A 288358-nucleotide genomic window follows, 5' to 3' on the forward strand; every position below is an offset into this window, starting at 1 on the left:
TCTTCCTCTATTATTTGTATCAGTTCAAGGATGCCTTCCTGCCAATGCCATCAAATGCAATTCAATCAACATTTCTGGGAAAATCTTGCATTCATTTTCATTTTTGCCTTTAGCTAACTTCTGAATTCTGCGCAGTCAGAAAAGTTACTCTCTTTATGCTAAGTAGATCTGGTCACATTCAACCCAGCACATGTTTATGGAGTACCTACTGTGGCTAATTACTGCACAGAAAGCAGAGGCAGGGCAAAACAGAAGTACAATGCTTCCTGACCTCTGGAAGTTGATGGAAGACTTGTAGGGTAAGACATACTCAGGTAATAAGGGCCTCTGTTTGGACTTTGCCTGTGCAAGTCTGAAGGACCTATGGGAGAATTCATTGGAAGTCTGTTTGCATTCAGGGTTGAGGAGTTTTATAAATGGAGTCACCTTAATGGAAGAGATATATAAAGCAAGACCTGGCATCTGAAAGGAGGGCAACTTCCATTACAGAAAAGTGTCTGTCCTGGCTCCTGTTGGTGGATTAAAATAGAAAGCATGGGTTTTTGTCTTTAGGATTGGGACCACAAGGGTATCTGAGAGAAATATAGACAAAAGGAAGGTATTCTCATCCCCATTTCAGAAGAGATGATAGCAAGGCACTTTTTGTATTGAGGATGCCATCAGCAAAAGATGACACTGGCAAGAACTAGGGGAAGAAAATGACAGACACCACTTGATAACCAAGAACTTGTACTCATGAACATGAGACAGTCTTTGGGTATTCCAGAAAGAATTGGAGGGAGTGTATTTTTAAGGGCCAGGAATAGGTAGACTGAAGGTCAAAGAACAAAGGGTTGGATACATCCAAGGATATTTGTAACTGTTAATGGAAGGCCAGTTTTATCTACAGAAGAGCTTGGAACAGGTATATATGGGTAAATGTGTATGCATAAAATTAAAATGTCATTTAGTGCCAAAAAGACAGGGACAGACTATAATTACTGAGGGAATTTAGAGAAGGGAGAAATCATAGTGAGCCATTCAGTAGGACTTCCTTGAGAAAGAGAGACTGGAGCTTGAAAGTCAACACCTTTAACTCACAACTCTGCCAAAAGCATTTTCCAAAGAATTGTCAGCAAAGAATGGCTTTCAGATAAAAACCGTCTTTTGGTGTCTCTTTGAGAGAATGGGGACTGCTCCTCAGTTTTCAAGTGAATTACTTGCATACAGTAGATACTTAATACATGTTTGTTAAATTAATATTTTATAAATGAATAAAGTCTTAATTTTAAAACAATGTACGGCTTTAGAATTTTAAATGTTAGATAAATCTTACAAAGACACTATATAGATTCATGATATATTATGAGGAACATGTGTTAAATCATCTTGAAAAATATTTAAAATTTTTCCTTTGTACTTTCATAGCACTTGGGAGTTGAAAGGCTCTCAGAGATCCTTCCTGGCCTCAGTTCCATTCATATAAGAATAAATTTGATAGTAATCATGTTGATTATATTTGAAATACCATTTGAATGGACATTATGAGTTTAATCATTTAATACCCAATTCCTCCCAACTCATCTCTTACTTCTGTTATAGAGGCTAGAAGTTAAATATTCGATTTCCCTTGCAATTTGGAATGGTCATGTAACACTGTATGACAGATAAGATGTAAGTGGAAGTCTGCTGGGAGGAAGGAATTCTGGGACATTTTTATAATTCTGATTTTTTAAAAAGAAGGACAGATTGACTTTCTACCCAACTTCTTCAAGCATGGGACACAGATGTCCTTCTGTAAAGGGCAATAAACTGGCTTGTGACTAAGGCCAGCAAAAAAGCCAAGAGAATTAGAATTTCCAAGAACTGGCTATTGTATCTAAAATCTTAAATAAGTGGTACTGATTTCTTGACCCCTTGCAGTGCCATACGTGAGCTAATATAGTCTATCTAAAATGCATTCTTTCACTTTATAAACTCTCATAATTCTATCAAGAACCCATTTGTATTGTCACTATGAATAATGATTGTTAGATTGCAAAATGCATCATAGCTATGTTGTATTTTGCTATCATACTATATAATATGTATCGCACTATCAGCGAGGTTGTACAGAAATTTCCAGTACTAGATGACTTTTAAATTGCCTTCAAATCTAAGAGTCTACGATTAGTGACCATATTATATGTTCACAGTTTTCCTCCCAAAGAGATAAAATAGCTAGATAAATAAAACTTTACTCAGATTATCAATTCTTGCATTCATTTAATAATAAACAAATATTTTCTGAGTATCTACTATGCACCAGTTACTACAAATATTGATATGTGTTCTTTTGCACCTCTGTGTTTTCATTTCTATTCCCATGACTTCTGAAGCCTTTGAAGTTGGGGGAAATGATTTTGGAACCAGATAGAACTTGGTTTTTATTTCAGCATCACCACTTACTAGCTTTATAACTTTGAAGTAGCCCCTTAACTCCTGTGAGTTTCAGTTATATCACCTGTAAAACAAAAATAATAATAGTATCACCACAGTGTTAGTGATAAGATGAAATGACATGTTAGAGAATTGTCTGTTATGTGGCATGTAGGCAATAAATGTTGATCTTCCCTTTTTTTCTCTCCTCTTAGAAAAATGGGATACTTCACCCAGCCCCATCAGTTCCACTCAAAATTACCTGCTTCACTTGTGCCAATTCTTATAGCTCTTATAGAATACAAATGACTCTTCATTTAAACATACAATCTTCACTCATGAAGATATGGTCCATCTTAGAAGGTGGAAAACTGCTGTGCTGTCAAATAATACACTAATTGGAATCTTTGCAGATTTACCCATCCTATAATGATGAAGTATGCAGAATGGGTAAGAATGAAAGAAGTGTTTGAAAAGTGAATGAAAAGGAATAGCAGATGGTACTTGGGTGCTAATAGAATATAAAAGTCTGAGAGCAAAGGAAGGAAGAAAATAGAAAATGAGAGACTCAGCATGTGAAACTAAAGAGCCAAGGGCATTTCATCGAGGATGGTTAGAGTCTGGGGTATGGCTAACTTCCAGCTCCACTAATTACAGTCTGATGACCAATTCTGGATATGATTCTTTATTTACCAGGTTGAGGCATTTCCACTCTTGTTTTTGGAATGCCATTCAGGATTGTGGTATCTAAATGAATTCATGCCACACATGCTTGGTTGAAAGATACTACAAAAACAAAACAAAACAAAAAAATAGCTGAGCAAAGTGGAAGCTAAAGACCAAACCTGCAGATGTTTCAATGCTGCTTTTATTAATTCAAGCCAGTTCTTGCCAGTCAAGTACTAACTGGAGCACTGGCACATGACCAAACTGCATTCATCTGTGAAGTGGCTGGCAGCCTGGGTGCCTATAGACAATGGTGCTTGCCCTATTATTTCTGCCATAAGGGAGGAATTGGACCATTGTAGCTGGAATTTGTGCAGGTCAGGGACCCTACCCATTGATTTAAGACTCAATTCTCAGAGTGGAATGGCTCCATGATTCTGCTCTAATCCACACAGAAAGTTTCATTTCAGCCACCAATGTGTTCTTGAAAATCTGCAATACATCAAATTCAATTCAAGTATACACTTGGATTTCTGTACACTTAGAAGAATTCTAGGGATCTCCTTCTTTTTCACAGAATTAGATTCTTTCCAAGTCTGGAATTGCATACATCTTAAAGTTCATTTTGTTTGATATTCATACAGCCATCTCCAGTCTTCTTATGGTACCTGTTTGCACAGTGTATCTTTGTTTCCTTCATTTCCCTTTCAACTGATTTGTACCTTTGAATCTAAAGTCTTTCTCTTCTAGAAGGCGCATAAATGGACTTTATTCTTTTATCAGACTGACAATCTCTGTTTTTTTTTTATTTGAGTGTTTAGACAATTCACCTTCAACATAACTAGTGATATGGATGGAATAACATTTGCCAAGTTGTTGTGTGTTTTCTATGTCTCACGTTTTGTTTGGTCCTGTTTCCCCTTCACTGACTTCATTTGCTTGTAATACTTTTGATATAATGATGACAGGTCTTGTTTCTGGAAAAAATCTTTCCTTTTCAAGGATTGTTAATAAAATATCCCAGTTGATTTTGCATAATCATTGAAGCCATACTTGCTATTGGATAAGACTGTCTTTTCCATCTTCCCCTATGGACTCCTTGCTGTCCAGCCCATCTCACCCCTGCTTGAAGAATTAGGTAAAAAAGTGATTATTTGACATCTAGACTATGGAAAATTCTAGTATGGCATGTATAAAGATTATTAAATTAGAATGTGAGAGGGAATAGTTTTTCTTCTTATTGTCAGCTCCAGAGTAAGGGAAAGATTTTGATGGCTATCACCATTTTAATACTAAAAAAATTAAAAATAGGATGTTACATTTTTAAAAGGTACAGGGTACCATGTTCTCTATGATATCAAGTATATCAAAATAGAAATAAGTAAAAAATAAGCATGTATGCTCAGAAAAAGGACAATTTGATGTTAGTATTTTCTAGTGTAATGACTGTTTTTAAATTATTTTTCTGTTTTTCAGAGTGTCTACAATGTGTATATGCTTCCTTTTACCCTATTTCTTTCCTGATTTAAAAATGGATACTCACTTATTTAAAAACATGTCAAATAATATAACTATTCTGGAGAAGAAGATAGAAGTCACCTGTAGTCCTCATTGATCACTGCTATTTGGTGAACATTTTTCTTGACATCTGCCTATGAATTATTACATTAATTTTATAAAAGTAAAAAGAGGCACCACAAAGCATAGGAAAGCAAATGTTGCGCCTATGCTCTGGATCTTACGAATAGCAAATTCTGATGTATGTCATTTATTTTATAGCAAATATATCCAGATTCTTTTCTAGTACATTCCCTGTGTATTCTCATCTTGGGAGAGAAAAGACAGGGCACTGGGGACATGTGCTGACACAAATTAGTACAAGACCTTCTAAATAACCTCTTCATAACTCAGCTTGTTTCTTCTGCAAAAATACCTCAGTCACCCTACAGCATGGTTTGAAGATGAAAACATGTATAAGATGAACATGTGTGATTACTACTAAAACTCCTTCCTATATTTTCTTCTAGCCCTTATATGTTAAATAATTTTATTTTTTTGAATTATAAGTTAAATAAAAAAATAACCCTTTTCCCCTCACTTCTTAGTATTTTTTGTTTCTCACCATGTGGTCCAATCTATTGTTATACAACAGACTATTTATTATTAAAACATCTCATTAGAAAGAGATATGTAGTAATATGGATTCTGTGGTTTTTGTGTCAAGTTTGCAAAAGACTAATCACATTGCTGTATTGTGTACAGGAAACACCACAGACATACTTAGTTTGCTTGTTTTTTCCTTTTAGTCTATCAAAGTGAAAACCTACTAAGGAGCTAAAAAAAGTTGGAGCTTTGGAAGAAATACTGATCTTGGATACAATTTATGTACTTAAAATCACAGCAATCCCATTCTTCTTTGAGTCATTTAAAAAAACTAATAGATAAGACAGGATGCTCCTTTATCTTTGACGTATGATATGCAGCTGATGCACAAGATAAGAAAGAATTATACCAAAAATACCAAACCTCTGACCTCAAATCAGTGTGCAGGATACAACATATCTTGGATATTCAAAATACTCTTTTATTATCTCATCTATTTCTAATTATATCAGTTTGATGACTATGACCTGATAAATGATCTTTAAAAATGGGTTTAAGTTAGGCATCTCATAAATTACTAGAGTCTACAAGGTTGCACTTCATTTGTCTTTGAAGGAGATTAAAGCATTTTATTCTAATATATTTGTCCAATAAAAGTCTTATAGAAATGCACATACCTTTAAGTTATTCATTTTAGTAAGTTTATTCTGAGGTAAATAAAAAAATACACAATGCAATATATCTTATGTCAGACTATGCTGAAAACTTTATTGGAGTGATATGATACATGTTTCAGGGCAGTAGTTATTATACACAATAGTTTTCTTTTTAATCAAATAGAAACGATTCTTCATACTGTCTGCTAACAATTTTACAGCCTCACAGTAGTAATACACAGTACACCATTCTCTCCACAGGCCAATGTTTCCTATGAAGAAAGCAGAGAGACAGCTGTTGCATCCTGAAAGAAGGCCAGGAGGTGTCAGAATTAAATGCGAAGGATCAGGATATCCTGTGTGAAATTATTCCAGTATGAAGAAGACCTGATGTGTTGCTGCTTCAAATGACTGTTTTTACTTGAGACAAAGTATATTAAACTCCAGGAAATTAGCCCCAGCTAATAAGCAAGTAAGAATATACTTTTATTTAATCAACAATTTACATGTGTTAGTATTGTGTGTGGGTATGATGTGGTCTAAGGGAGCTTGTGGTATTTTGAGGAGGAAGGGTGTATATATAAAAGATAAGTAGCTTCATTTCCTCTCTCCTGCTCCATTTTCTTTTCTCTCAAGATGCAAGCTGCCGGGGTTGGCCAGGGGCCGGCGGGGGGGGGGGGGGGGGGAGGGCATGACAGGAAGACTGCCACCTGGCACTGGACCTACCATGCTACTCTCTATCTCTCAGAAAGCCACGATCAGTTTCTGTGTGGGGCTTACCTTCTGCTGGGTTCTGCTGTGGAGGAACAATATGTCAGTTTTCTTCATTCCATCTCTCTCTTAAAAAATGGGGGGTGGGAAAAAGTAATGTCTACTGGGAATTGTTCAAGAGGATACCTGGCTTTCATTCTGTGTTATCTGGAAGATCTCTCTTTAAAATGTTGTCCTCAGTCTATATGCACAGATTGAATAAAAGATTAAGCATTGAGTCTCAGTCTTTTGCAGAAGAGCTTCTAAAATTCCACTTAGTCTTTTTTTTTTCCATGAAGATGTGACTTGAAATATGGTAAAATCAAATATCATAGTTAGGAGTGTCACTAGTCCCTAGTTTACTGTCATGAGTTCCATGGTGTGTCAGAGAATTAAAGGATTTCCAAACCTCAATTCAGCAGAAAAACACGCAACCACCCAAAGTCCTGCAAGACGCACAGGGCTTATAATGGCCTTGCCAAGGAAGTTCCAAATCAAAACAAAACATCCCCACTGTGCACTTGAGAAGAGAAGATACCAACTGGAAGGCAGAAGGCAGAGAGATTCTGCAAATGGGCTCTGACTTCTCCTGCCTAGTCCTCACAGCACTGAAATCCTCCAACCAGTGGCAGGAGGGAAATGCAAGGAAGTCTTACATAAAGTTCTGAACTCATTAGTTTTGGGGAAAATGTTTTAATATATTTAAAAAGGAAAAATTGATCTGAAAGCAGAGTACATTTGAAGTGATAACTCACCCTTCCATATTTTTCAGTATGGTAAATTTTTGGCAAGAAGTGCTTATGTGATATGGGGTGGGGCCAAGCTGATCTGGGGTGTAGTGAATTCAGGGGTTAAGCTCAGGACATTTATAGAGGAAGAATTATACATTCCCATGAGTTAAGAACTGGACCTCCTGGTGTCAGATGTGAAGAAGACAATGGGGCTGGGGCTTAAGAGCCAACATATGCTCCTTCAGGTTTCCTTAAGGTCGATGGTAAAAGGCTGTAGTTGGAATTTCTAAATTCAAGATTAAATTTTAATATGAGGATCAAAGATGCTGATTTGTTCACCAGATTATAATGTTAGACATTTGCTCTATTTTTATTGTTTTACATAAGATGTTGCACAATAGTGCTTCCATTTGGGAAACAGCAGAATTGAGTGTTTTGCAATGTACTGCAGAATTAACATCTAGGGGTGGTTTCAGAAGTTCTGTGTAGGAAAGGTTTAGGGAGAGTAGTTTGATATGAAAGGGGTTGCCCAGTGGACTCTCCTTGAAACTGTGTTTGAATTAAAAAATCTGCTGTTAAATTAAATTAAAAGATAGCATCAGTCTGAAGACTTTATAGCCCTCTTTTAATTTTTTGGATTATTAAATCCATGGCTGAGGATGGGGATTGTGGGGTGTTGATGGCCACATCCTACCAGTCCTTCCTGTAACCTTTGGTGTAGTTGTTGACAGTCTCCCACAAAGGGTTGTAAATCGGGTAAAGATATTCCTTCTTTGAAGTACAAGGCATTTTGTCCCCATTACGTTATGCCTATATCATGTTATGCCTTTAGAGTGTTGGAGAACCAAGGCCTGAAATCACATATAAATGATCAGTTCACTGAAGCTGATATTCACAGCAAACAGAGAGCACATGTGAACAGATTTTTCTCCAATAGTCTTGAAAAATCTCCCTTGGTGGCAGTGGGGGGATGACTAATGCAGAGGACGTGAGAAGCACTGAAAGTAAATGAAGGATGCATAGGATATTATTTTGTAAAAAAAAAAGATTTGCCAGAAGCCTCTTCATTTGAACAATAATGTGACCGCACCTAGAGCATGAGTCATGTTCTGAGCCTGGGTCTTCCCTAGTTTTCTCAGTGTTGTGCGAAGCTAGATAGTTTTTTCACACGGTGCAGATTACCACAGGTCTGACAAAGACATTACCCTCTACCACACTGCATGGAAGCTGGAGGAGTGGCTGTTCACTCCATAAACTGTGGCCTTTTCAGGGGATGCTGGGAGAGAATGTGCGCACAGCTTTTCACAGCCACTACAACCCAGCTTAGGCAAACACTGTGCAACCATCTTTGGCTTTTGGTGTAGATATTTGTTTTCCAATTGAGTCTAGATATTGGTTTTGTAAAAGGAAAAGAGAATAGATATATTTATAGGTATTTGCATGTGTAGGTACATTTATTATGATTGACTAAGCATCAAATTTTGCAAAAAAAAAAATCTCCCCTTACAAGCCTCATTTTAAGCATACTCATGACATGGAAATATTCAGAGATTAAATTGCCCATGACTCTAAGGCTTAGATAAAATAATCGAATAAACTGGACAACTGAATTTCAAGTTGGATCACACAAATGACAAATATTTGCAAAGGATGAACTTTCATAATCTTGCTCTAGAGCTCTGGATTCCTAGAGAAAGTAAAATAGATTCTCTGTGGCTGTAAAAGTCAGACTTTCATTGTGTCACCCTTTATATTTTCTTACTTTCAACTCCTTGCTTCTCCTGAACGTTTATATCATTTTCTTAATATTAAAGAAAGGCTATAATTCTAGAAATTGAAATTGAAGAATGAGGGACTATGTAGCATTATATCTTCTGGGCTTGAGATGAGACTTTAAAGCATAATTTGAAATATGATTATATTGTGTGTATTTATGTATGTATATATATATCTAACATGTATCTCTGTATATCTATCATCTATCTATTGTCTATTATTATCACCTAATCTATTTCAATAGTGTGCTGAAGCCAGTTTATACTGGTTCATGAGAGCTGACAGATCAATTTTCAGGAGTTTTGCAAGCTGGTTAGCATTATTTTGGTAGCTTGAATATGGCTATGGCAAGACTATTTAAATCATGGAAACTGGCAAATGATACAAATTGGGGGTTATTTTTCCTCCTGGAGACCCAGCTGTTGAATAATTTACCAATATACCATTCTAAGTTTGGTCTGGAAAGGGACTTCATACATATTTTAGTTCACAGTAGAAGAAATAATCAATTTTGTAAATTACCAAAGTTAAAAGTTTTTGGCATAAGCTCAGTCTTAAATAGCACTCACTTTTCTTATTAATATGTACTTTAGTATAAAATAATAGTTTAGTATATTTCTTAATCATTGACTATGTATTAGTACTGAACATTTGTACTGTTGACTTTTATTTTAATCAAAACATCCACATATACATCTTTTAGATAGTTGCAGAGCTATGCACTAAAACTAAATATTATTGAAAATGAATGAGTGAATGAATGAATGAATGAATGAAAATGGATGAATCAAATTTTTCTTATTGGTGTAGCTTTTGTGTTTATTTTGGTCACTTTTGTCAAATGCTGTCATTTGGTATTTTTGAGGTATTTTGTATTTGATTTGTGTTTGTGCATTCATGTGTGTGTGTACATGTGTGTTTACATAGACATACAGATGCTCACATATATACACACATAAAGCTCAACAAATAATAGTATTAGGGAAAAGTGATATCTGGTTCATTAAACATTCTACTTGAAAACTGGGAACGGCTTATGTTAAAAATTATGCCAGGCTTATCAGTAGTTATTTCATCTGTCCCCATGGCTGTCTTTTCTAACAAGTTTAAAATGCCGTTGTTTCCATCTTTCCCCTCTGGTTAATATATTTGGTTTAAATGCATGTGAATTCTTTGCCAAGCAGTCATAGAGGCCAAGTGTGAATTTAAATTCACCTGTTAGATTAACTTCTAAGAATGTGCTGAGATTGGAGCAATGCTGCCATACAGGCTGTGCACCGGAGTTGTGCGACATGGTGACTCTGAGTAAGAGAGACCTGAATTCTGTTGGGAAAAGAAAGAACATATGGGAAGAATGATTTCTGAACCTGGAGACAGGTAATGGGAATGAAGGAAATTCCCAAAATGGACATTTCTGAACACTGACAGGCCAGCAGGAGGATATCAAATCTCTGGAAGATTGAGCCTTCTAGTATTGATGACCTTGGCATTCCCTAGGTGCATGGCTTTGGTTGTTGGATCTTAGACATAGATGTGGAGAACCATGAGGTAGGCCAACTCTGAGTCCTCGGAGAATTCCTTGGAAATTAGTTTTAAAAGTGAAATCCATAGCATTTAATTTCTCCCTTGATTTGATGCTTTTGAGATAAGTAGAATACAGGACTTTCTGGATAAGGTGCTGGACAGGTGCTGGTCTTGCGATGGTCAGCCAGGTGGTGAGATGGAGTTGTTGCAGAAGTATCAGCAAATTTTACAGCAGTAGTTCACACATGCAGCTATGATACATTCATTCATTGTTACTTTCCTAAGAAACAGAGCCACCTAGGAGCTTATTATGCTACAGTAGAGTCTGATGCACCATAGTGATTACTTCAGGAGCAAAGAAGCTCATACAGAGGTGTGATATCTCTCTGTCGGGGCAAAGTTTCAAGCCTAAGATTGTTTAAAATACATTTCTGGCGTTCTATTTAAATATGATTATGCCACACTAAAAAGCAGTGGCTTCTTGGTAAAATGCAATACTGAAATGGAATGTGCCTTTCATAAAAAAAAGAAATGTGTTTGGAAAATTAAATACCTTTTAAAAAAATTAAAAATAAACATACTCTCACAGCTTGAGGGTTTAAATGAACCATGTGCCAAGGAGTTGAGAAAAGTCCTACTTTTGGTTACATCCTGGGACCCCTAACGTTCAAAAGCCTCTCAGCAAAGGTGACTTCAGCGTTTCCGGGGCATCAGCCTGCACTGTCCCGTTCTGTTCAGAAGCCGTCGTAGCATATTCCACACATACCATGGCTTGTCATGTCAAATCGCTGGTACGCCCCACAAAACTGCTGTGAAGTGTTTTCAGCATAAAGTTTTGAGTTTTAGGGCTCATGTCAAAATTAAGCATGTTCTATGAAAGCTTAAATTAATCCATTCAGTGAGCTGCTTTTAAGCAAGTCTAGCTTGATTTTTCCATCAGCTCAACAGTTTCCAAACACTTTAGGAAAAAAACAAACCCACACTTCCCAAGTACAGAACCCAACACAAAGATGTTGAATGTATTCTTTGTGACTTAATTCTATTTTCAGTCCATATTTTATATATACGTTAATCAGAACAATTTTCTCATTTGAACAGGGAGAAGTGATTGTTTTCGGTTAATTCCTTTCTTGTCATTTACATATGTTAACTATCATGCTGAATGTGGCTATCCATCAGGAATCAATGGAAAAAGCTTAATTTATCAATGATCATAAAAATCTTTTTATGCATTCCTTAAATACTCTGAATGCTGATTTAATATATAAATATAGGTGTACATGTTATTCTTCATCTTCAAAACACTTTGTAATTTTACTTAAATAACACAAATGACTATTTAAAAATATTTTTCATCATTTTATAAAATATATCTTTATGGTATTGTTTTTGGATCTTCTTTGATCTGTTATTTTCCAAGTGATTAATCCCTGATGGATTATGTAAAGTTACGTGACTATGTCTTTAATTGTATTAATAAATTTCTTGTCACATATTTGAGGCAAACCTGAGGATAGATCATCGAATAATTATTATTTTTTTCTCCTATTAATTATGTCATTTCTCCATTTTCTTCTTTAGTGGTCTTTTGAAGAATCCAATCTGTTGAGAAAATACCAAATAGTAACACAATTAATTATTTGAATTTATGTAATAAATACTAATTTACTTGGATAAAATTTAATTTAATACTATGTTAGTGATTCTGGGCATACAAATAATTAATATAATTGAGAGGATTTTTTTTCATTGACCTATTAAGTAATACTGAATGTCAAGAAATGACATTTATCAAATTGCTATTTCATCTTAAACTTTTTTGTTGGTTAAATATAATCATGTCTCCTAGTAAAAACTAGTACATGGAGTGAACTAACTTTATTATTATTTTTTAAAGATTTTATTTATTTATTCATGAGAAACAGAGAGACAGAGGGGTAGAGACACAGGGAGAGGGAGAAGCAGCCTCCACGCAGGGAGCCCGATGTGGGACTTGACCCCGGGTCTCCAAGATCAGGCCCTGGGCCGAAGGCAGCGCTAAACCGCTGAGCCACCCAGGCTGCCCGAGTGAACTAACTTTAAAAGGTTCTGGGAAGACATTTGGGAAGACATACAAACTACAGTTAGCTGGCATTAAATGGCACTTTCCCACCATCTTTTTTCTCACAGATATGGCAGAGAAATTCCATCAAATCACTGATGGTCATAAATTGAGGTCATTAGAGCTGGTGGGGAATTTGGCACATGTACTATGGCTTGAGAGGTGGGGGAGATATTGTCTGGATTAACTTTAAATGTGTTAGAACATCTGCCTTTATAGGTTTGACAGGAAGTACCTCTTGAAAAACATGCTGTATCATTTGAATATGAAAAGGATCTCACTGAACATAGAAGACATTTCACCTAGAGGTGAATGTGGGTAACTTTTCATTATACTTTGTAATTTGGGGCATTATAAAAATTATGTGCTTTATTTATTTCCTATTGTACATTATAATAAAAATAAGTATAGGGGCTGGAAGTGACCTTTGTAATAATCTCATCTAAAACCTGGATGGCTCAGTTGGTTAAGCATCTGCCTTTGGCTGAGGTCATGATCCCAGGGTCCTGGGAATCCATCAAGCTCAGCATCTGGCTCTCCTCCCCACTCATTCTCTGTTGCTATATCTATTTCTCTCTCAAATAAATAAATAAAATCTTTAAAAAATAAAATGTGGGTATTTTAAATAAAAGAAAATAAGGGTCCTCAAGAGTTTTTTTTTAAAGTCTGTGTATTTTTTTTTAATTAGAGAGCAGATTATAATAGTTCAGACAATGAGTTAATTCTTTGAAAGTATGGTACCTCCATATAATTTTAATCATGAAATTATGGTAAATTATGCAAGGGAATGATATATTTTAAAAAAATCATTACTGAGTAACTGCTTAGATGGGATAAATGGTCAAAAATGCAGTTTTAAGTTAAAGACGGTAACTTCCTTATGTCTTCCACCATGGCAGGGCTTTATGTCTTCCATCATATCAGAACCTAGTTGGTGGCAGATGAGGAAAAGGTGACAATAGACAAACATGAAAAAATATGAAAAAACAATAAATTTGTCCTGCAGTTCTATGTCTCAGAGTTTTTCTCTTTAAGCCAACAATAAAAGTTCTGGATTCATAAACTATCAGGCCTACAATGTTCTGAATTGAAAATAAATCAGACAAGGCTTTTTACAGAAACAGGTGGTAAATTGTAAGACTTTTCTTTCTCTCTTGTCCTTCTTCTTTCAGATTTATTTATTTATTTGAGAGAAAGAGAGAGAGAGAAAGAGAGAGCTAGCAGGGGGGAGGTGCAGAGGGAGAAGGAGAGAGATGAATCCCAAGCAGACTCCCTGATGAGCATGGAGATGTAGGGCTCAATCTCATAACTCAGATCTGGGCTGAAATCAATAGTTGGATGCTCAACTGACTGATCCACTTAGTGCTCTATTTTAAAACTTAATTGTGTTATCTGAACTTTTCCACTAAACTAATTCTATTAACAAGGTTGTTAGTGGAAATCGGGTCATAAGAGTGGAGACTAGGTAAAACAGTACATAGCTTAAAACTGGCTGGGGCTGATACCAGCCAAAATTAAAAACAAGTTAAGTTTGTTTTCAGTGTCCAGACTTACAACTTTCACTTTCCTTCTTTGCTTTTCCATATTTACTTATTGGTAAGTAATAGATCTTATTTATGCTTCCTTAGTTCAAACCCTATGGCAAAGGGTCAGATTTAACAGTACCTGGTAGAAATTATGTGCTTACTGACTATAATATGGAATAAATGTTGAATGAATAAATTTAACTAATATATAAAAGACTAAAAAATGGTGGTGCTATTCCCCATCCACGTCAACCAAGGATATACATATTGGATGAAGAATAAAGCTTTAGGATTAGTAAATAAATCATCAGAGATGGAACAGGCATCAGTATGAAATCAAGTTAAGAGAGAAAAATGTTCTGCTTTCTTAGAGTTCCTCTGTGGGCTGAGTCTCATTCCATTCTCTTGGTTATATTGGCCTGACTGGACTTCTCCCTCAATGTGTGGTACTATATTCCAGAACATGTTTCTCAATCTATTTAAACCTGTGCCCCCTAAAAGCCTTCTCCCTTCTTCTTCTCTCCTCCTCCTCCTCCTCCTCCTCCTTCTTCTTCTTCTTCTTCTTCTTCTTCTTTTCTCCCTTCTTCCTTCTTCTTTTTAAAGATTTTATTTATTTATTCATGAGACACAGAGAGAGAGAGAGAGAGAGAAAGAAAGAGAGTGAGAGAGAGAGGCAGGAACATAGGCAGAAGGAGAAGCAGGCTCCCTGTGGGGAGCCCAGTGTGGGATTCAATCCCAGGATACCGGGGGCTCGACCTGAGCCAAACAACAGCCACTCAACCACTGAGCCACCCAGGCATCCCAAGCCTTCTCTCTTCAATAGTAAGTATATTAAGCTACTACTAAGATTTTGAAAAACTTTAATTTCTACCATGTGTACTGCAAGGATAAATTATATAAAGACTGTGTTTTTTGAAATAGACTCATAGCTCCAGGAAGAATCTGGCCTGTCCCCTGTATGGAGCCTGAAAGTTCCAATGAATTTCCAAAGTGGTCAGATTTGGAAGAAGCAAGAAGAAAGGATAGTCCTGAGGTTTCTGCTCCAGGTCAAATTAGTTTAAAAAGATCCCTGGGGATGAGAGTAGCTCTTTTGAATCTATTGCAGACCAAATACATGCATGCTTCAGGGAAGTTCAACATGGATTTGAAGCAGGAGGAGGGGCAATTAATTCTTTTTTAGTATAATGGAGCTGCTGAAAGTCTGAATCCAATCAGGGACTCTCATTCCAAAACAAAATATTCTTATACATTTCAGAAAGTTCATGAACCTCTTGAACAAAACCCAATTCCTGGAGTTCCAGAATAAAGAGCACTGCCCATAGCCTCTAGCAGTGGGAGATACTGGAAACGGATGGGCTTCGCTGACAGATCGTCTCTTGCATCCAGTCCTTTACTAGCTGGTAATCTTGGGAGTTACTTAACTACTCTTTGTTTTAATGTCATCAAATATGAGATACAGTTAAAATACATAGTTGGAAAGGTTGTAAGGAAAGCAAGAGCAAATAAAAGGAAGAGAGAACACAAAGTAAGGGTTTCATTAACGGTGTTGGCACCGAAGTAAAATGGTCTGGATTTAGGTCCTTGCTCTGAACCTGATAAATCATGTGGCTTCAGGGAACATATTTAACTCTTGTACATGTCAGTGTCCTCATTAACAAAATGAGGCTCAGGGCCATGTCTTTCTCAGAAGGTTGATGTTAACATTAAAGTGGAAAAGTTTAAATAGTTCTTATATGCAGAAGGCCCGCAGTCTGTTCTAATTCTCTTCCTGTCTACTGTAAAGTCACAGTTCTGATTGCTGGGTCTCTCACTGAAGTGGTTGAACTAACCACCTCTCCTGGTCAGATGGTCAGAGCAGTCCAAACGTTGCTAAATGACCTTCCTTCCTGGGCCAGAAGAGATCCAAGAAGCCAGCAGAATGTATCAACAAAACATTTACTGGATGGAAGAATGTGTTTGTTTTTACCTTTATGCTCCTTCAGGCTGGTGACCAAAAAACCAGTGGAATAAACCATATTTGTTTTAAGCAGAGATATGCCACCAGAGAAAACCTATCTGAGTACCAGCTCTGGCTTTCCTTTTCCCTCCTAAAACTATATGGGCAAGTGCAGTGCTCAGAATAGAAGAGCACACTGGAAGAAATCAACAATAAAATGCTCTCTGTAATAGAGGTGCAGATAAGTGAAGAAACCATTCTTTACTTCAAGCACAGCCTCAACCCCACTAAGCCAGGTCTTGGGTACCACGTTGTGGCAAAACCAGGTATTACACACACAGCATTGATAATCCTGTAAAGTGAGAGGAGGAGCTGGAGGTTTGAGAAAGCAAGGAATTCTGTCTTAGAGACTTTGCTGGAGAAAGCTATTTACTGAACTAAGTGCTACTGACCTACATCTTTAACTTGGCTTTGTTTATCATCCTCTATGAGTGTAATCCACCCCTCCCCAAAGAAAGTTAGTTACTGTAAGAGAGTCAAAAAGGATAGGAATAGTTGGCAATTTTGTGGGACAGAAATTTTTTATTGAAACTATTTGATTAAAAGAGAATTCTGCTGCTCTGGTATTGGAAAAATAAATATGTAACCACAACCTGGTTTAACAAAGTTTAGCTATTCAATAAAACAACTTGGTAAAACACAGAGTGGTATTATGTTAGTATAAACACCAATTTGATGTTTCATTAGAAAAACATTAAATTCAACTTTTCAATGGGATTTTATTCTTTATTAAATTTAGTATAAATGCTATTGTCTTAGTTCTCTTTATAATTCTCAAGGTAATAGACATATAAAGGTCTTTTACAATCCTAACATCCAGAGAGACTCATCATGATTTTTGGATTTGTTGATTTATTTTTTCTTTTATAAAACTGAGATTAAGTTGTGCACAACGTTTGAGATACACATTTTTTCTTTTGTCTTGGTCACCACTTCAATATTTTTAATGGGTGTATACTACTATATTACACAGCATGGATAAATAATAATTTATGTCACCAATTTGCTGTTGATAGTTGAAATAGGAAGTCAAAGGAACTTTGGTTCTTACCTTCCACAGTGCTAATATAAGCAGCATTAATAGCAATAATCCAGCAAAGGCACTCAACAGGATGACCCATAATGGCACTCTGCCTGGCAGCCCATCTTTGGATATTTGAATGGCAAACTGAAATTTATTAAACAAGACTGTTAATATTGATAAACACCTGTTATAACTCCTGGTATGTTGAGTTCTTGCAGGCTATAATTTTCTAGCAAACAATGTACTTAATCTGATTACTACATACAGAGAAAAAAATGAGTTTATATTTAAAAATGCCCTTCATCTATTCAAAATCTCTAAGCATGTCAAATTTATTATTACCCCAAATATTTATAATTGTGTGCTCTAGAAATGTATACATAAAGAATAAACCATCTATGAATCAGAATGCTCAGGAGCAGAGGTGAATTTAACTCAGTAAGAACCAAGAGTATTATATATTTTAAAGATTTATTGATGGACTTTACTGCATTATCATGATGGTTAAAGTTTAGGCTGGAACATTACCACAGGTTGTTGACATAAAAACCTGAGTAGGTCTTTTTCTAATTCTAATTTTAATGTGCTTTATTTTTTGTCTACAAATTTACATATGATTTTCATATAGTAAAATGCACAAATCTCAAGTGTACAGATAACATGAATTTTTGTGCATATATTCACTCCCATATACTTTTTATCATAACACACTGTCTCTGCCAATCGACTTTAGTCTATAAATTATGTCTTAACTGAAGCGAAACTTTGAAGTAAACAGCTTTTGGTGTTCTAGCTACTCAGCATGGCATCCAAATCACAGTGAAACTTGTCTGCCTTGTGTCTCATCCCTAGGTTTCTGAGAAAAAAAACTAATTCAGTTTAGATATCAATGACTGATGATAGCTCAAGTTTTTGTATTTGCTTGTAACAGGGAACATCTCAATTCCTAAAGCTAGGGGGAAGATTGGAGGTAAGAAAGAAAATGAACAGGGGAGATATTTACAAATGTTGGATAATGATACAAACTCAGATCGCTCTGTGTGGGTCACTGCTGATGCTCTGGGAACACAAAGCTGGCATGAGTGTACATCATACAGAGTAAGATCTTTCAAGACAGATTTTAAATACAACTGAAACAATTCCCTGAACTTACAGATACAGAAACTGAAATCTGGATGAGATCAGTGACTTCTCTAAGATCACGCAATTACAAAATGATCACTTTTAGTAATTTTAACAATGTAGGTATAATTTTCCTTTATGGTAAGATGCTGAATAATAATTCCATGGGGAATTTTACACTAACATTTAGGGAAAATAAAGCTAATTATAACATTTCAACAAAACATATCTAGGAATCAAAGGTACTCTTTTCCAATATAATATATTCTCATTTTGGGGGAGGAGGGGTGCTTACTGGTAAAATTTTGGCTTCTCTGCATGTGGAACAACTTTGCATCTATCAGTGCTCTTTAAAATGTAAGTAAACATTATATGCATATATTATTTAAAGGTTAATACTTACCAGGGGTCAAAAACATTGGAATTATTTGAAATAAGTATTAATTTGAAATAAGAAATTTTTAAACAACATCTGAATGTTAGGTAGCTTCCAAAAAAAATTATATAAGTCATCTATCAACATGGGATATTTAAGCCTCTGCATGATAAGAGGAGAAATGCTTATATAATCCACATCTATAATAAGTGTCTGGCTTTATTTTGTAATAAAACAGGAGAAAAGATCTCAAATCATTTTATTTTTACCAAGGACTGAAGCAAGCATTTGTATGAGGGAGTAATATTTCATTTTTGCTTCAGATTTCCCAATGACTAAATGAAGGAAACCTTTCAAAATTTACATTTATTTCTGTACAGGGTACAGTCATTTTCTGTAAAGTGTTTTTCAAGTCTGCTCTTCAGATGTCAACTGCATTTTATAATGTCAGTTTTTTAAGGAGGAAAATCACTAATGCATCATTTGTTATCAAGGTAAAAGTAAAAACATCAATTTATTGTGATAGTTACAAGCAGTAAAGTCAAACATCACATGTTAATTGTAAATATCATGATTTTTCCCAGTTTCTTACAAAGAAAACTGAAATCACACTCGAAGCTAATTAAGTATAATTTGAAGCAAAAAGTGTCTGTTACTTAGTGACTAGCTAGTCATTGCTTTAGGTTCTATAAGCAATTATAATACATTATGTCACAAAATTCAGAGTGAAATGTATAATGTTTTTCAAAACTTAGAGCTGCACTTACCTCTCTTTTTTGATTGCCAGTACTTAAAATCAGGGATGTATTTTCACTTTGAAGGTCTGCTCTTACAGTAAGATTTAAGCTGGAAAAACGTGCCTGAAAAGAAAACAGGATATATTTTCAATATATTATGCTAATCACAGTGAGAGCTAGTCATGTGTGAGTAGTACAATTTTTAAAATTGGGATTTACCTGAGAGATTTAAAAACACTGGTTTTGTTAACATTCTAATGAAACTGGTGGTTTCAAATGATGACCCATCCCTCTTTTCTCCACTCAAATTGTCACTTAGATCCTTGTTATAGAACGGAACAATTTTCTAAATCATTTCCTTCAGATTTATCATTAGCAAAAATAAACCTCAAACCCTGCCTCCCTTTCATATAGCTAGGTACACTCTAGTAATGAACTTTATATAGGAGCTTGTGTAGGATTACACATTATACATGAAATTGCCAATATCCAACAGTCTGTGACTTATAAAAATAGCAACTTTCATATGATCAAACCTAAAAAATGGAAATCTCATATAATTAACCAAACACTTCTAAGAGAGAAAGAAGTCATATAAAATACAAAGGATTAAGTTTTAAAGTAACTTGTTGTCAGACAGATTTGACTATTAGGGGCTAAAAAAATAATCTTCCTATTTTAATTATATATGTGTGTATATATATAAATATAGTATATATAAATGCATGTGTATATATAGTATATATAAATGTGTGTGTATATATACATCCTATATATAGGATGTGTGTATATATACATCCTATATATAGGATGTATATATATGTATATAAAGTCTGATCTAATACAATGAGTCCATAATACAGGTTAGCTCTATTTGCTAATAATGGTGTCAAGGAGTCAAGCATTGTCTCTCTACAGTTCTTTGTCTCTTAACTGATTTCTACAGTATTAAGATAAATACAAACTTTTATACTGTATCAGTGTTTATTTCTAGAGGTGCAAAAAAAAAAAAAAGAATAAGAGAGACAAAAAAAAGTATACATCTGAAAGGGGACCTTGGAGATAACTTAGTTACTAACAAACAAGATGAGACCCAAATAGTTGGTTAAGTAGAGCTAGGACTTAGACCATATTTTCTTATACTTCCAGTTCTTTCTACAAAGGCATTCTGTTTTGCATATACTAAGTAATGAACAAATTCAATAATTTGAATTCAATAATTCAATAATTGCAGAGAAAAATGCAATCACTTACTTTTATAAAAGTTGGTTTCCATACGATAAGTGAAACATTGATTTGGCTCATGTCAGAAGGAATCAAATTACATGTAATGGTAGCAAATTTACATGTACTGCAGTCCTGTTTAAATGTTCAGAAGTATATATTAATATCTTTGCCATTTGATAAAAAGATACCATATTAAAATATTCTATAAGATAGCTATTTTTAGGTTTATAGTGAATATATTCAGTTAAAAAACATGAGATAAAACTAGCACTTGTCTTGGTTATCTTAATTTACCGGAATTGTGCCTCGTTTGAGATCTTCAGATTTGGATATAATTGTTTTCTTCCCAGAGTTGACACCAAGAGGGTCCTGAAGACTACTGGGTCTGCAGTTTGCATTCTAAGAAATGAAAATATTTTTTTATCAGACAATGCCAGATGTCAGAGGGAAAAATGACTTGTGTAACAACGTGAAGAATCTGTGAGTGACAGCTATTGTCACAGATGATAGATCCATCTTTGGGAGTGTGCGATATGGAAGAAGCCATTCTGTGGCAGTCATATACACTCACTCCCAGATAATCATTACTGTTAGCATGCTACTTTTAAATTGTCATAGATATCAGTGAGGTTGTTATAAAAAAGTAAGGATGCTAGTGGAACTTAATATTGAGTAAGTAATACACTCATTATTTTATTGTTTTCATCAAACATTAGTTGTAATTTCCCATAACACAGAGAGAGAAAAGAAATTAAAACTATACTGAAAAAAAGGGTTAGCATTTATTACTCAATATGATGGCTTATATGATGGTTTGTGAAACAAGCAAAAAAAAAAGAGGGGCTTTCATCTGTATTTATGTACCCATCCAATAATATTTTAGGAGTCTCTAAACATCAAGGGTAAGATACATGGTCTTTGTGGGAGGAAGATGTAAGTAGGCAGTTCTATAAATGTTAAAATGCCATGTTAATAAGACAGCTCATTCTTGGATGGTTTTACTAGACTTACTCTAATAAGATAATGTATCAAGACACTCTACATCCTTGACAGAAGGTAATAAGGATAAAGTTCACAAGTAATAGGAAAAGCACAATAGGAAAAGTACAGTCTTTCTACATCCTCACAAACCTGCTTTTTTGGATTAGAGAGCAATGGTAGAGGTTTAATTTTTCTTTGCTTTTAGGGAGACATTTAAATATTATAATCCAACTGTCACTGTTCCTCTTCTAACAGCAAATATTCTTGACTTCTGAGAATATATTAACTTAAAAAATCTCTAAAGAGAAGACAGATTGTCAAATGCTGATGATATGCATATATTACTTCGATATTTGTTGTGATTTTCTATGTCTGAGATACTGAACCATAACAATTTACCACACTGACTCATTCAAAATTATAGGTACAAAGTGGGTGTGATACTGCTATTATTTGGGATACGTGAAAAAATAGTACTGGACTGTTTTATGTGCAGCTGTGTGTGTGTGTGTGCTTAGGAGCAACTAAGAAGTCTCCTTATAGAGCTGTTTGATCACCTCAAATTAAAGCTGTAACAAACATTTTAAGGCATCAGTCAACAAGTAGTTGTCTAAAGTCTACTCTAGTGGATTGAACAGTATTCCAAAAAGACATGCCCAAGTCCAAGGACCTGGAACCTGCGAATATGACCTTGTTTGGAAACAGGGTCGTTTCGGGACACCTGGGTTGCTCAGTTAGTTAAGTGTCTGCCTTCAGCTCAGGTCATGATGTCCAGGTTCTAGGATCAAGCCCTGAGTCAGGCTCCCTGATCGGCGGGGAGTCTGCTTCTCCCTCTGCCCTGCTCCTGTGCTCTCTCTTTCTCTCCCTCTCAGACATATAGATAAAGTAAAAGGAAACAGGGTCATTCATATGTAATTAAGGATCTCCAGATGAGGTTGTCCTGGACTTAGGATGGGCTCTCAAATTCACTGATGAATGTGCTATAAAAAAAGAGGCAAAGACACAGAAACACAAGGAAGACAGGCATGTGAAGACAGAGGCAGAGACTGCAGTTATGTTGCCAGAAGCTACGGCATGCCAAGGGCTGATAGTAGCCACCAGAAGCTAAGAGAGAGGCATGGAACAGATGTCCCTGTGAGCCTCCTCACAGGGGGAATGAACATTGTTGACACGGATTGTAGACTCTGGCCTCCAGGACTGTTAAAGAATAAATTCTGTTGTTTCTAGCCACCCACTTGGGATAATTTATTACCATAGCAGTTGTAGGAAGCTAACACATCTACCAAGTAGCCAGTGGAAGTTATTATTTAAAATTTTCTAAATGCTTCTCCAGGTCACTTTGGTAAAGCTCTTTTATCACAAGCGGCATGCGGAACAAAAGGCTTTAAATACAAATTGGAAAAAATAGCAATAATGATGTAATTCCAAGGCACACATGACTTACATTAGAAGATGACCATCCACTTGGGTATAGCACAGGATAACCATCTGAGGTCAAGTTGGGAAATGAAATTGACAGCTTAAGTTCTGGCATTGGAAAATGTCCACTCTTTCTAATCTACAGGAAAAAAATTTAAAAGGTAATTCCCTCTTCCTCTTCCAACAGCATCCTTTCTGTATTAGGTAGGACATCTGTTCTTAATTGATAAATTAAGTTGTGTAATATTTTGAATCTGAAAGTGAATGCAGACAGTTTATGGGGCTGGACAGAGACCTGGCACAATTACAAAAGCAAAAAATAGGGGTGTTTAATAGTGGCCATATGTATCAGCTACAATGTATATTGTTCCTTCATCCTCCCACTCCCAAAATAGGACTGGGATTAAGGAATATCAGAATTAAAATTTTGTGTCAATTTACTATGCTTATATCTTTTTGGACATACTAGTCTTGGGAAGGAGGGAGGACATTTACTTGATCCACTCAGAACAGGTGATCATATTTTGTTTGCCTCAACCAGTTTGCCATAACCCCTTAGGCCCACAAATCATTTCTCAGCCCAGTTACCTGAGATCTTCTATCACTCTGCACAGGCAAACCAGATATCTATCTTCTTCCCTTCACTATCCTAACTCCAGCTAGGGCTACTGTGTCAATAATGATTGATAATCTAATTGGATGAGAGTCACATTGACTCTCCTCTTGATGCCCATCTGCTTTTATCCACTAAACTACAATTCCCACTTACTATCACATCATGCCACCAGAGGTGAGTGTATCTCATAGGGAAGGAAACCTAGGCAGGATGAAATTCAGCAGGAAGCTGAATTTACTATTCAAAAGTCTCCACAGGTATTAGAGGTGCAATCGAATTGGAGCAGCCAGGTGCCATGGCCTTCACACCCTCCCTGGGCTGAATTCTTAGGTGAGTAGGGACCTCCTTAATCTACAGATGCCAGAAAATTCAACTGATCTAACTGAGTCTTCTGGAATGAGAGTTACACAGATTTGAAGCATTCCCTGTGGTTGCCAAACACTAAATGCATCCTTTAATCTTGGAATTCTAGGAATTCCTGACCAGCTGTGCCTGGCCTCTTAATCATGCTCCTAGACTCTTGCCACTTCTTATTGTAATATGCCTTAAACTTGCCTGCCATGGCCTCCCAGTCTAATTCCATGTTTCTTACTAAATAGTAAAAAATCATGTAATCTCTAATTAACATTTATTTTTTTCTGATTAAAAACAAGGTTCTTTACTGAAACATTGGAAAAATACTGAAAATAAACAAGAAGTAAGTGTTCTATAATTCTACCACACTGGTAACACTTTAGCATACAACTTACCTGTTTGCATATATTATAAAATCTGCATCATATAAAATACAAAATTTGGCACCTCACCTGTAAAATGTATTGCTATGGTGTTTCCCCATAAACTGAGAAATTCTTTGAGAATATGACTTTCATTAGTGGCTTACTAGTAACCACAATATCAATATTTATTTATGTTCAACACTTACTATATTCTATACACTGTGCTAATTTTCTTATTTGTATTATTGCCTTTAATCCTGTTAACAGCCCAATAAGGTAGATTCTCTTAATATACCTATATAACCTATAAGGAAACAAGGTTAGAATGAGAATAAAGAATTTCCAAGATCACAGAGCTAGTAAATAGCAGAATTAAGGTCTTTTTTTAAATCTAAAATGCGCCCTCTTTAGCAGTCTCTCCATTGATTAATATCTGATCATTTATTAAGCAATTTTATATGGTTAACTTTTCAATTGTGCCTAGGTTTCAATTTTAAAACTACTATAAATGACACTGAACAGTATAAGCTAGGGGTGCCTGGTTGGCTCATTCAGAAGAGCATATGACTCTTGATTTTTGGGTAGTGAGTTGGAGCCCCATGATGGCTGTAAAGATGAAAAATAATAAATAAATAAATAAATAAATAAATAAATAAATAAATAAATAAACTAACTAACTAAAAAAATAGGATATCTCTGAGAATAAATCTTTGTATTACCTATAATTTTCTATGGTACATTTCTAGCAGTAAATTCATTCAATGAGTCTCACCTAAGAAAATGTTCACATGGTTTTTCAATTTCATTACTCCAATTTCAGATTTTATACCAGCAAAATAATAAGATACAAAAGGTTATGGTCAGAGATATTTTTAACAGTATTATTTATATTAACATTATTTATAATAGTTTGAGAGTACCTGTTTCAAGTTTGGACCTTAGTAACAACATATGAAGATTTATAATATTCAAAATTAATTTCTTCCTCCCTTCCTTCCTTCCTTCCTTCCTTCCTTCCTTCCTTCCTTCCTTCCTTCCTCCCTCCCTCCCTCCCTCCCTCCCTTCCTCCCTTCCTTCCTTCCTTCCTTCCTTCCTTTCCTTCCTCCTCCCTCCTCCCTCCCTCCCCTCCCCTCTCTCCCTCCTTATGTTTTGCTGAATTCTTTAATCTGGGAAAAGCAAATGGAGCCAGAAGAACTTGACAGCCTAAATTTCAAAAATTTATCTCAGTAATGAAGTGATTGGCATTCATGCTTGTCATAGAAATTTTAGCAAGGAGTACAGATAAAAACAATGGAATGAATCTTGAGAGCATACATTTATTTCACTTTGTAAGAGAACTTCTTTTTCCACTGTTGGCAATTCCCAAAGAGATTGAGACTATTTTCACCCATAATAATGTTGCATTATTTCATACTTCTGAATATACATTTAAGCCCATCATTTGAATCGGACCCTCATTTACTTGAGTAATATTAACCCAAGTCTGTGTCTGTAAATAGGCATTACCTAAAATGAAAGTCTGGTTCAATTCCATAATTGTTTGCTATATGGTTAGGAAAAGTTCATTATGAGGAATTCAAAGAGAAAACTAGATGTTGTAACAGGAAACATCACTTAAGGATGAGGTAGGAGGAACATAAGTTATAGTATGATATATATGGAAGGTAGCAATGAGTAGAATGAGATACATATTTCTGAGTAAATATGAGTAAATACCTGAGTAAATATCTGAGTAAATATCTGAGATACATATTGCTGAGTAAAGGAAAATATTAGCAAGGCATTTGAAGTTATTAGTTCCTGAAAGAGTCATAATTATTTTTTAAAAGTGCTTTTCTCATTCATACTGAAAAAATAATGTAAATAAAGTCTATAGGCTTATAGGTAGTGCTTCTTTGGTTTTACAGGTTTATTTTTTCTAGGGATTCATTCTAAGCATGTCTTAGGAAGGAATTAGAGACTTAGGTTTTCAATATTGTTTCAAGTATAATTGTAAATACTTCTTTAAATAAAATTACTTCAAAATAATGAAATTATAAGAAAATTCTGGAACATAGGATTAACTATTGAATCAACATGTTCCTAAGTATCTCTTAATACTTTAATTTATAAACTTATAAATTACTCCTTGACAATACTAATTTACAGTTAGTTTCTTACCAAGTAGAAGATATTAATTTCATCTCCAATGTCCTCAGTAGAATTAATAACTTCAGGGACAGTCTCATTGGCCGCAATTGAAATATGGTATTCACTTGCAGAGCTTAGAATTAATTGGAACAAGAAAAACAAACCATAACAAAGTTTAACTTTTATTTGACTTTACTCCTTTTCTTTCTTTATACCAGGTAATTCCACAAAAAGTACATGTAGAGATTTCAAATCAGAGGAAAATTCTTTTACCCTGAGATTTACAATTAAATCTTTGAGGAGGGTGAGAAAGATTATATAATTTAGCTCAATAAGTCCCTGATGCTTATTTAGCCTTAAAATGCCAAAATACATATATTTTAAAATAAAAGTTTCATTATAACCAAGTGAAAATTTCCCATTAATTCACTAATGTCATTTACATTTTGTGAATAATGAAGCTTAAACTCGGTATTTTTAGAAGTGCTGAATTTCAAATAGATTTTTAAAAAATTGCTAACCTTTTCATATTAAAGGCCTATATTTACTGCTAAACTTAAAAATTCAAGCTTTCACATACAACTTCTCCATGTTCATTGGATGAACTTGGTGAAATGAATAATAAAAATATATAGGTGTTTGCCAAAATTTGATTTTAATAAAATGAAAAGTTCTTGGAAAAAGCCATTGTACCAAGAGAAGTGGATAATGGCAAGATAGAAAACAGTGAATAGAATTTGGAGGCTAAGTAATATACACAGAATCTGTATAGATATCTGTACAGATATACTCTGTATCTGTATATACCCTATAATCCTCTCATTTTTGTTGTTTGTTATCAGAAAAAACAAAGTGCTATAGGAAATAAATTAATAAAATGATAAGATTTTTAGACTAAACTTGCCTCTGATTCTTATGCTTTTTGTATACATTGCACTTTTTTTTTTTTTTTTTTTTTTTTTTTTTTTAGCAAAAGCTTGGAGTCTTGCTTAAGCAAGGAAATTTATAGTGGATAACATTGCCAATATGATTTGTGTTTGGATAGATCATAAGGGAAAGGACAGTTTATGAATAATGCAAGAAATAAACAACCCTCATCAATGAGAAATGATGGCTGAGAAATATGCTGGTGACCTCTAAGAACACTGCCATTTGTAAAATATTCCTTCTAGGTCTGCAGCTTGCATTTATGAGTTTAGGCTGGACTGCTAATGCAATCCAGGATAATCAGCACCTCACATTTAAGATTATTTAGCATGCTGGGTCTCAGACTTTAGAGTGCATGAAAATTACTCACAGCGCTTATTTAACTTGTAGGCCAATTTCCGGGCCTCAGAGTTCCTGATTCAGTAGATTGGAGTGGGGCCAAGAATTTGCCTAAGTTCCTAGGTGCTTCTGGTGCCCTTGGCCAGTGACCACACTTTGAGAAGCACTGGGTTTGTAAAAAGGCGTCAACATAAAAATGCAGTTTCCTCCTACCTGTAAAACTGAAGTCCAACTTCATATTTTACTGGGATAGAAATGTTTACTTCATTATCAGAAAGGGCTTCAGGAGGTTCTTCACTGTCACTAGAAAATACACAGCATGTTCAGACAAATCATGAAACCATTGATTATTTAGAGACATTTCTGAGCATTTGAAAGAGAAGCTTATCTGAGCAATTAAATGAAAGCATAAAAGAGTAGAATTCTTATTTTTGTGGTTTTTTTGGTTTGTTTTGTTGTTTTTGTTTTTAAATCAGGATGAGGAGGGAGGTCAGAGATAGATATTATTAAATTTCCCAAATTGATTCTGAATTGCAGTTAGGGTTGAAAATCACAGTAATTTAGTCCAAGGTTTCTCAAACTTCTATGAGGATTATGGATAAGTAACCTTGGGCCAATTGTTAAATACAGAGATTACTGGCTTTCTATCCTTGAAATACAGATTTAGTAGATTTGAGTTAGCACCTAGGAATTTGTGTTTTTAACACAAATCAGGTAGTGATTCTTATTTATTCCTCATGGATGAGGACCTCACAAAAAGATGTGACTGGGGTTATGTGGCAGAAAGTCAATATTAAGTTTCTGGTCTTCTTGTTTTTCCATGCTATTGTTTAGTGCTAATGTTATTTGTTAAACATTTATTTATTCCCTTGATTGAAATTGTCATTTTAATGATATGTAAGTGCATACATGTTTATATATGCATTGGCATATCATACTTCCATGTGTTTAAAAAAAAAGCACATGTGAAGGATATAACACTTACCAACACTGGCTCTGGGGCCAGCATGCATGGGATTGGTCTAGAACATTAACATACTTTGGGAAAGTTATTTAATTTTTCTGTGCCTTGGTTTCTTCATCTATAAAATGGGGGTTTATCATTAAGTGTTAAATAAATGATGATTCTAACACATGTAAAGTGCCTTTAACATTATGCCTAGATGTAGGAAATAATGAGTGCTAGCTTTCGTTATTTTTATCACACACCCTCTCCACCAAGTGACCAAGCATTTAGCAATTTGGTCTCACAGAATGGGATATAAGGACCTTTTAATGATTCTGCTGTTTCCAAGTGTACTAAGTGGTTCGCTGTGAGCTGGAGGATAGTGAAAGCAGCACCCTGCTTTGGGTTATAGATATTTGTATGACTGAGATTTTGCTATGGATGCACCATCTAATTCTATTTTTCAACCTCTCTATGAATTTCTAACACCTTTAAGGTCCTTGTCAATTATAATCTCCTTGATAAAGTTTTCTTGGGGGCTCATTGCCATGTAGATATAATTTCAACCTCTATTAAGTCTCATACATAGTTTATATTCCTCTAATGAATTTTCCTTGTTGTACCTTATGTTATAATAATTTATACATTAGTCTTAAGCCCCCTGCTGTAATGTTTACTCCAGGAAGTTCATGTCCTTATTAATTTTTATATTCCCTATAATGACTAATGTAATATCTCGTCTGTAGTAGATGTCAAATAAATATTTATTGAGCTGGATTAAATTGAGCATACGGAACTCATTTACCCATTAATTTATTTTCTCATTTATCCATTCATCCTACATTTGTTCAGTGATTATTAGATGCAAGGCACCACGTTATTTACTGGGGAATAAGGCAACAAAGATATCTCAAGGAGTTTATTGTCCAGTGGATTATTACACTTAGAAGAAAGTTAAGACACTATTTCAATTTCCTTATTAGTCTTTTGTTATTTTTAGTCTGGGTATTCTATATCTTTCAGAAGCTCTGACTGACTTGGATAAAATGTATTAAACTACAAAAGGGCATCATAAAACTTTAAATTCATCTGATGATTCAGTTGACTTTGATGGGCAGCCAGTAAAAGTTAAATTAGCAATCCTGTAAAATTTTAAATAAATGTAAATGCAATTTGGCAGATATAAGTGATGTGTGATTACAACATGCTTTACAGCTCATAGAACCAATGGTTTAATCTTGTTTGGGAGGTGCCTTAATTCTATTAAATAAAATTTTCTTTAGTTTTAGTTATTCATAAGGATGTTTTTGTGGTGTAAAGGGGTTCATTGCCTTTTACTTTTACTGATTCATAAAAGCTGTAAGAAATTCCAGTAAGTCCATAAAGCAAAATATTCTAAATACATGAAATTATATACTTAATTGCTTATATACACATACACTCATGCATACATATCAACTGACCTTGTTGCACTTAAATGAATGACCACATTTTCCATGAGATAAGATGTATTAAACTGAAATAATATTTTGAAAGTAACCTATGAAATAAAAATATTTTTAGTTTAGTAACAGATAAAGAAGTAGAATGTTTACTTTGATCAAAATGCTTAATTATTTTAATGATATTGCCTAGACTGAAACTGCAAAGTTATTTAAGAAATATTAGCTTACAAAATAAAACCTAATCACATCTCAAAAACAGAATAAGATATAATATACGTGTACTTTTAAATATGACTATGTAATATTTTTTGCATATTAATATTGAGTTTCAAAACTTTATTCAAATTATATTAATAAGAATAATTTGTATTATATAAACTATTACCATGAAGGTACATCCTATGTATATTACCATAATCTACATATCACAATAATAAACAATGTAATTATGAAATTATCATGCTTAAAGCCTCTTTTATATGTAAACTTCAAGTATCAGTAACCATCTATACATGTTCATTATAAAATATGGGAAAACCTACTTGGTTCCATTAATTTGATAATATAAGAAAGTTTTTGGCCTTTCAGGAATAAAAACAAAATAAAAAAATAAAAAGCTTATTTATAATAAAGAGTAATTATAATAATATTAATAATAATGCAGTAAGTTTTGTTTACAATACCTAAGAAAACCTGAAAAATGTTTTTGTTATATTAACACTCTGATACACATAACTTATTTTTAAAAACTATGCCTGAGCAGATAAACTATATAATCCAGAAATCTTCATAAACACCAATAGGCAGGCCAGAAACTGGACTACTTATTTGAAGAAATAGGTCCTCAGCATAGTCCTAGCCCAAGACTCATGATAATCTTTGGAAAGTTGTATTTCCTATTCTGGGAACTAAACCTAGTTTGTGCTAACTAGGATGTTTTAGAATTTGGCCAGCTACATAGATGGCTCAAAATGCACAATTAATAGAAACTACCTAAAATTTTACCTTTGGGATTAAGTGCCAGATAAGACAGAATTTGATATTTAAAGTTCTTTTAATGAATTTAGGCCCATTCACAGAAGGGATGACTAGAATTCAGGTGTCATGACATTTGCAAGGTTATACCATATTATGTGTGGAATTTTCTTTTGTATTTTCTTTTTCCACATATATTTTGAGTTACATTAAAAAAACCACATTTTTCTTAAGAATCTGCTGATCTGTAGCGTCTTTCTTGGTTTGAAATAGTAATCATAATTCTAATAGGATATTTACTGGGTGGGTTTGAACTACAATAGTTTACAAAGGTCAAGTTGCCAGTCTCAGTAGGCGCCTTGTTTCCTGTCTTTCCTTAGTTTCCTGACTGGCCTGGATATATAAGTCTTGGCTTTTCTGATGAGCTTTCAGACCTTGGGAAGATACTAGCAGAGAGTATCTAGCAGAGAGTGGGACTGAAGAAGGTGCCTATTCCATATTGACCTGATCCTGAAATGCTATGAATCTAGATCTTGAAGTCAAAATATATTCTAAGTGTAAAGCACATGCAAAAATCCTTAGTAAATTATCTTCCCATCTCTCTATTGATGGTGTGAGATGCTATGATTTAAGCTTTTACCCTAAGCAGCAAGGAATTGCAAAAGAAAGAAAAAAAAGTGGTTAAAAATAATTAAGATTGGACTTAATATCTCTACATGGTTGAAATGTAACACAGACTGTATCATTATTCTTTATGAAGTGAAGATAATTACATGGTTAATTAAAGTGGTCAGAGGAAGGTGTGGACTTGAGTTGACATTCACTATTTCCATGTCAAAATAGAGGAATTACGGTTTTTTTCAAGTATTATGTGTGTTTTATAGATAATTAAGGAAGAAATGCAATCTTACAATAAATTTCATTTGAGATAGTCAAGAAATGGGCTTAATAATGAGGTTCCAAAAGTAGATTGGTATATCTAGTTAGTTTCATAGCTAAAATGGTTTATTCAATTGAGTGATAATTATTGTCATTCATAGTTTCTTCAGTCACTACAGTCACTAGTAGTCATGCCACATGTATTAAGGGAAAAGGCCTTTCTGAATTCTCATTTGCAAAATGAGGAGCCAGAAGACTTCATTATAGATATGTGACTCTGCCATTTCCAGATATCCAACCCAGTGTTTATCAACTTTTTAGGATGTGGGATTAAGATGACAAAGATCTATTTTGAAGTCTTATATTATAAAATATCATAATGTAAAGAAGTTGAAATAAATATTTGGGATAGTATTTCTATCTTTTCAAGTAAGTAAATAAAGAATCTTCTTATCTCACTTTGATTGACTAAATATTTCTCTCATTAACTCAATATGAATAGAGGAGCAAATATTCATACTGAAAAGCAACCTTCAATGAAAATATAGGCTAATATGTTGTTTATCATTAAATGAGATAACTATTCTTTGTTTTTCATGGAAACAAATACTGTTTTTAAGAATACATGAAAGCACTCTCTCACTTCTGTTCAGCTACTATTGTAGGTTCTAGCGAGGGCATTTGGGCAAGAAAAAGAAATAAAAGGCATTGCCTTGGGAAGGATGCATCTATTTGCAGATGACATGATCTTGTATATAGAATATCCTAAGGAATCCTCTAAAGAACTATTAGAACTAATAAATAATTTCAGCAAGATTTCAAGAAAGAGATCAATATTAAAACATCATTTGTATTTCTATACACTAGCAATAAACAATCTGAAGATAAATTTAAGAGTTTCATCTAAATAGCATTAAAAGGGGCACCTGAGTGGCACAGTCAGTTAAGCATCAGACTCTTGATTTCAGCTTAGGTCATGATCTCAGGGTTATGGGATTGAGTCCCAAGTTTGGCTCTGCACTGAATGTGGAACCTGCCCAAGATTCTCTCTCTCTCTCTCTCTCCCTCTCCATCTGCTCCTTCCCCCATGAGTTTGTGCACATGAGCGTGCTCTCTCTTTTTCAAAAAATTAAATAAAAATAAAATAGCATTAAAAAAGAATGAATACATAGGAATACATTTAACAAAGAAAGTGTAAAATTTGTATTCTGAAAAACACAAAACATTTTTGAAAATAATTAAAGAAAATCTAAATAAATAAAAAGACACCCTATGGTCACAGATCAAAGACTTAATATCTTTAAGGTGGTAATACTCCCCAAATTGATCTGCAGATTCAATGTGATCCCTATCAAACTCCCAGTGTTTTTTTTTTGTTTTTTGTTTTTTTTTTTAGAAAATGACAAGCTGACCCTAAAATACAAATAAAGATACAGGGGACCCGAGGAGCTAAACGATTTTGAAAAAGAAAACACAGTTGAAAGACTTACATTTTCAGATTGCAAAACTTTCAAAAAAGCTACAATAATCAAAAGTGTGTGCTGACATAAAGATAGACATATATATCAATGGATTACAATTAAGAGTCAAGAAAAAACCCATATGTTTATGCTCAACTGACTTTCAAAAAAAAGTGCCAAGACAATTCAATGGGGGAATGAAAACCTTTTTGACAGATGGTGTAGGGCTGCTGGATATCCACACAGAAAGAATGAAATTGGACCCTTTCTTCTTACACAATACACAAAAGTTCATCAAAATGGATTATAAACCCAAATGTAACAGCTAAAACTATCCAGCTCTTGGAAGGAAATATAGAAGTGAATCTTGTGACCTTCGGTTGGCAAAGCATGAATGAAAAAGAATAAATAGATTAACTGAACTTCATCAAAGTAAGCACTTTTATGTTTCAAAGGACATCATCAAGAAAGTGAAAAGGTGGAATGGGAATATTTGCAAATCATATATAATAAGTGACTTGAAAGCAGAATATATGAAGAGCTCTCACAATTCAATAATAAAAAAAAAGACATCCCAATTAAAAAATAGGTAAAGGATCTGAAAAGAAGATATACACATGGTCAGTAGGCACATGAAAAGATTATGCAAATCATTAGCCATTAAGGAAATGCAAATCAATATCACAATGAGATATTATTTCACACCCACGAGGATGGCTATAATAAAAAAGACAGTAACAATGTGAAGAAAGACTGGTAAGAATGAAAAATGGTGCAGTCACTTTGGAAGGAAGTTTTGCAGCTTCCCAAAATGTTATACGTAGTTATATAGCCCAGGAATTCCACCATAAGAGAATGGAAAATATGCCCACACCAAAACCTGTACACAGATATTCATAGTATTATTCATAGTAGCCAAAAAGCGGAAACAACACAAATGCCCGTCACCTGATAGGTGAATAAATAAAATATGATACATCCACAAAATGGAATTTTATTTGGAGATAAAAGGGAACTACTGATGACCTTTAAAAAAACATTATGCTAAATGAAAAAAGCTTGTTACAAAAAGACCACAGATTATATGACTCTATTTATATGAAATGTCCAGAATAAGTAGATTCTTAAAGAAAGAAAGTAGATTATTGGTTGCCTGAGGCTGGGGAGGGACTAAAGGGGAAAAAAGAGAAGTAACTGGTAATGTGGGCTGAGTTTCTTTTGGGGATGTTAAAATGTTCTGAGATTGATTGTGGTGATGACTGTACAATCCACTATTTGGTGAATATACAAAAACCCACTGAATTGTACAGTTTAAATAAGTGAATCTTATGGTATGTGAATTATATCTCAATAAGGATATTATTTTAGAAGGAGAAGTGAAAAAAGAGTTTCTATACAAAGTTCTAAACCAATCTGCTTGGAAGATTTGTTTTCTCTACAGGCCAGAAAAGCCTACTACAATCAGATAAATTGATAAATTATCAAGTATAGATTTTTAATTTTGTCTCAGCATTTTAGTTTGACTCCTGCAATAATCGGCTTTTGATTCCAGTATTTCAAAATTTTGAAATCAACCTTCTTCATCTACATCACCCTAAAATACCATTAGAAGGACTTATTTTATTTATTTATTTATTTTTTTCCATTAGAAGGATTTATATATTTAACTTTGAGCATAGCATTTTTCATACCCAATTGCCACATGGATGTTTTATAATCTTACCTCTTCTCCTCTTCTCAGGAAAGGATATCCAACTTTACATGTGAGATTATGATTGGATTCACAACTGTCTTTTTGGATAGCCTTTGAAGAAAAAGTAAACAGAATTAGAGCAGACACACAGGTGAAATGCTTGAGCTTGGTTTTCCAGAGTTTTCCCAGCCATGTCTTGGACTCTGCCTTACTAAGATTTGTCTCTCAACTTAGTTGGGGGAGTCATAGCATTCTGGGATCACCTGTCTGACCCTCCATGGAAAACACAAAAACATTCCTTAAGGGAGACTGAAGGGCAGAGCACATCACATATCTTGTCTAGTGGAACACTGTACAATGGATGTTCTAACAGCAATGTGCCATTAATCATAAACTGATTAGGTGGCTGGATGAAATAATTCACACATACTAGACTGCCACAGGAAGCCCACAGTGAGTGGTTGCCATGAGAAGAGTTTAGCCCGGTGGTAAGAGCATGAGTTCTGATGAGGCCACCAGGAGTTAAATTCTGACTCTGTCACTCTAAGCAATCTTCTTGTCAAGACTCCTCACTTCTCTGAGCCTGATTTTCTGCCCAGTGAGGCTAGTCATACTTTATTTCATCAAATTGAAAATGCCACTGAATCTGAGACTCTCCATTATTTTGTGTACCAATAAGAGAGGGAAAATGCTGCCAGTTAAGTAAACATATCAGTTGTAAAATGCAGTTACAGAAAGGTTAAAATGTGACAGAAAGGGTTTAGCTTAGAATCTCTATAGTACAATAACACCTATTTCCTTAATGAGAATTGAGTAAGTGGAATGCTTAGAACAGAGCCTGGAACATCATATGACTCAGGAAAAGACGTCATTATTATTACTGTTTCAATTGTTAATAGAAATAGAGGAGATGCACTGTTGATTTTTATAGTTCTGCCTCTCTACCAAGGCCATGAACTTAGTTGAAGAGGATACTGGCAATATTTTTTTTTAAGATTTTATTTATTTATTCATGAGACACATACACACACAGAGGCAGAGACATAGGCAGAGGGAGAAGCAGGCTCCATGTGGGGAGCTCAATGTGAGACTCGATCCTGGGACTCTAGGATCACGCCCTGAGCCAAAGGCAGATGCTCAACTGAGCCACCCAGGCATCCCAGCAATGATTTTTAATATAGTTCCCTTTCCAGAGAAAAATTCAGTGATAATATTTTTCCAGAATCACTTTGAACATTTAGATTTATAATGAACATTCTTTACTGGATCTAAAATACGTGGTAGTAATGGAGGACATTTCTTTTAAGCCTCTGTTAGTCATCATGTCCTTAAGCAATATCCTAATAAATAGAGAGAAATGTCACTGAAAGTCTGAATTTACAGAAATTAGAAAACTAGACAATAGAGTTTTAATATTATATTAATAAGGGTATTGTTTTAAATATGAATCATACATATTATTAATTCGGATATTTATAGATAGAATTGTAAATAAAGCAGATTCATTCAGAGACCTGAATTAGAAAGCAACGTTCAAATTTGGAAGTACTAATTATTCCTGATACAGCATCTTATGCAACTATATGTTATTACCAAAATAAAAAAGAATTCTGTTTTGACAATGAGACTTTGTAATTTAATACCTCTCTGGCCAATGTAAGGGTTTTACATAGAAAATGAGAAATGATATCTTAATGTTTCTTTATGTAAACATATTTTTTGTTCCATACATGCAATACTCTCTCTGCACCTCTGTTCCACACTGTCTTGACTTTATGTTTTAATATTTCTTTGATTTTGTCTCAATTTCAGCTGTGTAATGCTTCTATGAAACATATGATTTTGATACATCGGTGATTCTTTCCTCATACTAAATCTAAGAAAAGTCACAAATCTCTAAAGACATTCATCAAAACAGAACCTTTTTAAAAAGTTTGGTACTTTCACCATTAGTGAATACTAATAATTTGTACAAAATGTTCTCTATTGTTCTAAACCCAATAAAAACAATTAGTTGAGTAGCAGGAAAAGGAGACTCAAGAAATGATTACTACTAGAATTAATAAATATTAAAGCTAAAAATTTACCTCAATTCCTGAAAAAATTAGATTTGGAGAATAGTGCACTATGGTTCTGGTGTTATAGGCGCTGTCCTTTTTGTTTTTGACCGTGAGACTAACATTGAACTTATCGTTATGGGACCTGACAATAAGCAGGCCTTTTTCTGTGGTGGATACTTTCAGGGCGAGGTCCGAGATACATTTTTCCTTGTTTCCACAATCTTTGGCAAAGGGAATCTGAAATGGCCATAGGAAAACATTTTTTCAAAATTTAGTTAAACATGATTGAAAATTACTTATTAACCCGCTTTGTGAAATGACATATTGCCAAACTAAGTTAAGCAACTCATAAAGAGAACAGATTCCACTGCAGAAATCTTAAGGAATTTTAGATTTATTCCCGTAATTTATAGGGAAAATAATAAACTTCTGGGTATAAATTCTTCCAGCCTTTTAAAGAATGCACAATTTTCACAGATGTTTTTCACTGGCTTTAGTGTGCCAGAGTAGAACAGTTTCAAAAAAATCAAGTCAAGTACTCTAAGATCAAAATCTATGAGAGAACACTTTAACACTCAACTCCAATTATGAGATTTTCTTTTGAAAAGAATCAAATACTTAGGAATGTATTAGAGCTCAGAGGGTAGAAAGTGGTGAAGCCACATAACTAGGAGTTTTCCTTGATTTCTCTTCTCATGAAGTCCTACTCCCTTATCTAAACCTTCATTAAGAGCTGTCTATTCCACTTCTTTTCTAAGAATCTCTCAACTATCTTCTTGCCTCTCCATTTTCACCATCACTTCTAGTCTAGCTATCCTCATTTCCTCCCTGAACTAATGCAATAGCTTCCTAAGTGATCTCCTGCACCCACTCTTGTTCCAATCATTGTTCCTCTAATTATTCTCCACATTGCAGCCAGAGTAATCCTTAGAAAATATAAACCAGTATCACTGAACCAATTAAGGCCATCAATAGCATTCCATTGCTCTTCAAAATACCTGCACACTAGCACAAAGGCTGGAATGATCTGGTTCCTGCCTGTGCCTCCGCCTCATCCCATATCACCTTCCCACCTTGCTCTTCAGTGTCAGCCACATTAGAGAGTTTAATTTAGTCCCTTAATGCCTCAGAACCTTTACACATATTCCCTGTGCATGAAACATTGCTCCCTCCACTCCTGAGAATACTTAAATGTCACAATTTCAGGGGAAATGCCCCCCTGACTCTCTACCTAGGCAGAAGTTCCCATAAAACAATTAAGTTCTCCTCCAGGGTACATGCTTTAATTCCTACCTAATATCTGCTTCCTAGGTTAGACCATAAACCACAAAGCCTATATGTTTAAGACGCCCAATAAATATACTTGAAAGGAAGAAAGACAGAATGAAGGATATGTGTATGGGGAAAACTAATTGCCCATCTCTAACAATTCCTCCACTCCATCATTCTACTTGCTCACTCTTTCTCAGGGGTGGGACATTGAACTTTGTGAATTTGGAAGGAGGATCAGTCCCTTCCCACCTCTTCTGCTCTTAGGGCAGCAGTGTGCCCATGGGAAGCTCTATATCTCTATTCTGCAAGTTTTATGATGTAGGCCCCCCTGAAAATGACCTGATGAGCACTGCTGATGACATACTTGGTTATCTGTGGTCTAAGTCTTGTTCAGTAGGATACACTCAATATGTCTAAGCTGTGCCCTGGAACCCAGTGTTCATTAGTAATAAAAGGGAGTTCCAGTAGGCCAACCCATGTCTTTCTTTCAACTGGTCCTAAATTTAGGAGACATAAAAACAGTTGTTATTTATAAGTTCCCTCCAACAATAGGAAATTGAAGAGTTCCCTCCAATAATAGGAAACAGAAGAGTTGAGAAAACTCTAGAATTTCATTGTTTTTTTAAAAAAATTGATTTAAGGTTGTGTGTGTGTGTGTGTGTGTGTGTGTGTGTGTTTCAGGGCTTTATTTTCTCCCAATATGTTCACATATAGGTTATCTGAATTAAAAAAAAATCTGACTTACATATTCATGTACTGAATTTGGTAGAGAATCATCAAGAACAGGCCCATTTTCTGGATCGGTAAGATTAAAATCCAAAGTTATCCTTACAGAATCCCGAAAGTCATGCTTGTCCTACAGGTTGAAACATAACATATTTTATCATTGGTATTATATTTCCTGGATGTTCTGACCTTGTTATGGCTTCCATCTGCCTCTGTGGTTCAGGCTTACTGGAACATTCTTGTGCACCTGATCTGACATATGATCATCAGGCTTTTGCTTCACTGGAGAGAGACTGCCTTCTGCCTTGATAGGGGACACTGCTGGAATGCAGAGGCTTCAGAGTATGATCAGTTGATTCACTTCCAGTTTCTCCGGGGCCCTGCTGGAGTAATAGGATGTGCCATACTTTGCCATGTCAGGATATTCTACTCTGGGCTGCTTGTATAACAGTATCTTTTCTCTTGAGACGTTGAGCCAACCACTGCCATGTAATACTTCTAGGAAAGTCTCCCAATTTCAAAAAAGCAAACTTTCTTTAAATTGAGTTAGATTTCATTAGTATAATATATGCCTTGAGTTGCAAGAATTTTATAATGCAAAATGATATGTGATATGAATGTAATCAATGTTGTTTCATACTATCACCAGTAACAGCCATCCCTTATGGCATGTCCAGAATTATGAGCTTTACACACATTATTGAGAAGTATTTCAACAGTCCTCCAAGATGAGTAACTATTATAGTCATTATTTTACAGATGAAAAATTCAGCCTCTAAGAGACTAAACAACTTGGTTAAAATCACTTGGAATGTGGGGAAGTTTTGAGACAAATTCCATCCTGGCTGACTCCAGAACAAATGTTAATGTATCTATTAAAATCCAAAAAGAATTTGGAAATTTTGAAACTAGTTAATTCCTTTTAATACCAAGTGCCTACACATAGCTAGAGTCTACATTTTGGACAAATATACACTACAGTGATTTCTAGCAGGTTGGAGGCAGTGGCACATCTGGCACATCTGGTTACATGCCCTTTCAAATTTTATACAAGTTATATAAGCACAAAGCTTATGGATGATAGAAAATACTTGATTTCTTCCCCTTCAATTTAAAGAGTGAAATATATATAGCACAGTGGACAAGAAGGGACCCCAGAAATCACATGGGCCAACAGTTTGCTCTCAGGGCATGTAACCACTTATCCACATTTGACAGATAAGGCCCACAAAAGTTAAATGATGTTTTCAGTTTAAAAGAATAAATGAATGACTGTAAAAACTGAATGAATGAATGAATGAATGAATGAAGGCAGAAGGTATCTTATAAACTAGTATACTGTGCTTTCTACTATTCCATAATATACGGATGACTGATAACACACAGGGAAGATGAAAGATAGTTTTATGAAATGCATTTGGAAATTAGAAGATCAGGCCTGTGATTTTCTGATAAAAGTGACTAAGATGAAGTTTGCTTTGTGATGTGCATTTTGAAATAATATCATGAATGACTTGAAATAAGACATCTATGCTTTATTCTTGATTTGGAATAAAGCAGTTATAACATATATGATTTACTTGCCAACATGTAGAAGGAAAGCTTAGTGCATTCTGATTCTTCAACTGTGATGTTTCTTTGAATCTTTCTTTCTTGAGTTCCAGAGAAAAAGCTTCGTGATATCTGTCTTAGTGAATCTAGTGTGACACGGTACTGCATATCTGGAAATAAAATGACAGAAATATTTACTTGCACTAATTTTCATATGGTCTAGTTCATCAAATTAGCATTATAGAAAAAGCTCTTGAGCAGTAAATCAATAACAGTTTCTATTACTCAGCTATCCACACTACTGTAGTACAATGGTAGTCCTAGTCATAAAGATAACCTTTATGATAACCTGTAGGATAACCATAAAGACAATCTCAGAATCACTTTCTGAGTTCACTATGCCTTTAATGTTTAATCACACTTATAATGTATATGTACATATGCACACCCACACACTCATACGCATGTACACCTACATGTAAATGAATTTTCTGACCATGCATGTATTTATTGGGTTTTCACTTAAATTATATTTTTTAGTTTAGTAATGTTGAAGTCCTATTTAGAATATTGATTATATTTCAATAGACACAAAAATATACATGAATGTATTTTTGCCTATTTTATGAAAAAGTCACTTCAGACTGTTCAAACACATAATAAAATAAGCTTAATAAATGAATTTAATAAAATAGGCATACCAAAATTAAAAAAAAAAACAAGTTAAACCTTACACTCTCTAAAAAGGCAACAATCCTTAGTTTTTTTTTATTTATTCACGATAGACATAGAGAGAGAGAGAGAGAGAGAGAGAGGCAGAGGCAGAGACACAGGCAGAGGGAAAAGCAGGCTCCACGCCGGGAGCCTGACACGGGACTCGATCCCCGGACGGCAGGATCGCGCCCTGGGCCAAAGGCGCGCGCCAAACCGCTGAGCCACCTAGGGATCCCCAATCCTACTTAGTTTTATCACTTAGTTACTTTATAAAAATTAAATGAGACTGAAATAATGCTGTATATGAAAATGTAGCTCATTTTACATTTCTATACCTAATTCATCTTCTAGTCAGAGGGCTATTGCAGAGCATAAGTATGCATGTGTAGAGAAAACTAAGAAAAATAGATTTTAAGGATTAATGATTTTTCATATTCTACTTACGTTTGTTTTATAGAGTAAACTACTCTTTTGCAGCCAATGGCCTCCACAGTCTTGACTCCAACATATTTCAATATCATTAAAAAACCACCTTAGATAGTGTACATGTAGGTAGGAGGAGATACTCAGACTGTGCCTGAGAGCGTACACATGGAACATGTCCGAATCTCAAAAACCAGGGTTATCTTCTGAGTTGAGCAAAGAGATCTCAGGAAGTAGGGGTGGCAAAACATTCAGGTCCTTTGCGATACCAGTCTTACCAAATAGGGTAGGAGAAGCAAGAGAGGGTTTGTGAAAACCTATGGGAAGGAAAACTGGGCTCTTTTGGAGCCCAATTTTCAAATTCTACTTCTTAATTGTATTATTATTATTATTGTTGTTGTTTTTAGCACCTGGTTGTTTGTGGTAAATGGGAGAGCCATTGCATATAAGCATTACAGTTTCTGCTCCAGAATTTATTGGGTTCCATAACATATTCTTTCTTTAGTAGATTTTTTTTCAAGGTTCAACATGTACACAGGGGCAAATGTGAGATGCAGATCCCTATCAAGGGGGAAAATACAGTATCTTCCTGAGTTTCCTCATGTGTATTGTCCTCCTGCCCCGAAGTACTTGGTATACATATGACACTTACCAGCTATGTAAATTGTGTCTTCTTTGGACTTTAATTTCACATCAAAACACACTGTAGCATTTATGCATACTGTTTCCTTTCCTTCCACACGGCAGTTTTTCTTTTGGATATTCACTTTATTGGGTTCAAAATTCATAGTCACTTTAACTACAGCCACATCTCGGGACCTACAAACATACACAATGATGATTATTCACACCTTTTCACATTTAATGAATGCCATCAATATGGGAATGCAATGGGAATGCACTGATGGGGATTCTCCTTTGTGTATAGTTGGGCTCTCAGGATTCCATTTCTTTGGTGACTTTTAAAAAACATTTATTTTTAAAATTATTTTTAAAGATTTTATTTATTTGCGAGAAAGTGCATGTGTGTGTGCATGAGCTGGAGGGGAGGGGCAGAAGAAGAGAGAGAAGTAGATTCCCCATTGAGCAGGGTCCTGGGATTGAGCCCCATGTCAGCCATAAATAAGTCTTCCGAGCTTTGTAAGAAAACTTTGAAACAAAACCGGAGAGTATAAATTGCCCTTATGTATGTACGTATGTATGTGTATATATATATATATATGTATATATATATATATATTTAAAGATTTTATTCATTCATTCATGAGAGACAGAGAGAGAGAGACAGAGAGAGAGAGAGGCAGAGACACAGGCAGAGGGAGAAGTAGGCTCCATGCAGGGAGCCCCACACAGGACTCGATCCTGGGTCTCCAGGATTACACCCTAGGCTGAAGGGGGTGCCAAACTGCCAAGCCACCCGGGCTGCCCTGTATATATTTTTATTATGAGAGTCAATATGCTAAATATTTTTAAATTAAGGTTATCATAATAAATTAATCCAGGATTAACAGTTTAAACAAAGACTAAATGTATCCTTTCTGGCTGACACTGGTGACTTCTGTTTGGAGGCCTGCTTCTGGGCGTGCCCTCCCCAAAGTCACAGCTACCTGCTGCCCAGAATTCTCCTTTCCTAGGCACCACCTTACAGTTTTTTTCTCCCTATTATATGGCTAAAACATTTTTTTAATATAATGGCTATTTTCTGTGCACAGTTTAGTGTACAATTTTTATTTGACAATAAGTTTTTAAACATTATGTCTTAAACATTTTAAACATTATCTCTATTTTTAATTTTTAAATTTTTTTTCAAATTTTTAAGTTTCAGTATAGTTGACATATTAGTTTCAGGTGTGTAACAGTGATTCAATAATGGTATTCATTATGCTATGTTCACCACAATAAGTGCAGTTACCATCTGCCACCACACAATGCTATTTACAATGTTATCAATTGTAATTATAATTGCAATTAATTGTCTTAAATTATGACAAAGTCATCTACTTTCAGGTCTCTATCTTTACTACTTTTCTAGATAAATTCCTTCTAGAAAAAGACCTTTGAGGTTTGTTTCCATCTAAATTACTTTAAGTCAATGCTTGATTTGGAAGAATCAATACGTGGACTTTTCACCAAAGCACATGGCATAAATATATTTTTAATATATTAAATCCTTTCATTATATTTCTTTTTCATCTTTCTTTTTTTTTCCTTTGGAGAGAGAGTGAGCGAGCAGGGGGAGGGGCAGAGGGAGAGCAAAAGAAAATCTCAAGCGGACTCCATGCTGAGTAAGGAGCCAGACATGGGGCTTCATCTCACAACCATGAGATCATTACCTGAGCCGAAATCAAGAGTCAGATGCTTAACTGACTGAGTCACTCAGGTGTCCCCCTCTTTCATTATATTTCTTAATTAAGTTTGTAACATTTAAAAAAATTATCACACAAAATTCATATCCTTGATATTTTAGTCACTCTTTTTTTCCCAAATAGAATGCTTTTTTGAAGTTGGGCTTCCTAACTAGTTAAAACTGGAATTATTAATATTATTAATACATTATTTTATTAACAAGTTAAAAGTAGAATGGTATTTATATATCTGATCATTGATTAGAATTTTACAATTAAATGAAATTAATTTGAGATGCAGACATTTTAAAGGCTGACCATAGATATTACTGAAGATGCTTCTATGCTTGGCCAACAATATAAATACAGACAATAATGCACAATTGTCTAATTATCCATATTAAGTAAATGAGGAAAGAGTCAATTACCCCTAAAAGCTTGTGAACAACTCAAAGTTAGGGATGTTTTCTTGTTCTCTATGGGGCCCTCTTCTACCTTATGCTGTCATCTAAAACAGAATACCTATCTTAGTGCCAAGCACATAATAAATACCCCAAATTAAGAGTTGACTCTACTTGTTATTTAATATGGTTTCTCAATTTTAAGACTTATTTACTCCTCCAGATTCTTAAACTATGTAGCTTCTATCTAAATAATGGGGCATGAAAAAATAATGGGGTACAAAAGAAAACAGATATTTGGTATAATACGGGCTCCAATCATCCTCTGAGCTCTGGAACTATTTGTGAAATATTCAGATTAATTGGATGTTATTAAAATACATACCAGAAGAGGGCAGCACCACCAAGGCCCCCAATAGTCACATCAGTCAGACCATCACCATTTAAATCCATTTCTCCATGGATAGACTGGCCAAAAAATTTTAGTGTCTTGCCATCTCCACCTGATGGAATACGCTGTGAAAGTCCCAACAGAGAGTTTTTATGCCAGAAGTGTCTCTTCAAAAACAGTTTTAAATAAATCTGAGAACTTGGATTGGTTAACACAAAATTAGAATTAAAGATATTTTGGAAATCTGCCTAAGAAGCCCCTCATGTGGTGACAAGATGAATTACTCAGATGTTACCAAAGCTTATTCTTTTTATAGTACAGACAAAATAATTTCAGGGTTACTGACACCAGAGAGAGGGAAAAAAATTTTATAACGTCATCTTGTCTAATGCTCAAGGAAAACATTGTGAGTAATTGGCTCTCCTTTCTGGTTCCCACTCAATCCCATAATACCAAGATATTTAAAGATGCTGGAACCTTGAAAACACATCAGACAAGCAAGAGAGGGAGTGGAAGTTTGTCCTAGGGGTCAGTTGGGGGCTCACTGAATTTGATGGCTGGTTATAAATAGAACATTCCACCAAATACATTTTCCAGTATATGATCTTTGCTAAAAGTCAAGGGCACTCTAAACTCAAAAGGCAAGAATGAATGTGGAGTTCTCCAAGACTGATTTGCGCATATACCCAAACATAATGTGTTTAATATTCATACTTCCTGATTTGGCTTTGGTTCCAGCTGGTAATATTTTAATAGGACCTGATGGCAAGGAGATGGGACTGACAGACCTTCCCTAAACTTGGGGTCTTCGAATCCTCCTGTTCTTCACTTAAAAACTATAAATTAAGAAGCCAAACAAGGCAATCAAATGGAAACATTTTCCATGCATAAACATTTCTTAAGACAATCTATTTTATTATTAATGATTTAAATATTCTCTTTTTTCTACAGTGAAAATGCCGTTTCACTAAATCATCAGGATTAATAGTGAAGGAATAAAGTGATAGAACATAAGAAAGAAACTCTTCCCTTGGGCAGCCTAGGTGGCTCAGTGGTTTAGTGCCGCCTTTGTCCCAGGGCGTGATCCTGGAGACCAGGATCGAGTCCCACGTCGGGCTCCCTGCATGGAGCCTGTTTCTCCCTCTGCCTGTGTGTCTCTGCCTCTCTCTCTCTCTCTCTCTCTGTGTCGCTCATGAATAAATAAATAAAATCTTAAAAAAAAAGAAAAGAAACTCTTCCCTTCAATTCTTGATTCCATCACACTCCCATGGTAAATATTGCCTGTTTTCAGTTAAGCAATGCCATGAAGATTTTTGAATTATTTGAAAACAAATAATTTACTAAATGGATGGAAGTGCTGTTACTGAAATATGTCCTTTACTTTATTGTTTCACTAATGTCATTATGACTTTATGAAAAATTAAGCATGATTTCACAATACATGAATGGATTTTGAGAATTCTGTTGACCACAGTACAAAAAGAAGTCAAATATAAAAAGAAATAATTGGTACTCTTTCTTTTCATGTTATATAAGTAGTTCAATGCCTAACTACTTATGGTTACTTAAAAACAGACAATTACATTAGAAGAATTCCTTTAAACTCTCCTACTTTTATGGTACATTAAACACTTTTGTGAACGGGTAGATATTTTTCTCATGTAGGAAAAAATTACATTTATGGTTTAGAAACATTAACTGACAATAAATGTTAAACAACAACAGAAATCCCCTGCAGGTTAAGCTTAGTTATTCAGATTTTTTTTCCAAGAGGGGTTAGTTGTGAAAGAATTATAAACCTCAGGAACCCAAATTCATTTGACAAAAATATACCAATTTAATTCATAAATATAAATGTAATGCAACTTCATTATAACAACGTGGATATTGAATATAAAAACAATAATCTCATATTCTTTATTGACTAAATACTGTTATTGTTCTCTTATTCAGAAACAGGTATCCTCTGTTTAGCACCAGCCACAATGCAAGGTCAGATAACATTGTTAAAAAGTGTTTTTTTGTTTTTTTTGTTTTTGTTTTTTTTACTATTCTGAGAGCTCAGATCATGATGACATGGCAAATAACAGAAAAAAGAAACTAGATAAAAGGATAAAATACAAAATAATGCTTCTGTAAAGAAAACTTAAAAGAGAATTAAATCTAGTTTCCCAAGAGAGATAGAGGAAAAAAATCAATTAATTCATGAAGACAAGAAGCGAGCCTAGCATTGAACCCACTTATCATTTAAGGGTAGGAATGTGTAGGTTTAACTTCTTACTTGTGCATACTCTTTCCTTATAGTCTTGCCACTCCCGTGATAAATGTACACAGCTCCCCCATGATCATCTTCCAGGGGAGCTCCAATCACAATGTCATCAAATCCATCAAGATTGAGGTCTCTCACAGCAGCAATAGCTGTTCCGAAACGAGCCCCACATGGCTCATTTTTGTTTTCTTTTGTGCATGAATTATGCTTTAGAGATGAGCAGCAAGTCTGCTTAATGGGTTCCAGGCTCATTTGATATTCAAACCTTGTCTGGAAGAAAGATAAACAGGATACTTATGGATTTCTATCATTACTGCAGCACAGTGAAATTTTTAAGTACATGCTAAATCAGTGCTATTAAAAACCATTTGTATATCAATGGTAAAGTTTGTAAAATTTCTTAAAAAGGGTGCTTTCTGAGAGCAAAGATAAAGATTTTAAAGAACAGATTGCAGAAGTATGGGGAGGAAGACATATTGAGGATTTTAATGGATTCTCTTTTTAATGCAACCAAGTGAGTATATAACTCACAGTATGTTTTTAAAGCCGAATAACTGAATTTTTAAATCCTCAATTCAGGTCTCTCTCTTTCCTTCATCCAAAATTTGCTTCTTTGGAAAGTCTCTATATAGTCTCCCCTATAGGGCAAAGAGGAAATTGACTTTTTTTCAAAAAGCAAACTTTCCCCAAAGCTATATAGAGTGAAAACAAAACAAAGCAAAACAAAAAACTCAATAAGGAACAGAAAGTATTAGTAATGATGGTCAGGAACACATTTTCTAGAAAAAAAGGGAAAAAAAGCACAGGACCAAAAAATATTGATGGGAAAAAGGGAACAAAATGATAGGAAGAAAGATATGCAACTTATGGATTAAAACAATTAATTGGACAGACTCTAAGAATTTAAAAGCTAACCAGATGAATATTGACTTTTCTGTAAACAACAACAAAACAAAACAAACCCCCCAAACTGCCCAAAACACCAACCCCCAAACCCAAAACTCTTCTAATGAAGATCAAAAATTATTTCACCTAATAAATGATGTCTAAGGTCAGGAGTTGAAAACAAAATCTCACTCCAGCCCAATGAAGTATTCCAAAGACTGTAGTAGTTTGCTGAAACTGTCTGGTGTCACCGACATATAGTTTACTATTTCAGTCTCTGCTTTCCCAGCTTTACCTGTTTTTGACAGTTAATGCATTTTAACTGCTAATATTCCCAACACCCCTAGGCCAGAGGTATGAATGGCTGCCCTGTGAGTTTATTTAGCATTTTAAACAGATTTATATTTATCTTTATATTTTATGCTAAAAAAAATATTTCACATTTCCAAGCAGAGAATGCCTAACGGCTTGAACTACCTTATTAGAATTCTAAAATGTTCATTTAGAAACTGAGGAGTTGGTGGGGGTAAAGAGGTCCTGAAAGATTCTTTGCTCCTTTTTCTAAAGTGAGTACCAAATTGGAACTGCATTATTTATTTGAAATTGAAAGAAAGGAAGAGATACTCTCAACATTCTACTAGGCCCAGAGGTACCATTACCTGATTCAGAGCATACACATACACTTTTCCTTGTTCCTCTTTCTCCGTTCCCATGTACATGGGAGCCCCGACCAGAAGAATGTCAGTGTTAGAATCTTTATCAATGTCAATTGTTGTTAAAACACTGCCAAAATAGGAACCGATCTAGGGTACAAAACAAAACAAAATAATCTGATGAACATCAGAAATTCTCAAGATAGCTAAAAGCCTGCATTTCTTTTACTTATACTAATCTAGAAGAGTAATTGAGATTCAGATAGATATAGAAATAGAAATAAAATATAGAAATGGATTCTACCTGAGAGCTCTTTATTGGCTTTTGTGGGAGGCTAATAATCAGACCCATCCTTCAGGATGAGCAGCTGTCCCAGATTCTGCAGCTTGAAAGTAAGAGAAATGGCTTCCTTTAGATTTCATCCTAGCATCTCTTACTTCTTCAAAAAGCAGAAAGGATAATGAATGCCACCATGATTTTTTTTAGGGAAATAAAATGAGATTGAACAATAATAGGCATTCTAGGTTGGCTTCAATATATGTTTATATACCATAGTATGAAAATATGAAATAAAATACAATATGAAGAATTGATTTGTCTTGGAATACTGGTACAGTGTATTTCACCTTGTAGACTTCGAAGTTTACTCAACAAAATGGCTAAGTCTTATGTGAGTGAAATAAATCAGTCAGAAAGACAATTATCATATGCCTTTACTCATATGTGGAATGTAAGAAACAGCGCAGAGGATCATAGGGGAAGGGAGGGAAAACAGAATGGAAAGAGATCAGAGAGGGAGACAAACCGTAAGAGACTCTTAGTCATAGGACACAAACTGAAGGTTGCTGGAGAGGAGCGGGGTAGGAGTTTGGGGCAACTGGGTGATAAGCATTAAGGAGGGGATGTGATATGATGAGCACTGGGTGTTATATGCAAACTGATAAATCACTGACCTCTACCTCTGAAACTAATGATGTACTATATGTTGGCTTATTGAATTTAAATTAAAAAAACCTATCAGTGCTAAGAGACAAAAAAAAAAAAAAAGGCTAAGTCTTGTCTTAGCATCTGTGGAAGATAGAAAAATATAAAAGGATTGCAGGGAGACCATCCCCTTGCAGCAATGTTTTTTTTCTTTTAAAGATATGGATGCATTTTAGAGAAATGCAGGAGACTAACACTTCATTATCTAAATGCAATAACCTTACCAAATATTGACCTATGTTTAATATTTGATGCTTTTGATAATTCTCTTATTGAAACTTCCTGTCTTGGCTTCCATGATTTTAATTTTGCTCTCCTGATTCTGCCATAATATCATAGGCCATTCTTTGCTTTCATCTCTGCTAGCTCCTTTTCCTCCTCCCATGCCCTAGATTTTGGCATCCCCTAAACTAAGACCTGAACTTTCCCCCCCTTCTCCTCTCCTAGATGGGTAATCCTTCCAAACATTTCTATTACTGAAAGTTGCAAATTTCATTCTATCTCCTCTCAAGGCTCCAGTTCTACATTCCTAGACATTGCTAGACACTTAGACAACTGCTAGACACTGACTTTCGAATGTTCTTTCCTCATAGGTTATGAAGGGTTTAAAAGTTTTTTTTTTAAGTTGAATTAATTACAAACATAAATAAAATGCTGTAAGATCTAGCAATCTTGGGACTTCATGCTCCCATGACAATAGCTATCTGGAGCTGAGTGGGCACTAAATGTTTAGGTGGCTCATGAGCTGTCCAGGCCATGGTTCCCACCATTTCCTGTTGTTTTCTGTGCAGTAGCTTTATTTATTTACTTTACCTTCCTGGCACCCATAACCGTTTGAATTTGTGCTTACTGTTACAGGAAACATGCAAAACCAAATACCATTAAAAAAAATATCTACACTGCTGGAGTTGATGACATTCTAATAATGGTGCCACCTTTCTCCCAGATTACCAGGCTTGAAACTTAAATTATTCATAATTTAAATCATTTGTAACTTTCATGAGCAATTTTCACAAAATTTTCACTTCCTGTCTTGTAGACAATTAATAGAGTGATATCAGACCTAAGATGTCATACAAAATGCTTCATTTTACAATCTTGTCAGTTCCTCGGTATTTATGTCTACTATACTCCTTCCTTTTCCATTTTTATTGGTGATACATTATTTTAGGCTCTCCTCACCTTATCCTTGCTACAGCAATAGCCTTTTAAAAATTGTTGATGCATTTTCTGATTACAAATGTGGGCAAAGGGCTAATAAAACTCTTTCACCAGGTTTTATTATTTTATATATATGATAATTTTTATATATGAGACTCCTACTTTTGGTTCACTCTAACTCTGTTCCTCTGGACATCTATGGGGAAAGGATTTCAATTATATTACTAAGCAATATTGAGAGTGGTAAAAATAATGTCTCATTGGGACACTGCATTTAGGCTGTGGGGAACTATAAATACGTGATTGAGATAACACAGTGTAAGCTTATCAGGATGACTCTGACTACTGCATGTCCTTAAGCTAATGGAGCCCTGGAAGCTAATATCTATGGTGTTGTTATGAAAGGTATTGGCTCCTGTGGGGCGTTAAAGAGAGGACAGCTCTGTACTTGCCCAATGTATCTGTCTCCTCTCACCCAAGCTGTTCTGTTGGGCCGCTGTGAGTACACCTGCAGGGGATGAAGGCTGATGCTTCCCCGCCTTTTGGAGTAGTCAGTGATGGGAGGAGTGTAGAGGGGCAGTCTGATGAGCTGGGATATGTAGTGAAGCCCTAATGATTGCAACACAATACTAACCAACAGCATAGATGTTTCAGTTTAAAAGTATTTACATATATTTATGTTTGCATATTGCATGTATAATTTCTTAAACTCTTTTTAGTATTTCTCAATATTTCTCAGTATCACCTAATGAGAATGTTTGGATTTTACATGTTATAACTTCCCATGACCACCAGGAGAAAATCCAATTTCTTTAGTTTGCCGTTTGAAGCCTTACACAATTGGGGTTCACATTATCTTTTTAACTGGCTCTTCTGCTTTTTCTACCTATCCAGTCTATTTTTCCTTCTAGACTAGCACAAATCTTATCTTGTATTGAGACTTTTGGCACCAATTCTAGCTTAAAAAATCTTCCCATCTTCTGAGTTTACTGTATATGCCACTGGCATTTTCAAGCCTCTTGATGTTTTAGATATTTTTTATGTATATATTTGTATATCTGTATCTATATAATCATCTATACATCTTATCTCCACTTCCATGTAACTGAAATATTCCTGAGGCCAAAGATGCAGGCATTTTACATCCCCACAAGGAAGCTAACATGGAGCCCTGTTTAATAAAGTTGATATTGACTATGAGAGAATTTTTTCTTTCAAAGTTTAGGACAATAGATGATTCATTTAAATCTGCAGAGAGTATAAATGGATTAATTTAAAACAATAATTTTCAAGCTTACCTGTTCTCCACTGAGCGTCTGGAGAATCTTGATGTCTCCATCGTCCATCCTGTAGATGACAACCTGGCCTGTATGATTATACCGTGGCTGTCCAGCAATGTACAGCACAGCTCCAGAAACAGTGGCAGAGTTCACTGTGTAGCCTAACAAAAGAGAGATGCCAGATGTCAGATGTACTACCTGACCCCTTAAAATCTGTACAGAATAAATTAAGAACCATTTTAAGTGACAGTGAGAATTATTTTTTATGTCTTTATATAGATTTATCTTGTTTTTGAAAATATTAATTTAAGTTTGTCTTGGTAGAAGCTTTTAGCATGCTTTCTGATTATCTATTGCGACTGCTTTGTCCACTTCCCCACCCCTGTTTTTCATTGTTTAAAGGCAAAAATGATGTAACAGTGATGACAGAAGAAGGAAAAAAAAAACTCCACAAAAAAATCCCTCATAATCCCAATTCACCACTTTGTAATAAATCAATTGTACTTTATCTGGACATATTATAAAGACTGATAATTTTGATAATTATTAATTTATTTTATTATTTTATATGATAAAAATAATTTTATATAGTTCGAATCACAGGAAATGTAAGCCTTTTCTGTGTTGCTGCTCTAGATTATTTATTTATTATCTATTTATCTATATATATATTTATTTATTTATTTGAAAGCTAAGGTGCGAGCCTGCTCCTGAGGCAGGGGGAAGAGCAGAGGGAAAGGGAGAGAGAGAATCTTAAGCAGGCTCCATGCCTAGCATTGAGCCCCACACAGGGCTTGATCTCTCAACCCTAAGATCATGACCTGAGCTGAAATCAAGAATCAGATACTTAATCGACTAAGCCACCCAGATACCCTTGCTGCTGTAGATTTTTAAGTAGTAATTTTAAGTAGCTGACGTTTATTTCTCTAAGTTAAGGCATAAGGGCATTACGTTTCTACCAAAGGACCATTCCCCAATAATATGGAAGGATTTTTTAGGTGGTTTTAAATTTTTTGTTATTATACCTAAGCCTGCAAAGACATCCTTGAACATTTAATTTTTTTCCTTCTTTTGGATTTTTATGGTGATAAAATTCAAGGAAAAATTACTGGATCAAATTTTCAATTCCTTCAGTGTCTAGCAAATTGTTTCCAGAACATTTGTACTAATTTATTCTACGAACAGCCAAAGGACAGACTAATTTCATCAAATTCCCCCCAAACATTGGGTATCATTACTGTTATTTAACTTTGTGAATGTTCTAATAGATGTTAAACATAATCTAACAATAATATTTTGCTGTGAATTTAATTTGCATTTGTTTGGTTAAAAGGAAGTAGATGGGGTGATGGGTGAAACAGGTGATAGGCATTAAGGAGGGCACTTGTGATGAGAACCAGGTGATGTAAGGAAGTGCTGAATCACTATACTGTACATCTGAAACTAATATATACTATATGTTAACTAATTGGAATTTAAATTTAAAAAGTGAGCTTTGACATTCCTCTTTTTAATTGGGCTTTCATTTTTTGTGTCAGATAATTCTTAATTTTTACGTGAAGAATTAAATTTATTCTTTGTGTCCATAGAGAACAAAGCTCAATCAATGAATAAAAATTGCCATGTGCACATTTCAACTCTACAGAAGGAAGAAATGTTCTAGTAACCAGATCTGCCCATCAGCGGAGCAGAGGCAGATTATTTTTCCAAATAGCACAGACTAGTATTTCTTACTAAGAAAAAGATTATTTTGAAATTTTTTTTCCAAGTGTTTTACTACAAGTTTATAGTTTTCACTTTCTTACATTTTTGTAAAGGAGCAGAGGTTTTTGTACTAAAACATGTTTGATTCTCACAAGTGCTAAAGGCACACAATTCCTCAGGCATTTTTCCTTCATGAATATTTTTCTCACATTGTCATTTCTTCATCTTTCTTTGAGCTTCTAAAAAAATTGCACATAATAAATTGTAAACTATTCTTTTTCAAACAAGAAATTTTACTAAACAAGTGCTGATGTTACGAACCACAATATTGCTTAAAAAATAAAAGCTTTAAGGTCATGTTTATACATAAATAAAATAAAAAAGGAGAATCTGAAAAACAAAGCTGTTTTATTTTATGTCACTCTACTAAAAAATATTAAGACGGGATAGGCCTAAGAGTGTTAGTATACTTTAATTTTTTTTTAACTTACAAAGCTATGAATGCCAACTGATAAAAGAACTTTTAAAAAAAGTTTCAAATTATGTTTGAGGCTTGGGGTTGTATCATTATTTGGTTAATTAATTTCAATAATTTGAACTTGGTAACTACAGCTATTAACTGAAGTCTTCAGAAAGACAGTACCTACCCGTGAGGTAGTTGCTGGTTAAAGCTCAGGTGTCTAAAGACAATGAAGAGGGAGAGAGAAAGAAGGCCATGTAACATCTAATTTTCTTGAAAGGAAAATAATTATAAACATCCAATTTTAATCTTGCTTTCTGAAGAGAAAAAAAGTACAAAATTGAAGAGAAAGGAAAATTCATAGCATAGTCTGCTGCATGGATTTAGAAATAGATCCTGTCAGCTTTCATAATTTACTCCTTGGGGAAAGTGCTACGATCTGGTGAGGTAATGGGAAATAGGTATGTTCTGCTTTGATTTCATGCATTTGTCTCATATCTTTACTTTTTCTCTTGAATATGTCTGGCATGATTAGAAAGGGGCAGGCCGTGGGTGGAGGAGGCAGAGAACGAGACTTCAAACATGTTCTCACCATCAAAACCACTTGCTAAATGCATATTATCCTAGTGGAAAGATGGGTGAGCGGCTGTCCCCTGAGAGCTTCAACAGCTTCTATTTCTACTTCTTTCTCATAATTACTGATTAGTATGAGATTTTTTTTTAATACAGCATCTACCTTTCACTTTGTTCCCTCCATAAGACTTTCCACAGCCTAACAACTTGCAGTCCACACAGATTTCAGACTAACGCATTCAAACTCTTCTTAATTTTTAAATCACACAAGCAGATATTTTGAAAACCCCATTTCAGATTTGGAATAATATTTGGGGTATAAAGCTATTTTTCTTCTCTGGCCTCTTTCTGTGTGCTTTTTTGTTTTAAAAGAATTCGACTGTAAACTTTATGTTGGCAAAATATCCTATGTGCTAATGTGTGATTAAGCTAATGAAATTATTTCTAAGATATAAAATCATTTAAGCACATTGTGGACAATATACCCCAAATTTCCTTTTCTGGGCGGAAAGAAATCATATGTTATAAATACTGTGGTTAAGAATGAAGGTTCTTAGTTTTTTCTTGCTCACAGTAGTATCTTTAAGTTTTAAATTCACTAAGCCTGCTTTAAGCAACCATGAATCCAAGCTTTCAGGGAATAGATTTAGGATTCTTAAAACTATTCGGTTTTAAGGAATTTTATCACATAATAACTCAGAATACTAAAAGAACTATAGTGTTCTCAAAATGTGTGAGCTTTTTAAAAAAGATTTTATTTATTTTAGAGTGTACACCAGAATGTAAGGTAGGGATGGGGTCGTTTGAGAGGGAGAGGGAGAGCAAGAGGGAGGGAGAATCTGAAGCAGACTCGGAACTGAGCATGAAACCTGATTTAGGACTCAATTCCAGGACCTTGAGCTGAAACCAAGAGTTGGATGCTTAATCAACCCAGGTGCCCCCAAATTTGTGAACTTCTTAAAATGTCACACACATCTTTTTGGACTTCATGCTATATCTTTAATTTGTAAATGTCTTTAATTTTGAAATGAACACTGGAGTAAGAATCAAGAGATCTAGATTCTAGTCCAGATCTGTCATAGGTAGCTATGACATCATTCTTCTATTCCTTAATATCTTAACTTGGAAAGTTGGATGTTTACTATATGCTAAGATCTCTTTTAAATGTATATGAATCTTAAGCCCAACCTCTTTATGTTATAGCATAATCCTCCAAATATTTAAAAGATATTCAGTGTACATTTTGTTTCCTAACCATCAATTTCTTCAAATTTTGCAGGGGGTGGGGAAGGGGAGAAAGAAATTGTTTCCAGATCGGTATCCTTTAGATAATCCTAGTTTGGCATTTTCTTTTGTAATGTGTGATGTTTAGAATAATGGAATACTCTAGTTGCTCTTTGACCACAGCAGAATGTAATAGGACTTTTATAAGAAATAAACTAGCTTCCATAAATGCAGTTCAACTTGTATTAAGGGGTTTGAGCACTCACATTATATTTGCTGCTTACAGACATATTTTTATTTTTTATTTTTATTTATTTATTTATTTATTACAGACATATTTTTAATTATCTAAAACCTTCAGGCCTTTCATTTTTCTTAAGTCCTGCCGCCTCTACAGTTTTAAGACAGGAGATGTGTGGATCTACTAGTAAAGACCTCTTACCTTTCTTGTAAAATAGAAAGTAACTTGAATAGAGAGAAAAAAGGCTTGCCTCCAGGACAGAAAGATCCCGTAAAGGAATGCTAACATAGTAAAATATGAACAATGAAAGGTATTTGTTTTCTTTACCACTGCACCCCCAGCACCAAGAACAATGCCTGGGGTAAAATAGGTATTGGTCAAATATTTGCTGAGTGACTAAAGAGTTGGGAAACTATAGCCTGAGTTTTTTTTTTTTTTTTTTTTTCATCCTAGGCCCTCCTAATTGTTTAAAGGATCATTTAGTGATAGAATAGTTCCCTGCTATCTCCTAGGCAGCTGGGTACAGATTGAGAATAAGGTGATACCTGACATATACTTTGTCATTCCAGACAAGTCTTTGAAAAATAAGATGACATTACACCTCAATATTTGTCTGATTTAATGGAACTATTAAAGAAGCTATATGACAAGACAAATTAAAATTTTCTCTTCCAAAATTAGGACCCATAGAAAGAAACTTATGATATAGGATATTTTAGAGAAAATGGGAGTCTAATCTTGACAATATTAGCTGAATCAAGGTTTCTCTTTTTTATCATCATTTCCTGTCCACCAGGTACAAAGCTCTTCTTGAAGTTAATGAGAATATCAGACACAAAGAGACCTCAAAATGTGCACATATCAGCCTAAATCATTCTTGCACTAGAGAGCCCTTTTGAGAGAGTGTGACCTCCATGTTCTATTATTCTGATTACTGCTCAGAAACTAAGTCTGCTTAGGAACTTGCATGGGTCCATAAAATGTCTAACTCTTGGAAGTGAGTTACATGGTTATAAGTAAGTCTATATAAATATAAGCAAATAATGCTAAAAATAAAAAACAAAAGCAAACAATGCTAAAAATAAAAACAAAACCAAAAATAAAAACATAATAATTTTCTATCGATTACATCCAAACTTTACCTAAATAAGAAGCAAGAGGTTCATTCTTTTTGGTAGACTCAACATTAAAGGTTGTGTTGTGGGGGATTATGATTTGATTAGCCTTTTGCATGACGACAGTTCCATTCCAATCATAGGCTCCTACTGCTCCAAGCATGACCCAGTCCTTATAACCAAATAAAGAAAACAAATGATGTTTAACAAAATAGTAAGAATGTAGCATTAACAATATGATAAATTCTATTTAAAGTGCTTTACATATATTAACTCATACAATTTTCAAAATAACACGACAGTAACTTGGCAGAGTAAGTAACTTGCCCTAAGTTATACAGTACAATAGCCCATTGAAATGTCAATATTCCTTTGCATGAATTCTGATGCATTTTCTTTCACCAACCACAAATGATATATTTCCTAATCTTGTCTTTCTGCTTAATTCTGGGTGCCAAGAATCCTAGGTCTTGAACATGGAATTCTAGCAAGATATTTGAAAACACTGAAATTGGGAAAAAGATACATTCCATATCATTAGCAACTATTTTAAGTATTTCATTTAGCCAGATGTATAATTACATTGGGCAGACCTCAAAATGTTTGATTCACAATTATTAGTACAATATAGTGAACTGTGTGAAATAAGTTGTTTTCCTAGTAAATTTGTGAGATGCCATTTTCCTATTTGGATTAGAAAGTCATCACGGTCAGAATAACGGCTCAAGCCATAAACTGCTAGTTGCATTTATAATGTTGATGCTTGGGCATTGCTTTTGGGAGTGAAAACCTTAAAAAAAAAGAAACTTCATTTTCTACCAATTGGTCAATGTACCTGTGAATAATGAGCACTGAAGCCCGTCTGAGACATTTCCATTTCAAACGAAGCTGCTGACTGGTCAGCTGTAGCTATAACAGAAAGATAAATGCCTATTAGCACACGGTTGACTTGGAGAAGACAGGCTAATTAGAGTCTGGGCTTTTAACCAACCAGAACTTCCAACTTCTTTTGAGTTGTGTTCAGCTACACATTTCTCAACCCAAAATTCCTAGGTAGGGCTGGGTGGAGGAAAGAGAAGATTAGCAGAAGGCCATGACTAAATTCTTGACTGATGGCTTCCCCATCCTTGCTGGAGAAGTTGAGAAATCTCCATTCATGCTTCTGATCTTATATTCCATCATGCCCATGGATGATATGGCACTTTGGATCCACAGAATTAAAGTTGAAAGTACTGAAGTTGGACACCTGTCTTCCCTTCACACCATGGGAATCCTGCTCAGACACTGGGCTAAACTTACCTGTTATGTTCCAGGGCTAAACAAATTTTATTCACACATTTAAAGAGGTCTCTTGTTTCTACCAGCCTCACCTATATTTCCAGCTATAGATCCCCTCAGAATACCATTATTTGATAAAGGGTGCAGGGATTCTGGGTTTGTATTTGCTCTAATTTCTGGTGGTAGGTATCAGTCACAGATTGGGAAGAGACTTTTGGATGGTCTCTAGGTCATATTTAAGAAAAAATTTTTTAATCGTATTTTTTTAATAGAATCTGTACCCATTTTTAAAGTCAATGGTCTGTATGAGGTTCAATAGCAACCATTAAGTCTTTTTATCTTTCCAAGAGCTCCATGAATATGAACAGTTTTAATGAGGATTTCTATGGGCAAGATTCTATACTCACTTTTAGGCCCTTTACTGAAATACAGAGACAATCCAGAGCATTCCATGGAAAATGTGCTATTCTCAAAATATTCACCAACCCAAAGCCACAACCTCCTAAGGGGATTGAGAGAATGTTGATTCATTTGCTTTCAGTTGGGAGTTACTGATTTATTTGGCTTTGCAAATAAGTTAAAAATAGTGCATAATTTTAGGAGTCAGTCATGCCTATTGAGGCATGATAATAATTAAATTTGTGAAATCAAACTCATTTACTAGTTATTTACTGTTATAAATTTATTAACAAATATATCTGTGGTTGCCTTCTTTTAGGACTAGGTTAAATGAGGATATCAATCAAGAATTCAAATATATCATTTTAACCTCACATATGAATTATCATCTAATTTAAATGACTGAGGTGTACTTTAACTTTGAGGTTTTAAATCCACAATGCTTTATGGTGTCTTTTTAAAATTATCTTTGCAAGGCCAATTTTAAGAGCGCAGCAGCAAAGACCTGCTGCCTATTTCTAGAATCTTCTGGGGTTCTGCTTAGGGAGCTACGTGATAGTCTGCCTAAATTGTCCTCATGGTAATAGCTCCTTGTACATCTCTAAACTTCTTGCTGTTAACTCCTCCCCAGACCGTTCATGAGTACTGAGATAATCACTCTCCCCACTGCTCAGCGTCTGGTTAGAAATCTCAGCATTTCTCCCATTTGCTGGGAAAGGAAGACAGACTTCTTTTGATTGGGTAAGTTCACGGCCTGTTCTCGTCACTAGGTGGCGCTGACCGTGGCAAGCAGGAATTTCATAATTGTTCCTATTTACCATCTAAATATAAATGTTGATAAGAAGTGGCCACTTCCCAAGGAACAAGAAAGTGAAGCCCTTTCTGCTTTCATTATGAGAAAAACAAAAAAACAAAAAAACCCGAAAAAGGCTAGTCAAAGCACTGAGTTTGGTTAGGCCTGAAAGTTTACCAGTAAAGATGCAGGAGACATTTTAATCTGAGGATATTTAAAAAATAATTTTGCTTTTAAATACACAGACGTCTTTTTAGTGTCTGGGCATTCCAACGTGTAACAACGTGTAACGTGTAACTCATGGTGTGGTTAGTTTAGGAGTAACACAAAAATTTCATTTAAGGCAAATTGGGCTCCTCTTTCCCCAACAGCTGATAAAGGCTTCATTTCTACAAGTTCTACAAGGTTATATTTATTTGTTTACTTAGGGGAGGTTTAAAATGGAAACTGTATTGTATCATGCTTAACTATCTAATGTAACTAAGTCATTTCATTTAAATGGTCTTTAGAGATTGTTTCTATCATATCACACTATTGACATAACATATCACATTATTAAACATTAAGAGTGCACAATGACTTGGAAATCTTTGTATATTTCCTTGAGGCCAGCAAAGCGTACAGTCTGGCCTATTAGTAAATGACACTGGGATAGCTGCTGTGAGAGCAAAGCCACTTAAAAGTGACTTGTGCAAAAAATGTAGGATAGTTAAGTTCTTCAGAAGCAGCTGTGACTCCAGAGGGATAAGTAATTCAAGTGTTCAGGTTCTAAAGGTGCAGGGGAAAAGCAGCCAGGCAAAAGGGAAGGAGAGAAATGGAAGTGTGCATGGACTTAAAATGTTCATCAAATCTAAACTAAATCTGTCACTTACAGCAAGGTAAGTCACCACCAGCATTTTTTTAATTGAAAGAGAAGACAGAATGAAAATGAGAAATTATCAGAGTGCTTTGTACATAATAAGGGTTGTGGGGTCATACAGAAGTGAAAAAATTTTCCCTTCTTCCCTTCCAGGTTCCTTGGCTGGTTTAATAAGTAAACTGACCTAAAACAGATTAGCAGGAGGAAATTAAAACAAATTTAACTTCATATGAGAGCTCTCCTCCTCCAAATATGAGATTGAAGGACAAGTGGGGGCAATTGAAACTTATACGCCATCCCGACATAAGGACCGGGGGCTTCAAAGGGAGGAGGAAGTTTATAGGATATAAGAACAGATGTTTGGCAATTAGAAGTTTGCTATGCCATGCAGATAGGTCTTTAAGATTAAAAAGTTATCGTTGGTTATAGCTCGTTTTCTGGGCCAGCTGCTCTGTAAATTCTTTTAGGTATTTAAGGAAGAGGTAAAAGTATTTCCTGAGTCTGCTGGGTCTTGATTGCCTTTAGCTCAAAATAATCTATATGCCAAAGTGACATATTTTGGGATGGCCTATTTTACTCCCCTTTAGTTGTGAGGCATAATATATTTATTATCATGGGTCACTGTCAAATAAAGCTTAAAAGCCACTACTCTAAAATAATTTCTTTCCTTTCTATATATTTTAACATTCTGTTGTCAGTCACTTTTCTGCATTTTCCTCATCATTTGATACTCAGTCAAAATGGTGTACTTGTTTTACTTATGTCTGTTTCTCATTTTATCTTTCTGTTTTCCATTATCAGGTCATATCACGGTGACTGAGAAGATGCTTTTAAACTCCTACGTTTAAATGTGAAAACAACTGTCCTTCTGTGTGTCCTCACAAGGATAGGGTCCACTGGATTCAAATGAGGCATAAGTGCAGAACTCTCTGGAAAGAGGGAAAGAGACATGTTCTCTTAGGCTCCAGTTATCAGAGAACATGAAGAAAGAGGCCTTTTCAGTTTTTCTGGCATAACAATTCTAAAGACATTTTTTTGCAAGGCAAGGGCTAGTTTCAAAGTAATTTGTTACTTGACATCTACCAAAGGCAGAGGAAGGAATGCCATGACTCACTATCCTCAGTAGCCGATCACCATTACAAAATTGAAGAAAAAATCTACAAAAAAGAATTATGACTTAGACAAATATAGTGAAGCTGCCATGAGAGTTGAGGCAGAGTTCCATGAAGACCTTTAAAGTGGGCAAGAAGCAAAATAGAAGAAAATAAATGAACAACGAAGTGACTGCAAACAAGAACAGTTCCATAGAAGCCCAAAATAATAATAATAATAATAATAATAATAACAAATTAAAAAAGAAAACTTGAGCTATGTCTCCATTTTCTAAACCTGTGTCACAGAAAAAGGCTAAATCGCGTGGGCACATTTTTGTTCTGGTGAGTCTACACTGACCATTGCCTTCCCCCAGTCCTTACATCCTTACAGAGAGAGCTGCCAACAGAGTCAGTGTTGTGTAAGATAGCCATCTCAGGGACAGATTTACATTAAAGGGCATTGTTCCATTAAAGGGCTATTGTACACACTAAAAGTGCATGAGCCGTGTAGTAGTAATAAATACCAAAAACCCATTACATTGACTTTAAGTTGTAGAGAAAACATGCAGACTTATAAGAACTCGTCCTACCTTCCAAGGCAAATATTCTTTCTCCCAGAGCTTCAACAATAGTGACTAGAGCCAATTCATCAGAGACATTGAAGAAATGCTTCTCAGTGGGTTCACTTGCAATTGATTTTATTTCTTCCACAAATTTTTCAGTGCTTAGATTTCCTCTGTTATAGCTCCCAAGAATCTAAGACATGACAAAATGGCAAGAATATACTTAAATTCTATGTGTTAAATAAGGATCTCAAGAATTTTTGTCAATAAACAGGAGAGTGTATAATACCTTAATACAATGCAATTTTTATGTATTTCCACATTCTTGGAAGAACAATCTTCAGATTATGTAGATTCCCTAATATTAACTGTTACATACTGTAATTAGTGTAGGAAAATATAAAGGGCAATCTTGTATGTTTGTGAAAGTTTCTTCTCCTGCATTCTGTGTCCCTCTTTATGAACAGCTCTATCTCTAAAGCCTGACAGTTCAAAAGTAATGTTATAGTTTCTGAATGTCTTTGGCATTATTCCAGCCCATGCCACCACCATTTGCTGGCAAAAGCAATTAGCATGAGTTACTTGATCTTGAATAGGAAGTTCTTCTTGATAATCTTACCAAGAGCCCAGTCCCATTACACATTTTTTTAAACAGATATTAAACTAAATAGTAATCTAATTTGGCAATCTAGAAAACAGATAATCAGGATATTCCTGTTTGAAACCAAATGCTCAAAACTTTTTAGAGAAAAGGGAGAGGCAGGAATTATCTATTATGGTTAACCGCAGTTATTTAGATTTCTTAGCAGATTTTCTCAAACATCTATTTTATTTTTTAAAGTAAGGTTTATTGAGATATAATTTATATACGGTGAAACCCACCCTTTTTAGATATACAATTCTGAGTTTTGACAAACCCACACAGATGTTACTACCACTTCAAGATGTAGAACATTTCTATCAGTGTTCTTTCTTGCCCCTTTGTAGTCAATCCCTTCCTTCTCCTAACCCTTACAACCACTGATATATTTTCTGTTCTTAAGGCTTTGCTTTTTCAAGAATGTTATATTTATGAAACCATATAGCACGTAGCCTGTTGTGTCTGACACCTTTCACTTTGCCTAATACTTCTGAGAGTCATTCATGTTGCCTCATGTATCAGAAGTTCAGTGTTTTTATTGCTAGTAGGATCCCACTGGATGGATGCACCCAAACTGGAAAGAGTCCAAATGTCTACAAACAGTAAAGTATGGAACAAATTGTGGTAGATTCATGCAATGTATAATAAAAAAATGAATTACTAAGGCACAAAATATCATGGGTAATCGTTATGTTGAGTGAAAAGTTAAACACAAAAGAGTAATACTGTATAATTTAATTTACATAAAACAGAATAGGCAACTTAAGCTATGGTGGTATAAGTCATAACATTAGTTACTACAGAAGTGAGTATTAGAAAAATGAAAGTTCAGGAACTTCCTGGGGGTGATGGAAATGTTCTATATTCTGATGGAGGTGTCAGTTACATGCGTGTATGCAATTATCTAAACCTTGTACATAATTTTCACATTGAAATCTTGCATTTCACTGTATGTGTTACTATATTTTTAATTTTTATTTTTTAAAGATTTTATTTATTTATTCCTGAGAGACACACAGAGAGAGAGGCAGAGACATAGGCAGAGGAGGAAGCAGACTCCCTGCAAGGAGCCTAATGTGGGACTCGATCTCAGGACCCCAGGATCAGGCCCTAAGCCAAAGGCAGACAGTTAACCACTGAGCCACCCAGGCATCCCTAGAATTTTTTTTGTTTTAGATACGTATAGATACCAAGAGATTAGAAAAGGAGAGCAAGAGATGAGTATAGGATTTGGGCTGATGTGTATCAGGTAAAGGACACCAGGTGGTGAATGTGGTCAGGCCCATAGATGCTTATAGTGCATACTTAAAATACATGTACATGTACAAATACAATAATAAACATAGAAACTTATAAAGTGGGTCACGCTTTCACAAATGATGGGGTCTCCTGAACTAAGGATCATTAATTCAATTCTGTGCTCCTGGAATCCAAAAAATAAAGGTAAGATCCCAAGCTCTGTGCTATTGCTTGAATTTTATAATATCCTACTCCCTAGGGACAAGAAAAATCAGAACATTTGGTGACCACAAAGATACCAGAAATTTCTAGCTTCATTTTCCATTTTTAAATCATATGCATAGATTTGTCTGGCATCATTAAACTGGCACTCTATGGTGCCTTCAAAGTCCTGTTGCAACATACATCTGCAAGAGTTCCCAACCACAGTTCAGCATTGTGCACTGTGTGGGTCCCAGACACATGGGTGGGCGGGCAAAGGGGGAGGCGCTAGTCAGTCCTGTCCTCACTGGGTCTTCTGGCCATGGATCCCCTGCCTCTCTCTTCTGAGCACCCATATCCAACCCCACTCTCCTTCAGCTGCCTGTTCTAGGCAGCTGCATGTATTTTTTTTTTTTTTTATGTCAGAGAGTTTTATTAAGAAGGGTACAACTTTCCACTTACAGTTAGGAAAAAATCTAAAATTACTGTTTTAGGTGTTGCTGTTTATGATCTGCCATACACTTGTTTATTTGTATCATAAAATACAAGGGCTTAGATTAGTAACTGAATCATTAAAATGTACACTAAATATTAATGTGAGCAGAAGAGTTGTGTCCCAGCTAGTAAGGCAGTTCTGGAGTTTTCCTTCCTAGTGAGAAGGCGCTGGGGGATTTATTCGTGGTTTCTTCTCCTTGCTTGACTCACGCCCTCATCCCTTTCCCACAGAATACCTAGGAGAGGTCCTGAGCAATATCACATATCTGCACATACAGGTCTTCATTGAGGTCCTTGTCTGCTCTTTACCTCTGTGTCTACCTACAAAATGTGTTCATGAGACACAACTGCCCTAAAGTTTGTGAAGAACTTTGTGCTGCTTTGAAAAAGTGCGAAATTTAGGAAAACAAGAGCTGGCTCTAAGGAAATCGGTATACTATTTCGGTAGCTTTTTTATTTTTGAACCTAACTCTCTACTACTTGCCCAGATTTGGGTGGGAAGGTCAATACCAGGAGTTTGCAAAATTACACCAGAACACAAAAACTCAGATCCTGTCTATTTGTCTGAAAAATAAATTCCAACCATTAGAAATGGTTTATATTTGAACAGAGGCCACTGGTGCTTTTTTCACTTTAGCTATTTGATGGGGAAGAGAACTAACGGAAATGAATGTAGAGAACTGTTCAGACGGGGAGGGAAACCCAAGGGTCACTTGTTCTTATGACATGGAACAATTGTCTCTTGTACTTAAAAACAATTAAGATGGTCTTCCCACATCTCAATGGACATGCTCCAGAGAAAGCATGAAGAAGGGTAGAAGAAAGTCTCCAGCCCCTAGAGCCTCCATCACACCTTTGTGTTGGTTTCAGGATCACTGGGGTCTTGCTCAACACCTCCCTCTATACCTGGTATTCTTCTCACACACTGCTAGATTCTTCGGTCAGCAATTTTGCTACACATGGATTTCTTTTAGATTCACACAAATTCTACATCATGTGAAGCCCTCTGAGTCCCCATTGTTTTACCTAATTTATCCTAGAAGTTATATGACACCCTCATCTGGAAAGTCACCATCCTTCCTCCTTAGTCCCTATTGAACACATTCTAGATTCACCATCATGTTGTCATGTTAACTTCCATTTCACTTATAAAGTGATGCATTTGAAAATTCACATTAAAATTGTAAAGATGCTTAGACCATGCATGGTTGAGGTTCTTAGTTGTGATGTAATGTTATTAGACATTTAGTACTCTGTGTGACAGACAAGAGACAATTAGGTAAAATTCAATGGGGGAAAATGCCCAAGTGATGTACTTAAATAATAAAAATAAAACATATAAATGGAACATGAGAGTATATATTTGGAAGAAAATATAAGAGGAAAAAATTCCCAGGAAGTACTGTGACTTGCATCCATCTTGAACTATTTTGTATTACGGAATGAAAAAAATGTAGGAAAGTATTTTGATTCTTCACCCAAGGATCTGGTGCTTGTGGAAACATTATTTTCTATGAATGAGAAAAAATACAAAATAACACTTATAAATTATACTTCTGTTTTACTTTATACAAATATGTCAAGACCAGGCATTTGATATTGGTAATATTTACCTGAAGTAGACATTCAGAATTGAAGCTCCCTTGAGGCAGATGTATCAAATGTTAAGTGTACAATTCATTTACATGTACTACGGTGCTTTTTGTGTGCAAATGAATGAAATGTTAAGATACTTTCTAACTTCTCTTATTTTCATTTGAATGCTGTAGATGATACATATTTCACAGTCATTATAATCCCAGCCATTATCATTTTAGATTAGAATATGAATGTAGAACAGGCTCCTGCTGGCAGTGTGTAGCATCCTCAAGTGACAAAGTATAGACCATACAGAATCATACCAGCTTAGGATCCTCACCAAATCTGAGAGTTTAATGGGTCATGTTTGCAGTTTTACCACAGAGTGCTTAACTTTTCAATGGTCAATTTTTTTGGGGGGGGGCATTGTCTTCCCCAAAACACATCTTTGTGGTTTTTAAGATCAATTGGTAGGTTAAAAAAAAAAAAGGATTAGGAGGAAGAGCCCAAGTGGTAATACAGGTAGAGCCTCAGGTATATTTGATCCATGTGAAGCATGAATGGAGCTTCAGAAATGTCTAAAGCCTTTCTGTGTGAATGTACAAGGAGAAGAAATAAAATAAAATAACTGCCTTATTTCCCAGTTTGGCACAAACTAAAAAATGAAAGTTTCACTGGGGAAAAGAAATATGAACTAGGAAAATAGAAATTCTTGCTGAAGTGAAATTTTTCTATACATTATTTATAACATTTTTGAAGAGCAATTTGACAATTCATTGATTAAAATAGGAAAGGAGCTCATGATTTTATGATTCTCCAGGAAAACTAATGTAATTATGAGAACCCTTTTTGACCAGATGGGAGGCAAAGTATGAATTATCAACTAGGGATCCAACCAAGGGAAACATAGTGACTTAAGGACAAGAAATACTGAATATGTAGCTAGATATCATGTAAAAGTGTTATAAGCTTTACTTAAAATTAAGAAGTCATTCATTGATAGATACAGTATCTGCTTTCCACTGAAGTTTATTTTTAATGTTGTTAATGCTGCTGATGGTTTATTCAGATCATTGCCTGCTCAGTGGCACCTGGAAAGCCAGACTATATTCTCTGGGGGGAAGCTGAACAAATGATAGCACTTCTGATATCCAATTGTCTGGGACAAACTGGGCATACATTGGCTTATGCAATTGAAAAGACCAGCCATAGAGATAACTGTGGCCAGTATTGCTGAGCGAAGCCAGGATCTATGGAATTATTCTCAACCACAGAAGAGATCAAAATAGTTATAGTAACTATTATTGTAAGGAGAAGTAATAATGGATTAATAGTAATAGGCAAGAGATAATTTATAGAACTAACAACAAGGGAAAAGACAGAAATAATGAGGTGTTTTTATTTTTCATATCTGTATCCCAAATAAAAAAGGACATTGCTGGATATTTGGGCTGTCTGCATAATTTGACTATTGTTGATAATGCTGCATGTACCCCTTTGAACCTGTATTTCTGTATCTTTTGGGTAAATACCTAGTAGTGCAATTGCTGGATCATAGGTAGTTCTATTTTTAACTTTTGAGGAACCTCCATACTGTTCTCCAGAATTTGCACTCCCATCAATGGTGCAAGAGGGTTCCCCTTTCCCTGCAACCTTGCCAACACCTGTTGTTTCTTGCGTTGTTAATTTTATCCATTCTGACAGCTGCGAGATGGTATCTCATCATGGTTTGGATTTGTATTTCCCTGATGATGAGTGAAATTTAGCATCTTTTCATGTGTCTGTTAGCCATCTGGAAGTCTTCTTTGGGGAAGTATTCATGTCTTTTGCTCATTTATTAACTGGATTATTTGTGTTTTGGGTGTTTAGTTGATAAGTTCTTTATAGATTTTGGATACTAACCTCTTTGGATAAAGAAGATGACACATATATATATATATATATATATATATGATGTATAAATATATTAGGTAAAATTCAATGGGGAAAATGATGATGTATAAATATATATATATACAAGATTATATTATATGTATAATAATATATATTAGATTATATATACATAATAGAGTATTACTCAGCCATCAAAAAGAATGAAACTTGCAATTCACAACAATGTAGATAGAGCTAAAGTGTATTATGGTAAATGAAATAAATCAGAGAAAAATACTACATGATTTCACTCATGTGTGGAATTAAAGAAAAAAAACATATGAACATATGAGGGGGGGGGGAAAGAAAGAGGGAAACAAACCATAAGAGGCTTTTAAAGATAGAGAACACACTAAGGGGTGATAGAGGGATGTAGGTGGGATGGGCTAGATGGGTGATGGTGATTAGGTAGGGCACTTGTGATGAGCACTGGGTGTTATATGTAAATGATGAATCACAGAATTCTACTCTTGAAACCAATATTGCACTGTTTGTTAACTAACTAGAATTTAAATTAAAATTGGAAAAGAAAACAAAAGAACATTTTGTCCTGTCTTATAAGAAAGTCATCTTGGTTATAAAATAGGTAGAGTCACCTTGCCCCTGGGAAGCAGTGAATCAATTTTGTGTTCTGGGGGGACACCTGGGTGGGTTGGTGGTTCAGTCTGCCTTTGGCTCAGGGCATGATCCTGGGGTCCCAGGATTGAGTCCCACATCCGGCTCCCTGGATGAAGTCTGTTTCTCCCTCTGTCTGTATTTCTGCCTCTCTTTTTCTGTGTGTCTCTCATGAATAAATAAATAAAATTTTTTAAAAAAAATTGTGTTCTGGGAGCTTATCAGGGATGAATCTTCTTCTTTCATTGTTACAAGGGTGTGGGGTGTCCTTCACTGTTCATACTTTTGAATGGAAAGGAGGAAATCTCACTGATGAGATGCTGAAAAACCACTATGGGTAATATCTGATACTTACAATGAAAAAGAGAGATTCTATTGAAAAACAATTTAGGCTAAACTCTTATAGTTCTGAAATTTTTGCTTCCTGACTTATTTAAAAAGTCAGTTTGTATTAAGAAGACTCCCTCCCCCTGGGCGAAGGGCACATGCTATGGAAATGAGAGCAAACAACTAGAAAGGAAGGCTGGACACAGTTGTATCTGAGATAAGGTTTGATAGTCCAGGGGGAATCTCTGAAGGTTTTTGTGCAAGGCGGCAACACAATTGCTCTAAGATTCCTAAGAATCTCTAAGATTCCTTCTAGCTCTGAGGTACCATGAATTTTATTATTTCACGGTTGTAAACTACTCTAGTTAAAGACCCTTAAGAAAAATATTTATTGGTTGCCTAGCCTGCTATTGTGCTAGATGTTTATAGTTACCTTCTCACTGATTTTTTATCTGAGAGAAAAGAAAGAGAAACAGAAAGAGAAAGAGAGAAACAATATTTACCCTTACTTATAAATAAAGATGCTGAAGCTTGGAGTATTAAGCACTTATCTACTGTCACAAAGGCAGAATTTGAACGAAGGTCTTTCTAGTTCCAAAAATATACTCTTCTCTACCCTCCCCCCACTGCCTTCTTCTCACTTTTGGAAAGTGCCCATGTGTCTGTTGTTGTTTAAGGTTACGGCATGATGGGACATGCTTAGTGTCTCTACTGGGTCTTTTTGCTCTGGTACAGGGGCTGGAGAGAATTTGGGAGTCTGGGGAATTGAGGGAAAACATGTTAGGATAGTCTTGCAGCACCTTCCAGAGATCTGGAGCAGCAAGAAAGAGAGATTAGGGTGTGAGGAAGAACAGCCCAGAGCAGTGGTACATATGGTCAGTCAAGGGGGTCTGCAGCCTTGGTCATGTGGCCTATAGCCGTGGAGCCTGCTGTCCCTTGGTTTCCTCATTCATAAATGGGAAAATGAAAGTTGCCCTGCTCTCTTTGGGACGCCACAAAGGACAAAAAAAAAAAAATCTAGAACACAGAAAAAACTATTGTACATTACAGAGTGCTTTATGCATGATAATTTAAATTATTTTCCATATTTGCATTTGAAAGATGGAATTTTTATTTCTCTTTTTCTGAATGCTCCATGGGGTGGCACCACGAAATTGAGTCATCTCAGCTCATGGAGGTAGTAAGATGGATTTAGAAAAAAAAAATCACTAATAAGGGGTAAAAAGCACTCTGACAGTCTCTCTCTCTTTCTCTCTCTTTTTGGATTGTGAGAGACAAATGTTATTAATAACAGATTGCTTTTATATTGATACAGATTTGTTCACAAAAAGTTAAAGTACTTTGTAATATCTTCTCCATCATCAATAGCAGGCTAGGTTTTTCCTTGGAACTAAAGGAAATTTCTTCTTTTCTGATAATTTCTCCCTTCTTGTCCAGTTTAAATGCAATTACAGAAAACATTTTATAGCTTCTGGTTGCTTCACTTTGGCTGCAGTGTTAGCAGCTATGAAGTAGGGAGGAAATGGCTCTGCATGGACCACATAAGCAAGGATATGTCTTCTGAGTTCTCCCCATTCTACTGGTAATGCCAAGAAGTGACTTGCACAGAGGAGCACCCATATTCTATAGAATCACATAAGAAGTCTTGCCATTGGAGGGACTTTACTCCTAAGTCTCAGTATAGACTGTCCAGAATAGACAAAAAATGAGGTGACCTTTTGTTTCTTTTCTGCAGCTCAAAGAGTTATAGGTATGGTAATACCACTATTCACTTTTAGTAGATTATTATAAGTCATGTCCTGATTTTCTACCTTCCCAAATTGTGGGAAGAATTATTAATTAGTATGAAAAGTATTTATTTTATTTGTTTTCATTTAAATTCAATTAATTAACAAAAATCATTAGTTTCAGAGGTAGAGGGCAGTGATTGATTCATCAGTCTTATATAACACAGTGCTCATTACGCCACGTGCTCTCCTTAATGTCCATCACCCAGTTACCCCGTCCCCCAACCCTCCTCCTCTCTAGCAACCCTCAGTGTGTTTCCTATGATTAAGAGTCTCCTATGGTTTTTCTCCTTCTTTGGTTTTTGTCTTGTTTTCCTCTCTTCCCCTATGATTTTCTGTTTTGTTTCTTAAACTCTACATATAAGTAGAATCATATGATTATCTTTCTCTTATTGATATATTTCACTTAGCATAATATACTCTAGTGCCATCCATGTCTTTGCAAGTGCAAGATTTCTTTTTTTGTTGTTAGCTGAGTAGTATTCCATTGTGTTACATATATATATAATATATATTATATATAACATCTTTATCTATTCGTTACATATATATACATATGTAATATATATCACATCTTCTTTATCTATTCGTCTGTCAATGGACATCTGGGCTCTTTCCATAGTTTGGTTATTGTGGACATTGCTGTTATAAATTGGGATGCAGGTGCCCCTTCAGATCACTACATTTGTATCTTTGGGGTAAATCCCTAGCACTGCAATTGCTGAGTCATAGGGTAGCTCTATTTTCAACTTTTAGAGGAACCTCCCTACTGTTTTCCAGAGTGGCTGCACCAGCTTGCATTCCCACCAATAGCATAAAAGGGTTCACCTTTCTCTGTATCCTCACAATTTGTTGTTTCCTGAGTGGTTAATTTTAGCCATTCTGATTGGTGTGAGGTGGTATCTCATTGTGGTTTTGATTTGTATTTCCCTGATGCTGAGTGATGTTGAGCATCTTTTCATGTGTCTGTTGGCCATTTGTATGTCTTCTTCGGAGAAATGTCCATTCATATCTTCTGCCCATTTCTTGATTGGATTATTTGTTCTTTGGGTGTTGAGTTTGATAAGTTCTTTATAGATTTTGGATACTGGCCCTTTATATGATAAGACATTTGCAAATATCTCCTCCCATTCTGTCTTTTGGTTTCGTTGACTGTTTCCTTTGTTGTGCAAACACTTTTTATTTTGATGAAGTCCTAATGGTTCATTTTTGCCTTTGTTTCCTTTGCCTTTGGAGAAGTGCCTAGCAAGAAGTTGCTGTGGCCAAAGTCACAGAGATTGCTGCCTGTGTTCTCCTCTAGGATTTTGATGGATTTGTGTCTCACATTTAGGCCTTTCATCCATTTTGAGTCTATTTTTGTGTATGGTGTAAGGAAATGGTCCAGTTTCATTCTTCTGCATGTGGCTGTCCAGTTTTCCCAACACCATTTGTTGAAGAGTCTTTTTCCATTGGATATTCTTTCCTGCTTTGTTGAAGATTAGTGGCCATAGAGTTGAGGGTCCATTTCTGGGTTATCTATTCTGTTCCATTGATCTATGTGCCAGTATTATACTGTCTTGATGTTTACAGCTTTGTAATAGAACTTGAAGTCCAGGATTGTGATACCACCAGCTTTGGTTTTCTTTTTCAACATTCCTTTGGCTACTCAGGGTCTTTTCTGGTTCCCTACAAATTTTAGGATTATTTGTTATAGCTCTGTGAAAAAGGTTGATGATATTTTGATAGGGATGGCATTGAATGTGTAGATTGTTCTAGGTAGAACAGACATTTTAACAATATTTGTTCTTCCAATCCATGAGAATATAACATTTTTCCATTTCTTTGTGTCTTACTCAATTTGTTTCATGAGTGTTCTATAGCTTTCTGAGTATAGATATTTTGCCTCCTTGGTTAGGTTTATTCCTAGGTATCTTATTTTTTTTCATCCATTGTAAATGGGATTGACTCCTTAATTTCTCTTTCTCCCGTCTCGTTAACGAATAGAAATGCAACTGATTACTGTGCATTGATTTTATATCCTGACACTTTGCTGAATTCTTGTATGAGTTCTAGCAATTTTAGGGTGGAGTCTTTTGGGTTTTCAACGTAGAATATCATGTCATCTGTGAAGAGTGAGAGTTTGCCTTCTTCTTTGCCAATTTGGATGCCTTTTATTTCTTTGTGTTGTCTGATTGCTGAGGCTAGGAATTCTAGTACTATGGTGAACAACCCTGGTGATAGTGGACATCACTGCTGTGTTCCTGACCTCAGGGGAAAAGCTCTCAATTTTTCCCATTGCAAATGATATTTGCTGTGGGCTTTTTGTATATGTCTTTTTTTTATGATATTGAGGCATGTTCCTTTTATCCCTACACTGTGAAGAGTTTTAATCAAGAAATAATGATGTACTTTGTCAAATGCTTTTTCTGCATCTATTGAGAGAATCATATGGTGCTTGTCCTTTCTTTTATTAATGTAGTGTATCACATTGACTGATTTGCAGGTGTTAAACCATCCTTGCAGCACAGGAATAAATCCCACTTGGTCATGGTGAATAACCCTTTAAATATACTCTTGGATCCTATTGGCTAGTATCTTGGTGAGAATTTTTGCATCCATGTTCATCAGGGATATTGGTCTGTAATTCTCCTTTTTGGTGGGGTCTTTGTCTGGTTTTGGGATTAAGGTAATGTTGACCTCAAAGGAAGAGTTTGGAAGTTTTCCTTTCAGTTTTATTTTTGAAACAACTTCAGAAGAATAGATATTAATTCTTCTTTAAATGTTTGGTAGAATTCCCCTGGGAAGCCATCTGGCCCTGGACTCTTGTTTGTTGGGAGATTTTTGATTACTACTTCAATTTCTTTGCTGGTTATGGCTCTATTTAGGTTTTCTTTTTCTCCCTGTTTCAATTTTGTTAGTTTATACATCTCCAGGAATGCATCCATTTCTTCCAGATTGCCTAATTTGTTGGCATATAGTTGCTCATATAATTGTTTGTATTTCTTCAGTGTTGGTTGTGATCTCTCCTCTTTCATTCATGATATTATTTGTTTGGGTCCTTTCTCTTTTTGATACATCTGGCCAGGAGTTTATCAATGTTATTAATTCTTTCAAAGAACCAGCTCCTAGTTTTGTGATCTGTTCTACTGCTCTTTTGGTTTATATTTCATTGATTTCTGCTCTAATCTGTATTAAATCTCTTCTCCTGCTGGGTTTAGGCTTTATTTGCTGTTCTTTCTCCAGCTTCTTCAGGTGTAAGATTAGGTTATATATTTGAGATCTTTCCTGTTTCTTGAAAAAGGCTTATATTGCTGTATATATACTTCCCTCTTAGGACCACTTTTGCTGCATTCCCCAAATCTTGAACAGATGTGTTTTCATTTTCATTTGTTTCCATGAATTTTTAAAAATTCCTCTTTAATTTCCTGGTTGACCTATTCCTTCTTTAGTAAGATGCTCTTTAGCTTCCATGTATTTGAGTTTTTTCAAATTTCTTCTTGTGATTGAGTTCAAGTATCCAAGCATTCTGATCTGAGAATATGCTGGGAATGATCCCAATCTTTTGGCAGTTGTTGAGACCTGATTTGTGACCCAGTATGTGATCTATTCTGGAGAATGTGCTATGTGCACTCAAGGAGAGTGTGTATTCTGTTGCTTTAGTATGGAATGCTCTGAATAGATTTGTGAAGTCCATCTGGTCCAGTATGTTATTCAAAGCTGTTTCCTTATTGATCTTCTGCTTAGATGATCTGATCCATACATTTCAGTGATTGGTATGTTAAAGTTCCCTACTATTATTATATTATTATCAGTGTGTTTCTGTAATTTTGTTGCCAATTGGTTTATATAATTGGCTGCTCCCATGTTAGGGACATAAATATTTACAATTGTTACTCTTCTTGTTGATAGATCCTTTTATTATTATATAGTGTCCTTTCTCATCTTTTATTAGTCTTCACTTTAAAATCTAATTTGTCTGATATAAGGATTGTCACTCCAGCTTTCTTTTGATGTTCATTAGCATGATAAATGGTTTTCCATCCCCTCACTTTTAATCTGGAGGTGTCTTTGGGTCTAAAATGGGTCTCTTCCACACAGCATATCAATGGGTCTTGCCTTTTTATCCAATCTGATATCCTGTGTCTTTTTGGGGTCATTTAGCCCTTTTACATTCAGAGAATATTGAAAGATGAATTTTTTTCCATTATTACCTTCTGTATTAAATCTTAAAAGTCACTGTTTCTGTATATTGTTTCTGTTCTTTCTGATCTATGTTACTTTTGGGCTCTCTCTTCACTTAAAGGATCCCCTAGGGCTGGCTTAGTGACCACAAATGCTTTTAGTTTCTGTTTGTCCTGGAAGCTTTTTCTCTCTCCTTCAATTTTGAATGACAGCCTGGCTGGATACAGTATTCTTGGCTGCGTATTTTTCTCATTTAGCACCTGAATATGTCATGCTAGTCCTTTCTGCCTGCCAGGTCTCTGCGGATAGGACTGCTGCCAGTCTAATGTTTCTACCCTTGCAGGCTATGGACCTCTTGTCCTGAGCTGCTTTCAGGATTTTCTCTTTGTCTCTGAGATTTGTAAGCTTCACTATTATATGTTGAGGTGTTGATCTATTTTTTTTATTGATTTTGAGAGGGGTTTCTATGTGCTTTCTAGAATTATACGTTTCTTTCCTCAGATTAGGGAATTCTCTGCTATAATTTGGTCCAATATACCCTCTGCCCCTCCCTCACCCACTTTCCTCTTCTTCTGGGATCCCAACTCTAATATTGTTTCTTTTTATGGTATCATTTACCTCTCAAATTCTCCATTTGTGATTCAGTAGTTGTTTATTTCTCTTTTTCTCAGCTTCTTTATTCTCTGTCATTTTGTCCTCTATATCACTAATTCTCTCTTCTGCCTCATTTATCCTAGCAGTAAGAGCCTCCATTTTTATTGCGTCTCACTAATAGCCTTTTTTTATTTCAACTTGATTAGATTTTAGTCCTTTATTTCTCCAGAAAGGGATTCTCTAGTGTCTTCTATGCTTTTTTCAAGCCCAGCTAGTATCTTTATAATTATTATTCTGAACTCTAGGTCCAATGTCTTACTTATACCCATACTGAATAAGTCCCTGGCAGTCAGTACTGCCTCTTGTTCTCTTTTTTGAGGTGAGTTTTTCCATCTTGTTATTCTTGCAGAAAGTGGTCGCTCTTCTATTTGAGAGTTGCAGCTATACTTTTCTTACATCTTTGGTTGAGTTTGCAGGTATTCAGAATGCTTTGATAGCTATCTAGCTGAATTCCTGGGACAAGACAAAATTAAGGTCTTCTACCCCTCTATCAGCTTGGACTATTCTCCAGGCAATGAATTTATTTCTAGCATATCTTCAGTTTTCTCCTTTCTTCCCTCCCTTCCTTTTTATTCCTACCTTCTACTTTCTCCTTCCTTCTCTCACTCTTTTCTTCCCTTCCTCTATTCCTCCCTATATCCCTCCAGCATTCTTCCCCTTGCTGGGGCATCCTCTTCTCCTCCTTTTCTTTTCTTCCTTTTCCTCTCCTACTTCTGTCTCTTTTATTGTCCTTTCTTCCCTAGGATACAAAGGGAGCACGACCCAATCCTACCCCCACAGAGTTTACCTTCAAATGGAGAAGTTTTTCCTTTTCAACATTGTTTGTGTAAATTTAATAAAATAACCATGATATGTACACATCTCTTGTCTCTAGACCAGAGTTTGAAAACCATGTTAACCATGTACTTACAGCTATGGAAAACCGCTGAATGTTTTCATCCTCACAGTCTTGGATGACTTTATTCAGTAGATGGTTGTCATGGGACTCCCCATCAGTCACAATTACCATGACTTTTTTAACTCCCCTTCGGGCACCCCGGGCTTCAGTGAAAGCTTCCTTCCTGAAGTGATCACAAGGAAAAAAAAGCAAATAAAACACCACCCCAAGGTTAGGCAAAGCAATAAACAAAAGAAAAACACTGTCAACTTAGTTAGACCAGTGTTGTCCTTCCAAGATCAACATTGACAACCATCATTCAAGCTGGGAGGCATAATGATCGCTATTTGTAATAGTTTTAGATTTCTCCCAGATGATGAAGAGGTCACCATTTTGCTAATCATCACATCTCCCATCTACAAAGGGCAGCAGTATTTCATTCTTTAAAAACTTCTCAGGGAAGGTGTGACTGGAGCACACACATCAGACCTAGAAAAGGTCATATCTTAAATACTCTCTCTGCCACTCCTTTCTCTATAAACACTCCTTTTATCTGCTTTTGGCAGAAGCTTTTACTTTATAATCACTTCCACCACATCTAGTCTGACATTTATAGAAGAGTATGGAAATCTTCTAAGCTGAGGAGAATTTTGTATGGCTGATAGTATTTGAGAGTGTTCTTGGGTATGGGGGAAAATCAGACATAGTAATAAAAGACTGCAGATCACTGTGATCTGAGTCAGTGACAGAGCAGGGCTTTGGGGATTAAGAGCAGATGGAGTAGGTATGAAACATTTGGTCTGAATGAGGTTTTAGGACATAGGCTCCTGGGGCTGGAGTGGAAGAAAGTGGCATGGAGAGAAAGGGAAAATTCTATAACCTAACTGCAAAGAAAGGAATTTTTTATTTAATTCAAAAAGCATTTATGGAAAGAGATGGAAGAGAGGGGAAATTAACAATTTTTATTTGTTTTGTGCTTCTACACACACACACACACACACACAGAGGCACATTTCTCCTCTATTATTTTCTTTCACTCAATTCACTTTCCCCTCTGGAGTCAAGTAAATTTTACTTAGGAATGAAACATTGAAAGGATTTCATATAATATTTTTTAGATTTTGGCATAAAATGTAGCATTCATTATAGTGAATGGTCCATTTCAATAGTTTTATTTGGTTAAGAGGACAGATAGCCCTAGTTTGGGATATGTTAAAAATTTTTTTTCTTAAGCTAAACTTTCAAAGGATTTTCACAATACATACTAGTTTTACTGTAGATACACAGTAAGTGCACAATAGTAGGCATCTTGTGAACGGGAGAGAAGATCCTAGTGATATGGACAAAGAGATTTCATCTGTGATTATTTTCCTTTAAAAGGACTGAATCCAGTATGACAAGATGTTAACAATTGTTGATTTGTTTGGTTGAGTACACAGGATTTTGTTGTACTATTTTTTTGATTTTTCTTAAAATTTTCAAAATAAAGAAGCTATTAAAAAATGATCACTAGGGAGCTGTGTATCTCTGCCTTCTACACTATACAGATAGATTTTCTGACTTCTTTATATGCACAAACAAAGGTGAAAACAGATGTTAAAGGCTAGTCTTTAAATGAAGTTTAGACATGGATATTATATAAGACTTGATCCTTACAGGATCACCAAAACTTCCTAAATCCCTTATTGAATGAACCTCAACTGATGGAGATGATTAAAAGACATTTATTTTTTTTAAGATTTTATTTATTTATTTATTCATGAGAGACACACACACACACAGAGGCAAAGACACAGGCAGAGGGAGAGGCAGGCTCCATGCAGGGAACTGATGTGGGGCTCAATGCCGGGACTCTGGGATCATACACTGAGCCGAAGGCAGACGCTTAACCACTGAGCCACCCAGGCATCCTGAAAGACATTTCTTAAAGAAAATCTGGTAGATCTAAACAAGGGTTGGTTTTATATAATGTAAGAGTAGCCACTGGCAGAACTTCCGAGCACACTTTTTCTGTTTCAAATATCTTCAGCAAATTGCCCTTTACCCCAAATACTATCATCCAATGAAAATAGAAGTCAAGGATTCTAACAAATTAAAAATATTGTTTGTAACTGTCCCTGCCTAAAAGGAATAAAGAGCAATTAAAAATATGCTTTAATGTGAAAAACTAATGTACAAGGAGGATACTTAGTAATACCATTACGGAGTTGTATTTATATACAAAACTCAATAAACTGTGCGTTCTACAGCTAGGCCCTTTGTGAAACATGTAGGCAAAAACCATATAGGGTCATGGTATTTAGAGTGTATTTATGCAAGAGCAAAGCAGCCAGAATATTTCTTCAGTTGGTTTTCAAAGACGAATATTCATTCTTAAGTGGTTGCCTGTGGAAAATACACAGCTCCCTACAGCCTCAGAGCTTTCAAAGAACACTTTGATTTACTTTGTGCAATCACACTTAGCAATTATTTAAGAGGGTACATTCACTACACCTCAATATGTGCACTCTTTGTGCATGCAAATTGGTGATCCTACAGGCAGGTAAATGTAAAATTACCCCATCTGTTTGTGGTTATTTTCTCTTGAGCCCCATATAACTAGAACCACATGCTTCTCTAACACTTATGAATCTAATGCTGCACATGAAATTTTAAATTTTTAAATATCCAACTCATTCTTTAATATCCATATTAATTATTTTAACCCCCATAAAATACTGATCTTAGCAGGCAGGTAAGATGAGAGCATGGATAGTTAGCTCTTTAAAGTCAGTTGAGGGATCCCTGGGTGGCGCAGCAGTTTGGCGCCTGCCTTTGGCCCAGGGCGCGATCCTGGAGACCCGGGATGGAATCGAATCCCACGTCGGGCTCCCGGTGCATGGAGCCTGCTTCTCCCTCTGCCTGTGTCTCTGTCTCTCTCTCTCTGTGTGTGTGTGACTATCATTCATAAATAAATAAATAAAAATAAAGTAAAATAAAGTCAGTTGAGAAGTTGAAGACACTTAACAGAAGGATCCTTAATCCAACTACTTACTAGATTTCTCAAGATTTTGGTATTGTTTAGTTTTTGTTCAGAACCTTACTAGCTTTAAAGGCAACTCAGGAAGAAAATAGCAGGAGATAAGGGTTGAGTGCAGTTGGGGAAAAAAAACAGAAAAAAAAATTGTTCCACACTGTAATCAAAGAATAGTTCTTAGTTTCTCGTAGAATCAAATTCAACCAGAGTGGATTATGTGTTCTCCATGGAAGTGTAAGAATAAGGAAGGGATATAATTAAGAGGGAATTTGGAAAAAGGAAGAAAAAGCGAAAAAATGATGATGTTCTTACAACTTCTTTTAATCTTTGCAATTGATTAGGCTTTCAAATGATTTCAAATACAGCAGTATTGAATTTAGCCTCTTAAAAAATCTTGAGAGCTTCAATAACCCTATATCAGGTACTGTAAAGTTATGAACATACTAAGATATAAATATATATTGAGTAGAAATAAATGAATATTAATCCTTTTTTAAAAAATGAGATTCCTAGAAGCTGTAAACAAAGAACAAAGGGAAAAATATTCACTAATATTATGTCTTAGTAATAAGGAATATGATAGAGAAGACTACAGTAATTTTTGTGACTGACTTTCCATCATTTCCATCATTTCAACCTTTGGAATAAGAGGAAAGATAAGAAGTGAGGGGAGACCATATTGTAGAAAAACTTGATCCTATAACTATTAGTTAGCCAGTGGGACCTAGTTTTAAAAAAGATTTTTTAAAAAGACAGTTAAATATTGTCAAGGTAAATGTTCAATCAACACTCCAGAAGGCTTGATTGTGAGCAGTTATTTTTTCATAGTCTTTTACTTTGGTTTATTTTTTTAATCCACATACCTGGCTGTGTCTATTCCAAGGGCTGTCATAGTCTGGCGGCCACCTCTCTGAATTATTTGATTTGCTGCAACAAGTACTTCTTCTGTTGATGAGTACTTATTAAGGTTGAACTCATGGGTTACATTTTCTCCATACTGTACAATTCCAACCTGAAATACCAAGCCACTGTGAGTTAACCATCTAGCAATGTTTGGTTTTCAGTTTTCTTAAACGTGTGGATCAGATATACGTTTTTGTCTTTCAGATGAGTTAAAAAATTCATCAGCACACAAATCTTTCTATTCTGACAGCAATAACCATTTCCACTTGTGGATATTTGTAGCCCAAAGAATAAGAATGACAATACTCTTATTAAATTTCTCAAGTGATTGGTTTATCTCTTCACCAGTTTCTACTTAATGACTCTGGCAGGCCTTGGAGGGTAGAAAGTGCAACACACTGACATGCTCTCTGCCTTCATGGAGCTTCTAACTAGTAGAGAGAGAGAGAGAGAGAGAGAGAGAGATTGAACACATGATCCTTCCAATGCATGTTCAACTGTGGAGAGGGCTGTAATGGAAAAGCTGTTTAGCAAGTAGGACTTAAGGCTCTACTTCAAAATGGGGGCTCAGAGAAAGCCTCTTAAGAGTGATATTCAAGTTGAGGCTGAAAGGTACAAGGAGGGTGGAGATCTGTCCTGGATAAAGATTGAGTGGGAGGACATAATCCACACAAGGGGAATCTGTGTGTAAAGAAGCTGAGATGAGCAAAAAGCAGGGATGTCCTGAGAACCAAAAAGAAGTCAGTGAGCCTGGACCAGGCTGTGAGGGGAAGTGAAACAAGATGAGGCTGGATGAGTAATAAGTGGGGCATGTTTCTGGGGGAGCACACTTTTGCTTCAGGCTGTATCTAGCTCAGGCATAGCTTCATTTCTCTTATGCCAGCCCTTCTCCCCACCCCTCCTTTTCATGTTCTCCGTCTTCCCTTTTTTGCCTCCCTCCTTTCACTCTGTCTTTAGCACAGACAGGATAATGTTAAATAATTAAAATCTTTTTTAAAAATAGAGGACATTAGACATCTTGGAGCAATTATGCCACCATACTTAAATAAGAATAGTGCCCTATATAAATATGTATTTTTAAAAGATTGTATTTATTCATGAGAGATGCACAGAGAGAGGCAAAGACATAGGCAGAGGAAGAAGCAGGCTCTCTGCAGTGAACCTGATGTGGAACTCGATCACAGGACCCCAGGATCACGACCTGAGCTAAAGACAGGTAGGTACTCAACCACTGAGCCACCAAGCATCCTGTATCCTATATTTTTAATGCTTTATAAAAACTTTTTTTCCTAATTTATTCAGATTATAGTATCACATTTTATAAATGAGTAATTTAAGTTTACTCCTCATAGTGAAGGGGCAGATGAGGGTCTAGTCTAAAATGTGAATCCCTTATCCCACAGCTCTTTCCATCACTCTATTTCTTCCCTACAAAAATACAACTTCCTAAAGTCCCTGCATTCTCTGTCACCTCATCCTGCTAGTTTCTGCTAAATGCTGCTACCATTTCATTGCTACTTGATGAATTTAATGAGTTAGCTACCTAATCTTCAGGGACTGGAGAATATAATAAAGCAAAGCAAAAAAATTATATTTTAAAAATAGAAATAGAACATATTAATTCTTCCTTAGAGTTGCTTAGTTAGGTATAGGATAAATAAGAAACAACTAGAGATCATATACAAGTGTAAGATAAAGTACATAATAAGCTGAGTGAACATGCAATCTGCTCAATTTGTGCCCTGTTCTTCTAAGAATATATCTTTCACTGAATATTTGTCACCATAAGTACCAAGACTATGCACTGTTATAATTGGAATAAAGATGACCAGAAGTCCCTTTGGAAATAAAGTAGACTACAATGAACTAATTATGCAAAAAATAATAAATGAATGGGGACATACCAATAACTCCAGTTCAAGTTATTTCCTTGAATTATAATGAAATGGATAGTTATCTATTACTCTCTACATAGATTTAAAATTATTTTCCCAATGACCTTTATAGCTTTTAATTAATAATCCAGGGAGACACTAAATAATTATTAAGGGAAACCATGAAGGTTTGATACTGTCTTTGTTTATATAAATATTCACTGTAAATAAAGGTAAAATGATGTTGGCACTTAAACATTATGCCTATTTTTAGGTATCAAGATGAATAAATATTGTTGTGAAAGTTAATTGCTCATCCATTTAGGACATCTTATGGAGTTGTTTGTTTTTATTTCCCTTTGTTTTTATTTGACTAAGCAGGAGACCAAAGAATTCTGAGAACTGTCATTCCTGTCATTATTCTTGGACATTTACATTTTACTACTTGGGTGAATCTACTGAACACCCTAGTCTCTTATTTGGATAATCTATTGAACGGTCTAGTCTCTTGTTTCTTTGACTTCCTCATCTTCATAATCTTTTCCTCTTTTTTTTTTTAAGATTTTATCTATTCACGAGAGACAGAGAGAGAGAGAGAGGCAGAGACACAGGCAGAGGGAGAAGCAGGCTCCATGCAGGGAGCCCGATGTGGGACTTGATCCCAGATCTCCAAGATCACACCCTGGGCCGAAGGCGGTGATAAACTGCTGGGCCACCGGGGCTGCCCTTCATAATCTTTTCCTATAGCTCACCTGTTATTCACTCTCAAGGTCTTATCCTTGACCTTGTCAACTGGAAAAACTGCAGCACCTCCAACTCCATTCAAGTGTTCTTCTGTATGCCCATTAACTTCAGCTCATTTACCTAGTATATTTAATTCATCAATTCCTTCACCATATCAAGACTTCCTATTAATTCAGAGATCCTACTTTTTTTTTTTTTTTTTAACCTAGCCTAGATCCCATGGTCCATCACCATAATCATTTACTTGCAAACTTTAACTCCTTTAACCATTTTTCCCCTCCATTAACTCGCTTGGCTAACTTCCAAATCTGGTTAAATCCAAATATCTCCCTTTTCTTTGTGTGCTTCTGTGACACTAAATGTTTCTAGACAGAAATCACACAACTTGTAGACTGGTCTCACTTTAAAGTTATGGCCATGAATCTCTAATGTGGTTGCACATAACACAGCCCAACAGTCCTACTCCTTTTTACCAACAAGTGCACTTTGCTCCCACTTGAGAGCAAATGGTCATAAGCCATTAACTGTCATAAGCCATTAACTGCTCAGGAAAAAGAGAGTATCACACTGATACATGGGGAGGAGTTCACAGGAAAAGAGGTAGAATTTATCCCAATTAAACAAGGCTGCTTTGTGCCATAACATTTGATATTTGCAACATGCTTTACATATCTTATAAAACCTTCTATAAACCATGGATTATCTGAACACTAGGGATAGAAAAATTTTAGCCCTTGGTAAGTAAAAAAATCAGTGCTTTATATCTTTCTCTCTTTCTCTATCGACTTAACATATATATCGCTTTCTTAAGTTTATTCTCTAGAGAATTTACAAATGCCAGTTGCTTTCTTTATACTTTGCTTCTAACTCCACCTGAGCATCTCTTCAGATGACTGACTGTCCTTGGACTGCTAGAAGTGTTTTGCCCCAGGGGCTCAAAAAGCCAGGAGTGCCCAGGAGTTTTCTCCCTCCTTGCCTATTACCATGTTCCATAGGCGACGCTTCAGTGCAGGCAGTGAAAGACCAGCACATTGACTCAACTGGGAGCTCCCCTTCCAGATCAGCCTGAGTCTTGATTTACCCTGAAATCACACCCTTGCTTGTCCTCAGTTGCTACTGTTTTGCTTCTCCAAATATCTTACTATTTTCTCTAAAAGCACTCCCTTAGTAAATCACTATCACTTGGCTCATTTTCTCAGGGTTTGTATCTGGGAAACCAGACCTAAGGGAGAGAAAGAGAAGCTTCAAAGCACTGATTTTGGACTTTGCAAGAGGATACAATTTTTCTGCTATTCCTAGTGTCCAAGTAACCCAATATTTTCATAGAAGGTTTTATAAGGTATGTAAAGTACATCACAAATGTCAAATATGATGGCACAAAGCAGCCTTGTTTAACTGGCATATATTCTACTTCTTTTCATGTGAGCTATTATCCCTCTTTCTGCATTTCTTCATTGGCTCAGGCCAGATTTCACTGCCTTGAACCTGGACTGTGGCAATAGTTGGTCTCTCTGCTCTTGCTCTCCCTCCTATTTCCATTCTCCTCAGCTTCTTCTACATATTAATGAAAGATTTACTATCTTGAAATTCTTTCATCATATAACTTGTTCAAAAATCTCTAATGGCTCTCCACTGCTTAGTATATCAATGACTTTGAAATACACAGTACACTTTAGAAGATAATTTTTATTCTAATTAAGATAGAAAACAGATAGATCTTCAAGGTGCTCCTGGAAATACTAGACCTATAGGATAAAATTCAGTTTTCTTCCCCTGACTTGCAGTTACTCAAAGCCTGACTGTATCTTATTTGTTCTCCTTCATCTTTAGGATTCCCCAGTTCAAATGTTGCCCCTACCCTTTCTCATCCCTCCAACAAAGATACATTCTACCCATTCCAGGAGATAAGTTTCACTTTCTCTGCAAAAATTTCCCCACCTAGCCAATGTAGCGCATACTGATCTTCCCCTTCTCTAAGTTTTGAGGCAAACTTGTCTATTTTGCTCCTGTGAGTACTGCACTCTTCTCAACTGCTTTGTATGCATGCTTTATCTCTCCAACTAAATTATATGTTCTAGAGGGCCAAGGAGGGGTAAAGAGCATGGACTATGTCATAGCTTTTGGTATTCTCTTATCCCATGCCACTGTTTTGCTTTGCTTAGAGTTGACCCTCATACATTCTTACTAAATGACTGTAACATTTCACATAAGCAAGTAGAATATGGAGATAGCAGAGAAATAATGATAAGCAGAAAAAGACATAAAGTAGTGTGGGAAATGAGAAGACTGGGCAGTAGAAACTTAGATCTCAGGGAAGTGACACTCAGTGTAGGCCCCTGGCTGATACTGGGCTGCATATTTCCTTAGGAACCAGACAGAATAAGGCTTGCTGTGTCTTCTCCAGAAAGGGGTGCCATTTATTGATTTTCATCACAGGAAAATGGTCAAATCCCAAAACAAACATAAGTAATGCTTTGCTGACTATTGATAAGACCTAGTGAATAAAAACAGAGTCAGTCCTAGCTTAGTGTATAATTTAAGGCAAGTAAAACAGATTCATTCTAGCACACTGTGTGTATATGCAAATGCAACAGAACCAAGTAAGGGTGATGATTAAATAACAAGATAAAAAGTGAGCCAAGTGATAAATACAAATTGTAAGGAGGCTGGAGAAAAGAAGCACAAATATATTTATTGTCTTATGTTGAAAGGCCTCATGGAGGGAGGAAGATGCAGCCTTCTGAGTGAGATACTCAGGTAAAGAACAATCAGTTACAAATGTAGAATGGGAAAAAGCAATGCTGTCTGGAACTTGGAAAATATGTCAAAAATGAGGAGGAATTGAAATCATTCTAGGAACTGAGAAAAATAAAAACAGCCAATAATCATCATATGTGACTTGAAGCAGCCAGTTGCTTCCATTGTTGGAATGATACAAGATCCAGAGGGTAGAAATTAAGTAGAACACTGTTGAGGAGTAATAGAGATGGATAAGTTCTCGGCATGTTTGCTGAATGGAAATAAACAGACAGGGATGACAGCTAAAAGAAGCAACAGGTTAGATGTAGGTTCTCTTTAAAAGAAAATGAAAAAAGAGTAGCTTATGGCATCCGTAACACAGTACAGGAAGATAGTAACAACACTCACAAGGGATAGATGAATCACAAGTAGAACTTCAGTCACTTTTCAGAGGCAACTGGAAAGGAAGCCTTTACTTTCTAGAAAGATACAGTTTGTACTTCCTGAGTAAGTAGAACAAAAGATATAGGTATGTAATTATATTCTAAGGCCAAAGAGAACTAAGATTCAGGCTATGGCATAAATCAGGAACACAAATGCCTGAGGATTCTTTTACATGAGCCAGAGGTTTGTAACACTTATTCAAACCCGCCATTTAAACATGAGATTTATAATCCTTCTTCAGCTAAGCCACAAACTAATATTCCCTTACTCCTTTCCTAGGGAGTACTATCATCCTTTTGTGTCTTACTAGGTATGATTTTTAAAGAGTTCCATGGTCAAGTAATCTTGGAAAATGATGAATAACACAAAGTTAACATTTATCTTTACAGCGGGACCCCCTTCCACATCCTCTCTGTCTTTCTGCCTTTATCTCTTCTGTCTGCCTTTTTTTCTCCCACTGCTATTTATATTAACTAAAAAAGAAAAAGATAAAAGAAAAAAGCTACAAATTTCAAATGCAAAAGACCAAGGTTTTTTTGTTACTCTTGTCCTTATTTGCTCTACTTCTTCTCATAAGCAAATTCTCTTGAAAGTGCTCTCAGAGGGGCACCTGGGTGGCTCAGTCAGTTGGGTGATGGACTCTTGATTTCAGCTGGGTCCTGATTTGGGGGCTGTGAGATTGAGCCCTGCTTTGCGCTCTACACTCAGCTGGGAGTCTGCTTGAGATTCTCTCTTTCCCTCAGGCCCATCCCCTCCTCTCTAAAATAATAAATACATCTTTTTTAAAAAATGAAAGTGCTCTCAGAATCTCTAATATGACAGCATGCATTGTGAATCATGAATTGGAAGACCTGGTATATTTTATTCTTATTTAAGGGAATATTTTTTGGGAGAAACATATTCAACATCTCAAGCAACACAGTTTGGACAAAATTGCCTTATAATACTGACTTACCTACTTGTAAATATCAATTAATTGTTTTTGCCTCATTCACCTTTGATATATTCATGATACAATATCATGTACTGCAGTCATCCAAATATAAGATTTTACTTCATTTCTAAGTTGGAAGTCTTTTAGGTTCAGGGACAAAGTTTTAGTTTTTGTAATTTTTAAATTGCCCATGACATCTAGCATAATACTTGATCAGTAAGATATTTCATATGTATCTGCCAAATTACAATGAATTAGTTATCTAAGTGGTTTCATTTCTTCTGGGGAATAGAGAAGAAAGAGAAGGAAAGTGAATGTGAGAAATAGAAAAGAAATCACCGAAAGGAAGGCATTCTGATTTTTCTCTCATGAAACTTCAAGTCGCAACAGCATGACAAAGAAGTTTAAGAAAGAGAAATATGCAAAATAGCTATTATAAAATAATGAAGTTTTCTGTGTAAGATGCACAATTGCTTAACGTGAAAAGAGCTCAGGCTTTGTGTCTGGCCAGTTTTATATTTCCTTTTACCAAACTGTGGTACAAAAGCCCTACCCTATAATGTGCTTCTAATGTAATTAGAAGTCAGAGTATGAATGTGGTAATAATATAGATTGCAGTCCAATTGAACTGTCAGCATGGGTCATTCTGATGCAATGTTAGCTGAAACCAGGCTTAACCTTTTGTCACTATGGAGAGGGACATAGATGAGCCTGGCTTTCAGATGAAATGAGTCCTCAGAAATATAAAGTTAAATGATGATAAATATAGGTCCCGGGAAAGGGATATATTTAACTGCCCTCTTAGATACTGCTGCAATGAAGCTGATCCAAATTCAAAAATGCAAGGATAGGAGAGTGAAAGTAAAGTTCTGAGGAAAGAGAAGACTATGGGAAAAATCAGGAAGAGAGGTGAATGGAGCCAGGGAGGGAACACCTGCAAAGCCTGAAACCTAATGTGAAGGGGATGTCTCGGGGGAGTCCCACAAACACATACTTCTAACTCAATGATTTCATGAAGTAGAGTGAAAGAAGGAGGTTATTACAACAATGATTTTTTTAAAGATTTTATTTTTTTAAATTTATTCATGAGAGACACACAGAGAGAGACAGAGACAATAGGCAGAAGGAGAAGCAGGCCTGCTGCAGAGAACCCAATGCAGGATTCGATCCCAGGACTCCGGGATCACAACCTGAGCCAAAAGCAGACACTCAACCACTGAGCCACCCAGGTGCCCCACAACAATGATTTTTAACACAAGGAGAAAAATCCCAGTAATGACATTTTTCCAAACCAAATAATTCATCTCCTCTGTGGTTGGAAAGACATAAAACTCTAAATTGTATCCCATAAATAAAAGGATTAAGGTACAATGCTGTCAAAGTAGAGTTCATAGTCTGCTAGGAGAGGCAGATATGTGATACAAAAAGTAGTGCTACCAATGATGAGAGCAATAAGTGAAGGGTGAGCAAAAGGTATGGAAACATGGGAAGGGAAAGAACTGTTCATGGGAAGCAGGGGTGGAAAGATCATGGAAAGTGCCAGAACAACTGACATTGGAGGTTAAGTCTATGAAGTATACCTAGCACCTAGGGCCTGGGGTAGAGAAGGGCACTCTGGGCAGGGGGGCTCATGCAGACACAGATGATGTGTTCAGGGAAGGCCAGGGGAGGCTAGGGCACCAGGGAGGCAGGGGGCAGTGGGAATGACTGGTGCCAGGTGACAAATGCCACATAGTCCCCTGGAGAGCTTGGATCTTATTCAGCAGGCAAAGATAGGAGATTTCTCTTATCCAGGGAAATGTTATGGTCTGAACTTTACCTTGGAAGGATAACTCAGGTGAGTTATGGATGGAGGAAGGGGGGAAAATGGAGAACGGGTAGCTATTGATAGAGAAGATTCACCTCATTCACAACACCACTGTCAGAAACTATAGCCTGATTAACAAGGATATGGCTGCAAGGTGCAGTCAGGCTTCTTTTCAGACTTCAAAACAATGAATCGGGCCTAATATTTAAGGCTTCTAGGGAAATAACCATAAAATGTGCAGTAAAAAGAAAGATAAATAATATTCCTAAAATTTAATTAATTTCTCTCTTTCATTTTGGCTGGTTTAATGTTATTCTACACTCTTGATAGCAACAATCTAGACATTGTTCCATTAGTATATTTCACTTTTATATCAAGCCTCACAATTTACTGGTTTTATTTAGGGTAATGCACTTGTATTTGGCATATTTATATCATTCTCATTTATTATTAAAAGCAATGTTATGTTTAGGTATTGAGGATCAATAAGACCTCCATAATGTTTATACCATCATATCTTTTATGGCAAGCTCAGAGTGTTTCAGGTTTTTTTTTATAGGTGGTTTTTTTAAAAGGCAATTTTACAGCCTTTACTCTGTCTTGGGTAAAAAAAATGGTTTACAAAAATTTTTTCACTATGTTTTCAAAAGTCTTAATGGGACCACACAGGAACATGGAAGAAATTTTGAATAACTATTTGGAGTTGATCTTTTTGTAATTGTGTTGCATTCTCTTAATGTATACTAATTGTCATACAGAAAACTTATTTTTTTAAAGTTTTTTAAATTTTAGTTCCACTTAATTAACATACAGTGTTATAGTAGTTTCAGATGTATAATATGGTGTGATTCAACATTTCTATACATCATTCTGTGCTCATCACAAGTTCATTCTTAATGCAAGCTTTTTTGTTTTCCTTCCTTCCCCCCTTCCTTCCTTTCGAAGGTTTTTTCTTTGTTGTGTTGATAGTTACTCTCACATCTTTGCAACTATCTTCCAATACGTGCAGTTACTGAATGACAAATCTACGACTGCAGAGAATAGGCCATCATATTCGATTTTTACTTGTTGTTACTAGGTGTATAACTGTAATTAATATAGTAAACAAGAACTCATAAGGTATAGTCATAATGTAAATTTTTGGGGGCCCAATGATCTCTTCAAAACTTATTTAGGGTGAAGTTTTTCCATTCCCCTTGGATAGAAAGATAAAGGTCTTATTCTTTGTTTTGAAAGATCTGTTAAAAAAAAGAGAGACCAATAAAATTGACCTTTAGGCAACACAAATTTGAACTGTGTGGGTCAGTCCACTGATAACATGACTTTTTTTTTTTTTCTTGGTAAATACAATGTAGTATACAGATGTGTTTTCTCTTGCTTATGATTTTACTAATAACCTTTTCTTTTTTCTAGATTACTTTATTGTAAGAATACGGTATATAACATGTATAACATATACAATATATGATAATCCACTGCTTATGTTATTGGAAGGGCTTCCAGTCAACAGCAGGCTATGAGTAGTTAAGTTCTCAGGGAATCAAAAGTTATATGCAGATTTTTAACTCTTCAGAAAGTCATTGTCTCTAACCTTCACATTGTCCTAGGGTCAAATGTATTTGAATTTAGGTTGTACCACAGAAACTGCTGTATTTGTAGGTCAACAAAATTATCATATAGCAACAATTTCATGGGGTTCAACTTAAATTAAAACAAAATCAAGAAGACAAAATATCAAAGTTGATTTACAGTTAAATCTTCTCTCCTTCCCTTACTAAGTAAGGCTTACAGTGGGTGAGAAGCATGCAGTTGAGAAAGGGGAACAACTAGTTGTTTCTTTCTTTGTTTCTTTACTTATCTTCTTATCTTCCCTTGCTTGTTAACTGTAGTTTCTGACCTCCACAGGGACAGGGGGAGGGAAGATGAATAAAGGATACAGGAATTCTTACTTGACTGGTGCTATCTTGAGATGGATCCAGTGCTAACAGCCTTCTTGTGGATTCTCTGCAGATGTCCCTTTACCTGCAACCTTGTCTGGGTGAATACATTTCACTATTGCTGTCCCTGGATATCAGGGATGTCTTCTGACTTTCTGTGCAGAAGCCTCTGCTCACCTTAAGGGAAGTCCATGGACAGGACCTAGCATGATTCTGTGATAATTCATAAACATACACATTCTTTGTACTGACGACTGACCCTGGGCCTGCAGGCCAATTCTACTGTGGCTTCCTCTCATCTGATTGCCTGTCAGGAGCTGGTTAGCTGTTATCTGGCCAGTTAGGTATTTCGGGCAGGAGTCAGACTCTAGTCAACTGTGTGTCCCAACTTCAGTGGACACACCAAGCTCACTGTATGATCCCACTGAAGCCTTTCTCACTAGGCTCTTTTTACAGAGAAATCTTCATAAATCCTCTTAACTCCATTCTTAATACCTTTATGCCCTTGATGTGGTTGAGGACTCTAAGAGTTCCCCATCCAGCTCTTAGCTTCCTATCTGTAGTCTCTCTCACAATTTATGTTTATATATCCCCCTTTCAGGAATGAAGGCAGCAAGGATAAATACTTGGGAGGAAAAATTCCAGAAGGAAATTCTGCCAATCTTAGGGCAGAACTGGGTGCTCTAATTGAAAACAAGCAAAAAGAAAAAGACAAAAATACCAAACTTATTTAAATTATGTTACAACCAGTCAGGGAAAAAAATGGTTGTTAAAATAAATTGTTTATGTTTTTGGAGAGAATTACTGTAATACCACATGAAAGACAACCATACACATTTTCTTTGAAGAGGAAGTATTTTTCCAAAATTTCTATGAATAAATTTCCTTTCTGAATCCAAAGAAGGTCAAATTTTAAAGGGAGTTTAAATGCGTTACATTTAACTTGTTTAAATGTTACATGTTACGCATGTAAACATTTAAAACCCTGTTAAATACAGTTTAGCAAAATTGATGGTTTAGTAAATATGTCCTTTCTGATCCATTTCATTTAGAGAATTACTTACAAAATAGTCATGAATACAACTTAAGCCAAAATAGAAAAAGATTAGAAAATACTAAACACTAAAGCCCAGAGTATAAAGTAATATACTTAAAAGAATATTAAAATGCCAGTTGTAGAAATAGTGTCTCATTAAGTGTCCACCTATCAGAGAAAGATTTTAAAAAGCATCAATTATGACATACACATTTATTCCACAGAGTCTTATTAAGGGCCCACTATGTCATGTCAAAGCACTGGCTGGCTACTAAAAAGGATTAAAAAGGTGATACAAAGTCTGTATCTAGAGATGCAGCAGACACACATACACATCATTATATAATAATGCATTAGTCCTGTGTTTCTGAAACTTTACCATGTTTAAGAATCGTGTAGCTTGCTTACTTAAAATGTAGGCTCTATAGCTCTACCTTGAGAAACTCTGATTCTGAAAATCTGGGGCATCGCACAAGCACCTCAGGGATTTGGAAAAAGAAATTCTGTGAGCTACTTTTGGAGAAACATCTCATTATCAGAAGCCCTATGAGGGCAGTGGCGGTGTCTGTCATATTGTCTACAATTATCCCAGCCCTAGCACAGAGCCTGGTACACTGTAAACCCTCAGGAAAAATATTTGAGTAAATGAATTAAGAAGTATGACTAGATTCCACAATGAATTATACAGGCAAAATGTGACAGAAAAATTCACCCATTTAGGGAGCTTCTCCCTACGAAGAAGATTGTCTCCGGTGAAATCAGCAGATATCACAAATGACTGTGTGCAGGGTTGCATTCTGAAATTTTCTCCTCTGTGGAATGGGGTCCTGGAACTGAGTAAATGTGACCTGACTCTTCTGCCTCAGAGCATGTTCATTTCCCTCGCATTTGCTAGTAGCATCTGCACCCTAAGGGTTGAGCCCATTCCTCTGAATAGAGTAATTGTTCCTTTTAAGAAAGACCTAGGACTCCATATATCTCACCCCGCAGGCTAGAGTTCTGCTGGTGGCTGGGAGAATAGCTCCTCTATTAGGACTTTCACTATAGAAATAGAAAATTAATTACAGTTCTAGTGGATAGAAACATCAAAATTGCAGCAGAACAAGTTGAGCACATGCCCCATGTTTTAGCTACAGTTAAGTCGAATAGTTGTTTTTTTAGAAATTTCTCCCCATGAGTACCTATTTCTAAACACATCGGCCTTTATTGCCATTAAATGAAGTGAAACCTCATTAAGAAAAAGAAATTCTTAAATATGAGAAAAAAATGGATTTTAAGTGCTATTTTGTGGTCACTCACAAATTTACTCTGTATAATATGAGAAAGGAGATTGTAATGTTAGGTGTTCTTTGGGTTGTGAGATTAGTTTCCACAGATTCTGAAACCCTTCTCTGATATTATCAGAGGTGGCTACAGTTACCTTATAAGTAAGAATCAATTATGATTTTACAGAGATTTGTAGGGGATATTTTCCAAGAGCATTAGAAATGGCAGCTTTCATAATATTTTCTATTTAGAAAATAACAGGATCTTCCAGTAATGTCTTTTTCATCAGGAGAAAAGCAGGGATATAGAATATAACATTCATCCTGAATATTAGCTTTATTGGTTAGTTTATTTTCAGAATATTTTTATTATTAAAAATCTATGCATTTTTATCTTTAGAACAACAGAAATCAAAATGCTTAGTCACATACCTGTGTCTGTTTGGGACCAATATCCATTCTTTCAAGAAGGTCATTTAAAAAAGCTGTAACACTTTCCCAAGGGTAAATACTGTTGGAGCCATCCAGCACTATGACTATGTCCAGCTGGGTACTGCATTCTATAATAAAAGGAGTCAATTGCGCACATTTGAATTTATCTTTTTAGACAGTACGAAGGTGTATGAAGTGTCTTCATGGCTGAAATAAGCTCGTTTTAAAAGATAAGCTGATAGTCCACATAGTGGACACATTGCTTTTATAATCAGAAAACAGTTTTAGAAAAATAAAGGTGATAAATACTGTTGCATTCCATAGCAATTGGTTTGAAATTCTTATCAAGTAAAACTCATCTCTACTTAATTTTAATCGACATTGTATGAGTTATCTTTGGAAATTTTCTCAATATGAATTTTATGTAACTATTCTCATTCTATGTGTACTTCAAATGAGATTACTCTCTTCAAAGAGACTCACTCTTTAAATAAAAACAATGTGACAGCTTTAGTGATGATGTTTAAACAAGACTCTGTTAAAGGTTATTTACACTAATATCAACTCCAAAAATAGCAGTACGGTTTGGTTATATATTGGCAAAGCAAACATTTACCTAAATTGGTAATGCTGGTAGCTGACACAATACTTCAAGCTTTTTGGTATGCTCCTGTGTATACATATGTCTCATTCATTGCTTACACTTTTCAAACATGTAAGAACATTGCATAAAATGTGTACCTCGTACAGGAGCAATGGAGTTCACGACTTGAAATGTGGGGCTGACATCAGAACAGATTCCAGTTGTGTAATGCAAATGTCCACATCTATATGCATATAAGGGGCCACATGCCTTTTAAAAAATTAAAAACCATAAGATTAAAAATTATAGAACAGATTTTATAAAGACATAATGATAGCATTCCTGGTTCATTAATCAACTCTTTGCTTTCTTACCAGAAACCCTCCATTTGGGTTGGTGACTAAAGTTGATCCAAATGTCATGTTCTCCTTTACTTCCGTGACATTGGGAATTGATGTATTAACTAAAAATAGAACAAAACTTTATAAGGGTGGAAAATGAAGTAAAATTAAGTGTCTTCTCATTAAGACATTCTATTTGCTTTGCTCATATCATAGCACATTCTTCCTATGATTCAACTAAATAGTCTTCAAAGTATTATTAAAGGATATAATGAATAAGCTAAGGCTGAAAACTTGGCTTATGTCCCAGAAACTTTGTCTGGATAACTGTCTCAAATAGTTTTGCTGAACTGTAAAAGAATGCAGAACTATTGGGGCAATGAGAGAATGTGGGATAGCCTTTCACACATTTTTTCTAACTAAAACAAAACATTTACTCTCATAATATTATAGGTATAATGTAAACTTACACACATACCTTGCATGTTATATCTATATGTTATAAGTGGCCAATGATAAAAGATGATTTCTGATAGGAGGGAAAATGAGCAGTAGAGCAGGAAAAAAAAAAAAAACCTTCTCAAATATACGTTTTTGACCATTATTTTCACCATCATGGGGACATCATGAGGCTAGCAAAGAAAACTGGAGGAAGACTGAGCAGTGGTCAGGAAGTTTGGATATAAGAAATACAATGAAGGGACGCCACTTGATATTCCAGGTAGGAACACTGGGTCTTGAAGCATGCCAACCTGGCAAAATTGGCAAGAAGTTCTAGTTATTTATATTGGAAAGAGCAAAAAAAGATTGGACAGGAAAAATCCAAATCTTCTAAACTCTGCTTAGCAGAGTGATAAAATATTTGAAAGTGGCAAATCTCAGGTTCAAAGATTTATCTCACTGTTCATGCCCAGAAGTTTTTCCTACCTTAAGACCATCTATAGCTTAAAGTGGGGAATGGAAGCAGAGATTCCTGAATGGTCATGCTGCCTTCCTAGTTTGAGCAATGGTCTTGGTCCCAGATTTAGTCTGGTTTTCCTTGAAAGCACCTGGAACTGGGCTATTATCTACACTGGTCTTGAATAATCTGGATTAGATTTTTTGTACTAGGGTTGATCCAGAATGAGCATTCTTGGGACACTAGGGACTATAGCAGAAGAAACTTCACTGTTGTTGGTATAGTTAAAAATCTCCTTGCTAATGTTAAAATGCTATTAAAGTTTCCAATAATGAAAGAGTAGCTCCTATCAGAGCAAGTCTTTTGCAAATAACAACCATAACTCTAGGGAAAGGAGAAAAAAATGAAACAACCATCTGAAGACCCTAGAAAGCAACCAAAAACAGAAACTGGGGGCACGGGGAAAGTCTGTACTTGTAAGAGGAGATTAGTATTGGGTGAATTTCCTGTCTACATGTTTGTTTTCTCCCAAGGGAGGGCCTTCATCAGTGGCTAAATTTGAAATAAAACTCAAAGTCTTAACTGTTCTAAAGAAACAAAGGATAGAAATTGGGGTAATGATAGCATCTACAAAGTGAGGGGGTATATCTTGGAAAGTAGAGCCACAAAAAGAGAGTTCTAACATATACATGTATATTCTGTCCAAATATCTGAAGGACTTGAACTGTATATGTGCAGAGTAAACTTCAAACAGCTCAGCTACAACCAGAAGAAGTGAATAGAGATTTTAACTGCTTCCTACTGAAGTTTGGAAATTGAGTTCAGCCAAGTAAACTGTCTCCTAAAACAAAAAGTTAAGACTATTCAAAGACACATAAAAGATCTAGAATCTTCATGCTTGTAACTCAAAAGTATAATCCAGGATACAATCCAAAATTACTAAACACAAGATAAAACAGGAAAATGTGACTCAACCTCAAGAGAAAGGTAATAAATGGAAAGTGATGCTGAGATACTCCAGATGTTGTAATTATCAGGCAAGGATATTAAAGCAGCTATTGTAACTATGCCCATAAACATAAAGGAAAAATGTTCATAATAAACAAATAGGAAATTGAAAAACAGAGAACTGAAAAATACATTTGAAATAAACCTATAAAGTATATGTTAATTTAATGGTATTTAATACTGTATAGAAGACCAATAGGATTCTAATTATTGGATAGTTCTAGTAGGAATTTTCTAGTCATATTCTAATATTAGTGATATTTCTATCAAACAGATTCATTTCTATCAAAGTTTACCTTGTGCTATTCTCTTTAAAAGAATTCTTGTATTACAATTCCTGTGGTAAATTCTTTTTTTTTAAATTTTTATTTATTTATGATAGTCGCAGAGAGAGAGAGAGAGAGAGAGAGAGAGAGGCAGAGACATAGGCCGAGGGAGAAGCAGGCTCCATGCACCGGGAGCCTGATATGGGATTCGATCCCGGGTCTCCAGGATCGCGCCCTGGGCCAAAGGCAGGCACCAAACCGCTGCGCCACCCAGGGATCCCTCCTGTGGTAAATTCTTTAAAAAAAAATAAACAGTTAAATTTTGTGGAGGCAATGTAATGGGTGGGGTTATTTGGAAAGGTTTTTTATTTCTAAATCTATGGATATTTTATCCTGAATTCTGAAGCAAATAAAGGGCAGACAGAATCAAAATGTTATTTTATGTGAACATGGATGGTAAGAACTGAAGAATGTTTATAGATTCTTGTAATATTTTTTTGAGTTAAGATTTATTTTTAATGAGAATACTGGGTATAATTTAGGATTAGACTTTAACATTTTGATTTTACATACCTGGTAGATCCAACTTTATGCAAGGTAATGGTTTGCCTCTCCCAACTGGACACTTATAGACATCTCCAGTTTTGTTCTTGGGTTGACCAACTAAAGGGGAACCAATTAGCACCCTGGAAGTTAAATAACTCAATTAACACTTTTGAAGAAAAGGAAACATTTTATTTTAGTTATTTTATGACTAGTTCTAAGGCAATAACAGTAGACATCATCAGACAGTCCCTCTCTGTTAGTAATGGAATGTTATTCAAAATAAGCTGAGTATCTTCAAATTGCAGATTGATTTGCATTAAAGAGCCATAAAATATATAGAGGATTTCAGAATATTTTATTTATTGTATTAAACATTTCTTTATTATATTTTTTACTTGGGGGCTGAAATAATAATTATTGGTTAAGCCTGCTGTGTTAGTTTACAAAACACATGGAAGTATAAATGATTTTTTCCTATGAGGAACTGATAATTGCATAGAAAAGTTAGCAAACATAAACATTTTATTATCATAAGATTTAATCTTAGTATAGACTAGTTTGTAAGCACTTAGAAAATAGGGATATTCATGAGACCCAGGTTAAAATCACTTAATGTCTTTTTAGACAGAATTATAGAATGAGTTTAATAATAATTAATGAAAAATATAGTCATGACTTATTTTAGTCCTAGGAAGCCATTTAACAAGGTCCCCTGTGATATCTTTGGGAATAAGGTGGATGAATGTGGTTGAGTGTTAAGGCATTTGGGTGGATTCACAGCTACTGATTTACTGCTGGCTGAAAACTTATATACAAAGATGCTGATTACTGTCAACCAAAGGACTTGAATTTTGTACCATAAGACTGTACTTATTGGGATTGTCTTAGCCTATATCTTTGTTTATGACTTTTGTGAAGACGCAGAAAGCATAAAGGAATGTATCAAATTAATCAATATATTTGGGAAATCAGAAGTATCTCAACATTCTGGAACAAGAAACTTAATAAACCAGTTAAAATTTAATATGGACCTATGTAAAAAAAAAAACTTCTATTTGAATACTATTACTGACATCAGGATGTGGGCAACCTGACTTAATAGGAGTTCATGTAAAAAAAGACATGGGGGATTTGCTGATAGCAAGTAAACATGAGCCAACAGTGTTTTTTAGTACATAAAATGCTAATGTGTCCTTAGGCTGCACTGCTGGAAAGAGATGCCCTGGTCAAGGAAAGTGACCCTGTGTGCTCTGCACTACAGGCCATGTCTGTAATCTCCAAATTAAGAGGGACATAGGCACAACGGAATGTATTTAGGAATTATGACTCAGATGGTTAAGCACCTGATACTTTTGTCAGACCAGAGATGCTTGAGGGAAAGTTGGGGATGTTTAGAAAAAGAAAAAAATCTGAATGACGCTGAGAGGTTCCATTGGAATGAAGGTGTTGAAGGCATATATTAAAAAATATATATATAAAATTGTATTTAAGTAAAATATTTAAAAAAGAAAGAAAATTTTAAAAATCTAAATATTTGAAAATCTGTCAAAAATCTGTCTGAAAATCTGTCTTATTGAAAAGGGATGGGATTTATTTTGTGTAAATTCTTTGGGTAAAGCTAGTATTAATGTGAAGGTTTTATAACAATTACAAGTATTGAATTGTTGAACAGACTCCCTAAAACATAGCTATGACATAATGCCCTTGTAAAGCCATTTTTGATATGCATAAATAACCATAAAAATGTTTAGACTTTTTAATACATAACTCTTATTTCTGGAAATCCATCCTAAAAAAAAAGGCCTAATTTAAGAGAAAAAGCTTAATGCATAAAAATAATGCCCATAGTGTTATATATAATATGAAAAATTAAAAGAAATATAGTCAACAGCAAGAACTAATTATTGCAGGGCCATTCTATAGAATATTGCAGTCAAAAAAAAAGAATATTGCAGTCATAAAAAACAATAGTTAATACGATTGGATGGTGGTATTAAAAATTATTTATGATCTAATTCAAACAAAAATCTCCCTCATTTAGTGAAAACCTATGACAATTCAAAGTGAACGATACCAAATTATATTGAATGTACTCATCATAATGGCAATGACAATAATAGCTGGCACTTATTAAATCTATACCTTATGCCATATACTGTCCTAAGTGCTTTTTATACTAAGTAATTTAATTCTTTCCATCAAATATAACATGAACTTTGGAGCCAGACTTCATGCATTCAAATCACGGTTTTGTCACTTACTTAGTTGTATGATTTAGGACAAGTTACTTACCCTCTGCCTTAGTTTCTTCATTTGTAAAACAGAACCAGTATATCTATGCAAAACTTAGATTAAATGAGAGTTCATCAAAAAACAAATTATATTAAGGAATTTATGGTTATTATTCTTTCCTCAACGTTTTCGAAGAATTTTGTACTGTGATTGATTAAATTGGTTCTATAGTTAAGATAGTTTACAGAAAGGTAGTGAGCCTACTATTATGGAAAGTATTTAAGTGGAGGCTGGATAGATTGATTAATGTTTAGTAAGAACATTCTACAAGCCCAGCATGTACAGCAGGCCCTGGGAATATGAAATGAATAAACCACAATTTTTTTAGGTGGCTTAAAACTTAGGGGGGAAGCAGAACTATAAAAGGACTATTATAATACCAAACAGGTCAGAACTTGGTGCAACTTCACCAAGGTCTAAGAAGCAAGAAGAAACAACTCTTTTAATAAGTTCAAGTAGCTCAGGGTAGCTGGAGTAGAAATCGAGCCTGTCAAGCTAAACAGGGTCCAGATTATGAATTTTCCTATAGTCCAATATAAGAATTTCAGATTTTTAGGGAGGGGAGAGTCGAGAACCACCAATGCTTTTAAAGAGGGATATGATATGATCAAATGCTTTATGAAACTTATTTTCTTGCAGTGTCACGAATAAATTGGGGAAAGGGGCAAATTAGACTCAGAGAGTGAAGGTAACAGTTTCTAGACCTAGATGAGAGAGGAGGATCTGAATTTAAGAAGTGGAGAGGAAGGGAGAACCAATTCTACAAATAGAATATAAGCTGTCTTAGTTTGGGTTTCCCCAAAAGCAGACCCTAGACAAGAACTTTGGTTGCAGGTAGATTTAGGGGAGGCAATTTCAAGCACGCACAAATGTGGAGGTGGGAAAAGTGATAGAGGGATGGAAGAAAGGCCAATAGAGTGCACTGATAATGGGTTACTTCGGTAGGCCTCTGGGCTCAGCCTTGCTGCTGATCATCTCAGAAACCATGTGGAACATATATGAGCATGCTTCAAGCATGGCTAAGGCCCTAAGAGTAAATACTACTGCCTGAAGAAGGTACAAAGTAAGAAGAGAGCTGAAGGAAAAAGTAACACTTAAGATTTTAATGAGCAAAGGAAGAAAACTGGTAGGAGTGTCCAAAGAAGGAGAGAGAATCAGGAAACAGTAGTATCTCAAAAGCCAAAGAGGGAAGAATATAAAAAAATGGGAGCCATGAGCAGACTTCAAGAAGTTTGGGAGGCAGGCAGGGGGATGGGGTAATTGGGTGACAGGCACTGAGGAGGGCACTTGACAGGATGAGCACTGCATACTGTATGTTTGCAAATCGAACTTCAATAAATAAATAAATAAGTAAATACTTATAGATATTATAGTTAAGATAGTTTACAGAAAGGTAGTAAAATATATATATATATATATATATATATATATGTATATATATAAGTTTGGCTAAGAATGAAGGAGATGGGCCATGGCATTGTGTGTGGGCCTTTTGTTTTTTTCAGGCAAACCATTAACGGTTTGAGGTAAGTTTAAATTTATTATGGAAAGCATCTGTATTGGATAAATGATGTTAAGAAAGAACTAGTAACAAGAGAAAGGTAAATATTATACAGAAGAGAGAGTAGAACCCATGAGCTGATCGACGGGATGGATCGAGAAGGACAAATTTGCCTTAGACACGAGGAAAGGCCACTGATTCCCTAGGCTGATTCCTTAATCTGGATGACCCAGTTTACAGAGGTTAGAAACTGTAGTAGATGCTTTGGAATTTTTTGCATTCTTTGTAATGTGAACTTGTCCTTCAATGTCCTTCACCAAGGCAAAATCTGTTTTTCCTCCTGTTGAAACTGGGACTTAATTGATAAATAGAAGGCAGCAGAAATGGCACTGTGACTCCTGAGGCTTGAGTAATGTGTAGAATTGTCAAATCAATACACTGTACACCTGGAGCTAATGTAACATTGTATGTCAACTATGCTTCAAAAATTAAAAAAAAAAAAGCATTACAGATTCCATTTCATCCTTTTTGGAAATCTGAGATCACATGCTGTGATGTAGCCCAATCTAGCCTGATGGAAGACGACAGGCCACGTGGAGGAGAAGCAATGCTGAGCCAACTGCATGAACTGCCAGGCATGTGAGTTAAACTATCTTAGACCCTCCAGCCTCAAGTGAGGTACCAGATGAGTATTCGTGCAGTTCCCCATGTAGCAGGGGAACACCAATCCAACCCTCAAAATCTTGAGAAATAATAAAAAATACTGTTTTGACTCACTAGATTTTGAGATGATTTGCTATATATCAAGAGCTAACTGAAACAAGAAGGGAGGATAAAGTTTTCATCTAGGGCCCCTCCCTCTGCCTGCCCCTGTTCCTCCCCTCTTTCCTTTCTCAACTTCCTTCCTTCCTTCTTTGAAAATAGTATCAATAGTCATCTCATGAGATTTAGGTAGAGAGGCAGTTGAGTGGTGGGCTTGTGGAGATTTAATGAAGATTTAATCCGACAGGGCATACATAGTCCAGTGAGGCAGCCCTCAGTCCAAAATGAGGTCAGGGATGTTTTGGAGGTTGTTACTGCTGTAGATGTGAGCTAGGCCTCCAAAGATCCTTCCAATTTTAAGATTCCATCATCCAAATAGACCAATTGTAAGTGTGTAGAAGAATACTCATTAGTTTAGAAAACATGTACCACTAACTGGGGAGAATTTAGGATAATTGATGAAAAGTAAGTTCTGAATGGCATGTTAATAGTAAAGTTATTGTGAATTCTAAAACAGGAGAGAAGAGAGATAGTGGATATCCTAGGAAAAAAGTGGAAACAGAAGAGCAAGTGCTGAAAATGAGGATGATGAGGCGGTACAGGTGTTGGGAACACAGTGTAGAGCTTCTGTAAATTGGAGCAGGAAGGTTGAGTGGCACACAGCAGACTTTAAAGGAAAGGCTCCGTAGTTTATATTTGATTTCTAGGGCAATAGAAACCCCTACTGTATGGTGATCACTGGAAATAACCTGAAATAGCAACTGGAACCATGGCCTAATGTGTATTCTGGATAAGTAAGCCCTGAGGTGTGAGAGCTCAGAAAGTGGTAGTTTAGCAGGCCAGGGTCAAGACAGGGAGCATGAGAGTTGTGATGAGTGGTAAAGAATCAGTTAGCAGGAATATGATCTAAGATGATTTTGTGTATTTTCCTAGGAGCTATTTGTTTTGACATCAAGCTTGCAGCTCTGAAAGTACATATATTTACCACTTAATCTGAGTAGGTCTCACTTTTCCCAAGTTGCATAAAAATAACAAGATCCTAGAAAAGTATCAGCATAGTGTTTATGGAATTTCAGGAATCTCCAGCATTCTCAATCCCCATTATCTTGCTCTATTTTTTCTCAGAAACTTATCACATCCTGACATTTGATATAACCTACCTGTTTATTACGTTTATTTATTTTTTGTTCTCTCCTTTCCCAGTAAAATACAACCTTCACATTAGCAGGAGTTTTCATCTATTTTGTTTCACTCATATACCCTTAATGCCTATAACAAAATAGGCAGAAACAAAATAGGTATTCTGTATTTACTAAGTGAATGAATTAATGATTGCATCTAATACTCTAAGAATCTGAATAAGACAGTCCTGGGAATTCATGACTCATGTGACCAGCTAAAAAGGTCCTAATCGTGAAGTCTTTTTTCCCATCTTAGAGGCTGAATATTTTGCATAAACCAAATGCTATATATGCCTTTGAGTGACACAGGAGGCATTTCCACAGGTCAAGGTTCCAGAGAATCCTTGTTGTTACAGGACAGAATTGGCTGAAAGTCAGAAGGCTGTTGTTCCACTTCCTGGCCCTGACGCATACTTGCTGTATTAAACCTTTGGCAGTTCATTCTCTGAGTCCCAGTTTCCTGTCTAGAAAATGAGGATGGTAACAATCATATCTACCTAAACCCACAGGGTCACTATGAAGAGCCAAGGCACATTATGTCACGAACTATGGGTTATTGTTGTTTCAAATTGTAATGCAAGTTTCCTTTACCTCATTACATTTTATTTCTATTAGATTTTGGCTTTTTCGATGGCATTATTGCAATGATTTGTGTGCAGATTAAGAGGATTAAAGAATCTTCTAGATCTCATTACTGATCTCTAGAGAAATACCCGATGAACTCCAAGATCATCACGGTGAAAGAAATATTTTTTTCTACATTCATTCTATAATGGCTAATTATGATTCTCTCTACATTCATTCTAAAATGACTAATTCTGATTCTCATTCACTCATTCTAAAAGTTAATTCTATACTGTTCTTTTCCATGGAAAAAAGCTCCAGTCATAATAAAATTTAGTAACCTGAGAAATGTTTGCTATTCATAATAGTCATTCTTGTCACTATGACCATTATTTTACTTATTTGAAGAGTAGCTGGTCTGTTACTTCTCTGCTTCGTATTTATGTTTTTTCCTCTATAAAAGATATTTTTCTAGAGATTGTTTTCTCATATTTATATCACTTCATGAACACTCTTTTCACCTAACTCTTTTTGATGTCCAAGCCAAAGTCATTATCAGATGCCAAGTACACCCGCCAGCCTTTTTTTTTTTTTTTTTTTTTTTAATGAATGGAGTGTTTGGTCGTCTTGGAGAATGAAGTTTTATAGTGGCTCCATTAGCTTCAGTGCTTTCAGTCATGCAAGGTATAGGGGTGGAAATGAGGTGAGCCAAAGAAATGACAAGTTTAGTAAGGAGGAAATTTCAACTTCAAAAGATATTATACACAATGGAAAATAAATATTATATTAAGGTTGTAAGAGAATATATGATAGAACCTTTGAAAAGTCTTTTTACCCCAAGCTTGAATAGCCTTTACTTAAAACATACATCATTGGAAACAGAGCATCAATCACATGAGTTTGCTAGTAAACCTTACTTGGCATAAAGCAGGATCCTCTAGGGAAAAGGTGTGAAGCCAACATATTTTGATATATATATTAGGTGGAGGATTGACTAGGGAGGCATCTGCATCATGAAACCTACAAAAGGCAGGCCCACTGAAGTCACTGAAGCCCCCAAGATTGGCTTGGGAAACAGCAGTTAAAAGGGTTGATGCACTGGGACGCCTGGGTGGCTCAGTGGCTGAGTGTCTGCCTTTGGCTCAGATCGTGATCCCAGGGTCCTGGGATTGAGTCTCACATCAGGCTCCCTGCGGGAAGCCTGCTTCTCCCTCTGCCTGTGTCTCTGCCTCTCTCTCTGTGTCTCCCATGAACAAGTAAATAAAAATATTTTTTTTTAAAGGGTTGATGCACATATTAAAAAGAATGAGGCAAAGGAGCCGCAGAATGGAAAGCCTTGAGAATCTCATATTTTCCCATTTGGCAGAAACTTTGCCATACTGGTGATTACCACTAAATCTGGAAAGCTTGTGTAATGCTGAGCACATTTAAGTTTCTTCTCTTCAAAGAAAAATTACTAAACTAATTGTGTTCTTTGTGAATTTTTCCAAACCACAGTGCAATTACTTGGATATTTCAGCTCATGCTAGCCATAATGAACAACGGCTGATCTTAATCAGAGGTATAATGTGTTGTACTCCTGAGAAAACATGTGGTTTCTGAGCCAGAGATATAAAGTAAGTTGCACTTCACCGTAAACTTCTGAAAAGTAAAGGGGGGCATAAGGCCACCTTTTCTGTTAACTTCTAATTCTTCCCAAAGAATGAAAGTAATCCTTTTCAAATGCACAGATTGCACTTGTAGTGGACCAACAAGTACTTCTTTAGGCAGTCTTTAGCCAAGATGTAGTATGGTCAGGGTGATTTTTTAAAAATCTGAGGTTGATGGGTTTCCAAAAGCTGAGTAGCAAATATGATTTATAAAGGTGCCCAACTCTGGAGAAAAACTGAGTAACAAAATCCATGTTCTCCCGGATATGTCAATTACTCCGTAGTCCATTTCTTAAAGTAAGTCTGTATCCTATTTGATTTTATAAACACAGAATATCCAAACATGTTTATAAAATTTATTTTACATTACAAGTGCCTGGACCTCTTTAGAACAATATGCTGCTATGATGCCATCTTTAAAGGTTTGGACGTTTAGATTTTTGTAGTTTGCTTACATTTATTTATTTATTTATTTATTTATTTTAAAGATTTTATTTATTTATTCATGAGAGACAGAGAGAGAGAGAAAGAGAGAGAGAGAGAAAGGCAGAGACATAGCAGAGGAAGAAGCAGGTTCCACACAGGGAACCTGACGTGGGACTTGATCCCAGGTCTCCAGGCGCTGAAGGCAGCGCTAAACTGCTGAGCCACCCAGGCTTCCCAGTTTGCTTACTTTTAAATTCAGTTGGCCACATTGCTTCTGCTGTTCTGACTTTTCACACCTTTTATATAAAATCATTATAAATATGGAATGTCAAAATGGAATTAAATTATCTGATATCCTTATGCATTCAAATGCTCACAAATTTTCACATGTACACTAATATGTAAAGTTGAAAGCTGCAAAGACAGTTATCAGCATTTATTTTTTAACATAGTTCTAATTAAGAAAAAAAGTAACAGAGTGGAGAGACATGACTTCTATTTTCAGCTCTGGTCCTGCGTAGTTAACATTTCTCTTTGGAAGTCACTTACAAAAAGCAAAAAATACTTTATTGAATTATGATTGATATTAAAAGTTGTACACAATGTATACAACTTGATGAGTTTGGAGACAAGCATGCACCTGTAAAACCATCACCACAGTCTATGCCATAAACCTATCTGTTGCCTCTAAAAGTTTCCTCCAAACCTCTTTAGTTATTATCATTATTATTACTTCATGATAAGAACACTTAACATAAGATCTACTTTCTTAGTAAATTTTTAAATATACAATACAGTATTGTTAACTACAGGCACTATGCTGTATGGTAAATCTCCAGTACTCATTCAACTTGCATAACTAAAGCTTTATAGCCTTTGATTAATACTTCCTTGTTTTCCCTTCCCCCAGCCCATGGTAGTCATCACTCTACTTTCTACATTCTATGACTTTGATTATTTTAGATTTCTTATATGAGTGAGATCATGTAGAATTGGTTCTGTATCTGGCTTATCTCATGCAGCAAAATGGCCTCCAGGTTCATCCATGTTGTCTCAAATGGCAAGATCTTCTTTTTTTAAGGCTGGATAATATTTGATTGTATGTGTGTGACCCATTTTTAAAATCTGTTCATCCATCAGTGGACATTTAGATTGCTTTCAAGTCTTGCTTATTGTGAATAATGTTGCAGTGAACATGGGAGTGCAGCTATCTCTTCAAGATTCTGATTCCCACTACTTTGGATATTTACCCAGACATGGGATGCTAGATCATATGGTGGTTCTAGTTTTAATTTTCTGAGGAACCTCTATACTTGCCCCTTTCCAAAGTGGCTGCATCAATTTTCATTCCCACCAACAGTGAACAAATGTTTTTCATTAATGATAACAGGGAGTTAAACTAGATTATTTGTTCAGCCAACAAATAATCTTTGAATGTATATTATTTATGTTTAAGGCCTAGTGCGAATTTCTGGGCAATGCACAGGGTTACAAGTGGAAACCAAAACCAGTTCTCACTCTCTAAACATTTCCACTAATGTATTAACTTCTCCCTTTTATCTGTATTCCATTTCAGGTTTCCAACTATCCAGACATTACTCAAGCTGTCTAAAACCATACTTAAAAACTTCCTGGTAAAACTTATTTTCCTTTCCTGTAAATTTGTCTCTGAATGGCTACCCATTTTCCAAAAATCCAATGTAGAAATTTTGAAATGGAAAAAAAAAAAAAAAAGAAAATTTAAAATGTATTTGACTCCTCCTACACCTCCATTTGGCCTTTCCAAACTTCCACTAAACCTTAATGATTCACCTAAATTTATCCTGGAGTTAAAAATAGATCTGCCAGGATCCCTGGGTGGCGCAGTGGTTTAGCGCCTGCCTTTGGCCCAGGGCGTGATCCTGGAGACCCGGGATCGAATCCCACGACGGGCTCCCGGTGCATGGAGCCTGCTTCTCCCTCTGCCTGTGTCTCTGCCTCTCTCTCTCTCTCTCTCTCTCTCTGTGTGACTATCATAAATTAAAAAAAAAAAAATCTGCCCTACGACCCAGCAATTGCACTGCTGGGGATTTACCCCAAATATACAGATGCAGTGAAATGCCGGAACACCTGCACCCCGATGTATCTAGCAGCAATGTCCACAATAGCCAAACTGTGGAAGGAGCCTCGGTGTCCATCGAAAGATGAATTGATAAAGAAGATGTGGTCTATGTATACAATGGAATATGACTCAGCCATTAGAAACGACAAATACCCACCATATGCTTAGACGTGGGTGGAATTGGAGGGTATTATGCTTAGTGAAATAACTCAATCAGAGAAAGACAAACATTATATGGTCTCATTCATTTAGGGAATATAAAAATTAGTGAAAGGGAATAAAGAGAAAGGAAAGAAAATGAGTAAAAATATCAGTGAGGATGACAAAACATGAGAGACACCTAACTCTGGGAAATGAACAAGGGTAGTGGAAGGGGAGGTGGGTGGGGGATTGGGGTGACTGGGTGATGGGCACTGAGGGGGGCACTTGGCAGGATGAGCACTGGGTGTTATGCTATATGTTGGCAAATTGATCTCCAATAAAAAAATATATAAAATTTTAAAAAGAACCTCAAAAAAAATAAATTTATCATGGATACACTTTTCTTTCATTCAAGTTCTCTCTAATCGAGCCTGGGACCTCATTTCTTAAGTATCAGATGGCTGTTCTTGTTTACCTATCGATTCCCCAGTTTTCAGGTACTTTTTTCTCTCTAATCCAATCTTTATGTAATTTCCTAAACTAAGGTTCATAAAAACGACCTATAATGGTTCTAAATGCCCTCGACTTAGGTCCGAGCTCCTTTGTCTGGTTCTAAGGTCTGACATTATGTTTTCTCCTATACCATTCCTGTGTCAGTCCTATTTGCTTACTAGCACACTCACTTCTCAAATCTATGCCCTTGCTTATGTGGCTTTCCAGGCTGGAATGGCATTCTTCTTTTCTTCTTAATAAATACCTTTCATTCTTTTTATTTTTTTATTTTTTTAAAGATTTTATTTATTTATTCATGAGAGGGAGAGAGAGAGAGAGAGAGAGAGAGAGAGAGGCAGAGACACAGGCAGAGGGAGAAGCAGGCTCCATGCAGGGAGCCCGATGTGGGACACAATCCCGGGTCTTCAGGATCACACCCTGGGCTGAAGGCGGCACTAAACTGCTGAGCCACCTGGGCTGCCCAATTGAATATCTTTCAAGATTCAGCTCAAGAGCCAAAAATAAATTCCTTTTTCTGTTAACTCTCACTGAATCTATAGTCTATATTATACTGATTAGCACTATTCTTTTTTTTAATATTTCAAGTTTTTATTTAAATCTTAGTTGATGTATAGTGTAACACTATTTTCAGGAGTAGAATTCAATGATTCATCACTGACATATAATGTTGCACTCATCACAAGTGCCTTCTTCAATACCATCACCCATTTAACCCATTCCCTGTCCACCTCCCCTCCAGCAACCTTCAGATTGTTTGGTATAGTTTCTAAGAGGCTCTTATGGTTTGCCTCTCTCTCTCTCTCTCTTTTTTTTTTAATTTCACTTATGTTCATCTGTTTCATTTCTTAAATTCCACATATTAGTGAAATCATATGGTATTTGTCTTTCTCTAATTTCATTTAGCATAATATATTCTAGATCCATCCATGTTGTTGCAAATGGCAAGATTTCATTCCTTTTGATGGCTGAGTAATATTCCATTATATATATGGACATTTGGGCTCTCTCTCTATATATAGATGGACATTCGGGCTCTTTCCATAATTTGGCTCTCATTGACTGTTGCTATTACAAACATCAGATGGAGAGCATGTGCCCCTTTGAATCAGTATTTTTGTATCCTTTGGGCGAATACCTAGTAGAGAAATTCCCAGGTTGGAGGGTAGTTCTATTTTTAGCTTTTTGAGGGACCTCCATACTTTTTCCCAGAGTGGCTGCACCAGTTTGCATTATCTTCAATTATTTCATAAATACCTTCTACTAGATTATAAGGTTTTGTATTTGTCTTATATCTCCCATAGAGTTTAGCATAATAATGCTAGACACAACAAATATCTACTCAATTGGCCCACATTTATGTTACGGTTAAGGAAAAATTCTAAATAACTCACCAATAAACATTTGTACACGGACAACTAGGCTATATTTTGTAAGTGAAGCAAAATGTATAAGGCACAATCTCTAACATAAAAAGTTTAATATCTTATTATTAACGTTATCTCACACAAGTGTACAGAATCCTGAATGGAAATGTGTGGGAAATATCAGAAAGGGAGACAGAACGTAAAGACTGCTAACTCTGGGAAACGAACTAGGGGTGGTAGAAGGGGAGGAGGGCGGGCGGTGGGAGTGAATGGGTGACGGGCACTGGGTGTTATTCTGTATGTTAGTAAATTGAACACCAATAAAAAAAATAAAAATTAAAAAAAAAAAAAAAAAAGAATCCTGAATGGTCTGCTTAAAGTTCAATTCAGTGTAGGGTCATTCAGACAGACCATTAGCAACTTTTTTTTTTTTCAACCATATTCTTCCTATCTACTCTGTGTACTTTTGTTTCTTTCCAAATGTTGGTCTGGCTATCTTTATTTTCTCACCTACACATTCACCTTCTTCAAAGATAAAGTGACTTTGGGAAGGAAATTCATCATGACATTAGCACTTCATTAAGACTTGATTTCTCTTGGGCAGCCCGGGTGGCTCAGCAGTTTAGCGCAGCCTTCAGCCCACGTTGTGATCCCTGCATGGAGCCTGCTTCTCCCTCTGCCTGTGTCTCTGCCTCTCTCTCTCTCTCTCTCTCTCTCTCTCTCTCTCTGTGTGTGTGTGTGTGTGTGTGTGTGCCTCTCATGAATACATAAAATCTTTAAAAGAAAAAGACTTGATTTCTCATTTTCTCATTTCTTCACCTTAATGTATCTTGAAAGATATTAATTAGAGAATTTAGAGGGCAGGAAACTCACAATAGGATGGGCTTATAATAAGGGACAGAAAGAAACTGAAGAGATCACATATGTGTACTATGGCTCCTGAGGGGAAAGAAAAACTCTTTATTACTCAACTAAGATTCATTTAGATAATTAAGGACTGCTGATACCAGATTTGTCTAAAATCAGAGAGACTGGACTGGATGAGAGAGGAAGCTTGAAGGGTTTGTCCACATTAGAAAATGAAAATCAGACTTTCATAAAATAGGTTAAAAACATCTGATTCTCTTAAGTTCATTCTAAATAGGTTAAGTCTTTAAGGGTTGTTATTTATTATATTTTTCTTTAAAACTATGTGACTAATAGTAATTACTGAAAACTTTCATATATATATATTTTTTACTTAGAAATTTAGCTTTTCAGGAAAAATACATAGTGAGTTTCAGTTTAAGCAATTTTTCTTTTTTAAAGAGAGGGAGCGGGGAGGAGTAGAGGGAGAGTGAATTCCTAGCTGGCTCCGTATCCATTGCAGAGCCCAACTCAGGTTTCCACGCAGGGCTCAATCCCACAACCCTGAGATCATGACCTAAGCCTAAATCAAGAGTTGGATGCTTAGTCGACTGAGACTTCTAGAAACTCCATTGAGTTTCAGTTTATTATAGTTTATGCTTGGGGCACACATTATTCTCTGAGAGGCAGAGTTTCTTGAATTACAGGCATAATGCCTAAAAGAATAAAACTGGTATCTAGAGGGATAACTTCACCTGTTTAGCCTTAAATGGGGTGGGGGTGGGGTGGTAAGTGAGAACATAGGTTTGAAGGACAAAATATATAACACTCATACTCTATTATTAGAATTCTCATCTAAGATATTTGTAAGGAGAGTAGAGAGTGAAATACCTCCACAAATTCTAGTTTGTACCTTGGATAAAATTTGTACGCAAAAAATTATTTTTTATTTTTTAAAGATTTTTATTTTTTTTTATTCATGAGAGACACACACACACACAGAGGCAGAGACATAGGCAGAGGGAGAAGCAGGCTCCCTGTAGGGAGCCTGATGTGGGACTCGAACCCAGGGTCCCGAGCCTAAGGCAGACACTCAACCACTGAGCCACCCAGGTACCCCAAGAACTGAAATTCTTAAATTTAATTATTTTGGATTATGATCAAATTAAGTCTAAAAGGTAAAGTGAGGGCAGCCTAGGTGGCTCAGCGGTTTAGCGCCGCCTTCAGCCCAAGGCCTGATCCTGGAGACCCAGGATTGAGTCCCATGTCAGGCTTCCTGCATGGAGCGTGCTTCTCCCTCTGCCTGTGTCTCTGCTTCTCTTTCTCTCTCTCAATGTGTCTCTCATGAATAAATAAATAAAATCTTTAAAAAAAGTTTTAAAAAAAGGGCAAAGTGAAACATCAGAAAGTCCAATTCTTCTCATTTGTGAAACATAGTAGAGTGATAAATTACGGTTTTCCTAGGAGGCATAAATCCCTTTTTTGTTTATTTTAATTACTAGAATAGTTTAGTTTTATTTAAGTTATTAAACTGAAGCAAAGTTTAACAAATTCTTGTTCTTTTTTTTCAATAAAAAAGAAGTACTAAAAATTATGTTAAATATAAAGAGCTTTAATATTAATTTTGTGTAAGTTTCAACACATTAAATATGCTTTAAAAATAATACCTGCAGTAAACAGAATCATTATTAAAGGGTTTAAAAGTGTATAAAGGGAATTCAGTAAGGTTCATTATAAACAGTAAAGCAAACTTAGATCAGTAAATTACCAATAACGTAAGCCTAATAATATCTTATGGAAGTGATATTAGCAACACAGTATCTCATCTGTCTCCAGTCTTTCAGCTGAATTTCAGCTATTCTAAAATAAGAACAATTAAAGAACTTTTGCCAGAATAACATAATCACAGAACAATGACTATTTTGGACATGGACCTTCCCTGAGGTCAACACAGGCTTCAACAGAAATCACTAACCACTTCCTTTAGTACTGCCAAAGAATTTTCCTTTTTTTACTCTGTCATTTTCCATTTCCAAATGATTAGACTGCATTTTCTACCACACATGATTCATTCCATTGAAGTCTCATTCATAAAACAAACTGTAACCAAATAATATTTTGCATCATCTTGTAAGAAGACTAAACAACGACGCAACACAATCGACTGGCTTACCATTTTCCTTCTTCATTTTCATATTGTTGAACAGTGTATCCAAACATGTCTTCCACGGGGCCACTGAAAGTCATTGAATTTTTCACATCAACATTGAATGATACGCAGAAGCCTAGAACAACTTTAAGAAGGAAAACAAGGTCCAGTTACACAGAGTTAACTAAGATTCCATCATGTTTAGAATTATGGAAGGCATGATTTAAAACTGCTCTTGTTAAAAAGAGTAATGATGCTCAAAAAACGAGAACTGCAAGAAAGGTCTATGATATTAATTGTATTACTGACTGAAAATCAATATAATGACTGAAGAATACAAATATTAATATTCAAACAAAATCCTATAATGATTTAGTAGCTGTATCATTCCTAGAGCTTATGACTTCAGAAGGTGAGAGAGAGCAAGGTAGCAGAAACACGCTGTATATGCCTACTATGGTTACAGATAGCTTTCCAATAGTGAGCCCTACAGCAAATCATGGCACTAATGAAATGTAAACAACTTCAGTTTCCTGTTTTGACTATGAAGCATGCAAGAATCACCATTTAAATCTTCAGGAGAGGAAGCTTTCTCCTTGCTACTTCCAAAGGGAATGCAAGCTGATTGCCTCTACCCAGAAATGGCTTCCTAATCAGGCCTGAGATTTGGTCGGCTTCCCTCTCAATCATGCAGTGGACAGAAACTTATACTAATACACTAGAACTTCCTTATACTGTTGGTGGTGATAACCTCACGGTTGCTGTTGACAATCAGATGACACATCTAAAGAGTTTACTCAGCGCTTGACATATACTAGATATTCAATGAGGATTAATTCTCTTCAATTTTCTTCAATTACCTTTCTTTAGGTAATGAAAACCTTGTACAAGTGAGACTCTCTCCTAAAAGGGTTCAGAAGGGTGCCAAATTCTGTCAAATGGATGGCGCTAAATTCCACGTTTGGTACTAGTTTTTAAAGTATACTTGTGAAGTTACAAAGCATTCCTCTCCTAGATGTAACTAAGAATTCTTCCCAAAGAGCATTCCCCCTGTAAAATTACAAGCATCATAAGGTACCTTCAGAGGTGAGTAAATTCACTGTCCTTTGTTAAAACCATGATACAGCTATACATATCCTGAAAAAAATCTCTTTCCTTACTCATTATAAACTCTTCCATAAATATAGTCTAAATCCAGACTGAAATTCATTCTATGCTCTAATTCATTATCTTCAATTTTAACATTTTTGTTTCTTTGTTGCACAGGATTGTACCTAATTCAGAGAAAAATTTTGTTCTTAAAAAAAGATATTTATGTATATTTATTTATGAAAAAAGATACTATGTATACCTATTTATAAAGTCTTCCTTGATCTTTCCAACTGAAAATAATTTTTAAACTACTAAACTCTCCTCTTTTGTTTTTTGAATATCTCTCATAGAAATAATTTTTAAGACTTTTATTTACATTATAATTATCTGTGTGTGACTTTTTCCCCCAGTTTGGAAAATTCTTAAAAGCAGGGACTCTCTTACTCATCTTTCTTATCCCTTCTCAAAAGCTAGCAAAGCTCCTTGTACACAGATGGGCAATAACATATTTGTAGAACAAATATAATGAAGGAGAAAGTGTACCAATTGAAGTTACAGATGAACTGCCAATTATTTCATTTTAGTTAAGAAAGACAATGAAGATGGAAATTTTCAAGTTAGGTTTTTAAAGGGAGGGAGAGATTCAACTTGGCAGTAAGAAGATAGCATGTCCCAAGGATTTGGGAGAGTCTCTACAAGTAATAAGACACAGGATGGGACAAATATGGTTGCAAAATCATAGAGAGATTTTCCTGGCTGGTGTGGAAGATGCAGAAAAAGAATGGTTAGCATAGGTCCATTTATGTATATTTCCTGCTCCTACTTCAAGTGGGATGGAGAACAGCTGGTTACCATCTTTTGCATAATTGCCTTTCATATATTTGAAGACAGTTTTAAACACTGTTCTCTCTCCTCTAAACTAAATACTACATGCTCCTACCCTTCTCTCACAGCTTCTTTATTTATTTTTTTGAAAACTTTCAACAGATTATTTTTAATATGAGATATACACAAAGTATTATGTCTACAACAGGATTTCTCAACTCTAGTGTTATTGACACTTTGAGCCAGAAAATTATTTGTTATGAAAGTCTGTACTGTGTATTATACAGCATCTCTGGTCTGTCCACATGATGCCAGTAGTACTCCCTGAATTATAAAGATCAAAAATGTCTCCAGATACTGACAATTTCCCTTGGGACCAAAATTGTCCAAGTTGAAAATGACTATTCGATAGATAAGGACCAGAATACCATCACCAATGATTTTGTTGAAGAAGATACATGAAAACAATTGGTCTGCAGACCACTAGCATCTGCATCACCCAGAGCCTATGAGGAATCCAGAATCTCAGGTTCCACTCAGATTTCCTGAATCAGTATCTCCATCCCACGAAAATCCCCAGGAAGTCCAATTACTGTTAAGATTTGAGAGGTGTAAGTCTGTAATATGGTAGCCCTCTTTCATAATGTTGATGCAGATAACATAATTTACCTAAATTAAAAGTACTCACCATCTTTTAGACTAAAGGGGAAAGGGATTACCACTAATCAGATTCAAGTTCACTGCTCTTGAATTATTTTTCCAGCCCTTTATTGTCTTTAGTATATGTTCTCTCAAAGACCATTCATGATACTCCTCAATATAAGACCAAGAGCTTTTGGTTTCCTTTTTAGGCTTGTTTATTCCACATGTTATGTGGAATGTCCGGGGGGTGTGCTGCACTTTTTTTTTTCATTTCCTGTCCTCAGAATTCTACAGGCAATTTGCCCAAAGTGATTGTAAATCAGTCTCTTTCATGTTTGCTAAAGCACCAAGGAGCCTGGAGCACAGGAGATGACATAAAAAAAAATAGTTTACATCTTGTTCTTTTGATTTAAAGGAGTGCACAAACAGTGAAAGCAGCTTCTTGTAACTTTGAGTTTGATGTTCATTTTGTTATACTAAGTTATCTTGGAACTTTATGTACCAGAGGTAAAGCAAAAATAATACTTATTCTCCATCAAAGTAAAAAAACAAAAATAAAAACAAAGCTAAGGTGGCTTAAAGGGACATACAGGATGAAAATGAAGGGAAATAAACCATAGACAATAGTCAGATGTCAAAGTAAAGTTGTGATTTCACATGTACCAGCAAAAGAGGGATTTTTTCCTTAGAAATAACAGCACAGGGATCCCTGGGTGGCGCAGCGGTTTGGCGCCTGCCTTTGGCCCAGGGCGCGATCCTGGAGACCTGGGATCGAATCCCACGTCGGGCTCCCGGTGCATGGAGCCTGCTTCTCCCCCTGCCTATGTCTGTCTCTCAATCTCTCTCTCTCTCTCTCTCTCTCTCTCTCTCTCTATCCCTCTCTCTCTCTCTCTCTGACTATCATAAATAAAGATCTTAAAAAAATAAAAAAAAAGAAATAACAGCACACTTAACTATGTGTTACTCTTCACATGCTCTTTCCCATATAATTTGCCCAACACTACAATCAAATAGTGTCATTATCATCACTGTGCAAATGAAGAGAAAGAAGCTCAGGAAAGCAGAGAAATTTTCCCACATTTCCCCAGGATTCCCAAACATTTGATTTCTACATCTTACCCTAAATCTGAAAAGTGCTAGTAGAACGTGACACTACTATTAGTCTATGTAATTAAATCTGAGAAGCAAAATTGGGGAGGAGGCCCTTCTAGGGTGGCCAGGGCTAGGGAAATGCGAAAGGGGGAGATGAGTGGAGTAAGGAGAGAAGTCATGGCTCCAGAGCTCTAGATAAAGCATCATGCATCATGAGAGGTTTCAGCCAAAACATTCATGTTCAGGTAGAAAAGAAATGGAAAGGCTTGCTCTCTTTCAAATATGACTATATGTGTTATATATTTAAGGGCTAAAAACTGAGGAGGAAGATGGGATTGTTGGTACTGAAGGGTATTTCTTATAGAAAGAGATAATTTTGATGATTTATTTGCCTCAGTATGGAATTTGACTTGTAAGACAACTAAATGAGAGAGAGAGATAAAGAGAGGGAGAAATAACCTAAAATTGTATAGTATTTTCTGCTCATAAACATTTTGCCATGGGGCACCTGACTGGCTCCATCAGTTAAGCAGCTGACTCTTGATTTCAGCTCAGGTGATGATCTTGGATTTCTAGGATTGAGCCCCACTGTGGCTGTCAACTCCAAGGTACAGCAGAGAGTTGGCTTCAAGATTTTCTCTCTCTCCCTCTCCTTCTGTCCCTCCCCTCGCTCTCTTTCTCTCAAATAAATAAATCAATAAATCTTTAAAAATCATTTGCCACTTATAAACATATTCATATAAAAAGGGTGTTGAACTAGGCAACAAACTGTGGTGGTTGGGCAGCCACTATTCTCTTCTTGTATGTTAGGAAACTAGAGCTTAGAGGGGTTAAGTGATTGGCCTAATGTTAGGCTATGTGAGTGGCAGAGAGGGAATTCAGCACTGGGCTTCCGAGGTCAAATCATAGACTTCCGTGACAACAGTGCCATTGAGGTGGTCTGACTAATAAAAATAAAAATAATAATCCAGGTCAATGGAACCCTCAAATGGCCTATGAGAGCTCTTAATCATCTTGTAGCTTCGGAGTAGCTGAGGGTAGGATGGCAGGAAAAGCTGAATGAAGGGGGCAAAGTCTCGGCATCTCCTGTGAGCACTGATTCTCCTGTCAAAGAAAACCTTCCTTCCTCCACACATCCTCTGAGTTCCAAGAAAAGTCACTGCAGCCTGTTTGATTTTTTTGCTTTTTAATGAAGAAAGTCTGTCTTTCACAGGGTGGCCCAGAAATTCTGATTTAGTAATATCCAGATTGAAGCACTTAATAGCCAGTGGAATTTTGAATATTTAAAAGTCTAAGCCCAAGTAAAAAGGATATCAAATAAATGGTAACTTGGGATAGATATTAAAATGCTATTGTTTTCTTTCAACAACTTCCTACACATTTATCCAATCTGGACATAGGAGAAATCACAGAATTAATATATTCATTATTTATAAAGAGTGAAATGGCATAATATTAAGATAGGAAATAGTAACTGTTATTATAGTTAATGATTTTTATTTTTATTTATTTTTAAAGATTTATTTATTTGAGAGAGAGAGAGAGTGTGAATGTGAGCAGGGAGGGAAAAAGAATCTGAGGCAGACTCTGCATAGAGTGTGAAGCCCGACTCAGAGCTCAATGGGAGACTCAAACCCAGGATCCTGAAATCATGACCTGAGCCGAAACCAAGAGTCAGATGCCCCACCAACTGACCACCCAGGCACCCCTATAGTTAATGGTTTTTAAAGCAAATTCTTTGATTGTATGGAAAGATGGTAATCTTTAGAGATATATGAACTTAGGCTTAAGTAGAGCCCTTTTACTTATATCATATATGTAATCATTCACATTTATTCAACTACTCCACAAATATTAATTGAAGCTTTACTTTGGGTTGAATATATGCTAGGTCTTAGAGCTATAGGCATAAAAAATCATTTAAAAAGTCTGTTTTCAAGATCTAATAGCCTAGCTGGGAAAAAATATAGTAGTGATTTAACTTCTATGGGCCTCAGATTATCATATTTAAAATGAGCTTACAAATGCTTCATAGGTATTAATTGCTGTGAGAAATACAACTTATGCAGGTAGCAATAAAGAATAATCAATAAATGAGTTAGCTGTGCTCATAAGTAGAATCCAAAGAATCAGTTTACCATCTGGCAGTAGAGATTTCTTTTGGAAGAGGATCCCCCACCCCCATCCTAATGACCATTTGTATCTCAAAAAATGATACAGATGTTATATCAGTGGGACAGGACAGTGGGTTAATGGACTCATTTCCATAGAAAATTTCCTGTTTCTAAACCTGGCTGCAATGACATGTGTAAAGAAAATCTAAGATGAGGGAACCAGGCCTTCCAGGTGAAAGAACTGGCCAAGGAAAAGAAGTGCAGGTGACTCATGTCCTTCCACTTAAATATCTTGGATTCTCATTTCAGTCCCTCAACAGGTGGTGAATATTTATGGTACCATCCAGGTTCTCAGTCAATAGCAAGTCAGGGCTTCTCTTACTTCAATGACAATCTACTCTCCTCTAACCTACTTCAAAGATTACAAGTCTATTGCAAGGACAGGTTAAGCCTGAAGTGACTCTTCTTCTATACTCAGGTCATACTAACTGAGTCACAGTCTTAAGCCCACCTGAGAATCAGAGAAAATATCTAGGCAGTGCAGCCTCTGTAATACAAAGCTGCAGAGCCCCCATGCTCCCCCAACCTGAATGCTGGTACATCCTGGTGCCTCATATTTCTTGTTGTGCAGAAGCCTCTTGATGGAAAGAGTTCATCCACTCCTGTTCAAATGAATATAAACTCCTCAAGTTGTAAATGCTCACTATAACTAATGCTGTGATACATTAGGTATTTTATGTCACTTCAAATTTTCTTTACCTTCTCCTTAAATTCAAATAAAATATATTCAACTTTGAGAGACTTCAGGGAGTTAGAAGAAAAACATTTTAATGATAAGATTTGGTGGAAGTGAAAGCCCTTTTGCTCACTTTTAATGTATAATGAAGTATCTTTATAATATCAATGCTATAAATGTGAAATTTTAATTAGTTCAATTACTCTTGATGGCTAAGTGAGTTGGATATCAATTTTGGTGGACATAATTACCTTAAAAGATAAAAATTGAGGGGTACCCTGGTGGCTCAGTCGGTTGAACATCTGACTGTTGGTTTCAGCTCAGGTCATGATCTCAGGGTCTTGGGCTTAAGCACATCAGCAGGGAGTCTGTTTCTCTCCCTCTTCCTTTTCCCCTGCCCTCTCCCCATTTTTTTGTGCTCTCTCTCTAATAAATAAATAAAAATATTTTTTAAAAAAGATAAAATTTGATTAATAGTGTAACTAGATCTATCCAAAAATATCACACTATATAATTCTAGTTGATTTGAAGTCTGAAATGATTATTTTTATAGCACTGCAATCTTGAAAAGGATGAGACAAAGAATTCCCATGGTGAAGACAACAGAAAAAAAAAAACAATAAAACAAACATTAGAGCTTTGAGCCTTGATGTAGAATAAACAATAGTGTTTGGAAATGGTATCATAATCTCAAATATAGGAATCTATATTTTCTGGGAAAAAATACCATATCCAACTCATTGTCTCCAAGCAATTGAAACTTCCCTATACAGTTATGTAAGAGGAAAGTCTGCTCCATCAATCCCACCATTCAGAGTTCTTTCATCAGAAATGATGTAATATGTCAGCATGATATCTACCTCTATCAGCAAGTCCAGAACAGCCAATCCAAATAAACACCTCCATGTTCAAGCATTTTCCAAGTTTCATCCTGGGAGGTTGCTTTTTAACTGCAGCATGCTGTAGTAAGTGAATTGTTTTGACTTTAGTGCTAACGCCCTGTGGGCCTCCAGTTAATACACACGGTATTTGAACTTCAAAGTGAGTGTGTGTTTACGTGTATATCTGTATATGACTAGTGGGAAGGGGGCAAGGAGGTCTATTTCTTGGCACATAGTAGGTGTTTAATACAAGTTTGTTAAATGAAACAGGATGGAATAAACTGAGAAATTGAGATTTCTCATATAAAGGTCATTCTGGCTGTAAGAACTTATACCCTTTTGTAAGTGCTGCCCAGAATATTAAACTCCAATGGAGTGTTTCCCAAACATCCTTTGTTAAAAATCCCCCTTTAAAATTTTTCTACATAAGTTTGTTCTTCCACAGTGTTTATTTTCCTTTGTAGTATCTACAGACATCTGCTCTTTTCCCATATCCTCCCACCACAAATAATTGCCTGCTCTGCCAAGCTCCTCTCAGGCTGTCCCTTCTCTTGAAATTCTTAAACAGTCTCGGTCTCCCAACGCCTCCACCCTATCAGCATCATCTTCTGGCTCTGTGTTTTACAGGATAAAAAAGCTGTAGAACCTCAGGGGGCCCTGGACCCCATTGTGGGAAACACAACTCATGTGTTTGTGCAAGCAACGTGAGCACAGAACTCTGTTCTCCAGCTGCCCTGGCATCCTGGGAGCTGAACTCATTAATTTCTGTGACTACACAGCATGGAGTACTGCATGGGGAAAGGCATATTACACTTCAGAACAGATCAGGGTTGCATCCTATTCAAGTATTTACACAGAAATGTGAGATACAAAGTCTTTGGATGTGTAAAAGAGTAAATAAAAGTTGTACTTTTGTCAACAAAAACTTTTCAGTAGATTTTATTAATTTACATATAATTTCTTCTTGTTGAGATAGTAAGACATTGTCAGTTTTAGGTTATTTTTGTTAGTATGCATAACAGGAACTTTTGAGGGCCAGGAAAGCAAAGAGGTAGTACGCACTGTAAAATAAATGGTTTTCAATTTACCTAATGGCTTTAACTGGCAATTTCCAATTCCAGGCACTAACAGGTTCTGTTACTGATTCTCCTACAGATTCAATAGGACAATTTTTCTGGATAGCTTGGGTATTGGATTTTGAAATCCATAAACATGTCAGAGGAGGGTGTGAGATATGATTACTACTTCAGATACTTCTATTGCTTCACTGGGGACTGTGAATTATATTTATTTTTTGTTTGTATATTTAATAACTCCAAAGGAAATTAGGAAATTTAAAATAATTCGTATCACTGTGTATACTACCTCTTTGTTTTCCTGATCCATGAAACTACCTCTTGTGCACATTAGCAAAAATAACCTTAGGACAGGCAATGTGTTACTGGCTCAGGTATATCACAGAGAAGAAGTTATACGTAAAGTAATACAATTCATTGGAAAAAATTTATAAATACAGGTAGAACTTCTTATTCAGGTTTTTCTTCTCAGGCATCTATGAATACAATGCATTTGGTACCTGGGTAAGATATGACTCTGAGATTAAAACAATAGAGTCTCGAATACATGCAAAAGATTATCCAGTTACCTAATGTACAAATGGTATAAAAAGAGCCAAAAGTGGGGCACCTGGGTGGTGTCGTCAGTTAAACATCAACTCCTGGTTTTGGCTCAGATCATGATCTCAGGGTCCTGAAATGGAGCCCCGCATCAGATTCCTTGAGAAGTCTGCTTAAGTCTCTCCCTCCCTACCCCTATGCCCCCCCTTTCCCTAAAATAAATACATAAATATAAAAAATAGAGCCAAAAGTCATTCTCTCTTAATTGTACAATTCGTAGTTTGAAGCTAAAATTGTTTAAATGAAAACACACTTACGTGTAATGAAAAATAAAATAGAAATGAATGGAAAAATTCCAACATGTGAAAAAAAAATCAGTTAAATTGTGATTATTTTGATTGGAAAGTAATTACTGGCATTTTGAATCAACTATATTTTTTCAAGGACTAAGTATGCCTGGACTTTTAAAAACGTCTTGATTTTTTTTTGTTTTTTTACGTCTTGATTTTTATGCATGGTTTTCAGAACACAATCAACATATAAAATGAAGTCTACCTATATTTTGTTTTGCCATGGACTACAAAGGGGTATTAGCTTTAACTTGCCTTAAGGTATCATATTTTTTATTTGCCATATTGCTCTGAAGCAGGAGGCAAAGTATACAGATTTATAACATTTCTCTTTTGATGGAATAAGGCTATCTAAATATTTTCTGATTTAATACACAAGTGGTCAATCATTAACATTAATAAATTAAGGGCTTCATAAAGCTAAGTAACAAAATAAAATACAATGCAAAACCCCAACAGTATATCCCAATCAAAAAAAAAAAGTCTATAAGAAAACAATTGCTTGGGACCCCTGGGTGGCTCAGTGGTTAAGTGCCTGCCTTCGGCCCATGGCGACATCCTGGAGTCCCGGGATTAAGTCTCACATCAGGCTCCCTGCATGGAACCTGCTTCTCTCTCTGCTATGTCTCTACCTCTCTCTTTGTGTGTCTCTCATGAATAAATAAATAAAAATATTAAAAAAAGAAAACAATTGCTTGTCCTAGAGTTATCCAGTAGTTTTAATTGGCAATTTCAAATTGCATAGACTAAGAGATGTCTTAGTGATTCTAGTATACCATGTAATAGGCTAATTTTTCTAGATGTCCCTAATAATATACTATCACTTAGACTAAAATGATTTTTCATAATATTTATTTCCCTTCTTACCTAATTATTATAGTGAGTTTTCATTTTATCATTCACTAGCACACATTCTCTTTATTCAAAAGGCTTCTTGTACCTCACCTCAATTTAAAACTTGTTCAGTTTATCAAGAGAAAAATAATGGAAGTCAAGTGCAAATAACTTATTCATCTGAAAAAATCGTAAAGTAAACCAGAAAGTATTTTAAAGGACACTGGGGTTTGTTTATAAGAGATGAAGAAAAATCTCAGTAGCCTGGAATGTTGAAATATTTCAGAAGGCAAGGGTCAGTAGAATGCTTGTTTTCTTTTCAGGGAAAAGAGATAACTTAATGATGCTTTCTTTTCTGTTTTAAGATAGCTCTAAATTTTGTTTTCTTAGCTATAATTGTTGTTGCTGAGACCATGATGATCTTTCAGCACTTAGAACATTAGTTGAGCAGTAACATCCTTGGATTCAAACTCTATTCCTATCTAGCAGTATCATCTTTTACATTCTTTCCATTAGTCTTCTAGAGTCTCTGGTAATTGAAGTAAATACAGATGTTATAATCAAGATCCCCAAGAATTGGCAGCCAATATTTTCCTTAAATGGAAGCATGCTGGTACTTAGAATCACAATTCTGGTGACCAAGTATTCGTTATTTACAAGGATCTTGAAATTCAGGTAGAGATTACCTGTGGACGGAGTGGGGGCGGGGGAGTGGATAAGAAGGAAGAGAATAGGATCCAAAAGGAAATAAAAACGTGGTTTTAACTTTATATGTTTCTAGAGGAAAATGCTTACTTCCCATTCCTGATGGGAGAGAGCTCTGTAAGCTATAATCCTCCTTGTCTGTATCTATGCCTGTCTCCATTCACACTTAAGTGATTGGTGAGTTTGGAAAGAGAAGCTTATATGGGTAGCCCAGTCTTCCCTTATTCATTTTCTCTCAGAAGTGAGCCTGCTTACAGAAAAAAAACAAAACAAAAAACACAATGCTTTGCTCTATTTCTCTAGTGTCAGACTCTGAGTTGGAGGTGGAAGATAAGTCAGCATTATCTAAGGGAGAATAGTGGGAATTTCATTCATCTGCCCTGCTCCATTCTGATTCTTGGTCATCAATTAGTTCTAGCTCAATGAGGAAGAGATTTGTTCATTATTTGGCTTCCTAGAAAATCTTAATAATGTTTTATTTCTTATGAAAAATAAACAATTATGGGACAATGTTTAGATTTTGCAAATCTGGATACTAGGCACATCTATGTTTGTTGTTATTCCTTTAATTTTCTTATAAGTTTAAAGTATTTCATGAGGAAAAAGAACATATACATTTTTTGTATAATTATCATTATGGTTGAAGATGTGTTGACATGATATATCTTTTCTAATTCTTTTACATTTTAATTTTTAAAATTTCATATCTAAACACAAAATTAGAACAAACACAATGCTATTCTTGTTTCTAGGAGCTGCAAGGAGACACAAAATAAAATAATTTGAATATATCATCTTAATTATCTTTACCCATTTCCTATTTTCTACAATCCCTTCACTATCAATGACATGAGAGTAAGAGGTGCGGGTCAGTAAAAGAAGATATAAAGATGCATGATCAGGATTAGGGGAGATACAATAATTTCAGAGGCAGGCAAGGTAAAAAAGGGCATGGTGGAGATCTGACCAGGACGGTTTGCTATGGCAGCTGCATCTTACACTCATACTCTGGTGGACATCACTGGGGGTCAACTTGAAGGGCAAAAGAAATAAAAGATTTTAGAAATGAGATTAATACTATGATTTGCCACAGTTCACAATTTGCTTAACAAATACATTTGTCTGAAAAGGAACTGACTGCTAGAATTGTCATTATTTCCTTTCCAGTACTTGTCCACAGTCTAGTTTCTAGGACTATGCTATGTATATGGCTTTGTCTGCCTCTTGAGACAACTGCAGACGAACCAAATCATGGAATTGAGAGTTATATTAAGAAAGAGACACAGGTGCTGCTCCAGGAACTCATAATTCCTTACTCTGGGATAGGTTTAACTAAGAAATATGGAAGTAAGTCAAGTAACACTGACTTTCCACTGGCCATCTTTATTTCACAAACACTAGGCACTCAAGGAAGATGTAAAAGAAAAAGGTCATCATTCAATTTAGAACTGTCCAGCATGCCAGAGGTGTATTGAACATTACTTCTGAAAATGTAAACATATAAAGATAGAAGGAAAAATTCCAAGGAGTTGTTCACCTATCAGCAGGGTTAAACAGGATAGAGCAGGACTATGGCAGATGAATGAGAATGCGTATTTGACTATTTTTCTCAAGTACTGCAACTTTGGAAAGCTTGCTGACTTCATCATTTCTCATCATTCTGTGTATTCTTGCAACTCTCTAATCTTAAATTATTATTTGGAGCATTAAAGAGGCAGAAATTAACACAACCAAATCAATAGCAACAATAAAGGCCACACCCATTGAGATCAATGGAATCTAATACCACATTTCCTCAGAAGGGAGCCCATGATACATTACAGAATGTTACATGGAGATTTTTAAGACCTTAGAGTTAAAGAAAATTTATGCCTTATAAAAATGTAAAGATAATTGGCATTAGACTGGATACACTTTTTTTATAAGGAAATAGGATCTAGAGGGTTCTATGTAGTAGCTCATCCTAATGAAAGGCCATTTTACTGTCTTTTCAAAGATAGTCTTTTCCATCTAGTGATACTGAACATAGTTAACACTGCAATTTTAAAGTTTTGATGGTTTACCAAAACAAAAAGTTTAGGAAGAACAACCCAAACCAATCAAAACTAAACTCTTTGAGCAATGGGATTTGTGAGAGGGGGGAGATATCTCTATCTCTTTTTAAAAAAAGATTTTATTTATTTATTCATGAGAGACCCATAGAGAGAGAGAGAGTGTGGCAGAGACACAGGCAGAGGGAGAAGCAGGCCCCATTCAGAGAGCCTGATGTGGGACTGGATCCTGGGACTCCAGGACCACGCCCTGGGCCAAAGGTAGGAGCTAAACCCCTGAGCCACCCAGGGATCTCCCTATCTCTATCTATCTCTATCTCTATCTCTATCTCTATCTCTAATCTATCTATCTCTCTCTCTCTCTCTCTCTCTCTCTCTATCTATATATCTCTGTCTAGTTTTAGGTATTTCTGTTAGAACAAAAAAGGTCTTTTCAATATCTATAATATTTGTATTTAATTGTGCTTCCAGGTTTCTAGTGATAGTGTTCATTCTCTATTCTAACATACTGTAGGTGGTGTTTATTTATTGTATTTCCTGCAAGAAAAATCTATTTGATCCTTGGTCAAACTACACAAAATGAATTATGACTTCCTAATATTCGACTGCTATAGTGATAAATCATAAAATATTATACTAAGTATGAGACACCTTATCTATTATCTAAATTGGCCCTTCCATTTGATCAGGAGCCAGTAACTACCTTCTTTTGGCAACTATCTTACTCTAACTAAGGGTTTCAAGGTGCTGCCATGTTTTTAAGTGACACTGACATCCAGACTACAGCTGACTGGTTTGAGAATGAGCATCAGATTTAAAATGAACTACCTAGTGTCTCACTCTCCTGGCCACAGCTGATTAACTCGAAGGGGACCAATCCAAGTAATCAACTCTCTGATATCAGGTTCATACCTTTCACAGGCCCCTATCCAGGTGGTGAAGTTCATGGAACAGGACACTCCGTAACAGACACAGCCTTCATTCTTGCCAAGAAGGTAGTTTATAGTGTGAGAATGAAATCCAGAAGGAGGAAAGAGAGAATTCTAACATACAGAAGGGAAATGAGATACTGTCTAGTCCAGTTAGTGGTCCCCCTTAAGCTTCATTGCTCCAATGTGGCTGGGGGAAGGCTGGGAAAGAAGCATGAAGCAGAGTAGCTAAGAGAAACAGATGGCTTCCATGACCTGACTCAATGCTTCCTTCTTATTTTCCCCCAAAAAGCCATTAAAAACTTCAAAAAGAGTAAGAGAGACAAAGTGACTGGTCCGTTTTGTATGTAGGTTACAAATATGTATATAAATGTCTATATGTGACAACATTCTGCATGTGTGACATTCACTCAGCACACACCTATCATGTGCAAGGTAGTGTGGAAGAGCTATGAGTGATTAAAATGCAAAATAAACATTAGCCATGCCTTCAAAGAGCTTTAGTTACTTGTGAGATGTAAAGCATAATAAAATAATTAACCTTATGAGGTTAAAAAAGAAAAAAAAATCTCAGGGACCATAATTATTTATTATAATATGACTCCTTTGTATGCCAATTTTATAAATCCTACAATCCTAGTTTTGTTTTTTCTTTCTTTCTTATTTAATCATTGAGAAAGTCTGTGCCAAGATTTTATTTATTTATTTATTTATTTATTTATTTATTTATTTATTTATTTATTTGAGAGAGTGAGAGAGAGAGAGCAAGAACAGTGGGGAGGGAGAAGAACAGAGGGAGAAGGGACAAGGAGACCCTAGTGCTGAGCGCAGTGCCTGATGCCAGATTCAATCTCACAACCCTGAGATCATGACCTGAGCCAAAGTCAAGGGACGTTTAACCAAATGAGCCACCCAGGAGTCCCAGGTCTGTGCTATCTAAAAAAAAGAGAATAGGGAATAGATATCTTGGGACTTAATTTGGGTAATCCCTGGGAAGACTCTACATTTCACATTAGAAAAATGCTTTCAGTACTTTAGGTCTGTGCTTGAGGCTCCACCAGAAGTTAAAAATAAAGACAGATGAAAACATGACACAGAACTCACACTGAATTTTGTTGCCCGTTCAGAGTCAAAGTTGAAATCTTCCATTATGCAACGTAAGAATAATTCATTTAAATACAGGCAAAAGGGCAGGATGGTGGTGATGTCACTACAGAATAATTGCAGCTTTGTGTCAGGCTGATCTTACTAGGAAGGCAGAGCTGAATGAGGCACCAGCTTGCCCCTCCACAGACTGACACTCTGACTGGCGCCTACAGGGAAAAACTATGAGGGTGAGTGATTCTGTTGTATGTCAGTTATTTCCCAGCCAAACCCTGAAGCATATTTTTCCTTCAAATCTTGAGTGCAACTACTATTCTATACTATGATGAAAGACCAGTAATATAATTTATGTGGACACTTTATAAAATACGTGGCCTTTTACTACTTTAAATATATAAAAAGAACTTTGTGAAAAAATTTAAAAATTGGATTTCCTTAATTTTTAACTTTGTACCAAGTAATGATTTTCTTGATGAACTCCAATCAACCTAAAAATGACTGTTATTATTTTTTTAATACACATCAAAGAAAGCGCAGAAAAAAAATGGATTTTGTTTTTTTTAAAAGATAGACTCCTGGTGAATAATTAGGACTTATTCAAAAAGTTCATACAACTAGGCACATAAAAGCTACCAATATTTACCTTTGAAGACATGTTTTATATGGTGGAGATAATTTGAGAAGGTGATGAATCAAAGCTTTGTCATCTATTTCTTAACAGATAGTACTATCCAAAAAGAGGGGAAAAAAGAAAAATTGCAGAATAGCATGAGGGTCCAGAAAATAGGCTTCTAAGAAGCTTTTAGTCTTCTGAATAAGCTATTGTCTGAATTCTTTTTTTTTTTTAATTTTTATTTATTTATGATAGTCACACACAGAGAGAGAGAGGCAGAGACACAGGCAGAGGGAGAAGCAGGCTCCATGCACCGGGAGCCCGACGTGGGATTCGATACCAGGTCTCCAGGATCGCGCCCTGGGCCAAAGGCAGGCGCCAAACCGCTGCACCACCCAGGGATCCCTATTGTCTGAATTCTTAAATTTTTATGTTCTATACTAAAACAGCCTTTTCACAGAACTACTACCACTTATATCAGTTTTTTTTTTTTTTTGAAACTCAAATAACTTTTACTATATTGGGTCAAATGTCATTCTTAAGAAGAAAGTATTACTTCATTTACATACTTATTTAACTGATGCATGAAGTGAGACCCCAACAAAGTTGGTCATAAGCTACATGTCATACTAAAATACAAAGGTGCTGGGGCTGTGTTAGGATAATATGCCTTTTATGACCAGAATCCTCAGCCAATTGCAAACCAGACCAAAGTTGAGGATCACAATGATCCAAGGCCGAAATTTTAACAAAGGCAATCATTTAATTATTCATAATTGACAAAAGCAAAAACAAACAAAAAATAACAAAACCCCCAAGAGTGTATCATCTTGTGTAACAGTATGTCTTCTGGACATTTTAATAGAGTCCTGTATTTGGCAATACTGAAAAAAACAAAATTCTTTAGTATCTTAAAAGGTATTCTCTCCATATATGAATATGGTACTGTTCTCATTAGCTTTCTCTCAAAAAAAGAAAAAAAAAACACATAAATGTTTGAAAACCTTATTTGAAAAGTTCTTTTCAGAATCATAATTTGTAAAGACAGTTTCCAAAAACTGATTAAGAATTTCTCCTTTAGGGACGCCTGAGTGGCTTAGGGATTGAGTGTCTGTCCTTGGCTCAGGGCCTGATCCCAGAGTCCTGGGATTGAGTCCCGCATCGGGCTCCTTGCATGAAGCCTACTTCTCCTCCCTCTGCCTGTGTCTCTGCCTCTCTTTCTGTGTCTCTCATGAATAAATAAATAAATAATCTTTAAAAAAATTCTCCTTTATAGGGTGGCAAGTTTGTATGAATCTTTCTCTCCCTAACCTATAGATCTTTTGTCACAAAACTCAGATTACCACATTAAAAAAATTTATTTACCACTTCTTTTCTTTTTTTTATCACTTCTTTTCTTAAAGACATTTTTAAAATTCTGTATTTCTGTATTTATTTATTTATTTAATAGAGAGAGAGCACAAGCAGGGGGAGCAGCAAACAGAGGGAGAAGCATGTTCCCTCCTGAGCATGGAGTTTGATATGGGGCTTCATCCCAGGACCCTGGGATCATGATCTGACCCAAAGGCAGATGCTTAACCAACTGAGCCCCCTAGGCACTTATTTATTCATTCATTCATTCATTCATTCAGTCAGTCAGTCAGTCAGTCAGTCATCCTCTGCCTGCTGCTCCCCCTGCTTGTGCTCTGTCAAATAAAGACTTAAATTTTTTTTTTTTAAGTATGACATACATTCAGTATAGAGGGATGAATTGTGTCTCCTCAAAAACATGTCTGTAGTCCCAATCCCTGGTGTCTGTGAATGTGACCTTATTTGGAAGGAGGATTCTGGGCAGATGTAATTAGGTTAAGATCTTGAGATGAGATCATCTTGTATTTACAGTGGGCATAAAATTCACTGATTGGTATCCTCATAAAAGAAAGGAGAGAGAAATTTGGGACACCTAGAACCAGAAACACAGAGTAGAAGACTATGTGAAGACAAGTAGAGACTAAAGAAATGTGTTTACAAGTTATAAAATGCCAAGAAATTCTAGGAGCTACCAGAAACTAGAAAAGGCAAGGAAAGATTCTTCCCTAAATCCTTCAGAGGGAGAATAACTTATTTTGGACTTCTGGCTTCCAGAACTGTGAGAGAATAAATTTCTGGGTTTTTGTTCTTATTTTTTTTTCCTTTCCAGTTTTATTGACATAGGATTGACATATAGCACTGTATACATTTAAGCTGCATAGCATAATGATTTGACTTTGAAACGGGTACAGATTTAGTTAACATTCGTTATATAAATATATGGACACAGAGAGAATGAAACAGAGGGAGAGAGAAAAGAAAAAAATGTTTTTATTGTGATGAGAATTCATAGGATTTGATTTACTCTCTTAACAATTTTCATATACACCCTACAGCAGTGTTAGGTATAATCATTATGTTGTACATTACATCTCCAGTACTTATAAGTGGAAGTTTGCACCTTTTGACCATCTTCATCTAATCCTTTCTCCCCCACTCCCTACCCCTAGTAACCACAAATCTCAACTCTTTTCTATGAGTTAGATTTTGTTTTATTTAATATTCCACATGTGAGAGCCTACAGTATTTGTCTTCCTTAATCTGACTTATTTCACTGACTTAGTATGCCCTTTGGGTTCATACATGTTGTCACAAATGGCAGAATTTCTTTCTTTTTCTATAGCTGAAAAATACTTCAGAGTGTGTGTGTGTGACATCTTTACCCATTCCTTTGTCAATGGACACAGGTTGCTTCCATTTCTTGGCTATTATAGATAATGCTGCTACAGTAATCTGAACATGGGGGTACAGATATCTGACATCGTGTTTTCATTTTCTCTGGCTATATTCCCAGAGGTAGAATTGCTGGATCATATGGTAGTTCTATTTTTAATTTCTGGAGGAAACTCCATACTGTTTTTTATACTGACTGTACCAATTTACATTCCCACCAACACTGCACAAGTTCTCTTTTCTCCACTTCTTCCACTTCTCACCAAACTTTATTTTTTTTTCTCACCAAACTTTATTATCTCTTGTCCTTTTGATACTAGCCAAAATGTCTGTTTTTATTTAAGCCAGTATGTTTATGGTAATTTGTTACAGTAGTCCTAGGAAACAAATACATTCAGAAAAGGGCACACATCCTCATTTTTTACAAATGTAAAGGGCACAAAGCAACACACTCATGTAACTGTCATCCAAATTCGGAAAAGGAACATTTTCAGCACAACTGATGCCCCTTTGGGTCCATTTCCTTTAAAAATAAGGAGCAATTCAACAACAAAGAGACAAACAACCCAATTAAAAATGGGCAAAAGACTTTAATAGACATTTCTCTAAATAATTTATGCAAGTGGCCAATATACACGTAAAAATATGCTCAACATCATTAATTATTAGGGAAAAGCAAACCAAAAACACAATGGGATACCACTTACACCCAGCAGAATGGTTATAATACGAAAATACAAAATAGAAAATAAGTTTTGGCAGGGATTTATAGTAATCAGAACCCTCATATATTGCTGATGGAAACATAACATGGAATAGCTGCTATGGAAAAGAGTTTGGCAGTTCCTTGAAAAATTAACCATAGATCTACCATATGGCCCAACAATTCCACCTCCAAGTATAATACTCCAAGGGTAGGTTTACACAAAAACTTCTACACGATTGTTCATAGCAGTACTATTCATGACAGCCAAAAAGTGGAAATAATCCAAATGTCTACCAACTGATGAATGGATACACAAAATATGATATATCCATAAAATAAAATATTATTCAGCCATAAAAAGGAATGAACTACCAACATACATTACTACATGAATCAACAAGATTTGTGGTTTCCAAGGCCTGAGGGGAGGGAAGAATAGGGAGTTATTGCTTCATGTATATGGGATTTCTATTTGGGGTGGTGAGAAAGTTCTCAAACTGGATAGATAGTGGTAACAGTTGCACAACATTGTGGATGTACTTAATGCCAGTGAATTCTAACTTCAAAATGGTTAAATGGTAGAGGTACCTGTATGGCTCAGTCAGTTAAATGTCTGACTTTGGTTCAGGTCATGATCTCACGGTCCTGGAATCCAGCCTGTGTGGGGCTCTGCAGTCAGAGGGGAGTCTACTCTCTCCCTCTCCTTTTGCCCTACCCCTTGCTTGTTCTCTCTAATAAAAAAAATAAAATCTTAAAAAAATAAAATGATTAAATTGTAAATTTAATTTTATATACACTTTACCATAAGAAACGAAATACAAAGCATCTCAATTACTCACCCTAAACATACAATATACTTTAAATTAAACCTTTTATTTTGAAGTACTTGTAGATTCACATGCCATTGTAACAATACATAAAGTTCCTATGTACCTTTTATTCAGTTTCCTAAGTAATCTTCCATCCTTATTTTTCCTATGTAAGGTAATAAAATATTCATACTTTTTTCTTGGTGACCGATATAGGATCGTGTAATTGGACATTCTGTAAATTGGGATTCCTGCCATTGCATTAGGTAAAAGTACAGTATGTTTTACTTGGTTACTTATCAGCCCATTAAGAGAGAACAATTTTCTCAGCTATTTTACCTTTAATGGGAGACAAAAGGAACAAAAATAAGGCTAAGGTGTTAAAATTTGGATGATTCAGGTACATATTCAAATGTATTTTGATACATGATTTATAGTTGTGTGTATGTGTATATATGTATATATTTTTTTTAACCCATAGAACAAAGCATGGTCAAGGCTAAAAGAAATTAGGTCACAGACCATTAAGCATGAAAATATAAAGCAAATACAGCACTCAAGGTCAGGTACATTTTCTTCAAACATCTGACAAACCATCTATCTGGGAAGTGTAGAACATGTTAATGATATTTTGTATATTTCTGAAATAAATTGGCAAGTCCTGACGATCTGTTTAATTTCTTTGTAAAGCTACTACAGACATACAAAAGTGTATTCTATTTTCTAAGCATGCAAGAGAAATGAAAAAGAAATAAGAAAGGCACTATTCATCATTTCCCCTTCCTTTTCCCATGTTTTCTCCTGGTTTCCAATTATTTTTCTTCCTTTGCCTTATTTCACCATTCTGTATCGCTTTCTCAGTTCCCATTGGGATATAAATGCCCAACCACAGGCTAAACATTGACCAAGTAAATAAACATTTAACCGGTTGTGGGTTATGCCTAAGCAGGGTCATGGGATCAAAACTACAAGTAGAAGAGATCTCTGGAGATATGTGAGCTCTGTTTTCTTACAACAAGAAAAGACTGGGGTGTCAGAGAGAATTAAATAGCCATGTGTCACTCACTATAAATGCATACAGTTAAATGCTTATTTGTGACTAAATATCATTAATCAAGTAATGAAACTGGTAGTATTGTATTATTACATATAGGCCTTTTATTAATTTTGAAAATAATTGTCTTCTCTAATACTTTATTTATCAAAAATAGTTTGAACTGGTCTTTCTTTTTTTAAAAAAAAATTTATTTATTTATTCATGAGAGACACACACAGAGAGAAAAGCAGGCTCCATGCAAGGACCCCAACGTGGGACTCGATCCCGGGATTCCAGGATCATGCCCTGAGTCAAAGGCAGGTGCTTACCTCTGAGCCACCCAGGCGTCCCTGAACTGGTCTTAAAAATATTTATCCTCTTTATTAATATCTCTGTATTTTAAACAACTCTGTACTTTCTACAATAGTTTTTAAAATGTTTTTTAAAAATGTATGATTGTTTAAAATGGTTAAATACAAATATATAAATACTATGTTGTACATCTAGAGCTGCCAACGAGAAACGAACAAGGTTGTTGCCTCTCTGGGATGGAGTAAATTGCTTGGTCCCACTTAGCCCAAGCTAAAAACAGTCCGTACGTCAAAGGGAGGAAGAGGGGAGAAAGCCACTAGAGGAGGGCTAGGTTTCATCTTATTTATACCTGTATCTCCAGTGCCTTGCATAAAACAGGTGCTCAAAATATGTTTCTTTGAATATAACAACTAATTAGAGCCAAAATTTTGTGACCATTCTACTTTAGGCAAAACATTTCTCTCTTCTGAGCCTCAATTTCCAAGTCTGTCAAGTAGAATGCTAATAATGATCCCTGTGTTATTGTTCTGGGATTGAAATGAAATTTTCTATGTGAACACCATTTGGAAACTCTAAATCACTCTAAAATATAAAGGATAAAAGACTGGAAAACTGCCTCCATATGGAAACTTCTCAAATAGGCCCAGAGCAAATTTTGTTAACATTCTTCTATTCCACAAGATGTATGCAATCGAAGTTGTAAGAATACAGGCATGGCAAAAAAAAAAAAAAAAAAAAAAAAAAAAAAAAAAAAAAAAAAAGAATACAGGCATGTCTATTATAATGTGACATAGCCATTCCTAAAAACAACCCCATGTTTTCTACAAAGTCTCATGATAAAATAATAGAGATTGTGGTAAAAATGTATCTGGAGCAGCCTACTCAAAATCCTCACGACTTTTTAACCAAAGTACAAACAAAACCAGTAACAACCCAGATAAAAATACTAGCATGATTTTATTTTATTTTTTTTTATTTTATTTTTTTTAAATTTTTATTTATTTATGATAGTCACATACAGAGAGAGAGAGAGAGGCAGAGACACAGGCAGAGGGAGAAGCAGGCTCCATGCACCGGGAGCCCGACGTGGGATTCGATCCCGGGTCTCCAGGATCGCGCCCTGGGCCAAAGGCAGGCGCTAAACCGCTGCGCCACCCAGGGATCCCCTAGCATGATTTTAAAGGCGTGTTATATTTCTAACAAATAAATGCTATGATAAATATAAGGGCTTCAATGGAGGGGAGTAAGAAAATGTTAAGTTTGTAAAGTTATGGGAACAAGGGGAAAATGAACTGAGTGTGGGGCCGACCATTAATAGGTCCTTCCAAGAAATCACACATATGGCAAAAGTAAGCCAAGAAGAAGAATGGAAGGAGAACAGACTATGCACAGATTGTATTAGTCCATGCTTGCTATGTCCGACTTCTAGTGTTCTTGGCATTCAGGTGCCAGTACTTGGTGGCATAAACATTTGAGGTGGTGGGGAAACTGCACTATAGTGACATGTGTTGTAGTGATACCATTGTCCTATTTATCAACTATGTATGAGCTAATTTGATTACAGCTACACATACCTAAACAGAATAACTTAATTTTTCTTTTGAAAGTTTCAATAGGGCCATTTTCACTTAGAATGGGGGAGGGAGAAAAGCAGCATAAACACATAAGTTTGTGAATGTAGGCTCCTGGACACCACAACAGACTTTCCAGTTTAGTCCATTGAACATACTTTGAAGAACACTGATCCAAACTAAAATCCTAGGCAGTCTAGAAATGCACAATAAAGTCAGTCACTTGTCGTCTTCATGTTACTGAATGCTACCAAAGTTTACTGAACACAAGTCTTCAAATTCACCAGTGTATACCAGTGTAGACAAATAGAGTTTATCTATTTATCAACCAACACTTATTTATTCAGTACATACTGATATAGAATTTTTTTTCTGCAGTGAGTGTAATTGGAACAAGCCACACACACACACATACACACATACACTTAGTAAGTAGGCTATCAATGCAAAGGGATATATTTCATGATATAGATGTTAAGGATTGTATAGTTAGACAAGAGTTTCCTCTGTTCATTAAGTTAAACGACAGAGAATTTGAAACACAACTACTTTAAACAAGGGAAACCATAAGACTGTAGCAAATATCTTATCAGCGTATGTTCTTGTCACAACCAAGTGAATGAAGCTGAAATAATATTATAAATTTCTTATCTTTTTGATTTTTGGACTCAGCTCAAAACCCAATGCTCTAATTGTTTTTTTCTGTGGCAGGGCTCACCAATTACCACCAAACGTCCCTATTATCCTCCATCTCTGCTAGCCTTCCCTGCACTTAGGTGGGAGCCATGTGGGCCATTTCTGGTCAATGAGTGCTGAGCAACAGGAATAGTGTGTCTCCACCAGCCAAAATGGTGCTGTTCCCTACCTAAACCTCTCTCTTCCCTTCCACTGTGTTCTTAGAGGTATGTGTTCCTGATGGCATTGTACAACGTGGAGTGGGACCATTCAAACCCACACTGGATTGAGATAGAAGGAAGAAATAAAGTCAGTGGTGAGCCATTTATATTTTGGGTTTTTTTGACAGCTAATTGTATTTATCCTGTTATTACTCTGGTGTAATAGAAGTTCTGATTCCTAGAAATTCTCAATATACAAGAGAATTCGAATTTATAAAATTAGAATTGGAATCTCTAAATGGTGAGTGATTAGATGCCCTTCTAATGTACATGTAAATGCTGGACGCTTTGTTAAGACACTGAGGATTGAGCTGGTTTCTTATATTATTGCAAAAAGAGATGCAGTGGCCTTCTCTAATTCTCAAAATTCTCCAACAATCTAGGCATTTCATTACTTTCAATTTCTTCCTGGAGGAAGGAATCACACAAAAACATTCCCGAAAGACATTGTTTAAGGTGATTTTTGGAGATAGTTAGAAAACACCAAGGCCAAAGCCAAACAGATTTAATCCCTGCAGGAAATTCCTTAGAACACAATGGCTGTGATGCTCTCAGGTAAGCCACTGTTGAATGCACTTCCCAGGAAATTCACAAAATATTCTTGTGCAGCAGAAGGAAATCCTGTCCTGGACATTCACGTAATAATGGGTTTGAGTCCAATTTTGAAACTTGTCTAACACAGAAAAATAATAAAGCCTATTGTGCATATACACATGGTTCTATGTTAGAACTTCAAGAAGTACTAGTGAAATGTAAGCTGATTTACCATGTAATTTACCTAATACTTGGAAAACTACATTATTTTTTAAACTTAGCAAGTTATGATGTTAAAGGAATGCACTTGCATTTACTTAGCTTATTTTTATACAATTGCTGATTATTAACTTATGAATGTAAATTCATAAAATTTTTCCCATCAATAAGTTACCTTAATTATGTTTAATTAGAAAATACACTCTATATTATGCTCTAGGCCAGGGGTCAGCAAACTGTCCTCTGAGCCAAATGCCACACATCACCGATTTTTGAAAATAAAGTTTTACTGGAACACAGCCATGTCCTTTAGCTTACTGTTATCTATGGCTGCTTTTGCACTACAGTGGCAGAATTAACTAATCACTAAAGAGACTTTGTTTCCTGCAATGCTGAAAAAATTTACAATCTTGACCCCTTACAGAAAAAAAGGTTGCTGATCTCTGCTACAAATAAAGCTGAAACAGCTTTTTATAATATGTATATTATAATCTGCATGTGAAAATACATATTTATAAATATTTTAGATATTCATGTTTGTACCAGTTTAATCTCCTATAGTTAAACAAATCAAAAGCAAGAAATAAGGTAAAATGTTATTCTGACTTTGCACTGCTTTTAATCTTTGCACAATTGCACAATTTCATATTTCTGCAGATTTCTATTATTAACCTAGAATGATATCTGCTTTCTCAAACCAGAAACTTAAGAAACTTTTAGTTTCTTTGAGAGGACGATAATCTCTATTTGGTCAGGACATAAAAACTTTAACATTCATTTTGTATTTAATTAAAGAAACAGCTCTAACAAAGCTTGCTATTCAATCCCTTATAATAGGCCACATATTCAACATTTATCAAACACCTCCTATGTGAGCTGAGTGCTTACATGAAGTTTCCATAATTTATTTGTCCCCACATTTCCAAATGGTATTATCCTCACTTTATAGATGAGGCTCCTGATAGCTTAGTGATGTCCAAGGTCACAAAATCACTTAGTTGCGGAATCCAGGTTTGGACCTAGTTCTCCTGAAACCAAGCCCACAGCAATTCTAACCTTCTTCCACATGAAGCAATTCTGGTGTGTTAAACTATGACTGACTTTTATAAAAATAAGAGAGCCAAGTAAGGGAAAACAAGTTTCGCAAAGATTAGCATCTTATTAGGTTTGAATCAGACTAAGGGTTTAATGGAAAAAATTCCACAGATGTGGATTGTTAGTGAGTAGTATTTAAAGCTCTAGAATGTGTTAGGTTTGAGAGATTTTAAACTGTTCTAAACTGATTCCAAACTGACACAAGATTATCAGGCCAAGTACTTATTTCTTTAAAATATTTTATTTATTTATTTATGTATGTATGTATGTATGTATGTATGTATGTATGTGTGAGAGCTGAGTGGAGGAGCAGAAGGAGAAAGGGAATCAACCCGACTCTGCATTGAGCATGAAGCCTCATGCAGGGATATGTTTGAGATTACAACTTGCGCCAAAATTAAGAGCTGGACGCTTAACCAACGGACCTACCTGGGTGCCCCTCACCTCAAGTACTTCTAATCTTTTTGCTTAAGGGTGCCAATTCCATCCAGAGAATCTGAATGCTAGGTGATACTACTTGAAAATGTTACTTTGAAGAAAACCCCCATCTGCTATAGCCAGTGATAATACAGATATTTATTATTTTTTCCTGTGATTCAGAATAAAAGTGAAAACACCTGCAAGTGAGTAAACACTTTTCAGAAATATGGAGCATTAGAAAAGAGCTTTGCTATCTCTCTAGGAGTGTTACACCTTTAAGACTCTAGCTAATGGTATTAAAGGCAATAGGTCCTGAGACTTGTCCCTCCACATGGAACATGGCCACATGGTCCTTTCTTGCTCACAGCCAGGACCCTGGTCCCTAAGAGAAGAATGGCAGGGTGGCTGAGGATGGAACTACTCAACTCTCTTTCAGTTCTTAATTGCTTACCTAATTCATAGAACAGTTCATTCTATAGCTACCCCTCCCCCATTCTCTATCCTTCCCTATGAATGACAGTTTCTAGTCTGTTTAAGTCGGGTGGAAGGCAACATCAAAACTTTATGCCATGGTTCAGGAAGAATTCTTTAAGATTAATAGAAATAAACACTAACTTCATGATGTAAGTTCCCATCTATGCATGGCTGATATGTTCAACTGTCTGTAAGACATCATTAATTTTCATTTTTCATATAAATTGTCTTTATTGAAAAAAAGGGTATCTGTTTTTGATTCTGCTGGCAGATTGATTTCTTTCTGGAACTGAAATCGTGTATAGTGTTCATTGATATTTATTGAATCCCAAGGAGATAAATTTTAGATGCCCCATATAAAGCAGGTAAAATGTCTTGAGCATTTGCTATGGACCAAGCATTATAAAAAAAGTGTCAGTAATCTCACTTAATTTTCAAAAAACCCTATTAGGTTGTCACTTAGTTTGCCAGTGAGGAAACTGGACTTGGTCACTGAAGTAGTCAGTATTAGAGATAATAAACCTTGGATCTTTTACCCATTGCCATTGTCTCCCTATAATATGCTGTTCCTGCTTTTACAAAGATTTTGTGACTCAGTTTCTGTCTAGCGATAAATTTTCAATGAATCCTCCTTAATTTGTTAAGAGTATAAGCCCACTTGTAATCAGCAATTTACTTTGTAGGAGAATCTCATATTATCAGATTGCATCATTAATATTACTGCTGTAAAGATGTCTTACACTGATGTACCTCCTTGGAGTAACAGTCTCAGGTGCCTTAATTGAGAAAAGTGATGATCTTGTTATTTTAGGAAATAAGAATCATCTGGAAAAGATGACTACTAAGTAGACAGGTATTTACATTCAAAGCTGTTGTTGAAAGTCTTAGATAGGTGTTTACCAAACACAGGAGAAGAGACCAGGCCTTCCCCATCCTTCCAACAAAGCTCTAAAACTAGGGCAAAAACCAGTCCAGGACAGGAATACGCTCACCGGTGCTTCTCCCAACATCCACCCAAACACAGATCTCTCCTACTCAAGCCACTTATGACCAGAAGTGCTAAACAGAGCGCAAGGTTGTTGGATACCCAGTTAAGTTTCAATTTCAGATAAACAAAGAATAACTTTTTAGAAAAAGTATGTACCTATTCACTGTTCTATTTTCTAAATCTACAAACCTTAGACAGGTGTAAGAGGAACACCTGTTGCATGCTTTATATTTTTAATTTTTAGCTCAGCTCCACATTTAGATTTAACTGTAGGAGAGTAAAAAACCTGATGGACCTTGTTCTTTTAAATTTCTGTGGCCTACTCTCCTTAGCATTTGGTGCCCAATGTGAAATCTGGATGTACTTGCTAACTCCTCCTCTTTCATGCTGGAATTTTGACAGATGCGTTGAAAAACAATGTTTAGGCTAAGGACACATGTGTGCTGGGAGTGGGGAGGTGAAGTATCACCTTTTTCTTTCCTGGATTTCATTTCCTTCCAGAACTGAAATATTAACCAGGGAAAAACAAAGAGGTGTAAGTGTCCTGAGGCAACCTCAAGAAGACGGGAGACTAGAGAAGCCAAGCATCCTCTAAGTCTCTTGCATTTCCATCATACTTCAGGACTGATACTGAATCTCTTGTTGAGAATTCCTCAGGCTGAAAATTTAGAGAGATTGATTTTGAGTATTTAAATGATTCACATTTTTAAATCTACCAGTAAGTCTGGTTCTTAAATGTTTGCTGGTAAATCAGACTTCCATTCCAATATCAGGAGCCCAGGAGAAAACTGAAGTCAAGATTCAGGGTTATTTTTTAAGAAGAGAAGGTAAGAAAAAGGGAAAAAAATGTGTCAATTATACTACTAAGTTATATGATTAGGTGATTTTTTTCCCAAGCAGATAGGAAGCCTAAAAAGATGCTAAGATTTTCCAATCAAATTGGCATCTTTGTTCTGCGGAAGAACAGGAGTTAAACATTTCCCAAATGGACTAAGTGAACTAGTGATGGGGCCTCAGGCCCTGATGTCAGACTGACATGGGATGCAGCATGGGCTCAGCACCAGCAAGTGGGTAAGTTAGGATGTGAACGATGCCAGTCTGGCTGAGGGCCTGTATCCGTACCACCAGTATTGTAGCTACCTTGGTAAGGGTTTTAGTAAATGTTTGTTCTCCTACTTTCACTGTTCTGCAATGATTAGTGGTTATTTTGTTATTGTTGTTTTGACTCTCCACACTCTTCCTAGTTGAGGGAAGGGGTACAATTCCAGAGTACATAGGAGATAGGGATAGAAATATACAATGGTCCTTTTTCCTGCCTTCTGATTCACAGATTGTGGAATGCGACCTTGGGACCACCCATATGTGATTCCTGTCCACTAGAGATTGTTCTCAGAAGCTCTGGTTGAGTTTTAAGTCCAGTGAATTGGTGGTAGCCATCTGGGGATGGCAATTTCCTCAGCTGTGTTGTCCTACACAGATCATTTCTGTAGCAGGGATTTGACAGTGGCTTCCTCTTTCTCTTCCTGTCTGAGCCTCATGTGGGAGCTCATTTATGGTAGTAAAAATTTTCAAGTTCAGGGTCAATGTTCTTACCACTGCTGCCTGCCATCTGAGTGAAAGAAGATATTCAGAAGGTGGCCCATACCCTGGTTCAGTTAGGCAGCTGACTCTTGATTTCAGCTCAAGTCATGATCTCAAGATCCTGGGATTGAGTCCCTCATTGGGCTCCTCACTCAATAGTGCATCTGATCACCAATCTCTCTCTCTCTGCCTCTCCCACTGCGCTCTCCCTCTCTCTCAAAAAAAAAAAAAAAAAAAAAAATCAATCAATCAGAAACAAAAAAAGGTGGCCCATACTTAAAAGCCATCTTCCCAAGTGAGTCTAGCCAATTGTGCTATCTTCCTGTTATCAACAGTTTTAGCTTTACTCTCTGTACAATATATGATTTTTCCTTCTTGGTTCTGTCTGACACAATTCTTGCATCCCAAGATTTAGACACTCCATCCTTCAAGAACTGGGAATCAAGTTCTCAACTTTTTTGTACCCTCTCCTACTGTTCTAGCAACATATACACATGTAAAAGGCATCAATAAATATTCACAAATTGGTCAGTATTAGTCCTGTGGATTTAATATAGCAAGTCAATACATAAAGATACAGAAAAATCCCATACCAAGCCACTAAAGCTAAAGACATAAATTCCCCTCATCAACTTTTTGAAGTGGCTTTTTTACTTTTTAAAAATATTTTATTTATTTATTCATGAGAGATACAGAGAGAGAGAGAGAGAGAGAGAGAGGCCGAGATATAGGCAAAGGGAGAAACAGGCTCCTTGCAGGGAGCCCTGTGTGAGACTTGATCCTGGGACTCTAGGATCATGCCCTGGGCCAAAGGCAGGTGCTCAACCACTGAGCCACACAGGCATCCTTGAAGTGGCTTTTTCAGTAGCAGAGATAGTTAATCTGCAATTTCACATTTTTTTTTTTCTATGCTCCATCTCTTTTTCTCGTCCAGACAGCTGACTGGCATTGTGGCCAGAGAACATATATTAAAGCCAACTGGCTTGGTGATGACATGTCATAGTTTAACCTGGGTGCAGATAAGAAACCCCTGGGGAGCTTTCTAAACATAAACATGCCTGGGCTCCTCTCCCAAGTGTTCTGACTTAATTGTCTTGTGGTGGGAACCCAGTTAGCAGTGTAATTTTAAAACTCCCTCATTGATTTTAATGTGCAGTCTGGTTTGAGACTCACTGGCCAAACTGAAAGAACATTCCAGAAGAAATAAGACCTGTGTTTTCTCATTGTCCAATTCTTTGGGACAGCAAACAGTTGATAGGGAAGGAAAATAACAAGGAGAAAAGTGGCAGGACTATGAAACTTGGTATGCCATTAGAACATTGCAGACGATTCAAAAATATTTAACTTCAAAATTTTTGTGCACCTATTGAAACTGTTTCTCCCCTGATGCTCAAGTTTAAAGGCCCCAACAACTTTGAAAATATGGGAGTATTTGGCAAAGCATTCCAAATAAATGACCCTGAGCTCTGGAATTTGCTCCTAGCGGGCTGCTCTCTTTAGCAGTCAGCCAAACCCAAAATTTGGCAGCTTTTGGGATATGGTGCAAAATAGATTCTTTTTAAACCTGAAAATCACTGAAGATTTATTTTGCTGGAAAGATACATCTTTTAAAAATAACAAGTAGTTGTTGCTACTGTACCACTTAGAATCAGAGATCTGAGCAACTAAGAAATCAAGGGCCGCCTGTCTTTTCTCATTCTATTGATGAAAAAGCAGAGACTCAAAAGAATAAAATGATTTCCTCAAGTCACATATCCTAGTGGTAGGGCCTGGGTACATCCTGATCTCCTGACTCACAGGCCAATTCTCATGTTTGCCCTGCCATTGCCACAGAGTCATCTGAAAATGGCCAAATGATTTCTTCTGCTGTGATTCATTTTGGTTATTCACAAATGCAATGTTTTTGCAAATGCTTATACATGATCTTCAGTAACTGTAGCAAATAGCATGCAAATCACATTGTAATTTTTGGTATGTAACATCCTTTCCACAGTCTCAAGTATAAAATCTGGTTGTACTGCACTTGTGATTCTGACAATTAAAGTTTCTAATTCATCCAGAAGGATATATGTCAACACATGCATCAAATGCAAATCTAGGAGCTTTAAATCCATAACAAATCATCATCAAAAGGTCTTGTCTTGGGACGCCTGGGTGGCCCAGTGGTTGAGCCTCTGCCTTCAGCTGCAGGGCGAGATCCCGGGAGTCCTGGGATCCAGTCCTATATTGGGCTCCCCGCAGGGAGCCTGCTTCTCCCTCTCCTTCTGTCTCTGCCTCTCTCTGTGTGTCTCTCATGGATAAATAAATTAAAAAAAATTTTTTTTAAAGCAAAGAGGTCTTGTCTTTTTCTGTATTTCTTATCTACTCACCCCATTTCCCACTATATTTTACTGTGACGTAGGGCAAATATAAGAGTCCCAGATAAAGGTGAAGATGATTTCGGGAAGGACAAGAAAAAAATCTAAGATTTATTATGCTTTCTGAACTTCTAGGCAAGGAGATAGGCCCAGAGTGAGAAATTTAGTATCTGAATTTCAATGATACAAATTTAAAAAAAAAAAATATGACACTTAATGAGGCAGCTAATTTTGCCTCAGCTCTTCCTACTTCTCCACATTCCACATGTTATTCCATTTCCTTTCACTCAGTTAAGAATACCACTGAGACACAAAGGGTCAGAGCACTGTTCCCAGAGACATTCCTCCTCTTATATTGTTTTCTCTCTTCTGCAGAAAATTTCCTTTCCTTCCACCACATCCCAGCCATGTTGCCATTTAGTGAAGCAGGCTACTTAAGAGAGAAGTTATTATTTATCAAGGGTGTTTCCTTGAATTTTACAGAGGATAAAATGATGAATAGAGAGGAAAGACTCTAGCAGGTCTTCCTACTGTCCACCCACTGGGCCTTCCCCCTACCTCCCCCAGGCCCAAGAGAGCTCCCTGTCACTTCTTTTTTGACAGCTGACCCAGCAGTTGGCTTTCCTTTCCCTGGGGTAGCTGCCATAATCTTCTCTTAGACATTCTCTCTTCCAAGAATGGCTATAGAGTAGGACATAATGTCCCATGCTCCCCCTCTCACCATCCCCTTCTTTGCTGTCCTGAAAAAAGCAACACTGTCTTTTCTGGACTGTTTTGCTGTTAGTCATGACAGAGATGCAGGAGATAACAAAAATGTGGAAACTATAAAGGCTCCAGGATCACAAAGTCATTTCAGTCACGGTCCCAGCTCCGTATTTCCCATTCCACTTGTGCCTTTTCTACTCAGTTTTGAGGGTAGAAGGCGATCTCCTTTCTCCATGATGTTTCTTCTTAGGTTTGTTGACTTTTTCCTGTAAATATTTAACATCTAGAAAGCTTAGGGATTGCAGGGACCACTACAGAGAAGAAAAAGGCGCCAAATAAATTCAAGGGGCTCAGTTCCCTTTGCTTCATCTCTCTGGAAAATAATGGCAGATCAGTGTGGGCTTCTGGAATTTATCAGTTTAAGTTCCGATAGCACCTCCTCAGGCTGAGTGAAGAGCACCCTCTGAGTCCTTATTCTATTACATTTCTTATTCCTGCACCAATTGCAGTGCCATCATAGCTTGTTTACTTTGTTTACTGTCTGTTCCCCATCCTAGACTGGCTTTCTCTATGAGGAAGGGACTGCAATCTTTTCTACTCACCTTATATTGCTAGGGGCTGGCAGAGTGCCTGGCATATAGTAGGCACTTGGTAAATGGTTGTCAGAAGAATGAAATGCTTCTCAGAAGAAAAAAGGTAGGAGGCAGAGTCTTTTTCTAGCAGAAGGTGAATACTCCTCAAAGGAATGAACAACTGAACTTCAAAGCTAAATTTGGGTCTCAGTGATGCTGCTGAGAAAGAAGTTGCTTTGCCCCAAGATGAATTATTTAATAATGAGAGTTTAAAGCATTCTAAGATCCTACTTTGCTCTTTGCTTCTCAACCATAACCACCTCCCAATATGCATTGGTGACGAGAAAATGGGGAAGAAATTGGAACAGGATAGATCAAACAGGAATGTGGACCCTATGAAAAGCTCCTGTTCATTGACTTTGAACAAGTCACCAACCCTCTCTAGGCCTCAAGCTTACATCTATATTATGAAGTGAGTAGGTCAGATGACACAAAAGGTTCCTTACAATACCAAACTTTCATGATTCTAAATGATTCAGAGGTTTGTACTGCAATGTATTTTCAATCTTCCTCTCCTCCATCTCGAACCTATCCCTCTAAAAAAAGGGACTCCTATCATTGTCAACAGTACATTTGGAGAAGAGGAAAAAACTATAAATTATGGTCACAGGATCAATGAGGTGAAACACAAGATTAAAACATGCTTTATATTCATAGAGCAATTTTTCACAAGAGTGTCAAACAAAAAGTTCTAGTCAATGTTTACACTAGAACTTGATGAAAAATTCCAGACATAAAACTTCTGGAACTTAGACTTGAACTCACAGGACCTCCCATCTTTGTCTGATAAATTTAACAACTAAAATCTACTGGGGTTTTTTCCTTAACAAGAATTCATCTTTCAACAGTTGAGTTTTATTGTTGAGACTATTACGGTTTAGTAAAACACTTGCTATCTGGAACTGTCATTCTAGGTATGACACAGCCATAGATTTCTTTAAGTACCACTATCTTTTAATAGTTTTGGAGGAAAATAGTCTTGAAAGACATTGTATTTCCTTGATTTTTTAAAAACAGAATACACTGAGTGTAATTCAATCTTTTCCTCAGTGTTAACATCAGTTACTATAACACAGTAATGTCCTCAGACCCCAGTGAAGCACTCTACATCCTAGACTTTCTTCTTTTGATGGTGCTTCAGAATTCACCTGAGCTGTCGGCTCTCATTTCTGACTACTGTGACTGCCATCAGCTTGGACACTTGTGATCATCTCTCCCTGATATTTAATTTGCTGATCAAGGCAGGGAAAAAATTCTCAATTCATTTTTGTATACACAAGAGTAGCCTAGTTTCTGCTACTGAAGATGCTTAGTAAATACATAAATGTTTGTTGAAATAATGGATGAATTAACATAGTAGGTTAAAAAAATTTTTTTTAAACATGCTTGCTAAAACTGGGTGTGAAATAATAATAGAGGTTAACTAAGGCTTGAGGGGCTTGGTTAAATTACATAGCCTTGGGACATTTTCCATACACTTTTGACTTCTCATATTCTAGATAGAGTGCCAGAGGTATGAGCTCCTGAGACTCACAAACAGATGAAAAATAATAGTGGTAGGTAGGTAAATAAAAACATATAAAATGAATTGCTTAAACTTTGGCTTGATTATATAAATTCAGTGTTATCAAATAATTCTTCTATTTCTAGGCACATGTGACCTACTCCAAACAGAAAACTGAGGAATGAACTGGCATTCCTACATTTTTTAGGGTATAGCTTGAGTAGGCACCTCATCACACCCACTAGCTACATAATTTGGGACAAATGATTTAACCTCTTCTAAATTTGTTTTCTAATTTGAAAATAGTAATGACAAAAACCTTTCTTGCAGGAATCTTCAAAGAATTAAATAATTCATTCTAACATACTTTACCATAGATCTGGCCCTCAGTAAGTATGTAGTTACTTTTATTGTCATATGTTGTCTGTTCCTGGATTTGGGACAGTAGAGGCAGCCCTGTGCGTGGCCTGGCAATGTGTCTGCAAAGGCATTTTTCTCTCATGTTTGCAGCCTGCCAGATACTGCGCCGCCTCAGTCTTGGCTGTTCTGAACCAAATGTGGCACCCTTAACTGTCCTTCAGTATAGAAAATAGGCACATTTCCATCATACTAGTATTCTAAATGATGGGATTTTAAGGCGGGTAATGTTAACCACTAAAGAAAGGCAACTTAAAAGAAGGCAGTACTTCAAGTTCCCACAATTTATCATAAATGTCACAATCTTTAGTGACTGGCACTAGAAATATAATACCTTGCCTATATTGATGCTGCTTCTTATAGAATTAAAATATTCACTGTTAGGAGCAAAAACGACAGGCTCAAATTTGTTTGCAACTAAAGTATTGCACGCAAGAGTGGATTTTCCTTGAGTAAATGCATTACTTTTACCTCAATTTAAATGAATAAGTTCACAACATCCCAATCTCTTTCTCAGTGTTATTTATCACAACAGAATATACTGAAATGTTTCTTAAAATAGAGAAATACTGCAAAATAAATGGGTTATCTTATAAATTATTACACTCAGAAATCTATAAATAACACTCTAAAATATGGATGAGAATACAGATGGTGTTACTATCAAATACTCTCTAAAAATGTTATCATCTCTACTTCAGCTTAACAAGTATCTTTTGTTAATGTGTTTTATAATTTTCCTAATCTAACTAGTTCCTTATTGAATTCGGCCACTTTGGGGCACCTGGATGGCTCAGTGGTTGAGTGTCTGCCTTTGGCTCAGGTAGTGATCCCGGGGTCCTAGGATCAAGTCCTGCACTGGGCTCCCCGCAGGGAGCCTGCTTCTCCCTCTGCCTATGTCTCTGCCTCTCTCTGTCTCTCATGAGTAAATAAATAAAATCTTAAAAAAAAAAAAAAAAAAGAATTTGGCCAATTTATTTTTCTTTTTAGTGAAGTTTACCTGCTACTTGATGACTATATTAAGTGACTCAGACTGTGCTTGCTAAGTTCCAAGACCATTACTATGAATCTAACAGCACAACATCTTAACCATCTGCATTGTTGACTTTTGAATCTTTTCTAAATAAGGCATCCATAATACACACAAGTATTATACTCAGGTCTCAAACTCCTTTAGAAATCATTAGGACTTTTCAGTGACACTTTTGCATTAAACTTTTAAGTTGATTAGCAGTGCATATAACACAAGATTATCTTGAATAGCACTTGTCTAAAATACTACATCTTCTAGAATACATAAATTGAACCTCCACACAAACCTTAAAGATGCTGACATCAGTATGAAGACAACTATTTTATTTAGGGTGTTAAAAACTTTATCTGAACCTGTGATTCTTTTTCTAGTTGCTCTTCAAGTCCTCACTAAGGTTACTACTTGGAAACTCATTCACTTTCAGTATCAATAAAATTATGGGCTGACCAAAATCAATTTTTAAAATAAATATAAATAAAACATTGCAAAATTCATGCATAATTGTGGTACTTGTGGTTCTTTAGGGAGTAAAAGAGGAAATGTGCTTAGGGAAATCAAAGATGTCACATTAGGACAGGGAGCCCAAGAACTAAGGGTCCAATAGCAGTAACATGGCTATAAACCTGACTTGAATGAGACAGAACTTGCTAATAATTTCTGTGCTATGGAAATCCTGAAAAAGTGTCCTAGCAAACTGAATCATCACCCCCCGAATATATCCTTTTTTTAACTGAAACTTTGATATACTAAATTTGTAAATATTTATGTATACTGAGACTCACTTAAACCATATTCAAAAGTAATTTGGTTTTTGTCCTTAAAGTTAGAAATTTTTTATCTTAGGAACTTTTTTTTAAAAAAAAAAAAAACATATTATTTATTCATTCATGAAAGCCACAAGGTGAGAGGCAGACACAGATGTAGGAAGAAGAAAAAGCAGGCTCCTTGCAGGGAGCGGAATGTGGAACTTGATCCCCAGACCTGGGATTATGCCTGGAGCCAAAGGCAGACAGACACTCAACCTCTGAGCCACCCAGGTGTCCCCATCTTAGGAACTTTTAAAACTCAACTTCTATGCAATCAACACTTTGGCTCTTCTACTTGTATATCTCTAGAACACTGTAGAGCTCTGTAGGGGAAAAAGTTATCTGACCATATTAATTACTTTAATATAGGAGCATCTCTACTTTAAATGATTTTAGTAGATAATAGAGTCAAGGAACATTTAAAGAGATTAAATAGGTTTCCCCGTGCTTCTGTGCCTGGCCTTTTTTCATAGCTTTACTAATTCTTGCTAGGCCATTTTTTCTCTGATTTCAGGTTTACTTACATGTTGACAACTCTTTATCATTAACCTCAGCCAACTGCTTTTTCCTGAACTTCAGGCCTGTGTGAACAATTAACTAGGGAACCTTATTAAGGACTGAAAGAATTCATTCAGTCATTCATTTAACTCCCCCGCCCCCCAATATTTTGAGCATCTACTGTTTGCCAGTGTTTTTTTTTTTTTTTTAACATTAAGGATATAGTAATGAACCTAACAGACAATAGTCTCTGCCCTTATTGACTTTACATTCTAGACAGATAAGTAAAACACTGAAATGAAATACATATAAAAAAAATTGAGACAACGAAGGGCTCAGAAGGAAATCTTGCAGAAGTTATTTAAAAAAAAAAAAAGACTGGCTTGGAAGATCTCACTGAGATGAATTTTTAGCAAAAACCTTGAGAGTAAGGAAGCGAGCATACAGAAACAGGTAGAAGACTATTTCGGATGTCCTGCAGGCATCCTCTTTTTTTTTTTTTTTTTTTGAGAGTGGTGGTAGGGCAGGGAAGCGCAGAGGGCGAGAAAGAATTTAAGCAGGGTCCAGGGAGTTGGACTTGGGTCTCAATCTCATGACCCTGAGATTGTGACTGAGCCAAAATCACAATGCTTAACCAACTGAGCTACCCTGACACCCCCATAATGCAACTTTTTAAAACCAGGAATTCTTGAAGATATTTTGACTACCTTATAGCCAAAAAAATACACTTTTATTTCAAGAAGTTTTATAGTTAAGCTGAATTTTGGTCAATGAACTCTCTTGAAAGACCTTGAAACTCAAATGTTTTTCTCTATGACTGGCAACCCCAGCCAGAGACTTTTACTAGTACAGGGAGAATAACTATCATCTATGTTTATCAGATTTTATTATGCACAGTAATCAACTGGAGATGTTAGGATACAGACTGACATTCAAGAAGGTCCATGATAGGTCCTGGATTCTAGTTTCTGTCAAACTCTCAAGGTCTCAATCCATAGTCTTGCTGGTGGTCCATGGACCATACTTTTGAATAGTGAGACCTGAATCAGTAGTTCTGTCTTGATACCTAATGGAATCACCTGAGGAGCTATAAAAAACCATCTCTAGGGTGAAAGGTTACTGAGTCTGGGATCTAGTCTGGGTAATGAATTTCCAAAGCTCGCAAGGTCAGGCTAACAAGCAGCTAAATTTGAGAACCTATGACCTAAAATGTATTGGTCAGATTTATGCATAGGTTTTATTTCTCCTTGTTTCTATCACAGTAGATAACAGATCTAGGAATAACCAGTACTGCATAAGTTATGAGAGTAATATATGCCCCAACTCTCCAAATTCTTACTGAGAATACAAATCATTATCAATCAGGTTCTAATGTCAAGAATCTCAGTTTCATTTCTATACTCCTACCAAATAATTTAATAACATGTTTTTCATAGTATTTTAAAGTTAAATATTCATGGACTTATAATAAAATGACAATCTATTTTTAGATTAAGAGGTAGATATGTAAAAATGTGATTTTAAAGTATATGGAAGTGTCTATTTCTAATTACAGATTAAAATAAACTCAGATTAGTTAAATTTATAAAAAATAATCCCCAGACCTGGCACTTATCCCAGGAGAAATGCCCAGAAACAGAAAGGATTAGCAAAAGTTTACTTAGTATTTATACTCGAAGTAGGTACCAATGTGTTACAAACTGATTATCACTCTTTCTTCATAACGCCTTTCCTAATTCTTTTGCTAAACTGAGGTCTGTAAAAAGTAAGGATGCAATTCCATTCTAAGGATCCCTCCCTACCCCTTAAAATGCACATCCAAAATACCGAATGAAAATATTTTAAACTCAGGTATTAGCAGAAACTCCCTCATTACAGTAAAGAGTACTGGAGTACAAGTCAACTACCACATGCTACTAATGATGTAACTTAATCAAACTTTCTCAGTAGACCTTCTCACATCTTAAAATAAGGTGTAGAGAGTCCAATAAGAATGTGCAAGCACAAACTAATGCCACATAGAAATATAAGATAGCACTACATATATCTAGGATAAGCCAAATAATACATAGTGTGGCAGTGCAAATAAATGGAGCCCAGAAATGAATATTTTCAGCTTTAGCACTAGTCACACAACAAGCAAATCATGTATCTTAACTGCATTTTAAAAATAAAGATACCTCAAATAGCTTATCTTGAGAATCTCTAGATCAAAAGTCTATATCTAAAAATAACTGATTAAGGGGTCCTCTAAAGCAAGTAAGATTAATAGTAGGAAAAAAAAAAAAAAAAACCTACCAAGAGTTTACTTGTAACATGACTGATTTAACAAGTCTCTTTGGACATTTTAAATTTGTCTTCTAGAAAAGTCTATCATTTGGCCATCCTTTAAAATAGCAAATTAAAAAAAAAAAGTGAAGAAATGGAGTAAAGGGATCTTAAACAGTGCAAGAACACTATGTAGAATTAAAATAATGTAAACTTATTAGGATAATGAAGTATTAAACAGCTTTTTCTAAGGAAAACTTATTCAAAGTATGACATTTGGGATTTTATGATCTATCCCAAAGAATATACAGCCATTTTTTTTTAATTAAATACAAGATATGTTTTCAAGCTCTGCAAATAACTCATAATTTCTTCAAAAATTATTCTAATTAATACAGATGGTAGTAGATGGAGATTATTTCATTTTAATTTATTGTTTAGTTTTAACACATATCCTGCCAATCACAAGATACCTAGTGTGCCCAAATACATGAGAAATCACTGTAAGAACCACAAAGTGCCTTGCAGCTTTTTGTCAGGATGCTAAGAAAATGTAACAACAGAGACACAGCTTGTCTCAATTATAAGGTCCAATCATTAATCTTCTTCAGAACTAGAATCATCCTCTTGATCAGAGAGTTCAGGGACGGGGAAGCGGAGAATGGCAGCTACTCCAGTCAACTGACTGAGCTGTTCTCCCGATACATGAAGACTAGAGAATATCCTAACCGTGCCTGCATTCTCTTTCACACTGTCCACCAACTTCACATACCGGCTCCGGGTAGCAACATCCTGGTGCCTGAAAAGCTCATCGCTGATGAGCAATGTATCAATTGCCATAGCCTCATTGGCTTTCTCCACCTGCTTGAGTCCATAAAAAGCTCGGTCAGGTTCATGTTGTAACATTTTATAGAAGTCATCCAAGGCTTTTACTTCCCCAGCAGCTTTAGTGTCTGAAAGGCGGCTAGCTACAGAAGGGTCACAAAGGGCCTCTTTCAGGGAGTACTTGTGTCCAGAGGAGGCATGTACCTAGAATCATAATTATGAAAGTTAGACAAAAGAATCTCTGAGAGTACCCATTAATCAGCCTGCGATGACCTAGAGCCAAAAGCACAACTGAGGCTTTATAGGTTTGAGGACTTAAGCAAAGTTTACTAGATACACAAGGCCTTTTAACAACTCTCTTTGCATTTCATTGTCTCATTTACAATCACAGTCCGGTGAACCCCTTGTCCTCTTGTACTTTTCCCGGTTCTAAAACTTAAAGAGGAGTTTTATACAAATCCCTCTGCCCACTCTTAATTATCCTTGGAGAAGACTTTTTACCTGAAGGAACTTGGACCGGTTTTCCAGGAGCAGTTTGTTGTCGGTCTTCACTGCTTGTTGAAACATGTAGTCGCAGAACTGCTCCCTCACAAATCCTGGGCTGGCCACCAGGATGCACTTCACTACATCGAAGTTTATGTGGCGCTGGATAGCCTGGACCACCTGTTCATAGAATCGCTCCAGGGCCCGGTCATGCTGCGAACAGTTGCCTTTCCGTTTTCTAGGGATGTTCACCTCCACCTTGGCCCGAGTGAGGGTCATGCTGGGAGTGACTAAGCAGATATGGGCGAGGCCTTCCTGCATGACCACAGCCGCCACATCTGCACTCCAGGCCGGGTCACAGGCCTGCTCAATGCGCTCCAGAACCACACTGTCCCACTGTTTCTTGGCCAGGGTGAACTGGCGGTTGGGCTCCAGCTCGATGGTGTGGTAAGCCCCCATCTTGACATACTCATTTTCTTGGATGTTGGTCCCCTTAACCCGCAGCTGGCAGGCTTGAGAGTCAAAATCGATGGCCTCCACGCAGAGAGTGAGCGTAGTGCGCACCCGGTTGCTCCCTACGCTGCCCGTGGAGGACTCGGTCTGCACCTTGCGGATGGTGGAGGCACGCAAGCTGTCGCCCACCTGCACTAGATTGTAGGTGTGCCACATATCCTCAGGTTCCTCGGGGACGAGGGTCACCTGGCCCGCATTGTCTTTCTCAATGTCCTTCCTCACGAGCTTCATGACGCCGGCGGCGGGTGGGGGTGGGGGTGGGGGTGGGGGGGCGGTGTTCACAGGCAGAACGCGAGGCCACGAGGAGGTCCCCAGTGGGAGGGGGGCAGGGAGGGGAAAGCGGGTCTGGGCCGGGGAGGGGGCGGGGCCCGCGTCCCCGCAGGCACTAGCCCGGCGGGAAGGAAATGCTCTAGTTCTGACTCAAGCGGCCGACGGGAACACTTACGCCGGCCCTTCTTTTCCTGGTCTCCGCGCGCGCCGCGCCGGACCCCGCGAGAGACAGAGCAGCCGGCTTCTCCGAGGCTCCAGCCGCCAGCGCGGACCCAGGGCGGCCGCCAGCAGAGCGCATGCGCAGCGCGCAGCCCGCCCCTCGGCGCACGTCTTACGTCCCCACGGGGTAGGCGGGGTCGCGGGGTCGCAGGCCCCCGGGGCGCAGGCGTAGTCGTCGCCGTCGCTAGGCGCGTTCGGAGGAAACCCGCGGGGGGAAGCGCTCGGAGGCGGAGGCGGCGGCGGCGGGTCTTTTATGTTAATACCGAACCTGTTTGTGCAGACTCTGGGGACTATGTGAATGCAAACTGGTTTTTTTTTGTTGTTGTTTTTTTCCAGATGCGTGAAGTTGCCGCTGTTTACCTTCTCTCCCCTTGGGCTAAATCCGGTTTCAAACCTTAACTAGAAGTAAAAGGAATTCTCCGAAGTGCACACTTGCTCCCAAAGTTCTAAAACGTGCTTTCGCCTTATCCGCACCCCAACGCTGCCCACCTGCTGGAGTTGCTATTTCCAGAACCGGTTTCTAAGAACGACGGGTCTCGATGGGTCTGGGCTCCGAGCAATCTGCCCAGCTGTTTGCCGCGCTTAGTCACCGTGTCTGCACCGACCGACTTCCCCAGACGTTAAAGCGCTGGCCCCAGAGACACAAGAAACCGTCTGGGGAATTTACCCCTGGGTGGACCGCTCAGTTGCTTGCCCTGGTGTCCTGGGAATCCCAGAATCCAAAATTGGCAGTCTCCGCTTCACGCAGCTCAGTAGCCTGTGAAATACTTAGGTTGGGGGTTGGGTCGCAAAAGCTTAGGGCCTGACCCTCACTGCTAACGTCTAGCTGAGAGCTGAGGGTACTGGAAGTGGGGAACGTCTGATTTACTAGGACCAACAGGATTTAAAGAAAATCTGTAAATCTCTTGGCGTTTTATGGTGGCGAGAGGTTGAAAAGTGAGGATTGCCTCTTAACAAGATCACTGAATAGAAAAAGCCCCCTTCTTCCACTTCCAAGAAAACCCAGTAACTTTTGAGTAAGGAACTGATTGCACTAAAGCGTAAAGATGGGTTGCTTCTCCAAAGGACATTTACTAATAACTAGGGAAGAGAAATACTTTGAGTTGCTCCTTGATCACTTTTTTTTTTATATGTTTTTTTTATCACTTTTTTTTAAAGTAGAATTTACCTCTCTGCAAAGCCTGACAAAGATTAAAAACCACAGATTCAGAATGGCAGGCATACAGTAGGATCTTAACAAGGGTTAAGTTTTTATTGAAGAGCTATCATTTATTGAATATTCACCAGGTACTTTCCTATACTCTTCTAATCCTCTTCTGTAAATATTTGTTATCCTCATTTTGTGGATTAGAAAATGAAATGGGGAAATAAATGAATTCAAGAGCACATAACCAGCTTTTAAATTCAGACCTGCTTAACTCCACACCCTCTCCTCTATCCAGTGCTGCAAACTATATTACGGATGCTCAAAATCATCTCTGCAATCACAAATTATGTGCTGTCATTCACTGCCACTTCTTGTCACTTTTACTAGTTAAAGACACACAGCTTAGGAACTAACAGGATCTGAAAAGCACAGTCCCTTTCTTGCTTTCATTACTTTTAAAAAAATCTTTATATTCCTCCATTCAACATAGTTTTCCTTCCGTCCAGTCTAGGTCACCATTACAATCCTTGAGAAGAATCCAGTATTCTACTTTAGAAAACTATGCACATATTTCTACACTTTAAAACCTGTGGGAAACCCCCATTAACTGTTAATTCTGTGGTTCTTTTAAAAAGTTTATTTAAATCATAGGGTAAACTACTTTGAGCTGTCTTTTTTTTTTTTTTTTAAGACTTTATTTATTTATTCATGACAGAGAGAGAGAGGCAGAGAGAGAAGCAGGCTTCATGCAGGGAGCCTGATGTGGCACTTGATCCTGGGTCTCCAGGATCACGCCCTGGGCCTACGGCAGGCGCTAAACTGCTGAGCCACCCAGGGATCCCCCTAAGCTGTCTTTTTAAACATAAATGGGCTTCAGTGATTGAACATACTACAAAATTTTTCATAGAATTACTATTTGATCTGAAATGGAACTATTTTTTAGTAATTGTAACTTACTGTTGAACAATCAGATGTTTTCTCCCAGATTTTGTGTGGTAACTTACTGTTTCCAGACTAATTACATTTTTATTTGGAGTTATTTGGAGTTCTCATTCCCTACTAATTAAAATTCAATTCTCTAGCATTCAAGGCCTCCATGATTTTGCCTTACAAACATTATTTTCCACTTGGGCCCTCCAGCATCCTATATTCCACAGGAGTAATCTTTGTTCCCCGTATATCCTGGGAACTGTCTACTTGTTGCCCTTAACTCTGCCATTCTCTCTGCTTAAAATGTCACTGCCTCTCACTCTTGTGAGAGTAGGACATAAATCCTACTTCTTTTTAAGCACTAGCTTAAATATTATCTCACATTTGAAATCATGCATTATATTAATTGGAATATTAGTTTTTTCTTTCGTATTCAGCTCTTGGTGGATTCACCCTCATTCTTCCACTGAATCTTGAAAAGTCCTTTGCACATAGTAGGCACTTACGTATCAACGATAAGCTTAGTGAATCAGGTGTAAAGTGTGGCAGCTATATGAACATCATCACAGAGTTCTTAAGTCATGATTTTGTAATCAGCTATGGTTCACTTAATAATGGTATGTAAGAAGTAATCCTATTTTAAAACTGCTGTAGTTATAGCAGTTATGTAATAGCAGTATGCAGCATTTTCATTCTTTACCAAAATACACAAAATCATGAGGAAAAAAAAACATGATTTAGCTGTTACTTTAAATTATAATTTTATATTTACTTACTGGCTCTCTGAAAATAGAATTTATATCAGTAGCTTTATATTTTTCTATTTTATTTATATTAATCTCTCTAGAATTAAGAATATTTATTTGATATAATTTCAGTGTCTCAAAAAGAGAACTGGGCTAGAAGTCAAACATCCTGGATTGTAATTCTTACCCTGTCAATTGTTTTTACTCTAACTTTTGGCAGCCCTTAGTCTCTTAGAAATGCTGTTCCTTTTACTTAAGAATATTGAATTCAATAATTAAAATTGTCTCATTATGATGTAAAAATATTTTTAAAAAAGTAAAACACTACTCATAATATGAGCCTATCACATTTACTTTCAATTTTTCATAGTACCTTTTGAATTTGATTGTTCCTTAGGCCCACTGCAGTGGTAAAAGATCAATACCAAGTTTAATAATTGCACACCAAGAGTCAGCAGTCATGAGTCTTGATCTTTCTAGCTAGATTATAGCAACTTTAGATAAGCCCCCTAACATCTACAAACCTGAACTTTTCATTCTACGTTGTAAATTAGATTATTTGCCCTTCCACTCTCATTTGATAACCCTTATAAGGTTCTAATGAGATTATGATACTTTGTAAACTGTAGAACCCTTATAAGGTTCTAATGAGATTATGATACTTTGTAAACTGTAGAGTTCTATAAACATGTGAGATACTGTGGTGTATCTCTAAGAATGCCTGACCTGAAGCTAGAAATCTGGATCAGACAAAGCAAGGGGAAAGGACTCACTTTAACATGAACATAATTATTCAGCCTTAGAAAAATAACTGATTCAATAAAGTTGACTGATGGATAATCTGTTTGGTACCATTATTTATACTGGCATCTCTTCTCCAGGGAAACCTTAGGTCAGCCCTAGTGCATGAATTCATGTACCTCATTGGTGAACTGGAATACAATTCTTCCTATTATATAGAAATGGTTTGTATGACAGCAGTAGGGGTACGGGCTCCAGAAAAATGGAAATCTTGTTTGAATACCCTGGCTTAGCACACAGTAGGGGATGTATAAATATTCTTTCTCTAGTATTTTTTTTTTGCAAGAGTTAAATTTCTTGCAACACATACTAATATTTTTTTTCCTCTGCTTAGAGCATGTTGGAAGCTCCTCCCATCATTTTTTCTTTGCTTGTCTGTTGTCTTTTTCAGACCGTGAGCCTCTTAAGGCCAGAGACTACATTTTATTTGTCTGTATTCCTGAAACCCAGTACAGCAACTGTTGGATATATAAGCATAGTTATTATATGAAAGAATGCATAATTGTTAGTTCTCCTTTAATGCAAAGTTTTTAACTTGTCTATCACAGGCATCTTAGAATTAGGAAAACACTGTTTTATAAAATTACTGAAATTTTAAAGAGCAGATTACTTTTACAGTGAGTTTCTAAAAACCTATTTCAATTTTTGAGATACCCATGCTTGGATGAGAAAAATAATTATTTTAAACACATCTTACTAAGGAAAAGATCTTAAAATGTTGTAAATAATGTATAATGACAGTTTTATTATGCCTGTTTATAAAATGAACTTTGCAAAATAAGCCAGAGCTGTGATTATGAATATCTAATACAGATGCAATCATTTATGTAAAGAGAATGTGCTAACCTCACATTGTACAAAGATGCCCATGTGACCTCCATAAGTAAAGCTAAGTGGACAACTGGAAGAACTATGCAGCTAATTCAGGGAAAAGGGGTGAAGGGAAAAGGGAAAGTTGTTTTTGTTTTGAAGGAACTTGTACTGTTACTATCTAAGGTTCCTGTGATTAAAAATACTTACTTGCAATTGTCGCAAAACAATAAAAAACCTCCTATCAAATAAACAAAATCTTATCAACAAAAGTGTCAGGAAGGGAGACAGAACATGAGAGACTCCTAAATCTGGGAAATGAATTAGGGGTGGTGGAAGGGGAGGTGGGCGGGGGTGGGGGTGACTGGGTGACGGGCACTGAGGGGGGCACTTGATGGGATGAGCACTGGGTGTTATTCTATATGTTGGCAAATTAACACCAATAAAAAATAAGTGTATGAAAAGAATAAATAAATAAATTAATTAAATAAAATAAATTAAAAAAAAAACAATGAAAGGTGCTTCTTGATTAGGAGAAGACCTTTTCATTCCCTGCAATAACTAAGGATATAAATACAATGATTAAGCTATGCAGGTTAGCTGTTTTGATAGTAAATGAGGGAAAACTAAAAGCTTCCTGTTTTTAGAATCTTTCAATATGGAATTCACAAACCCAAAATCATGGAGCTGGAAGGGCTTTTGTAGATTTCTTTTACCCCTTTGAATCATGTCAAGATTCAGGCAGCATGATCTGGCAATGAAGGATAGAAATGTGCAATTAGCCAAGAGTAGCCTATCATCATAATGAATAAAAATGGAAAAGAACGGATATTTTAGAAGTTAAGTAAGTTACTGCTAACGTAAACGATGTTTAAGGAAATGAAAAAAAAAAGTGTGCATGCATTGGGTGTGTTTCTGTTTGTGTGTATCCCTATACAGGATCATTTTACCAATAATATTACAATAAAATGTGTAATTTGAAGGACTGATTAATACCCATGTGTTTTCGAATTTTAGTATAAGGCAAAGTAAGGTTATAGCCAGCAAAATAATTTTGAAAGTATATTGTAATTTTTAATTCATATTAAGACTATAGGATTTATAATAAAATATGCAATCCATTTATTGTAATCATTGGACATTCTAATGTGATCTAGGTATCCTACTCAAATTTAAGAATTTGTATTTATTTCAGCAGATCTCATATAATTTATATAAAAATCACTTTTATATGAGTTTATATGTCACTTTTAATATGAGTTATTATTTTTATCTGAGTTATTTGAATTATAGTGATTTTATTTTATTATTTATTTATTTATTTTAATTATAGTGATTTTAAAAATTAGCTTTCTCATTTGTTTTTTATAGAAATCTATTCAGATAAAACAATATTAATGTTTTTGCACATCAAGTGAATTCTTAGTACCAACCAGTGCTATATTTAATTTCCTTTTAAGACTTAATTGACTTTTGGGGTGCCTGGATGGCTCAGTGGTTGAGCATCTGCCTTTGGCTCAGGTCATGATTCTAGGGTCATGGGATCAAGTCCTGCATCATGCTCCCCACGGGGAGCCTGCTTCTCCCTCTGCCTATGTCTCTGCCTCTCTCTGTGTTTCTCATGAATAAATAAAATCTTAAAAAAAAGAAACTTAGTTGACTTTTTCATTTTCCTTTTAAATTGTTTCCTTTTAAATTGAAGACTTTGGGTAAAAACTAGGTCCGTTTATATCTGTATAACTCTAGCACTAATCACCATTTACGACATAAATTTAGGGTTTGCCAAAACTAGTCATTGATCCTGTGCAACTGGAACATTTTGATTACTTTATTGTCACATTTCTTCTGAGGCAGAGTATTCAGAGTATCTCATTCTTGGGATCTAGTGAGGCTGCTGATGACAGAGGAGCAATTATCCCCTGCATGAGACAGAAAAAAAACCAAGGAGAGGGACAATGTTCATTCATATCGTTGTATCCAAAAGAGTGTCATTTGTATCTAGAAGTATGTTTGAAATTTTATGATGCAGGTTTTTAAAATACAAAGAAATATGATAGAAAATTAGCAGGTAGATTTATAGTAGTATGCTATGTTTGTAACTTTCAGATACACATTTTCCCACTTTTTAATATCTCTGAAACTAGGAGGTATCTAACAATCTAACAGTTATAATTGGATTGGCAGCACTTTTTTTCCTTAGGGGTGAATAAAATAATGATGCATTATTCAATTGATGGTGTCTTTCATTCAATTAGATATGCATATGCATATCTAATATATATATATTTATATTTTCTAGGTGAGGATACAGTTAGAAGAGACAATCTGATTTCTTAAGTATTTTATGAGTTTGTCTATATCTTTTGGGATTCATTCAATAACAAATTTTCAAGTGCCTATTATGCTTAGATACTAAGGATAATAAACTCTACCCTCACAGAGCATATAGCAAGCTGGAAAGACAGAAGTTAGATATTTAATTACCATATCATGTGGTATAAAAGCAAACATGGTAGGGACTTACATATTTCTGGGGGAGGAGGACCAATTTATCCCAGTGGGTTTCTTGGAAATGATGCTCTTGTGGGGACTTGAGGGTAAGCAAGAAGTGTGAGTAACTGCTTATGCAAAGGCCTGGAGACTTCAGCAGAGCTGGTACAACAGAAGAGCTAAAAGAAACTCAGTAATCTTGACAGGAATATATTCAGCTCATTTACATCTCTTGATACTCTTCTGTACTTGCTTTGAGAATGAATACAATTCTCCAGTCACAGACCACTCTGTATAGGCAATGTATTCTGATTTTAGTATTGTGGCAACAATTCCAAATATCTTTCATCTCAATTTTTAAAAATGAATTCAAATACACTATTTTGTGTTTCATACAACAGAAGGATTGTGTAGGTAAATAAAAGCATTTTGATCCCCAATTTTCTGGATATGTTTTAAACATGAGCTACTTTATAAGATATTTTAAGGGGCATATGAAAATTAAGCAAGTTCTAAATCTAATAGGAAGTTTGTTGGGTTGGAGGTGGAAGAGCATGGGCAGAGGAGCATCCTTCTAAGGAAGTAAACTCAACAGTTATAAGCTGTGGCACAAGAGTTTACACATCAAAACAGCATCACAACAGCAGGGAAGAAAAACAGGCACTAGTTAAACATACATATTTCATTGCTACTCTCAGTGCCTATTTATTAAACAAACATCCTATAAATTTACTGCTACCTTTACAAATATCATAATGACTAAAGAGTTTCACCATCTTCAGTAATTCTGACAGTCCATTGTATGCCCCTGGAAGTCATTTTTTTGTCATCGGTAAGTGTCTGATTTCCATATTCAGCCATCACCTCACTGGACTTCATTTTGTTTTGTGGTGTTTTTGGGTGCTGGGATCATGACCTGAGCCAAAGGAAGATGCTTAACCTACTGAGCCACACAGGTGCTCCTAGACTTCATTTTGAATAGGAAATCCTAACTGAAAAAAGTCACAAAGGAAGACACCTTGCTTTTAGGCTAACTAAAATGTTTCTAGGGAAGAGAGACATATAATTCAATTCTGTATATTCTTAATATCCAGAGAAACAGTCTTATTTTGAGTTATGATTAATGTAGGGTGGGACATCAACTAATTTCATTATATACCAAAAAGTCATGAAAATATCAGACACATAATTAATTAGGTCCTTATCAAAGTCTTTTAGACAATTATATGTGGCTCTAACATTCAGAGAGTTGAGCAAGAAAGAAATGGACTAGCATTTTGATAGACTATATGGCATATTATTTCACAGAATGATATTTGAGATCAGAGATCTAAGCTGAGCACAGGCTTTGCCATTTACTAGTCATCACACTTTAGACAAATTAATCTCTTATCATTTTGGTTTCTTCACCTCTAATATATGGATAACCATTCTAAAATTGTCCTTTTTTTTTTTTTAGATTAAAGTGAAATAATGCATGCAAAGTTTTGGCACAAGATCTCACACATAATATGTTCCCAATAAATATGTGCCTTTCAGGATTACGTTGTGTTTTTTTTTTTTTTTCCTGTTATTGTATGTCTTAACCCTATTTCCCAGGAGATTTAATTCTGCCATTTGGACTTGGCCAATGAGTGGGCTGGGTTAAGACATTAGAGGGTGGGAGGAAAAGAAGGGGTATTTATTTTTCCTGCTTCCTCCTGTCTGGGTTTCAATTTTGGCTCTAGCTGCATTCCTCTTCCTATGTCCCAGCTCCTACCCAACAGCCCCTCTCCCATAGCTAGAGTTCCCAGTCAACCTGACATTGCTACCTCCTCAGGCCTAAGAGTGGTAATGGCTTCTCTTCCTACTGTTGATTCAGATGTTTCTTCTCACTATTGTTTGTCCTTAGGTGCGCCACCATCTTTTGTCAGTTCTTCAAACACCTCTGTAAACAGTCTCTTTACTAAACTTTCTTCAGTTAAATCCTTTGTGTCACTAGTTTTTTTTTTTTTTTTTCTGGGACTTTGACATACATAAAATAATCTTTGTTGACCAATCATTTAAAAATATTGTTAAAAGTGAATACAACACAATTCTTAATCCAGTGGGAAGCTTATTGAGAGGGTGTGATTTGTTGTGATACAAACCCAGCTTTGAAGGCCAGAGAGATGGTAGGGGGTGGTGGAAAGGAAGGGTGGAGTTCTTTTCTAGATATATAAAACAAGAGTATATTCACAGAAGCAAAATGAGCATGAGGACTATGTAGAAAGTAAAGAAATGTGACTGGATATCATGGGGGAGTTTTCATTTCAGGGTTTTGGTAGGCAGAATAATGGTCTTCCAAAGATGTCATGTCCTGATCCCTAGAACCTGTGAATATGTTACCTTATATGGCAAAAGGGACTTGGCACATGTGGTTAAATTAAGGATCTCAAGATGAGGAGATTATCCTGTATTATCCAAGTAGGTCCAATGTAATTAGAAGGATCCTTATTAGAAAGAGGCAATAGGGTCAGAGTCAGAGAAGGAAATGGATGATGCAGAGTCAGATGGGAGGATTTGAAGATGCTATTCTGCTGGCTTTGAAAATGGATGGAGCCACAAGCTAAGGAAAGCAGCCTCTAGAGGCTGGAAAAGGCAAGGAAATGGATCCTCCCCATAGCCTTCAGAAGACACACAGCTCTGTCCACACCTTGATTTTAGCCCAGTGATACTTCTAACTTACAAAATTGTAACATAATATACTTGTCTTGTTTAAGCCAATAAATCTGCAATTTGATACAACAGAAATAGGAAACTGACATAGGTGCAGGAGGAGAAAGAGAGTGCTGGACTAGGGCAAACCCAGAGCCCTCAATAGAGAATTTTGGGTTTCATCTGAAGACACTGTTTTTGTTTGTTTTACTAAAAAGACTAGGATATAATGAAAATTAGTTATTAAGAAGATAGATTAGGGGTTGGGTTAAGACTGGCAGGAAGAAGAGCTCTCTACGGTAAAGAGTGAGTATGGTGATAAGACCCCAAGTTAGGTGTGGATTCTATGAATTGAGAAGTTTCCAGGAAATCTGACAATATGATGACTGAATTGAAAACCAACAAAGGAGAGGAAGAAGTCAAATTTCAAATCCTTATGTCGTGAAAGGGGCAGAAATGTAGCGAATATGAGGAACATATCGGTTGTGACACAGTAAATTCTAAATTTCAGTATGACTGAATAACACACACACACATCACACAAAAGGGAATTAAATGTTATAGTTTAGAAATATCTATGCATTATTTTTAAGCCCCCTTTTGCATTTAGCAAGACATATTATGCCAACAATTGCAGAAAACTCACAGTATGCAAGTGTGACTGTTATGGGTATATAAAGTAGTTAAACCTAAAAATATATATAATTGTAACTCTTAACCTCTATTTTTTTGAGTTTCATTCTTGTCTATTTAGAGGATATGCAAACTGCATTTGATCCTTTCTGTACTACTGACTGCTTATTTGCTAAAATGAAAAAGGTACAACTTGAATAGTTGTAAAACTTCAGATTTTGTACAACAACAACAAAACACAAACAACCTTCAAAACGTCTGAACTGAAGAGGCATCCATTATAGGTCAAATAAGTGTAAAGGGCGGTGACGGTTGCTGGTAAGTTAAACCATCCGCTGGCTGTAAAGCTGTTCAGAAGTTACTACTGTTTGGATTACTGGACACTTCCTAAGTAGTGGAAAATGTCTGGATGAAAAGTCAATAGCTCATAATTAACTCTCTTCATACTGTGAAAAAATGTTTTGCTTGCTAATAATTCATTTCTCAGTAATCTTCATAAGAGGTAACTATGCTTGGGCATCTAAATCAGAGTAAACTGCCTGGATCACCCGTTTTAAACGCCAAAATGCTAAATTAACTAGTACCAATAAGCATGCCAGGAGTAAGGACACTGAACACTGGAATATTGATGATATGCTACACCCAGCCATTAGCCTAACCATTAGTCAGGTCACTTTCTTTTGCACAAAGCTTCGCCAATCTGCCTTTTTCTTTCACCATTTCAAAATATGACCATGGGTTAATTATCTGGAAAATCTTGAAAATGCTATGATTCAACCTTTTCCTAAACTGGATATAACTTTGCATTTCCAGTGTGTATTTTTAAGTAATTTTCATCCACAAGTAACAATACTGTATTTTGCATCTAAAAAAATAGTATGCTCTGTGACTACCCCTTTCTCAATTTCAAAATGTCCCTCCTCCTTATATAGAAACATCATTTCAAGACAAGAAAAGCAATTTTGCCTTGCATTCCTTTCTTTCCTCGTTCTACAGCAGAAAAGATCTTTGAATACTTGACAGCAAGAAAATGCAATAATGTCCACTGTTGAGTAATCTGAAGGTAGGAACTTGGCATATAAATCCGGGCCCTCTAGTTACCTCCCTCTAAAAAAAAAAGAAAAGAAAAGTGGGGAAATGTCTTTCAGCAAAGTCCTAAAATACGATGTACACTGCAAAAACAACTTTAATTGTAAAAGCATTTCTACTCTGTAAAGTTTCCAGCGCTGTGTCCCTCCTACCATTGCGGGGGAAGGTTTTGTAACACACCAAAACTCGTAACCAAAAAAAAACGCAGAAACGCGGGTCCGCGCTCAGAGCTGCCCGGACTACCCGGAGCGTCCCGAGCGGACCAGCGCTCGGTCCACCTCCGGGGCCGCAGCTCCCGCGTCTCCCTCCCCACGAGCAGCCCCCGCCCCCGCCCCCGCCCCCGCCCCCAGATGCTCGGAGAAACGCAGGGTCGCTCACCGGTGAGGAGCCAGCAGCAGGCGACAGCGACCCCTGGGCCGGCGCGGCGTCGGGGGGCCATGGCCGGGGAGCCGCGGAGCCGGGCAGCGGGGGGCGCGGGCTCGGGGGCGGGACGCGGCGGGACGGCGCTCGGGGGCCGCGCGCTCCGGGCCCCTCTGCCGCGGGAGGTCTCCGTCTCGGCCCGGGCGGTCACGGCGTCCAGCAGCCCGAGAGCGAATTTCCTGTGTTTTCGACAAATGCCTCTAGGTTCTCTCCACGCTTTTCATATCCCCGACTCACTGCCCCATCGCCCGCCCCTTCCCGCGCTCGGTCTCTGAAATCCCACTGGCAGCCTCCCAGGCTCTGTCCGAGACATGGACAAATAAAGCCAGCTTCGCGGGTTCGTGTTTAGGCTAAAGTCCACGGGCTGGGCTGCAAAGCAGACCTTAAAGGGACATCTGCCTTTCATTGAGAGGGTGATCCCGCTCTCCGTGTCGGCGTCCTAAGGTGGGAGGGACGCGGGCCAGGGCTGGACCTTCTGGAGGGTGTCGCCGGCCCAGCGGCCCCGCCTTCACCCTACTTACTTATCCGTGGGTCTGGGCAGGGAGGGCACTTGGAAAGTGCCGGGCCCTTGCCCTTAAGGGCAGGCTGGGTCCGATTGCGCAGGAGAAATTAAGATTGTGTCTGAAAGCGAACACATCTGGTATTCCCACCTCCCTCTCCTGCAGACACTTGAACTTCGCTGTGCCGCTGTTGTCTGGCACCGTGTGTGTGTGTGTGTGTGTGTGTGTGTGTGTGTGTGTGTAGAGGGGCATCCACTCTGACAGGCCCCTACAGATTTTGCTTTCACTTATGGAGCCTTTGCTTCCTGTAAGGTGATTGGGGTTAAACGGTGGTTGCAGCTAAACTTTTCTTTGGGAAGACTGTGAGAGAAAAGGAGAAAGAAACAAGAATGGGAAGAAAGAAAAAGAAGGAGAAAGATAAATGCAAGAGGGAAGAGAGGTTAAGGAAGGTTGGAAGCCAGTCTCCTTAGAAATGGTATGTGTGTGGGCTATTTTGTTTAAGTTGAATTAGGATGTTTGTACGCTGGGAATTGAAGCTAATAAAGAACTCGGGACATTGTTTTATTTCTTCTTGTTACAGACTTTTATAAGAATCCATTAAATCATGTTCATGTTACTCCTTCCTCCCCCACTCCCACTCTCTAAGGAACTAAAACTTGAGAAGTTAAGTGGATGGGTCAAGATTCTGGAGATGGTTAGTTACCCCATCCTGGGAGACCCAGGCCAGAAAAGGCGTTTAAGAATTTGCACTGCTTCTGTTTCTTTTTGGGTGAGATGTAACAACCTCTCTGAGTCAAGAACCACATTCACATGTTAGCTTCATTGTTTGTTTGTTTAAAGCAGCTGCGTCTTAATGATTTTGAGAATTTCAAAGAAAGGGAAGAAGTGGATGAGTGGATTTGTGTTTATGGGTGGTGGGGGGAATCCAATCTATTCAATTCAGTTCAATTCAAAGCAACAACTAATTATCTCTATCTAGCAGGACTAGGGCTAGGCAGGACAAGACTGCCACCCAAAGGAGGACTCTGCCTGGAACACAATACAGGTGACATAGTATAGGTAACCCAGGAGAAGGGAAGGAAGAAGCCGATGGGGATGATTGAATAGATTGCTACTAAACAGATGATTATTGCAAGGCCTAAAAGCTGGAAAAGACAAAAGCTAAAGAAATGTAATGAAGATCAAAAATAGGATGGGCAGCTCTGGGAGGTTGAAGAAAGACCATCAAATCTCAGTAACAATGACCCGTTGGCTAAGGAATTCCTCTTCTAATTTATGTGTATGAAATGATTACCTAATAAATATATTGAAAACACTGTTATTCCCTATTTCTAGCTTTCATATTTTCATTTCTTAGTCGTACTTTAATTTTTTTAATTTTTATTTATTTATGATAGTCACAGAGAGAGAGAGAGAGAGGCAGAGACCTAGACAGAGGGAGAAGCAGGCTCCATGTACCGGGAGCCCGATGTGGGATTCGATCCCGGGTCTCCAGGATCGCGCCCTGGGCCAAAGGCAGGCGCCAAACCGCTGCGCCACCCAGGGATCCCCCTTAATCGTACTTTAAAAATTGCACAAATAAATCTCTAGAAAAATCTCATATTGGATCACAGTTCAAACCCATCAGACATGATTTAGGCTCCTTTGCCTGCATTCAGTGATTTCATATCCCAATTTGGCTTTGCATCCCATCTTCATTAACCTGTATCATCGTCCTGCCTCCTGCTATTCCTTTTCCTGGGAAAGATCTGACAGGTAATCTGTACATCTCATCTCCCTGTCTACAGTCTCAGTTATGTCTTATGCGTCTTGGTATGGCCCATGGGCCTTTGCACAATAGTCAAATACTGATTAACTGATTAATGCTTACTCATTTAAAAATCATGATACTTTTCTTAAAGTATCTCTTCAAATTGCTCAGTGTAATACAATACTGTATTATATGTATGTGTACATATATATGTATACATATATATTATGAAATATATATGCAAACATATGTGTATATATGTATGTGTATATACCTATATACATATCCTATATGTGGCTCTAGAAAATTATAATATTAATTATAAATGAAATAAGGAATTGTAAAATTATATCTTATTGAAATAAAGTAGGATTAAAACATACTTATAATATGACCAAGGTTATAATTACTGAAAACTTTAGCTTTCTTTTTGAGGATTAATAAATAAATATTTTGAATTTAAAGTTTTGAAAATCTTCTTTAGGATTTGCAAACTAATAGTGATAACCAGCACTACCGGTGTTGTGGTTAAAGTTAACTTCTATATGTTTTATGAATATTATGGCAATATTTATTAATCTTCCTCATTTCACATAAATGCAAATATAGAGATAGAAAATAGCTATTGTTGGAGAATTAAATTTAAAATCAGTGCTCATTTTCTGAACTTCATTCAACAAATCTAAACATAAATTAATGTCATGCAAACTATTCTCTTAATCAATATTATCCTGAAAGGAAGTCATATTATTGAGTAAACTGAGGCTTAGAGAAGATAAAAACTAGGGTCACAAACTAGTCATTACATGGGGTCACTGGACAGAAAATGCTAAGCTCTAGACATTGTATGCTGTCCTCTTCTATTTTACAGGAGATCTAATCTGATCAGATCTCTTCAACAGTTTGGGAACATTCAATGAAAAGCAGAAGTACCTTGAGAGGTTAGAGACTAAACTGATGAAGAATTTAGAATATAGAGTCTATAAAATGAGGCAAAAGTAATTCAGATTACTGGTTAATATCTCAAAAATAAAAACATACATTTCGCACAAAGTGTTTTCCTGAAAGGTAATCTAATATATTAAGAGTATAATTAATGGAGTAAATAGGTTCTTGGGTTAAATTCCTTGGATTCATGCCCAGGAACCACCCTGTGGCAGCTGTGTGATCTAGGAAAAGCTATACAGTTTCAGTGAGCCTTCCTTTTTTCAAACATAAAATAGGCATAAAAATACTGCCTCTCTTTGAAGACTATTGTGAGAATTAAATGAGATAAGCCGGGATCCCTGGGTGGCTCAATGGTTTAGCGCCTGCCTTCAGCAGGGGGTGTGATCCTGTAGTCCCGGGATCCAGTCCCACATCGGGCTCCCCGCTTGGAGCCTGCTTCTCTTGTGTCTCTGCCTCTCTCTCTCTCTCTCTCTCTCTCTCTTTGTGTCTCTCATGAATAAATAAATAAAATCTTTAAAAAAAATAAATGAGACAAGCCTATGAAGCATTTAGCAAAGTGACTAGATTAAATAGAAATGAATCATTCTTCTTCCCAGTTGTAGAAGAATTAGAATTAGACAGTGAGAATATAAGGCAGGTGTGTGGTGGGCCATAGGAAGTGTGGGGCACTTGACGGGATGAGCACTGGGTGATATGCTATATGTTGGCAAATTGAACTCCAATAAATAATAAAAAAAAAATAAAACACACACACACACACACACACACACACACAAAATCCATCAGTGAACATACAGTTTTTGTCTTTCATTCTGTTCACTGATTATTTTTTTTTTCTCATGTTGAACTCTCCTTGCATTCAAGAAATAAATTTCCATTTGTTGTGGTAAAAAAAAAAAAAAAGAAAGAAAAAGGAAGTGATGTCATTTGATGGGCATCAAAAGAAAATTCTGGTGTTTGGCCAAAATCATCTCTATCAACTCTTGTTATTATTTCTGGAATCCTCTCCTGGAATCCTAACTTTGTATTTGGGAATTATCTTGAAGATATTCCAACAAAATGGGTACATTAAGACATCAGAACCCATTATGACATCAACAAGGATTCACTTTTCAAATTAGCTAGATGTCAACGGGATTTTTTTTTTAACAAGAAAAGAACATTTCAAGAAGAAGTTGGGAATAGGAAAATGTCTAGAGTTCTGCTTCTGGTGAAGGCCAGGGTTCTTTGGTAGTTAGATCATGGGTTCTCAAAGACACAGGATAAATAAGGCACTTTCACCTGAGTAGAAGGGCAGTGTCGGTTTTATTCAATAATAAGTATGTTTAAAATTGTTTCATGTTAAAATAAGAGAGTCTTATAAGAAAAATGTAAAACAGTGTTTTAAAAAAGTTAAATATGAGGTTTAAAATACATTTTAGTATAGCATTAAATTGTGCTTTCTTCCCCTCTCCTGCACTCTGAGGTGTTAAGGCTAGGTAGTAATGTCTAGAGCTGCTTTTGTTAAGATTTCATTAAGATTCAGATTTTTGAATTTTACTTTGTATATAGTCAGACAGTTGCTCTCCAAGACAGTGAGGCTAATTCACAGAGGTAACTCAAATGGGCAGTTATAAACTTAGCTGAATAATTTTTATTTATTTATTATTTTTATTTGTTTTAAAGAACTTATTTATTTGTTTGAGAGAGAGAGTATGAGAGAGCATGAGTGGGGGGATGGACAGAGGGAGAGGGAGAGTATCAAGCCAACTTCCTGCTGAGCCTGGAGCCCCTACATGGCCTCAATCTCAGGACCCTGAGATCATGATCTGAACAAAAATCAAGAGTCAGAAGCTTAAGCAACTGAGCCATCCAGGCAACACAGTTGAATAATTCTTAAGTTCCTGCTGTGTACTGGACTCCAGGGCTATGTTCTGCAGAGGCAAAAATGGGCAAAACATTTGTTTTTCTACTGAAAATCTGCTGCACATTAATTTCTTTCATTTGGTACTAGGAAGAGAAAATAAGCAGGTTTGTTCCCAATTATAACATTGACACGTTTCATTTCAAGCCTCTTAAATTAAGCAGTCTAGTGGAATTACCATATTAGTGTTGTTACTTCAACTTGAGAACCCGTGATTGCTTTTTCTATGACCAAAACAAAGTCAATAATGTAGAGCTTAAACTTCACCACCAAACAAACATTTTTTGTTGTTGTTATTACATAATGTTCTTGTGTGAATGTTTTTTCACTTAAAATATAAAATAGGTGTTCCTCCCACCCTATTTCCTGAACTAGGTCTATGCCAGAAACCCGGTCCAAAGACATTTGGGCAATTGGTACTTAGGGAAAAAAAATGAATTTAGAATCCTGGTGAAGGACAGTTCTTAATACTGTAGGAAACTCCTAAAACTTACTGGCAGACTTCAACATGAGTGACACACTAGGGCTGCAGGGTGGGATGGAGTACCAGGGTGGTGCCCTGGCAAGAATATTTAAGTCATGGCACTCTGACTCACAATAACCATCACAGATGAGCAGTAACATTTTAGATGCATTGCTTGATTCCTTAATTTGCAATGTGAGTTAATTATTTTTTAAGCTATTAGGCAATTCTAGGATTATTTTAGCAGGTTGATTTAATTATTTTCCTTTAACCTGCTTGTAAAGAGTTAAAGCAAGTAGGTGGGCTATAAAATCTCAAGACTTAAAAAAATATTATATAAATAATTATTAGTAACTAAACCAAGAAGATTGCTTATAGTAGTAGTACTGGGTCACTAAATATATATGTGGGGAAATACTCTTTTTAGTTAATAAAAAATAAATAAGTCAAGAGAAAGGAAGTGTATTATTTGGCTCTGAAATAACACTTAAATAGCTTGTTGTACAAATTATGTGGCTATTTTTCATCTGCTCTACTAGAACATAATCTATACCAAGACAGTCAATTATTCAAGTTTTTGTTCTATAGGGTAAGGACTGATTTGAAAGGCCCTGCACTCAAGGAGGAGATCCTGGGGCTTTTCATGAAAGACCCGTAATTAAGTGATCTGTCTCCAGAAAAGGAAAGTACTGGGCAACTAAGAAGATAGAGCCAGTCATTGGGAGTCAAAAGCCCACTAAAACTGCCAGGTAAAGTGAGAATGAAAAGTGAGGTGTGATTTGGCAATGAAGATGGAAGCACTCTGCAGCAAGATTTGAACCAGAGGCTGGGAAAATTGAAAACTAAGGCCATAGATACCAGGATCTGCCTGAATTTTTATTTCATGTGGGCTCAAATGTGCTACCAGGGAACAAGAGAAATGTTTAAAATATCTACTATGGAGCTATTAATCTGATCCATAAAAAGTAAATAGGACTAGTAATTCTAATATTAGTGTATTAGCAAGGCTAATAAAAATGATAATATTAATTAAGCAACTATATATCTCAGGGGGAATTCCAGTCACAAAAAATAAGAAACATAAAAAAGGAAACTTTTTATGGTATTACATTTCTTTTGAGTCTCAATATACAAAGAGATGATTCAGTGTTTCCCTCTCCTCTTTTTTTCCCCCTGGAAACGACTTTTTGTTGTTGTTGTTGTTGTTTGTTTTTTAATTTAATTCCTGCTGAGAAGAAAAGAAAAATGTAAGAATATATGACCAGAAGAATGAGTTTTCATTTTCACAGAAGCTATAGAAAGTTGTTGAATTCCTTAGGTGAAAAAGAGTCATAAAGGATGTAAGAATAGAGAGAAGCAGCTTGAGGTGGACAAACTGGACCCAGAGCTACTACAAAGACAAGGATGGAAAGCATTCTGACAAGCCCAATCACTTAGAGCAGTACTTCATTTGCTAGCACATAGTAGTTGCACAGGAGCCTAGTCGGTGCCTCCCTATCGTTCATCGACCTACAAGTTGTTGAGTAAGCAGAATATATCATCCGTATCAGGATCATTAACCATAGCCAGTTATTGCGTTGGCTTAGGGGTGGTTTGAGTCAACCCACATATGACTACCCATGAGTACAACATACCTGTCAATAGGAAAAACATTTCTGGAATTATGAATTAAGTACTGCACCTCCAAATATCCATTCCTCCATAAAAGTCATGGCAACATTGGTAAAAACTGTCAAAATGAACTTTTTAAAACTCTGAAATTAAACAAAGAGTTGCAATTTTTTTTTAAATCAAGAAAGCTGAATTAAAAAAAAACTACCTAATTCTTTGAGAAAAATAAACAGAAGTTCAGAGACCTGTGGGACACCATCAAGTGCACCAATATATGCATGATGGAAGTTCCAGAGAAGAGACAACAAAAGGACCAAAAAGCATATTTGCAGAAATAATGTCTGAAACCTTTCCAAATTTGGTGAAAACTATTAATATTCATATCCAAAAAGCTTAGTAACTCTAAGATAAATCCAAAGAGTTTCACACCTTGACTCATCATAGTAAACTTTCAGAAGCCAAAGAGAAAAAAAGAATAATGAAAGTAAGAGAAAAGGACTCATCATATACAAGGGACTCTCAATAATATTTACTGATGACTTTTCTTCAGAAATCATGAAGATCAGAATAGAGTAGGAGGATATATTCTAATTGTTGAAAGAAAAGGATATTAACCATATCCAGCAAGACTATCCTTCAAAAAAGAAATTTAGATATACTCAAATTTAGAAATACTGAGATAAGTCATTGCTAGCAGAACTACCCTACAAGATACACTAAAGGAGTCCTTCATTCTGAAGTGAAAAGATACTAGACTGTAACTCAAATTTACTTGAAAAAACAAAGAACACCAGTAAAGATAATTAAATATGTAACTGTGGAAGAAAATACATATACATTCTGTTTCTTTTCTTTTATCATATTTTAAAGATAACTATGTGAGAGCAATAATTATTATGTTGATGGGCTTATAGTTAGTAAGGTGGAATTTGTATAACAAAAGAAGGGGAGGGGGACTATACTGGAGCAAAGTTTTTGTATACTGTTGAAATTAACTTTAACTAGATTGTTAAGTTAAGATGCTAATTGTAATCACCAGGAAACCATGAAGATATTAACTTAAAAAAAGTAAAAGAAAACACAAAGGAATTATCATGGTATGCTATAAAATATCTTTAACAACAACAAAGGCAGTAATGGAGGAATTAAGGAAGTTTTCTGAAATTAACTGAAAAGAGATCAGAAACTTAAATGTAAGAGCTAAAAATATAAATCACACAGTAGAAATATAGTAGTAAATTTTTATGACCTTGATTTAGGCAATGGTTTCTTTTTTTTTTTTTTTTTTTTTTTTTTTTTAGGCAATGGTTTCTTAGAAATAGGTATTTCTTCAAAAAACTTAAACATAAAGTTACCATATGACTCAGCTGTGCCACTCCTTGGTATGTGTATGTGTGTATGTGTATGTACCCAAGAGAACTGAAAACGTATATCCACAGAAAAAAATGGACATCAATAGCACAAGTAATAAAAGACAAAAAAAAGATAAATAGATTAGATCTTATTGCATTTTAAAACTTTTTTTAAAACTTCAAATGACATTATCAAGAATGTAAAAAGACAACCTACATGATGGGAGAAAATATTTGCCAATCATAAATCTGATAGAGATCTAGTACCCAGAATACATAAAGAACTCAACAATAAAAAAAAGGCAAGAATCAATTCACCTAAAAACAAAGTTTTATATATATATATATATATATATATATATATATATATATATATATATTTTAATGATAGAAATAGAGAGAGAGAGGCAGAGACACAGGCAGAGGGAGAAGCAGGCTCCATGCCGGAAGCTGGACGGAGGACTCGATCTGGGACTCCAGGATCGGGCCCTGGGCCAAAGGCAGGCGCCAAACCGCTGAGCCACCCAGGGATCCCCTATATACACATTTATATTAAGAAGAGAGAAACATAGCCAATAAACACATGAAAAGATGCTAAACCTCAGTTACTGAAAAATGTAAACCAAACCCGTAATTACTTCACTCTCATTAGGATGACTATGACAGTAACAAGTGTTAGCAAGGATGTGGAAAAAGTAACACTCTCATAGGTTGTAAAATGGTGAAGCCAGGTTAGAAAATATGTATTTCTTCAAAAAACATTAAACACAAAGTTACCTTATGACTCAGCAATGCCACTCCTTGGTGTGTGTGTGTGTGTGTGTGTGTGTGTACCCAAGAGATCTGAAAACATATTTCCACACAAAAACTTGTACACAAATGCTCATAGTAGCAGTATTCAGAATAATAAAACAATGGAAACAACTCAAATGTTCACTGATTGCTAAATGGATAAATAAAATGTGCTATATCCATACATGGGAATATTACTCAGCCATAAAAAGGAATAAACTACTAACACATGATTCAGCCTAAGTGAATTTCAAGAACACTCAAATTAAGAGAATATAGACACAAAAGGCTGCATACTGCACATATTGTGTGATTTCATTTATATTGAGATGTCTCGAAGAGGCAAACACGTAAAGAAAGAAAAGTAGATTAGTAGTTTCCAGGGCCTGGAGGAAGAGGAGAACCAAAAATGACGGCTAATATGAACGAGATTTTTTTTTTAGGATGATGAATATGTTCTAAAATTAGATGGTAGTGGTAGTTTCTCAACTCTGTGAATATATCAGAAACCAGTGGAACTGTATACTTTAAAAGAGTGAATTTTATGTAATAATGAAAATAATATTAAAAAATAATACTGTGCTAATAAGAGATTAAGAAGTCTAGTCTACATGTACAGTAGTAGAATTAATGAAGAGTAGTTTCTTTTTTTTTGAGTTTCATTAAAATTAAAAAATTTTATTCCATGAAAGATACTGTTTTTTTTATAATAAATTTATTTTTTATTGGTGTTCAATTTGCCAACATACAGAATAACACCCAGTGCTCATCCCTTCAAGTGCCCCCCTCAGTGCCCGTCACCCATTCACCCTCACCCCCCGCCCTCCTCCCCTTCCACCACCTCTAGTTCATTTCCCAGAGTTAGGAGTCTTTATGTTCTGTCTCCCTTTCTGATATTTCCCACACCTTCTTCTCCCTTCCCTTATATTCCCTTTCACTATTATTTATATTCCCCAAATGAATGAGAACATATAATATTTGTCCTTCTCCGATGGACTTACTTCACTCAGCATAATACCCTCCAGTTCCATCCAAATTGAAGCAAATGGTGGGTATTTGTCTGAAGAGTAGTATCGTCTTTAACTTTTGGTAAAACCATTTAGGCTACGTATCTACACTGGAGTATGAGGAATAATCAGTGATTCACAATCACTGCTTGCTATACTTTCTGGTAATGTGTAGAGATTTGAGAGCAAAATATCTTGATTACAAATTGTAGTCTAAAATATTTTGCAGAAAAAAATTAAATATTTTGCAGTAATTTGGCTGCAATGCATAGAGATGCAAGACAAATGAAAATTAATACATTCTTTCTTCTCAATTTGTTGCGTGTAAAAGTTCTAGAGAGCAACATGGAGTATTATGTTGACAGTGATAACAAACAGAAAAACTACCAGCCTTCTTCAAAATAGTTTGTTTAAATGTTAGTAATTGGTTTACTATTTGTTGAAGTGCTGATTCAATAATATCTATTAATTAGGACAATGTATTAAACAATATAAAATTGACCCAGATTATCTCTGTTGATCACAAAACTTTAAGGCACTTGTATAAAGTAGATGAGAAAAACAAATAGCACAGAGTATATTCAGTGGGAAAGATCTCTAGAAATCAACATATGACCATGGGCAAGATGAGCATTACAGAGAAATGTTCTTCCATTTGCTCCCACTCCTGTCATTGAATCTGTGCTTTTAACTATTTTAATAAGGTTTGATGTCCTAAAATTGAACATAGGAAGAAATACTGGCAATAAAATCTCAACGAAGAAGCAACTTCTAGTGATCTCTCATTAACCCCTGTTGCATATTTTAAGAATTATTCCGACTCTTATTTAAAAAACATTAGATGGAATCAAAGTTGACAGAATGAAATAGAGACTTGAACTAACTCTGTATTCTATAGGAGTTTTAAGGGATTTTCTTACAATGGTTAAAAAAAAGGGAAGTCTTGATTGTTCTTCACTCAAAGACTAATCAAGTCAGTAAATTAAGCAGGTCTAGTTGTATCCTAATGTTTAAAACACATGTACAACTGTGAATGCACAAGTAAGCGGACACACATAAATACACACAAACATACATATACACATGCAAATCATTCACAATATGACACAGGTCTATGCAGAAGCACACATTGAGGTTAAGAATGCTCATCTATCTAGTTATATGTGGCTCTTTGCAATATTTTAATCTTTTGCTTTTTAAATTGACTTTACATTATATAGATTCATAGGCATCTAAGCAATATTATCTTCTATCTTTGCAAAGCTTTAGTCTCAGGTCATGATCACAGGACGCCCAACAGGAAGTCTGCTTGAGATTTTCTCTCTCTCCCTCTGCTACTCCCCAAATAAATAAATCTTTAAAAAAATAAAAATAAAAAATGAGTCTAAGGAGTTATTACCTATTATAAATATTCATTAAAAAAGATCTTAAGTGTCATTTATATGACATTTTATAATTACTGAGAATTATTTCATTTATTTATTATATTTGGTTTTCATAATTTCCCAATTAGGAAGGTCGGGTAGGTATCTGTAATTTACTTTAGTTTTCAGGAGTCCAGAGCCATACAATAGATGGAATTGCCAAAATTGATACCTAACTCTGGAGGTTTTTTTTTTTTTTTTAAATTCTGTTACCCTCAATCTGGGAACATTTTTAAAAGAATTTTTAGAGAATTTACTTTATGTTAAGCTGGTATTTTAATTCTTGTCTGTTTGTAGTAAATACACAAAAAATATTCAAATAAATCTCTGGGACACATCTGTTTCCTGTTCATTGTGCACATCATGTTATAAGTTTTTGGAATGAAAAGTGGCATTTAAAAACCTCAAGAAATGACAATAGTAGCAGTGATGATGTTTTTCGGCTCTTACTGATAATGTGGGAACTGATTATCTCAAAAGCTTTTTATAAAATAAAGCAAACTTTGGAACATATTCAGCTATAAAATAAAACTTGAGATGATAAACCTTGAAACCAAGAGTGATAAAGAAGAGTTTCAACAAAGAACTTAGTGATTTTTAAACATGCCAATATTTCTTTTTTTTTTTTAAGATTTTTATTTTTTTATTTTTCATGAGAGACACACAGGGAGAGGCAGGGACATAGGCAGAGGGAGAAGCATGCTCCACGAAGGGAGCCTGATGTGGGACTCGATTCTGAAACTCCAGGATCATGCCCTGAACCAAAGGCAGACTGATTAGTTATTGAGTTTCTCTCAGTAATTTTCTGATTTTCCAATTTCAAGGTCTTTCTTATTTTTATTACATAATTTCCAGATATTTGATATTGATGTTTTTGTATATGAGTGTAACTGATATTTTCATTTCAGTTTTTCTTCTTATGTAGGTGTGTGTGAATATATATGTCTTTTTTATATATATGTATGTATGTTTATCTTAGGATTTTTCACATGTTGACCTTATGCTAGGGAACCTTCCTAAATCAGTAAAACTAAATTAGTTTCTTTTTTCCAACCATTATTATTGTTTTGTTTTTTTCCTCTCTGATTGTAAAAGCTAAAACTTTCTGTAAAATTTCAATAGTAGTGTTGCAGTGTTTCTAATTTTTATCTAATTTTGTTCTAAATTTTAAAAGTATATATAATTAGTGAGAAAGCAGGCAACATTTTATCTTTCAGTGTAATATTTGCAATAATATTTTTTGTAGATTCTCTTAAGTTGTAGTTTTAAAGTTATTTACTATGTCTAATTTAATGAGAATATAATTTTAATAATGAAATGGTATTGAATTTTAGAAAATAATTTTTCTAGCTCTTTTGGTTTTGTCCTTTATTTGATTAATATGATAAATCATAAGGAATGGTTTTCCATAAATAAATCCCACTTTATTATCAAATATTAACCATTTGCACATCAACTAGATTAAATTTGCTAACCATGTTTAAAAACAAAAAAAGGTGTACCAACATGCCAACATTTCTTAAATACTTGCTCAGGTTGTTTTGTTAATTCTGTGAGCTGCCCCACGTTGATGCCTGAGTGCAATGCACATTATTCGATCTTTTAGGTAACACGGGTGGTTGAAGCACCAGAACATATTTTTACCTAAATAGTTACACAGCTTTTAAATACTCATATTTTGGGTAAGTTACTAACTTTTGATTTGGAACATAATTTATTATAGTTTGCCTTTGTTCTTAATTTGCTAAATTAATAAATCCTAGTTTAGCCTTTAAAAATATAAGTGATTTAAGAATTAGAATTTCTTTGATGAGAAAACATATCTAACTTTACCTTATTTGAAATAGAATCTATTATTTAAACACACATCAGACATCAAGAACTAAAAAAAAAAAAAATTGTACTAAGGCAAAGAAGAGATTGCCTCTCTCCTTTCCTTTCCCTTACTTCCATTTCTTACCTCCTTCAAAGGAAGGTTTCTGTAGTCTGGTTATTTTCTGTAGAAATCAAGGGTTCCTCACTAGGAATAAGGCCTTTCTGTCACATATGTAAGTATATATATGTCTATATATGTATATACATATGTGTATGTATGCATGTATTTATCTCCCACTCTGTCAGCCATGACCCAGCAGATAATAGAACTTACAGCCAGCAGGGAGTTCAAATACAGATAACTGTTTACAGAGATGTAGTTAGGGCTGGGGGAACCAACAAGGCATGTGGGGTCGTGAACTATTTCCGCTTTTAGGCCTCTAGGTCCAAAGGAAGGAGATGACATTACCAAAAGTCTTAGAAGGGAGAGAGTATCCAACAGAAGCTGCCCTTATAGAAGGAGGCAGCCAGTGGTGTGGAGTAGGGGTGAAGACAGAGCCTAGGTGAGAGGTAGCTAGAAAGGACACCAAGAAACACCTACTTTCTCCCTTCTCATGCTCTCTCCTGCCAGAGGCTCCTTTAAGCCTAACCCTCTAATGGGCCAAGGGACACGGATAGTGCCATCCATAGGGGTCAGTCTCCCCTGGGACACATAGAAGAGTGGAAAAGCACGAAGAGTAGAACTGGGGTGGGTAGCAAATGGAGAATAACCAACCACCATCTCCAATGTTTCATTTTCTTAGTCTGGCTGCCTAGCTTTCTAGGTGAATTGACCTCTTACAGCGTTGTGCTCTTACTTAAGTGAGCACTTCTTCCTCAAAGGCTGGGACAATGGATTATCTGTAGGGCCACCTGACTAGAGCATGCAAGGCCTCCTTCTGCCCCTGCTCTCAAGCCCTAGGATCCGAATTATTGGTGGTGGGGTTTTGGGGTGATGAATTTTCTAATAGGTCCCTATAATTTTAGGCTTTCCATGTCTCAGAGTTAATTCATGAGAATTGAAGTCAGGGCCATAATCTTGAAGCAGAGATCCTGGGGGTCCTTGTACAGAGTTGATTTGCTCTGATGGGCTACAGCCCTCTCAGCTAACTTTAATCAGATTAGGACATTGATTGCCATATTGTCCCATATCTTGAGACTGATAGCATTCCTCAGAGGCTCCCAGGGATTCTGGCTGTGCTCAAAGCACCAGCAGGCATATTCCAGTTAGATGAAACTACATAGACTAGAAGGGCCCTTGTCCAAAAACTCTGAAATATTGTTTCTATAAAATAAAAATGTTTTGAAACCAAATTCAATATTCAGTCTTGTTTAACACTGGAGGTTCAGACCATATACACTCCTCAATGTGGTAAAAAATATATTTGAAATAAACTTTCCTGTGTTACATTTGTGTGCAGCTCTGATTCTCATTTTAGGAAAGAAAACTTCTTGCCAAAAGACACTCGAATCACCCTTAAAAATGCATCTGTTAGGTATCATGTAAACATGAACTAATATGAAAATAATTAAATATTATTAAAGAATCTTATTTTCCCATGTTTTAAAGGTTGTTTAACTTCAAGTTAACTTCAAGTCAGGGAGAAAATTATAACCAACACATGGAATTAACTGATACATTCTACTGAATGACACTATTAATCCAATGAGACCCTTGAAGAATTAAATATTTTCAAAATATGAAGACAATTCACTGGGTGTTATTCTATATGTTGGCAAATTGAACACCAATAAAAAATAAATTTATAAAAAAACACACACAAATATGAAGACAATTATAACCAATACTATCATTGTTATTACTGAAAAAATGTCCTTCTGTAGTCTTTCCCTTATGTCAGAAATATAGTGATGAAGTTGAAGAGGGAACTACAAGAAGAAAATGCTTTAAGAGAAATTTTGAAACATACAAATAAGGAAATAAGGATACTAGATTGTACTGCTATTGAATTAGCCACCCTTGAGATTCTGCTGCTTGATGGCTTGATGTATCAAAAATCATCTTGTCTATCAAGATTTACATAGGGAAGGATCACAAAATCTCAGCTGAAACCCTCTTGTCTTTATTTTATTTATTTTTTAAAAGATTTTATTTATTTATTCATGTGAGACACACAGAGAGAGGCAGAGACACAAACAGAGGGAAAAGCAGGTTCCTAGCAGGGAGTGTAAAGCAGGACTCAATCACGACCTGAGGCAAAGGCAGAGGCTCAACTACTGAGCCACCCAGATGCCCCAACCCTCTTGTCTTTAAATTCAGATTTTTTATTAGCTCATGTATCAACACAAACTGTGAGGTCTTCTTTTAAGTGCTGGAGTAGGAAAAAGGTTAGGGACATAGAGAGTAAGGGTGGGGACATGTTGGAGGGAGGTCTGGACAAATCAAGGGAAGTGAGAAAGAACACATGCTACCTAATGGCCCCACTACCTGCTATCTCATAGCACAAAATACTGGAGAAAACAATGAGTGTGTTTTCTAAGTAGCTGAACAAGTGGGGTCATGAAATGTTCACATGCAGGAATAGGAATCTGGAGCTACAGTTTCAATTGTGAAAAATCTGGGGATGGGCAAGGAGAATAAAAATCTATGCTTTTGTTTTATCTTGAAAAGGCTGATAAGAAGCTAAATTACATAGAAGAACACAGAGCAAGTCAGTGGATCAGGGCAAAAATCTGCTGGTGACAGAGAGAGGATGGTGGTAGAATGGTTTCCTTATTTAAATTTAGTTTGCAAATTTAAAACTGATTATGTATCTCAATAAAGCCTTTAAATCTGTTTATCAGTAGGACCTACCACATATGTTTAAAAAGATATTTATTATTCAGGAGCTTATAAGAGGTCTTCAGAATTTAGCAGAGAATATATGAGAAGCCTGTGCTTTAATTTCTTGATTCAGTGGCTTAATAAATATTTATAAAGCACCTACTATATGCCAAGCATTATAAAACATTATAAAAATATTTGTCACTTACTATAAGTTTTTTCTCTACTCCAGAACCTGTAAGAGTGGTACGTGTGTGTGTATATTTCAGATGTTTTGTTATATAAAAATGGAAAGACTTATCAACGTGTTTTGTAAAGATAATTTTTCTAGAAAAAAGCCATGACCTGCTGAAAAACTTTTGGACAGCCACACAGTAACACAAAAAAGTCAGCCTTGTAAACAAGGATTTCTGGAAGTTTGATTTATCAGGTCCTCCGCCCATTTTCCTGTCACACAGGATATAATAGCTTTTGTTAAAATGCAGTGTGACACTAAATAACTGGCAGTTACTGAATGTGTTGCTTATTATTTGGATCATTCTATAGAGCTAGATTTATACGAAATCAAATATCTTTTAATATATATGCTATATTGATATCAAATAAATAAATTAAGAGTTTTTAATTAACTATTCAGGCACAGAGACTAGTATTTCATACATGCCAAGAATGGCTTTATTTTTTAAAAGTTCTGTATTCATAGTCTAGATGCAGAGTTAATCACTTTCTATGAATCAGAATTAAGACCCATCATCCTATTTCATTTAATCATTGCCTTCTAACATAAGTTCTACTAGAATGAGCTGTCATTTAACAGTGGACCTTCTTAGTGAGAGAACAACAACACATTTTAACCGAACAGCTTACTCAAGTCACATTTTGTTGTTATTTTATTGAATTTTATATTTGAACCAAGACTTTACATGCTGTTGGTGAATATATCTACTGTCTTCTATAGATGTAATATCTACTGTAACATATTAATGTTATGATGTAGTTTTGGTTTTTGGACCAGAAGTTACTAAAAATTATTAATCATATATATTCTCCTCTTGTTTTTGACTGAGTCCACAATTGTAGGGCAAGTTTGGGTACAGATTTAAGATTATTTAACTTTATGTGCTATATTCGCTGAAAATTATTCTATTAGCTAAGTGACTGCTGCTATCAGGTAGGAAGGTTTGTATACAAATCCATCCATCCATCCATCTATTCATTCATTTAATCTTCAGAATTTATTGAGCACCTACTACATCCCAAGTCATTTTTATTTTTTTATTCCATTTGCATAATAGCTTTATTTATTTATTATTATTTTAAAGATTTTTTAAATTTATTTTTTATTGGTTGTTATTCTGTATGTTAGTAAATTGAACACCAAGTCATTTTTAGATAGTAAATAAGATAGACACAGTCTCTGCCATCATGAAGCTTAGCATTTGTTAGAAGGAGATAAACAATAAACAATACATTAATAAACAAGAAAACATCACATAGTAATAAATATTACACAGATAATTATAATGGAGTGGCTGCTTTCATTTGGATAGTCAGAAAAGATCTGTCTGAGAAAATGAGATTTAGTGTGGCTTTTGAATAAAGACAGCCTTGCAAAGTTCACATAGGTAATCACCTAAGTTAATATGAAAAGCAAAGTTAAAAGAAAACTTAAATCAAATAAAATCTTTTTGTGCCACAAATTTTTCCTTACCCACTCCTGCACAAATATACACACTTTTGGTCAAGAAGACTGCTGAACGTGTGTGGATATGGAACAAAAGTGGTATCGGAAAAAATATATCCAGGAGTAAGTTGCATTAAAGGTAAGTTATTTGCAGAGGTGGATATAAAGTAAGAATGAACCATGGCATGAATACATGGAGGATGTATAAAGGAGAATGTTGGGATAAGAAAATTAAAGGGCAATTTCCTTTTATTTCCTTCATTTCTACCAAATGGGTCTAGAGATGCCAAGGATTAGCAAAAGGATGCCCTGAGTACCATGAGCTATTTGTGTAGGGAGAGGAGGGGACTGCTAAGAGATTCAAGTCATTTACATCCATGATTAGTAGCATCATTTTGTTCAGAATCTGACACTATATTCTACATTATAAAAAGTAACTTTAAAGTCATAATTACATGTATCTAAGACTTAAACGATCTTTAAACCACAAGAATAGCAAGAATATAGTTATATAATCTCTCTCCCTTCATAATAGATTTTTGGGGGGGCAGTATTAGTACTTATATGAAAATACTAGTTTCTCTTTCAAACTGTGGCTTCTCTATCTTTTGTATTTATCTAAATATGGAGCCCCAAGCTTCGTTAGGATACATTTTTTTAAATCTCAGATTTATATCTATTTTTTTGTTTATTTTTTTATTGGAGTTCGATTTGCCAACATATAGCATAACACCCAGTGCTCATTCCCTCAACTGCCCCCATAAGTGCTCAGATTTGTACCTAAATGGCTTTTTATAACTTGACAAAATAAAATTGTATAAATGAATTTGATCGTTACATGGAATGCCTAAGATTTAATTAAGAAAATCCATGAACCAATTTGTTTCCAATTTCTTGTTTGTGATACATAAACTGAAACTGTGGAACAATTAGCCAGGTAAAACTGAGTGGTGCTCAGAGTTCAGCATCGTGCCAGACAGAATTCAAAACACTAATGTGAAGTGTTCACACGATAAAAACCATGTCTGATCTTTAGAAATGGAGGATGAAATTCATATTTTGAGAATGTGTGGGTTCAATTTAAAATGTCTGTTTATGAGGATTACCTTTAATCTAGCTTTCTCAAGAAGTAAGGGGGAAGGGAAAGACATTGCATTATTATGAGCAGAAGAAACAAATCTTGTGGTATTCCATTTTAAAGCTGTGCTACACCTAGAGTGATAGGTAGTAAAGCATCTTTATGTGCTTTTATTGAATGTCATCATGCTTTGTTGTTTAAATTACCAATTTTTTTCAGGAAATGTTTAATTTAATCACATTTATTGTGCTCCTTATGAAAAAAGAAATCTGTGTAAATTAGACAATAAATAAATATTAAAAAATTAGACAATAAAGTATATAAATTAGACAGTAAATAAAAATAAAATAGTACATAGTCTTGCCACTAAGTGATAACTGGTTAGCAATGTTTAGAGCCTTTAAGACTGATTTTGATGCCTATGTGTGTACATGGATATTTATAAAACTGGGATCATGCTATGAATACCATGTTCATATAATCTATTTTTCCTTATGTAATTTCACTATGTGATTTCTTTTTTATGAACATATTTTCATGTCATTGAATAAATACTGACATCATCATTTTTAATTACTACCTTTTAGGGGCACTTGGGTGATTCAGTGTAATAAGTATCCAATTCTTGGTTTTTGCTCAGGTAATGATCTCAAGGTCCTGAGATTGAATCTAACATCAGGCTCTGCGCTCAGCGTGGAATCTGCTTGATATTCTCTCTCTCCCTCTCTGCCCCTCCCTCTGCTTTCTCTCTTTAAATAAATAAATAAATAAATAAATAAATAAATAAAATCTTTTAAGAATTACTACATTTTATTGCACAAAATCAAGTACACATCCTCTTCGATTAGTCCATTAGTCATTAGAAATGACTTAAGACATTTTCAACTTTTGTTTTTAAAAATAATGTTCTAATGGATATAATCAGGAGAAAACAGTGCAATAAAAGCACACATGATGGACACTTAACCCAGTCCAGAAGGTCAGTTAAAACTTCTTAGAAGCTTAAACCTCTAGGCTGATGCATACAAGCTGAGACCTGAGAAACCCATCTGTATATGATGAAGAAAGACATAACCTAGGTTGAACGTCCTTTCTCTTTATTCTTAATACTTTTTAACCATTAATTTAGTAGAACATTCTTCAAATAGTTTTTTCTTCTCCCTGACCTTCAGAATTCAGAAATAAGGTTTTTTTTTTTACATTTTTTCTCTCTTTCTCCCTCTCTCTACCATATTAATAATAATGCAGTATTTGTATAAGTACAATAAAATTTGTCTTTCTTTTCTTAGGATATATTTGAACAAACTGATTATAGAACCAAATTGCTTGCATTTTCTGGAGTACCATATTTGAGAATAATTTTGTTTACTAAGGCATAGCAAGTTCATCATTAATGAATAAGGATTATATTTCAGTTGTGGAATCAATGCCTATAAAGCCATACCAGGAAATTGGTCAGATCTCTGTTCTTTGGCTGACAAAGTAAGCCTTAAAGGTGATAAATGAGATCATTTCCTGTTAATCCAGAAACACTGCTGATTTGGGGTATCTTGGAAACAGAAAAGTCAATTGACATTTGCTTTATCTTTGCTCTTTAGAATCTTAAAGTCCATTCCAGGTCTTCTCCATAGAGCCTCCAAAAGTGGATTATAGGAATTACAAACTATGCCTCTTGAGCTGGGGCCAGTAGTTAGGGGAACTCAAGGAATAGTAAAGAACAAAAGATAAAATAGTAAAGAAATTCACAAGATGAAAATTAAACATGATTTACACTAGAGACAGGAAAAATAGTAAAAATTAAGTAAGGATCCAACATATAAGATAAATTTCTACATTATAACATAGTTTTGGTGAGGGCCATGTCATGAGCCAGAAAAAATATAGAGAAATCAGAATTCCTAGATCACACATAGCAACATACCAGCCATGCTGGCATATGAGGTATCACTTTTGTCTGTCACTTCTATTTTGGGTGAGGTGAGGTTGGTGACATTATACTGTGGTGAGTAAGAATTTCAGCATGCAAGAAACTGGCCCACAAAAGCTTGTGGGAAATAAGAGGAGCTAGAGGTTGGAAGGAAATATTCTAAGGCAGATCAACTGTGGCCACCTGACTCCCTGTGCAGACTGTCTGAAATTTTTAGCAATAATTTAAGAATAGGATAATGAAATAAATATTTGCCAGCAAAAAGCTGACAGGTTTGAACAAAGAGATGATGATTAAAAGAGGTGATAAAGAGATGTGGTGAAACAGATCAAAGAAGCTTTCATAGGTTTATTCATGTTCCAAAAGGATATTAGTATGCCTAATGTCCACATTCATTAGGCAAGTGTTGCTGTGAGTTTTCCGAGTTGGGTTCATTTCATACAATTACAAAGGAAATGACCCATGTTATAGTTTTTATACTCATGACAATACCTTTCCAGTGTTTGCAGGAATTACAAGCAAAATATGCACAATTTGTTTATTTTTTCAATGTGTTTATTTTTTGTGCAGTCAGCTGGATAAGAGGTGAAAACATTTTTGAAGAGAATTTAAACTATATGTCGATATCACGGAATTTTTGCAGTTAAGGAGATTTATGAGAACCAACTTGTCAGACTCTCAGCAATAATGGTACGGTGGTTTCTTAAGTGATAGTAGAAGATAACAAGACAAATTGAACTTAATTTGTAAGGAAATTCCAAATGAGATAAAGACAAATCTACTTTTCTCTAAGGAAGTAAAAAAGTAAAAAGTAAGATTCAAAGCAGGGTTTTGAGTTGAGTAAATGGAGATCAATGTCTTTTTTTTTTTTTAATATGCTCTAAATTTTCTAGAGTCATTTATTGCCCAGATTTGCAGATATGTTAGTGTAAATGAAGGTTCAATTCCAGAGGAAGTTCTTAAGTTACAATAATATGAAACACACTTTAAGTTATGGCAGAAATCCTTGGAAGATAAACTTCAGGATCTTTCTAGATAATCACAAATCTGGTGTACCTACATGCCTCAATATCCACAGTAACTAAAGACACTGTAGTGACCTTCTCTCAACAAGGTGACACACAAACCCTAGAATTTTGGAGATGTGTATATAAATCTTAAAATGAATAAAATATTTAACTCTGTGACCCAACTGGGCAAACACAACATAAACTACAAAAATGTATCTGAAAAATCACCATGGATGATGTTAACCTAAAAATTCAGAATTTGATATGAGCCCTGAAAAAAAATGTCATTAACCATTCTTTAAATGCCAACACTGAGTTCTCACTATTTGGTCAAAATTGATCAGTTAGTAGCACTGGGTCAATTAAGAAAAAACCTTTTGTATTTGAGAAACTAATTAAACCATTTTTTTATTACTTTGGCTTCTTTTGCTCATTTATTGGGCTATATTCTAACTCTTATCATTCAAGGACTCATGAAGCCTACCGTTGTGGATTTCTGGTCATAAGACCTGCTATAGAACACTATGTGGAACAAGAGGCCATTAAGTCAGGAGTAGTTGCTTGCATAAGACAGTTCCCTAAGATGTAGAACAAGTAAATGAGGCTCTTTTGATTACAAAACATAATCTAATTTGGGCTAATATATATACTCAGAAAGAAAACAATCACTTGGCCAGAGAAAAATTTTTAGGGAATACTAATACCTTTTCTTAAAGGCCTACATGGTCTCATCTTACTTCTCTGTTTCTCTCTGGCTGTTTCTTCTATTCTATTATTATCCAGCCAATCTCATAAAACTAAAATATTGAGATTTTACAAATATAAAAATAAAAATCTTTTAAAAACCAAACATTTGAAAGAGAGTATGTCTGGTTGTCTTAGTGAAAACTAAGACTAATTCATGGCTCGAAGGCTAATCCAAGTTCTAGTACCCTCAGGTTAAGTGCCCAGGAATGTCCCCAAGAATGACTAGTTCTCTGCAAAGGACAGCTTAGAGCTATTTTATTGAACATGTAGTTTATGGATGTTTGTGTGTGTTTACAAGGAGCGTAGTGGTGACCAAGGAAGTTTCCGAGACATTAGGTATGACACATATGTCTACTATGGGTTAGAAGTCTTAGTAATAAATACTCTTCAGAAGAAAAAGCAAACAGGAAGCTAGTGGGTTTCAGTTACTATCTATGAAGTGAGTTAGTAATCATGACTATAAAACAGATATCACAAACTCAAACAAGGCCATGTACTAGAGTATGAAAGAAATTTATCAAGTTGTTTTCACACAGATACACATCATGTGCCTATTAAAACATATAGGAATATTCTTCCTCAAAATAAATGTGATTCTTCTAATTTCTTTCCTTGAATTCATTATGTCTCAGTTTTTTCCTAATTTTTGGTGGTGACATGGAGATAGAAATATTTTGCTGTAATAAATGAAAAACTCAGATTGAATTAGATGATAAATGAAAGCTGACCTGTGTTGGTGAGAGGGTGGAGAGAACTGGGGTGAACAGGAAACTCCAGTTTGTATAAAGGGACTAGTGCTATGTAGATTTCATAATTGTTATTCAAGAATATGGGCTTAGTGTAGCAATATTCTCCAGTGTTTTAAAAGAAGTCAGGAATTCAGAATATTTAAAGATTAAAAATAATCTCATTTTTTGTATGTTGGCTGCCCCCCCCTTCCAATTCTTCAGTGGAAATTATTCAAGGAAATACCTATTTGGGGGCTGTCCATAGGTCTCTAGCTTGTTACCATGTCTGGAAGAAGATGAGGTAAAAATTTCCTTTTCTTTTTAAATTTTCAAGTAGTTTAATAACTTTCTTTTTCTTTTTTCTTTTCTTTTCTTTCTTTTTTTTTTTTTTTTAATAGTGATGAGAAAAATGGGCTTGTTTGGGGATAGAAAGGGAGTTGCGTGCCAGGGAACCTCTGCCCTACTCAACAGACAGATTTTTGAGTAGATGTTCCCTACATAATAAAGTGTATTTTGAAAACTCAAAAAAAAAGTAGCTTGAATCCTTGACAGTTGGAATAAAGAAGAAAGAGGCAATCAGAAAAGGTTTATCAAGTACCTATTTTTGTCACTGTGTGACTTCAGGCAAGTCATTTCTCTTGTGTGTAAATCGCTGAATCTGTGGATCTGCTAGACTAGATCACAAGTTCTCAAATTTGTTTGATATTAGAGAAACTGCAATTAAAATTCTAGTTGATTTTTAATTTATCAAAAGAGGAGAAATTGTACTAGTAGAAATTATGACAGGAGAAAAATATAATCACAACCATTTGCACATAGCCATGATAAATCAAGCTTTTGCAATGACTGTTTCTGGGTTTTTATATTTTTATCTGTTTGCTTCTTGCTTATTGACTTTTAACATCTGTTGGTACTTGTTAGTTAAGTGACTTTGGCACCAATATCTTAAGAGAAATTGTAAGAAACAAATTTAATTGAGAATATTTTCTCTATTGACTTTGTTTCTACAAATTGGGAAAAAAATTGCATTATTCAATTTTATAGTGGGAAATGTTGATCTAGCCATTGTGGGAACATACTTTAGGACACTAGAGTAAGTTCTCTAGGGCCCCTCTGAGCTGTAACATTCCATGCATCTACATTTTTCAAATGTGGCCAAGTAAGGTCTTAGCTGGAGAGAATTTTTTTTTAAAATAAAATATAGCTGTGGGCTACTTTCTGTTAATTGAAACTAAGAAAACAGACATTTGAAGACAAGTGAAATAGTTTCAATGCATGCAAACTGTGTTCCAACAATAAACTTTTAGGGATTTGTCAAATTTATCTATAATCAAGTCTTCATCCAGAAATCTCCATTAATTCATTTTACTAATTTATTTCAGTGGCTACTGCCTACTAGGACATTTTCTATGTGCTGAGAATATAGCAGTGAACAAAACTGGAGAAAATTTCCACCTTTTTTTAAAAAAAGATTTTATTTATTTATTCATAAGGGACACAAGAAGAGAGGCAGAGACATAGGCAGAGAGAGAAGCAGGCTACCTGCAGGGAGTCTGATGGGGGGACTGATCCCAGGACTCCAGCATCAAAACCTGAGCCAAAGGCAGATGTTCAATCACTGAGCCACCTAGGGGCCCTGAAAATTTCCACCTTAAAGAAGCTACATTAACAGAAAGAAATATGAAATACATAAAATACTAAAAATAGTATATTAGATAGTGATAAGATTTATGAAGAAAAGTGAAGCATAAATAGAGAAAAAAGTGCATAGTAGTGGCCGTGGTGGAGAGCAAAAATTTAAGATAAGGTAATCAGAAAAGGCTTCACTGTGAAGATGACTAAAGAGCAAAGATGGGAAGAAAGTCTGTGTGGGAATCCAGGGTAAGAAAGTTAGAGTACAAGGACCCTGAGCAAGGAGCATCCCTGTGATGTTCAAAAATCCAGTCTGTTTGGAGTGGATTGACTGAAGCTGAGTGCAGTAAAAGAAGAGATCAAGTAATGTAGGGATTTACAGGCCATTTAGAAAATTTGTCTTTTATTCAGAGATGAAAGCCAGTGGAAGATTTTGATTATTTTTTTAAAAAATCTATGCTTTTCTGAGATGAGAGTAAAATGGGGCATGTATGGAAGGGAAATGAGTGGTGACAAGGCAACTGCAATAATCTAGGTGTGAAAGGATGGTGGCTCAGACCTATATGGAGGTGATGAAAGGTGGTTAGATTCTGGATATGTTTTAAAGATAGAGATAATAGTATTTGTTGAAGAGATCAGATGTGTGGTGTGAAAGAAAGAGAGGAGTCAAGTATGACTCCAAAGTCACCACAGACAAACTCTTCTCTACTTGCAAATATTCCTATCTGAACCCCAACAGCTTATGATTAGAATACAGTGCATTCCTTAAAGTTTATTGTCAATTGCTCATTTTCTTTCCTCCTTTCAGAGGATGCCAAGATCATTAAAGCCAGGACTGGGACCCACATCAACATCATCTATAATCTATTGGATCATGATATTCCACTGAGCTCATCCATCAGTACTTCTACCAAATGGTATGCTTTATTCTCCTGGGTCCAATGCTTGTCATTATATTTAGCACAGAGTCATTGCTTCTAGTTATTAGGATAGCATCTTATCAAGAGCAAGTCTATCAACACCCAGGGCATGGGTGATAAGGCGGTGGCTCTGTGAGGAATAAACGTGTAAAGCCCTAAGTGCTTAACGATATTAGGTATTTATTATTATTGTTACTACTTGCTATTATTATTATAGATATTTGTTCAAGGAGTAGTATATTCCTATTATGTAGACCTGCACTGATAATTGTGGTAGCCACTGTTAATTTACATGTAGCTATCTAAATTTAAAGTCAATTAAAAATAAATAAAATTAAAAATTCAGTTCCTCAGTCCCAGCCATATTTAAATTACTCCTGTGTAGCTGGTGGCTATGGTATTGGACACTGCAGAATGGGGAAATTTACATTATATTTTTTTAAGATTTTTTTTTTATTTATTCATGAGAGACACAGAGAAAGAGAGAGAGAGAGAGAGAGAGAGAGAAAGAGAGAGAGGCAAAGACACAGGCAGAGGGAGAAGCAGGCTCCATGACAGGAGCCTGACGTGGGACTTGATCTCGAGTCTCCAAGATCACACCCTGGGCGGAAGGTGGTGCTAATAATTTACATTATTGTAGACAGCTCTATTGGTGAGTACAGTTCGAGAGAATGGTTCCTGTCTTACTACTATTACAGAGGAGAGGAAGTGAGAGGACATCACTATACATACCATTCAGATGAGTTTCACCATAGGTGAACTGTCCTTCCTAACCTACTTGGAAATATTTGGGGGTTGTTTTTACTAATGACTATGCCCTGGGATTCTAAGGGCTTTCAGATTACCTTTGTTGTTTGATACATCTTTTACAGGCAATGAATACCGTTACAATATTGTATGCATAAGCTGGAAATCAAGAACTTCTAATCACAGCCCTTAGAGGTATTTGTACATGAGGTACAAAGCTTTTGACTTGGTCAAATGACCTTTACTTGAACTTAAAAAGTTAATGTACATTTTAAAGGAAACGATTCTCACATGTTTTCACTTATTTATGCTTTTTTTTTTCCCCCAGCTTCTGGTTTGAAGACTTGTATCTGAAAAATCTTTGGGGATTTTCAAATGAGGATTAATATTAATTTTTTCTCTCCAAAATAGGAAGTTAAGTTTGGTCATGGGTAAATGACCACAAAACCTCAAATGTTTTAGTTTTCCTCCAGAGCTCAGATTTATCAGTTTAGAGCCAGACTTGGCAAGAGATGCTCTGTCATTCATGGGATTTAGTCCATTAATGAATTTTTTTTTCAAAAGATAAAGGGCAAGGTTGGATGATTTACATTAAAAACATTTAATTTGAAATAATGTAAACTGGAAACCATACACTCTGTTGAGACCCTTTACAAAGGAGTAAGTGGAACTTGGCAAACCTGCTACCAGTTGTCTTTTGGGAGATGCTGTACTGAACTAGCAAAACTGCAAGGCAGTGCCAACCCACTTTAGGATAACATCTGAAACTCTCCAGAACTCTGTTAAGTAGCCCAGTTAGTCATTGCTAGCACAGTGCATCTTATTACCCTATCACTCTGGCCACAGTTGACAGGCCTAAATTGGCCCAAAAGTTGCTAATAATCTGTGAGATATCCAGGCATAAGGTACTCACCTCTTGTATAGATGATATTTAGCCAAGAATACCAGACCCAAAAAATAGTGATAAAAATAAGTGATACTATACACTGTGATCTTGACTTATGCGAAGTACTATGACAAAAGTTTAACATAGTTATGCTTAAGGTGCACAACAACTCTTCATGATAAAGATTAATATACCATATACCCATTTTTAGTTGAGTAAATTGAAGTTCAGTTTACTGGAAATAATGTCTAAAAGCAGGATCATTTAGAATTTTCTCACTCCAATGTCAGATCTCTTTTTAATAGAGTATACTATTCCCTCCTTCTTTGAGTTTAAATTTAAAACCTATAGAAAGTGTTATTTGGATAATAGCAAAGGAGACATAGAAACAGAAACAAGGTATGTATGAGTCATCATAATTGGAGAGCAAACAGAACCTGCCACATCAAGCTGACAAGGTAGCTGGACGAGTTTTAGTCATCTTAATGCCTGGTTGTGAGTGTAGGATGTTAGCTCTCTTCTCTTACCTTGTTTGTATTTATTTGCATTTAAAAATAATTTAGAAAAAAAATAATTTAGAGTTTTCTGATTTTTATTCTAGTCCAAAACACTGTGTTAGTTTCTTTCCCTAATGATAAATTCCATTTTATAACAATTGAAAATTCCAAGGAGTACATTTCAGGGAAGTTATTATAGTTCATTTGAGGATAAAATCATTGGTATTTGACCTCATGTTGCCATTTGTAGCATGCAACAGCTTCTTAGAAATATATTGCCTTGTCAAGTCTTCTTAATTAAATCTTCCTGTAAATTTCTTAAAGGCAAAGTAAGTAAAAAGTAGCTATTGATGTGGTAATAATTATCTTATATTCAGTAGAATCTTGGACATGAATAATGAAATAATCAACATTCTATGATAATGAAAAATAGGAACAGTGAATTTGATGAAGTCTCTTCTTTTTCTTTTTATAGCCAAACTTTGGCCTTGTATGCCATCTCATATCCACTGGGCCTCAAGGAGGAACATACTGACTAGTGTCCTTGTAAATCTGAGACTTGGGCCTTGGGGGCATTCAGCCCAATCAGAATTTGGAACTTGGATTTAATTCATTGCTAAATATTATTCTTGTAGCACTGTCTCCATTGCACACTACTGTCCTAAGACTTGGGAAAGAAGGAACCCTGGGCCACAGAGAGTCCATGCTTTAGAATGCTTCCTTCAAAATGTTCAAAGTTTCCCCCTTATTGCCTCGGATGAGATGAGGCCAGCAGTGCCATCAGGGAGAGTCTCCCTGAGCCTGCACAGAAACCAGTTTGTGCTTTTCTTCCCTCTGTGGCACAGCATAGGCAGGGATAGATGCCATCCTGGCACCATTGAGGTTAGGCTTCAATAAGAGAAATATTAGGTCAGTTGATATGGGTCAGGGGGTAGGACAGCTCTGATAGACCTATTTTGGGCTGACTTTACTGAGGAAATTTCAGGATAATGGGAGGGACCCTTAGTGCAGTGGCAGATGGTTCACTCCCGATCTACGATTCCAAGGGCTGAACTATGCCTTGATAGATGGCTTTGAAAGAGGATCCAAGAGCTGTGAACTTTGGGTCTAGAGGGGAATTCCCATTTCCTGAAGAAATCTCTATGACAGATTCCATAGTAGCATCTACAGTGACAGTCCTTGCAAAGAATACAATGTCAATTACAGCAATCCAGGGCCAACTTCATATTCATTGGTAAAGACAGAAATTCACTCCCTTGAAGCTTCTTATCTTCTGACAAAAAAAAAAAAATTGTCAGTCTATGGGTAGTCCAGTGTTTCATTAAGGATGATCCAACCACTACTTTGTCCTTGAGAAATTTCATATCTAGAGAAAACTTGCTGTTCTGTGATAGTGGTCCAACTTAGCCAAATCTCTTCTGGCTCATGACTGAATTTATATTGAATTACTTTGCACTTCTAATTTGAGGATGCATATTCAATTACAAGACAATCTTTAAAAGTTTGTGACTCTGCAATATTTCTATCCTTTCTATCATAAGGGGTCCTTAATTATTCATTAAATATCCCTCCACCTCCATCACCTCATTATTGTTATTTGGAATTTTAATTTTGTGCCTTTTTTGAAAAAAAGTTTTTAATGCTCGTCACCCAGTAGCTAATTAATCTAACATATTTGATCAGCTTTTGCTATTTCTTGCCCTTCTTCTAGATTCACTCATTGCCAGCTAAAACATATCTCAAATAAAAACTGTATATTATATAAGTATGTTTATAAGTGGGTGTAAGGGTATATATGAGTGTAACTACGTGTGACTGGGTTATGTGAGTTTACCATATATATGTGTGAGTATGTGGGTACACATTTTTTTTTTTTGCCCTCTCTCACATGTTCCTCCAAATCCCGTCTCAGATTTTACATCTCAGCATCAAGCACACATGCCTTCATCTCTTTGCCCATACTGCTGTACTTTTGCCTCCAATGTCCTCTTTATGCTTGTAAAACTCCTAATCTGTTTCCAATGGCCAAGTGAGGTATCCTAATGTATTCCCTTAGGAATATTTTTCCTGCGTATACTCATCAATATTTAAGAGGTACTAAAAAATAGCCTTTTGTACAAAGTATCCTGGATGTTGAGAATTTAATAGTGGACAAGAACAGATATACTCTGCCCAAGTGGAACTTACATATTAATGGAGGAGATAGGCATTAATCAAATAATCACTGAATAAATGGAGAGTTGCATCTGTGCTATAACTGCTATCAAAGGTAGAGTCATGGTACTATCTGAGCCTGTCACTAAGAAATCTGACATTGTGGAGATTTCCTTGACATTTCTACAGAATTAAACACTCCTTCTCCATATTGTGTGTATGGTTCCATTGTTACAGTGATTAAAAGGAATTTAAATGTATTTATTTATACATCTATTTTCACCACTAAGCTGTGAGATGCTTAGTAATTTCTGAATCTCTATATTGAGCAGATTATCAAGCAAATAGTAGGAATGTACTCAAATTGAAAAATTATGAGCTGTTTTCTGATTCAGTTAAAGTATAATTTTAGTAATGGATTATAGGAAAATTTATAAAGGATCATTTTTTATTCCTATTATTTATTTTCTCTAAAACAAGACATTCAGTGTCTAGTTGCTTTGCAGAAAACAGTACCATCCTCTAATAATTATACGCTTTTTAGCATTCTTTCTTATAGGTCATGGACTATTCTAGCACTTATTTGCTAGCTTTGAGGTTGGAAAATGAGGGAACAGCATTCACTAGTTCAATTATGAATTATTTCAAAGGTCAGAGCACAAGAGCACAAACTACACTAGTGCCTTTCAGGAATGGAAAGTAATGAACATCTATTTGATGAAATAAATATTGTAATGAGGAGAGCAAAAATAGCCAAACAACTATAACAAACATTTTTGAATAAATAAGAGAATGATAAAGCAATGTTAAATGTTTTCTATGATTTCCTGATCTTGTATATTTTAAAATATTTAACATAAAAATGATCAGAGAATGGACTCTAAGTAGATATTAGTACATTTCTTTACATTGAAATTAAGTATGCTGAGTGCAGTCCATACAGAGGCAAGATTATTTCCATACATTCCAACTCCACCCTCTTCCCTTTTCTAAAATGAAGTTAAAGATAGAAGTTGTACTTTGGATTTTGGCTCATAATCCTTTCCTAGTGACCGTCTGTCAAGTGCTTCTCTAGGCAGCTGCTTCACTGGCTGCACAACCCAGAGCTGGGAACTATCAAAGCCACAGACAGGCTAATAGAATGCATAGTTCACACTTTTATGTCTGGGTACAAAGTCCTGGTCCTGGAATGTCCTAAAGATTCTTTGTAAGACTAATGATGATCCAGAGATCCTTTGATTCTTTATTATCTTCTTTTTTTAAAATTTTTATTTATTTAGAATAGTCACAGAGAGAGAGGCAGAGACACAGGCAGAGGGAGAAGCAGGCTCCATGCACCTGGAGCCCGACGTGGGATTCAATCCCGGGTCTCCAGGATCGTGCCCTGGGCCAAAGGCAGGCGCTAAACCGCTGCGCCACCCAGGGATCCCTCTTTATTATCTTCTGAATCTGTTTTTATCTGCACCTAAAGGTCTCAATAAACTCCTCAAAAGATCATTATCATTACCTTTTTGATTATAGCCATCCTAGTGTGTATAGCATAGTATCTCATTATGGTTTTGATTTATAATTTCCTAATGACTAATGATGGTGAACACCTTATCATGTGCTTATTGGTCATTTGTCTATTTTCTCTGGAGAAATATCTATTAAGTCTTTGGCTCATTTTAAAATTGAGTTGTCTTTTTACTGTTGAGTTGTAAGAATTCTTCATATATTTTGGATACTAGTCTCATATCATGTATATGATTTACAATTATTTTCTCCCATTTGATGAGTTGACTTTTCACTATCTTGATAAGTCTTTTGAAGCACAAAAGTTTGTGATTTTGATGAAGACAAATTTATCTATTTTTCTTTTCCTTTTTTTAAGTTTTTATTTACTTATCCATGAGAAGCAGAAGAGAGGCAGAGACATCATCAGAGGGAGAAGCAGGCTCCTTTTGAGTAGCCTGATTTGGGACTTCATTTCAGAAACATGGATCATGCCCTGAGCCAAAGGCAGATGCTCAACCACCCAAGACGCTGAGCCACCCAAGCATCCCAAATTTATTTATTTTTCTTTTGGTTGTTGGGTTTTTAGTGTTACATCTAAGAAATTGCTAATCCAAGATCATGCAGATTTACATGTTTTATTCTAAGAGTTTTATAGTTTTAACTCTTTTGTTTAGGCCTATGATTCATTTGAGCTAATTTTTATATGTGGTGTGAGGTCCAACTTCATTCTTTTAAATGTGGATATCCAATTCTCTCAGTACTATTTGTTGAAAAGACTATTTCTCCCCCAGTGAATGGTCTTGGCATTCTTATTGAAAATTAATTGACCATACGGGCAAGGTTTATTTCTGAACATTTAATTCTGTTCCACTGGTCTATTTTTTTGTTTTTATCATACTATCTTGATTAATGTAGCTTTGTACTATGTTTAGAAATCAGGAAATTTCTCAAAACTCCTCCATTTGTGTTATTTTTCAGATTGGTTTGGCTATTCTGGATCCCTTGCCTTTCCATATTAATTTTAGGATCATTTTGTTCATTCCTTCAAAAAAAAAGCAGTTAGAATTTTCATAGGATTGGTATTGCATTTGTAGATCAACTGGGAAATACTGGTCTTAACATCTTAATATAAAGCCTTACAATTCATCAACACAGGATGTGTTTCCATTTTTAAAATATCTTCTTTAATTACTTTCAACAATGTTTTGTAGTTTCCTTTTCTCTAATTCTTCTATACCATAGCCCATACGCCCAACTTCAGGCCATGCTGCTACCTGTCCTGGGAATGTAAAAATCATTCATCGATTGTATAATCAGTTTTGAGGGCTAAGAGTAGTGGTAGAAGAAGTGCAGGCATTGAGAGGCTGAAGAGAGAAAATGAAATTTCAGGTAAAAACTAAGAGATAGGAAAAGGAATTCTATTTATGACTGAAACAACTTAAGTAGTTCACGAATAAGTAATTCATGACAACTTCAACTACTTGAAAGTAACTTGTTCTTGAATCAACAATTTTCCCTTTTGTACAATAGCTCTTGAGAATTAAATTCAATGATAGCACTAGCATTGTTCAGATACTTTATTCAACTTCTTGTTTCAGAATTGCATTTGGGGACCCTAATATGGTCCTAGGAACACTCCATGGTGGTTGTGTAGTAATATTATCACTACTTTATTAAAATAAATGAAATATAACTATAATGTAATAATGTTACTTTCTTAATGGACATTGGAAATTGTAGTGACGATTTCTTGAGAGATGAATTTGTGCTTACTTCTAGGTATATTTTTTCCTTCCCAGTTCCCAGAAAGTGGACAGGTTCTTTTTGTTCTTTTGTTCTAAGGGTACTTTTTGTTTCTTCACTGAACAAGGTATTCTGTACACGAACTCTTTCTAGCTTTGGTATATTTGTGTTTTAAAAGCATGTACTACTTAATGATATTAAAGGGTACTGGTGATAAAGAGGTAGGAGAAGGAACTAGAAGGACTCAAAGTAAAAAGTAACCCCAGACTGGTGAATGGATGAAAAGTTCAGATTTTTCTGGGAGTTGGGACCTATGATCTATTTCATTAAAAGTGGCACAAATTATTGACCAGGTTCTTCCTGACATCAGAAGAAGGGGCAGTTTCACAGTGTGCATATGGAGACTGGGTGATGGGTATTGGTGATTCTAGAAAATTCTTCTGCCTAGTGAAAACAAAGAGATATTGGATATTAAGAGACCATGAGTGTTTCGATAAGAATAATATGGTGATCAGGATGTCCCAAAGACTTGAGAAAGCCTAGAAATAGGATTGTATGTAGGATTTCTAAGTTCACATATGATTGTGGAAGGCAGTAAGGAATGGTATGAGAAGAAACCTCCAATAATAACTAATACTGATATTCATATCAACCCTTACAGGAAGGTATTCAAGTTTGAATTAATTAAATTTAAAGAAAATAAAGTCATGAGACATTTCTGGGATACCTGAGTACTTCATAGAATAAGATTTACCCCTGGAATACTATTTTTGATATAAATAACAAAGTAGGATCTGCTCAACTATACTGAACTATTGTGAAAAAGAACAGCTCCTTCGGAAGATGGCTTTGAAGTGCAATCTTCATTTGGATATGACTTCTAATTGGTGCATCATAAATCTGTAATAACCTGATGTTCATGTGGGGACAGGATTATATGTAGTTCAAAGTGTAGTGAAATTTGAGAGATGTTGGTGAATAAGGGTCGTGATGCCTTAGGTCTGACTTTCCTCCTATATGGAAACACACAAAGTTTTCCTGGGACACAGAACATGCAAATTGTGATTCTTGCTTTCTTGTTTTTATCACAAGGCATAAGTTAACTTCAGATACAGCTTTATAGTAAACATTTCAAACATTACACTGATATGAAAATAAAAAATCTTATAGTTAAATTATAAAGTTATTACTGTTATGCCCCTTAGTCTTAGAATTATAAGGCTTATAATTCCTTATAATTCTACGTAATCTGCCCATACCTCATGCCATAGCACATATAGGACAATAGCAGGCAATAGCTTGACACTAAAGTATTTCTTCCTAGGCTCTCTGACTTGCTTGCTCATCCTGTTCTGTTCTCTTCCCACTGGATCTTCAGTGATTTAGCTTTTTAATTTTGTCCAATGTATTAGTTTTTGGACCTCCTCTTTGATTTTTGTGTTATTTGTATGTATGAACTGAATTCTCTGCTGTTGGACTCTTTTCCTTTCTTAATGCACTTGATTCAAAATTTTACACTTTTCCTGGCTTTTAATACTTTCATCAAGATAAAAGATACTTGGTTTACTAGTCTTGGTACGTAAGGTCCCATACATCTTCTGGGATATGGAACGATAAATTTCTGTTGTTTAAGCCTCCCCCCCCTTTTTGTGGAGGTTTGTAATGGCAGACCCAGCAAACTAATATATGTTCTTAAACATGAAATCTGTATTCTTACTTAAAAGACCACTGCTCTTTTTCAAAATTATATTTTGAATTTGATTGGCTGTGTCTTTCTCTTTTTTTAAGATTTTAATCATCTATTCATGAGAGACACACAGAGAGAGACAGAGACATAGGCAGAGGGAGAAGCAGGCTTCCTGCATGGAGCCTGATAGGGAACTGGGTTCCAGGACCCTGGGATCACGACCTGTGCCAAAGGCAGATGCTCAACCACTGAGCCACGCAGGCACCCCTGATTGGCTGTGTCTTATGCAACATAGATTTTTATACATTTTTTTCAACTATCCAATTTGAATGATAAATACTTTACTACTTTTCTGTATTTTAAAAGAGCAACCAGAATGACATATGTGGGATATGGAATTGCCCTCATAGTTCATAAGCTGCAAACCCATCATATGCAAAGTGTTTATTTACCAAGCAAGTTAAATTAACAGAAATATCACCTTGAATTAACCTTATTCTCAATCCCCTTTAGGGAAGGGGAAGTTAGGTTTGACCTTAACTTTACCCTGGTCTGGGTTCCTTAAAAGGAAGAAAATTTGGCATGGCTACCAGTTATATTCGGCCTTTTACAACTTGAGTCTTTCTTGTAACTTCCTTCCTCTCTTCCTCCCTATGCCTTCCAATTAATTCAGCTGTAGCTTATTAACTACTATTTCTGCAGTCTCAGTACATTTTCCTGTATACTTTCAACTACTCCTCAGGAACCCATGTTAACCAGGCACCATGCTGGGCACTGGAAATAGAACAGTCAACAAGACAGGAACAGGACTTGTAAAGAACCCTTTAGCATTGTGTGGAGGTTGAGAAGAGTTAAAGTATAACACTTTGTATCCTAAATTTTTGTACTATCTTCTTGAGCTGTAAAACTTTCATGGTGACTCTAATTATATCCTGACACAGACATGATTACATATCTTCTATATGCACACCAATGGATTCTGACATCCTGGGTACACAAAGATGTGGAATCAATGTTTCTTCCAGGTGAATATCTCTAATATCTTGGCAATCCAAGGCACTTCTTGCTTTTTTCTTTTTCATTTCATTTCTTTTTGTTTTAGTTAAATTTTTATGTTTTTTTCCAAGTAATAAATGCACATAGTTTAAGAAATCATGTGAAGCTAATGAACTATTGGGACTTCATCAAGATAAGAAGCTTTTGCACAGCGAAGGATACAAGTCAACAAAACCAAAAGACAACCTACAGAATGGGAGAAGATATTTGCAAATGACATATCAGATAAAGGGCTAGTTTCCAAGATCTATAAAGAACTTCTTAAACTCAACAACAAAGAAACAAACAATCCAATCATGAAATGGGCAAAAGACATGAAGAGAAATCTCACAGAGGAAGACAGACATGGCCAACATGCACATGAGGAAATGCTCTGCATCACCTGCCATCAGGGAAATACAAATCAAAACCACAATGAGATACCACCTCACACCAGTGAGAATGGGGAAAATTAACAAGGCAGGAAACCACAAATGTTGGAGAGGATGTGGAGAAAGGGGAACCTTCTTACACTGTTGGTGGGAATGTGAACTGGTGTAGCCACTCTGGAAAACTGTGTGGAGGTTCCTCAAAGAGTTAAAAGTAGACCTGTCCTACGACCCAGCAATTGCACTGTTGGGGATTTACCCCAAAGATACAGATGCAGTGAAACGCCGGGACACCTGCACCCCGATGTTTCTAGCAGCAATGTCCACAATAGCCAAACTGTGGAAGGAGCCTCGGTGTCCAACGAAAGATGAATGGATAAAGAAGATGTGGTTTATGTATACAATGGAATATTACTCAGCTATTAGAAATGACAAATACCCATCATTTGCTTCAACGTGGATGGAACTGGAGGGTATTATGCTGAGTGAAGTAAGTCAATCGGAGAAGGACAAACAGTGTATGTTCTCAATATAAATAATAGTGAAAGGGAATATAAGGGAAGAGAGAAGAAGTGTGTGGGAAATATCAGAAAGGGAGACAGAACATAAAGACTCCTAACTCTGGGAAACGAACTAGGGGTGATGGAAGGGGAGGAGGGTGGGGGGTGGGGGTGAATGGGTGATGGGCATTGAGGGGGGTACTTGACAGGATGAGCACTGGGTGTTATTCTGTAAGTTGGCAAATTGAACACCAATAAAAAATAAATTTATTATAAAAAAATAAAAGCTTCTAAATGAAAAGCTGGATCCTTTCTCTTACGCCACTCACTATTCCATGCTCCAGAAGCAACAACTTTTAACTTTTTGCCCCTGCTACTTCTTCTATATTTATATTCCTAACTGACATATCAGTTTTATGTATGGTTTATTGACTTCCTGTTGTAGTGCTTAAGAATTTCATCCTTCCTAGCACTGCCTGTCATCACCGCACATCAGCTTCATTCTCTTCAGCTTCCTAATAGTTTTATCACATGCTTTATAGTAAACAGCCATGTTTTAGCAGTGTTGTGATTATGTAAATAAGAAACATTGCTATTCTAAGTTCCTTTCTCAGACAACTTTTGGCTTTTCTATAATAATTAATAATTAATAATTGCTTATTTGACAGATCCCTCTGTTTAGGGTACAGACTTTGAATAATCCCCTTGCTTTCAGCCTGGTGTCTCTCCAATGGCCTTGCCTAACCTGATGCCCAGTGGCCCTACCCCTGAACCCTCAAAGGTTCTGCAGAGTGACCTGACTAACTTTCGTTAAGGCTTCATCCCTGCAGATACTTAGTCTGTCATGTCCTATGTTCTATTCAGTCAGTAACCAGGCTTATACCTACCTGGTAGCATCAATACTTCTTCTTCTATATTTTAGTTTTTCTTAAGATTTATTTATCCATTTTAGAGAGGAAGACAGTGAGTGTGGGGAAGGGCAGAGGGAGAGGATATCCAAGTAGACCTCGGATGCACTGGCTCAATCTCACAACCCATGAGATCAGGATCTGAGTTGAAACTGAGTCTGACGCTTAATGGACTGAACCAACCAGGCACCCCCTACATAATAATTTTTAAAGACTTAGGAAAGAAAAGAAACTTAACATGCATATTTAAAAGTCCAAAATTCTTCTCTTAGTAAATTACATATTTCTTTCTTATGGACTTGAGACTAACAGGCATCTTTCTCCAAGCTATCTCTAAGGTAGTCTCATTCATTCTCATCTCAAGCATCTGATATAAAACATTCACTATTTTCTTTCTTGACCTTCTCTGTAACTCTCCCTCTTTCCCAACCTCTTCCACTTTACCAGTGGTCCTTAGATTGAGGGGAAAATGTCAAATAGTATAATGTGCTCAATGGGTAAATACTCTTACATATATGAATTGCAGTTACTTTAACAAAAAATTAGGGAGTCAATCATCTACATGGTAATAACTTTTCTTACTTCAATATGTCTATGACAAATAAAATATTTTCTTAATTGATAAGGCAACAGAAATTATACCAGGGAGAGAAAGGGCTTTCAAAGTTCAGAATATTGAGGGACTAATTTATCACCTCACTTCATTCTCACTAATGACCTGAATTACATATCACTGTATTTGAATAATTAGTGAGATGCCTATGTTAGTCCAGGTGCTATAAGGCTAGAGATGGAGTCTAAACTGGGAATCTTCAGCACAATTTAAACTTATTGGTAGAAATGGCAGCCTTCTGTAGTTGATATTCCTAGACTGCTTCGTTTGTAATTTTACTGATTGTTTGGCATGTATATCCCATACCAGTGTTCTTGTTAACATACAGGAAAATAACCTCATGATGACATAGTGTTGGTAAATAATTTCATTATTAATCAAAAAAGAAATGTCATCAATACCACTAGAATTCATGCTCTGAGTATTTTGATACATCTTGGCTTTAGGAGGAAAGGGCAATATCTTTCATATTTCTAGCACAGGGCTTGAGAGATAGTATTCCAAAGACCCCCCAAAAGTATTCCACCATTGGCACTACCTAATCTAGCTGAGGCAGGGCACAGTCTCTAATAGTTGCCTTCTGGACCACTTTGATTCCACCTTGAAAGAGCAAGATTTCATTACCTAGAAATTGTCCTGCATCCTATATATGCAAGGAATGAAAATATTCATGGTATTTCATGAGCAATTTGTGTTGTAAATACATCTTTCCTGAGAGAAAAAGCATGTTCTTATGTTAGGATGCAATGTTGGGCAAGGCAGACATACAAGCTTACACATCTAGTTTGCCACAGTATCCCAATGTCTAGCATAGAATGGACACCCAACAAATATCTGATTTTTGGTAATGCATCTTTGCCATCATAGAATTTACAGCCAAGTTGACAAAAGAAAGCATATCATAAGAAATTATAATAAAATATTATAAATACAGAGGTAAATGGGGGCTTTATGGGTGGCATTTAACCCAGATTTGGAGAATTAATGAGGAGCTTTTTTTTTTTTTTTTTTTTTTTTTTTAGTGAGGAGCTCTTAAGAAAGTGATGTCACAGTGAGAACTGAGATGAAGTGGTACATAGCCAGCCAGTGGTGGCTATATGTGTAATAGAGAGAACATGGGGGAAGGGGAACATTTAAGCAGGGACTGTTCTAGCAAGAGGGAATAGCAGGAGCTAAGGCTTGGAGAAGAGACAGAATTTAGAAAGAAACTGACTATGACTGGACAGTAGAATGAATGGAGTGACTAAAAATAAAGGAGAGGAGGCAATAAGGAAGAGGCATAACGTTTGTGTTTAAGAGTTCTGAATTTATCTAAATGCCATGGGCAACTATTGAAGGGTTCTAAGCCAGGGAGTGACAGAATTTAGCATGTCAGCTGGCATGATGTTCTCACAGAGATTTGGATTCTTGAGTTCAGTGGAAAGGCTAAGGGGCAAACATCATTCCTTTTCTTGGTCATATTCCAAGGTATATTTTTGAATGTTGGCAAACTGAAATTCATAACTCCTACCAAAACTAAAATAACTCATTGGATCTGATCCTGGCTATTCTTAATTACTTTCCAGATTCTGTGTAAAGTTGACAACTGGTATTTGTTAAGGTGGAATCCATTCTCAAGACTCCTGGAAGTAAGGGAGTATCAAAGAAGTTGCTCAAGCCCAAAATGTCATTTCTTTCCAGCTGTCCCCAACAACTTGTAGACAACATTTCCTAATCTTATGGGGTTTGAAATTTGTTACAAAAATCCATGCTGGATTTAATACTCAAATTAGGATATATTATTCCAATAAGGCAATATCCCAAATTAATATTTATTATTTTTCAGGATCACTAGAGGAACTATGTGGCAGGATATTTTGTTCTATCCATCACGTTGATGAAGTAGGCCACCGAACTCTTTGGTAAAACTGAACCTGGTGATTACATCATGAAAGTTTATCGTAGTGTTTTTCCATTCTTCCTATCAAACATGTGTTCATTAGTGCTGGCACAACATCACCTATCATTCTCCTAACGGTGAAAACTCACCATGCAGCAGTGCCAGGTTGGCTCCTATGGTGTTTCCTCCTTGAGCACTCTGTGTATTGACTCTGACTTACTTTGTTTCTCTGCTTCCCCCTCTATTATTCCTGGAACCTGGTAATAGAATCCAGTGATGGAAGAACCACAGAAAAAGCTTGTAATTAGATGGACCTGGGTTTAAATCTTGATTTTTATTATGTACTGAGTATATTACCAGGGCCATAATATCTATTTTCTCAACTTCATTTTCTTCTTATAAAAGAATACCCAATATTATTTTCTCAACTTCATTTTCTTCTTATAAAAGAATACCCAATATATAAGATTGTTCTAAGGACGAAATGAGATGATAGAAATCAAGTACCTAGTCCAATACCTAGTATAATTAATGCCAGTAAATTCATGAGGAAAATGAGAACCTTTGGCATTTGCCATTATGAAAACCAAATCAGGACTTTAAAATTAGCTAACACTTCAGCTTAGAGGAACATATACAAATCACATGCAGATGTAGCCTTTACCCTGAGGAAAATCCCAAAAGACAAGTTGCTTATTGTCATCAACAAGAAAATGTCACAGGATTTGAGGAAGGAATGGTCAGTGTGGGATTTGAGATATTGTTTCATATTGTTTGCTCATCTGTAAAATTAATATTTTAGACTAAATGACTTCTAAGTAGTTTCAATTCTATATTTCTAAAGTGCCAGGGTATGTTTTAACCATATTATAATTTTACTAAGGGCTAAGGCCATTAAACATCTGTGTATAGCTAAGAACATAGTTGTACAGTGTTGTGTGTGCAGGGGGGAGGGTGGTATCCACAGAGCATATAAAAAAATCCATAAAATTCAAGAATATTTATTTTTGGTTCTTTATGTTGTCCAAAAATTTCAATCACAATTACCACAGGGATTTTAATAAATTCTTACTCCTAACTCCACCCATGTTTATGATGGCTTGACTTTTCCTTTTTCCTTAATAGTCTTGCATAAATCTGCCATTTTTTATGTGTGTAAGTAATTCAAATGGTTGATAATTCACGTGTGTGTGTGTGTGTATGTGTGTGCATGCGTGTGCTAGAGACAGACCTTTTGACTTCAAGTGTTGGCCTTGACTTTAGAGAGATCGTGAAAGGCTCTGCTTATTCCAAATTTCTCTCTCACTCATTCAATATGGATTTTTTAAATGTCTTATAGAGTGTCTCTTAGAAATACCTCAAACCTCATGACTTCAATCCCCACCTATATATTAGTAATTCCTCAAACAATATTTCTAGCCCTCCAGAGAAAGCCCAATCCAAAAACACATATTTCAAAGGAAACCAGTGTATTCAGCAGACTATTAGCAAGGCAAGGTGATTGATTTTTTTCCTTCATCTATTCTCAGTGTAATTTGCTTCCTCATTGTTATGAGTGGTTTATTTCATTGGAAATGGCATCTTCTCCTCTATAGTCACTTTTTGTTTTGGCAGACAGCTGGTAGAAAACTATGGGAGTATGCAAAGTAATGGGGGGTGGAAGTAGTCTTTTTTTTTTTTTTTTTTTTTTGCAAGAAATGCAGGTTACGCTAGATATTGTTAGGAAATGAAACAGCAATAAAATAAGTATAACTGAACATAGGAATGTATTTATAATTAGAAAAGTTGGAAAATACCTGGATTACTGCTGGCTGATAATTTTATCTAACACTTAATAGTTTAAAAAAACCTTTTATATCAGACTCTCAGTTATGCTATATGTATTTTTGAGACAGAAACATATGTACAAACAAATTTGACTATTTCAATCAAAATGCCTGCACGAAATTGATTTAAAACAAATCCATAAGTCAGCTAACTAATTAATTTTACCATCCTTTTACTAACTTGATATTTCTTTTTCCTAAAGAATAAATCAAACAATTAAACTGGTAAAAAAACAAACAAAACAAAAAACAAACAAACAAAAAAACCCCTCAATTTGTTCATGCGTGTAGTCCTGGTTTTTATTTTATTTATTTTATTTTTAAAAGATTTTATTTATTTTTTCATGAGTGACACAGAGAGAGAGAGGGAGAGACAAAGGCAGAGGGAGAAGCAGGCTCCATGCAGGAAGCCCAATGTGGGACTCGATCCCAGGACTCCAAGATCACTCCCTGGGCCAAAGACAGACGCTCAACTGCTTAGCCAACCAGGTGTCCTGGTTTTTAAAGCTGAACTCTGATTTTTCTCAAAGTTTGCTGTCAACGTTCCTGCCAGGTTTACATATATTTCTCTTAGAAGACTTATAGTGGATCTCTGCTTCTGTTACTAGTAGTTTTAATGGTCAGGGAACCAACTTATCAGGAGAATATTGGGGAAGTGGCAGGGGAGAGAAACCCAAGTTAGAGTAGGGCCTATAAAGAAAGGAATGGGTGGGGGCTAGGGTGGAGGCAAATTTGAAAGCAAGTGATGGGGCTGAGTCACAGGTAGGGATGCTATAAGCTTGGATTAGTAGAACCAGAATAATGGGGTCAAACACAACTGATGATCAAAAACAGGAGACTAGCTGAATAAGAGGAACAAGAGAGGGGTGCCTGGATGGCTCAGTGGTTGAGTGTCTGTCTTGGCTCAGGTTATCGTCCCAGGATCCTTGGGATTGAGTCCCTCATCAGGCTCCCTGCAAGGAGCCTTCTTCTCTCTATGCCTATGTCACTGCCTCTCTCTGTGTCTCTCGTGAATAAATAAATAAATATATATTTTTTTAAGAGAACAAGAGAATAGGTGAAAACCAGAGGTCAAGATCAGGTCACAGTTAGAAAAATTACTGGGAGAACAGCAGCAGACACATGCCCAAGAGATAAGAAAGCTTTAAAACAAAGGTATAGTCTATTCAGCAGGAAATCTCCTCTTTCTTGCTGAAGCAGGAAACAGATGATATAATTTACAGAGTAAAAGCATCCCAAGGCCTTGAGAGCTAACATCAATGCCATCCTCAACAAGTCAGCATCCTAACAGATCCCAAGAGTGGGAGAGGGGTAGGTGGGGCAGATGGTCCCTCTGAGATGTTCAAATTAAATCAGTCATTTTTAAAGCATATATTGACTTTGTAATTATATTTTCCAAAGAATAATTGGTCATTGGTGGCTTGGCATTATGAAATAGAGTCTGACAACAGAAGAATTTAATTTAGGACTCTCAGAATATCCAGGCCAAACAGTTGCTATAGTTACTATGAATTGGAAAAAAAAAAAAAAAAAAAAAAGAGAGAGAGAGAGAAGAGAAATTTTACATAGCATAAAGAACTATAAATATAAGCTTCAGTTTCCCACAAAAGTGATTAATGTGACTCAGGCTCCAACAACAACATAAAAAAATGTAACACATCTTATATTAGACCAAGATTGAAATCGTGGGTAGGCTATTGTGGCCATAAAAATAGACTTTATTAGTCTAATAATACTTTACATTTTATTTTATAGAAAATATCTATCTCTGAGTACTCAATGGATCATAGAATAGTAAAATAAAAAAACTGATTCACAATTGAACATACATGGGAAGAGTGATTATAATAAAATCACTTTTGATCATTAAAAATGTAGATTTGCCTGAGGAATTAATACATCTCAACTCTGTTGGAGGAGCAAAGTAACTCATGAAACCCATTTTGAAAGGGACAATCTATTCCAAGCAGTAAAGCAAGACAGTTTTCTAGGAGGTTTGATTTGCAGTCAGTAATGTACCAAGATTCTCACACATATAAGTGCCTGTAAGCACCCCATTGTACTTCAGGGGAGTTTTACTAGCCAACTCTGAGGTTATAGAACAGTAAGAAAATTTAGAAAGATGAGAGCTCTCAGAAATGACATATAGGATTTCCAATTTTTTTTTTGTATCTGTATGATCTTATTTTTTGTAGATAACTTTTAAAATCCTATTTCTAACAATTTCCATTCAAATTAAGTCAATAAATGTATTTAAAATCCAATCTGGTGATTTGGACAAGTAGCATATACTTCCCTTCTAAAACATGTACTTACTAAAAATGTATATTTACATAGATTGCCTTTTTTTTAGGATCTTAAGAAATAATCTGAAAATGGTTTTCAAATATAGTATTTCTTTGGATCTTTGAAGACAAGAGTCTGATGAATTTAGCAAAATTTCTGGCTTTAACAAGGAAAGGGCTTGCTGATAGTTGCAAAGGTTGCTGGAAACACCTTGAATTTTATCCTTTTCCCAAACACAAGCAACAAAACTTGTGCCTGCCCCTTTTTTAGAGGAGGGGGTAACCAAGATGTTTCACATTCACCAAGGCAACCTACATAGACAGCAAATGAGCAGAGGAATTCTTTTTTTTTTTTTTTGACTGAACACATAGGCATGCCTAGCTTTATTGGTGTTCAATTTGCCAACATATAGAATAACACCCAGTGTTCATCCCGTCAAGTGCCCCCCTCAGTGCCCTTCACCCAGTCACCCCCAACCCCCTGCCCACCTCCCCTTCCACCACCCCTAGTTCGTTTCCCAGAGTTAGGAGTCTCTCATGTTCTGTCTCCCTTTCTGATATTTCCCACTCACTTTTTCTCCTTTCCCCTTTATGCCCTTTCACTATTTTTTATATTCCCCAAATGAATGAGACCATATAATGTTTGTCCTTCTCCGATTGACTTATTTCACTCAGGATAATACCCTCCAGTTCCATCCACGTCGAAGCAAATGGTGGGTATTTGTCGTTTCTAATGGCTGAGTAATATTCCATTGTATACATAGACCATATCTTCTTTATCCATTCATCTTTCGATGGACACCGAGGCTCCTTCCACAGTTTGGCTATGGTGGACATTGCTGCTATAAACATCGGGGTGCAGGTGTCCCGGCGTTTCATTGCATCTGTATCTTTGGGGTAAATCCCCAGCAGTGCAATTGCTGGGTCGTAGGGCAGATCTATTTTTAACTCTTGGAGGAACCTCCACACAGTTTTCCAGAGTGGCTGCACCAGGTCACATTCCCACCTGCAGGGCAGGAGGGTTCCCTTTTCTCCACATCCTCTCCAACATTTGTGGCTTCCTGCTTTGTTAATTTTCCCCATTCTCATTGGTGTGAGGTGGTATCTCATTGTGGTGTTGATTTATATTTCCCTGATGGCAAGTGATGCGGAGCATTTCCTCATGTGCATGTTGGCCACGTCTATGTCTTCCTCTGTGAGATTTCTGTTCATGTCTTTTGCCCATTTCACGATTGGATTGTTTGCTTCTTTGCTGTTGAGTTTAATAAGTTCTTTATAGATCTTGGAAACTAGCCCTTTATCTGATACCGCAATTTCAATGCAGTGCTTCGCAAGGTGCTTTAGAGTTACTCTAGATGCTAAATAAAAATGTGGATCCTTGGGCCTCATTCTCAGATAATGAAATCGCATTCCTAGTGAAGGATTATGGGAATCAGAATTCTCAACCAGGTCCCAGGTGATTCTAAGGCGCTCTAAATCAGAAAACTTCTGTTAGTGGCTCTTTTGCTCACTATTTTGGCAAATACTTTGCTTACCTTGATTATCATGGATCTGAGGGAAAGAAGTAAGTTTTTCCTGTAAGTCCCTAAGGAATGGTGAACCTGGAGCAACTGCAGTCAACCAGTGAAGACCTCATTCTCGTATTATCTGACATGCTCTCTCTGATGGAGTTTTGCAGTTTCAAGTTGAGGATTATGTTGCTGTTTCATTGTTGTGAGACTTTATAGTTTTCCTCTTTATAGTTTTTTTTTTCCCATCTGACTGTGAGAAAAAGATTCAATAGTGGTTTTTTCTTTATATCTTTGTATTTCTGTGTTTTCTTTTACCTTTTATTTAGTATCTCCTTGAAATTTCACTTTTTTATTAGTTCAGTTGAGGAATAAATACATTTTTTGCCCATGTGATTGTTTCTTAGGTTTTAGTATCCTTTCCTTTTCCTTTCTTTGATACTTTTGCTACTTTTATTTTTAAATGTAAACTGTAAGTAAAGAATACTGATCAGTAACCTTTCTCTCAATGCATTATCTTTAAAAAAAAATCTTCCTTCAGGGTAATTGTGTTTTTTTTTTTTCCTTTATAACTGGTTTTCTGGCTACTGATTAGGAAAGGACCCTGGCCTTTGCTTCTGCTTCCTTTCACATTGGAGATAAGATAATGAGGAGGGACATTACTGTCCCAGATTGGGTTCTGGCTCTGGCTTCTGATTCTGCAATTGTTGGATTTTTGCAAACTCTCTCCCCTCTCTCCCTTCTCACACAAAACTTCAGAAAAGCAGAACTTCATGGTACTTGTGGCTTTCTCCAAGAGGAGAAAAAAAATCTATCTACCATTTTTCTCTTCCCTCTTCTCTTTATTTTTTCAAAGTTAATATGCTCAAAGAGAAAATAATTGATTTCATTATGTTTCTCCGGAATTTTCAAAGGAGATCAGAGAGAAGTAGTACAGGTTAGAAAGGAATTCTGGGCTACTTGTTTACTAGATACTTGATAACACAAAACCTGTAAAAGTTGTAAATAATTTGACAATCTGAACCCTCTTATTTACTATGAAAGACATTTCATTGGGGAAATATAGCATTAAATTCTGAATAGAATATTTGGATTTACTTTTGCTGGATATAGATACTTACTTCATCTGAATAAAGATAGAATAACTAAAATTAATAAAGAATTCTCAAACTTTTATCATCATCAGGAGTTTCAAGTTTCTCCCTATTGTTTTTCTTACAAGTATACTTCACAAGTAGATCTGATTCTCATTCCCCCCCCACCCCCAATCATCTCATTCTCTCTAAAAGTTCCCTGAGTATGGATGCTTGAGTCTATATGGTTATAATATTATTTTCAGTAAGAGTTCATGTGAAGAGTTATATGGGCTGTTTATAAAAATCCACTTTCTAGAAAATATATTCAGGTTTGCTTTTCCATGACTGAATGAGAGGGGAGTGTCTATAGAGAATTAAAGGACTACAAAGTTTGGTAATTCTGGGTTGGAAGAGTCAATCTCTTTGGTTTCCTTTTCCTTTTTATTAAGTACCTTTTCAAAAGTGATAATTTCAGTATTATTAGTTCAACTGAGGAATCAATGTATTTAATTTTAATTTTTTTTGCCTACCTTTTTGATTTTGTTTTATGCCCCCTCTCTTACACACACACACACACACACACACACACGCCCCATTCAAGAATTTGAGTTGCTTTAGGATTCAGATGTTCATTTCTTTCATCCAATTCTATCATTTTTTGGACAACTCCAACTAGCAATGAGCAAGCCAAATATTTAAAAAATGCAACTAGTAAAGTAAGAAAAAAAAAAACCTTCTACTAATTTTTCCCCACTTTGGACTTCATAACAAATATAGCAGACAGCAGGAATGGTTTAGGGAAATACACACTGAATGTTATAATAACTATAACTATATCTATATCATTATTTCTGTTCCCTTTATTTGGCTGACATTGCTATGCACTGGGCTTCTCTTAGTTTTTACCCTTTCCACAGGAAGTTTTTCTAGTTTATTTTTTAATCTTAATTCTACCTGAACTGACCTCAACCCATCTTAATGGAAACATTCTTTTAGAGAAGAAAAAGAGGCAGCTTAGCTGAAGGCTGGTAGAAATCTCATTGAAATACCACTCATTAAATCTTTATGGTTAAGAAGAGGAAGGAGTGGCCTTACCACACAATAGAACTTCCATATACTGTCATTTTGCTTTCCTCACAAATGCAAATAAATTATCATTGCCATTGTATGTAATAGTTAAGACTGAGTTAGGCAACATATGCATAGCATATTTCAGAAATATTGCCACAGTAGTTAAGCTGCATCAAGTTAACTCATAAAAGTGTATTCTACTTGTTTCAGGCATTTAAAAAATTTAATACTAAGAGTATTCAAAAGTAGAGTATTTCCAGAGGCTTTTCAAATTCACAATGCACAATGCTTGAATAATGGACACTAGATGTTAAAGGATACCTATAATGCTGAATAAATGCTAGCTGGGATGTTTTATGATCAAACACAGAAGCTGCACAATGAAATAGCTATTTTACACTCTAATTAACCCAAGGTTTTTTTTTTTTTTTTTTTTTTTTTTTTAACCCAAGGTTTATACTTGGCAAGCATTTTTAAAAGCTTTGCTTCTGGTTGAACACACTTCTTCTGTTTTAACAATTATTCCAGAAGTCTGACTTATAAGAGTAAGAGGTAGCTGCTACCTCTTAAAGGAAGCATTTATAGAAGTATTGATAAATTTCAAATAATGTAATATAAGGAGAAACTGAAAGTTAAGGTATAAAAGAATTGTACCTAAAAGAGAGATGGGCATTCACAGTCAGTTCACAAGAAGCAGGAAATGTAACATATTTATCTGCTTGCCTGGGTTTCATTGTGTGGTAGATGCAAGGTGACTAACAGCTGTCACAGATCAACAGGATTAGAACTAAAACAGCACTAGATATCAAAAACATACAGATAGTCACTAGGTGAGTGAATAAAATTTTAAATTAATATGTTAGGTTGAAGGACATGAAATTGCCATTTTTATTGGTCAGAAGCAACAGAGTATTGAGAATTTCATGTGATTCAACTTTAGATCTTTCAGAACCAAAATAAAGGCCTTAAAAATAATTCAATCCAAGGTTCTTAGTCTGGGGTTAATATGGGTTGATTTCAAGGAGACTAGGAGTCCTCATCTATTTATACATTCAATTGATAGTTTGAGGGAGCCAAATACTGTTATAGTAACTGGGGATATAGACATGAAAAGGACCAGTCCCTTGCCCTCATGGATATTACATTTCAGTTTGACACTTAAACATAATACAATTTCATAGCTGAATTTTATGCAAAGCTTTCTGTCTTATGTATCTATATGCATTTTTCGGGAGGGAGAGCTCACTGAACGCATGAAAGTGGTTTATGATCACCAAGAGATTACGAACTAGTAACCTATTACACCCTGCTCACCTGATCAATGGAGAAGCCAAAGCCCAGACACTGAGTGATTTGCTTATTGTAGTGGAGTTCATTCAGTAGTGACTGATTTAGGATCAGCACCCGGGCATCCTGGTGTCTCTCTTAGCCACTATTTCACACTGTAGGGGAACATATAATGTTTGTCCTTCTCCGACTGACTTACTTCACTCAGCATAATACCCTCCATTCTACTACTTGCTATAATGCTTTTCAGCTGATAAGACAATCAACTATTATTATTTTTATAATATCTAAGACTTTATAAAGCATAGTCTTTGGTGTCAGTTCCCCAGGCTCTAAAAAATCACTCCCTCCTTCTTCACCAGATTATTATTTAAATGGCAGCTATTAGGCTTTCACTTAATTCAGGGGAGATGAAAAAGGCAGTAGTGACTAACCACTACAGAGCCTAGAGCATGTACTCGGGAGCTTGGCTGCCTGCGTTCAAATCCAGGCTCTACCACTTACTATGTAGGTGATCTTGGGCCAGTTACACAGATTTTCTGTGTCTCGGTTTCCTACACAGAATGGTGTCAATCAAGTAGCTACTTCATAGAGCTGTTATGAAGATAAATGGCTTAACATACTACCACAGTGTTGAGGTGGACATTACTAAGCTTGTTTTAAAAAACGAGCTAAGACATTTTAAGAGGGGTTGGCCACATTACTATGTGTGGCAGGGCTATTTTTTGAACTCAGAGTCAGTGCTTCTTCAATGTCATTAAAAAAAAAAAAAAAAGATACGACAGGCCCTGGTGTGCCCTCTGTTCTCAGCATGGCCTTCTATAAGTCTTTGTCCTCCTGGAGAGGAATAAGAGAAACTGCCCAGAGTGCCCCCTCTTCATTGGCATTCAGCCAACACTCTGTGGACCCAACAATCACCTTGAGTGCTTAAATCTGTACATCCAGTGATCCCTTTTGCCATCCTATTTGAGACTGCCTCAAGTGCAAAGTTTCCATAAGGTTATAAATTCCTTGAGAGCAGCCTCTGTGTCTTTATTAGTACTAATACATTTTATAAAATGCCAGGCACATAGTAGATTATCAGAGAATCATATATCTATTTCACATGATTTTCTTATACTTTGTTCCTTGTGCTTTTATATGCTGTCTGAATTTTGTATAATAAGCATGTGATAGTTTTTTAATTTAACAAAACATAAGCTATTGTCCCTGTAAAAAACAACATGTAGATTGATTTGTTGGTGACCTGCTATATCTGTCCCTTTGAAAACTGTCCTTTGTCTTTGGCAGGGTGGAGTATGTGCATGTCCTTGTCCAAGAGGTTTGTGGTTGATATTCTCTGGTGGGAACAGGGTTCAGCCCCCTCCTTCTTGCAGGGATAAAGGAGTGACTTCGAAGAGCAGTCAGATCAGGAAGTCCCTGGAGGCCAGCTCTTTTTCCCACAGTCTTTTCCGTAGTCTCTGACTCAGAGTGAAGCTGGCTCTGGTCTCTGGAATCCTCTCTGCTCTCTATACCTAGTGTTCCAGAACTGTTTTCCAAACAAAGAACAGGACATGTTAAGTCTGTGACCTAAGCTTTACTGATATGAAAGAGATGAGTGAAAGGGAAACCAGACCTTCTATGACATTCTGTGAACAAAATAGTTTTTAGAGAAAGCTAGTTCTTGTATGAGAAGACAGAGAGTGAGGATGGGGCAGGGAGTAAATTCCTTGTTATATTTTTCTTATTCCCTTCCCTCTGAAAACTATTTCTACTTGCAGGCAGTGACACTGTTGATGCTAAAAAGACTTCCAAGGATTTCAGAATATATACTTAGATACCAACTTAGAATGCAAGTTATCTATATTGTTGTAGAAAATGGTATGTGTATTTTCTACTACATTGTTCATTTTGTATTTCAAAGAAGAGATACTTTTAGATTTCCTTAGGTCTAATTACCTCAAATGCTTCCATTGAAGTGTTCCTAAATGGGAGAGGAGTAAGAATAAATATCTTCAGAGTGTAGGGAAGCTGGTTTGGGGAGTATCTTCTCAAGAAGCATATAGGAAATTTGAGAATTGTTTTGTATCCTATTATTTTAGAAAATCAGACAAACTTTCATTTTGATCTTCAAAAGATATTCCAGGAAAATGCATCAGGCTTATTATTTGGCTTGAATCACCCTTTATTTGTCAACATGTATCTATGTGCATTTACTTGTTGCTGTTTCAAAAGCATGGTCTTAGATGATGGAGGGTTTTTTGTTTGTTTGCTTTCTAGGATAAACAGGGACAAAAAAACTCGCACAAAGGACTATATGGAGGAGTATATATGGAATTGTTCTAGAGTCTAGAGTCTTTAGGTTGTAGGGTCCTAAGTTATTTGACAATGGCATTTTATTTTTAAAGAAGAAATTGCTTTTAGTCACTCTGCTCAGGAGGGGCTATATGCATTGTAAATATATTATGATGTTTTTATGTACAGAATGTCTAACTACTAGTATTTAATATGTAACATTTGCATCATTTTGTAAACTTTCTGACAAATAAGTAGAACTTACAGAATATTCAATGTTTGAATAATCTTCTAAATTCATATGAATTATCATAATATGAACTGATAGGTGAAAGAAACAAGAGTGGTGGGTTTAGTAATTAAAGGGGCAACATCTCCATAAGACCAGGAAAAGAAAATCCAAAAAAGACCTTGTCACTTTTTCACATTAAGGAGGATTAAGAAAGCCTAGGAAGAAATATAAGGCACATCATGGAGGAAACTTCCACCAATTTAAGGGGCCAAGTTACACGTGCCTATGTTTGATTTTTAGGCATATATTAAAAATACAATTTTTAGGGCAGCCCTGGTGGCTTAGCGGTTTAGTGCCGCCTTCAGCCCAGGGCGTGATCCTAGAGACCTGGAATCGAGTCCCACGTCGGGCTCCCTGCATGGAGCCTGCTTCTCCCTCTGCGTGTGTCTCTGCCTCTCTCTCTCTCTCTCTCTGTGTCTCCCATGAATAAATAAATAAAAACCTTAAAAAATACAATTTTTAGACATGTATTAAAAACACAATTTATAGCAGAAAAGTCATGGAATTATTCAGCTACAGTGGACTTCAAGCAAGTTTATCATTATAAACACTATCTCCATATCATAGTTGGACAACTAAGGTAAAGAAAGTTGCCCAGTGATCCCTGGGTGGCGCAGCGGTTTGGCGCCTGCCTTTGGCTCAGGGCGCGATCCTGGAGACTCCGGATCGAATCCCACGTCGGGCTCCCGGTGCATGGAGCCTGCTTCTCCCTCTGCCTATGTCTCTGCCTCTCTCTCTCTCTCTGTGACTATCATAAATAAATAAAGAAAAAAATATTAAAAAAAAAGAAAGTTGCCCAAATTCATGTGACTGACAAGTGGTAAAACAGAGATCATCACTCATGTTTTCTGCATCCCAGTGCAGAATTCTTCAAGTTTATATTCTGTTGCTTTCCCCTGGGTCAAACAGTTTTAGTGTGATTAGTGTCTTCTGGGTGGTGATTCAAGCACTTTGTTTTTAAAAATGGCATTTTTTTTTTTTTTTTAGTATGGGCAATTTAAGTAATGGAGACAGGATTGTTACAAACAGCATGCTTATTAATACTTATTAACTATCTTAGGCTTCAATTTGGAGACTAGCACCTTAAATGAATGAGTCATCCAGATCCCAACTTAATGAAAATGATATATTCCTAGGGAATATTCTTTTTTTTTTTTTGGGGGGGGGGAAATATTCTTATATGGAATTATTTTAGTAATCTAATTTTAAACAGCTGGAACTCATTTGTTAAGCTGTAGTCTATTACACTTTTTGAAAAGAATATGCGTGTTTTTTTTTCCCCAGGAAGACACAGAAATTTCTGAAAAATCTGAATACATCCCTCAAGTTGAACTTTCAGAATGGCTGGGTAGCTTTGTCCTCCACCTGTGTCCAGCTATTAGTATTAAGCTGTGGTAAGCACTTTTTTCAAGACTGAGGGCCTGGCTGCCTTCCAGGGTCCCATTGTTTATGAACTTCCTTTTATTTAATGTTCTATTTCTACAATTACAGATGTTGTTAAATCTGATCAAGAACCCAGGTGTGTTACCTCTTACATACAGGCCCATGTTATCTTAAAGGTCCAGGACCTACAGGCTAGTTGGAACAGAGGAGCAGACAAAGAAGAAACGAATATTTATTGTCTTGACTCCAAAATATGGTGAGAGAACTCTGCAAAATACAGAAGGTTAAAAGATTGCTACAACTCCTTCATTGTGGTTTGTTTTATATACCACTGCATGCTGTACGCAGATGGATTCCTATTTATGAGAAATGAGAAGCAGAGTGTGGCCCACCCTGACTCCTCACCTTGCTCTTATCAGACTGCATCTGACAAATGAAACAACAGGAAGTTTTGCTGGAAGCTGTTGATGGCTGGGGTTAAACAGCAAGCAGTGAGTGGTCTAGAAATGTTATAATACTAAGCACCGATGTTGTTTCTACCACAGTGTTGTAGAAACTGGATATGTATATATTCAGAGCAAACTTCTGGCTTTGGGTTTTTCTTCTACTTCATTTCTGGGAAAGTGTCCCTTGTCTGACATGGTACATTGTGTTCCAGCTCATACTATTCAGGTGCACAACTAAACTTTTCTGAAGAGAGAGGGAATAATGGGGTACAATGTAGTCCTTCCTGTTCCTTTAGTGTATTAGTCAGGGTTCTCCATAGAGACAGAACCAATAGGATATATATAATTAAGTATTTAATACACTTTATAATTATACCACACTTAGAATAATGTTTAATCAAATATGTGGTACAGCATGGACCAGTCAAATTGACAAATAAAATTAACCATTGCAGGGTAGCCCGGGTGGCTCAGCGGTTTAGCGCCGCCTTAGGCCCAGGGTGTGATTCTGGAGACCCGGGATCGAGTTCCATGTCAGGCTCCCTGCATGGAGCCTGCTTCTGCCTCTGCCTGTGTCTCTGCCTCTCTCTCTCTCTCTCTCTTTCTCTCTCTCTGGGTCTCTCATGAATAAATAAATCAAATCTTAAAAAAAAAAAAAGAAGATTAACCATTGCACTCAGTCAATTCTTTAAGGGCTTTGTTGTCTATACTTGTACTTTTTTCTTCAGCCTTCCCATTCCATTTCCTGTTGATAAATTACCCCAAATATATATATATATATATATGTATGTATATGACAGATACTTTGCTCACACTTGTACCCTAAAGAAGCACTAAGTGGAAAACTTATATCTATCTTTTTGTAATATTCTTATTCAGGTATTCATATTATGCAGTTGATGGTGAGCTCCATTGACTTACGTTAAAATTTAAAAGTATTACAGGCTGCATGTTTATGATTATAAGAGACTGCATTCTATCATTCTATCCCTTTTCCTCTCATTTCTATATATTACCAGGCTCTATTCTAGTTTAACTTGTTATCTTATAGTGATTTTGGTCAGGGGCAAGAGGCTTACCCATGCAGGAGAAGAAGCATGTGTCTGTATGGACTAATATACAGGATTAAACTGTTTGGATTTCTCAGTCTGCTATATCTTGTCTCCATCCATGTGCTGCCGTGTCTGGGACCCTCAGAATCCTGACTTATTCTGTGAATGAAAGAGAAAATATTTCAATTGTTTTAATTTCCTATCTTAAAAAGAACTAATAGCTTAATTTTTCTTTGCATTCATCTCTAAATTTCACCCAGTTCATCTGTCTAAATTTAACAGATCTTTTTGCAAGAGAAGATGTGGGAAAAGAAAAATATCAATCATTTCTAAATAAGTTCTCAAACACTTATTAATTGTCCAATGTGACCAAGGTCTTACCATTGAGTATAAAAAAAATGTAGGATGAAGAAGCGGAAAGTTTTTAACCAGAGGGGTTGGAATTATTATTGTTTACTAAAAAATATCCCACTTTGTTCTTATATCTCATTAAAACAAGTAAAACAAGATCAATTGTTATTTTCAGTGGTTACCATATTATCAAAACTCTTGAAGAACACTGCTCAACTAAGTATCAAATGTAAATGTTTTAAAATATTAGGTAGAGGAACTTTATGACAGGAAATGCTTAAAAAAGTAAACCTCTAACATCTCAGATACCTTGATTCCTATGTTAGATTAAGACACATTTTTGTTGTTTAGAGTAAGTGAAACAAATGCTTGAGATATTTTGCTGTGTAGTGTGTATTTGTGTGTGCATGTACATATATATTTTAACTGAACATAGGCATAAACACATTCCTTAGGAAATTAAGCAGTCTACCTGAATGTTTCTAGATAAATTTACTCAAAAGCAGATCCTTTGACTATGTTAATTTCAATCAAATTTCCATCATTCGAATGGGTGTTATTTAAATCTACATATGGTCATTTTTTCCATGCAGATGTCCCTAACTACTTGCTGCTTCTCTCCCAACAACATCTCATCTCAATGCATAGGATCCTCTATTGCACTATTCCATTAGAAGTGGTCAGCAGAGTTAGAAGTCTCTCATGTTCTGTCTCCCTTTCTGATATTTCCCACTCATTTTTTCTCCTTTCCCCTTTATCCCTTTCACTATTTTTATATTCCCCAAATGAATGAGACCATATAATGTTTGTCCTTCTCCGATTGACTTATTTCACTCAGCATAATACCCTCCTCAAAGAGTTAAAAATAGATCTGCCATATGACCCAGCAATTGCACTGCTGGGGATTTACCCCAAAGATACAGATGCAGTGAAACGCTGGGACACCTGCACCCCGATGTTTATAGCAGCAATGTCCACCATAGCCAAACTGTGGAAGGAGCCTCGGTGTCCATCGAAAGATGAATGGATAAAGAAAATGTGGTCTATGTATACAATGGAATATTACTCAGCCATTAGAAACAACAAATACCCACCATTTGCTTTGACGTGGATGGAACTGGAGGGTATTATGCTGAGTGAAATAAGTCAATTGGAGAAGGACAAACATTATATGGTCTCATTCATTTGGGGAATATAAAAAATAGTGAAAGGGAATAAAGGGGAAAGGAGAAAAAGTGAGTGGGAAATATCAGAAAGGGAGACAGAACATGAGAGACTCCTAACTCTGGGAAACAAACTAGGGGTGGTGGAAGGGGAGGTGGGCGGGGGGTGAGGGTGACTGGATGATGGGCACTGAGGGGGCACTTGATGGGATGAGCACTAGGTGTTATTCTATATGTTGGCAAATTGAACACCAATAAAAAATAAATTTATAAAAAAAAGAAGTGGTCAGCAATGTGTTAAGCATACATATATGTCTGAGATATTCAGGTTACACAGACTTCTGATAAAATTATACTATGTATAGTTTTGTATGCATGAGTGCAAAAGTCCAGATTTCAAATTCAATAGAGACAATATAAAGAGAAATTGGTTTGCCTGGGCATCATAAAACTTGTATTTCGTCTTCTCTAATACTAACTACTAGACTTAGTAGTGGGTCAGTGACTTTTGAAAGTTAGTTTCCCTAGAAAGGAAATTTAGGGCATGTGGAGTCAGAATCAGCAGAAATAAAGAAGTGGTGAGGGAAGAGGAAGAAATTGGACTGCAATGAAGTCTCAGCAAAGGCCTCAGTCAATCCACTGTGGCACCTGAACTGGGATGACTCTGCAGGACAGTTCTGACTTGGGTTAGAGGCAATGAGGTCTTTATACTCCTCTGCAAACCACTTATTGAATGTGTGCTGCTTTTGAGAAGGAGGAATTACATTGAGCAAGTTGGGTCTCTTCCTTTCAGGGCAGTATCTGGAGCAGACTTGGCTTGCAGTGTCAGAAATTGGAGAAACAAGTGTTTCAGTCCTGAAGAACGATCTAGATATTTCATTGTAGTCTACCCCTTGAACTCCTCAGATACATCTGGTTCATATGAATTTTGGGAATACCTCCTTTGAGATTCTGATTGATATCTCCACCATTGCAGTGATCCAACTGAAACCTTTTCCCTTTCTACTATTCATTCTAGATTCCCCTTATCCCTGGCTCTCATCTCTGCTGGTCTTGGTGGATTAACTGGTAACCCAGACTCTCCTTCCTGAAAGGTCTGAACCCAGATCACCATGCTCCTTTCAGGCTATTGCTGATACACTTGTCTATTTATCATCACAATTGCACAAGAGAATACTAAGAGATGACCAGGATGACTGGGTGACAAACACATTCTTTCCCGCCCTCGTTGTGTAACAGCAGCTCTTGTTGATTTGGATAAGATACCCCTGCAGGATGATGACTTATTTCCTTGCCTGCTGTGTCCTGAAACCTGGAGGGTGAGTGACCAGGGGCAGCTGTAGTTTAAATTCTGATGAAGCTTTTTCTATAGATCTTAGGTTAAGGGGACAAGAAGCACAAATTCACCAAACAAATTACTGGGAGTGATAGAGAGGTCACTCCTAAAGTGACTTTAAGTTACTTCTCCTGTGATGGAAATTGCTTGGCATTTCAACTGCCACATCTGTAAAAATGGAAGTCCTTGGTTTGGATGATCAATCTCTTACATTCTTTCCAATGCTGATAATCTGTGATTCTCCATATGATCTAAGATCATTCATGTTTCAGAAACTTTGAACATATGTGCAAGTCAACATCAATAGGATTTAAAAAATAACTATTTGTGGTGAACATACCTTTGAAAATGAAGCCCATTTTGAGGACTTGGATAATTTTGACCTCACAAAAATAATAATAGACTAAGATAAGATATGTGCTAATGATATTATTATTTCTATTTATACCTTTTTTCAGGTAAATCCTGAAAGACCAAGGGCTAGCATTGTTAGAATTATCATACTTCTGGGCTTCAACCTGGTTGAATTTCCATATTGTTATTGATATTAATTTTCATTGAAATCTTTGTAAATTAAGTGATATTATTTTCTTAGGTATCAGTCTCTCCATTAATGAAATGAGGCTACAAATATCTACCCACTCCTTCCCAAATAAAAGATTATTTATTTCTCTGATTCATTTCTGAAGTTTTTTTTTTTTTTTCCTAACATGATATTGCAACTTAGTATTTTGAAGTCCAACATGTCTTAAGTTGCCATTAGAGACTATTACTGGTGCTTAAGCTTTTCAAAGTAGGTAACAGAAACATGAGGTTTACAATGGAACTTGATACATGATTTAAAAACTGAAACTAAAAAAAAACTAAAAAAAAAAAAACAACTGAAACTAGAATAAAAATAAAACTAAGAAATACAAAATTTACCCTCTTGTTTGAATAGCATTTGTTAAATTAGTAAATTGCAAATACAACAGGATTGTTATTCACTCCTCCACAGTAGAAAAGGCACCCGCCCTTAACTTAGAACAATGTGACATCTATTTTCATAGTTCCCAGTCCTGTCTGCCATATATATAAGTGAAACAAAGCTGATTATTTTTATACTCTTTTGGTATGAATTCCTTTGATCTTTTGAAGCACAGATTTTACTTTGAAGTTTACAATGTCCAAACCATCAGTTGCAAAGCACAAAGAAGGCTATTACATGGCATCTATGAGAAGACATTATTTCCTACCCTGTGTCAGTTGCCATGTTTTTAGCTATGTCTGTGGTCAATTAGCAATGCCTAAGATCCTTTCACTGATATTTGAATATAAATATGAAATAATATAATATAGCAGCATGTTTTAAGACATTTAAAACACATATATTAAATACACATTCATTTACTTACATACATACATACATACAAATACACATACATATTTTTTTCTTCTTAGTAATGCTTTCCTGCAATTGCATGTGGCAATGAAGAGAGCTTGAGATGGGATTTTAAGGACCTTAATTATAGTTCAGACTCTACTATCTATTAGTTATGTGACCCTGGACAATTTTCTTAACATCCCAGGGCTCAAATATGCCCTTTCTAAAATAGGGGGTTGATAGTGCTTCTTAATCTCTTTTTGGCTTTGGGCCCCTTTATGAGTGTGATGAAATCTATGGATACTCTCCCCAGAAAACATCAATAACACATATTTGCACTAAATTTTGTATGCTTTTGAAAAAGGTCATTGGCTTCCTGAAGTACATACACATCACGGGCTTGAGGGTAAGAACAACCAGACATAATAGGTTTTGAACTTTATATTTCTAAATGATAAAATGTTTTAAATTACCATAGGATTATGAATAATTCTTAATAAGTTCTTTGTGCTAACTTAGACCTTTCCTTTTAGTTCCTTCAGATGTATTTCAGGTTTGTCTCTTCCTGACACCAAACCTATACCTTGGGCTCCTAATAAGCAATCTTGTGGCTGGAGCTTAGTACAAAGCTTGTCAGAAGATAATCATGTGTGAGTCCAGCACATCTCTGGACCACCAGAAGGAAACAGAGTACTGACCCAAGTCAGTTTGGCTGACTTTATAAAGAAGCCACAAACCTGACTTAATAGTGGCTCATAAAATAGACTTTGAGATTTTACTCAACCGCAAACTTGCTCTGAGATAAGAGTGTGATGTAATTTCTAAAACTGTGTGTATAAGCCCATATATCTTTTAAAGAAGTTGATTTTTCATATCCTCGATGATCAAATTCCAGGGCACAGTACAGGTCATGCCACACTTAGTCCTGTGGGAGGCATGTCATGGGGATCATAATTGGAGTGAAAAAAAATTAAAGGAAGTGGACAACAGGAAGAAGGACCTGGAAACCTGGCTATATGAAGAATAGTCATAAGGACGAGGGATGTTTAACCAGGGAAGAGAAATCCAGGTTGTCGTCAAATATGAGCACAATATGGTAAGTAGAGCCATCTTACTCTGGGTAATTCTGGAGGTCAGAACTAAGCCAGTGGCTAGATTTAATTCAGTGTGGGCAAAGGACTTAGAAGAACAGTTTCTGGGCATATATGAGATGCACTCTTTTGTAAAGGGCTAGAGGGGAGCTGCAAGAAATGAAGCAGAAGTTGCATGACCACCTTTTCAGAGAGATTTTGGAAGGGATCCAGCTTGAGGGTAGAAGGAGGAAGAACAGTAGTTGGTGAGAGAGAGGCCTCACCTCAATGAAACCTAAAAGCAATTTCTTTTGTTTATGAGATTCTATAACTCTAGTTCTTTTTTTTTTTTTTTTCAGGGTTCGGGTGGCTTGGGAGAGGTGGTTACTAGAAAGAAAGTATACTCTTTTCTGAATCTATAAAGGACACCATGAGAGAGGCTGCCTGTTTGATCATTGATCCCAGAATGTACAGGTTAGTCTGGCAATTGAGATAAACATGAGGAATAGGAGGCCGTCACTCACTGTAACGATTCACAGATTACCTAGTAAAATACTTGACCTACAGAAATGAAGAAGCTATTGTAAATACATCCTGGCCACATACTAAGATTGCATTAAGTGGAAATAAGCAGATGTGGTAGAAATACTATCATACACACAATGTGTACAGTTGACTCTTGAACAATATCAGTTTGAACTGTGCGGGTCCAATTATATACAATTTTTGTTTAAGAGTTGACAGCAAAAGCCACAAAGCATTTATTTACAGCTGCTCACCCCAGTCTCCACTGGACCGAATTGAAGGTGACTGGCACAGAGGTCATGCTGCTGCTGTCTGGGTACTTGGGGGTGGTCCACCAAGGCTATCAGCAGCCCCTGGGGGCCCTGGAATAGGTCAGAGCTGCAGCCATCCCTTGTGCCCCTTGGATCCAGCATCTAGGACTGGTGTGCAGGAGACTGAGCTGAAGTGGAACAGTGTGCCCTAAGGGCAAGGATGGTGCTGTGCAAGGAGCCCTGTGCCCCTGCACTCTGACATTGTACCCCACCTCCAGTCATCTGCAGGCCTGGAGCCTGCACCAGGTCAGGCCCCTCCCTGTGGCTATGCCCTAGCCCCTAGGCTGCATTCATGTTTAGCTGCAGCTGTGGACTGCCACTGTTTGGTGGTACACCTCCAGCTGCATTGTGCCTCCAAGCCACTGGTATCACCTGGGGGCCTGCCCAGTGGCTATCCCTAGGCTACACTCCCTGTCTATATGCGGATGTTTTTTCAGTAAGTACAGTATCATAAATGTATTTTCTTTTTCTTATGATTTTCTTAATAACATCTTTTCTCATTTCCTTTATTGTAATAATACAGTATACAATATATATATATCATACAAAATAGGTGTTAATTGACTGTGTATATTATCCTAAGGCTTCCAGGCAATAGTAGGCTATTAGTGATTAAGTTTTGAGGGAGTCAAAATTTTATATGGATTTTCAGCTGCATGGGGGTTTGCACCCCCAACACCCATGTTGTTCAAAAGTCAACTGTATTTCATTTAATCTTTACAACAACCTTGCAGGGAAAGCCCTAATAGCATCCTCACCATCATTTCACAGAAAGAAAACACAAGTTTAGATAAGGTAAATAGCACGTAGTCATACAACTGGAATTTGAACTCAACAATCTGAGTTCATAGGCAATGTAGTTGACAATTACACCATACCACTGCCTCAACCAAATATGTTCGTGAAAAAGGTTCACGGTGTTATTTATTCTTTTTCATGAACAATATATTATACATCCACAGTGGTTTTCAGTATAAGATTATTTATAAGAGTCCTTGAACAGATATGTTATGGAGAATCTTATAGGCAGGCACTTACTTGTCTAGGTGCTGAGGATACAGACACAGAACATCCATGTACCACTTACATTCTAGTGGACAAAAATAGTCAATAACAAAAAAGACATATAACCTGCTAGAAAGCAATAAGTATTATAAAGGAAAATAAAATAGAGCAAGAAAGGATAGGAAATGCTGAGTTAGCAGTTTTAGGTTGGGATGCAGGAAAAGCCCCATTGAAAGGTAATATTTGGAAGGTGGCAGGCCTTCCTCTGATCCAGGTGAATTAAAATTCTCCACCAGCTTTGCATGAAAATGTCTGGGGAACCTTGGAGAAACTCCCAGAATAGCACACATTGCTATTTTAACCCATAGTATGTACTTCAATGGTCCTGAAGGTAATGGATTAAGTAAAATGTGAAGATAAAAATAACAAGGGCAGTGTTCAGTCCTGGAATTGTTCATCAGTAATGAAGGCCAAGGTCCTTGGCTGCTGCATCCTCCCAGGTGAACTGTATGGAAGAATAAGCCATCTGCTTCTGGCTTGTGTAGCAGGAGGAAATGAACATTTCAGACCAGTCAGGCAGTGACTCCTAGGGAAACACCAGACATCTCCTGAGTAAATAGTATGCATTCTTGTGAGGTTTGTAGTGAACTCTGCCAACAAGAAAGATCTGACAGGATGTCCAGTGTTTTGCTAACTACCTCTAATAAGTCATTCTTGCTGCTGCATCAAACAGTATGAATTTTGTGGGAACCTTCTAAAGCTTTGAAGGGTCCAATGCTTTTTTTGTTCCCTTTCTTTACATATATGCAACTTTAGGCCAGGAAATTTATTTCTCATCCTTAGGTGTATCTTTTCCTCCAGACTGCTGAAGAAAAGGCATAGGAAACATGGGACATGCTCAGATTGACAAACTCTGCTTTTGTAGCTCAAGCATTATGACTTATTCATATTTGTATCTAACCCAGAGCTGTAATTATAACCATTTCTTGAATCTTGTGAGTAATGAATATCTGTTCCAAGTTAATAAGTATGATCTGTTTCAAGTTGAATAAGCTATTTTAGAAACAATAGACACAAAAAATATATCAAGCCTCTTAGTCCAAACAAGTATAAAATTCAACAACTACAACTTTTATTTAAAAACAAGCAGGCAAAAAATAAATAAATAAAAATAAATAAATAAATAAAAACAAGCGGGCAGGGGCATCTGGCTGGCTCAGCCACTAGAGTGTGTGATTCTGGGATCCCTGGGTGGCGCAGCGGTTTAGCGCCTGCCTTTGGCCCAGGGCGCGATCCTGGAGACTCGGGATCGAATCCCACGTCGGGCTCCCGGTGCATGGAGCCTGCTTCTCCCTCCGCCTGTGTCTCTGCCTCCCTCTCTCTCTCTCTCTCTCTCTGACTATCATAAATAAATAAAAAATTAAAAAAATATTTTAGAGTGTGTGATTCTTGATCATCTCAGGGATGTGAGTTCAAACCTCATGCTGGGCATAGAGTCCAGTTAAAAAAAAAAAAGAAAAAGAAAAAACAGAGCAAAAAAAGAAAAAAAGGCAGGCAAATCTAATATGTTAGATTATCTTTCATTTATTTTGAAAGAAGAATAAAAATAAATAACCAAATAGCAAGAAATACAGTTTGCTTCTTCAGAAAAAGGCTCATAGGTATAGGAAGTAAACTATTGGTTACCAGAGTGCAGAGAGATGAGGGGGGTGGGAGAGTGAAAGAGGTAAAGGAGATTAAAAGACATAAACTTTCAGTTATAAGAATAATAAGTCATGATGATATACTGTACAGCACAAGAAATATAGGCAATAATATTATAATAACTTTGTATAGTAACAGATGGTAACTAGACTTATTGTGGAGATTATTTTGTAACACATAAAAATATCAAATCATTATGATATACACCTGAAACTAACAGGATATTGTATGTCAGTTATAATTTGATTTTTAAAAAAACGATTACTTCTTGGTGTTTTGATTCTTAATACCTTTTTTCTTCTTTGAAAAAAAAATCCCTTTACAGAATATGCAAGAAGATTAGTTGAAAATGATGTTTAGGGAGGAAATGAACACTAGCAAACCCAAACCACAAAATGTACCATGGTCTTTTTAAATAAGTGATTTTGTTCAGCTCTCTTTGTAAGCCATTTGCCTTCACATTTTGCAGTTTTTCTTGATGTGCAAAGATGATAAATGTTGATGGGAAAACACAAAATCTCACTTATGTTTTGCTTTTTAGAATGGGAATTTGAGAGTGGAAAGTAAAATTAAATGGCAGAGAATCATCATGTTTTCTGCCCCGATTCCCTTGAAACTTCCTGTAATTTTTTTTGTTTTTCCAAGCACTGAATGAAGACTTAAGTCTGACATTCCAAAGAAGAATGTTACTTGCATAGAAGTCACACTGAAATACGCAGCAAACAATTCTCGGGTGTTGGCATTTTAAGTAGAATCTGGCAGTAATTCACCTATATCTTTGTCAAAATGTCCATGTTGTAAGAAAAAGTGACTTTTAAAAAATGTCATGTTTCCTTTTGCCTGTGAAAGACTGAATATCTTCACCATTACTGCTAATAAAGTTGTTTGTGACATTTCTCCCCTTATATAAATAGTTACTTACTCTTAACCAATCCCAAATGTCTTTTGATTCACTGCAAAATAAAGTTTCTGATGGAAAAACTCAGGAAGAAGGAAGGAAGGAAGGAAGGAAGGAAGGAAGGAAGGAAGGAAGGAAGGAAGGAAGGAAGGAAGGAAGGAAGGAAGGAAGGAAGGGAGGGAGGGAGGGAGGGAAGGAAAGAAGGAAACAAGCAAGCCAGACAGCCTGCCCATGCTGTTAATCACCATGTTATACTCTCTCTCCCATTGTTTTAAATAGGAAATTTATTAGTCAGGAAAACAGAAGTCATTGTGAATTTCAAGCATGAAGGCATTCAAAATAGAAATCAGGTGCTTATAAAGGCAGGAGGAGAAGTTACCTCAGGTTTGCTGCTTTTAGGAAGTCAGGAAATTGAAGAAATTGCAAGAACTTGCTGACAATGATCACAGCTGTCTCTAGCACCAAAAAGGGTGGTTTTCAGGGAAATAGAGGCTTGCTATAATCTCATGTCTGTTGAAGTCCATGGGCCTTATACTCCAGCCTCCAGAGGACCAAAAACATGGTTTCTGCTTCCTTTTTTTCCCCCTCCTAACTTTTTTTCTCCTCCTAAATGTCTAAGTTGGAAACTGCTGGCAGGGAGTCTTGGAAATATAGTTCCCAGGTTTCTGGGACTTCTGATTAAGGTATTATACTAAGCAAAATAAGTCACTCAGAGAAAGACGATTATATGATTGCACTCATGTGAATTTTAAGAAACAAAACAGAATCATAGGGGAAGGGAGGGAAAATAAGATGAAATCAGAGGGAGGGATCCCTGGGTGGCGCTGCGGTTTAAGAGCCTGCCTTTGGCCCAGGGCGCGATCCTGGAGACCCGTGATCGAATCCCACATCGGGCTCCCGGTGCATGGAGCCTGCTTCTCCCTCTGCCTGTGTCTCTGCCTCTCTCTCTCTCTCTCTCTCTCTCTGAGTGTGACTATCATAAATAAATAAAAATTAAAAAAAAAAAAAAGAAATCAGAGGGAGATAAACCGTAAGAAACTCTTAACTATAGGAAACAAACTGAGGGCTGCTGGAGGGATGGTGGGTAGGGGGATAAGGTAACTGGGTAATGGACATTAAGGAGAGCACTTGAGGTAATGGGCACTGGGTGTTATGTGCAATTGATGAATCACTAAACTCTACCTCTGACACTAATAATACACTATAATTAATTGAATTTAAATTTCAAAAAAATTGAGACTATACAAGGGAGAAAATGCTGAGTTACTAGCAGATAATCTGCCACTAGGAAAAAAAAACAGTTTGCTAGATGTGAGAAAATAAGATAGTCCAAGACAAAACCCTAGATAGATAAACTAAAGGCTTTAGACATACTCCAAAATCAAAATGTTAATTATCATAAGCCTCATAGTTTCACCAGAAACTAAACGATGCTAAACCTGAGGACTAAACCTCATGTCCTTTATTTGATAGGGTTCTATAACTGGATATTAAGAGGATGGTATTGCCATTATATCTCTTGTTTTGGAGGAAGGATTTTAAGAATATGTCATGCTATCCCTGTGCCCAACTATGAGCTATTATTATTTTAAGGGAATACATAATTGGGTTTCCTCCCTTCCTTTCTTCCTTCCTTTCTTTGAGATAAAAGGCATGCATAGGAGGGAGAGGTGGAGGGAGAGGGAGAGAATCTTAAGCAGACTCCACGCTGAGTGCAGAACCAGTGGGGCTCCATCTCACGACCCTGAGATCACAACCTGAGCCCAAATCAAAAGACCAGCATTTAACTGATTGAGCCACTCAGACATGCCATCACCTTTTCTTTAATAAAGATTTTATTTATTCATTCATGGGAGGCACAGAAAGAGAGGCAGAGACACAGGCAGAGGGAGGAGAAGCAGGCTACATGCAAGGAGCTCAATGCGGGACTCGATCCCAGGAATCCAGGATCACGCCCGAGCCAAAGGCAGACACTCAATCACTGAGCAACCCAGGCGTCTGTTTTTTTTTGTTTTTTTTTTTTTTTTTTAAGGTTTTCCCATTCCACCTTTCTTTAAAAAAGTCATTAGTGGATCAATATGAATCTGTCTAGAGGAAGTTCTGAAGTAGTGAGCTGTAAATCTCAGAATTTACCTCTATCTTAGATGAAACGTCTTGAAACATAACCCTGGGAACTTTCTAAAATTATGAGCTAAAATGCCATTCTGCAACCAGCCACTGGAATGCCATATGGTATGCTATGTATAATTAAATATCATATATAAATGTAAACAATAAAACACCTTTTTGCATAATTTTTTCTTCTTGAATAATAGAAGAACTCCTGTTACAACAGATCAGATGTTTTTCTTGAGCCAGTTTCATAGCTCCTTCTCACTTCCCTTGGTTCTATGTAGCTTGATCCTACTTCTGGGCTAGGCCTAAGGCAAAGATTGAATACAATGCATTTGTAGTTGTGTAAGTTAGCTTGTTCTCTTTTTCCACTTCTCATCTATGTCAAATAGTTAAATACTAATGGACAGGTATAGATTTGAACTTGGACTGAGAGGGGAGAGAAACAAGGGGACAGGACACATATATTTATTCAAACTCCTCTCAAACATCTGTCTTACAGTGACTTCAGAATATGTCCCCCCATTATACTTGGGATCTTGTGCAACCATTTACTCATTTGCCTATGCAAGAAAAATGACATTATCTGTATTTTTTTTTTATTTATGATAGGCACACAGTGAGAGAGAGAGAGGCAGAGACACAGGCAGAGGGAGAAGCAGGCTCCATGCACCGGGAGCCCGACGTGGGATTTGATCCCGGGTCTCCAGGATCGCGCCCTGGGCCAAAGGCAGGTGCCAAACCGCTGCACCACCCAGGGATCCCTGACATTATCTTTAAATTCTGCCCTCACTCACTATATCTAAAGCAATAATCAATTCTTATCCATTTTACCTCCTAAGCACCCCTGAAGTCTAGTGATCTCCACCTTCCTCTCTCATCACCTTACTCGAGGTCACAATCTTCGTTTAACTGAATTAATGCAACTGCTTGTATTTAGGATTACACAGTTTCCTTTCATCTACAGTGTCCAATGTTTTTCTTTTTATTGTCTTTTATTTTTTCTTTTTTTGTATATTTTTTATTGGAGTTCGATTTGCCAACGTACAGCACAATACCCAGTGCTCATTCCATCAAGTGCCCCCCTCTTTTATTCTTTTTTAGAATGACTTTGCCAGAGTTCACACCAAATCATGTCACTCTAACACCTGTCAATATCTCTAAATGTCCTTAAAGTTCAAATATAAACCTGATATAAATTTCATTATAACATGACCCTGCTCACCTGTCAGGCTCACCTCTTAATGTTTCAGGTACACTGTCTTATCTCACACACTCCCACCCTTGCCTAATTCTCCACTTTTCTAGCCTGTCCAATTTATATGCATTTTTTAGTTCTTACTTAGATGTCACATCTTCTGGGCAACCTCCCTCGATTCCCAAAGACTAATTTCCTGTGCCACCAAAGCACCCTGTAACACTTTTCACATCATATAAGTTATTAATAAGCTTCATAGAGAATGTACCTTCTATATTTTCCTTAGCAGCATTCAGTCCACTATCTAGGATATGGTAAGTCCAAAATAATGACACACTGAATAAAGAATAAAAACAAGAAGTGTAAATATAATTCTAGACACTGATTTTATAAATAATGCCCCCTGCTATATAGTATAAACCCTATGCCTAATTTATCCTTGGTGTTTATCACACTGCTTAACACATAGAAGTGAGTCAGTAAAGAGAGATTTAATGTGTGAACTGACCATTCTTGTATTAGAGATTAAGATAAGGAGTAAGAATAGCTACTTTAAATTTAATCAAGCCATTTTGAGTCCATTTTAGAGGACTTCCCAGGTGTTATAGACTGGTTATTTTGCTATGAGCTTTCTGCTTCTGTTTCTTTTTATATGACTTCAGTTAGATCAAGTTTTCTCAACCTTGGCACTAAAGACACTTATGACTGGATAATTCTTTGTGTGTGTGTATATATATGTGTATGTATGAGGGAGGGATGGGGGTGCTGTAGGATGTTTAGCAGCCTACATGTCAGTAACGTCTCCCATCCTCCCAGCTGTGACAGCCAAAATTATCTACAGATTTAGCCAAATGGCCCCTGGGGGCCAGGGGTAGGGGTGGGGAAAAACCTATTTGAGAACCACAGAGATATTTGTTTGTGTAGGAGGATGTGTTGAGCAATTCCTATTTGTATTAAAGGTGGTTTTTGGTTTAGGATGATAGTTTTAGTTTTTGTTTTAAGATAAAAAAATACCTGTATGCCCTTTCCATCATAAAACAACTGTGTCTTTCTAGTATTTGTCCACTCTCTCCTACTTTATAGTGGCATTAGTAATGAACACTATCTGTACCACTAAAGCTTTACAAACACTCTTAAATGGGCAGTTTGGGGTACTCTTTCTTGGTACTGTGTTGTTCAGGATACATTGTAACAAACAAAAGTCACAGGGATGATTTTGTGACTCAGGAAGAACAACAACAACAAAAATCTCAGTCTAGCACTATTACACATACCTCTGTTCCCACATGTCCCATCTGCTCCTGTCTTTTGCCTCCTGGCTAAACACACCAAAGATTTTAAAGATTCCTCCTCACCTTTATTTAATTGCCAGTAGCTGCTATGCAAAATATTATCTAAAGCTTCTTTGATGGAGTTCAACATGTTGAAAGAATCAAGATTGATTCTTCATCATCTTTGTAATACTAGTTCACTACACATCCAGTCCTGGGGTAAGTGCTTCATTGGCTTTATCTCATGTGACCCATACAAAAGCTGAACGAAGACAGTAGCTTTAATTTTCTGGAGGAATTAGGTAGGTCAGGTAGCTTGCTAAATATCACACAGATATAATAAATAACAAACTGCATCTAAAACAGGGATCCACCAACATTTTTTGGTAAAAAACCAGATGGTAAATATTTTGGCATTTGTGGGCCATATTGTCTCTGAATCCAGATTGACTGTTGCAGTGTGAAAATGGCATATAGATTATGTATGTGTTCTAATAAAGCTTTATTAGTATAAATAGGCTATGGGCTTAATTTGGCCTGTGGGCTATCATTTGCTAAACCTAGGTCTAGAATTGAGGTTTATTCCCTCTTATGCTATACTGATATTAAAGATGAAATATATGAAAAAATGTCTTCAAGTTTTTCTGCAGCATTGTTGTCAACTTCAGTATTGCTAGGATATAATATCCCATATAATATATGGGAGAGATGCTCTTGAAACAAAATGATCTTGGTCGCTTGTGTGTGTTAGGCATTATTTTCCCTCTAATCATAAACAATAGACCAACTCACAAGCAAGCTAAGAGCACAGCATGCTAGGAGTTGTTTTAAATCTTTTCCACGTGCATTCTGGTCATAAAATAATGTATTCTCTAATGCAGTGAACCATTGCATCTGTCAACCTATTTTTGGAGAGATCTGACACAACTGCTTACATGCCTTTCAACATTTAATTGTAGTCTAACTACCCAGTCAATGACCTAAGTTAGAACAGAGAACAGAGCAAAGAGAATGATAACTCTTGCTGGATTACAGCTGTATGGAATTCTTACATAACTCAGTGAGATTCTGTAATCAGTAATGTATGTGGCAAAGATATTTGTCTCCATTTTTTAAGAAAGCCATACATCCTAAATTTTGACAAACATCAGGTCACTTTGTAAGAGATTTTCTTTGTTTTTTTATTATTATTTTTATTTTTTTAATAAATTAATTTTTTATTGGTGTTCAATTTACCAACATACAGAATAACACCCAGTGCTCATCCTGTCAAGTGCCCCCCTCAGTGCCCGTCACCCATTCACCCCCACCCCCGCCTTCCTTCCCTTCCACCACCCCTAGTTTGTTTCCCAGAGTTAGGAGTCTTTATGTTCTGTCTCCCTTTCTGTGATATTTCCCACACATTTCTTCTCCCTTCCCTTATATTCCCTTTCACTATTATTTATTTTCCCCAAATGAATGAGAACATTTAATGTTTGTCCTTCTCCGATCGACTTATTTCACTCAGCATAATACCCTCCAGTTCCATCCACGTTGAAGCAAATGGTGGGTATTTGTCATTTCTAATGGCTGAGTAATATTCCATTGTATACATAGACCACATCTTCTTTATCCACTCATCTTTCGATGGACACCGAGGCTCCTTCCAGTTTGGCTATTGTGGCCATTGCTGCTATAAACATTAGGGTGCAGGTGTCCCGGGGTTTCACTGCATCTGTATCTTTGGGGCAAATCCCCAACAGTGCAATTGCTGGGTCGTAGGGCAGGTCTATTTTTAACTCTTTGAGGAACCTCCACACAGTTTTCCAGAGTGGCTGCACCAGTTCACATTCCCACCAACAGTGTAAGAGGGTTCCCTTTTCTCCGCATCCTCTCCAACATTTGTGGTTTCCTGCCTTGTTAATTTTCCCCATTCTCACTGGTGTGAGGTGGTATCTCATTGTGGTTTTGATTTGTATTTCCCTGATGGCAAGTGATGCGGAGCATTTTCTCATGTGCGTGTTGGCCATGTCTATGTCTTCCTCTGTGAGATTTCTCTTCATGTCTTTTGCCCATTTCATGATTGGATTGTTTGTTTCTTTGGTGTTGAGTTTAAGAAGTTCTTTATAGATCTTGGAAACTAGCCCTTTGTCTGATATGTCATTTGCAACTATCTTCTCCCATTCTGTAGGCTGTCTTTGAGTTTTGTTGACTGTATCCTTTGCTGTGCAAAAGCTTCTTATCTTGATGAAGTCCCAATAGTTCATTTTTGCTTTTGTTTCTTTTGCCTTTGTGGATATATCTTGCAAGAAGTTACTGTGGCTGAGTTCAAAAAGGGTGTTGCCTGTGTTCTCCTCTAGGATTTTGATGGAATCTTGTCTCACATTTAGATCTTTCATCCATTTTGAGTTTATCTTTGTGTATGGTGAAAGAGAGTGGTCTAGTTTCATTGTTCTGCATGTGGATGTCCAATTTTCCCAGCACCATTTATTGAAGAGACTGTCTTTCTTCCAATGGATAGTCTTTCCTCCTTTATCGAATATTAGTTGACCATAAAGTTCAGGGTCCACTTCTGGGTTCTCTATTCTGTTCCATTGATCTATGTGTCTGTTTTTGTGCCAGTACCACACTGTCTTGATGACCACAGCTTTGTAGTACAACCTTAGATCTGGCATTGTGATGCCCCCAGATATGGTTTTCTTTTTAAAATTCCGCTGGCTATTCGGGGTCTTTTCTGATTCCACGCAAATCTTAAAATAATTTGTTCTAACTCTCTGAAGAAAGTCCATGGTATTTTGATAGGGATTGCATTAAACGTGTAAATTGCCCTGGGTAACATTGACATTTTCACAATATTAATTCTGCCAATCCATGAGCATGGAATATTTTTCCATCTCTTTGTGTCTTCCTCAATTTCTTTCAGAAGTGTTCTATAGTTTTTAGGGTATAGATCCTTTACCTGTTTGGTTAGGTTTATTCCTAGGTATCTTATGCTTTTGAGTGCATTTGTAAATGGGATTGACTCCTTAATTTCTCTTTCTTCAGTCTCATTGTTAGTGTATAGAAATGCCATTGATTTCTGGGCATTGATTTTGTATCCTGCCATGCTACCAAATTGCTGTATGAGTTCTAGCAATCTTGTGGTGGAGGCTTTTGGGTTTTCTATGTAGGGTATCATGTCATTGGCAAAGAGGGAGAGTTTGACTTCTTCTTTGCCAATTTGAATGCCTTTAATGTCTTTTTGTTGTCTGATTGCTGAGGCCAGTACTATGTTAAATAGCAGTGGTGAGAGTGGACATCCCTGTCTTGTTCCTGATCTTAGGGGAAAGGCTCCCAGTGCTTCCCCATTGAGAACGATATTGGAAGGACCTCAAACACGTGGAGGTTAAGGACCATCCTGCTAAAAGATGAAAGGGTCAACCAGGAAATTAAGGAAGAATTAAAAAGATTCATGCAAACTAATGAGAATGAAGATACAACCGTTCAAAATCTTTGGGATGCAGCAAAAGCAGTCCTAAGGGGGAAATACATCGCAATACAAGCATCCATTCAAAAACTGGAAAGAACTCAAATACAAAAGCTAACCTTACACCTAAAGGAGCTAGAGAAAAAACAGCAGATAGATCCTACACCCAGCAGAAGAAGAGAGTTAATAAAGATTCGAGCAGAACTCAATGAAATCGAGACCAGAAGAACTGTAGAACAGATCAACAGAACCAGGAGTTGGTTCTTTGAAAGAATTAGTAAGATAGATAAACCATTAGCCAACCTTATTAAAAAGAAGAGAGAGAAGACTCAAATTAATAAAATCATGAATGAGAAAGGAGAGATCACTACCAACACCAAGGAAATACAAACCATTTTAAAAACATATTATGAACAGCTATATGCCAATAAATTAGGCAATCTAGAAGAAATGGACGCATTCCTGGAAAGCCACAAACTACCAAAACTGGAACAGGAAGAAATAGAAAACCTGAACAGGCCGATAACCAGGGAGGAAATTGAAGCAGTCATCAAAAACCTCCCAACACAAAAGTCCAGGGCCAGATGGCTTCCCTGGGGAATTCTATCAAACGTTTAAAGAAGAAACCATACCTATTCTCCTAAAGCTGTTTGGAAAGATAGAAAGAGATGGAGTACTTCCAAATTCATTCTATGAGGCCAGCATCATCTTATTCCAAAACCAGACAAAGACCCCACCAAAAAGGAGAATTACAGACCAATATCCCTGATGAACATGGATGCAAAAATTCTCAACAAGATACTAGCCAATAGGATCCAACAGTATATTAAGAAAAATATTCACCATGACCAAGTAGGATTTATCCCCGGGACACAAGGCTGGTTCAACACTCGTAAAACAATCAATGTGATTCATCATATCAGCAAGAGAAAAACCAAGAACCATATGATCCTCTCATTAGATGCAGAGAAAGCATTTGACAGAATACAGCATCCATTCCTGATCAAAACTCTTCAGAGTGTAGGGATAGAGGGAACATTTCTCGACATCTTAAAAGCCATCTACGAAAAGCCCACAGCAGATTTTTTTTTGTTTATCAAACTTGTATACAGTTTATGAAATTTAATATGCTTTAAAAAGTGGTATTTGGCACTTAAAATTCATTTAGCCTCCACTAATCCTACATACACAAGAGCTATTCTATTTCTTTCCTACTTTTTGCCTTTCTATTGCTTCCTACTTTAGAAGAATAAGAGTATGCTGATCTGACCAATAGAAAGCAACTTTAGAGTTTCTACCTCCTAATAAACATAAAATGGAAGACTTAAAATGACTCAAATTTTTAAATCCAGCACTTGCTGACTTGTTTTAGATTCTGGGTATGTGAACCATGACAATAGTCGGGGCTCCATATAAAAGGCAAATCCTGCTTTATGGTTATGTAGTTGGGTATGAAGGTAGTATTAAAGATGGTGGTTGGGGTAGAATTCTACAGAATACTGTATTATACCCACCACATCATGTTTCTTAGGATGAAAATGCCTTTCTTATAGGCAGGGCATCTTTTTACCAATGTGTCTTTCCTGGTAGACATGCCTTTTTCATTACAACCCTCCGGAGGGGGAGATATATGTTAGTGGTGGTCTTGGTTAGAATTACTCTATCTTATTCTTTTGCTAAGTTATTGTTGTGCCTTTATGATTTTGGATAGTAAAACTTGGTTCTACTCTTTCATAGCTTCTATTCACTAGAAACTTTATGACTTGCTATTTTTAATGAAATCAAGGAAACATGCTATTAGCCAGACAGGAACAGTGATTAGGATATTGAGTTGTATGCTAGGTATCCAACTTGGGTCCTTGGGATTATTCATACATAAGATAACTGTGATTATTTTGAGTAAGATTTAGATTAAACCTTTTAAATATATGGGAACCTCTTGCTTTTTATTGACTCTAGATTGCAGGTCAGGGAATAGCTTTCTGGGATATATTCCTCCTAGCTTTTACAAAATTTAAAGAATACAACCATGAAGACTGTTAGGATTTGCTTTTAAAAAAGATTCAGGTTCATTGAGAACAACCTTCAAACTATGTTGGCTTCTAAAAACATGAAACATGATGCTGAAAATAACACAAGAAAGGGAATCCTCATGAGGTTTTTGATACTTCCTGCCCCGGTCAGGCCATAAATAACATGAAAGAGTCATGCCTCTGGTATTTGAGTACTTCCATGTTCAGTCTTAAAGATAACTCAAAGTGCAGAGGTGTGAGAAAAATGTAGGATTTCCATAATGAGCATGAGCTAGAGTTATTTTTTGAGATTTGTGTAAAGTTTAGACTTGCAATTAATACTCAAATTTTACATGTGGTTCTATTGATGGCATTTCCTCTAGATTTAGTTAGTTGCTCTGTCATCTGAATAAATTAGAATTTAAGTAATTTAAGAGAAACTAATAAATTCATGTGTATAGAGACTTAAAGTGTCTCTAGGGCTTGTATGCCTCAAAAATATATGGCAGTACTGATAATCTTTATAAGAATATTTAACAACTGATGTTGTAGCAAAAGGACGTTATCAGTTGCTTCCTCAGGAAATACTCAGATAGATGCACCTGCATATACCGGATGAAGCAAAACCAAATTCTAAAGCCATTGCAGATCTAAGAAAATGAAGGGGGAAAAGAAAAGGAAAAATATTCAAATTAATTGGTTAAGGTTTGTTAATGCATGAGTCTAAGTTGACTTATTTCTGGCTCTGATAAAATTTTAACATTTAGTCCCAGTTTCTGAGACTGAGAAAAAGTAACAGGTATTTGTGCCTTAATACGTGTTGTGCTTAGAGCTAGATTCTAATGTGAGTTCATAATTAGAGGCTGATATGATCCAATAGAAATGATCTTGGTGAAGAAGAAATATCTCTTGAATTAATGTCAAGAATGTTTGCCTCTGTGTGTGGTTTAATGTGTATTTCTGAACTTGTACAAAAGATATTGATATTTTTTCAAAGTTAATAATAAAGTAAATCTCTTTTACCCATAGGGACCCAATAATTTTCCTTATCCAGGACTCTCTCCTTCTTTCTAAGCTTCTATTTTAAGTTGAAAGTCCAACTCAGTGGTACCTACTATGAAATTATCCTCAAAACACCTGCTGATAAAACGTATGTCACTAATATTTGGGACACAACTGTAGAAAGCCTTTTTGTGGAGAGCAAAGTGGTGAGTTTGGGGTTTTGAACAAGAAAATGAAGGGTCAGGAGAACGACTGGTCCCTCTTAATCAGATTATATAGGTTATCTTGAGGTTGGCCTTGTTCCTTGGAGCTGTTTTTAAGTCATAGAATTAAATATTTGCATGCCTTCAAAATTGTTTCTGTGGATTTTTAGATATTTTCCTTAATATTTTACAAAAGAAAATCAGACAAAATATTCTTTTTTTTAAAGATTTTATTTATTTATTCATGAGAAGCACAGAGAGAGATACAGGCAGAGGGAGCAGACTCCTTGCAGGGATCCTGATGCGGGACCCAATCCGGGACCCCAGGATCATGTCCTGGGCTGAAGGCAGATGCCTAACCGCTGAGCCACCCAGGTGTCCACAGACAAAATATTCTTTAAAATACCACTGGAGGGATCCCTGGGTGGTGCAGCGGTTTGGCGCCTGCCTTTGGCCCAGGGCGCGATCCTGGAGACCCGGGATCGAATCCCACGTCGGGCTCCCGGTGCATGGAGCCTGCTTCTCCCTCTGCCTATGTCTCTGCCTCTCTCTCTTTCTCTCTCTCTCTCTGTGACTATCATAAATAAATAAAAAAAATTTAAAAAAATACCACTGGATTCTTTGCCTACATAAGTTATAGTAGGTGATGTCTAGGTGGGAAAGAGACTCTGTTCCCAGCCCACAGCAATAATGCCAGATAGAAAGGAAATAATTTCTAAGCTCTGGATGAAAGCAAACATCCATTCAGGAGAGAAAATCAGAAAAGAATTGATATCTGATAGCAGGTACTTCCCTCAGATCTGAGACGTCTTTTTATTTTTTAAGTTTATTTATTCATTTATTTTTATTTTTAAGTCAAAGAAACAGCTTAGTGGTTTAGTGGTAGCTTACTTCAGAACAGTTTCCAGAAGTTGTTTGTTTCTCCTGACTCACTTAATTTTACTCTACATCTTATTATCAATCAAGCCATATTCTGACTTACTATCTATCATTATTAGCCTTGCTCTTCCAGAACTGAGCTGTCCTGTATGATGCATCACGTACATCTGTGAATGCCTTGAATGATAGTTGCCAAGGCCTTTCAAAATAGAGTATTAACCTATAATTACAGAAGATCAAACAGTTTAGATGGAAACAGGCCTCCTAAGATGTTCAAAATTATCATTGACGCAGTCTTTTGATGATCAGTAGTTTAAAAAAATAAACCCAGCCCATTCTAAATGTCAAGTAATAATTATGGCAGAATACAAGCACCTGAATTCTGGTCACAAAAGGGAGAAATAGCATTGCCCATAACATTCAAAAGGGCTTTCAGTGCTTCAGCTTTCGACCCTGCAGTGTGTAATCACAGTGGATGCTCGAGTTCTGAAGCAATTGCAACTTCCCTGAAAAATGTGGCTTTCAAACAACCATCAAGATGAAGGCATCATAACAAGTAAAAATGAAAATGAGAATATAAATTACATTTATTTATAAGGGTATAGTTTTGTATAGGACTAAATTCACACAGAAGGTTTTTGTTTTTGGCTCTCCTCCCCAGTCTGTTTTCCTAAATTTACTCAGCAAACATAACTTATAGTAATAATTTAAAAAGTCTGACCACTTTGGCCTCTTACTACAGTCAGCCTCAGGCAGGTTGTGGGCCAATCCTGGACACACCCTTTCTTTCAGACTTTTATCCTGATTTTTCTCCTGGAGAGGCTTTGTAATTCCTTGGCCATGAACAGGATAGGAGTTTTGTGATACCTTTAATTATTTGCTGCATTGATCACTTTGGTGCCATATATCCCTCACATTAGGTAATCAGGAACATAATAGACTGACATTTTAGAATAAAATAAGTTACTCCCATTTGAGTCTGTTCTTTGGGTTAAGGTTGTAAGAAGGCATTATTGAAATACATATATCCTGCAGAGATAGATAAACCACTGACAGATTTTAACCCACTATGAAGATGGTTTAGACAGTTTTCTGACTGTTACCTAAAAAGCAGAAAGGAGAATATACTGAGACTTGAAAAAAATTTACATTTTGTTAAGGAATGGGAACGAAGAGGGAGAAAAAATAACCACATCATTGAGAGAGGCTCTTTGTGGTTTGTCTGAGAGAGATCTGGAGGCCTTGGACATCTAGAGGATAAAATTTAATAGGTGGGAGAGGAGAGGAAAGCTGAATTCAACTCACTTAACTATGGGATATTTTGTAGAGCTAGCAGAGCCTAAAGACCAGAAATTGTCTCTGTGTACTTAACAACTCAAATTTGTTTCTAAAGGAAAGAACTTGGCTTATTACTATGATAATTAACAACAAAAATACCTTTTGTTATCTAACATAATCTAGGTAGAAATCTTTATCTATTATACATTAGAATTTACAAAATGAAAGCTGAGTCAAAATATCTCAAAATATTTTGAAGTGAGTCTAGTAATGACTCTGGAAGGTGCTATTATACCCCTTCTTGGAGGACAAAATGGGAATAAAGAAAGTTTAACCATTTGTTCAAGTTTTTGTAGTTAAGGAAAAATAGGACTACTTAATTTAAAATGTTTTATATGTTGAATGTTAGATAATTGATAAATAAAACTAGTAGAAAAAAACAGAATTTCACTATAGAAAGGAAAATACTATTAACATGTTAGTTGTTTCCTTCTAGTCCTTTAAAAAGATTTTTTTAAATAATGAAGTTGGGTTTGTATTTTGTGCACATTTTTGGTGTTGCATTCCCAGATATTATTATAACTTGTTCTTTTCCCCGTAACTAAAAATTCTTCATGCATGTAAATTTTGTTTTGATCCCCTCCTATTCATCCCCTGGTAAAGGAGAGATTTCCAAGCTAGGGTTATGGGGATGGCTGAACAAAGACAACACTGGAGAGATGAGACTGACAATGTTTATTAGTCATTTAAACTCACAGCCTGATGGAAGAGGACACTGCATCTCACAAGGCCATATGAGGGTTTCACTCAAGAACGGAATGAACAACCAGGAGCTATGCGAAACAGGCATTGTAGTATTAAGAGGGTAGGTTGCCTTCTGGTTTCTGCAGGAGTGGCTGGCTTGTTTGAATAATTCTATTGGCTGGCAAGGAACTGAAACTCACTGCTCAGGGCTAAGCAAGAACTGGCCTTGGTTTCCTTAATGAAGAGGGTTGCTCAGGGAGGACACCTTATCTGTGGGAGCAGAGTGGGAAGGGAAACTTGCTGTGTGACCATTTGAGGTCCTCCTGGTTTCACCAGATGTCAAGGAAGTACATAATATTGGACCTTGATTTTAGGCCTTATATCACATTTTAGGACGACATAATATTTTGCCATACCAGTTGAATTTTTGCAGATGTTTATAATATAAATAGTATGCCAATGGCTATCCTTGTGCAAAGAGCTTAGTTTTAATATTACCTAATATTTTAATACTTAAAAATAGGGCCTTAAGAGAAAAACACTAAGTCAAAGGATATGAATAGTTTAGTTACTTGACACTTACTCCCAAATTTCTTTGAAATAAAACATTTGACTCTAAGTTTAAAAATTTCTATACCACATTGGTTCTGCCAGTGATTGTGACAATGAAAGAATCTAAAAGAACTATTTTATTATTAAATCATGGTCCACGAATTTATGTAACAGCTTACTTTGTCATCTTCCTGGAATGTAGATACTTTGACCTACCAGGTTTGAGTTTGCAGAGTGAAAAATAAGGCCAAAGTAACATCTCAGTGAGTAACAAGAGTAACATCTCAACAAGAGTAACATCTCAGTGAAACACTAGTGTAATTCTTTTTTTTTTTAAGGTTTTTATTTATTTATTCATAGAGACACACAGAGAGAGAGAGGCAGAGACACTACTATTAGTTATAGTATCTAGAACTAATCTCTTCATTAATATTAGTGGCCAATAGTTACTTTAATTTGCGTCCTCTTGGAATTGTACATACTGAACTTTGAAAGAGAATAAATGGTCTCCAACTCCATAGGGTTCACAGGCATTATCATATTTTAATATATACTTGAATGTTACTTAAGAAATAAATATTGTATATGCAAAATAAAATTTATGGCTTAGTTTCACCAATAGTAATAAAAATCTATCAAAATAACTTTAAAACTTGTTAGTAAAATCATGAGTCAGGTTAGTAGAAATGAAAGATTAAAAATGTATAAAATGGCATTATTGTCATGAGAATGCTGAGTCAAATTTTTGTGACTATACAAAAAACATTTGTTTTTATTTAGTTTAAATTATTTAAACATGTAGAGTCTATGAGAACAGGAAGTACATACATTAAAAATAGTACTTCGGCTAATTCCAATGGGATGGAGGAATATTTATATGATTATATTTCAATAGTAATCATCATAGTCATATAACATTTCCCATTCATTTCTTTAATGTGAAGTTAATCCAAATTTATACTTACAAATATAGTGCATTTAGTGAAAAGCCTGAATTATAGAATATTTAAATTGTATGTATCTTTATTACTTTAAAATGTGGTGGTACAAGGATATAAAAAATACATTTAGCAAAAGGTGTGTCTTAGGGGTAGTGTTTCTTATAAAATCTCTGGGGAGGACTGGTAATCTTGGGAAATTAATCTCTGGGTCTTAGAAATTATACCTTACCAATATTACCCAGACTTTACTAAGAGTAATTTAAATTACCCACTAGTGAAGAAATACAGTTTTTAAGAGTTTAAGGAACACTGACAGAACTACCACGTATTGAAAGGTTCACAACTATCAATGGCAACAGGCATTCCATCAAAGATAGTCTGCTTTTAGGCTCCCTCAGTCCCTTCTCCCTCATATATATGTGTCTGTGTATTATATGGAGATAGATAGGGAGATACATGGAAAGTAAGATGTGATGTACATGTTTCAGTCTTCCAGTGGAAGAGAAAAAGACCAAAAAGCATGGAGTAAAATTCAGAAGATTTTTGAATTTTTAGGTTATAGGATGGATAACACAGAAAGATTACTTGAAAATAATCATCTACAAGATGTTAACTCACAGCCTATGATGAAAAGCTAACTTAGCAGAAACACCAATGGATAAGAAGCAGAGATATAAATAGTCAGAGAAAGGTTGCAAACTACATTAAAACATAGAGAAAACAGGAAAAGATGGTTAAATTAGAAAGTAGAAGAAGGATGACCCAGATAGCATTAGGTAGTTTGATGTGGCTTTCTTTAAAAGAGAGAATATGAGCTCATTGCTTTCTGTCTGGCACCCACAACACTCACAAATCCCATTTGGCATCTCCTTAGTGAATGACTGGGTTGGTGAAAAGAGGAAGGCAACAGGTTTAAGTCAAACTTCCCAAATGGGACTCTGCTCTATGAATTGAAAGGAAGCCATGTGTAATAGGGATTTTTTCAGCTATTCTTAGTCTAGACTTGTGGGCAAAATAGGAAATGAAATGAAGCAGCTCTGGGGCCAAGGCTATGATATTTAGAAAACTCTAAGAAAGACACAGTGAATCACCACTCTCAGTCTATTCTACAATCTATAAAAGTGAAAGGATAGTCCTTAGAATAAAGAATAAGAAATGCTCATTTATTTTTTAAAAAAGGAAGCCAGCAAAGGTTAGGTGCAAAGAATGATACTAACCAGCACTGAGAAAAGAGATTAAGAAATGTCAGATTAAAAGGGAGCTTACAAATCTTCTAGAACATTCTGACTCACCAAGCAGTCATAAATTTGGGTCTCTTAATATGTTATAATTTATCTTTATTGAGTTTATTTTATTACGGCTTTTTTGCTGGTTATTACATCTACCTTGGCAAATAAAGGATGAGAAGTGTTCTACATGAAATATTCATTGGGTTTATAGCCTTAATCTTAAAAGTAAAAGCTGAAGTAAAAAAGGTGGAATAAAGAGGTTTAGTGTCCATTTTATGTATTTGAAAGCATGGTAAGAGGATAAAGTGAGATTCAGCACAGGGAAGAGAAAACTAACAGGAAGGAAGTATATGGAAAGATCTTCAGAGCAAAGACCACTTTTAAAGTGGAAGTCTGAGGATGAGAGGAAAAAAAAGAGACAAAAGAATCTGAAGAATTGAAAACTGTTAGTATGAAGCCAAGATGTGACTTCAGCCGGCAAGTGTGGGAAATTGCTGTTAAAGGAAATAGAGAGCTTCAAAGATTTCTGTCTAAATGGAGGAAAATAGCCCTTGGGCTTCATCACACAACATGACTGTTGGAAGAAGAACCTAGCAAAGAAGGCCTCAACAAGGGTCAGAATTTATTCTAATTAGCAAGATAATAATGTTAGAGTAGAAGATGATATTCATTGAGTACCTACTCTAGACCAGGCACTTTACATAAATATGTAGCTCAGCTCTCACAAACAGGCATCATCCCTTTTTACAAAAAGGGAAAGCAAGACCACAAGAGTTAAAAGCGACTTCTCTGAGGTCATAATATGTAGCAGAAGAACTGAGATGTAAGATGAGATGTATCTCTTTAGAGCCTAGGGATTTTCACAATACTACACTGCTTCCCATTGAATTTCTCAGCTTCTGAACTATAAAGCACATAGCAATGACCACCCCCACTCCCATACCATTCCCCCTGCTGCCTATTTTGAGTTAGAAGCAAAGAAGTGCTCCAGATAAAGGCACTCTAAATGGGTTAAATAAAATACAAGAAGGAAACTACAGCCTATTATCTATCTGTTGAGGAAAGGAAAAGAAAAAAGAAAATGTAAAGGCAAGAGAGACTCTGTTACTAAAGGCATTTAGGTCCTGACACAGTAGATTCCCTACAGCAGTAGTTCTCAGTATTCTCAACCTTGGTTTCACACTGGAATCATCGGGGAGTATTAAAAAATCTCCATGTCTGGATCCTACCTTAGAGATTCTTAATTTACTGGTTTGGGTCATTGAAATTTTTCATTGGAACTTCCTAGGGAGTTATAATATGTGGCAAAGTTTAAGAACCATTGCTCTACAAGGTGGGTTTGATAACAAGGCTCATTCATTCCAGCCTCCAAACAGCACTCATCTTTGTACCCCTCTGTTAGTCTAGTCTTATACATAACAGATGTTTAATGCAGTTTGGAGAATTAACTTCATGAGCAGCAGAATAATGATATGTATAGCTCTAGTCCTCTTATACATGGGCACCCCATAATGCCTTTAAGTCTTTAATACTCTGGGGGAATCTTTTTTTTTTTTTTAAGATTTTATTTATTTATTCATGAGAGACAGAGAGAGAGACAGAGACACAGGCAGAGGGAGAAGCAAAGCAGGCTCCATGCAGGAAGCCCAACATGGGACTCGATCCTCAGTCTTCAGGATCACGCCCTGGGCCGAAGGCGGCGCTAAACTGCTGAGCCACCCAGGCTGGGGAATCTTTTATGCTTCTTTCTAGTACAAACAAACCCCAGAAAAGCTACGCATAAGAAATCTCTCAATCACGGGATATTTGTGTTCTTTCATTTGTTACCAGTGTTCTCCTTATGTATAGAACTATGATGCTAAAAACACATGGTACTCCCCAGAAACCCTCCTCTGCTTTCCCTTGCGGAAGTACCACACCTTAGTTGATATTGATTCCTTCAGGGAAGCTGACCTCTGGTGGCCAGATAGGCAGCATACCTTAGTAGTTGGGAGCATAAACCTGGAATCAATACTTCCTGAGTTCGAACCCTGCTGTTTACTGCTTTTGTAAGCGTGGGTAAGTTACTTGGCCTCTATGTACTTCAGTTCTTTCATCTGTACCATAACATGAACATGAGTGTGTAACTGTGTTTACCTCACAGGATGTGGTAAGGCTCAAATGCATTTGGGTATGTGAAATACTTAGAACAGTGCCTGGTATGCAGAAAGTGCCAAATAATTTTATACTACTATTACAAAAAGAATATTTTATTAAAACAAGTTTATAATGTTGTCTGTAAGCTTCCATCAATACTTTAGAAGAGGCAGACTTTTAATGATGTTCATTTAACTGGTAAAATATATAGGAATGCTAAAAAGAATTTTCAGATGTTGCTCAGAACAGGTACAGGATGGCAGTGAAGATGGTTTAGTTCTACTATTTGCTCTTTACCTTGTCAATTTCACTTGATTGAGGCCACAATCACTGGACACACTTATTCACTATATGGCCGACATTCCTATGAATAAAATGCCTGATCAGTTATTACGAGGCTGTTAGTAATACGAAAGCCTGGACATACGTGTCTTTTGGTCCCTCATTTTCTTTGTTATCCTTTTGCTTCCAAATAGGAATAAGGCAACAAGAGCAGTTGACATAGCTTTGAAGAAAAGTTGGTTGATTGTGCAATGATTTTGAAAAAGTCTACATACATCTCGTTCCCACTTCATCAGGCAAGACGATGAGTTGAAGTGGAACCTTTTTAAGTAGGGCGAAAAAAGTGAACTGCCACATATGTGCTGGGCATGTAAAGGAGTGAAATCTATAATTCAGGGAAGCATCCAGGTTATGCTTTACAAAGGTTTATTTGATAAGGTGAAGATAATGATAAAATTCAAGTTGTTGAAAGAGGATGTATATGGATAGGAATCATTTATATTAAATAGTTATAAGTGATATTAAACTTTAAAGATGTACAGTAATCTTAATCCAAATAGCAAGTTACTTCTAATTGGGATCCCCTGGTGCAGATCAGAATGCCACCCCTTATAAAGTTAATGTACTACTTTAGCTGTACTTTCAAGGAGATCATAGATCAAATGACAGAATCTGAGGATTAAGGATGGTTTATTTTGGGTTACCAGCTGTGATTTTTCTAGATTTCAAAACGACTGCCTTTGTATTTATTTTTTCTCCTGGGAAAGAAGAGAAAAAACCCTTTACTGCATTCCCACTGTCTAGTATATTAGCTGTTACAATTCCTGTTGGCTGACCTCATGAAACAGGACATTACATTTTACCAGCTCAGCCTTTCTTCCCTGTTTCTCACTATAGATGTTACTGTACAACACACACTGAATATTGGATTAGTTTTTTAGAAGCATTGTAACATGATCTGCACAAAGAGACAAGTAACTTGACACCATTTCCTTCCAAGCTCCAATTGGCACAGATAAAATTCCATTATAAAATTATAATTACAGTTTGTGACTTTCTGGAAAGTGCCTCATTTGGGTTTGGCTTAAAAATTTATCTGCTGTTTCACCAAAAAAAGTAGATATGTTTTAACATTCCATTTTTCATAAAATTATTAATATATTGGTTAGTTCACAAGATTCCCCCGAAACTAAGAAGATTTACATCATAGTTTTGTATTCACGAGTGATGAGCTCATACTTGGGATTGCGTAGAACATGATTAAAGATAAACAGTAAAAAACCAAAGATTTTTCTTTGTTCAAAGAACAGACAATTCTCTGAACATCTAACTGATTTAAAATTGCCAATTGTTTTTCCTATGTTTGTTTTTGTGAACCACATGCGTGATTCAGCTGAATTCTTCTAGATGAAAAAAAAAGAAAAGAAAAGAAAAGAAAAAGAAAGAAGCAGCTCTGATACAAAGGGATACAAAATATTCATACTTTAGGTTAATGCCATGTGTCTCAATTCTCTAAATCAGAATCACAGAGAGGCTACAAAGGTTTGAGATAGTTTAAAATATACTGACTAGGGCACTAATGTGGAATTAATGAGTTTCAAAAAGGAGATTGATAGCTTCTGTGTGCTCTCTCTTTAAAGACTTGTGCTTGGAACCCTGAACTATTATGTGAGAAGGCTAACTACCCTGGCATTTAGTGACTGGATGCCAGTGATACTAGTGGGGCAGTCATACCAAAGAGAAAATGATTACACATGTCTTTCAAATGTTCTATAAAGCATTCCATGTATGTGAAAAAGCACATTAAAAATTTTCTAAGTTGCAGTTCTGGAAGTCTGGCCTCCAGACCAACAGCACCAGTATTATCTGATAACTTGATTTAATGCATATTTTTGGGCCCCACTCTAGACCTAACGAATAAAACTTTCAGGGATGGAAACAAGAAATCTGTGTTTTATCAAGACTTCTGTTGCATATTAACATGTGAGAACTGCTGATCTATGCTTAGAACTCGGAGTTTACAGTATACACCCAATTTCCCAAGAATGTCAATGCTGTATACATTGAGAGAAGATTGTCTAATATTTTGTTCAGGACTTTACCAAGAAATATTATTCATTTTAGAAAATAACACTACTAGGCAGCCCCGGTGGCTCAGTGGTTTAGCGCCCACTTCAGCCCAAGACGTGATCCTGGAGACCTGGTATCGAGTCCCATGTCGGGCTCCCTGCATGGAGCCTGCTCCTTCCTCTGCCTGTGTCTCTGCCTCTCTCTGTCTCTCTCTGTGTCTCTCATGAATAAATAAATAAATAAATAAATAAATAAATAAATAAATAAATCTTAAAAAAATAACACCGCTTATGTTATTAGATGGTATTGCATAACATTTGCAATTATATTGTGTGCATGTACATCAATCTATTTTATAACTTAATTGATTTAAGTAACTGAATACTTCCTTATCTCTTTAGGTATAATAGTGCCTGAGCATTTACGTATTTAAATATATCGTTTCATTTTAAATTATTTTTTATTTATTCCTCAGTTTACAGTTAAGTTTTACATTGATTTACAAAAACTGCACAAAGGTAGGCTATGTTTTTTAACAATTTTATTTTAGAGTCACATTACACAATTGTCTGTTTAAAAGACAGTGGAACATTGGGTCTAATAGAATTGAGAACCACTGCTGTAGGAGATTGATGAGAACCTGCAAATTCAGTGTAGGGAATATTGGAGATACTCAAGATCACCATATTTATCTCAGAAATATATCTGGTTCCCATGTTTCTAGTAATATTTCCTTACCAGAATAGTTAATGGAGAAGTATTTGAATCCTAGACAGGAAACCTAATACCTTACAAACTGAGCTCCCATACATAATGTAAAAGAAAAGCAACAACAAAAAAAGAGATTTGTCCTAATTGCCTCAGGTTTTTAAAACAAAAGAAACAGAACACTATAAATAAGTGGAAGCTCCATTTTCCTACTCTGAAATCCCCTTTCTTCTCTCTGTCTCTCCTGTCTCCAGGGAAAATATTATCATGAATTAGATGTCAATCTAGTCAATCTAATCAATCTGTGTGATTATACTTTTACTGCATATATATATATTGATAAACAATAGTTTTATGTTTTTTTATATTTACTTAATACCATATCATAGATAACACTGCAATTTTTTCTTTTCATTATGTTATGTTATGACGATCTACTCATGATATTTACAGGTCTAATCCATTTATTTAGTTTTCTGCATATTATTCCATCCTATTAATGTACCACAATTTATCGAACCTTCTCCTTTCAAAGGATAAAGAAGAACCTTAATCCATACACACATAAGAATGTGTGTATATGTGTGTGTGTGTGTCCCATTTCTGGTTGCTCTTTTACATGTTTTTGTAGTTTATTAGTCTTTTCAGAGATCTGCTTTTGTTTTATAATCATTACTATTCTTTTGTTCAGCTGCTTTTTATATTATTAATTTCTGCTCTCATCTTTATCACTGTCTTCCTCATTTACTTCTTTTTCTAGCTCTTTTATGTGTAATTCATTTATTTAAAATTTTATATTTTAAAAAACACATTAAGACAATAGTTATTTCTTGATATATTAATCCCATCATATGAATTTCAAAACAGATTTCTATCATTATTCAGTTTAAACATTTCACAATTTCCACTGCAGTTTTCTTTTTGATGCATTTTGTTCACGTGACTTTATATACATATACATTGCATTGGTGCTTTCTGACTTAGTTGCATATTGGGCAGAGAACACAAATGATGTAGAATTGATTCTTTGGGATTTATCAAATAGAGCTTTCCAACCACAAATAGACTACAGATATATCAAAGTGTTTCCTTCTTCAGCTTTTGGCACAGCCAGGTGGGGTTTGGGATGGACAGAACTGGAGGCACAAGCAGCCTCAAGAGAGCAAAATTGGGAAGGACATTTATGGTAATACAAGGGTGATTTCTGTAAACATTCCAAGTACACTTAATAATGTTTATTTAAAAAAAAAGAAAAAAATAATGTTTATTTTATGTAAAAATCAAGATTGTTAATTTTCTTGTCCAAATTCTCTTGGTATTTCCTCTGATTTATCCACTAGTTTTTCAGAAGGGTATTACAAACTCCCACCATTATTACGACCCTGTCCATTTTGGTTGTACTTCTGTCAGTTTTTGTTTTATCTATTATAATATAATTATAATTATAAATTATATATATTATAATTTATAATTATCTATATATAGATATATATCTATATAATTACCTATATATCTATATATCTATATAATTATCTATAATTTATAATTTATAATTATCTATAAATTATAGATATAATATAATATCTATTATATTAGAACAATGTTGTAGAAGGCTTACAACTATATGATTGTTAATATACTTGGTGAATTGTTCCTTTTAGTTTTATGAGCTGTTCCTCCATGGTTATTAGTGATTTTTATCTTCAATTTCATTTTGTTATCAGTATTTTTATATCAGCATTATTTTGGTAAATATTTGTCCAGTTTATTATTTTGTCTACTTATTTTCAACTTACACTGTATAATGTTTTTAGTGTGCAATTTATCATCTGAACCAGGACTTTTGAGACTAAAGGAGATGGCCTAATATGGCAGCATGATAGGTGAAATTCATAATGGTCTTGTGCAAACTGGGTCATGTAAACTTACTCAGTAGCAGCATATAACTAGATTTTATTTGTAATCATTTGATATTCTATTTTTAGAGGATATAATTCATAGTCTGAAATTACTGCCTTTTTGAATATTTGTATGGATACTTATTTATTTGGATATTTTCAATACAATTAATTCAACTGTGTAATTGTAGAACACTTCTTCCCCTCCTCTTTTCCCCTTAGTTTGTTCCTTTTTTGTTTTAATTTTGATTGATAGAATTTCTTTCTTTTCCTGTCATCTACTGGTTTGTAGCTTATCCATTTCATTTAATATTTGAAATAGTGGCTTATCATAAATTTTAATTTGTATATTTAACTGAATCTTTACCCCTCCTCCCTTTTATATACTATCTGTATAATACAAGTATCTCAGAACTATTTATTCTGATTTATCTTATACTATAGTTATCTGATATTTTAATTCCAAGATGTTTTAACATTGCCTCACATTTCATTATTAACATATTTTATAGCCAATAGTTTCATATTTACCAACAAACAAAAAAGCCTTAATTCCTTGCATTTTTTTTCCTTCTGGTTTCAATTTCCTTCTTGTTAAATCACCTATTTTAGTGTTTATTTTAACAAAGGCCTACCAAACATAAGCTCTTTACCTATGTATATTTGAAAATGTCCAGATTTTATTTTATAAAGTAAGCATTATTGTTTTTTACTTTCATCTTATAAGTGAGTAACCTGAGTCACTGAATGGATAAATAAATTCTCAGACTGGGAAATTCTTAAAAGCTACCAATAGTGAAAGCTACCAACAGGTAGCTTTTAAGATAAAATTACTGCTTCTCTAAAATTCTATCCTTAGCTGATATTCACTGCTGAAAAATATGTCTTATAATTATTTTTTTATCTTGCTTTCTAGGATAATGAATCTCATTTTTTGGGATGAGTTTAAAGGTTTTTATTTGATAGTCTGCAGGTGCATTTAGGTGGGTCTGGATATGGACTTGATTTTCTAATCCAGCTGATGATTTGGTGTGTTCCTTCAAGATTCCACATTTTTTAGAAAATTATTTATTATTTATTTGAGAGAGAGAAAAAGTGTGAGTGTGTACAGGTGGGCAGAGGGTTAGAGGGAGAGGGAGAAACAGATTCCCTGCTGAGCAGGGAGCCCTATGACACAGGGCTCCATCCCAGGACCCTGGGATCATGACCTGAGCTGAAGGCAGTGACTTAACCAACTAAGCCACCCAGGTGCCCTGAGATTCCACATATTTTTGAATAAAAGCCTTTCATTCTATTTCTTCCTAATGCAACCCTTCCTAGTGGGCCACTGGACCTTCCTATTCTATCTTTCATGCCTTTACATTTATCTTTGTCACTTTGTACTAAATTGGGGTGATTTCCTTGAATCGGTTTTTCAATGTATTCATTTATATTTGCTTTGTGTCCATTCTAAATCACTGATATTTTTAAATTTTATCTTTGCAGGAAAGGGTTAACTCTTCAGGTATGAGTTGCTCAAACCCTTCATATTTCCACGAATGGCCAGTTTTCAAAAATGGCCCTTGAAGAGTTCCTAAAAGTGGAGCTCTGAGTCCTATTCTTCCTGATAAGAGCATTTTTTGTATGCTTGGAGTGTTAGGCCATACAGTACCAATTTGATCAGAGAGTTTATACTAACAAATGTGATTTTTTTTTTTTTGGTTTCATAGTGGACTTTATTGGGGAAAGTTAGTGTAAAAAACATTCAAATTCATAAAATTTAAATAAGACAGTAAAATTATACCTTATAGCTATAGCCATCGCTGTCGTAATCAAAAATCAGGTAAAGTCTAAGTTACCGCCTAAGCAAACACTATTTTGTAAGGCTGGTGTTGCGAAGCCCGAGGCAGGAAACACTGAGATTATTAGAAGTGAGCCCAGTGATGAATTTACATTTGAAGCTGAGGAAAGGGAAGAAGCATGTTACGATCAGGGCATCACAACATTCTAGTCTGAAAAAAGCAACTTTATTAGTGTCATAAGGAATGGTGAACTTCTGTTTTGGCTCTGATGGGCTGAGGTCTAAGAGCTGAGATGAGTCTACAGGTGTTGCATGCCTATGTGATTGACCTTCAGTAAAACCCCTAGAAAGAAGGCTCAGGTGAACTTCCCTGAGTGATACTTCACATGTGTTATTACACATTGCTCTTGGCATAACTAAATGCATCTGTGTGCACTGAGAGGGGACACCAGGAAACTTGAATCTGGTTTCTCCTGGACTTCATCCCATGTGCCTTTTCTTTTGCTCATTTTAATCTGTAACTTTTTGCTATAACAAATTATAACCGTGAGTATAACAGTTTTTCCAAGTCCTGTGGATCCTTCAGGTGAGTTACTAAGCCTGAAAGCAGGGTTGGGGACTCCCGATACAAAATATATTTCCTTTTTTCTACCCATTCCACTCTATATAGTCTATTTTCTAACTAGTCTTTTTCTCGCATTCTCTTATTACTATGAAAAAAAATTGCTTCTACTTTTCATTTCTTAGAACATTTTAAAATTACTTATTTGAAGCTTCTGATTTTTTAAATTACTTTTTGTCCTTTGACTGCAAAATTTTGTTATTGAGCCAACAGATCCCCTATCCCTCCCCATGTTTGCCTGGAATGCAGTCATTAGCAGTCAGCTACATCTTCAACCCCAACTGATTCCATAGTGCTGGCACCGAGGGCTGTACAAACATTTTTAAAGGTAGATTTAAATTTATCTATATTAGATCCCCGGGAACTTTTTCTGATTATGGGCCAGTTTATTTAACAAAATTTCTGCCTGATGTGAATTAAATTTTAAGTCCATGTAGAAAATAGGATTGGAGTTCTGACATTTTTTTTGTTATTCTGACATTTTTTAATTAAAAATTTTCCCCTCTTTATTGCTCTGGGTTTCAGCAGACATTCTGACTACTTTATCAGGCTAATGGATGTCATTTAAAGCCTTTTCTAATCTTTGCTTCATAGGTTTAATGAAATTTGGGCAAGAGCATGTAAGATCTTTTCACCTTCTTCCATGCTTACTTAACCACCAGACTGTTTTAGTGTTTAATTAAACTTTGCTACAAACCATTTTATTCTAGATTCACCTGTCTTAAACCATAAAAACACATCAGGAGTCCAGTATACTTTTTTTTTCCAGTATACTTTTTAAATCAATTTTTATGATTTGCTTTGATTTCTCCTATATTATCTGAATGGCATCTTCTTTTAGTGTCAATTTCCCTCCCTTTTTCTTATCTGTTCAAAGTTTAATGCTATACATACATAGGTGTAATTCCTTTGTGTGTAGGATCAGGAGAGCCAAAATTATTAACAGAATATCAATATATTATTATTATTACTATAATTAGTGACTCACTCTTTGAATACCATTTTGTCTATCTTGGTTTCTTTTAAACTCAGGGCCAAATCTTGTTTTTATAAGAATTCTTTATTCATAGCTCAATTAGGAATATAAAGAGAGCACTATGTACTAGCTTCCAAAGAATTTGTATGCTTAATCCCTCAAGAATGTGAATAGTTAATTATAAATATGGTTGGAGATCAGAAGTATGAGTTGATAGAGCTATTTTAAAAAGGGGAAAGAAATTTAAAGAAAAAATGCAGAAATTGATAAAATGTTAATAAATGCTTTATATCGGTTGCCATGAAAGATTGGGTAAGGGCAGAAAGTGAACAGAATTTCCAGGAAGGAATATCAAAGTTCTTATACAGCAAGTATGCAAGATTGAAGAGGAAGTCAGAATATCTAAACATTACAAAAATTCTAGGGAATGGCATGGCTTCAAGCGCCCAAAATATAAGGAGATATCACTAATATTTACATTCAATGATAGTATAAGGAACAAGTGTATTTTGGAGTGTTTTTCTATCACATACCCTTTTTCCAATTCTTGTAGCCTATTCTGGTGGGGTGTGGGGGGGTCGTTATTACCTCTGGAGCATGTGAAAATAAAGAGAGACTAATAAGACTTAGTAAAATAGTATAGTACTGGCACAAAAACAGATGTATAGATTAGAATAGAATAGAATAGAATAGAATAGAATAGAATAGAATAGAATAGAAAATCCAGAAATGAACCCACAATTACATGGTCAGTTAATCTTTGACAAAGCAGGAAAGAATAGCCAATGGGAAAAAGACAGTCTCTTCAGCAAATGGTGCTGGAAAAACTGGACAGCAACATGCAGAAGAATGAAACTGGACAAATTTATTATACCATATACAAGAACAAATTCAAAATGGATCAAAGACCTGAAAGCATAAAAATTTTAGAATTCAAGACAGTAACTTCTTGACATTGTCCATACTAACATCTTTCTGGATGTGTCTTCTGAGGCCGGGGAAATAAAAGCAAAAATAAGCTATTAGGACTACATCAAAATAAAAAGCTTCTTCAGGGATCCCTGGGTGGCGCAGCGGTTTGGCGCCTGCCTTTGGCCCAGGGCGCGATCCTGGAGACCCGGGATCGAATCCCACATCGGGCTCCCGGTGCATGGAGCCTGCTTCTCCCTCTGCCTGTGTCTCTGTGCCTCTCTCTCTCTCTGTGACTATCATAAAAAAAAAAAAAAAAAAAAAAAAAAAAAAAAAAAAAAAAAAATTTAAAAAAGCTTCTTCAGAGAGAAGGAAACAACAAAACTAAAAGGAAAACTAAGGAATGGGGGAAAATATTTGCAAATAACATATTTGATAAAGAAATATGTTATAAAATATATAAAGAAGTTACAAAACTCAACACCCCAAAAAACAAATAATCCAATTAAAAATGGGTGGAGGACATGAACAAACATTTCTCCAAAGAAGATCTATAGATAGTCAACAGACACATGAAAAGATGCTCATCATCACTTATCATCAAGGAAATGCAAATCAAAACTACAATAAGATATCTTTCAGAACGGCTAAAATCAACAACACAAGAAATAACAAGGGTTGGCAAGGATGTGGAGAAAAAGAAACATTCATGCACTCTTGGGAATGCAAACTGGTGCAGCCACTGTGGAAAACAGTAAAACATTTCCTCAAAAAGTTAAAATAGAACTACCTTATTATCCAGCAATTGCTCTACTGGGTATTACTCAAAACTACAAAAACACTAATTCAAAGGGATACATGTACTCCTATGTTTATGGCAGCATGATTTACAGTAGTCAAGCTATGCAAGCAGCTCAAATGTCCATCAACTGATGAATGGATAAAGATGTGCTATATATACACAATATATTATGTATATTATTATACATAATATGTATTATTAGTCATAAATTATTTATTATTATTATTATTCAGTCATAAAAAGAATAAACTCTTGCCATTTGCAATGATATGGATGGAGCTAGAGATTATAATTTTAAGTAAAGTTAGATAAAGACATACCATATGATTTTACTCAAAGGTGGTGTTTAAGAAACAAAACAAGCAAAAGGAAAATAATGAGAGAGAGAGAGAGAGAGAGGAGATATTTTTAATTATAGAGAACAAACTGATGTTTAGTTACCAGAGGGGAGGGGGTTGGTGATTTGGTTAAACAGGTGATGGGGATTAAGGAGTACACTTGCCATGATGAGCACAAGATGATCTAGGGAAGTACTGAATCACTATATTGTATACCCGAAATCAATGTAATACTATGTTAATTAGCTGGAATTAAAATAAAAACTTAAAAAAAGACATCAGTAATTTTAGGACATTGACACATGATATGTTTATTGTTCTACCTATAGAAGTAGATGTCAGTTCCAAATTTGTGTGTATGTATGTGTGGGCATGTGTGTGAAAGAATAACTTTATTTTTTCAAGATTTTATTTATTTATTCATGATAGACATAGAGAGAGAGAGAGAGAGGCAGAGACACAGGCAGAGAGAGAAGCAGGCTCCATGCAGGGAGCCTGACGTGGGACTTGATCCTGGATCTCCAGGATCGCACCCTGGGCCAAAGGCAGGCACTAAACCGCTGCGCCACCCAGGGATCCCCGAATAACTTTAAAAAGATAGAACTCATACCTTGAATAGTTATGAAATGCCATGCTTAATTATTTTAATATGCTCACTGGTTTTGCTAAGTCTTTAATAATAATGAACGTGGTGTGAAATTAGTAGGGACTATTAGGATAAGGAAGATGAGGTGATCTCTGGGTGGCGCAGCGGTTTGGCGCCTGCCTTTGACCCAGCGCGTGATCCTGGAGACCTGGGATCAAGTCCCGCGTTGGGCTCCTGGTGCGTTGGGCTCCTGGTGCGTTGGGCTCCTGGTGCGTAGAGCCAGCTTCTCCCTCTGCCTGTGTCTCTGCCTCTCTCTGTGTGTGACTATCATAAATAATAAAAAAAAAAAAAGGATAAGGAAGATGATGAGCTTGGAAAACATAAATAAAACACACATATATATGTATATATATTTTTCATTGTCCTACAATCTTTCCGTGAATATCTTCCCATGTTGATTAACATCTGAATATGTTCCTATCTCTTTCACCTTTTTCATAGTAGATTTTTGTGCCTATTCTCTTTTGTACTCTGCCGTTTACTTGATTCCTTCATGTGACCCTTACTAGCTTCTTATGTATGTATGTAATTCTAGGCACAAAATTTTCTTCCTGTGTGAATTTCCCTCAATTTATACTGCTGCATACAGTCTAGCCTAATTTTTTCTTTTAGGTTTACTCATATTTCTAGGTCCTGTAGTAGATTCCCTGATTTCCATTTAAGGCCCACTTCACCTACTCTCTGGCAGAAATTTCTTTGAAATAAAACAAAACTGAATTTAAAATAATAAAAGACATCTAAGTAGATCACATAAATCTACATATGTGATAAAACTGCATGGAACTAGATACACATACACATACAAATCAGTACGTAATTTTATAAGTGCATAGATTTATAAGGTTGATGAGTAGTATTAGTGTTACTTTCTTGGTCATAAGTTTTGTATTATAGTTATACAAGATGTAACCACTGGAGGACACTAGGTAAAGGGTCCACAGAATCCCTGTGTATTATCTTATACCTGCTTGTGAGTCTACAATTATTTCAAAATAAAAAGTTTTTAAAAAGACATGTAGAAACATAATTGAATGTTTTGAGTTTTACTTTGTATCTTCTCCTGAGTTAGTAGTCTTGGACAAGACCACAAATCATCATCTAGCACCTTCACTGTACCCCACCCCCTGTTCTCGAGTAAATCAAATTAAATGATGTATGCATTTTAATCCTTCAACTGAATCCACTTTTAAATCCTAAGTTATTTTTCAGTCATTCACCTATTCACTCTGTTGGTCAATGAATCTTTATTGACCTCCTTTATGAATCAGGCGCCCTTGTAGAGACTAGAATTATAAGTGATTAATTTTTCCTGGCTTTAATGATGTTTATTTTCCTGAATGAAAAGCATTTGTGGTGTACAAGTATCTGCTGAGTTTGTAGTCTAGTTTGCACATATTTACAGACTATTTCATTGGTATTATCTTAATTATGCTATGGTGCATCCAAGTGCATTCCTTCAAATCATTGCTTTCAGGTAAAGAAATCTCAAGATTAAAAATAAGCTCCACAAAATTTTGTAAATTGAAGGAACATAGAGATATATCTTGTGACCAAGACAGAATACTAATGAATCAAGAAAAGTGGTTCTTTTGAAAATGCCTGTTGGTAATAAACAAAATGACTCACCTCATCAGAAAGATCTTCAGGCAAAGATGCTTGGGTAAACCACAATTGATGAGAGATGCATTTCACTAAATTCTTAAGAGATTACAGACTGTTTTTAGCCTAAAATATGCTCATTATTTCATTCTTGGATATATCCAATCATATTTTAAACTTAAATTGGATTACAGAAGATAAGTTTAATTCTATTTTCATTTTGGAGCATTCGTGAGGGGAATAAAAAGGAAGAAAAATATGAAAATAGTCTCTCTCTAATTGAACATATTTACTTATATTTCCATGTTTATGGATATATATCCCCAAGTGAGAAAATAAAACTTCAACATTTGAGGGACTCCTGGGTGGCTCAGCAGTTGAGCACCTGCCTTTGGCCCAGGGCGTGATCCTGGAGACTTGGGATCGAGTCCCATGTCAGGCTCCCTGCTTCTTCCTCTGACTGTGTCTCTGCCTCTCTCTCTCTGTGTCTCTCATGAATAAATAAATAAAGTCTTTAAAAAAAAATAAAACTTCAACATTTGTACAATGGCTCCAGTTGTGATGATGGCTATCTTTGCTCTCTGGTATTCATATTTTCCCAGTTCAACACAGGGCATTTCCTGTGGGATTAGTTTTCCAGCTGTTTTTCACCTCTGCTTTGTAGAGCAGTTGTCTTGTGATATACTCTTCTATTAAAATGTGGGATTCTATGAAAACTAATATGGGCAAGAAATGACATTTGATGGAATCTGTATTTGCAACATTCATTGGAATTTTCCTCTTTGATTACTATTAAGGACTGTATCTATGAAACTTGAGGTGATTTTTCAACTTTCATATTCTCTATCTCTCCCTTTCTACCACAGAAAGACTCTGTAGATTAGTGGTTCATGCTTCACATGGTTCATGGTAAGAGAATCTGACCTGACATACTCTACATACTCATACACAGCCACTGCTCTTGTTCCTCAAGACTCTTACCCTTTCACTCCATTTTATTCCATTTACAAACCTCCTCCTGGCTATTTTCTATATTGGGTTACGTGGTCAGTCAGTTGTTTGTTTTTTCACGAATTCCATCCTAACCCTGACCTTAACCCTAATCCTTTCCCTTTGTCTTTCAACAAAACTCTCCCTATAGACCAACAACACTGTGTCAATCCTTTAATCTGGTGGAGAAAAACATGAACAATTGGATGAGTGGCACCAAAATTTAGTTTTCAGTCTCCGTGGTTGTGGTTTCTTTAACATCCAAATCTTTAATTTTGCTTGTTTACTATTCAAAACTATGCAATCTCTCCCAATATTCCTAATGGAATTTGACCATCATTGTGACTCTCAGGACATATTTTTTGTTGTTGTTGTATGGATATAGGACATTCCTACATTTTGCTATAGAGTGCATCTTTAAAGCTGCTTTGGAAAGCAAATACGGTAGGAAAGTTTAGTTATGTTTTCAAAAAAGCCACTTGATAACCTGAGATTATTCTATTCTATCACCAAACTCCTGACTGCATTTAAAATTAAGCTTTGAAGAACTTGCTGCTAAAAGTGATAAATCAGCAGCTGGAAATGATGAATGAGAGACTCATTGGAGCTCCAATTGAAATATAGGTGCTTTTCAACAATATTAGGTTGGTACTAGACATGGCAAACAGTGGTGGCTGCTGGTAATATGTATGTGTGTGTGTGTGTGTATAAAATAATTACAATTATGCTTACTTATTTGACTTCTATTTGAAATTCTCTTATTATTATAACATGTGGATTTTTATTTTGAGGAACACTACTAACAATAAATCAGAACTAACATTTATTGAGTGTCAATTATGTGCCAAGTCCAGTGCTAGGCTGGGGAGCATTAGCTACGAAATGCCTAGTTCATTAGGTATGAAATGTCACTTATTGCAAATTATAATATGCTTTTTATACTATTGTACTATCTTTAGCTATAATAGGTATTCTGAATTTTAAACCTATCTATAATGTTTCTAGTGTGGTTTACGTTTATTCAAATGGAATATTTTTCAGCTTGTTCCTTTCCTTTTTTTTTTTTTTTTTTTTTTTAGCTTGTTCCTTTCCAAGTGTTACTTATACACCTGCCATTCATGGTTCTTTCTATTCTGATTTTGATTTATTCAATTTGCCAGTGTTCCCTAGTTACTAGTCCATGTAATGGTCTGTTCATTTGTACATAAACATTCATACAAGATGGAAAAGTTGAAGTAATTTAAATTTAGACCTTTTTTTTTCCAGTGTGAATTGTGTGTCACTACAGTACTTCAATGAAAGGTTATTCATTGGCTTACTCTCTGCTTTTTTATAGCTTCCAGGCATGTTTAATATCTGTGATTGACTGAATTTTTCAGGTTAACATCTGCATTTAATCACAAGTTATTACCCATTTCCTAGACTGGTCAGCGTAACATTTCAATCACTCCTTCCTTCTTTCTCCACCCGTGTAGTAAAAGATTCAAAGTCAGTTATACTTTCTCTCTTTCACAGCCATGGAGCTGCACTTAAATAATATTTAAGAAAGTTATATTTCTTTTGAAGTGGTCACAGGAAGTATATGCTTAGTGTATATAAACAGAGAGAGAGAGAGAGAGTTGAGGCACTGATTTGGAAGGCTGGGTTGATTTATAGACCTCTTATATCTACATAGAAACATTTTGCTTCAGTAAGAAATGAAAGACTCTATTGGGCTCCAATAGCCTCATAGCTCCTGTACAACACACTGAGATTTAAAGAGTAAGACTTCTTTCAACTTCACATTGCCCTGTTTTTTTGGAATGGCTCAGTGAACTTCTGAGAGGTCTCTGTTTTAGCTTAAACACTCCTTGTTTCACTTCCCAAACTCTTTAATTTTTCAAAGTCATTTGATCATGGAGAATAAAACCTTAAGGATTAGCCATACTTCGGGTAAAAGGAGAAAAGGTCTCATTCCAGTTCTTTTTTCTACTGAACAGGATCATTTAAACAGATTCTCCCATATTTCTCTGAATTCTCTGTAAACTTGTCATAAATGATTCAATTTAAGGCAGAAAAATATTAAAGGTGAACAGCTAAACATGTGGTAATGTCTGGCCACTATATTTTTGGCAAAACTTGACCTAATCCAGGAATTTGCATCTCTTCCAAAATTCAGTATTTTTGTTTGGGATGTCAAGAAGGGGATAGGACATGAACAACTATACTGGGATTTTAATTGATTGGGAAATAAGGCATGAGCAATATTCTTTTTTTTTTTTTTTCAAGTATGGAGGCTACTGGACTATGACTAAAAATATTAAGGGAATCTGCAAAATTCATACATTTTTATCTAATCAAATACATCTATCTTATAACTAAGTTATTCTGACATATTTAATAATGAGCATAGTCACTGTCATTCTAGGAAGTTTTTAAGTATAACATATGTGAAAGAGTGCATACTGACTGAAATTAATATCCCTTTTATATAGTTAAAACCTTCATTATTTTTCTTAATCTATGTACACACTAAAGAAATCATTGTGTGCCTACTATGTGCAAGACCTTAATTGACTAAAGTCAATAAGATTGAAATCTTATTCATTTTATCACCAATGCCAAATACATTGGCTGATGATTGGTAGATACTCAAAGTTCATATAAAAATGAATTAGCATATAGGGCCTGTAACTCTCTGTCTTTCAAGGTTCAAGTGGCTGTGAATGGTATGTGGAAAGAATGTTAACATTCACCAAGGTGGAGGCTAGAGGTGTCTCAGGGAGACTTGGAGAGCAAATGGGGATTAATTTTGCATTGTGACCATTGGGAAGGTCTCATCTAAAAGGGTGGGGAATGAGCACTTGGGAAACTTTGTGTTTGGTGAAGGAAGGAATAGGGCATGGCCTGTTGGTTACATGGACATGAGACTCTAGAGTACAGTTCTCCAGGGGCAGAATCTAAGCTCTTCTACTCCATGTGTCCCAGAAGCAGGAGACCTTCAGGGGTAGAAAAGTCAAGGACCGTTCTTTCTGGTTATGACAATTTAGCCTCCTGAAACCAATTATACCCAGTTCACATGCAGTGTTAACTTTCAGGTGACATTTCTGTGTCCATGCAAAAGTGCTCTTTATTCATGCACTCTTCCCCAATGAGTTTTAGATACAGCTTCATAATCTTTTTCAAAATAGGACCTCACGCAGCAACTATCAATGAACTTGGATTTTAGAAATAAAACCAACCCTTGCTCCAATAACAGGAAGGGAAACACCTTCTGCTTCTATTTTTTTTTAAATTTTTATTTATTTATGATAGTTACACACACAGAGAGAGAGAGAGAGGCGCAGAGACACAGGCAGAGGGAGAAGCAGGCTCCATGCACCGGGAGCCTGACGTGGGATTCGATCCCGGGTCTCCAGGATCGCACCCTGGGCCAAAGGCAAGGCGCTAAACCGCTGCGCCACCCAGGGATCCCCTTCTGCTTCTATTTTGATTTCCTCTTCCCCTTCCCCAATAAAAGTTCCTTTAGTTAATCTCTACACTGCTATGTGAGATTATCTCTGACAATGACTCCTTCGACAATTAGAAAGTATAGATCAATGCTAACACATCCTTTCAGCTTTCTTCCTGTTTCCTCTTCATGTTTTCTCTATACCATCCCTTATGCTCATGCATCCTCTAGGGCACTTATTTTTAAAGAACTCCTCCTAAACTGTTACTTGCATAATCTTTCTTCCTACTACCTTCTGTCTTATTAAGGTCTGGTCTAGGTCTGCTGCAGCCATATATTAGACCACCTATATTTTTTGTAATCTTTAGCAGTCAGGCTTCCATCCCTTCTTCATTCTACTATTGATGCTGCTGTTATTATTTCTGCCTTATTGAGGACTTACTGTGGTCCAGGAATTGTGGTAAAATACATGCATAGTACTATATGGTCCCTTAGAAAAAAACTCTGGGGGTATGTGCTAGAAACTGGGTATAAAGAGATTAAGTGATTTATGGAAGGATACATAGATAGTAAATGGAACAGGGAGGAATTAACTGATCTAACTATAAAGCCAATGCCCTTAAATGCCTTCAAAGACCACTTCCATTTAGACTTTTTTTCCAGTCTTTCTATTCCTCAACCTAGGAGTGTCTAAAAGAACTTTCTGCCATGATAGGTTTGTTCTATATTTACACTAATTTTTTTTCTTATGGAAGCCACTTGCCACATAGGGTGTCAAACACTTGAAATGTGACTAATGTAACTGAGAAACTACATTTAAATTTAATTTAATCTAAATGTAAATAGGTCTAGTTTGCTAAAGGCTATCCTAGTGGATAGCACAACTTTAATACCTCAACCTCAATGTCATTAAGTCTTGTCAATAGTTTCTTTATATTTATACTTTGCTTTTCCTCCATTTCAATGATCCTGATGTCATGATTGTTTTCTTGTTTTCTGATTTTTTGGGTTCTTTTCTTCCTCTAGTTTTCTGTATGTAAGTTGTCCCCAACCTTCCTTCTCAACCTCTTCTTTTCCTACATTTTATCCCTTCTTATTAGTACTCATTCTTTTTTTTTTAATTTTTTAATTTTAATTTTATTTATTTATTTATTTATTTATTTATTTATTACTCATTCTTGTGTCTTTAAATATCTTCCTTAGATGAAGGAACAAATATTTACTTTCAGGAACAATCTTTCTCTGAATTTTTAGATAGCTTTTCAGTTGCTTACTGAACATCCCCTTCTTGGTGAACCACTGTCTCCAAGTATGTGACAGAAACAGAAGTAATCTTCCCTTTCAAAGTTCTTCTTCATGTATTCCCCTTCTATTAATGGTACCACTATGCTTTTATTTTTTTTGACTTAAGACTTGTAATCATTCTTGGGTATCTCTTAGGCCCTGAATGAAATCATTTGCTATGTTTCATTGATTCTATCTTGCAAACATCCTAAGTATATTACCACTTCTTTGCTTTTCCACCTGCAACTCCATTTCTGAGATTCAAATACCAAGTCCTTCAGAAGAGTTTGTCTGGAATATTACTATAATTCTCTAAATGGCCTCTCTGTATCCAGCTTGCATTGATTCAAATTCTCTTACTTCTATCAAATTAATCATTTTGAAGCCTTGGTCTGAACATTCACTTTCATGCTTACAAAGCTTTGAGGATCCTGATTTATTCTAATTAAAGCCTGTGCACTTCAGTCTAGATTTTGGCTTCATGATTCTCTTAATTCTCATATTCATTTTCTCTTCCCTATGAGATTTTTCTAGTCCTGTTTTCTTAGAAAAAAAAAAAACTTCTGTTCCCAATTTCCTGCAGCAATATTGCTTCCTATCTTGCTATATTTTTATTTACATACACATCTTGGGACTTCCCTTAGATCCTTAAGTATTGAACATCATGTATTTGTATTTGTAACCCTTAGATATTTGTATCTAGAATGATGACTTAAAAATATATATAATTTTATAACATTTATAAATTTATATAAAATTATATAATTTTAAAAATTCAATTTGATTGAGTAATGTGTGTGTTTTATTTTACAATGAAGATTTCAAAAAAACAAAAAACAAAAAACAAAAACAAAACAAAAACAAAACAAAAAAAACCCAAAAAACAAAAAACCAAAAAACCACCAGAAGGCAAAGTTACAAGAGAAACTGGGAAAAATATTTACATTTAATATTATGAACAAAGAAGTAATTGTCCCCAAACATAAAGATTACCTCCTACAAATTGTTAAAAATATCAACAACCCAGTAAGAAAATGAAGACACAGTTCCCATCATAGGAAATACATCTAGCCCTTCAAAACTTAAAAGCAGTTTGGTCTTGCTCCTATAAAGTTAAGGGAAGAGTACTTAGAGTTCCCTTGAAAATCTAAGACCTTTTTCACTTTCTGGCCTAAAACCTGCCAAGGACTACTTTATCCACTCAGGTGTTCATGTTTTTTATTGAAATTTATAAAGCATTTATATAATTTATATTCATTTATATAACTTCAATATAATACTTAAATAACTTTAACATTTATATAATTTTAATTCCATTCTTAACTACTTTTAAATTTAATTTGTAATGCTTCTTTCACACCAGACATTCTCTATAGCTTTGTGAATACAAGGGTAAAAAAGAACATGTTTCTCTGTTATAAAGATTTCAAAGTCTAGTAGAGAAGACATTCTAAAGACATTCTAAGACATTCTCATTTTATTTTATTTTAAAATAAAATGTTATACATACATATTAGAATTCTTTTCTAGATACAATCTACACAAAGGACAGAGCAATTAAATCTGAGTGGGTAACTTTAGAAAAATATTACAGAGCAAGAAATCTTTAGAGATCTAGATGTTAAAGTACCTGAAGGAAGAGTTTACCCAGAAGTCTTAAGATGGTATTTATACCTAAAGAGCATGTAGAGTTTGGGCAGTGACCTAGAGGCTTATTGGAACTTACTGGAAAACTACATGTATTTCTGAATTCCTAAAACACAAGGTGATTAATACATTAAAAAGGTAAGGAGTGGAAAGGGAAGGGGTTAGATGTGAAGCCTTAACTTCAAGGCTTTGTATGCAATCCTAAGAAGTTTTGGCTTTCTCCTAGAGGGGAACCATTAAGAGTTTTAAGTAGATGGAGAACTTCTTTGGATTTATTTTTCAGAAAGTTCTTTGGTAGAAAATTAAAAAGATTCAATATTGGAAGCAGCAAGGTAATTTGAAAAGTTGTTGCAGTATCCTAAGCAAGAGAGATTAAGTCCTAAATTAAAGCAATGGCAGAGAGTATGAGAATAAAGAACCCAATGCATGTCAGTAAATGGTAAAGGAATTAATGAAGAAAAGGAAATGCTTTGGTAAGAACATAAATTCATTTGCTCCTTAGTGTTCTGGAGTATCTAGACCATCTAGGCTGAGGTGTGCATGAGGCAGGTAAACATAGAAATATAGGTGTCAGTAGAACAGTCTGACATGGAGATAAAATTTGAGGTTCATCAGATTTTAGCTGAAAATATAATATGGCTTTAGGAGAGGAATCAAGGACAAAGAGGCCCAACATTTTTTTCAGCGATTTTTCATCTTTTTCTATGTTGTGAAGAAAAGATATATGCTTAAGAGAAACTAATTTCATCTCTCATGCTCGATTTGTGTAGGAAAGGAAAGGAGAGTTATGAAGGAAGACAGTTGTTATAAATATTTGAATAATCATGATATTTATCAATTTTCATAATTATGAGTTGAAAATTGAAGACAATTTGTGTCAGTGTATATCTGAGGAATAACGTATTCATAAAATGTAATACTAAAAACAGAATGAGATCTTTTGGTGCCTCACTCCCAACTGTGATTCTGTAACTCTTCTTGTTTAATTTTGGGGAAATCAGCTCTTTTTGGAGACAGAAATAGAAATGAAGATGAGTATAGTCATTCCTACGTTTATTTATTGAATTATTACTTTGTTCCTAATAAATGTGTTGAGATTTACTGATTCTCAAAAATCATTTTCAAAAATCTTTAGACTAAGAAATATTTTGCATTATTTCCCACCAGAATGTGCCTTTTTTATACTTTTATCTCCAACTGTGGTTATTAAGCATTCATTTTTACAGGCATACTTACAGTTTAGTGTCTCTCCTTTATTAGCATCAACCAAGGCTAAACTGTTTGATTTGATACTTATTTTACTTCATTCCCTAATTATAGCATAGAGCACCAATATATCTTATAAAGTATTTGATTTCTGCTAACAAATGTGTCCCATAAGTGGTTTGCCTCCTTCCCCACATATATCTTTTCATTTTCTTCTTTTATACTGATCCTGGTGGGATATTAAGTAACTTATTGAGAGGCAACATATCCAGCGATCATGAATTATAGTCTCACTTTGAATCTGGGTAAAAGGAAGAGGAGATTTTTTGAGAGGGGCCCTTGGCCCTGAAACTCTTCCCTTGACTATTCCCAGAGGCTGGGACTGCTGGCCTCAGGGGCACAGAGGAAGACCCATCTGTTTTCTCAGGCTCTGCTCTTGGAGAGATGTGAAGGAAGCTCTGTGAATCTCCAGGGACTGGCTAGGATTCTTGAGACATGTTTATAGTACAGTTTTGTGAAGAATCATCCATGACTATTAAGATGAGATATTTTATTCTATTTAAATATTCTTAGAGAATATTTTATTGCTGAAGTAGTTAATAAAAAAAAAACCTTAACACAATATTCTCTTCCTTTATAAAATGTTCATTCTATAATTAAACTACAAATTTTAAAGACATATTCAAAATAATAAGGGCTGGGAATCATTTAGAAACACACAGATTTACATATGTACATATGTATCATTTTCATCTGTAATGACTTGAAAGTGAGGTTCTAATATTAATGACCATGATTATATTAATAAGTATTCACTTTGTGTAATTTATAAAGTTTTATATAATATTCCTTTTTGATTATTAGAAATAATATATTTATACATTCAATTCCTAGAATTATTTTTAAAATAGTTTATTTTATATAATTTATATTGCCCAGGACTGCATCATAATCATATTCCTCACATGTTTCCTGATTTGCTTTAATCAGTTTTAGAATCTATTACCTAACCAGATGGAGCTCAAATTAAGTTATTCTGCTATCTTGTGGTTGCTATTTGAAATAGCAAAGCTGTATTCAAGAGTTATACTTCAAGCTTAGCTTTTGAGATAGGGAAAAAAAAATCAGATCACCAAGAGAGGGGTAAGTACCATGAGAGAACACTTGATCTTAATAAAAAAAGTTCAGTAGTTATCAAATCATTTCCCCTCAGTGTCCAGCCAGATTCTGGAAATAAGTCAGTCACACTGCAAAGCCACTAGAGATGTATCCAGAGCAAGATAGTAGCTGAGTAGTATTGGTTTAAATTATTTCTTAGTAGTTCTAAAGAATAAAGCTCCTCCTAATTTTCTCCCAGAAACTTGGACTCTGAAGACTCAAACCAAATGATTTTCTAATGAAGAAATTAATTCACTTCAATACTGATTTTCCTTTTTTTCACACTCAAACCAGGGTTAGAGCTGGATTCTGTAGGTGCAGATTTATGATGATGGAAGAACCCCAGTTTTGTGGGTTTTTTACCCAGTGCAGTGCTTTATTTTGGAAATAGCAGTCATTGCTGATAGAGAGAGGTAAGAATAGAAAAAAATACAATTTTCTGTGTTTCCAGTGGTCTATAGTTTTGCTGATTCCTTTCCACCCATTTCTAAGCACTGTGAGACCATTCCTGGAGCAGCTTGTTAGGTCTGAGGAAATGTGGGGGCTTGTCCTTGAGCTGCTGCTTTTGCCCCTTAGACTGTGAGCCTTGCAAAAGTGCCCAAGGCCATCCATGTCACTACTATAGATCCTTCAAGTAACTTACTTCTCTATCATCTCGTGAAGGAAGGACTGACTTCTGTTTATAGTGTTAATTTTTCCCCTTAATCCAAAATTCTGAAAACTATCTATAAGAATTCTCATTTTTATAGAAACTCTGAAGGCTGTCCCAATGGTTAGGAAAGAACTTTTAATTACAGTGTTAATTGCAGAGTGGGTACTGGAACCAAGTCTCTCTGAGTTGAATTGAATCTCTTCAGTTTCTTAGATAAGTTGTATTTGATGTATGTTGTTTATGCCTGAGTTTTAATTATTAAACCTCTATTCATTAAATTTCACTGTAGTATAATCAATGAATAGACACACATCTGCTCAGTCCTACTGCCACCTTCCAAAAACATCTTGTCTTTTACAAAGCCCTCTATTTCCTCTGGCAGATGCTGAAAGTATTAATGGTGTCCAAGAGGCTTCTGTCTCTTAACGAGTAACAGGTGTGGTCAGAATGCCTTATTATTTATCACTTCCTCACCCAGGATATTGTTCTATGCTTTTAAGACATTTATACAGGACTCCATCAATGGTCTCTTTATTTCATATAGAATATCTCTGTGATGAAAATGAATATTACCCTTCTTACCAAACCTTGGCATTTGCTATCTCAGACACTTTCTTCACCTACTGGGGACAGTTGGGATGGGGATGAGGTCAGCTGGAGAAGCTCTACTAATGTTTCCCAGATTTGGGGATTATTTGAGGTCATGGGGTAAGGAAGTGGGTGGACAGGAAAGGTATGGAGGAAGGAGGCTTCCTTCCTCCTCTGATATGACTATGTTTTTTGATACAGCTTTAATTTCTGGTCTTCACTGTATTACTGAAATCCTTCCCATGGTCTGATCACTCCAGATGGATTGGAAGTAGTCCATTTTAGACTGCTATGTTTGATATTCTTCTATGAGATTAATGAGAAAAACACTTTGTTTGCATGATAGTTTTTCATCTTAGGACTGAATCCAAATAACTGTAGGTTTTAGAATTCATTAAATTGGTGTAGGATGAACTTGTTGATTGAGAATAAAAAGATTTTAGATGTTGCTACTGATCTTTCTGGAATTCTTCTGCCACTAGGCTCAGAGCTTCTTAGATTCATGTTTGACTGAGTTTTTTCATTTATTCAGATTTTCTTAGACCTCTTTTTTCTGTCAGGACTAATAGAAATGCCTGCAACTACCACAGGCATACTTTCCTGGTTTAATTTTTAAATTAAAATTAAATGTGCAAAGTTTGAATGATGGCAATCTTATTGTTTAAAGGAAAAGTAAAAGTCTGGTAGCAGCCTTCTTTCTTAGACTTAGTTGGCTCACTGGTCTGCAACAATGTCTGATTTCATTTGTTTTCCTTCTTCTAGAACATTTGTCCATGGAGACCCAAGAGACCTACATAGATAAATTTTAGGTCTTGGCTTAGAAAGTACCTACTAGCTGTGAGATATTTAAAGGGTGAATTGAACTTAAGAGCAGAAGATCAAAGAATTAATTAAAAGTTTTAACATATTTTCAGCATAGAGTTATCAAACTTTATAAGAAATTACTCCTATATAATGCTTATATGTATGATTGCAAATTAAATGTTTATATAAATCTATACACATTTAAAATCATTTTAAGCTTTAAGAGGTCTCATTTGGTTGCTCTCTGGCTTTCAGGATTCTTTGAGAATGAAGTTCAGAGCTTGCTCACTATGTTTTTCTGGGACTGGTCCACTAAACATCCTCTGTTGGAGGTAAGCCAAGCTTTTATAGCCAACATAGTTTTATGGGAAGGAAGTGGTAATTCAGCTGTAGTTTTGATTTCACAAACACTTCAAGAGAGCTTTCAAATAGGTAAGAGTCGATTGGTCTGGTCTCCTGTATTTTGTTCTGACCATTTTAGTTCAACTTTCTAATTATTACATACATATCTAACTTGTATTTAAGAAGGAAGATGTCTGTAGCAACTATTTGATGTGTAGGTGGTCATAAGCCTCCTTAAGCCTTCCTTTCCTAAAAGCAGGAAGACACTATTTGCCAAATGTAAACAAAAATGAGCACCAAAGCCTAGAGGGTTGCTTTTGTAAGGAGGAACCCACAACTTCAAATGTAGCAAATTTAGCATCACACAGCTAGGATGAAAAGAATATGATACATACTTTTTATATTAATTGAAGAGATATTTATCAACTCACTCTAATGCTCAGTATCTGTTTCTTATTTTCTGGTTTATCTTTTGGTAAGAATCTACAAAACACTTTGAACTATGAAGTGTGCAGCACTTCTTCCCTAATATGAACAGCTTATTAAAAATGTTTCAGAAATTTAACACTGTATACAATGCACTATGCATATCTACGGCCTTCATTCTTAACCTAAAAAATATAGTCCATGATTAACCAAAAGGGACAGAAAGGAACTACTTCAGTCTGTTAAAAATAGAGAATTATTTTAATCTAAAGTGGAAAAGAAAAAATACTTGAATTTTAATATATATGTGTATAAATATATTTGCATCAGATGAAGGAAGTTGATATGTTAAAATCAGTTTAGTGGTTTTACTAGAAGAGTGAGACAGGACTTCCAACAGTAGAACAGCAAAGATGCTAACAGCGAAAGAAGTTTATACTTCAATCAACGAAAGCACTTTTTCTTCCTCATATTAAAGACATTGACTTCACCAATGGTTGGTCTCAATTTGAGGCTCAAAGAGAGAATTATGGTCCTGATTAGGACTGATAGATTATCTCCTTGAAATTGGCTGAAGTCAAGTTTTTCCTAGAGGGTACAACTTTAAGGATGGTGTAACTATGTTGTCACTGGGAGCTAAGGCAAAGCTAGAAGCTGAGCCTTAGAGACAGGGAATCTAGAGTGATGTCTTAGCTTCTCCTTTTGAGTGCATCTTTCCAGACTGGTATTTCTATTCCTTCAAATAATCTCTTCCCACATTTACAGAAGACAGAAAAGTTGACCAGAACACAGGCAACTAGGCTATGTTTTGTGATATATTAATCTTAGAGAACAAAGGTTTACCAATGAATGAAAATATACTTAAGAACTCTCTTAATAAAATGGAGGCAAAGAGTTGTATAGTAGGAATCAAGAGATCAGATCTGTCAGTAACTTCTCCCTTGCTTTTTGATACACTTCTCTTTTGTAATAAAATATCCGCATTATGTGCTATTCCTGAGAACCAGGTTAGTAGAAGTTTTAGTGATAGAGATCAGAATATAGGTTTTTCCAAATGCAAAACAGATCCTGTGCCTGTGAATTAGGAAGGATGTGAGATATTTCCCACAGCCTTTGTGTTTATTTTGAGAGGCACAAATCCTAGCTATTTACTCCTGAATAAGCCATCAAAAGCAGATATTTTGAATTAAAGCAGGGTGCCTATCAACCCTAGGAAAAATTAGATTAGATTCTAGACAAAATACGTTTTTACAAAACTCATGCTTTCTCCATTTGCTGTCTTTCTCCTGCTAGGTAATCATCAACTAACTATCCTCTCCTTCAACTACTTTTCACCAAAGGGTCAACTATCCTTATTTAAGTGTTAACTGTGGAGGGGTTTTACCCTGCACAAGGGCCTTTTAATAAGGATTCCTGAAAGTCAAGAAGTACTGGCTTTTCAATTAAAGGAATGAATCCAGAATGCTGGCAACTCCGTGCTTTCAAAGAGAAAGCATGGTATTTCTGAGGACACTGGTATTCTGCAAATACATGCAGCCACATATTCCATCCTGGCTATTCTTGTCCTAAATGTGCTGTGATGTCTCTTCCTCCTTTGCTTGCAGCCTGAAGCACTGTCAGGATTACAGGGCCTGGGTGTGTAGAGTTTATATTAAACTAGAAAAAGGGGGATCCCTGGGTGGCACAGCGGTTTGGCGCCTGCCTTTGGCCCAGGGCGCGATCCTGGAGACCCGGGATCGAGTCCCACGTCGGGCTCCCGGTGCATGGAGCCTGCTTCTCCCTCTGCCTGTGTCTCTGCCTCTCTCTCTCTCACTGTGTGCCTATCATAAATAAATAAAAAATTAAAAAAAAAATTTAAACTAGAAAAAGGAATGTTCTTCTCTAGAGGAATGACCCTGAGGGATGCCTTAAGAGAATTATTACATATTTTCTGCCTCTCAGTCTTCTTCCAACGTGTATGAAAAATTGGGAATTAAGGAGCATTCTCTTTCTCCCCTGAGGGTGAGCAAGAATCCACAGGTTTCATTAATGGATAAATCCTCTATAAGTCTAATCTTGGCCACTCTCTACACACTGTTTTCAAACTGTTCTATAGGTATCCTATTATTTTAGAGAACTTTATCTAGACTGTACTTGCAGATTTGATACTATCTGCTTATGTTTCCATTTTATTCGATTGCTATTCTTAGTGGAAGGAGTTAATGACATAATTCAGGAGAAAGAAAGCCTTGTGGAATTTGACAGTAGCAAGAAGCAGTGGTGCGCTAATTTGGTCATTGTACATATCCCAGCTTGGTATCTCAATTTTAACAGTAGCTCAAGTGCTAAATCATGCATACAGATGTTGAAGATATGACCTCAGGGGCTCCTTCAGGCTGTGAAGACTATTATACCTAGTGTACTTTGTTACTGAGACATTCCTCCCTCCAGTGAGCAGCTAATTTATACAGAACACATGATCTTCTGCTTATTGGCTAAGAGTGGCAAAATACAATTTCTAAGGTATGCTCAACTTGCAGTGCTAGTCTCTAGATATAACTTATTTCAGAAGTCATAAATGGTAATTTTGGAGGGCTAGAACACAGAAAACTACGTATGTATAATACTATAGTCTTATATATTAACAGATATAGTATATATAGATAGTCTGAATAGTTGATTGTTACACATTTAAAATATGGAAGAATAAAAGATCATTTTAAACATTTGGGCTTATTTTAAAAATATGAAGATGAATCAATTATTTGTTTTGGTATGGGATACAATATTGCATACATTTGAAGAACAAACCCATATTTTGCTGGGCTAGAAACTCTGCCCTGAGGTTTATTTATTTTTTAAATATTTTATTTATTTTTTCATGAGAGACACAGAGAGAGAGGGAGAGACATAGGCAGAGGGAGAAGCAGGCTCCCCATGGGGCTCCTGATGCAGGACTGGATCTAAAGACCCTGGGATCATGACCTGAGCCAAAGGCAGATGCTCAACCATTGAGCCACCCAGGTGCCCTGCCCTAATGTTTAAAGTGTTTTTTATTTTTACTCCACCACTCTATAGTGTTTTTAATATAAAAAGATTAAACTACTTAGATAGATTTAAGGTATATTTTTTAACACTAAATTAACTTAAAAACCAAATCATCACATAAGATTTAGTATGTGACATTAGTATCATTCTTGCCCTTTTTTTAAAAGTAAGAACAGAGGTCCTATCAGTTTCATAATTAACTTAAATATTTATTTTACCTTATTCAAATTAGTTAAAATAAGAAAAGGTATGCATTCCTACTAATATGGAAATATATCAGAGAGCTCCATCCTTCCATCTTGTGTCAGTTTATGGAAGAAAGTTCCCCTTAGTTTTCATAGATCTGATCGTTTGTATTAGATGACTGTGGGATGGGGCAAAGGGTGTGGGAGAGCAACTGTTCCCCACTCCTTGCATAAAATAAAATCTGTACATTGTCAATAGGCTGAAAATAACCACACAACAGTGATTATGATAGATGGCTTTATCTGACCAATCTTATCTTTTCCAAGCTTAAGAAAGCTTTTAAAAATGAAAATCCTTATTAAGCTTGCTCATTGCCATAAATTAAGGTAGAGGCCTCCAAACCAGTAACCAATAAGCAGGGTCTCTAAAATGGATAACTCCTAACTTTGTTTTCAGTTCAACTGCATCAACTGGGAAGCCTGTGGATTAAAACTAACAAATACTCATTATGGAACAGTTCAAGATAATGTTACTTTTTTTTCAAAGACATATGGATATAATGAGTGTCTCTGTCTCTGTCTCTCTTTTTCTTTGTCTCTCTGACTGTTTGTCTCTGTCTCTTTGTGTCCCTCATTGGTTTTGCTAGAATTAGATGATACAGTGAAATGGGCTCCATGTCATGGAGGTTTCATAATTCCTTCTATAAAATTAGTTTGTTAATAAACTATATTTCTAGTCATAGAATTTCATGTTATGCTTTCTCTTCTGTCATTTGTCTGAAGAACAGCTGTACTTGTTTTTTCTTCTGGAAGTTCTTCAGTGGCCTTTGACCAATTGCAAGTAGTATTTTGACCTGATCCAGGATTAGGTCATTAAAAGTAACATCTTTTTTCCTCATAAGAGATCCATTTTAACTATCCAATTATGAGAAAAAAAATGAAATTCATACTCTTTATTTTGATAAAAAATAAATTGAAGATCATGATGATTATGGTTTTAAGCTTGAAGTCTGTTTGTATTTTCCATTCACATTTGCCTGAGAATAACGTAATACAAGAGGGAATGGGTAGAGTATTTTAGCATAGCACTGTGAAGCAAGAGGTCCAAGTTCTGTTAGGATAAATGACTAATCAATGCCTATGAATTGTTCTTATCAGTGAAATAAAAAAGTAGAATTGGAGGAGTAACTTTCATATTATAAAATTACAGGATTTATTGCAAGATGTAAACGGAACATTCAATTTTATGTTGTGAATATGAAATAAAATAGTTTACATACAGTACCTAATATGGTACCTGACACTTAGGAAGGATCAATAAAGCAGTGATGATTTTGATTTCTTAAATTAAATGCTCTACAGTAGCCAATCCTCATTTAAAACATGTTATTTCAACAGCAGCCACAAGATGGGAGTATTTACCTTTATAGTTGTTTTTTCTCTCTTTTTTTTTTTTTTTTCTTTCCTAATTATATTGCTGAAGGAATTGTTTTGCTTTAGCTACTTCCCTGCAGAACAAATGAAGAAGTGATTTTTCCATATAAAATGAGCAGTTTTGCCACATATCTGTTTTACATATACCAGTTATAATGCTGGTAAAGGTCACATATCTCGGTAAGTTTATCACTTAACTATATGTTTTTTTCTGAAAAATTTTTATTCCATTTTGATTCCATTCTATGTGGACCTGCTGCTTCTCTAGGTAATAAATTTGCCTTCACCCTTCATATTTATGAGAATAAAAGTGAGAAATGAAATTTTAAAATTTGCTCTTTGGATAAGCATAGACTGAATAGTATATTACACAGTCTAAAACTTGGGTTGATTTTTCAAGTAAGAATTTTATTTTTTTTATGAAATGAAAGCTAACTAGCTAGAAAATATAATTTTTTAAAAAATAGTTTTTTTTAACGATTTTATTTATTCATTCATTCATTCATTCATTCATGAGAGACACAGAGAGAGAGAGGCAGAGACATAGGCAGAGGGAGAAGCAGCTCCATGCAGGGATCCCGGTGCGGGACTCCATCCCAGGACCCCAGAATCACACCCTGAACCAATGGCAGGCGCTAAACCGCTGAGTGACCCAGGGATCCCCTAGAAAATATAATCTTAAAAGAGATGTGAAAGAGGAATTCTACTTCAAAGCTTTATTTGAAATCTATAAATGTGCACTGAATGGGGAAGTGTGCTTTCTTATGATTGTGCAGGGTGGAAATACTTGATTCAAACAGCATTAACATGGGAATGTCAGCTCTTTCTAACTAAAGAATTGAAATTGCTGAGTTATTTAAATAGAGTCCTAGGGCTCATAGACCAAATGCAGTCTACCATCTGTTTTTATTTTTTTTCTTTATAAAGTTTTATTAGAACAACAACAAAAAAATAGACTCCTTGCCTATGGCAGCTTCCATTGCATTTGAAAGATCTACTTTGGTTCAGAGGGAAACATTTGCCAGTGAAATATGTGGGAATCACATGCATACATAGCTTCATTGTCTAGCATATGTCAATGTTAATGAAAGATAAGCTCAATTTTTGTGTCCTGAGAACGGCTTTATGTATATATATTGATCTGTATGGCACTAAAATAATGCAAGTGTTTTACAATTAAGTTTATTCAAAAATAATACTGAAGAAAATGGTTTTCATTAAAATAAAAATATACAAATGAAGGAACTCTGGATTAACAATTCCCCCGTTGAGAACTTAGAAACTCCAATTTGGTAGCTTTCCTCACCTCCATAAAATTCCACAGATTGTATATACAACTAATTAATGAAAAATATATACTTTGTTGGTATATTCTGTATATGGGTGAGAATATGATACATCTTATATACAGTTCACACTGCTCTCCTTTGATGAATGTATATTATACATATTAATTACTCTAAATTGATTGAAAACAGATTAATTTTGAAAAAGAAAAACTGCTTCAAAATTCTGATAAAAATTCTGATTAAGGTATATTGATGCAATTACCTATATTACATAATAGAGTAATAAGTTTTATTTGTTTTTTTCTAATAAATTTATTTTTATTGGTGTTCAATTTACCAACATACAGAATAACACCCAGTGCTCATCCTGTCAAGTGCCCTCCCCAGTGCCCATCATCCATTCACCCCCACCCCCCGCCCTCCTCCCCTTCCACCACCCCTAGTTCGTTTCCCAGAGTTAGGAGTCTTTATGTTCTGTCTCCCTTTCTGATATTTCCCACACATTTCTTCTCCCTTCCCTTATATTCCCTTTCACTATTATTTATATTCCCCAAATGAATGAGAACATATAATGTTTGTCCTTCTCCGATTGACTTATTTCAGTCAGCATAATACCCTCCAGTTCCATCCACGTCGAAGCAAATGGTGGGTATTTGTCGTTTCTAATGGCTGAGTAATATTCCATTGTATACATAAACCACATCTTCTTTATTCATTCATCTTTCGATGGACACCGAGGCTCCTTCCAGTTTGGCTATTGTGGACATTGCTGCTAGAAACATCGGGGTGCAGGTGTCCCGGCGTTTCATTGCATCTGTATCTTTGGGGCAAATCCCCAACAGTGCAATTGCTGGGTCGTAGGGCAGGTCTATTTTTAACTCTTTGAGGAACCTCCACACAGTTTTCCAGAGTGGCTGCACCATTTCACATTCCCACCAACAGTGTATGAGGGTTCCCTTTTCTCCGCATCCTCTCCAACATTTGTGGTTTCCTGCCTTGTTAATTTTCCCCATTCTCACTGGTGTGAGGTGGTATCTCATTGTGGTTTTGATTTGTATTTCCCTGATGGCAAGTGATGCGGAGCATTTTCTCATGTGCGTGTTGGCCATGTCTATGTCTTCCTCTGTGAGATTTCTCTTCATGTCTTTTGCCCATTTCATGATTGGATTGTTTGTTTCTTTGGTGTTGAGTTTAAGAAGTTCTTTATAGATCTTGGAAACTAGCCCTTTGTCTGATATGTCATTTGCAACTATCTTCTCCCATTCTGTAGGTTGTCTTTGAGTTTTGTTGACTGTATCCTTTGCTGTGCAAAAGCTTCTTATCTTGATGAAGTCCCAATAGTTCATTTTTGCTTTTGTTTCTTTTGCCTTCGTGGATGTATCTTGCAAGAAGTTACTGTGGCCGAGTTCAAAAAGGGTGTTGCCTGTGTTCTCCTCTAGGATTTTGATGGAATCTTGTCTCACATTTAGATCTTTCATCCATTTTGAGTTTATCTTTGTGTATGGTGAAAGAGAGTGGTCTAGTTTCATTGTTCTGCATGTGGATGTCCAATTTTCCCAGCACCATTTATTGAAGAGACTGTCTTTCTTCCAATGGATAGTCTTTCCTCCTTTATCGAATATTAGTTGACCATAAAGTTCAGGGTCCACTTCTGGGTTCTCTATTCTGTTCCATTGATCTATGTGTCTGTTTTTGTGCCAGTACCACACTGTCTTGATGATCACAGCTTTGTAGTACAACCTGAGATCTGGCATTGTGATGCCCCCAGATATGGTTTTCTTTTTTAAAATTCCCCTGGCTCTTCGGGGTCTTTTCTGATTCCACGCAAATCTTAAAATAATTTGTTCTAACTCTCTGAAGAAAGTCCATGGTATTTTGATAGGGATTGCATTAAACATGTATATTGCCCTGGGTAACACTGACATTTTCACAATATTAATTCTGCCAATCTATGAGCATGGAATATTTTTCCATCTCTTTGTGTCTTCCTCAATTTCTTTCAGAAGTGTTCTATAGTTTTTAGGGTATAGATCCTTTACCTCTTTGGTTAGGTTTATTCCTAGGTATCTTATGGTTTTGGGTGCAATTGTAAATGGGATTGACTCCTTAGTTTCTCTTTTTTCAGTCTCATTGTTAGTGTATAGAAATGCCATTGATTTCTGGGCATTGATTTGTATCCTGCCACGCTACCGAATTGCTGTATGAGTTCTAGCAATCTTGGGGTGGAGGCTTTTGGGTTTTCTATGTAGAGTATCATGTCATCGGTGAAGAGGGAGAGTTTGACTTCTTCTTTGCCAATTTGAATGCCTTTAATGTCTTTTTGTTGTCTGATTGCTGAGGCTAGGACTTCCAGTACTATGTTGAATAGCAGTGGTGAGAGTGGACATCCCTGTCTTGTTCCTGATCTTAGGGGAAAGGCTCCCAGTGCTTCCCCATTGAGAATGATATTTGCTGTGGGCTTTTCATAGATGGCTTTTAAGATGTTGAGGAATGTTCCCTCTATCCCTACACTCTGAAGAGTTTTGATCAGGAATGGATGCTGTACTTTGTCAAATGCTTTCTCTGCATCTAATGAGAGGATCATATGGTTCTTGGTTTTTCTCTTGCTGAGATGATGAATCACATTGATTGTTTTATGGGTGTTGAACCAGCCTTGTGTCCCGGGGATAAATCCTACTTGGTCATGGTGAATAATTTTCTTAATGTATTGTTGGATCCTATTGGCCAGTATCTTGTTGAGAATTTTTGCATCCATGTTCATCAGGGATATTGGTCTGTAATTCTCCTTTTTGGTGGGGTCTTTGTCTGGTTTTGGAATTAAGGTGATGCTGGCCTCATAGAACGAATTTGGAAGTACTCCATCTCTTTCTATCTTTCCAAACAGCTTTAGGAGAATAGGTATGGTTTCTTCTTTAAACGTTTGATAAAATTCCCCTGGGAAGCCATCTGGCCCTGGACTCCTGTGTCTTGGGAGGTTTTTGATGACTGCTTCAATTTCCTCCCTGGTTATTGGCCTGTTAAGGTTTTCTATTTCTTCCTGTTCCAGTTTTGGTAGTTTGTGGCTTTCCAGGAATGCGTCCATTTCTTCTAGATTGCCTAATTTATTGGTGTATAGCTGTTCATAATATGTTTTTAAAATCGTTTGTATTTCCTTGGTGTTGGTAGTGATCTCTCCTTTCTCATTCATGATTTTATTAATTTGAGTCTTCTCTCTCTTCTTTTTAATAAGGCTGGCTAATGGTTTATCTATCTTATTAATTCTTTCAAAGAACCAACTCCTGGTTCTGTTGATCTGTTCCACAGTTCTTCTGGTCTCGATTTCGTTGAGTTCTGCTCGAATCTTTATTAACTCCCTTCTTCTCCTGGGTGTAGGATCTATTTGCTGTCTTTTATCTAGCTCCTTTATGTGTAAGGTTAGCTTTTGTATTTGAGTTCTTTCCAGTTTTTGAATGGATGCTTGTATTGCGATGTATTTCCCCCTTAAGACTGCTTTTGCTGCATCCCAAAGATTTTGAATGGTTGTATCTTCATTCTCATTAGTTTCCATGAATCTTTTTAATTCTTCCTTAATTTCCTGGTTGACCCTTTCATCTTTTAGCAGGATGGTCCTTAACTTCCACATGTTTGAGGTCCTTCCAAACTTCTTGTTGTGATTTAGTTCTAATTTCAAGGCATTATGGTCTGAGAATATGCAGGGGACGATCCCAATCTTTTGGTATTGGTTCAGACCCAATTTGTGACCAAATATGTGGTCTATTCTGGATAAAGTTCCATGTGCACTTGAGAAGAATGTGTATTCAGTTGAGTTTGGATGTAAAGTTCTGTAGATATCTGTGAAATCCATCTGGCCCAGTGTATCATTTAAAGCTCTCGTTTCTTTGGAGATGTTGTGCTTAGAAGACCTATTGAGTATAGAAAGAGCTAGATTGAAGTCACCAAGTATAAGTGTATCATTATCTAAGTATTTCTTCACTTTGGTTAATAATTGATTTATATATTTGGCAGCTCCCACATTCGGGGCATATATATTGAGGATTGTTAAGTCCTCTTGTTGGACAGATCCTTTAAGTATGATATAGTGTCCCTCTTCATCTCTCACTACAGTCTTTGGGGTAAATTTTAGTTTATCTGATATAAGGATGGCTACCCCTGCTTTCTTTTGAGGACCATTCGAATGGTAAATGGTTCTCCAACCTTTTATTTTCAGGCTGTAGGTGTCCTTCTGTCTAAAATGAGTCTCTTGTAGACAGCAAATAGATGGGTCCTGCTTTTTTATCCAGTCTGAAACCCTGTGCCTTTTGATGCGGTCATTAAGCCCGTTCACGTTCAGAGTTACTATTGAGAGATACGAGTTTAGTGTCATCATGATATCTATTCAGTCCTTGTTTTTGTGGATTGTTCCACTGAACTTCTTCTTAAAGGGGAATTTTAAAGAGTCCCCCTTAAAATATCTTGCAGAGCTGGTTTGGAGGTCACATATTCTTTCAGTTCCTGCCTGTCTTGGAAGCTCTTTATCTCTCCTTCCATTTTGAATGAGAGCCTTGCTGGATAAAGGATTCTTGGTTGCATGTTCTTCTCATTTAGGACCCTGAATATATCCTGCCAGCCCTTTCTGGCCTGCCAGGTCTCTGTGGAGAGGTCTGCTGTTACCCTAATATTCCTCCCCATAGAAGTCAGGGATTTCTTGTCTCTTGCTGCTTTAAGGTCTTTATCTTTGGAATTTGCAAGCTTCACTAGTAAATGTCGAGGTGTTGGACGGTTTTTATTGATTTGGGGGGAGGGGGGATCTCTCTATTTCCTGGATCTGAATGCCTGTTTCCCTTCCCAGATTAGGAAAGTTTTCAGCTATGATTTGTTCAAATACGTATTCTGGCCCTCTGGCCCTTTCGGCGCCCTCGGGAACCCCAATTAAACGTAGGTTTTTCTTCCTCAGGCTGTCGTTTATTTCCCTTAATCTGTCTTAATGGTCTTTCAATTGTCTGTCTCTTTTTTCCTCAGTTTCTGTCTTTGCCATCAACTTGTTTTCTATGTCACTCACTCGTTCTTCCACCTCGTTAACCCTTGTCGTTAGGACTTCTATTTGGATTGCATCTCATTCAATTGATTTTTAATTTCTGCCTGATTGGATCTAAATTTTGCAGTCATGAAGTCTCTTGAGTCCTTTATACTTTTTTCTAGAGCCACCAGTAGCTGTATAATAGTGCTTCTGAATTGGCTTTCTGACATTGAATTGTAATCCAGATTTTGTAACTCTGTGGGAGAGAGGACTGTTTCTGATTCTTTCTTTTGAGGTGAAGTTTTCCTTCTAGTCATTTTGCTCAGTGCAGAGTGGCCAAAAGCAAGTTGTATTGGGAAAAGGAGAAAAAGAGAGGAGAGAAAGAAGGAAAGAAAAGAGAAAAAGAAAAAAAGGAAGAAAAAAAGAAAAAAAAGAGAAGAAAAAGAAATAAAAAGAAAGAAAGGAACAAAAAGGGTGGGGGAAGGAAATAAATCAAAAAGCAAAAACAAAACAAAATAAAATAAACAAACAACCAAAAAAAAAAAAACAAACACGGGGGAGTATCTTCTGCTTCTGTGTACTTTAAGTCCCTTGGCTTCCCCTGGAACTTGTCCGTCTAGCTGGTGTTCTGGGGGAGGGGCCTGTTGTGCTGATTTTCAGGTGTTAGCAGTTGGGGGAGCTGCTGTGCCCCTGCCTGGTGCAGGGCTCAGTGGGGGTTGTTTACCCCGTGAGGCCGCAGGAGGAACAGCCCCAGTGGCGGGGCAGCTCTGGAAACCTGGATTCAGCCCCCGCAGGAACTATGGAGCTCTCGGTCTGCAGGGCCTGGAGGCTCGGGGCGGGGCCGCTGATCTGCTCAGCTGGGGCAGGAGCGTCCTCGCTGTCCTGGGCCCTCCCGGCCTCTGCCTGTCCCGGGGGAGGCGGGATCCTGGGCTGTGTCCCGGCGCCCTGTGCTCCGGGGCCTGCGCTGGTGGATTCGCGCTCCCGGCCCCGCAGCCCCCTCCGCGGAGCTGCCGCCCGAGCCCCGCCGAGCTGCTCCTGGAACCGCGCAGCCCCCTCCGCACGGAGCCTCTTCCTCTGCCCGAGCCCCCCCGAGCTGCTCCGGGTCCCGCCGTGCAGCCCTTAGGGAGCTCGGCGCACTCTCCCGGGGCGCAGGTGTCTGTTACTGTCCCGGGGAGCCCGAGGGCATCCCCGCCCTCCTGGGTCCTGCTCCAACTCCCTGGAGCCCCTTTCCGCCCGGGAAGGTCGGTGCAGCTCCTGCTCCTCCGGGACGGGGCTCTCCTGTCCTGGGGACACTCGCCCCGGCCTCAGCCCGGCTCCTCGCGGGGCCCCTCCCCTTGGAGGTCTTTGTTTCTTTATTTCTTTTTCCCCGTCTTCCTACCTTGATAGAAGCGTGAACTCTTCTCACTGTAGCATTCCAGGTGTTCTCTCTTTAAACCTCAGGCCAAATTCGTAGATTTTCAGAATAATTTGAAGGTTTTTTAGGTAATTTGGTGGGGACAGGTGATTTGGGGACCCTACTCTTCAGACATCTTGCCCCTCCTCCCGATAAGTTTTATTTGAAGAAATTCTGTTTCTAAAATACTTGAGAACTGCTAATCTGTATCTTTCCTTCTCTGTATTTTATAGAAGAAGAACAAAGATTCAAAGAGGTTGAGAGATGGACTGGGATCACATACTGTAAAAAGTAGAACTGCAACCAGAACTCCAGCCAAAACCCAGATCCTT

General features: G+C 36.1%; 2 protein-coding genes and 2 long non-coding RNA genes across 5 annotated transcripts; 2 read left to right on the forward strand and 2 right to left on the reverse strand.

The window, feature by feature from the left end:
• Positions 1-5909: 5909 nt before the first annotated feature.
• ITGA1 (integrin subunit alpha 1) lies at positions 5910-166797 on the reverse strand. Its single transcript, XM_025435006.3, has 29 exons — positions 166626-166797; positions 113453-113573; positions 97967-98079; positions 95255-95343; positions 95039-95150; positions 94298-94425; positions 81046-81194; positions 77200-77350; positions 62688-62853; positions 58510-58583; positions 57702-57846; positions 52376-52518; positions 48938-49081; positions 47406-47663; positions 45119-45249; positions 42640-42806; positions 40884-41020; positions 39319-39429; positions 37329-37538; positions 35272-35352; positions 30253-30329; positions 28057-28146; positions 26608-26710; positions 23138-23251; positions 21007-21111; positions 20740-20844; positions 19516-19608; positions 17278-17394; positions 5910-12205 (listed from the first exon to the last, which is right to left on the reverse strand). The coding sequence occupies exons 1-29, from the start codon at positions 166684-166686 to the stop codon at positions 12161-12163; spliced, it is 3540 nt and encodes a 1179-aa protein (XP_025290791.1). The 5' UTR covers positions 166687-166797; the 3' UTR covers positions 5910-12160.
• Positions 128547-158588, forward strand: LOC118354612 (uncharacterized). 2 transcript variants are annotated; one of them, XR_007410348.1, is made up of 2 exons: positions 128547-128629; positions 155262-158588. It is a non-coding gene; the product is annotated as an uncharacterized LOC118354612 (long non-coding RNA). The 2 variants fall into 2 exon arrangements; XR_004815490.2 differs by lacking the exon at positions 128547-128629 and adding an exon at positions 154912-155052.
• PELO (pelota mRNA surveillance and ribosome rescue factor) lies at positions 153031-154811 on the reverse strand. Its single transcript, XM_025435007.3, has 2 exons — positions 153942-154811; positions 153031-153644 (listed from the first exon to the last, which is right to left on the reverse strand). Exons 1-2 carry the CDS (start codon positions 154665-154667, stop codon positions 153213-153215), a joined length of 1158 nt encoding a protein of 385 aa, XP_025290792.1. The 5' UTR covers positions 154668-154811; the 3' UTR covers positions 153031-153212.
• Positions 166798-167115: 318 nt separating the features above from the next.
• Positions 167116-220329, forward strand: LOC118354613 (uncharacterized). The gene is made up of 3 exons (XR_004815491.2): positions 167116-167642; positions 192671-192779; positions 220221-220329. It is a non-coding gene; the product is annotated as an uncharacterized LOC118354613 (long non-coding RNA).
• The last annotated feature ends 68029 nt before the right edge of the window (positions 220330-288358 follow it).

This window comes from Canis lupus, chromosome 4 (assembly GCF_003254725.2).
Source record: "Canis lupus dingo isolate Sandy chromosome 4, ASM325472v2, whole genome shotgun sequence".
NCBI lineage: Eukaryota > Metazoa > Chordata > Mammalia > Carnivora > Canidae > Canis > Canis lupus.

Coding starts and splice junctions, on each gene's coding strand:
- PELO (XM_025435007.3), bottom strand. CDS start 154,667: ATGAAGCTCGTGAGGAAGGACATTGAGAAAGACAATGCGGGCCAGGTG. Junction 153,645..153,941: donor ACCGGTCCAAGTTCCTTCAG/GTAAAAAGTCTT, acceptor TTATGATTCTAG/GTACATGCCTCCTCTGGACA.
- ITGA1 (XM_025435006.3), bottom strand. CDS start 166,686: ATGGCCCCCCGACGCCGCGCCGGCCCAGGGGTCGCTGTCGCCTGCTGC. Junction 95,344..97,966: donor CATAAAGTTGGATCTACCAG/GTATGTAAAATC, acceptor TTCTATTTTTAG/TTAATACATCAATTCCCAAT. Junction 28,147..30,252: donor ATTCATTTAAGTGCAACAAG/GTCAGTTGATAT, acceptor TGTATTTTCTAG/TGACAGTGAAGAACCTCCTG.